A 288,358-nucleotide genomic window follows, 5' to 3' on the forward strand; every position below is an offset into this window, starting at 1 on the left:
AGACACGGCCTTGGCGTATTTTTGGCCATGGCCGTGTCCAAAGAATCAGTGCCGGGGTTATTGCCAAAGTTTTATGAGAATCTCTCCCGCCGCAATGGCGCTAAGATCTTGGCGGATCCGATGGTCTCTGTTGAGACGTGTGTGGAGGCAGTTGGGAGAGTAGTTGGATATAAAAATGTTCGCTCGGCATCAAGGATGAATAAATCGGTGGTGGTTTTTGTAAATGAGGAATCCCTGGTGAATCAGTTGGTAGAGGAAGGGTTAGTTGTAAGCGGAGCGCTTGTCCCTGTTTTGCCTTTATCAACACCTGCTAAAAAAGTAATAGTTTCAAATGTTCCTCCATTTTTAAAGAACGATGTTCTGGTAAATGAACTGAAGCGTTATGGCCAGATCGTTTCAGAATTAACCATGATCCCTCTTGGATGCAAACGGCATGAATTAAAACACGTTGTTTCGTTTCGTAGACAAGTATATATGATATTAAACAACATGAATGATGATATCAACGTAGCCCTCCGATTTAAAGTGGACGGCAGTGACTATGTTGTTTTTGTCACTTCTGAATCCATGAAATGCTTCACTTGCGGTAGAGCAGGGCACAAGGCTTCACAATGTAAAATTGGATCAGTGGTATTTGCGGGTCCTCGTACTCATACTGAGGAGAATTTGGATGGCGAGAACACTGAAGATAGTGAGCATGAATCTGAGAGTGGCGAAGAGGTTGAAAGTATGGATGAGTGTGAATCTGATATGAAGGAGTCGATGGCTGCAGCGGGTGTTGTTTGTGATCAGCCCCTTAGTACTTTAGTGACGGCGGCTCCTGAGAAGAGTCTGCTTCAAAGTTTTACTGATATGTCGGCCAAGGCCGGCGGTTCAGCTGATCGCCTATCAGTTAGTCCTGAGCTCCGTGAGCCGGCAGAGAGCACACCGACTGAAGTTCACGTATTGCCTGAGATCAACAGCACTGAGGTGGCGGCAGTGGCAGTTTGCTCGGGAGAAGCTGCGCCACTGGTCCCAGCTGTAAATGAGCCTCAGATCACTGATACGAGTGTAGAAGTGAACGCTTCCGATTACAGTCTCCTGCCGGAGAGCTCATTGAAGGGGGCTGCTGAGGTGCAGAGATGTGTGAGAGCCGAGACTGACGGCGGAGTGGCCGCGGTGGTGAGCGGCAGTGCTGCGGTGTGTGAAGGAGTGAGTGTGAGCAACGAGCCCGTTAAAGTTTCCACTCGAAAAAGGAAGGAGCAATCAACGGATAGAGGACAGGCAAAGAAAAGCCTAGTGTCAAATCAGTCACCTAAGGAACATAGCGAGGGTGTGACAAACCAAAGTGACAGCGCATACGAGTTAAGGGACAATGTGGAGGGTGAGAGTGACATTGACACCTCTCAGTATCTGCGAAGAGGCAGTTGTAGTACGGCCAGTATCAGAACTTTTTTGGAGTTTATTGATGGCAAGAAAGGAGTGAAGGTTGAAGATCATTTTCCAGATCTGCAGTTATTTCTGGTGTCTGCACAAAGAGTTATGCGTGAAGCAGTTCAGTTAGGCATGGAGCAAAAAGAGGCGACCCGATTGAAGTATGTTATCGGCAAAGTGCGCAAGTCACTCAACCCAAAATAATGGATTGCCTCTTTGGTCAGCTCCTTTGTTTGGTGTGGTGTCTTTTACTGTGGACTCCCTTTGGCAGTCTCTTCACATTGGGAGTTTGAATGTTAATGGCTGTAGAGGAGGGACAAAGAGGGCTGTGGTTTTTAATTTCTTAGAACAGAAAGCATTTCATGTCAGCCTGCTCCAGGAGACCCATTCTGACCTTCAGAATCAACCAGACTGGCTACGAGAATGGGGGGTCAGGTTTTTCTTAGCCATGGTTCAAGTTTTAGTGCTGGGGTGGCCATACTGTTTTCAAAATCTGTGCAATTCCAGGTCACTGCCATCAGTGAGGTGGTGGCTGGACGATTGCTAGTGGTTCAGGTCAAAGACGGGGATCAGGATGTGGTGTTCATTAATGTCTATGCCCCTACCAACGGGAGAGAAAGGATTTGTTTTTTTGAATCGTTACAAAAGGTGGTCGATTCTTTTGTTAATGGCGAGTTGGTGCTGGTGGCTGGTGATTTTAATTGTACAGTTAATTACATGTTGGATCACAATGGTGTTGAACCTCATCCTGGCTCTGCTCAAGTCCTAGCGGCCCTTTTAAAACGGGCAGATCTCGTGGATGTCTGGCGTCATAAATTTCCATCAGACAGACAGTACACCTGGGTGAAGGGATGGGATGGAAATATTTCTATGGCTCGATTAGATCGCTTTTACTGTCCCAGTCACAATCTGAACACTGTCACTTCTGCCTCTATCTCTCCTGTTGGCTTCTCTGACCATTCTTTGGTGGGATTGAAAGTTGTCATCCCTAAAAAGAAACCCTTTTTAAAAACTTTCTGGTATTTCAATGTTTCACTACTAGAAGACGCCCATTTTGTCAAATGTTTTGAATTTTTTTGGAAGCAGTGGACTGTTACCAAATCAAGATTTGTTTCACTCAAGCAGTGGTGGGACATTGCGAAAGTCCAGATAAAGGCTTTTTGTCAATAGTACACACATGAAGTCACTCGAAAGTGCCTGCTGAACATGGAAGCCTTAGAAGAAGACATTTTGAAACTGCAGCAAGCTTTACAAAAGGGATTTGATGAGGAAATTTTTTCTACTCTAACATCTAAAAAACGTTCTCTTGCTGATCTTTTGGATTTACGTGCACAAGGGGCCCTGGTGAGGTCACGTTTTCAAAATATTAATCATTTGGATGCACCTACAAAATTTTTCTTTGGTTTGGAGAAGAAAGAAGCCCAAAGCAAACTGATTCACATGCTGCACAACGTGGAAGGGAGAGAACTGAGCACCACTGAAGACATCCGAGACTTTGCTGTTTCTTTTTATACTAATTTATTTAAGGATGATTCTATTGATCACTTGGCAATGGCTGATTTTCTCGATGGACTTCCTACGATCCCAAATGCTTTTAAGTTAAAACTGGACTCTGATATGACTTTTCAGGAAATGTCGGATTCACTGTCTCATCTAAACACAGGAAAGTCTCCAGGGATTGATGGCCTTCCCGTTGAGTTCTACAGACAGTTCTGGCCTTTACTGGGGGCTGACGTGCATGCAGTGTTCATGGAAAGCTTGAGAGATGGGGAGTTACCTCTGAGCTGCAGAAGAGCGGTGATCACTCTGCTTCCGAAAAAGGGAGATCTGTGCCAAATAAAGAACTGGCGTCCCGTGAGTCTACTTTGTACAGACTATAAGATTTTCTCCAGGACTTTGGCAAACCGTCTGAGGACTGTGATGAGTTTGGTGGTAAATTCTTGTCAAGCTTACTGTGTACCTGACCGCTCAATTTTTGATAACATTTTTTTCATGCGTGATGTGATTGCAGTGTCCAAAATGTATGGCATTGATTTGGGAATTTTATTTATTGATCAGGAGAAGGCTTTTGATAGAGTTGATCACAGATATTTGTTTAACACCTTGAAATGCTTTGGGTTTGGGGAAAATTTTATCAAAATGATTAGACTCTTGTATACTAAGGTTTTTGTTATTTTAAAGATTAATGGCACATTGAGTGCCCCTTTCCTGGTCAAGAGGGGGATTCGACAGGGGTGCGCTTTATCAGGGATGTTGTACTCTTTGTCCATTGAGCCATTCCTTTATCGGATTATGCAGAGACTGCAGGGTGTGGATCTCCCTTCTCGCCCAATGGTCACTGCCAAATGTTTGGCCTATGCAGACGATGTGTCCATATTTGTCACATCCGAACATGATGTCAATGTGGTGGTTTCATGCCAAACAACGTTTGAAAACATCTCCTCAGCTAAAGTCAACTGGGCTAAGAGCAATGCTCTCCTACTCGGCTCTTGGACTGAACGTCTACCGCCAAAGCTTCCTGCAAATCTGACCTGGAACAGGAAGTGTTTTCGTTACCTTGGGGTGATGTTGGAAGGAGAAGGACTGGATGAGAGTAATTGGGATGGCATTTTGGATCAAGTCAGTGCTCGGCTGAACAAATGGAGGTGGATTGTGGCCAAACTGTCTTTTAGAGGGAGAGTAATTGTAGTGAACAGCTTGGTTGCATCAATGCTTTGTCATAAACTCATGTGTGGAGATCCTCCTCCAGGGATGTTACATCAGATCCAAAAACTGTTGGTTGATTTTTTTTGGGATGGTCTGCATTGGCTGCGACAGAGTGTACTGTTTCTACCAGTGGAACAAGGAGGTCAGGGACTCATTGATGTGACTTCAAAGGTCGCAGGCTTTCGACTCCTTGTAATTCAGAAGCTTTTTTTTTGGTTCTCACCATCTGATTTGGCCTTTCACTTCTTTTTTCGAGTAGGGGATTATGGATTTGACAAGCAGCTTTTGGTAATGGAAATTAATGAAATGGACCTTTCAGTGTTACCCAGATTTTATAGGGGGGTGCTTTATTGACCTAGCATCTTGTTTTTAGAAGACATTTCATGTCATCAGGTTGGTTACACGATGAGCCTTTGATTTTTAACTCGCTGTTCTCGTGCTCTCAACTGAGGAGTAAAAGTTTTACTGATCTATTGATTAAAAATGGCATTTTAAACATCAGCCACATATATGATAAGGAGCAATGGACATTTGTGAAGCCTTCAGGTTTGGCTTCAATTTTAGGTGTGAAGTCAGTGCGGATGATCGAGGGCTTTCTCTCTTCTGTGGCTAAAGAACATCACAAACTTGAGGACTCCATCAGTACCACCAGCACAGATCTATAGGTCTGTCCTAATGTCGATGTCAACTCCATCCCCAAAAACTCAATTATCACTTTTGACAAAGGAAATGTGGTGTCATTCATGTCTCTGTCAAAAAAAGATCTTTATCAATATTGTGTGAAAGTGATTCCTTTTCTTTCCCTGAAGACAATCATTGATTCGCAATGGAGAGAACATTTAGGGGTAGTAGGTGGGAGGGTGCCGGCCTGGAGGGAGCTGTACAAGCCTCCAAGCAGCAAAAGGACAGCCGACCTACAATGGAGGATTGGGCACGGCATCATAGCCACAAACTCCTTTTTAAAAAGAATTAGACTCACAGAGGATGACAAATGTGATTTTTGTGGGCAAAGGGAAACCGTTTTTCATATGTTTGCATCATGCGCACGATTGGGAATTTTCTTCAAGTTTTTAACTAATTTGTGTAAAAAACTAAGATCAGATTTTAATTTTGTGATGTTTATTTATGGTGCCGCTTATAATAAGAACAACAGGCACAGGACACAATTGATGAACTTTTTGTTGGGTGAAGCAAAACTAGCAATTTTAAAAAGTAGGAAAAACAAACAGTGTGGGAAAGGAAGTGTGGACATCGACTTACTGTTTAGGCTGAATATTCATTCAAGGATCACACTGGAGTTTACTTACTATAAACTAATGCACAAAATGGACATTTAGAGGATGTGTGGTGTAAAAATGGGGTACTGTGTGCTATAGAGGAGGGAGAACTGAAAATCAACTTATAACTCACTGCTGGTCAATTGTAAATATTGAAGTCATTTGTAGCAAGTGATTCTGTGTGAACAATACGGGGATCAGGGCTGACTGGGCCATTGTCTTATCTTTTATGAACTTAAATGAAAAGGACACTGGGGGAGAGATGAGGAAAATATACAATATTATATGATAACTGTGTATGGGGTTACACGGGGTTAATAGGGATTGAATATTTTTTTTACTGTTTATTTCTTTGTATTGGTTATTTATAATATGTTTGTTATATGTGTACTTTTAATATATTGATGTTTGTCCTTGTTCTTTTTTTTTGGGTCAATAAAGTACTTTTAAAAATTAAAAAAAATTATCTATCTATCTATCTATCTATCTATCTATCTATCTATCTATCTATCTATCTATTATATAGTGCCTTTCACATCTATCTATCTATCTATCTATCTATCTATCTATCTATCTATCTATCTATCTATCTATCTATCTATCTATCTATCTATCTATCATATAGTGCCTTTCATATCTATCTATCTATCTATCTATCTATCTATCTATCTATCTATCTATCTATCTATCTATCTATCTATCTATCTATCTATCTATCTATCATATAGTGCCTTTCATATCTATCTATCTATCTATCTATCTATCTATCTATCTATCTATCTATCTATCTATCTATCTATCTATCTATCTATCTATCTATCTATCTATTATATAGCACCTTTCACATCTATCTATCTATCTATCTATCTATCTATCTATCTATCTATCTATCTATCTATCTATCTATCTATCTATCTATCTATCTATCTATCTATCTATCTCATGGTCCACAGATTCATCACTGGTCCATGTTGTGTCTCCATCATTGCCTCATCTCCATTATGAAGTAAGTGTGTTTAAATATTAAAAGTTTTGGACAGGAGAATATAACTCCTGACAGTTTCAATTTCACAGAAATGCCAGCCATACTCTGCTCCTGCCTTTCACGCGTCCATTTAGTCTAATTTTCAGAGTCTTTGCCTATCCCTGCTCCTCGATTTTTGTCACTTCAGTGTAGTTGTTGTCCAGCTCTCTTCCCATCTTCACACGTTTTCCAACTTTAGTTAAAACATGCAGCGTTCCATAAACACCAACGCTCCCTTCAGTGACACTCTAACAGGTGGCCCCGTGTCCGTACACATGTGTGTCTGCCAGCTCTCTCCTTTCTCTCCCTCCGTTGCGTTTGCGGACGCCTTGGCTCAGGACCCAAGACATGGCATGACGGTGACTCACACCCGCTGGCTCAGCTGCAGCTCCTTTGATCCCGAAATTCTCAACGGAAACAGCATACACGGCACACATGCCACACTCAGTCGTCGCTTACTGCTTTAATGATTTAATGACGCTGTATTTACTTCAAAACTATACCAAATAAGCAGCCCAGTATTTTGGTACAAATTGATAAAATCTGGAAAATTCCTTTGAAGGCCTGCATTCCGTTGAAAGTAAACAGTAAACGTCCATGCAGCCCTGAGATGAAGGCGAGTGGGAGCAGATGGCAGGGATCGACCCATGACGGGTCACCAACTGAACGTGTTACGTTTCAGCCTGGACCTGACTGGGGTTCAAATGCTTGTGTTCTGTCTGTTTTCTTCATTCTTGATCCTTTTATTTATGTTATTGTTACTTTGACTAATTATTATTTATTGTTCTCTTCTTTGAGTTTGAGTCAGCCTCCCATATACATGAACCCGGCTGCAAAAAGTTGATAAATAGATAATACAGTTTAAAGCAAGGCAGAGGAAGTGATGTCATTGGGCTGAGACGGGAAGTGACGTCATCTGGGCCAGGCAGAATCTCCCGTAACTGGCCTGAAGTGGAAAGAGAGAAAGGAATAGCGCACTCCGCCACCCCCTGGCCTGGCATGGAATTACCCTCATTAGATCCCTTTAGCTGCCACCCATGTGCATGTGTGTGAGATATATATATATATATACTGTATATATACACTGCTCAAAAAAAATGAAAGGAACACTTTTAAATCCGAGTACAGCATCATGTCAGTGACACTTGTGGTCTGTTGATCTGCTCAATGAAGTAGCAGAGGGGCTTGTTCATCAGTTGCAGCTGCTTTGGCGCACTAGAGGGGCCACAATGAGACGACCCCCAAAACAGGAATGAATGGTTTAACAGGTGGAGGTAAGCCACTGACATTTGTCCTTCCTCCTCTATTTTGTCACTCATTTTGCATTTGTCTACAGTCAGTGTCACTACTGGTAGCATGAGGCCATACCTGAACCCTACAGAGCTGGCAGAGGTAGTCCAACTTCTCCAGGATGGCACATCAATACCACATGGCATTAGCAGAAGGTTTGCTGCGTCTCCCAGAACAGTCTCAAGGGCATGGAGGAGATTCCAGGAGACAGACAGGCAGTTCCTCTAGGAGAGCTGGACAGGGTCCCTCAGTAGAAGGTCCTTAACCCATCAGCAGGACCCACCGGTATCTGCTCCTTTGGGCAAAGAGGAACAGGATGAGCTCTGGCAGGCAGGCAGGCCACTGCTGTGAATGTCTCTGAGCAAACAATCAGAAACAGACTTCATGAGTGTGGCCTGAGGGCCCGACATACTCTGGTGGGCACCGTGGAGCTCAATTGGCATTTGCCATAGAATACCAGCATTAGCAGGTCCATCACTGGCGCCCTGTGCTTTACACAGATGAGAGCAGGTTCACCCTGAGCACATGTGACAGACGTGAAAGGGTCTGGAGAACGTTATGACACCAGTAATATCGTTCAGCACGACCAGTTTGGTGGTGGGTCAGTGATGGTATATCTGGGTAGGCATATCCATGGAGGGACGCACAGACCTTGACAGGCTAGACAACGGTGGGCAACTTGACTGCCATTAGGTATCGGGATGAAATCCTTCAGGCACATTGTCAGACCCTATGCTGGTTTCTCCTGGTGCACGACAATACCCGGCCTCATGTGGAGAGAGGATGAAGGAACTGATCCCATTGACTGCCCCCCACCCCACGCTCACTCACCTGACTTCAATCCAATAGAACATCTCTGGGTGGGACATTATGTTTGGGTCCATCCGACACCTCAGCCTGTCCAAGAGCACAGTGATGCCCTGGTCCAGATCTGAGAGGAGATCCCCAGGACGCCATCTGTTGTCTCATTAGGACGTTGTCAGGCATACAAACTTCTGAGTATGATTTGGTGTTCCTGTAATGACATTTCGGCCAAATGGACTCGTCTACCTGCCTGCCTGCCTGCCTTCCTCATCGTTTTTTCCCTTTGATTTTCGGGGTGTCTTTGTATTCAGCCCTCTCTCTGTCGCTTCATTATTTTCATTTCCATCCTTTTGTTCCTCACACATCACCATATCAGTCCATAGCAGTAGAGAGAGCCAGCAGGATTTTTGTTTTCCCATTGAGATCGGATGTGTTTTCAAAGTGGTCCTTTAAATTTTTTGAGCAGTTTATATATATATATATTCTGTATATATACAATATATAGTTGAAAAAATATTCTAACACACTTACAATAATTGTTACTGCCTTCATTTTGCCTGTCAAAAACCCTCAAGTTGAAGCAGGGACATTCGTCCCGAGCGGCCATCTTCCCAATTGTGTCCTAATTCTGTGGGATAGGCGCTAATGTGAGAGGTGTGCAGGCTTCCTCTCTTCACAAAAGAGCTAATATGTTCCCGAAAACTCCTTTGTAAAGTGACTTTTCATGACATGAACAGCTAATCACAATGAATTTAAATGGAAACCATTTGCAGGCATTCCCTGGACCCACCCGATGACGTCATCCCTGGTTCAAATGCCACCAGACTCCATGAACACTGGCAGGGGTGGTTTAACAACAGCGCCCGGCCTCGCCCTTCATTATATATTATTTTTAATAAACGCTTTACCTGGGCTTGTACTTCTAGTTGCATGTTCAGTGGAATGGTCTTTGGGATCTCCCTGGGCTTTTCCAACTGCAGAAGCGCGTGATCAGTTTTGAAGTCGTGATGCCCAGGATGACGTGAGTTAATGTGAGTAGTGACTGGCCCACTGCATGTAACACACACACACAACTGCTGGACCACTGCGAGGACAGCATCAGAATGCGGCAGCGATGATAATAACTGAGACTCGGGGCCCAAACATCCAGCCCCTCCCCCTTTTGAAGGCTGCTGTGGAGGCTGTCCAAACTCAACATCAGAAATGAGAATGACAGGATGGCATGCCACCAACATCCATCCCTACCCTAAACATCCAGCCCTGCCTCCTTTGAAATCTGTCTGAACTCAACATCAGCAGTAAGGTTGACGGAGACTGAGATCAGGTGTCACCATTGTCCTTCACTGCCCTTAACATCCAGCCCCGCCCCTTTTAAAAAGCTACTGTAAAGACTGTCTAAAATCGGCATCAGCTATGAGAATGACGGAGACTGGGATCTCGTCACCAATGTCCAGTCCCACCCCATTTGTAGGCAGGCTGAACACGACATCAGCTATAAGAATGACAGAGATTGGGATCAGGTGTTACAAGGTCCAACCCTAAACTTAACATCCAGCCCCATCCCCATTTGAAGGCTACTGTTAAGGAGGCTAGGCTCACATGTCTCCAACATCCAACCCCACCCCAAACATCCAGCCCTGCCCCATTTTAAGGTTGTCTGAACTTAGCATCAGTTGTAAGAATTACGGAGACTGAGATCACAGCTCACCAAGGTCCGGCATCCCCGTTAACATCCTGCCCTACACCATTTGAAGGTTGCTGTGAAGGCCGTCTGAACTCAGCATCAGCTACAAGAATTATGGAAACTGGGGTCATCTATCTTAAATGACCAGCCTGGCATGTAACCATCAGGCCCAAGCAGTTGGAAGGCATTAGCTATGAGAATGATGGGGACTGCGATCACATGTCACCAACGTCAAGCCCCGCCCCATTTTAAGTCTGCCTGAACTCAGTATGCAGCTACAAGAATTATGGAGACTGAGATCATGAATCATAAATGCTCAGCCCAGCCCTTTACCACCAGGCCTAACCTGCTGGAAGGCATCAACTATGAGAATGACAGGGACTGGGATGACGTGTCACCAATATCCAGCCGTGCCTCATTTGAAGTCTGTCTTAATTCAGCTTCAGCTACAAGAATGACTGGGATCACATGTCACCAACATCCAGCCCCACTCCATTTTAAGTCTGTCTGAACTCAGCATCAGCCTCAGGACACCCAGATCACAGGTCACCAAGGTCTAGTGCCCCCTCAACATTCTGCCCTGCCCTGTCGGTAGGATGTCTGAACTCAACATCAGCTATGAAAATGATGGCAACTGGAATCACGTGTCATCCATGTCCAGCCCTGCCTCGTTTACAGTCTGCCCGACTTTAGCTTCAGCTACAAGAATGATGGTGATTGGGATCACATGTCACTAACGTCCAGCCCTTCCCCATTTTAAGTCTGTCTGCACTCAGAATCAAATATGAGAATAACCAGAGACTGAGATCACAAGTGATGAAAGTCCAAACCCATCCTCAAAATCCAGCTCCACCCATTTGAGGGCTGCTGTGAAGGCTGTGTGAACTCAGCTACAGCTATAAGAATGACAGTGACTGAAATCACATGTCACCAACATCCAGCCACACCCCATTTTAAGTCTGTCTGAACTCAGCATCAGCCTCAGGAGACCCAGATCACAGGTCACCAAGGTCTAATGCTCCTTTAACATCTTGCCCTGCCCTGTCGGTAGGCTGTCTGAACTCTGCATCGGATATGAAAATGTTGGGAACTGGGATCACGTGTCATCCATGTCCAGCCCTGCCTCATTTACATTCTGCCTGACTTCAGCTTCAGCTACAAGAATGACGGTAACTGGGATCACATGTCACTAACATCCAGCCCTGCCCCATTTTAAGTCCGTCTGAGCTCAGAATCAAATATGAGAATGACCAGAGACTGAGATCACAGGTGACCAAGGTCCAAACCCACCCTCAAAATCCAGCCCCGCCCATTTGATGGCTGTTGTGAAGGCTGTCTGAACTCTCCTACAGCTATAAGAATGACAGTGACTGAAATCACATGTCACCAACATCCAGCCCCGCCCCATTTTAAATCTGTCTAAACTCAGCATCAGCATCAGGAGCCTGAGATCACAGGTCACCAAGGTCCACAGCCTCCTTAACATCCTGCCCTGTCCTGTTGAAAGCTTGTCTGAATTCAGAATTAAATATGAGAATGACCAGAGACTGAGATCACAGGTGACCAAGGTCCAACCCCACCCTTAAAATCCAGCTCTGCCCATTTGAGGGCTGCTGTGAAAGCTGTCTGAACTCAGCTACAGCTATAAGAATGACAGTGACAGTCACCAACGTCCAGTCCCACCTTGTTCTGGGACCAGCAACAAGATGTTCTTGGAATGACAGCAGGGGTCAGCGCCAATTAGCACCCATTTGACAAGTGGGGTAAGCCTCTATTTGAGATAACAGTAAGACATTGTGTGGATTGGTATGGCCAGCTTCTTGCAATAATAAATGTGTTTACCCAAATATGTCAGAGTATAAGTAGCCTTTTGTATTTGAAAAATTAGTTAAGATTATAAGTAAAAAGTTTTATATTCAACTAAAGTAGAAATCTTCTCATAACGTACTTAAGCACAGTAATGAAACACATCTGCAGCACTGCTAATTAGAGCTCAGCAGTCACTTGGTAGGAGCGCGGCAGGCAGCCCTGGAGCTTTTTAATTGCTTTACAAAGACTTTGGCAGGTGTTCTAAAGTTTGGTGACAGGGATGTGACTCTCAGTCTTGAACTTGAAATCCAAACAAGACTGGGACATTTCCATTTACTTATTTATTTTGGTCCCTCTGGCTGAACTCCAGAGCGGGGGTCCTTAACGCCAATCCTGGAGGAGTGCAGTGGCTGCAGGTTTTCATTCTAATGCTTTTCTTAATGAGTGACCTGTTTTAGCAGCAAAAAATACCAGGTCACTCATTAAGAAAAGTGAAGTCAGAGTGCTGAACACAACCTTGAGGTGGTGAATAACGACCAGCGGTCCTTCAGACAGAAACTGTCAAAAAAGGGAGATAAGAATGATTGATTGACAGATTCAAGCCCTGCCTAAAAATATGAATTATGAAATACAAGTTGTAAAAATATGAATTATGCATAAATGAAATTTAGCCCCACCCCAAAAAGGGAGCTAAATGATAGATTGACAGATTTAAGCCCCTCCCCAAATGATGAATTATGAAAAAGGATTTGTGAAAATATGAATTATGATAAATGAGTTATGAAATTTATCCACTTGCCAAATTAAAAATTATGAAATTTATGCCACCCATGACACGTGCCTTCATTTTGTAAACACTAGATTCAAACCTAATAATATTAAAAAAATATAGAATGATAATAGGAGCCTTATTAAAATTTACACTTCTCTTGCATAGAATACACAGCCAAGCTAAGTGTATATCTTTTTAAAACTAATATTAAACACATAATAGGAGACTCATTAAAATACCCATTTCTCTTGCTTGGAGTACCGAGCCAAGCAAGTGTATATCTTTTTTAAATTCAGAAGACCTGTTATTAATTTACTTCTTCGCACCAGATTCAAAAGTAATATTAAAAATAAATAAGCACATAAAGATTCTCAATCAAACATGCAGAACTCCTGTTAAGTCGCCTAATAGACAAAAATTGTAAGGAACTTCTGGTTAAAATTAGCAACAAAACTCTTTCTGTCTGATGTCACTAGTAAATCATATTTCATAAAACATATTTCATAATTCATATTTTGGGGCGGGGCTTAAGGTACTACAGTACTTTCATATTTCATAAATCATATTTTAAAATTCATGTTTTGGGGCGGTGCTTAAAGCTGTCAATCAATCTTTCTTATCTCTCTTTACTTTAAAAAAAAAAATTCATAAAATCCATCCATCCATCCATCCAGTATCCTAACTACAGGCAATTCCAGCCAACACAGGGCACAAAGAAGGAAACAAACCCCGGGCAGGACACCAGGCCACCGCAGGGCGCACACACACAAACACCAGGGACAATTTAGGATCGCCAATACACCTAACCTACATGTCTTTGGACTGTGGGAGGAAACCAGAGCAACCCGGAGGAAACCCATGCAGACACAGGGAGAACATGCAAACTCCACGCAGGGAGGACCCGGAAAGCAAACCCTGGTCTGCTAACTGCGAGGCAGCAGTGCTACCCACTGCACCACCATGCTGCCCAATTCATAAAATGTATTTCATAATTCATATTTTGGGGCGGAGCTTATTGTACTACTTTCCTATTTTATAAATCGTATTTCATAATTCATATTGTGGGGCAGGTCTTAAAGCTGTCAATCAATCATTCTTATCTGCCTTTTTTGACAGTCTCTGTCTGACATTACTGCTAAAACTCTACTTCTATATTACTACTCACTTCTTATTACTACTCATTCAAACACCGTTAGGCTCCTGGATGTTTGCCTACAATGTAATCAGAGGGTCTGCACCTCCTTTTATAGAGAAACTAGTGAGGTCCTGTGCTCCTTCTCGACCACTTACGTCTGCTGGTGAATGGCGCCTGGCGATGCCACCTCTGCATGGAACCAAATCTCAGTCCAGACTCTTTTCACGTGTACTTCCTGGCTGATGGAGTGAGAGGCCCGCCATCATTCAAAACTCTGATTCCTTCCTGCCATGTCTACTAGACGTGTTTGAAGACCCCCTTGTTTGGGAAATTTCTATCTAAGGTTTAGTAAATCTAGGAATTGTGACTCGCCTGTATTTTGTTCTGGGTTCTTCTTTTGTAGAAATCTATTTTGTATCCTTGTCCTGTTTCACCCCAGACTGATGTTAGTCGATTATGTTCACCTCTTACATCCTGCTAAGCAAATTAATGCAAATGCAAATAAATTAACTATCACACATGTTTAACCTTCTCTAGATCCATTTTGCATAATAAATAATAATAATAATAATAATAATAATAATAATAAGAAGAAGAAGAAGAAGTCCAGAATGTATCATACACTACAGGGCTGTATTCACTCTACACCATGGGTGTCAAACTCCAGTTCTGGTGGGCCACAGTGGCTGCAGGTTTTCATTCTAACCAACTCCTTCATTAGTGACCAGTTTTTACTGCTAATTAAATTCTTTTGCCTTAGTTTTAATTAAGTTGACTCAGACATCCTTAGTTGTTTCTTTTTCAAACAGTAATGACACAAAACAAACTGCCACACGAGCAGCTCACCAGTGCCCATCACACAATATCTGAAAATAAGGAAAGGCGACGATCTCAGTAACGTTGAACTCAGGCTACCCAAACATTTTGACAGTGTTCCTAGTTAAAACAGAAAATCAACAGTTTTAGAAATGTCTGCTGTGGCAGAATGACAGGTGCAATAAGCCATGGAATTAAATAACGGGTTTAATTACCAGCAAGAATCGGCTTCTCATTAAGAAACTGGTTGGAGTGAAATTGGTTGGAGTTTGAAGCCCCAATTTAGCTGGTCATCTGTCGGCTTGTTTCACTTCTAATTTCTGTTTATCTGCCATTTAATGGGAAAAGGACTGGTTCCTTAAAAAGAAGGCAATTGAAATGAAGCAAAAAGAAGTTAATTAGCAGTGAAAACTGGTCACTGATTAGGAAAAGAGTTGGAATGAAAACTTAAAGCCACTGTGGCCCTCCAGGCCTGGAGTTCGACACCCCTGCTCTACACAATGCACATTGTTTATCTGGGTGACTTGCCGGATTTCTCAGTTGACCATCCACGTGATAGCTGACCTCTGTCCCGTCCACGGAGGAGGCCAAACACCAAAGACGACCTCCAGGTTTCCAGCGTCCGAGTGAGGAAAGAGTTAAAAGCCGCGAAGCTCTGGGAGGCCGGCCGAGCGGCCCGGTGACGTCACCCCCGATGCGCTTTCGCAGACTTTTGGAAATGCCCGAATAATCCTTTGAGGTTGGCTGTAACATGAAGCCACTTCAAGTTCAGGTCATGTCACATAAACAGAGCGCGAGTCGCCAGCTCTGCCAGTGAACTGAACTCAGGGCCGCACTATGCCGCCGCCAGCGCCACCGGGAGTCCAGGGCTGGATCGCCCTGCTGCTGAAGCTGCTGCTGCTGCTCGTCCAGGTGTCCGGTCTACCGTACGGTAAGGAAACTTTCCGCTCATTCTGTCCGTCACGATTATGGAAATTCCGCTTGAGGAGCATCAGCGGAGTCTGTGCTCTTTGGGCAGGAGTAACTGCTTTAAAGGTGAACATGACAAAGCGGCTAGAGGGGGCGACGGCTCCGCTGTGTGCCTGGTGGTCCTCATCGGGCAGTCCGGTGTGTGATACGGTGTGTCACGGAGAGCCGAGCGACAGGAATCAACGGCAGGGATTACTCAGTCAGGAAGGAGCGCCGCCGTCTTGCGCTAATATGAAGATCGCTGCACCGCACCGTCGGATTGCGAGAGACGGCAGCTGTGGGGGAAATGGAAGGCGCTATATGAGATTGACCAGAACTGAACGAGCTTCTGCAAGCAAAGTACACTGAAGCGCTGGAGGTTCTGAACAGCTCAGGGCAGTAGGATTACTCTTTGTCATCATTACATTTTAAAGCGTTACACTGGGATTAAATGAAATATAATCTCTTTAAAAATGATTACGTATAATATAACGACCTTTACCACCTTATTATTTTGCATGACTTGGCACACTGTTAGTGTCCGCACGCAGCGCAGTGACGAGTCCGTGTTTGCCAGGGTGCATTGAGAGTGCTCTTCTACTGTCTTTTATTATACTATCCATCCATCCATGTACCAAATCCACCTATCAAGAGCAGGGTTTCTCAAGCCAATCCCAGCAAGCACTGGGCACAAGGCTGGAACGATCCCTGGACGGGGCGCGAGCCCATCATATTACTTGTTGAACACAAACGCACACACACAAGTCAATTAATCATCGCCAATTGATTTAACTTGCATATCTTTAGACTGTGCGAGGAAATCCACGTGGACATGAGGAGAACATGGAGATGTCACACTGGGAAACCCGTGACTTGACCTCCAGACTCCTTGATTGGAGTTAGCGGTGCTACTGAACCATCATGCTGCCCTGTATTGTATTTTATTACGGTTGATTATCCATCCATCCATCTTCTATTCCCACTTATCCAGAGCAAACTTGTAAGGAAGCTGGAGCTCATCCTGAGAAGCATTGGGCACAAGGCAGGAGAAATCCCCAGATGAGCTGCCAGTCCATCATAGGGTAAACACACACAAGACACACACATCAGGAGCCAGCATAGCATTGCCAGTCCTCCTAACCTGCAAGTCTTTGGACTGTAGGAGAAAACCGGAGCACCTGGAACAAACCAATATGGACAAGGGGAGAACATGCAAACTCCATTCAGTGAGCACCTGGGCCATGAACCCTGGTGACATTGTTGAGAGGCAGCAGGGGTACCACTGTGCCAGTGTGCTGTTCTGTTTTGTATTGTATTGTTACAGTAGGTTATACACCAGTCTTCAATCAATCCTTACATTATAGTATATTATGGGCGGCACGGAGGCGCAGTGGGTAGCAGTAAGGAGACCCGGTTGCTCCGGTTTCCTCCCACAGTCCAAAGACATGCAGGTTAGGTGCGTTGGTGATTCTAAATTGTCCCTGGTGTGTGCTTGGTGTGTGTGTGTGTGTGTGTGAGCGTGTGCCCTGCGGTGGGCTGGCTCCCTGCCCGGGGTTTGTTTCCTGCCTTGCACCCTGTGTTGGCTGGGATTGGCTCCAGCAGACCCCCATGACCCTGTAGTTAGGATATAGTGGGTTGGATAATGGATGGATGGATATTATATTATATTATATTATATTATATTATATTATATTATATTATATTATATTATATTATATTATATTATATTATATTATGAACCTACTTAAATTAATTTGCATTTGAAATTGTAACAGCAGTGGAAATGAAGAAACTACCAGGGACAAGATGCCAGTCCATTGTAGGGCAAATCATGTTACACCATTCCTTTATCAATCCCTTCTTCTTGTTCTTGCTCTTGTTCTTCTTTCTCTTCATCTTTTCTCACTTCTTTGTGGTGTCGACGTATTTGATCGACCTTCTCCATGCAGCTTGGTCCTGCACCTCCTTCCCAGTCAAGCCCTTTTCCTTCAGATCTTCTTCTACTTTATCCATCCACCTCGTCTTTGGCCTCCCTCACTTTCTTTTCTCCCGGACTTCCACTCCCATCACTCTTTTGCCCACATCTTCATTGTCTCTCCTCATCATGTGTCCATGCCACTTCTCTCCCACTTTTTATGTCCCTCTGATTGTCTCATTTCTCATTCTGCCGTTTTTTTTGTGAATCCACACATCCACCTTCACATTCTCATTTCTGCCACGTTCGGCTTCTTCTCCTGTTCTCCCTTACTGCCCGTGTCTCAGCTCCATACATCATTGCTGGTCTTACCACTGTCTTAAACACCTGACCTTTAACCTTTGCTTTAGTTCTTCCAATTGTCCCATCACTGCACACTGCACTCTGTGGTTATATCCATCTAGTTTTCCAGTTCAAGGCTGCTGGGGTTTGTAGCCTAGCTGGCAGGACTGAGGGCAAAGCAAGAACCAACCCTGGACAGGATGCCAGTCCATCACAGGTCTATAAACTAAATTGAATTGGACTAAATTTCCAAGTCCAACACCTCAGACCTTTTTGTTTCTTCACTGTTTTGCTCTAAAGCTTGTTCTCTAGATACTTGGGCACTTCCAGCTGTCTTCTTGTTCCTTTACTGTCCGTCTTCCTTAGATACTGAAGTAACGTTTAACAATGAGACAAGACTGTTCAGTCCTAGGAGCTCGTTGGACAACAGCATCAGTAGACCTGAAGTGTGTTCTTCTTTTTGTAAAGTGGCTTTGTATTCTTTGTCCCCATTGAGTACCTGCAAATATGATGCATTTTATTACTACAAATATCCGTGTTGTGCCATCTGTTAAAATGACAAATGCAATGGATTTTATTACAACCAATGTTTGTGGTGCGCCATATGTTGGAATGACAAATGCAATGCATTTTATTACTACAAAAGTTTGCGATGCACCACCTGTTGGAATGACAAATGCAATATATTCTGAGTCCCCATTGGAAACCTGCATGAGTGGACCTGACGTGTGTTCTTCTATCTGTCATGTGGTTTTGTATACCTTGTCACCGTTGGGTCCCTACAAATACAATGCATTTTATTACTACAAATATCTAGGTTGTGCCATCTGTTGAAATGACAAATGCAACTAATTTTATTACTACAAATGTTTGTGGTGCACCATCTGTTGGAATGGCATATGCAATTCATTTTATTACTATAAATGTTTGTGATGCATCATTTGTTGGAATGACAAATACAATGTATTCTGAGTCCCCTTTGGGAACCTAAATGAGTGGACCTGACGTGTGTTCTTCTATCTGTCATGTGGTTTTGTATTCCTTGTTGCTGTTGGGTACCTGAAAATACAATGCATTTTATTACTACAAATATCTAGGTTGTGCCATGTGTTGAAATGACAAATGCAACTAATTTTATTACTACAAATGTTTGTGGTGCACCATCTGTTGGAATGGAAAATGTAATGCATTTTATTACTACAAATGTTTGTGGTGCACCATCTGTTGGAATGGCATATGCAATTCATTTTATTACTACAAATGTTTGTGATGCATCATTTGTTAGAATGACAAATACAATGTATTTTATTACCACAAATGTCTGTGATGCTCCTGCTGTTGGAACAACTAATGCAATACATTTTGAGTCTCCATTGGGAAACGGCATGAACATGTGTTCTTCTCTCTGTCGTGTGGTTTTGTATACCTTGTCCCCATTGGGTACCTGAAAATACAATGCATTTTATTACTACAAATATCTAGGTTGTGCCATCTGTTGAAATGACAAATGCAATGCATTTTATTTCTAAAAATGTTTGAGGTGCACCATCTGTTGGAATGACATATGCAATGCATTGTATTACTACAAATGTCTGTGATGCTCCGGCTGTTGGAACAATTAATGCAATACATTTTGAGTCCCCATTGGGGACCTGCATGGGTGGACCTGATGTACATTCTTCTCGTTGTCATGTGGTCTTTTATTCCTTGTCTTATTGTCACCAGTCTGTGGCAAACATGCAAGTAAGACTCTCACTGTATTGTGGAAACATGAAAAGAAACTTGACCTTAACAGTTAAGTTGTTGAAATTCTTCATTTGCTTTTTAAATGCTACCAGGATCTCTGCTTCACTTGTTGGTACCATGACTTAGTTCTTTTGTTCCCACTGATGGGACACCACTCATGACTTCATATAAAGTTTTCTGTAAAGTATCTTGTCACATCAGCCTGTAATTGCGCTATATAGTGAGATTTCCCGTTCAGTGTTCCCTTGGTCTCCAGAAGTCCCATATGTCAAGTGGCACACAGTGGATACATTAAGCCTGGTAGATGATGTGCCTTGGTCCTACTCCAAGGTCCCTACTGCCATTTTAGCTTGGTGAATGCCCCCAGTTTCCAGATTGCCACCTTGAATCAGCTTTCTGGTTGACAGTATCCACAGTTCTGACCTATAGTTTCTCTTTAAATACTCCCTTCCTTCTTTCTTCTATTGGACCCCTCAGCCATTCCTTGTTTGCTATGATTATGCTTGCTACAAAATAATAATAGTCTCCTTCCATTTCTCTGCTCATTCTTCCTCATTGGAAATCTTCCCCTTTTTTATCCTAATTCATGCTTTTGTAGTGGTTAGTCATGAGAATCGGAATTGCATCCAACTCCAGTATTGATAAGGGTAACAATAAAATGAAACTTGTTAGTTTCTTCATGAGCGCACTTCCCTTAGTCTCCACTAGGTGTCTCTGTCTCACTTTTTAACTGAAGGAATTCCATTGGATGAACTTGACAGATGCCTTTGAAGATTCTTTGGGCCTCGATGAGGTCCCCAGGTCCTCTTTTCTGTTCAGGACCCCTTGGATGATCAAATCAGACATGACATACCCACCTCCCTTTTCCAGATTCCTTTAAACACAGTCTACTCATTGATGGCAGACATTTCATTCTGTCAAGGCGCTCTATAAATGATCAAATTTACTTACAGCTACTCTCTAACTCCATGGCATCTTAAGTGTTATGTGGTCCATAAACTGCACTGTTCCATAATAATATTTTTTAATCCCATTTATCCAGTTCAGGGTTGCAGATTTTCCCAGTCGCATTACCAGTCCAAATTTTGAATTTCCAGTTAATTTAACACTTACATCCTCGGGATATGGGAGGACAATTCCAGCAGACATAGGTAGAACATTCAGACTCCATATAGGCAGTAATTCAAACCAGGATGCAAAATTCATGAGATAGCCATGCTAAGCTCTGCGCCGCTGTGCCACCCCTAACTCTTAATGTCACTGTTATAGTGCTGGGCAGGCAATGGAAGACAAGGATTTCAATCCACTGGCCTCTTCTCATTGGCTGTGTGGAGTTGGCATGTTCTCCCCATACTTGAGTGGGTTTTACTGTAAATACTCCATGCCAAGAAGTATATTATTACCACAAATGTTTGTGGTGCATCATTTGTTTGGAATGGCAAATGGAATGCATTTAATTACTACAAATGTTTGTGGTGCACCATCTGTTGGAATGGAAAATGTAATGCATTTTATTCCTACAAATGTCTGTGATGCCCCAGCTGTTGGAACAACTAATGCAATACATTTTGAGTCCCCCGTTGGGAACCTGTATGGGTGGACCTGATGTGTGTTCTTCTCGTTGTCATGTGGTCTTGTCCCCGTTGGGTACCTGCAAATACAATCCATTTAATTGCTACAAATATCTTGGTTGTGCCATCTGTTTGAATGACATATACAATAGATTTTATTACTACAAATGTTTGTAATGCACCATCTGTTGGAAGGACAAATGCAATGCATTTTATTACAAAAACTGTTTTATGATACCCTACATGTTGGAATGACAAATGGAATGCATTTTATTACTGAAAATGTTTCTGATGTGCCATTTGTTGAAATGATAAATGCAATGCATTTTATTACTACAAATGTTTCAGGTCCACCATCTGTTGGAATGAAAAATGTAATGCATTTTATTACTACAAATGTTTGTTGTGCACCATCTGTTGGAATGGCATATGCAATGCATTTTATTACCACAAATGTCTGTGATGCTCCAGCTGTTGGAACAATTAATGCAATACATTTAACGGCATGAGTGGACCTGATGTGTATTCTTCTCTCTGTCGTGTGGTTTTGTATTGCTTGTCCCCTTTGTGTATCTACAAATACAATGCATTTTATTACTACAAATATCTAGGTTGTGCCATCTGTTGGAATGGAAAATGCAATTCATTTTATTACCACAAATGTTTGTGGTGCATCATTTGTTTGGAATAGCAAATGTAATGCATTTTATTACTACAAAGGTCTGTGGTGCACCATCTGTTGGAATGGCATATGCAATGCATTTTATTACCACAAATGTCTGTGATGCTCCAGCTGTTGGAACAACTAATGCAATACATTTTGAGTCCCCCATTGGGAACCTTTATGGGTGGACCTGATGTGTGTTCTTCTCGCTGTCATGTGGTCTTGTCCCCGTTGGGTACCTGCAAATACAATCCATTTAATTGCTACAAATATCTGGGTTGTGCCATCTGTTTGAATGACATATGCAATAGATTTTATTACTACAAATGTTTGTAATGCACCATATGTTGGAAGGACAAGTGCAATGTATTTTATTGCTGCATGAATTAGAAAATACATTCCAATAGATGGTGCAATGCAAATGTTAACGCTGAGTCTTCGTTGATTGCTTACATTTCAAACCCATCTCAGATAGGTGGAACTGTTAGTAAAGAAGACACTGAACACATTTTGTTAGGAAGTACCAGAGGAAATAATGATTGGGGTGCTGGAGAAAATGGACAAGCGTAAAGATTAAAGAAGCTTCAAACACACTATAGTAGGAGGCACCATTGAGAATGAAGGGATATGAGGATTAAAGTGGCAGTTAACAAATTCAGATGGGAGCACCAGAGAATTTGGACAAAGCTGAAGATTAATACAGCTTTAAGCTCTGAGAATGAATGAAAACTAAAGAAAAAAAAATAGTAGGGAGCAAATTATGGTATGGGAGCAGGAGAGAATGAATTAGAATCCACCTTAATAAAATGACAATTGTCTGTGTGTGAGTGTGTATCTGTGTATCTGTGTATCCATCCAGTTGCTATGTCTCTCTTATAGGCCATTTGGTATGGGACTCATAAAATCAATGCTGATGTTTATGAGGTGCCTTCTGTTGGAATGACAAATGTAATGAATGCATTTTATTACTGCAAATTTTGATGCACCAACTTTTGGAATAAAACAATGCAAGGCATGTTATTACTGCGTCTGTTGCAAAATATATTCCAACAAATGTTGTACTGCAATTGTTATCGCAGAGGTCTGAGTTGATTACTTAGATTTCAAACCCACTTAGATAGGTACCACAGCCAGTGAAGAATAAAGTGACATTAAACACATTCAGGTAGGGTGTGCCAGAGGGAAAGGACCGAGCTAAAGATCAAAGTGGCATTAAGTGAATTAGAATAGGGGGCACCAGAGAAATGGACAAGAATAAAGATTAAGGCAGTTTAATGCAAACTACAGTAGGAGGTGCCATTGAGAATGAAGAAAGATAATGATTAAAGTGGCAGTTAACAAATTATGATAGGGGGCGCCAGAGAGTGTGGACAAGATTAAAGAATAAAGAATGAATGCTATCTTGGTGTAGTGCTGCTGCCTCGCAGTTGGGAGACCTGGGGACCTGGGTTCGCTTCCAGATCCAAAGACATGCAGGTTAGGTGGATTGGCAATTCTAAATTGGCACTAGTGTGTGCTTGGTGTGTGCTTGGTGTTTGTGTGTGTCCTGCGGTGGGTTGGCACCCTGCCCGGGATTGGTTCCTACCTTGTGCCCTGTGCTGGCTGGGATTGGCTCCAGCAGACACCCCGTGACCCTGTGTTCGGATTCAGTGGGTTGGAAAATGGATGGATGGATGGATTCTATCTTGGTAGGTGGCGGAAAAGGGAACGTAGAAGAATAAAGAATAAAATGGCATTAAATGCATTTTGGCAGGGGACTCCAGAGAAGGATGAACAACGCTAAAGATCGAAATGACTTTAAGCTCATTACAGTAGAAGCCTTGAGAATGGACAAGATTAAAGATTACAGCGTCAATGAACAAATTCTGATAGGGGGGACCAGAGGGAATGGATATTCACAAAGAAAAACAGCTTGTTGTAGGGGGCAGCACTGAGAATGAACTAAGGTAAAGGTTAAAGGGGCACTGGGCACATTATGATAAGGGGTGCCAGAAGGAGTTAGCAAAGAATGGCATTAAGCACATTTTGATAAGGGGCGTGAGAGAGAATGTGCAAGAATAAAACTTAATCTCCCCGTGTCTGCGTGGGTTTCCTCCCACAGTCCAAAGACATGCAGGTTAGGTGGACTGACGATCCTAAATTGTCCCTAGTGTGTGCTTGGTGTGTGTGTGCGCCCTGCGGTGGGCTGCTGCCCTGTCCAGGGATTTGTTCCTGTCTTGTGCCCTGTGTTGGCTGGGATTGGCTCCAGCAGACCCCCGTGACCCTGTAGTTACTGACTGACTGACTGAGCTTTATGTACACAGCAGGAGGACAAGCCATCGAGAATGAAAAAAGATAAAGATTGAAGTAACAGTTAACAAATGATGATAGGGGGCGCCAGAGGAAACAGACACAACTAAAGATGGCAGCAGCTTTAAGGTCATTACAGTAGCAGCCTTGTAAATGGACAAGACTGAAGAATATGGCGTTAATGAACTGATTCAGATAGGGGGCGCCAGAGGTCACGGTAAGGAACAAAGAAAACAGCTTATGGTAGGGAGCAGCACTGAGAATGAACTACATTAACGTTTAAAGGGGCATTCAGCAGATTATGATTAGGGTGCCAGAAAGTATGAGCAAGAATGGCATTAAGCACATTTTGATAGGGGGCACTAGAGAGAATGTGCAATAATAAAACTTAAATGAGGTTTATGTACACAACAGTAGGAGGCGCCATTGAGAATGAAAAAAGATAAAGATTAAATGCGGTTGTTGAGAAATGATGATAGGGGGCGCCAGAAACAACGGACAAAGCTAAAGATGACCGCAGCTTTAAGCTCATTACAGTAGAAGCCTTGTGGATGGACAAGACTGAAGAATATGGCGTCAATGAACTGATTGTGAAAGGGGGCACCCAAGGATACATATTAAGGTAGGGGGCACCAGAAGGAATGTGCAAGCCTAAAGATTAAAGACGCTTTAAGCACATTATGGTAGGAGGTGGCATTGCGAAGGAAGACTCGAGATTACAATGGCATTGAACAAATTCTGAGAGGTCACCATTAAAACTAAATAGAAGTAAAGAATAAAGGGTCTTGGGAGAGATTATGGCAGTGGGTGCCATTGAGAATGGACAGGCCTAAAGTTTAAAGCAAATTTATGCAAATGAGAGTAGGAGGAGCCATTGAGAACGGCTAAGAACAAAGACAAAAGAGGCTTTGAAGAGACACCTGATATTGGACAAGACCATTGAGAAAGTCCTCAAACTTGGGTCTCCGAGGTGACAATCACAATAGAGCACAGTAGGAAAAGGGCTGCACACGTTTTTTTTTTTTTGGATGGGATGCCCAAGCTGCTACGACCCTTGTTCTGTGATTCTGCAAGGGGGACGACGGGGATGACGATTCTTCAAGTGGTCCGGGATGACGATCAGGGGAGATTCTGGGTCTGGAAGACACAAGAAAGGCAAAACTGGGAAGCGAGAACAAACAATTTCAAGAACAACTTTTTCAAATCGATCCATCAGTCAATCAACCAAATCCGTCAGTCCTGCTTGATGAGGACAACGTGGATATTCTTTGATACAATAGGTTGATGTTTTTAAGTTGTATGATTATTATTTTATTTATTTTGATCTAACTGTTAATGTCACAGACGGACTTACTCAATAAACCACGAGCAGCCATTTTTAGCTCCTTTTTTCAGTCAACCAGTCAAAAACCAAAGTGAGTGATGGCTAAATGATGGCCAGTGTCACAGTGGCATATGACTGGGTGAACAGAACAAGGGACACCAGAAGGGACGTTTAATTGACACACAAAAAAAAAAAAAAACAGATGGCCTGGTCTAGCAGGGGCTCTCAACATATAAATGCGTGGCACCAGTCTGTCCACAATGACCTCTTGGCCAATATGAAGTGCCACTTTCTGGGGACCACCCCCTTTTTTATGGCATCCTGGCTGGAAGGGGCATCCTCCTTGAAACTACAGGGCAAGAGGGGTTACAATCAGCGCGGGCACCTCCTCTTGTCCTGGAGTGGCATTGCTTGCCTCATTAGAGCCCAAAAAGAGGGTCCCAAGGGGCACATTGTATCGCAGGTGCTATTAAGAAAAAAAAGCTATTGAGTACAATGGTCACCTTGAACCGTGAGGCTCTGCCTTTTAATGGATTGGCCTCCCGTGCTGGGGTGGTCCCAGTCACGTGCTGCTGTGATAGGCTTTGGCTTCTTTTGGCCTTAAAATGGACTTTAGGAAATGTACAGATCAATAAATGAATCAGTAAACTATTATATTTTATGTCGAGGGAGCCATCGTAAGGAGGAAACAAAAGGATATGACCAGAGTGGAGCAGATGAGATTATTTATCTGGACTTTCAGAAAGCATTTGATGAGGTGCCACATGATAGGGTGGGCATCAAATTAAAAGAAGTGGCAGTTCAGGGCGTGGTGGGTGCAGAATTGGCTCAGACACAGGAAGCAGAGGGTGATGGTGAGAGGAACCTCATCAGAACTGGGTGATGTAAAGAGTGGTGACCAGCAGGGGGCAGTGTGAGGGCTGCTGATATTTTTAATAGGCATAAATGATTTAGACAGGAATATAAGGAACAAGCTGGTTAAGTTTGCAGATCATACCAAGATAGGTGGATTAGCAGATAATTTAGAATCCGTTATATCATCACAGAAGGACTTGGATAGCAGACAGGCTTGGGCAGATTGGTGGACAATGAAATGTCAGTAAATGTAAAGAATTACGCATAGGAAGTAAAAATGTGAGGTTTGAATACACAATGGGCGGTCTGAAAATCGAGAGTACGCCTTATGGGAAGGATTTAGGAGTCGCTGTGGACTTTAAGCTGTCGACTTCCCGACAGTGTTCAGAAGCCATTAGGAAGGCTAACAGAATGTCAGGTTATATAGCGCCTTGATGTGTGGAGTACAAGTCACAGGAGGTTCTGCTCAAGCTTTATAACACACTGGTGAGGTCTCATTTGGAGTCCTGGGTGCAGTTTGGGTCTCCAGGCTACAAAAAGGACATAGCAGCACTAGAGAAGGTCCAGAGAAGAGCGACTAGGCTGATTCCAGCACTTGGACAGGAGACAGACTTGGAAAGAGTTGTGGCAGATAAAATTTAATGTCAGTAAATGTAAAGAATTAAACATAGGAAGTAAAAATGTGAGGTTTGAATACACAATGGGAGGTCTGAAAATTGAAAGTCCATACTATGAGAAGGATTTAGGAGTCGTAGTGGACTCTTAAGCTATCAACTTCCAGACAGTGTTCAGAAGCCATTAAGAAGGCTAACAGACTGTCAGGTTATATAGCGCCTTGATGTGTGGAGTACAAGTCACAGGAGGTTCTGCTCAAGTCTTTATAACACACTGGTGGGGCCTCATCTGGAGTACTGGGCACAGTTTTAGGCCCACCAGACATAGCAGCACTAGAGAAAGTCCAGAGAAGAGCAACTCTGCTGACTCCATGGCTACAGGGGATGAGTTATGAGGAAAGATTAAAAGAGCTGAGCCTTTAACCATTGAATGTCAGTAAATGTAAAGTATTACACATGGGAAGTAAAAATGTGAGGTTTGAATACACAATGGGCAGTCAGAAAATCAAGAGTCCACCTTATGAGAAGGATTTAGGAGTCATAGTGGACTCTAAGCTATCGACTTCCAGACAGTGTTCAGAAGCCATTAAGAAGGCTAACAGAATGTCAGGTTATATAGCGCCTTGATGTGTGGAGTACAAGTCACAGGAGGTTCTGCTCAAGCTTTATAACACACTGGTGAGGCCTCATCTGGAGTCCTGGGTGCAGTTTGGGTCTCCAGGCTACAAAAAGGACATAGCAGCACTAGAGAAGGTCCAGAGAAGAGCGACTAGGTTGATTCCAGGGCTACAGGGGATGAGTTATGAAGAAAGATTAAAAGAGCTGAGCCTTAAGGGGATGAAGAGGAGACCTGAATGAAGTGCTTAAAATGATGAAGAGAATTAGTCCAGTGGATGGAGACGGTGACTTTAAAACGAGTTCATCAAGAACACGGGGACACAGTTGGAAACTTGTGAAGGGGAAATTTCGCAGAAACATTAGGAAGTTTTTCTTTACACAGAGAAGCGTAGACACTTGGAATAAGCGACCAAGTAGTGTGGTGGACAGTAAGACTTTAGGGACTTTCAAAACTCGACTTGATGTTTTATTGGAAGAAATCAGTGGACAGGACTGGCGAGCTTTGGTGGGCTGAATGGCCTGTTCTCGTCCAGAGTGTTCTAATGTTCTAATCTGCAACTCCAGATGAACGGTAAACACACAAGTTTTCAATTTCAGACTGAAGTAACCAACAACTGAAGAGGACAAACGAAGGAGACAACTTCCCAGACATGACGATCTGCGCACATTCAGTGGCACTTTAATGAGAATGTGACAGTGTGACAGCTGACTGCCACCTACTGGCCACGGCTGACAGCAACTAATAATTCCCAGGTCAGTTACTAGGTTACCAGTTACCAAGTCAACCAAGAGGTCTGCCCTGGCAGCATCAGCTACAAGAAGGAGACGCCCCTGAAGGGCAGTGGATGGCAGAGTGAGGGGGGGAGCAGCCCTTTGTGGATGGCCCCCACATTCTGCTCTGCGTTTTTGCTTTGTTTTCGCCTTGCTGTGGGACGGAGGACGCCGTGGGCTTTTTTGTTTTTTTCGTTTGATCGGCTTACGCTTGTCCCAGGTTGCCATAGTGAAGCCTCTTATCTTGAGGATATGAAACATTTGCGGTGCCTTTCAAGTTTTTGAAACCATTTCAAAGCTAAAGCTTCGGTTTAACGTCAATTAGTCTACTTTTTATAAATTCCAAAATTCCTTTAAAGGCAAATAATAATAATAAAAAAAAAGAACGGAAAATTAGAACTTGCTGCCCTTCAACAATAAACCTGCCGTGTTATATAGCGCCTTTCACATTCGGTACACTCACCCTACTCCAAGGCTGTTGATTCTAAAATTGGATCACTGCAGCAGGAACCAACTCTGGCCAGGATGCCAGATCACAGATCACATCACCCGCTGGCACTTAAAAGGGCAGTTGGAACAGAACTGGCAGTTCAAGAGAAATCAAAAAGACCCCAAGAATGCCACAGTGCTTTGGAGAGCTGAGGGACACGACTGAGCCCACCGTGTCATCGGGACATGAAAAGATGGCTGACTAAACACAGGAGGAACAGATAGAGAGACATCGGGTGCCAAACTAATTCAACTTTAAGGGCAACCACCAGATTGACAGAAAGACACCAACTGTGTCATGTCAAATAATGAAGAATTACGGAGGATTGGCTGGTTAGCAATTTTTGGCGGCCACTGGATGGCATAACTGGACCCCAACATGACATCTGTGAGGGAGTCATATCAATCGGCAAAGCAATCTAAATGAAATGTTTGGTCATTTAAAGTGTGGCCTCACCGAGGTGGACATCAGGGAAGTGTTCATATGAATACAATAGGATAAAAAGAAAAGATGGCAATTTCTCTCAACAGACTGAATTAAGTTGGCCCCCTCCAAGACCCTGTGAGCTGGCATCATCGTCTGTTTCATGCCTCCCTCTTGTCACAGGACTTGAGTTCTAATGGCCAGTGGTGCCCACGTCTCACCCGGCTGCTGTTCCATGGTGTCGAGGTTCCTGTTCATTGGGGTGTCACCTCCACAGCCGAGGCCACTTCTGACCTGCATTGCCTACTTAATGTCAGCCTGCCTGGCCGTTCTTTATTAAAGGCGAATAATTGAATTGTGAAAATGAAAGCCAGACCCTCGTAGAAGCCATCATCACTTCACTGAGCCCCAGTGAATCCTACAAAAGAAATCAAACTTTCATCATAAATGAGACCAAAGCTCCTCCATATTTCAAAATCTTTGCCCCTCCTTGTTTCTGTAACAAAAGAGAAATAATGAAAATCACTTGTCCCCAAAGTCCTCTGCTTTCCATCTTTAGCCGTGGGTGGCATGGTGGCACTTTACTTTGTGCTGCTGGCACGCAACTGCAGGCCAAGGGCATAACAGGCTGTTTTGAGGGGGTGGGCAGGACTTGTTTTTGTACCAACACCATTCTGTATTCATGTTATAAAACACCAATGCATCATGAAAACTGGAGGGGGCGGGGGGGTGATTGTAAGCTACACAATGTAATCCAACAATTACAATAATAATAATAATAATAGTAATAATAATAATAATAGTAATCCAACAGCAATAAGAGTAGCAATCCTGAAACTAGTGTAGCACATACATCAATTGGGCACTGCCAGGTAAAGTGAAGAACATGGATGGTCTCGTCACATGCCAGTTAGATAGATAGATAGATAGAGTGAAAGTTGCTATATAAGAGATAGAGATAGATAGAGTGAAAGTCGCTATATAAGAGAGAGAGAGAGAGTGAAAATCGCTATATAAGAGAGAGAGATAGATAGAGTGAAAGTCGCTATATAAGAGAGATAGATAGATAGAGTGAAAGTCGCTATATAAGAGAGAGAGAGATAGAGTGAAAGTCGCTATACAAGAGAAATAGATAGAGTGAAAGTCGCTATATAAGAGATAGATAGATAGATAGATGCAAAAGGCACTATATAATAGATAGATAGATAGATAGAGTGAAAGGCACTATATGATAGATAGATAGATAGATACTTTATTAATCCCCAAGGGGACATTCCCATACTCCAGCAGCAGCATACTGATAATAACAATATTAAATTAAAGAGTGATAACAATGCAGGTATACAGATAGACAATAACGTTATATAATGTTAACATTTACCCCCCCGGGTGGAATTGAAGAGTCACATACTGTGATGGAGGAGGAACAATCTCCTCAGTCTGTCAGTGGAGCAGGACGGTGACAGCAGTCTGTCACTGAAGCTGCTCCTCTGTCTGGAGATGATCCTGTTCAGTGGATGCAGTGGATTCTCCATGATTGACAGGAGTCTGCTCAGCACCCGTCGCTCTACCACAGATGTCAAACTGTCCAGCTCCATGCCTACAATAGAGCCTGCCTTCCTCACCAGTTTGTCCGGGCGTGAGGCATCCCTCTTCTTTATGCTGCCTCCACAGCACACCACCGCGTAGAAGAGGGTGCTCGCCACAACCGTCTGGTAGAACATCTGCAGCATCTTATTACAGATGTTGAAGGATGCCAGCCTTCTAAGGAAGTATAGTCGGCTCTGTCCTTTCTTGCACAGAGCATCAGTATTGGCAGTCCAGTCCAATTTATCATCCAGCTGCACTCCCAGATATTTATAGGTCTGCACCCTCTACACACAGTCACCTCTGATGATCACGGGGTCCATGAGGGGCCTGGTCCTCCTAAAATCCACCACCAGCTCTTTGGTTTTGCTGGTGTTCAGGTGTAGGTGGTTTGAGTCGCAGCATTTAACAAAGTCCTTCATTAGGTTCCTATACTCCTCCTCCTGCTCACTCCTGATGCAGCCCACGATAGCAGTGTCGTCAGCGAACTTTTGCACGTGGCAGGACTCCGAGTTGTATTGGAAGTCTGATGTATATAGGCTGAACAGGACTGGAGAAAGTACAGTCCCCTGTGGCGCTCCTGTGCTGCTGACCACAATGTCAGACCTGCAGTTCCCAAGACGCACATACTGAGGTCTGTCTATAAGATAGTCCATGATCCATGCCACCAGGTATGAATCTACTCCCATCTCTGTCAGCTTGTCCCTGAGGAGCAGAGGTTGGATGGTGTTGAAGGCGCTAGAGAAGTCCAGAAACATAATTCTTACTGCACCACTGCCTCTGTCCAAGTGAGAGAGCAGCAAGTGACCAGGCAGTTCTTCAAGGTGATGTGTGTTGGAAGTGGAGTGTAAGAGCCTCTTGGACAAAGGGCCACACTGTGATGGCGAGACCCCTGTGTCAAAACATCTCCAAAATGATCGATACTTGTGGGGTGGTTAGTGCCTACCAAAAGTGGTCCAAGAAAGGACAACAGGTAAACCAAGGAGAGGGGCGTGGGAAGCAATTCTCCATTCATACCTTAGAACGATCGTGATGAGAGTGAGCTGTGTCAGGCACTGTCCAGTGGGGGGCACTTGTTCTCTGAGAATGTGTCCTCTTTAAGAAATGCAGGACATACTTGAACCTGTACATACACCTCTTCAGTAACAATGGCGGAAATAATAAGATGAGAGAAAACTGATGCAAAAGGATTGATTATATATATATATATTTATAAGTGTTAGTTTTCACAGAGTTTGCTGCTTCAGTGTTTTTAGATCTTTGTGTCAGATGGTTTCTGTGGTGTTTCTGAAGTAGAATTACAAGCATTTCAGAAGTTCCAAAGGCTTTTATTGACAATGACATGAAGTTTATGCACAGAGTCCATATTTGAAGTGTTGGCGCTTTCTTTTTCAAGACCTCTGCAATTCCCCCTGGCATGCAGTCTGCCAATCAACTTCTGGGCCAAATCCTGATTGATGGCAGCTGCCCATTCTTGCATAATCAGAATTGGTGGGTTTATGTTTGTCCATGGTGGCTGGCGCAGTGGGTAGCGCTGCTGCCTCACAGTTAAGAGACCCGGTTCGCTTCCCGCGTCCTCCCTGTGTGGAGTTTGCATGTTCTCCCCGTGTCTGCGTGGGTTTCCTCCGGGCGCTCCGGTTTCCTCCCACAGTCCAAAGACATGCAGGTTAGGTGGATTGGCGATTCTGAATTGGCCCTAGTGTGTGCTTGGTGTGTGGGTGTGTTTGTGTGTGTCCTGCGGTGGGTTGGCACCCTGCCCGGGACTGGTCTAGCAGACACCGTGACCCTGTGTTTGGATTCAGCGGGTTGGATAATGGATGGATGGATGGAAGTTTGTCCAGCAGGTCTCTTGACCACAAGTTCTTAATATCATTAAGGTCTGGGGAGTTTTCTGGCCATGGACCCCAAATGTTGATGTTTCATTCCCCGAGCCACTTAGTTTGGCCTTTATGGCCCGCTGCTCCATCATGTTGGTCACCAAACTTGTTCTTGGATGGTTGGGAGAAGTTGCTCTCGGAGGACATTTTGGTCCCATTCTTTATTCATGGCTGCTGTGTTCTTAGGCCAAATTGTGAGTGAGAATCAACCCCACGTGACATGAATGGTCTCAGGATGCTTTACTGTTGGCCTGACACAGGACTGATGGTAGCGCCGCTCACGTTTTTTTTTCCCAGATGCCCCAAAATAATCGGAAAGGGGATTCATCAGAGAAAATGACTTTAGCCCAGTAGTCCTCAGCAGTCCAATCCCAGAATATCAGTCTGTTCCTGATGTTTTTCTTGGCTTCTTTGCTGCCCTTCTTGATGCCCACCAGGCCATCCTCCAAAAGTCTTCACCTTTTGGAAGCATATTTTACAAAGTTACAACTATTTTAAATTACACACGGACTTTATGGACACCCTGTATAAGGGAGACGAAACACAGAAAGAGGTCCCACCTTGGTAACCCCGTATACCCCAGAGCCGTGGGCAGGATGTCCTCCTGCCAGGTGACATACCTCATTTTGAGGTTCCTTGTGCCCTCTCTGAATTGAATTATATATCTGCAGGCAGAAACGTTGGCTTTTTAGCTAAAAAAAAAACTTTAAATTTTTTCAATAGTTTACAATAATGTTCTGATTATTTTGACGCGTACAGTGAACCAGAGGAGTGCTACTTGTGGTTACTGAAAGAAAAGAGTTGACATGAAAACAAGCAGCAAATCTCAAAAGCGCAATGGTGAACACAACACCAAACACCACACGACCCGTACATTAGGAGGAACACAACCTGAGAGAAATGCCAGCATGAGCCTAACAGTAAGAAGCGGGCATTACGCTGGCACAGCGGTGTTGCCGAGGCTTCATAGCACTAAACAGTCGATTCTGGTCCCGCTCACTGCCTAACTGATGTCGTCTTCTCCTCCCCACATCCTTGCAACTTTTTCTAAGATTTTTTTTCCTCCCACATGCCACATTTGGTTCATTGGTGACCCCCATGAGTCTGCCCTATAATGGTCTGGTGTCCCATCAAGTGCAGGAATAAGTGGGTTCAATAATTAAAAAAAAAAAAACAGCAATGTGTGGCCCAAGGCCACTAGCGCTGGCAGCGAGTAAATCAAGCCGTTACTCAAGTCCAAGATGATGGATTTGAGGATGCAGTGCTACAAGGGGGAGCCATTGCATGGCCAGTTCTTCAACAACCTGGACAGGCCATACGTCAACAAGGACCTGATGTACGCATAGCTTCAAAGTACAGGACTCAAGGGGGAATGGAAAGAGTCCATCACAGCTGGTCAAGATCAAGCAATGAATATCCAGGACCACCAGAAGTCCTGCATGGTGGAGGTACATCAGTCCTGTGTGGTGAAAAACCATCAGCCACATAGTGTCAGGCTGCTGTGTACTGGCCATGAAGGAGTATCATGAACGTGACAGCAACATCAGTAGGTACCTGCACTGGGCATTATGTCAACAGCTCTGACAATGGACAAGTGGTACAAACATATAGCGGACATCAGAAACTGTGTCATCATATGGGACAAGAATATTCCCACAGACCACCAATACCACCATCACCACCAATAGGCTGGATATCATGTTCCATGACAAGAAGAATAAGTCACACGTCTTCATCGATGTGACGATCCCAGGAGGCAGAGAAGATCGTGAAATATAAAGACCTAGAGATCAAAGTCAGACGCATGTAGAACACGAGAACAAGAGTGGCTCCAGTAGTCGCAGGTGCACTGGGAACCATCAAGACCAGGGTCCAAGAGCAGCTGGACAAACTCCCATGTAGAGTCAGGACGAATGAGACCCAGAAGATCACAATCCTCGGCACGGCCCTGCATTATTTGATAAGTCGTCAGCTGAACAACAAGCTGAGTTTAAGGCCTAAGAGATCTGGTTGACCACTGGGAAATGCACCAGCGTACCGTAGAGCGCTGAGATGAGGGTGTAATGATGATAATGATAGTAATTAAAATAAGTGGGGCACCTGGCCCGGACAAGCTCCAGAACTTGTGGTTCAAGAAGTTCATAGTTGCCCACAGTCGACGGTCTGTGAGCCTCGTCTGATGCTTGACTGGATGACCAAGGGTGTTATGGTCCTACTCTTTAATGGTAAAAACAGGAGGACCTCAAGAACTACCACCCAATCACGTGCAAAGTGCTCATGGCGGTCAATTTGGTCAAGTTCTACGATCATCTGCTCAGATACAATATGCAAGGTTGCCATCAAGCACATCGAGGATGGAAGGACCTGCTGCTCATCAACAAGATGGTGATCAGAGATGCCAAGACCAGGAAGATTACTGGAAGGCCTTTGATAGTCTGCCACCAAGCTAGATCCTACTGAGCTTGATGCTCTAACACATCAGTTACTCGTTTCTTGGAGAGCGCAATGAGAACATGGCAAACCGGGATGAATTTGTCCTACAGCAGCAGTTCCATCCTCCAGTCGGACGAGATACACATCAAGCGATGAATTTTCCAAAGTGACTTCCTGTCATCTCTGCTTTTTCCACTGCTATGATACCTCTCACCTGCATTTTCAACTGAGAACAAATGGGGTATGGAAACCGTGTCTTCAAATCAGCCACTTGCTATACATGGACGATCTGAAGCTCTACACATGGAGCGATGCTGAAACACACAAGGGACTGGCCCTGGTCAAGCGATTCAGTAATATACGTGGATGGAGTTTGGCCTCGTCAAGTGTGCCAAAAAAGTGACTGTTTACAGAGGCAACTGACATAGTGATGATTGACAAGAAGACCATTAAATACCGAGTACCAGACGAGGCTACAAATACCTTGGCCCTGATGAATGTGATGATGTCAAGCACAAGCCAATGACATTCAAGATCACCAAGGAGTTCTATCAGATAGATAGATAGATAGATCATCAAGTGTGACTTGCCCTCAAGACAGATCTCAGCCATTGATAGTCTAGCTATTGTCCTAATCAGCCTTGGCATTATCTCTTGGTTCTCTTTGGAGGTAAAGAACATGGACCAAAAGACCAAGAAGCTCCTTACCATGCACAGCCTTTTATGTATGAAAGCCGACGTTGAGTGTCTCTACATCTCAGGACTTTTAGAGCTCGAGACAGCAAAGGAGGTTGTGACTGTCGGTCTGTGGCGAGAACCTCGAGTGGGCCAGCAGGAGGATTCTGTGACTGCTCCTCAAACACCAAGCCCATCATTATGAGAGGCCATGAGATAAAAACAAAGGTATGGTTTGCCTGAGACCATTAGCTTTACCAGCAAGAAAACCAAGCCAAGATAATGGAGGTGAGGATGCAGCACTACAAAGAGAAGCCACTGCATGGTCAATTCTTCAACATCCTGGACATGCCATACATCAACCAGGACCTGATGCACACAAGGATTCAAAGTGCTGGTCTCAAGGGTTGGTGGGGGGGGACAAAAGCCTCATCACAGTAACTCAAGATCAGGCCTTGAACTCCTGGCACCACCAGAAGTATATCATGGCCACACCAGGCAACAGCAAATGGTGCCTGTGTGGTGAGGCTGAGGAGACAATCAGCCACATAGTGTCCAGGATGTACTAGAATATCATCACTACTAGGTCAGTATTTATGTGCACCGGACACTCTGCCAACAGCTGGGTGTTCCAACAGTAGACAAGTGGTATGAGAAAACACCAGACGCAGTCATTGACACTGGAGATTGTGTCGTCACGTGGGACAAGACAAATCGTGCCATCACCGCCAACAGACCGGATATGGTGTTCCATGCCCAGAAGAGCAAGTCATGTGTCTTCATCGATGTGACAATCCCAGATGGTAACAACATCCTGAGCAAGGAGGCCAAGAACACAATCAAGTGTCAAGCATAAAGGCCTTGAGATTGAAGTCCGATACCTGTGGAGCACAAGAAGAAGTGTGGCTCCAGTAGTCGTAGGCGCACTGGGAACCAAAAAGACCAGGGTCTGAGAGCAACTGGACAAACTCCTGTGTAGAGTCAGTGTGACAAGAGATCCAGAAGATCGCACTCCTTAGCTTGGCCAACATTCTGAGAAAGGTCCTCAGATGAACAATCAGCTGAGTTTAAAGGCTTAGAGGTCTGGTTGAGCTGTGGGGAACACACCATCGTATCTGAGAGGAAGGTGGTAATAATAATAATAATAATCCATCCATCGTCCAACCCGCTGAATCCAAACACAGGGTCACGGGGTCTGCTGGAGCCAATCCCAGCCAACACACGGTGTAAAGCAGATACCAATTCCAGGCAGGGTGCCAACTCACCGCAGGGCACACACACCAAGCACACATACATAATAATAATAATAATAATTAGTGGGCATTGCCCCCTGCTTGCTTCGCTCACCAACTCCTGGGCGGATGCTACACGCTAGCTACTTCGTGGCTCTGCTGCTCGCGTATGGGGAAGCGAATGTACAATTTAAATAGACTGTTATTTTCATGGGAATTGCTCCTTATGCATAATAGACCTAACTATTTTACATTACAGCGAGTAATTAACTATAGTAAAAGACAGATAAATGTAATAAATTGAAAGAAAATTATGTTTCATGTTGTGTTATTCATTGAGTAATACAATTTTGTTCTGTTTTGGCTTTGAAATTACCATGCAAGTACTTTTTAAACTTACACTTTTACTGTAAAACTTCAGTAAAAACAATATTTGGAATTAACTTTTAGTCAATATCACATTGAATTTTGATTCCGTGTTTGTACTTACATCGTGACAACGCGACATATAACTGCCCGTGAGTGAATATCGTTTCTTTCCCCCTATTAAATAAAACGACTTTTTTTAATGTTTGTCTCTGTGATTTGTTAATTGTCATAGCAAAAGCTATTCCGGCAGGAAACTGTTAACGTTTAATACGAATGACACATCAAGATCTCCTTTGGTGTCTAATGTCTTTAGTGAAGATGGACTACATTACCTTTCTTGTCTCCTGTTAAAATTTGACATGTCAGAATTGTTCAACCAATTTTGAATACAACTGATCTTGTCTTACTGCATAGCTCATCACTCAGACATAAATTACACAATAACATTACGATACATCCTTCTTTCAACAGTAATTAATTTGTTGGAAGACCAGACGGTGTTAATGGTTGTAGATATTCTTCGTGATATTGTAAGTTGATGTTTTCATCTTCCGCACCATCACCACCAACTGTTTCAGCGTAATCTATTGATATTTAACCAATCTGCAGTGTAACCGATCGATAATTTTCACGTTAATTTGTTTGACCATCGTTTCTTGGTGCTAGGATTGCCTGTGTACTCATTTTTTCTGTTCATAACCCTTCAGGATGAAATTCTTCACTAAGATTTGGACATAATACGTCTTCTTTTATTCTGAACTTAAAGTGAGGAAAACGTAAAAATTTATAAGAGCTGTGAGCACAGGAACTGTGTCTGACAAAAGCATTCACACCAATGAGAGGTTAGAGGACCGCAGGCGTGGGCTGTGAACCAGAAATGGTTGAGAGGATGGCAGGACTTGAAAAAATCTCTTGGAAATAGTCTCGTCTCATCTCAAGATTTTCTTTAATAATAGAGAGATAATAATAGAAACAGAAGAATGATAATAATAATAATAATGTGTGTTCTCAATGGTCACTAAACTCCTACTGTCTGCCACACTATGTGGTAGAACCACAGACACATGGAATAAGTTACCAGGTAGAGTGTTATAAATCTCCTGGATTAGCTGCTAAAACACGCAATTCGCTTCTGTCATGATGCTCTGATTGGTGACCCCATGTGAGCAGCGGTTGCAGAGAGGTCAAAGCTGTGTGATTCTGCTCTACCATGTTCATATACCATGGGCAGACATCTACCAGGTGGGCTGTATGGACTAGATAATCAGTGCCCTCACCTGATGGCCACCACTAGCGGATGACCAATGGGCCCTGAGTTTTGGACAGCCTGTGCTGCCTGCCATGTGGTAGCTGAATTGCATTTAACTGTATGAGGTGTCATTGCCTCCCGCTGTTAATGGAAGGATGAAGGAAAATGGAAAGACTGCAAGAGAGCAGAACCAGCTCATCACAGACTTCAAAAATATTAACAGATAGATAGACAGAGTGAAAGGTACTATAAACTAGGCCAATAGGTCACAAGATAGATAGATTTGAAAGGCAATATATAATAGGCCAATAGGTCACTAGATAGATAAATGTGAAAGGCACTATATAATAGATAGATAGGCACTATATACTAGGCCAATAGGTCAGAAGATAGATAGATAGATTTGAAAGGCACTATATAATAGATAGATAGATAGATAAATGTGAAAGGCACTATATAATAGATAGATAGATAGGCACTATATACTAGGCCAATAGGTCACAAGACAGATAGATAGATTTGAAAGGCACTATATAATAGATAGATAGATAGATAAATGTGAAAGGCACTATATAATAGATAGATAGATAGATAGATAGATAGATAGATAGATAGATAGATAGATAGATAGATAGATAGATAGATAGGCACTATATACTAGGCCAATAGCTCACAAAATAGATAGATAAATTTGAAAGGCACTATATAATAGGCCATTAGGTCACTAGATAGATAGATAGATAGATAGGCACTATATACTAGGCCAATAGCTCACTAGATATATAGATAGATTTGAAAGGCACTATATAATATGCCAATAGATAGATAGATAGATAGATAAATTTTAAAGGCACTATATAATAGATAGATAGATAGGCACTATATACTAGGCCAATAGCTCACAAAATAGATAGATAAATTTGAAAGGCACTATATAATAGGCCATTAGGTCACTAGATAGATAGATAGATAGATAGATAGATAGGCACTATATAATAATAATAATAATACATTTTATTTATATAGCACCTTTCCCATGCTCAAGGCACTTACAGAATAAATAAAGAACGGCAGAATATACAGTATATAGCGTTGTACAAACCAGATAAATAAACAAAGAAGATTAAGACAGTAAATTCTGAAAAAAAAAAAAAAAAAAAAACAGACACCATAATTGATGGTCTCGCACACACACACAGGTTACATGAGCATCTTGACAGAGAAGTAAACTGAGAGAAAGGTAATAAAGTCAAGTAGAGCTAAAAGACAAACTGAACAGATGAGCTTTGAGTTGTTTTTTAAAAGAATTCATGGAGTCAGCTGACCTGATTAATTTCGGTAGGTCATTCCAGAGTCTGGGCGCTATACAGCTGAAGGCCCTGTCACCCATGGAGTGTAGATTAGTGAGGGGCACAACAAGATTACCAGAATCAGAGGACCTTAGTGGGCGGACAGGCACATAGTGATGGAGAAGGTCACTGATGTAGTTTGGTGCGAGGTTATTTAAAGCTTTGTAGGTTATTAGTAGGATTTTATATTCGATTCTGTAGGACACAGGGAGCCAGTGAAGGCGGAGCAGGATGGGTGTGATGTGCTCGCTGTCGCTGGTTCGAGTAAGGACTCTTACAGCTGAGTTTTGAATAAGCTGGAGCTGTGATAGAAGATTAGAAGGGGCACCTGCCAGTAGGGAATTACAATAATCGATGCGGGATGTGATAAAAGCATGGACAAGTTTCTCAGCATTAGAGAAGGAGAGGAAGGAGCGAACACGGGATATGTGACGGAGGTGAAAGTAAGAAAGTTTCTTAATGTGATTTATGTGGGCGGAATAAGTGAGGGAGGAGTCAAAAATGACACCAAGATTTTTTACAGTAGAGGCAGGTCTGATGAGATCACCGTCAAGATGGACTGGGAAGGAGCTCATTTTATTGAGTTGCATTTTAGTCCCAATTTGCAGGAGTTCAGTTTTATTGCAATTTAATTTTAAAGAGTTCTGCTCCATCCAGGTTTTAATTTCACTAAGGCAGGTTGTGAGCTGAGAAAGCTCTGATGAAGTTCCACTTTTAACATTGAAGTAGAGTTGAGCATCATCTGCATAAAAATGATAACCCAGTCCATAACTATGGATAATATGGCCAAGGGTAAGCATATAAATACAGAAAAGCAGAGGACCGAGGACAGAGCCCTGAGGGACTCCTTGTGTGACTGGCGCTGAGCTGGATCTGCTCTTGCCAAGACTAACAAACTCTTGCCTATCAGTCAGATAGGACTTGAACCACTGGAGGGCAGTGCCAGAGATACCCAGCATGTTCTCCATCATTCTGGACAGTAGGATGTCATGTCTGACCTGAGTGTCAAATGCTGCACTGAGGTCTAACAGAATTAATATGCTGGTTTGTCCAGAGTCTGCTGCCATAAGCAAATCATTGGTTACCCGTAGCAGAGCAGTTTCACAGCTGTGCTGCGCCCTGACACCCGACTGAAAGGGTCCATCAAATTATTAGAGGTTAGGTAATTGGTGAGCTGGGAAGCTACAACACGTTCAAGAACTTTTGACAGGAAAGGTAAGTGGGAAATAGGCCGGAAATTGTTAAGATTGTCAGCATCAAGACCAGACTTTTTTAACGTTGGGGTTACAGAAGCAATTTTAAAAGTGAGCGGCATGGAGCCAGTGTCAAGGGATGAGATTATTATTGTTGTAACAGTCGGGATTATGGCATGAAGGCAGGATTTAAGTAGTGTGGTGGGGATGGGGTCCAGTACACAAGTAGTCGGCCTCATCTTACAAAGCAGGTTATTAACAAACGCAGAAGTGACTGGTGAGAACTTAGAGAAGGAGCTGGATGGAGTGGGAAAACAGGGAGAGATATAAACAGATGATGTATTTATGTTAGTTGAATTATTTAGATCTTTAATTTTGTTACGGAAAAAGTGGAGGAATTCCTCACAGACTTCAGCAGTAGAGGTAGTTGGACCAGATGCGGGATCGAGTAGTTTATTAACTACAGAGAACAAAACCCTTGGGTTATCATGGCTACTTTCTATTATTCTGCCGTAATGGGTGTTCTTGGCAGAAGTTAGTGCTTCTCTGTAAGCTCTTTGGTGGTCAGAGAAAGCCTGGATGTGCACGGTGAGGCCAGTCTGACGTGACATTCTCTCAAGGCGTCAACCAGCTGCTTTCATAGATCGCAATTCTGAGTTATACCAAGGAGCTGAGCATTTAAAGGAAACCTCCTTATGATTTAAAGGAGCTGTTTTATCTAATGCTGAATGAAGGGCTATAGTGGTCAACAAGGCTATGTAGTGTTGGTGGAATAGGTACAGACAGTAAAAGATCAGAAATGGATCCAGAAAGGATAGAGGGACAGATATTTATAAGGTTTCTGTAAGAAATTTGTCGTTTACAGGTAAGAGGTGGGAGAGGTAATGAGACAGTGAAAAATACTGCTTTATGGTCAGAGAGTCCCAAATCAGTGCTGTAAATGTTGGCAACAAATAGTCCAGAAGTGCAGATCAGGTCCAATATATGACCGCCAGAATGGGTTGGAAAATCAACATATGGTGTCGAGTCAAAGCAGTCCAGTAAGGACAGGAATTGATTTCTCAGTTTAGATGTGGGGGTGTCAATATGGATGTTGAAATCACCAAGAAGGATAATTCTCTGAGAGTAAGAGCTTAGGTGGGTCAAAAGTTCAATCAGATCGGATAAGAAGAATGCATTGTATTTTGGGGGACGATAAAGAACAATGAGTGAGACAGGACCTGATTCCGTTATTAGTTTAAGAGCCAGGCACTCGAAAGACAATGGACAATCAATTGGGATTCTTTTAATGTTTAAGTCTTCTCTGATAATTACTGCAAGCCCACCGCCTTGTCTTGAGCTGCGAGGCTCTGAGTGGAAAGTGAAACCAATTGGAGTCGCCTCTGTGAGAGACGCAAATTCGTTTGGTTTTTGCCAAGTCTCAGTTAGACACAGAATATCAAGTTTGGTGTCAGTGATGAGTTCTGACAGCACCAATGCTTTGCCATTAAGAGACCTCGAGTTAAACAGTGCAATATTACATAATGAGGCTTCTTTCTGCACAGAGCCGCAATCAGGGTTTATTCTCACATAATGCAAATTTGGCACACTGACAATTCTATTTCCAGGGTCATGAGAAGGACGGCGTATTCCTGAGCAAATGCTGCCGGTGGTCTTTTCATTCACAGCCCGGCGGTGGCGGCGACCTGACCCGCGATGTATATATTTCGGGCGCTGCAAAATACCGGCGTCCTTTAGGATGTTGCAGTCAGACCATTTGCTCTGGACAAACTGTTAAATAAGAAGGAGTTTGTCATGAGAGTATTTTAGCATGATGCGGAGTAATACTTATCTGAACAGCAGTGGAGAAGCAGCACAGAAGAGTGGAACCGGTAGGACAGGCGGGTGTGGTAGAGTAGGTGAGCAGCCATAGCAATCAGCAGAAAGCATAGCAAGAGGAGGTAGCAGGAGTTGGATGTTCAAATACACAGTCACAAAATGTAACGCTTGGTAATTTCAGGCGTGATCGCCCCGGAGCCAAAAGCCAGGTTAATAAGAACATCAGATCAGTTCCCAGTCGTATAGTACTATAAGATGAAACGGGAGCAGATCAGCAAAGCGAATTAAATATAATCACGGAGACAGATCATCCCGAGGTCCTAGATTGCCAGGCACAAAGAAATGCTTGAAGGTTCTCGTCCCGTGATCCACAGACTCAGCTATTCCCAGTCAAAGTGGAGCCCATAAAATCTGTAAATATAAGCCAAATCCATACAATTCGAGTCAGCTGTATCCACGAACTATACGTACAATAAACGAAATAAAACAAGCGTAAGAAAGTGTAGAATTAAGGTGAATTTTGTGAAAAGTGTTGTTTACAGGGAGGAGCGGCAACAACATCAGTGCGCCAGCGTCCCCTCACCAGTAGTACTAGGCCAATAGCTCACTAGATATATAGATAGATTTGAAAGGCACTATATAATATGCCAATAGATAGATAGATAGATAGATAAATTTTAAAGGCACTATATAATAGGCCATTAGGTCGATAGATAGATAGATAGATAGATAGATAGATAGATAGATAGATAGATAGATAGATAGATAGATAGATAGATAGATAGATAGATAGATAGATAGATAGATAAGATGTGAACGGCACTATATGATATATATTTATGTGTGTGTGTGTAACTTCCATAACCACACCTCCTAGCAACTCGTCATCACAACATAGCAGCAGCCCATCCAATTGGTGGTTACGAATTGAAAACATACAGGCATGGGCAGACATTTACAAGAGAGTGCAGCCCACTCTGGTGGTCTGTATGGATTTGATTTTCAGTGCCCTCACCTGATGGTTGGCCCTGCGTTTTTCGTAGCCTCTGCTGACTACCATGTGGTAGCTGAGTTCCATTTAGCTCTAAGGGATGTCATTGCCTCCCGCAGCCCCCACTCTGTGTTGTCTCCATTTATCTTTAAGAAGCTGAATGGATGTCACGGCACAAAAATGTAATTGAAAGAAGAAAAAGCCAAGGAGCTGACTGAATCTTTAACCCAGCTCTCATTTTCATACACGAGGATGGCTGACATGTCCGGGCAGTTGACAGCTGCCGTCTCAGGTGCTGATTTGCATTGAAGAGACAGAGTGATAAAACACTTGGGTGAAGTAAAGCGAGCACCATGGCCCACCATGATGACGAGGGGGTCCTGTGAGGGCGTCAATACGAGACCACAAATCCCTACGTGTCTCATTTAATTAAAGCCGTGATTTATGGCCGTCTAGCAGTCCGTGTGCCCAGACCTGTCTTCTCTGTAAATTGAAATGCTTCGAAGTAACAGTTGGAAACTAAAGTGCATGCCAGGTTTACCCGCATGATCAGCCAGACGGCAGTTAAAGTGGATTTTCCTGTGAGGGCAAAGTTTAACTTTTGGAAAAATAAGAACATTCCAGGAGGAAAAGTGACTCATTATGCATCAATGATAATGTCAAAAATTCACATTCATGCCAAACTTGTGAGTCGGTAAGCATAGGGGGTTACCAGCTCTGGAGACCTGGCTTTAAATTTACACTCTAAACTGGCCCATCCAGGAAGTGCCCTGCACCTGATAGCCCTGCTCTTTGTGAACTTGGACTTAGAGGGACTGGGAAATAAATGAATGAACAGACAAATGAGTGATTCCCTCAGAAAATTAGTCCTTTCATCATATGCAGGATGCCCGTTTTAATGGAGATGATTAAGTAAAGTAGAAAGTCAGCTCATCACAGACTTCAAAAAGATAGATAGATAGATAGATAGATAGATAGATAGATATGAAAGGCACTATAGATAGATCGATAGATAGATAGAGTCATATGAGAAAGTTTGGGAACCCCTCTTAATTCTTTGGATTTTTGTTTCTCATTGGCTGAGGTTTCAAAGTAGCAACTTCCTTTTAATATCTGACATGCTTTATGGACACAGTAGGATTTCAGCAGTGACATTAAGTTTATTGGATTAACAGAAAATATGCAATATGCATCATAACAAAATTAGACAGGTGCATAAATGTGGGCACCCAGACAGACATATGACATCAATACTTAGTTGAGCCTCCTTTTCAAATCTAACAGCCTCTAGACGCTGTCCTCCTATAGCCTCTGATGAGTGTCTGATTCTGGATGGAGGTATTGTTCACCATTCTTCATACAAAATCTCTCCAGTTCAGTTCAATTTGATGGACAGCCTGCTTCAAATCATCCCATAGATTTTCGATGATATTCAAGTCAGGAGACTGTGACGGCCATTCCAGAACATTGTACTTCTCCCTCTGCATGAATGCCTTTGTAGATTTCCAACTGTGTTTTGGGTCATTGTCATGTTGGAATATCCAACCCCTGCATAAGTAACTTCAACTTTGTGACTGATGCTTGAACATTATCCTGAAGAATTTGTTGATATTGGGTTGAATTCATCCGACCCTCAACTTTAACGAGGGCCCCAGTCCCTGAACTAGACACACAGCCCCACAGCATGATGGAACCTCCAACAAATGTGACAGTAGGTAGCAGGTGTTTGTCTTGGAATGCGGTGTTCTTCTTCCGCCATGCAAAGCGCTTTTTGTTCTGACCAAATAACTCCATTTGTGTCTCATCAGTCCAAAGCACTTTGTTCCATAATGAATGTGGCTTGTCTAAATGAGCATTGGCATACAACAAGCGACTCTGTTTGTGGTGTGAGTGCAGAAAGGGCTTCTTTCTCTTCACCCTGCCATACAGATGTGCTGAATTGTAGAACGATGTACAGATACACCATCTGCAGCAAGATGTTCTTGCAGGTCTTTGGAGGTGATCTGTGGGATGTCTGTCACCATTTTCACCATCCTGCCCATATGCCACTCTTGTATTTGTCTTGGCCTGCCAGACCTGCTGGGTTTAACAGCAACTGTGCCTGTGGCCTTCCATTTCCTGATTCCATTCCTTACAGTTGAAACTGACAGTTTAAACCTCTGAGATGGCTTTTTGTAGCCTTCCCCTAAACCAGGAGACTCAACAATCTTTGTGTTCAGATCTTTGGAGAGTTGCTTTGAGGATCCCATGCTGTCACTCTTCAGAGGAGAGTCAAAGTGAAGGAAGCACAACTTGTAATTGACCACCTTAAATACCTTTATATCTCATGATTGGACACACCGGTCTATGAAGTTCAAGGCGTAACGAGCTCATCACACCAACCAATCAGCATTGAGCAGTGACAGACATTCAAATCAGCACAATGACAAGGGGACCCACATTTGTGCACAGCCAGTTTTTCACATTTGATTTAATTTCATACAACTAAATACTGCGTCACTAAAAATCTTTGTTTGGAAAACACCGCAGTACTCAGATGTTCCTAGGAAATGAAAGACATACCACTGTTATCTTTAGTGTTTAAAAGGAGAGTCAATTATTATGCAGGCTGAGAGGGGGTCACAAACTTTTTCATATGACTGTAGATAGATAGATATGAAAGGCACTATATGATAGATAGATAGATATTTAGATAGAACTTTATTTGTCCCCAGGGGGATGAATGGATTAACAGAGTCTAACATTCCAGGGCCCAGACAAGTTTAGGCCAGGCCTGCACTTTGAGGTTATAAGGGACTGCCAACCTGCCAAGGGCAAACCCACACTCTCTTTTTAAAGTACTTCTATGTGCCATTGTGGGCAGACAAAAGCTGCCCTGAAAGATCATAGAACTTGGGCAGAAAGCCAGCAGAACTCCTCCAGGACTGTCAATAACGGGACCACAGAAGGAATCACAGGTGGGCTTTACCCTTTAATTGCCCTTAGCCGAAAAAATCTCCAGAGTAATCAGAAACTTCCAGTGGGTACTCTTTGGAGATGCCCCTAATCTTTAAAGGGGGCACCTGACTGAGAGGGGGCGATCCAGCCTGCACTGGGGCGCTAAAGAGCAGCAGATGAGTCCCACCACAGCCTGAGCTAGGAGGGTCTGGTTTATTGTAAATGAGACTAATATTAACTCAAAAGCAGACCCGTTTAAGTGGAGTTTTATTGCCATAATTTGATTATGCTGATCAAATTGAAATGAATGTGGTGTGGACTGTAGGGAGCGCTCTTGAGTCATCTACTCCGAAAAGAAATATGTCAGGAGTGAAGCAAATTATGAGGGAAGGACAACTGAAAAGGGAGAACGATGTTTGCCTGGCGTTACATTTAGGTGTGTTCGGCTACTAAGTTGAATGGTGTGAAATTTGGAGCATTTCATATTTTTCATTCATTTCAGCTAAGAGTTAGTTTTCACATTTTTGTTGATTAGTTTTATAACAGAGAGTCGTATTCAAAAGTAATAATAATAACAGATTGCCTTAAACTTAAATGGAGCCTTAAACTGGCGCACAAAGCGGCTTGTGGTGGCTCAATGGCAGACTGCAATGTTTGTTACTGGTGGAGGGTCTCTGACTGATTGTTCAGTTCTCTTAAATGTAACATTTTGAAAGCAGACACAATATTACCCAATAATTAGCAATTAAAAAATATCTATGTTTGAGACAAAATGAACAACACTATCATAGTCAATATTACCCTGTGAAAGAAGAAAAGGAACTGAAATGAGTTCCCCAGCTAGCTATTAATGTTAGTTAAAACACAGAAATTTGTTAAAATTACATAAATAAGTAAGAACGTAGAAAAGGAACTGATTTATTCTATAACAGGAATCTGAATGGCAAACGATGGGCAAGAAGATCAGGGGCTCACCACACTTGTTTATTGGTGTATATCTGAGACTGGAAGATCAGGGCTGGGTGGCAGAGATCAGGGGCTTGAGCCACTGAAGCCTGCCACCTACCGACGCCACTGTCCATTTTTAAACCCACCCAGTGTTTATATCAGTCTGGGCAGCTGCGCCGTTCCTGTGTTATGAATGAGTTCAAACCCCCTTTAGCTGGAGGTTGAAAATGTCATTTCTTTAAAATAATAATCTGAAGAATATATTCATGCTTACATGACTGCCTTTTCCTTTCATTTATTTCCAGAGTAGTAACGTTTTTTGTCCTCTATTAGTTTAACTTCCCTAAAGCACCAGGAGAGGGCGCTGCGGTGTGAGCTGTTTGACTCACTTGGGTTGGGCATCTGAGCGGTTAAAGAGGAAAATACATGAAATTTACAAGTTCAACCAAACACTCTTGAGGTGTAACAGAAACAGAACACAAATCCTTAGCTGAAGTTGCACCCAACCATATCTTCTTTTTAAGATGGATGAGCTCGGAAAAATCGCCAATGGGAAATTTTCACATTTGACATTTTAAAACAGTATGCAGTGGGATCTGTTCAGGATATCGCAACATAAATTAAACTGTCTTCACAAATTTCTTTAAACAATAAACGTGAAACATCTCAACAAAAGTGGTCCACAGGATGGATGAGTTGTTTCATGAAGACAGACGACAGACTGACAGCACTGTAGTCTATGAAGGGCATAACATTTAGCTGTGTTCAAGGGATGTGCAGGCACTGTAGACCTCAATGGACTGAGTTCAATAGGGGGGATCTAGAACTTTCTCATTTATATACTGTGGAAACCAGGGGAGCTCCAGCTGCCGCAGCCCTGACACAGACAAGCACAGACCAGAGTACAGCACAACACAAGGCTTTATTATTACTGTGGGAAACGCTTTTCACTCATTCCCCACCTGCAGTGTACAGTACATGGCCCAGGAAAACACCGTCCAATGCACACAGTACTTCGTCTTCCTTCTGTCTCTGTCTCTTTCTGCTTTCATGCTTCCCGACAAGCTTCATCCCTCTTCGTCCCGAATCTGGCTCTCTGAAATAAGCGAGGTGGCTCCTTTTAAGCGGGTCCTGGGAATGTTCTAGATGGCTCGTTAATCAGAACTGGAATCACTCCCAGGTGTGGTGAAAGCCCAATGTAGGGCTTTGCAGGTCCCCCTGGCAGCCCCTACAGAACCCAACAGGGCTGTGCCAAACTTCAACTCCCAGCATGCCCTGCCACATCCACCAAGGAGGGCTGCCCTTTAGTGTCCTAGAAAGGGTACTGCCTTGTAGATGCTCTCTCCCCACCAGTCCTTCCATCCAGCTGGTGTCCTAGCCAGATAGCGGCTGCGGCCATCCATCACAATATATATATATATATATATATATATCCATATACAGTATATATATCACGTCTCGACCCAAGATTTTTTTACATAATAGATAGATATATACAACAACAACAACATTTATTTCTATAGCACATTTTCGTACAAAAAGTAGCTCAAAGTGCTTTACATAATGAAGAAAAGAAAAATAAAAGACAAAATAAATTAAAATAAGACAACATTAGTTAACATAGAATAGGAGTAAGGTCCGATGGCCAGGGTGGACAGAAAAAACAAAAAAAAAAACTCCAGAAGGCTGGAGAAAAAAAATAAAATCTGTAGGGGTTCCAGGCCACGAGACCACCCAGTCCCCTCTGGGCATTCTACCTAACATAAATGAAATAGTCCTCTTTGTATTTAGGGTTCTCACAGAAGGACTTGATGATGATGGTCATACAGACTTCTGGCTTTTAATCCATCCATCATTGTTGGAACATCATGGGCTTGCGCCACCACCAACAGGACACCGGAAAAGGAAACAGAAGAGAGAGTAGGGGTTAGTACAGATTTTGAATGAATAGTTATTATAATGAATTGGATATACAGAGTATCAGGATTAAATTACAGTGAAGTTTTGAGAAGGCCATGTTACAGTAATGTGTTTTCAGCAGTTTTATGAAGTGCTCCACTGTATTAGCCTGGCGAATTCCTACTGGCAGGCTATTCCAGATTTTAGGTGCATAACAGCAGAAGGCCGCCCGCCTCACCACTTCTTTTAAGTTTTGCTCTTGGAATTCTAAGGAGACACTCATTTGAGGATCTGAGGTTACGATTTGGAATATAAGACGTCAGACATTCCGATACATAAGATGGGGCGAGATTATTTAAGGCTTTATAAACCATAAGCAGAATTTTAAAGTCAATCCTGAAAGACACAGGTAACCAGTGTAGTGACATCAAAACTGGAGAGATGTGTTCGGATTTTCTTTTCCTGGTTAGGATTCTAGCAGCTGCGTTCTGCACTCGTTGCAAACGATTGATGTCTTTTTTTGGGTAGTCCTGAGAGGAGTGCGTTACAGTAATCTAGTCAACTGAAAACAAACACATGAACTAATTTCTCTGCATCTTTCAATGATATAAGAGGTCTAACTTTTGCTATGTTTCTTAAGTGAAAAAATGCTGTCCTAGTGATCTGATGAATATGCAATTTAAAATTTAGATTACAGTCAACAGTTACCCCTAAGCTTTTTACCTCCTTTTTGACTTTTAATCCTAATGTATCCAGTTTATTTCTAATAGCCTCAGTGTATCCATTATTGCCAATCACTAAAATTTCAGTTTTCTCTTTATTTAACTTTAGAAAGTTACTATTCATCCATTCTGAAATAAAAGTCAGACATTGTGTTAGTGAATCAAGAGATTTGGGGTCATCAGGTGCTATTGATAAATACAATTGTGTGTCATCAGTATAGCTGTGGTAGCTCACGTTGTGCCCTGAGATAATCTGACCTAACGGAAGCATGTATATATGTGGCTTCCATAATCACACCTCCTTACAACGGGTCACCACATCATAACAACAGCCCAACCAATTGGTGGTTAACAGATTAAAACAAAAAAGCAATATATAATAGATAGATATGAAAGACACTATATGAACACTAGATAGATAGATAGATAGATGTGAAAGGCACTATACAATAGATAGATAGATACATAGAATATGAAAGGCACTACTGCGGTGGGTTGGCACCCTGCCTGGGATTAGTTCCTGCCTTGCGCCCTGTGTTGGCTGGGATTGGCTCCAGCAGACCCCCGTGACCCAGTGTTCGGAATTAAGCGGGTTGGAAAATGGATGGATGGATGGATGAAAGGCACTATATGAATGATAGATAGATAGATGTGAAAGGCACTATACAATAGATAGATAAATAGAATATGAAAGGCACTATGTGAATGATAGATAGATAGATAGATGTGAAAGGCACTATCTATCTATCTATCTCTCTATCTATCTATCTATCTATCTATCTATCTATCTATCTATCTATCTATCTATCTATCTATCTATCTATCTATCTATCTATCTATCTATCTATCTATCTATCTATCTATCTATCTATCTATCTGATAGATAGATATGAAAGACACTATATAAGAGATAGATAGATAGATAGATAGATTGGTGCTGCATGGTTAACAGCCATGTTTTTTTTGTTTTTTCATTCTATTGTGGTACATAAACCACCAGACCGATGAGCTCCTCTTGTGCTTTGTGAGGTCTAAGCCCCCTTCTTCCTCGCAGCTGCATTATTGGCCTCGTACTTCCAGCTGATCACTCTTTGGTTGTCGGCTCTTGCCCACACACTCAAGCTGCCTCTAAAACTTAAGATGTGTTTGTGGGGTCGAGTTACAGACTGGATGAACTGAATCTCTGGGGATGTCAGACTACACGACCCGGACTCACAGGCGCGGGCTGCAAGTGCCACCATCTTATGTAATGGAAGTCTACGGCTGAAAGCCACTGGTAAAATCACGTAATGTGACTTTAAGAAGAAGAAGAAAAGGAAGGAAAGGAGAGCAGCGGGCGACTACCCTTCTGCAATATCAAATGAAAGGAAAGTGGGGCAGCCACCTTGCCAGACAGTTTGGTCAAAGCTTATTTAGTCTGCTAGGCTTCAGCTTGTCACTTTGATACTTGGTGTTCTTCCTTAGTTAATTGAAATCCTGCGCTCATTCCTGTGTCTGTTGTGTTCAGGTTTAGACAGATGATGCCATAGCAGTGCACTTAATGAGGTCTGCCTACTGTTATCGAGTAACTGGTAGAAACTTCTTTTAACCTCCCACTTGTTTAAGGCAAGGGTCCAACAAGGTGCTGGAACATTCCTTAAGGATTAGGGTCATCCTGGGTCAGTAGTGTCACATGGTCCCTTTTGTCTTCAAGCCTGCTATTCCACCTCATGCCAAAGATGATCTGTTGGACTGTGGAAGCCATTGGACATTAGTGAACTTCATGTCATGTTCATCTTCTGATGAGATGTTCTTAGTGTTGTGGTAAATTATCCGTTAGATAGATAGATAGATAGATAGATAGATAGATAGATAGATAGATAGATACTTTATTAATCCCAGGGGGAAATTCACATACTCCAGCAGCAAAAAATATTAAATTAAAGAGTGATAAAAAATGCAGGTAAAAAACAGACAATAACTTGAATAATGTTCAACGTTTACCCCCTCTGGTGGAATTGAAGAGTCGCATAGTTTGGGGGAGGAATGATCTTCTCAGTCTGTCAGTGGAGCAGGACAGTGACAGCAGTCTGTCGCTGAAACTGCTCCTCTGTCTGGAGATGACACTGTTTAGTGGATGTAGTGGATTCTCCATAATTGATAGGAGCCTGCTGAGTGCCCGTTGCTCTGCTACGGATGTCAAACCATCCAGCTCTATGCCAACAATAGAGCCTGCCTTCCTCACCAGTTTGTCCAGGCGTGAGGCATCCTTCTTCTTAATGCTGCCTCCCCAGCACACCACTGCGTAGAAGAGGGCACTCGCCACAGCCATCTGATAGAACATCTGCAGCATCTTACTGCAGATGTTGAAGGATGCCAGTCTTCTAAGTAAGTACAGGCGGCTCTGTCCTTTCTTGCACAGAGAATCAGTATTGGCAGTCCAGTCCAATTTATCGTCCAGCTGCACTCCCAGGTATTTATAGGTCTGCACCCTCTGCACACAGTCACCTCTGATGATCACGGGGTCCATGAGGGGCCTGGGTGTCCTAAAATCCACCACCAGTTCCTTGGTTTTGCTGGTGTTCAGGTGTAGGTGGTTTGAGTCGCACCATTTAACAAAGTCCTTGATGAGGTTTCTATACTCCTCCTCCTGCCCACTCTTGATGCAGCCCACGATAGCAGTGTCATCAGTGAACTTTTGCACGTGGCAGGACTCCGAGTTGTATTGGAAGTCCGATGTATATAGGCTGAATAGGACCGGAGAAAGTACAGTCCCCTGTGGCGCTCCTGTGTTGCTGACCACAATGTCAGATCTGCAATTCCCGAGACGCACATACTGAGGTCTGTCTGTAAGATAGTCCACGATCCATGCCACCAGGTATGAATCTATTCCCATCTCTGTCAGCTTGTCCCTAAGGAGCAGAGGTTGGATGGTGTTGAAGGCACTAGAGAAGTCTAGAAACATAATTCTTACAGCACCACTGCCTCTATCCAAGTGGGAGAGTGATCGGTGTAGCATATAGATGATGGCATCTTCCGCTTCCACCTTCTCCTGGTATGCAAACTGCAGAGGGTCGAGGGCGTGTTGGACCTGTGGCCTCAGGTGGTGAAGCAGCAGCCGCTCCATGGTCTTCATCACATGTGATGTTAGAGCGACAGGCCAGAAGTCATTCAGCTCACCAGGACGTGATACCTTTGGGACTGGGGTGATACAAGATGTTTTCCAAAGCCTCGGGACTTTCCCCTGTTCCAGGCTCAGGTTGAAGATGCGCTGTAGAGGACCCCCCAGCTCTGATGCACAGACCTTCAGCAGTCGTGACGATACTCCATCTGGACCTGCTGCTTTGCTGGCACGAAGTTTCCTCAGCTCTCTGCTCACTTGCGCTGCTGTAATTGTGGGTGGGGATGTCTCTCCTATGTTGGTATCAGCAGAAGGATGTGTAGAGAGTGCAGTACTCCGAGGTGAGAGTGGGTTAGGGTGGTCAAACCTGTTAAAGAAGATGTTCATTTGGTTTGCTCTCTTTACGTCTCTCTCAATGGTGGTACTCCGCTTCGAGCTGCAGCCAGTGATGATCTTCATCCCATCCTACACTTCCTTCATGCTGTTGTTCTGCAACTTCTGCTCCAGCTTTCTCCTGTACTGCTCCTTCGCCGCCCTGAGTTGGACTCGGAGTTACTTCTGCACGCGCTTGAACTCATGCTGATCACCATCTTTAAAGGCCCTTTTCTTCTGGTTCAAAAGGCCCTTGATGTCACTTGTAATCCATGGCTTGTTGTTAGCATAGCAGCGTACAGTTCTTACTGGAACTACAATGTCCATACAGAAGTTGATGTAGTCAGTAGTGCAGTCAACAACCTCCTCAATGTTCTCACTATGTGATCCCTGCAGGATATCCCAGTCTGTAGTTCCAAAACATTCTCTCAGAGTATTCTCAGCCTCCGGGGTCCACTTCCTGAATGATCGTGTGGTTACAGGTAGGACTCTCACTTTTGGTTTATAGTGAGGCTGAAGCAGAACCAGGTTATGATCTCCTTTCCCAAGCGCAGGCAGCGGGGTGGCACTGTAAGCGTCTTTAATGTTTGCATACAGTAAATCAATAGTCTTATTTCCCCGGGTGTTGCAGTCCACATACTGGGAGAATGCAGGTAATGTTTTGTCCAGCGTCACATGGTTAAAGTCTCCAGCGATTAGCACAAGTGCCACGTGGTGCTGCGTTTGTAACTTAGCAACAGCAGAATGGATGATGTCACTTGCTATCTCCACGTCCGCCCGAGGAGGAATATACACGATGACAACAATGACGTGTCCAAACTCTCTGGGCAAGTAATAGGGACGCAGACTTACGGCCAACAGTTCGATGTGTTGATCAGCACATTCAATGTAAGAATTTGAGCATCGGGTGAATTTCGGAAGTGTGTCCCTCTCCCTGCTGTGTGCCCCTGAGACAGAAAACGATGACATAAACATGAAGTTGTGCCAACATGGGTATGCAAAGTGAACTTGTGGAGTGTCAAAAAACAGGAATTTATTCAAATAATCATTTTGTTTTAACACGTACACCAAAAAAAAAAAAAACTGTAATCAAGTGGAGAAATGCAAATAAAGGCATTCCAGGTTTGTGGTGAATGATGGAGGGGGCATGAGAGACGTGGGTGGGCTGTTACAAGGCAGCTCATGTGGAATGTTGGTTTGGGGGGTCATTGATGTTCCTAACTGAGTTTTGTCCAATGGCAGGCATTTGCTCACTTAATAAAGCATCTGTAAGAAAGTTCGGTTGGGTGGTCTGGACATTCAGCACCATTTGTTCAATGCAATGCCTATTTAAAATATGAGCCATAGATTTTTTAATACTAACTGGAGCAGACCACAATCAATAAATGGTCCAGTGGTTAAATCAAAGCACTGAAGAATCCTCCATCTGATGTAGAACTGCAATCTGCCATACCTGTGACATCACTGGTGACACACTAGCTTGAGGATGTCACTCTCCAGACATCTATTCCAAGATTTGTCAAATGTACTTATAAAATGCATTGCATTTTGTACTCCAACAGATGGCGTATGCTACCTACACAACTGCTGCATTCATTTCCTTTTGGTAATTTCAGTTTATTGAGTTGGAGCACTCAATAAACTCTCAGAATTACAAGTCGGGCAATTCAGACAAAACAAAGTTACTCGAATTGTGACACAACACTGATCTTGCACCGCCATGTTTAAAGTAAAGCATATAATCTGATCATCTTGAAATGCCATGTGTTTGGTTGAAATGCCTTTGGAATGAAGTGATACTCGATATGTTTATTTTACTCTTTGTTTCCACCAAAAAGTGAAATTTATTTTCAATCGATGTTCCATTTTTACTTGCAGAGCAAGTAACAAATTAACAGCGATGTCACATTTTTCCAAATAGTGAGAGCAGAAATGCATGTGGGAAGGCAAAACATCACAACTGCGGAGCTCCGAATAGTCCAAGAGCACTCGAACGCAGCACATTAGACATATAGAAATGAAAGACCTGTGTGTGTGTTTGTGTGTGTGTGTATGGCGCAGTCACGCTCAGCCACAGCCACTAGATGGCGCACAGTGGCACTTTTACATTTTAGCGGCGCCTGCGTGCACCTCACTTCTCACTACAAAAGACCGGCGTGCAGCAAACAATGACGTTGTGCTAATGACACACTGCCATGTGTGTATAGCTGGTCCACTGTAGGATGAAAACCACACTGTTCCTCCTGAATCCAAGGTTTGACTATCTGACGGACCCCCGAATAGACTTTTCCAGGGAGGCTGAGGAGTGTGATCCCTCTGTAGTTGAAACACACCCTCCGGTCCCCCACCCCGGTCTGCCAATCCAGAGGCACTGTCCCCGATGTTCATGCGATGTTGCAGAGGCGTGCCAACCAGGACAGTCCTACAACATCCAGAGCCTTGAGGAACTCCGTATCTCATCCACCCCCAGGGCCCTGCCACCAAGGAGTTTTTTGACCACCTCGGTGTCCTCAGTCCCAGAGATGGGAGAGTCCACCTCCGAGTCCCCAGGCTCTGCTTCTGTGGACGAAGACTCAGACAAGACAGCAGGTGTGGTTATATAGCAGCTTTATTCTTCAGTGTCACAATGAGCAGAGTTTCAGAAAGCAGGCAATCAATATTACTTGACAGCGTCAGGGCTCTTCTGAACCCCGTCTGTCGGTGGGGGCAAAGTTTTATACCCCTAGAACACGTGATTTAATATCATTATGGATTGCAACAGTCGACACTTTTATCTTACACAATCCTTGAGCCAAGTATTATCTCAGACCCCAGAGTTCCTTCTTCTATCTTCACCACAAGTTCAACGCCCCTTATGAGACATTACTTCTTGGCCCTTTTGTTATGGCGTTCAGATGTAAATAGAGGAAACGGGATAAGGCAGACTCATGTGTGGAATGCTTAGACCTTGAGTCCCTTTGACAAATATTTTTCTGTTTGCTCATCAAACCATGCTTTTACATAATGTATGGTTTCATAAAGCTTACTTCTGCTTAACTTCTCAGACATGGATTAGTACAAGGGAACGAAGAGAACATTCATCTTCCACACTTCCTCATTGGAAGGCATGTTAGTGGGATTGAGGAGGTCTTTGAAGTACTCCCCCCCCCCCCCCCCCCCCCCCCCACCGACCCACAACGACTCAATTACTCCAATTCTGAAAAAAACTTGGTTTAGACCCAGATATCCTTAACAATTATCAGCCTATTTCAAATGTTCCATTCATATCTAAAGTTCTTGAAAAGATAGTTGCATCCCAACTTCAGCCCCATCTTTCAAACAATAACCTTTTTGAACAGTTTCAATCTGGGCTTCGCTCTAAACACAGCACAAAAACTACCCTGGTCAGAATCACAAATGATCTTCTCCGGGCAGCTGATATGGGACTTTGATCAATTCTTGTGCTTCTTGACCTCAGCTCCACATTTGACACCACATCTCATCAGATACTTTTGAAACGACTCACTAGTTTTGGAGTCTGTGGTCTTGTCCTCCAGTGGTTTTCTTCCTACCTCACTGATAGGACGCAATTTGTTCAAATAAATGGCTTTAAATCTGACAATGCAGTCGTTACTCAGGGAGTCCCGCAGGGTCATTTCTTTTTCTCATTTATATCTTCCCAATAGGTAATATCTTCTGGCACCACGGTATTAAATTTCACTGTTACGCTGATGACACACAGCTATATCTATCCACTAAATCCACTTCTGTTTTCTCTCCAAATACTCTTATGGCACATCTCCCAAGTCATGGATGACTCACAATTTTCTCCAACTAAAGAGCAATAAAACTGATGTGCCCCTCATTGGTTCTAAATACACACTCGCTAAGGTTAACTGTCCTTCCATTTTAATTAACAACGTTAACACAAACCCAGGTGAAGATCCTGGGCGTCATTCTTGACAATATTCTCTCTTTTTCTTCCCATATAAGTAAAGTTTCTCAGATGACCTTCTTCCATCTCTGAAACATTTCTAGACTTCGTCCTGTTCTTACCCAAAACAGTACTAAAGTATCGGTAAATGCCCGAGTCACCTCACATATAGATTACTGTAATGCTTTTCTATCTAGCATCCCACAAAAACTTATCCATCGCTTACAACTTATTCAGAATTCTGCTGCCAGGATAATATCCTGCTGTTCTAAATCCACTGAACATGTTACACCGATTCTCTCTCAACTTCACTGGCTCCCTGTTAACTACCGATTACAATACTAAATACCGCTCTTAACATTTAAAGCTCTCCACAACCTCACTGATCTCCTCCAGACTTACACTCCTCTCGCTCACTCAGATTCTCATCTGCAGCTCGACATTCTGTACTGCACATCAAACTCTCTGCTCATAGTGCTCCTCAACTCCAGAATTCTCTTCCCTCTCATATTCGTCAGCTCGACTCAATATCACATTTTAAAACTGTCCTCAAAACTTATCTTTTCAAACTGGCATACCACTTGTGAATTTTGCACTGTTACTGCCAGTTATCTTTGTTTGTTTGCTAATTATTGCTTTTTAATTTATCATTCTCTTTGCTTTAATTTTACTAATGTTGTTTAATTTCTGCGGTGGGCTGGCGCCCTGCCCAGGGTTTGTTTCCTGCCTTGCGCCCTGTGTTGGATGGGATTGGCTCCAGCAGACACCCGTGACCAAACCGACTTGATGGTGGTGTTCCAGTTGAAACTTCCTACCGGGGAGTTTCCGGTTCAAATGCTGCATAACTGCGGAAATCTCAAACTCAAATCCCTCTTTATAAGTCTTAATCATTTAAACAATTTATTCCTGCTCTCATTATGCCACATTAGTTATGGGGGATCATCAGAATGCTAAATGGATGTCAATGAGATGCACATATCCTCTGTTATTTTTTATTTCCAGTATTTTTTTCTGTGTAGAGTTTTCTTTATTAACTTAAGAGTCAGTTTGTTATATTGATACAGGACTCTCAGCAGTAGTGCTAATGTTTGGGATGTGCCGTCTGTTGGAATGAAAAGTGAAAAATGCAATGTGTCACAAAATACTGTACATACCAACTGAAGGAGCATCGCAAACATTAACACTGGATACGCCCAGCAGAGTGTCACAGCAAGATGGACAGAAGTTGGTCGATATTATATTGACAGCTTCTGACATCTAAATTGAGGCCTACTGTATATGTACAAACACAAAAGTCCAGTTCTTAAATCCTCACACTGGCTCCCAGTTAAGTTTAGGGCAGATTTCAAAATCCTCCTTTTAACATATAAAGCATTAAATGGCCGAGGTCCGGCTTATTTATCTGAACTGAGCATGACTTACAAACCAGAGCGCACATTAAAATCTTAAGATGCTGGTCTATTGTGATTCCAAGGATTAATAAAATAACAGTGGGAGGTTGAGCTTTTAGTTACAGGACCCCCTAAACTGTGGAGTGATCTGCCTGCTACTATAAGAGATACCCCTTCAGTCTCAGCTTTTAAATCCCAGCTGAAGACTCACTACTTCAGTTTAGCACACCCTGACTAGAGCTGCTGATTAACTGTACAGACTGCATCTCTGTTGTTAGTCATTAGCAGTAAAACATAAGTAATCTGATAGTAAGAATTATTAGTTACTAACCCTCACCTATTCTGTTTCTCTTCTTGGTACTCAAATGTGGCACTTGGTGCCCACTACCCACCTGCTAAGTTGTTTTGCCAGCCTAAGGTAAAGTCATCCCTGATGGAGGATCACAGGAATAAATGGGTAGAGGGATCCTTTCATTGGATTGGCTGGCCCAGCACTGGCTTAGCCGTGGAATGGCCAATTGGGGGAGGCAGCTTGATGGCTGAGGTCTCCAGGACTGTAAACAAATCCAAATCATATTATGGGATATCATCTACTGTTAAATTCTGCTCTGCTCTGTATTTTTATACTGTATTGAGGATTACTTGTGTTCTCTTCTGTGTATTTTCGGTCTTTTTGACACCCACTGCACACCCAATATACCTGGAAGGGGGTACTCTTTGAATTGCCTTTCCTAAGGTTTCTTACATTTTTTTCCCTACAAAGGTTTTTTTTTGGTCTTCTTACAGAGTCAAGGCTGGGGGGCTGTCAAGAGGCAGGGCCTGTTAAATCCCATTGTGGCCCTCCTTGTGTGATTTTGGGCTATACAAAAATAAATTGTATTGTATTGTATTGTATTGTATGTGTGACTGGCCTGGAAAATATGCTTGGCATGTTGGGCCTTGAAGCTGATGGGCAACAGCAGCAGAACATCATGCCAGGGTCCAGCACAGTGGGCTTGTAACGAATGGGTATGACAAATCTAGATTCCTACTGCAACACTCAGGTGGTGGGGGTCAAAATTTGGTGTTATGTTGCATTGTGTACACTGCCCAGGCTGGAGGTGGCAGTTTAACAGTATTGCTACAACTTAGGCCTCTTTATGCCAATTATGGGTCGTTATAGGATGTCAAACATGAGTGTATGGGCGACATATTTATGTCTCCAGTGAAGTAAGGAATACCATCCAGAGCTTGAAAGGGGGACCATATTGTTAACAACCTCCTCTTTAACTAAATAGAAAATGAGTGACCTCACTTCTACTCTGTCTACAGAAGCTTTGTCCCTTCCACGGGTCCACTATTAGAAACTAAAGACCACCAGAGGTAGATGCTCTTAACAGACCCGCGACGGAACTCCAACTCAGAATCGATTTTCAGGCCCTATTTGTATGTTTGTAGCAGAGGCCACTATTTTGCACCCTTGAGTGTATTCTTTTTTTCCCTTAACCCATTGATTGCTATTAAACTGGGGTACCATTGTGGTACCCCAACTTTTCATTTTGACTTTCCTACTTATTTGAACAAGGTTTAGAGGGATAATATTGTCACATGTACAGTGTATAGTAGAACTCAATGGTCACTCTAACAGAGCTTGAGAAGTCCTCTGCTGAGATAGGAGAACCAGTTGAAAAGACAGTGGAACTCCGTCAATGAGATGTTTATGGTAGACGGGCCAACTCCTGTGTGGAGCTTCCCAAGCGGCACATAAATGACTTTCACAGCAAATGGTGAGACAAAAATTGAACTTGTGGGCCAGAACTCCAAGCACTATGTCTGGTGAAGACCAGGCACTGCTCATCACCTGCCTCTAATCACCATACCTGTGGTGGTGGAAGCATCAGACTATGAGAGTGCAGAGACGGGAGGACGGGTCAGAATTGAGGGAAGGATGAATTCAAGGGGTCCTTGAAGAAAACCTGCACCAGATTGCCTGCTGCCTCAAACTGGGGCCTTTAAGGATGACAATGGCCCAGCCAAGGGATTTTGTACTTTTTTGAACATTGCTGGCTGACCCATTCGTCAACTTCACTGCTGCTCTATAAATTTCTCTGCTCTAATGAGCGGAGAGTTTTTTTTGAACATTTGTATAATCTGGACGAGAACAGGCCATTCGGTCCATCAAAGCTCGCCAGTCCTACCCACTTCATTCTTCCAAAAGAACATCAAGTTGATTTTTGAAGGCCCCTAAGGTCCTCCTGTCCACCACATTACTTGGTCATCTTATTCCATTGGTCTGTGGGAAGGAAAACTTCCTAATGTTTGTGTGAAATTTCTCCTTCAGTTTCCAACAGTGTCCCCGTGTTCTTGATGAACTAATTTTAAATTCACCGTCTCGATCCACTGGACTAATTCCCTTCATCATTTTAAACACTTCACTCAGGTCTCCTCTTCATCTCCTTAAGGCTCAGCTCTTTTAATCTTTCCTCATCACTCATCTGTGATATAGCGGGTCTGTGGCTCTAAACGTATGGCCAGTTTTTAAATAAATAATTGCCACACACGCGGCTTAACTCTTTCAGGGCTGATGTCGACTTTTGTCAAAATTCAGGGGTAGAGGACAGTGATTGGCTGTAAACTGCGACAAAACTCACCTTTACATTTTTGAATGACTCTCTTTGCTAGAAGGAAAGTTACACAGCTTTGCTGATTTAACCTTGATTCCCTATGCGTGTGTGAGCAGCGAAGAGCAAACAACCTCTAAAATGGCATCGACATCTGGCGAGAGACCAAAGCGAATGTACAAAGCAAAATACTCCATGGATGTTTTACGTAATTTTGTTGAATAAGACTCTGACTTGTTGGAGTTGCAAGTTTAATGCAAGTGATCTGGAGATGGAGATCGAAAACAAAAGTGAGGTACCAGCATACAATACGATACAATACAATTTATTTTTGTATAGCCCTAAATCACACAAGAAGTGCCGCAATGGGCTTTAACAGGCCCTGCCTCTTGACAGCCCCCCAGTCTTGACTCTCTAAGACACAGGTGTCGAACTCCGGTCCTCGAGGGCCGCAGTGGCTGCATGTTTTCATTCTAACCATCTTCTTCATTAGTGAGCCGTTTTTACTGCTAATGAACTTCTTTTGCTTTAGTTTTAATTAACTTGACTCAGGCTGCTTAATTGTCTCGTTTTCCTTAATTAGTGGCCAAACAATAATGAAACATCAAACAAGTCACTATATGACAGAAAAAACAGAAAAATCCACAGATTTGGAAATGTCTGCTGTGGCGGAATGAGAGCAGCAACAAGCCATTGAATTAAATAACGGGCTTAATTAACAGCAAGAATCAGCTTCTCATTAAGAGACTGGTTGGAGTGAAATTGGTTGGAGTTTGAAATCCCAGTTTAGCGGGTCATCTGTTGGCTCGTTTCACGTCTCATTTTTGTTTGGCTGCCATTTAATGAAGAAACAAATCAATTCAGAGGACTGAATCCTTAAAAACAGGGCTGTTAAAATGAAAGGAAAAGGATTTAGTTAGCAGTGAAAACTGGTTGCTGATTAGGAAAAGGGTTAGAATGAAAACCTGTAGCCACTGCGGCCCTCCAGGCCCGGAGTTTGACACCATGCTCTAAGAAGACAATAAAAAACTCCCAAAAAAACCTTGTAGGGAAAAATGGAAGAAACCTCGGGAAAGGCAGTTCAAAAAGAAACCCCCTTCCAGGTAGGTTGGGCGTGCAGTGGGTGTCAAAAGAAGGGGGTCAATACAATCATCCATTTTCCAAACCGCTGAATCCAAACACGGGGTCACGGGTGTCTGCTGGAGCCAATCCCAGCCAACACAGGGCACAAGCAGGAACCAATCCCGGGCAGGGTGCCAACCCACCACAGGATACACACACACACACACCAAGCACACACTAGGGCCAATTTAGAATCGCAAATCCACCTAACCAGCATGTCTTTGGACTGTGGGAGGAAACCGGAGCGCCCGGAGGAAACCCACACAGACACAGGGAGAACATGCAAACTCTACGTAGGGAGGACCCGGGAAGTGAACCCAGGTCCCCAGGTCTCCCAACTGCGAGACAGCAGCACTACCCACTGCGCCCCAATACAATACAATACACAGAACAGAACAAATCCTCAATACAGTATATAAAAATAAAAATTTTAGAGGTACGGAGCAGAATTTAACAGTAGATAATATCACATAATAAGATTTGGATATATTTAGAGTCCTGGAAACCTCATCCATCATGCGGCCTCCCCCATTTGGCCATTCCACGGCTGAAACAGTGCTGGGACAGCCAATCCGATGAAAGGATGAAAGGGATGACTTTACCTTAGGCAGGCAAAACAACTTGGCAGGTGGGCCGTGGCACCAAGTGGCACATTTGAGTACCGAGAAGAGAAACAGAATAGGTGAGGGGTTAGTGTCCAATTCTAACGATCATGTTATTTATGTTTTAGTGCTAATGACTAACAACAGAGATGCAGTCTGTACAGTTAATCAGCAGCTCTAGTCAGGGTGTGCTACACTGAAGTAGTGAGTCTTTACAAGCTGAGACCGAAGGGGCATCTCTTATAGTAGCAGGCAGACCATTCCACAGTTTAGGGGCCCTGTAACTAAAAGTTCGACCTCCCGCTGTTATTTTATTAATCCTCAGAACCATAAGCAGACCGGAATCTTGAGATCTTAGTGTGCGCTCTGGTTTCTAAGTCATGATAAGTTCAGACAAGTAAGCCGGACCTCGGCCTATTTAATGCTTTATATGTTAAAAGTAGGATTTTGAAATCTGCCCTAAACTTAACTGGGCGCCAGTGTAAGGAATTGAGGACTGGAGTTATGTGTTCGTATTTTCTTGTTCTTGTAAGAATTCTCGCAGCAGCATTTTGGATTAACTGGAGGCTGTATAAAGAACAGTTTGAACATCCAGTGAACACCACATTGCAGTAGTCAATCCTACTAGAGATAAATGCATGAATTAGTTTCTCAGAATCCTGTTTATATAAAAAGCGCCTTAATTTCCTAACATTTTTAAGATGGAAGAAACATGTTTTGGACAACTTTGTAATATGCGCTTTAAATGACATGCACACAGTCATCACAGATAACTCCTAGATTGCGGGCTGATTCAGTAAAATTAATTGGGATTCCAACTGAGTTAAAGGATGATAGAATATTGTTGTGATCAGCGTCATTCCCTCCAACAATTAACATCTCTGTTTTATCTGTGTTTAAAGACAAGTAGTTCTCATAAGTCCACTCCTTTAATTCACTGACACAACTAATGAAAGACAACATTGGAGAAACTTCATTTGATTTAAATGAAAGGTATAACTGGGTGTCATCTGCATCATCTGATCAGTCCCCAGCTGATCTTGGTGATGAAAACTTTCTTGTAGCTGATGCGCCAATAGCAGCGTTCACCTGGGAGGACCACCACGTATGATGACAAGAGGTACAAACCATATCGTGTCACACTGCCACCACCACCGCCGCCCACTGTACATTCCTGCTGACCATCGAGGCACCCCTGCACAGCCACTGCTGCCAGAGATTCTGAACATGCACCAACAGCAACCACAGCACATAACAATAGACGTTTTATGTTGATTTATGTATGAAACCATTTGTTTGTGTGCTTTTCAGAAAACTGAGTTTTTTGGAAAAATATTTAGCCCTCAAAGAGTTAAGGAGGGGGCATGGCAATTTGGTGCAAGTGGTTCCCGTGCGCAATATGGGCGTTTCCGCATTGAAGTGTACAGGTACGGGATCGCCCGTGTGCATATTTGATGCCGGGAGCTGCTAATTGCCACACCTGTGCTATGTCCCCATTATAAGTAAGAGGATCGCACGTGTGGAGGGGAGAAAAAAGAAAAAAAAAGGATGGAATGTTAAGGGAGAAGATGGCTGGAGAAGTGGAGAGCTGGTGCGAGCGAGAGGCAGGGGAAGGGGAACCATGAAAGAGTGTTTGGCCGACACTCGGGGCAGATGGATTGGGTCACTCCTGCTGAGCTTTTCAGAGGAGCAAGAGTGACCAGGATCATGGATGGCTCACCACGTAAGGCCAAGAATGCAACTGGAGTTGGGAGGTTGAGCCCCCAGCGTGAGCGCCCCGGGCCATTGGGGGAGCCTGAGTCTTGGTCCGGCGGGAGCTGTACGTACATTGCATCCGGAAAGTACTCACAGCGCATCACGTTTTCCACATTTTGTTATGTTACAGCCTTATACCAAAATGGATTAAATTCATTTTTTTCCTCAGAATTCTACACACAACACCCCATAATGACAACGTGAAAAAAGTTTACTTGAGATTTTTGTAAATTTATTAAAAATAAACAAACTGAGAAATCCCATGTCCATAAGTATTCACAGCCTTTGCTCAATACTTTGTCGATGCACCTTTGGCAGCAATTCCAGCCTCAAGTCCTGTTGAATATGATGCCACAAGCTTGGCACACCTATCCTTGGCCAGTTTGGCCCATTCCTCTTTGCAGCACCTCTCAAGCTCCATCAGGTTGGATGGGAAGCGTCGGTGCACAGCCATTTTAAGATCTCTCCAGAGATGTTCAATCGGATTCAAGTCTGGGCCACTCAAGGACATTCACAGAGTTGTCCTGAAGTCACTCCTTTGATATCTTGGCTGTGTGCTTAGGGTCGTTGTCCTGCTGAAAGATGAACCGTCGCCCCAGTCTGAGGTCAAGAGCGCTCTGGAGCAGGTTTTCATCCAGGATGTCTCTGTACATTGCTGCAGTCATCTTTCCCTTTATCTTGACTAGTCTCCCAGTTCCTGCCGTTGAAGAACATCCCCACAGCATGATGCTGCCACCACCATGCTTCACTGTAGGGATTGTATTGGCCTGGTGATGAGCGGTGCCTGGTTTCCTCCAAACGTGACGCCTGCCATTCACACCAAAGAGTTCAATCTTTGTCTTATCAGACCAGAGAATTTTCTTTCTCATGGTCTGAGAGTCCTTCAGGTGCCTTTTGGCAAACTCCAGGAGGGCTGCCATGTGCCTTTTACTAAGGAGTGGCTTCCGTCTGGCCACTCTACCATACAGGCCTGATTGGTGGATTGCTGCAGAGATGGTTGTCCTTCTGGAAGGTTCTCCTCTCTCCACAGAGTACCTCTGGAGCTCTGATAGAGTGACCATCGGATTCTTGGTCACCTCCCTGACTAAGGCCCTTCTCCCCCGATCGCTCAGTTTAGATGGCCGGCCAGCTCTAGGAAGAGTCCTGGTGGTTTTGAACTTCTTCCACTTATGGATGATGGAGGCCACTGTGCTCATTGGAACCTTCAAAGCAGCAGAAATTTTTCTGTAACCTTCCCCAGATTTGTGCCTCGAGACAATCCTGTCTCGGAGGTCTACAGACAATTCCTTTGACTTCATGCTTGGTTTTTGGTCTGACATGAACTGTCAACTGTGGGACCTTATATAGACAGGTGTGTGCCTTTCCAAATCATGTCCAGTCAACTGAATTTACCACAGGTGGACTCCAATGAAGCTGCAGAAACATCTCAAGGATGATCAGGGGAAACAGGATGACACCTGAGCTCAGTTTAGAGCTTCATGGGAAAGGCTGTGAATACTTATGGACATGTGATTTCTCAGTTTTTTTATTTTTAATAAATTTGCAAAAACCTCAAGTAAACTTTAACGTTGTCATTATGGGGTGTTGTGTGTAGAATTCTGAGGAAAAAAATGAATTTAATCCATTATGGAATAAGGCTGTAACATAACAAAATGTGGAAACAGTGATGTGCTGGGAATACTTTCCAGATGCACTGTGACCAGGTGACCAGCAACAGAAGGTCAGCTGCAGCTGCAGGTAGGTCGTCTCCCCTGTTGCAAAGCCTGATGGGAGAAACAGGGGAGCCGCCAGGTAGAAGGGAGAAGACACCAGGTTTTTAAAAAGGACAGCTTCCAGCCAGTATTTTAACCGCGTTTTTAAATGGAATTATTTATTGAGATTTTACCTTCCACTTATCACTTGGATCTCGGGAAGTTCCTTGTCACCTCCACACTTGAACCTCATCAGAGTGATGGTGAGGGCAATCTTCATCTCGTCTGTCCACAAGACCTTTTCCCAAATCCTGCAGGCTCTTTGAAGTCGTTTGTCACAAACTCATCTGGCCATCCTGTTGTGGTCTCCATCTTGCTGTGTGTCCTCTGTATTTCTGTTCAAGTCTTCTGCTGATAGTCGTCTCTGACACACATACATCGGCCCCCTGAAGACTGTTTCTGGTGTGTCAAACAGGCGTTTGGGGGCTTTTTCTTGACCATAGTGAGGATTCTTCTGTCCTCAGAAGTGGAGGTCTTCCTTGGCCTACCAGTCCCTTTGTGATTCCTGAGCCCACCAGTTTGTTCTTTCTTCTTCATGATACTCTAGACCACAGGTGTCGAACTCCAGGCCTGGAGGGCCGCAGTGGCTGCAGGTTTTCATTCTGACCCTTTTCCTAATCAGTGACCAGTTTTCACTGCTAATTAACTCCTTTTCCCTTCCTTTTCATAGCTCTGTTTTTAAGGATTCCGTCCTCTGAATTGATTTGTTTTTTCATTAAATGGTAGCCAAACTGAAATGAGACGTGAAACGAGCCAACAGATGACCAGCTAAACTGGGGCTTCAAACTCCAACCAGTTTCTTAATGAGATGCCAATTCTTGCTGTTAATTAAACCCGTTACTTAATTCCACAGCTTACTGCTGCTCTCATTCTGCTACAGCAGACATTTCCCAAAGTGTTGATTTTCTGTTTCTGATTATTGACCTGAGAGATCAACCTTACTGAGACCCTCACCTTTCTTTATGTTCAGATAATGTGGTTAGCTGGTCACCTGTTTTCTCATTTTGTGTCTCATTATTGTTTTGCTGCTAATTAAGGAAATAGAAAGAACTAAGGGGTCTGAGTCGAGGTAATTAAATCTAAGGTAAAATAAGTTAATTAGCAGGAAAAACAGGTCACTAATTTAGATGGTGGTTAGAATGAAAACCTGTAGTCATTGTGGCCCTCCAGGACTGGAGTTCGACACCCCTGCTCTAGACAGTTGATTTTGGTCATCCTAAGGTGTCACTGATGTTACCAATGGTTTCATTCTTGTGTTTCAGCCTCATGATGGCCTCTTTGACTTTCATTGGCACAGCTCTTGTCTTCATGTCGAACAATGGCAACAGCAGACACCAAAGGGTAGAAGCAGGCTGAGGTATCTTAGGAAGCCATGAAACCCACCTGAGGAATCACAATCACCTGTGACGCCAATTATCACAAACATTACAGTGCCCTGAAATGGGGAGGGTGACCGTGCAGACAAAGTGTCATGTGAACAAAATGTCTGCAAACCCCCTTAAATGAAAGTCTGCCGTGTGCAGTTTAATCACGATGTCTGAATTGTTTGATTTGTAATTGTAAAACCGTGGAGCTGAGGGGCAAACCAAAGTAAAATGGGTCTTTGTCTCAAACAATACGGAAGCCACTGTGTATGCAGAATTTCAAGAACTTCAACTTCAGCCATTTTGACGTCAGGTATTTTCTTTGCCATTTTTGAAACGACATCTAGCCTGGATTTCATGTTGGCTCAGCTATGCTTTCCAAGCAACATTTCATCAATCACTTTTTAAGATGTCCCACTTAAAGGTTTTTCCGATGCCGTCTCTGTCCTGGTGTCCATATAAACACAAGGAACTCCGGTTTCTGTACGACATCTCACCTTAAAATCACCTGAGTCGCCTCGAAAGCCTGCATATTGTAATCTTTCTAGTCAGCCAATAGAAGGAGTCATTTAGCTTGACGTCTCGCTACATTCATGATGGCTGACACAGTACAACACCCGAGTACATCAATCACTTTTGAAAGAATGCGCAGGAGTCTCCTTCTGGTTTTACTTTGGGAAGTTGATTTATAAATTTCTTAAAAAGCGTTTGACAATATGGCTCAAAATACGCACGTGCTCACTTGAATGATGAGGTTAATTTGTCTTCATTCTGAAAAATGAAAGTGTCCCATAGATGTAAATAAATATAGCACTCATTATTTAGTCAAGTTTAGTGGATTTAATTATCAATTAACAACTTGCGCTTTATTAAAATGTCAGTTTCACGCCTAATTTCACCTCATTAGCTTTGTGTTGTATTGAGAGGCTGATCGGCAGTTCCGCCTTGCGTCTTTTCTTCTGGTCGATTGCCTCTTGTTCTCCACGGCAGTTCAGCACCTAATTAATTAGATAATTAAAAAATGATTGAGAGCAAGCAGTTCATTAAATCAAACGATATACTTTCATAAATTAATAAATGAAATCAGAAAGCTTTAAGAAGAAGAATACATTCGAGGAAATTTGAATAATTGAACACTAATTAGGAGCAGCTCGGCCTGGCGAACGTTACAAGAGACGTCACAAGAGACAGGAATATAAACAATGAAAAAATGATTAAAAGACGCAAAGTCAAGGAAAGAGCCGAAAAGTCAAAACCAGGAATCTGGAATGTGCCGTACCTGCAGGCCTCGGCACCGACCTGTACTGGGACATCAGTGGTCATGAACCCTTTTTAGAATCCTCCGAGTCAATTGCCATCAATGGGCGTCTTCCTCGCCACTGTGGGTGACAAAAGACTTGACGATGTTAGCCACTGCTCCCCCTCTTGGACCCTAGGGTGGTTTTGTTTCCTCCAATAAACCTGGAAGGTGATCCTCCGACATGAAAGCAAATGATAAATTTCATGAACATCCATTTAGCTTTCTTGGAGTACTGTGTGTTTTTAATGTCGGTGGGCTCTGCCATGAAATTCTTGATAGTCCATGAAGCGGTGTTTTAACTTGCATGATCAATGATATAAATATAAAATTTTGTAAATGTAGACATAAGCATTTTTGTGTGCTCCCCATCACACCACAGACGCCTTCATGTCCATTGAAGAAGTGAAGTTTACTCACAACAATCGGACCACAAGCAAGGTACGCGATACGCAGAGAACTGAATTCAGGGACCCACGCTCGCTGTTCTTGTGAGATTACACAACGTTAGCAGCAGCCAATCAGAGGACAAGAGAATGAATATCTCGCCCTGATTGGTTGAGTCTCCTCTTTCAGCCAATAACGGGCCTTGTAAGAAATCATCTGGGTACTGTAATGAGAAACTTTGTCTACCGTAGTGTACAATGTACATATATTTAATGATTTACTGTACTGTATTTCTTAAATATTCATTATTTTATATACATATTGACTTTTTACTGCATTTTAGTCAATATTTACAGTTATGTTATAGTTATTATAAATTATAATACGTATTGTTCTAACGAACTCTTGTCTAGCACATGTAGTGACAAATAAAAAGCGTATGCTTTGTTATGAATTGGCTGCAAAGTACACTACAATTATGGACTTTTTACTCCATTTTTATTTATATACAGTACAGGTATATATTTATTATAATTATAGTAATACATTGTTGTTATTAATTGTTAAGCATAGAAAAATGTTTATTTCAATGTAAAAAGTTGTCATAAAACCCATAAAAAACAATCACTATAAAACCGAAAATTAGATATGTTCCACAGAAAAATCCGCGATATAGTGGGGGCGCGATAGCTGAACCTCGATATAGCGGGGGATCACTGTATATTAAATATGAGAGTGTGAGGTAAGGTATCAGGCAGTGCAAAAAATAAAAAATTAACCCTTAAACCGCAGAAACCAGCTCTAGTCGTTTCCCAGTGCAATTTGCCAGCAGGGTGTAGGTGATCAGTCCGTGCCATCCATTCGTTGAGCAGTCAGCTCAGGACCACTGGCGCCCCCTAGTGAATCAGCATCGCTGTCCCTGGGATTCAGCTGCTGCACTAGACGAGCCTGCCAGCATCAGCCAGTTCAAGCGCAGTTGGCTCGGTGATTTACTGAATTTCATCAATGGCGCCAGTTGCACTTTGTACATGTTGTTCTAGTAGTTTCTATTATAGTTTTTACAATTCATTGCCAGAGTGTGAAATGATCAGAGTGGCAGTAATTGTGATGCTCTCTGCATGAAAAAAAAATTAAGATTTCACTTTAGCTTGATGAATTGTGACGTTTCCTTAAAAAGTGCAGCAAAAAAGTATTTGGTGTCTGGGGCGGGTGCATTAACCCCCAAGCATGTGGCAGGTTAAGGGTTAAAACCATTGAATAAATGAAACCTTCAAAGCACGCGACTCACCAGAGGATCAAGTAGATCTTTTGTCAAAGACAATAATACAATCCACAAACAAGAGAAAGTGTTTCGTTAGCCAGAATGCCAACGTGGTAAATGTTTTTTCAGTCGAGATCTCAGAGTAGTCCTCCACACTCAGGTACCCCGGAACAGCCGAGGACACCTCACTCATATGACACCACAAACAAGAGCACTCCGGAAAATTCTGGACAGGATTTCCAGAGCGATATGAACAAATCTGCAAGTCCCCTTACAGCTCATTGAACAAGTGCTATTGGCCTAATGAAACGTGATAAGAGGAAAAGCAATTGTCCCCTGTGTCCCTGCATGTCTTTGATATGTCATCGAGTAAAGCAAAGCAAGTGTGACAAGAGATCAAGTACTGCTTACTGGGCAAAGATATCTTAAAATGACATGAACGCATTTGTTGGGACCCCTAGAAAAGATCATTGATAATTGGATTTGAGTGATTTTCCAAAACAGCCGTCTTCTTGAATTCATATCACACACACGTCTCCAATCAGTCATTCAGCCAATTTAAATGCTTGGGGCCATCGTGTGTCCTAAACTGAACATGGAGCAGATTAAGCAAAGGAAGGAGTTGTCTGAGGAGATCATAAAAGAAATGACAGACAAACATGTTAAAGGCCAAGGCAGCTTGATGCTCCTGTGACAACAGCTGCAAATATGAAGAAGTTGAAGGTCCAAAGGACTGTAGCCAGCCTCCCTGGATGTGGCCGCAAGAAGAATGGGCAGAAGGTTAGTGAGAATGGCAGACAAAAAGTCAAGAACAACTTCCAAAGAGACACAAGCTGAACTCCAAGGTCAAGGGCCATTAGCCTCTGACTGCTCCATCTATCGTCACTTTTTGAGTGACAGTGGGCCTAATGAAAGAAGATCCAGGAGGACTCTACTGTGAAAGCAAAACAAAAAAACCCAGATAGGAATTTGATGAAATGCATATCGACAAGTCACAATGCTTCTGGGAGAATGTCCTGTGGACAGATGAGACAAAACTGGAGCTTTGTGGCAAGTCATATCAGCTCTGTGTCCACAGATGAAAAAATGAAGCTTTCAGAGCAAAGAACACCACAGGGATTGTGAAACATGGACGAGGCTCGCTTATGTTTTGGGGCTGCCTTACTGTGTCTGACATGGGATGCCTTGAGTGAGTCTGTGCAGGGAATAAAGAAATCTCAAGGCTATCGAGACTTTCTGAAACCAAACGTCCTGCCCAGTGTCAGGGAGCCCTGTCTCAGTCACAGGTCATGAATCCTTCGAAAGGATAAGGAGGCAAAACACACAGCAAAAAGACAACAAATCATTGGACTCTTCTGAAGTGGCCATCTATGAGCCCTGATTTGAATCCTATGCAACATCCATAGAAAGAACAGAAACATGTCGTCTGGAGAAGACCCCCTTCAAATCCGCTGGAACAGTTTGCTCAGGACAAGTGGGCCAAACGACCTGTGGACAGGAGCAGACGACTCATGGAGAGCTCCAGGAATCACTTGTGTTCAGGGATTGCAAACTCTAAGGCCGGATAGATAGATAGATAGATACTTTATTAATCCCAAGGGGAAATTCCCATACTCCAGCAGCAGCACACTGATAAAGAACAATATTAAGTTAAAGATTGATAATAATGCAGGTAAAAACAGACAATAACTTTGTATAATGTTAACGTTTACCCCCCCGGGTGGAACTGAAGAGTCACATAGTGTGGGGGAGGAACAATCTCCTCAGTCTGTCAGTGGAGCAGGACGGTGACAGCAGTCTGTCGCTGAAGCTGCTCCTCTGTCTGGAGATGATCCTGTTCAGTGGATTCTCCATAATTGATAGGAGCCTGCTGAGTGCCCGTCGCTCTGCCACAGATGTCAAAATGTCCAGCTCCATGCCAACAATAGAGCCTGCCTTCCTCACCAGTTTGTCCAGGCGTGAGGTGTCTTTCTTCTTAATGCTGCCTCCCCAGCACACCACTGCGTAGAAGAGGGCGCTCACCACAATCGTCTGATAGAACATCTGCAGCATCTTATTGCAGATGTTGAAGGATGTCAGCCTTCTAAGGAAGTATAACCGGCTCTGTCCTTTCTTACACAGAGCATCAGTATTGGCAGTCCAGTCCAGTTTATCATCCAGCTGCACTTCCAGATATTTATAGGTCTGCACCATCTACACACAGTCACCTCTGATGATCACGGGGTCCATGAGGGGACTGGGCCTCCTAAAATCCACCACCAGCTCTTTGGTTTTTCTGGTGTTCAGGTGTAGGTGGTTTGAGTCGCACCATTTAGCAAAGTCCTTGATTAGGTTCCTATACTCCTCCTCCTGCCCACTCCTGATGTAGCCCACAATAGCAGTGTCATCAGCAAACTTTTGCACGTGGCAACTCCGAGTTGTATTGGAAGTCCGATGTATATAGGCTGAACAGGACTGGAGAAAGTACAGTCCCCTGCGGTGCTCCTGTGCTGCTGACCACAATGTCAGACGTGCAGTTCCCAAGACGCACATACTGAGGTCTGTCTGTAAGATAGTCCACGATCCATGCCACCAGGTATGAATCTACTCCCATATCTGTCAGCTTGTCCCTAAGGAGCAGAGGTTGGATTGTGTTGAAGGTGCTAGAGAAGTCTAGAAACATAATTCTTACAGCACCACTGCCTCTGTCCAAGTGGGAGAGGGATCGATGTAGCATATAGATGATCGCATCCTCTCGCTCCCACCTTCTCCTGGTATGCGAACTGCAGAGGGTCGAGGGCGTGTTGAACCTGTGGTCTCAGGTGGTGAAGCAGCAGCCTCTCCATGGTCTTCATCACATGTGATGTCAGAGCAACAGGCCGGAAGTCATTCAGCTGACTAGGACATGATACCTTTGGGACTGGGGTGATGCAAGATGTTTTCCAAAGCCTCGGGACTCTCCCCTGTTCCAGGCTCAGGTTGAAGATGCGCTGTAGAGGACCCCAGGCTCCGATGCACAGACCTTCAGCAGTCGTGGCGATACTCCATCTGGACCCGCTGCTTTGCTGGCATGAAGTCTTCTCATCTCTCTGCTCACCTGCGCTGTTGTAATTATGGGTGGGGATGTCTCTCCTATGCTGGTATCAGCAGAAGGATGTGTGGAGGGTGCAGTACTCCGAGGTGAGAGTGAGAGTGGGTTAGGGTGGTCAAACTTGTTAAAGAAGTTGTTCATTTGGTTTGCTCTCTTCACGTCTCTCTCAATGGTGGTACCCCACTTCGAGCTGCAGCCAGTGATGATCTTCATCCCATCCCACACTTCCTTCATGCTGTTATTCTGCAACTTCTGCTCCAGCTTTCTTCTGTACTGCTCCTTTGCCGCCCTGAGCTGGACTCGGAGTTCCTTCTGCACGCGCTTGAGCTCATGCTGATCACTGCCTTTAAAAGCCCTTTTCTTCTGGTTCAAAAGGCCCTTGATGTCACTTGTAATCCATGGCTTGTTGTTAGCATAGCAGCGTACAGTTCTTACTGGAACTACAATGTCCATACAGAAGTTGATGTAGTCGGTAGTGCAGTCAACAACCTCCTCAATGTTCTCACTATGTGATATACTTCACGTGACGCGACACATGCTGCAGTGGACGCTCCTGCTATGCAAGCGTTGTAGTGTTTATACTTGTGCGCGCACTTAGCGTAAATCTGGAGGCATCCACCAGATGGCAGTGCTAGATATCATCACGGTGAGGACAGGTTCGGCTTCGCTGTGTTGTGAATTGCCTGGAACAGCCATTAAATTCTGATGACACCTTACCGCAATATCTCTGAAAAGGACATTTAATGATTAAATCCATCAGTCCAGGGATTTGTCCATTACAGCTAGCATTGGGCACGAGGCAGAAACAATCCCTGGACAAGGCATCAACTTATGGCAATGTGAATACAAGCACTCACATTCACGCTGGTGTCATTTTAGTGTCACCAAATCTACATATCTTTGGAACGAAACCGGAGCAAATGGTGGAAGCCCAGCAGGAAAACATGGAAACTCCAGGTAGGGAATACCAGCAACGTGACTCTCTGCAAGACAGCAGCGCTAACGCTCCGCCATTGTGTCACCCCCATGTGTGTCATTATTAACAGTATTCATTATTTAAAAGAAATTACTGATTTATCTGTAACATACATACTTTAATGCATTTCATCATGAAAGTGACATCAAGTATAAATCTAAGGATTCTAAATGTGCAGAGAGTTAGAATATCATACATTTAATGTGCTTGATGTGACGATCTATAGCTGGCGATTCGCTGCTGTCAGGACCGGATGGAAGCCCCAGAAAAAAACACAGCATAGAAGACGTATTGTGTCATTACGATCCGCAAATATGCGACGCTTGAATATAAAAGCACCACGAATACATCTGTATGTCGGCATTTTGCTTCACCACATCGAACCATTCATCAAACATTGAAGCGCGCACACCGATCTCGTAGGATCCGCAAAGCTTTCTGTCACATGTAGATAGTAAACAGAGAGTCTGATGTCACATTCTAACTTTTAGCACACTGCGCCCCCTGACTTTTTGCTGGTTCTGCAACTCTCGCAATTGTCGCGTTAATTTCAGAGGACCTGCTCAGAGGACGCGTCAAATGAACGCTGAGAATGCGTGGCAGCCATGATGCAGGCGCGTACGCGTTCTGAGCGTGCAGTATAAACGAGCCCTAAAGGTTGTGCAACAAAATATGAGGTGAAGGGTCCCCTCATTTTTGTCGATGCCATTTTCGTTTGTGTTATTATATGAAATATTCTGTTGAATCCAAACTCTAAAGCAAAGCTGAATTTTTGTCAAATACAGAATGAACACTGATGCAGACGGGTATCACAAGAGTGACAGGGAAGGTCTACAGGACGGTAGTGAGACCAGCTATGTTATACGGGCTGGAGACGGTGGCACAGGAGACAGAGCTGGAGGTAGCAGAGTTAAAGATGTTAAGATTTGCATTGGGTGTGATGAGGATGGACAGGATTAGAAATGAGGACATTAGAGGGTCAGCTCAAGTTGGGAGACAAAGTCAGAGATGGGAGATTGTGTTGGTTTGGACATGTGCAGAGAGAGATGAGGGGTATAACGAGTGAAGGGTGCTAAGGATAGAGCTGCCAGACAAGAGGAGAAGAGGAAAGACTTAGTGAAGGTTTATGGATGTGGTGAGAAAGGACGTGCAGGTGATGGGTGTGACAGAGCAAGATGACGAGGACAGAAAGATATGGAAGAAGATGATCATCTGTGGCAACCCCTAACAGGAGCAGCCAACAAAAGAAGATGAAGAACAGAATGAACACTGATGGGTGTAATTGTCAGTTTTAAGTGATTTCAGAGAGAATTGTGAGTTCTTCTTATCTTCATAGAGGGATACAAACAGATTTGTCCACGTTCGTAACAGTAGCCTAAAAAGAAGATGGTGTCCATCATGATAAAATGCAATCAAGTTATAAAGTTTTTAACTAAATTACCACAAAATTTAAATTCAGGTTGTCCATGTGTCAACACCCTATATTCCATATATACATAACTAGAAATTCAATTAGGAGCCATACAAGAAATATTTAATATCCAAAGATCAGGGCCGCAGCTTCATGGATTGGCGTCTTCAGTTTGAATTCCAAGCCCAGACATCTTCCCTATGGAGTCTCCATGTGCCCCCTGTGCCTACGTCGGTCTTCATCTTGATATTCTGTTTCTTTACCCCCATGCCCGCCATGTTAGGGTCACATTGGGGCTCCAGCCTTAATTTTTATTTTGCTTTATTTTTCCAATTGGTGTATTTTTCTTTAGTTTTGACTTTTCATGTTTTTAGCTTTTTTTGATGTCTCTGTTAAAATTTTAAAGGAAGCTGAGCTACTGATGTGTGGAAATGTGCTATCGAAGTCGATGCTGTTGTTAATTATTTCTCTCCATGTGTTGTTAATTATCTTCCCTGAAGATTTGTTAATTGGTTTAACTCGGATTGTTTTTTTTTTTTTATTATCATCTGCCCGTGTTGGTCTTCATTTCCTTCCGTTAACTGAAGCCCCCTCGGGACATCTCAAGTGGCCCCTAATTCTAATGGAGCTCCCACCACCAGCATCATGGCCGTGCCATTGACTTCTCTTCTTTGTTCTTGTCCCCTCGTTTTTATGAGATTCCTTCTTGAGGGTAATGGGAGATTTATATAGATTAAGTGTTATGCTTTTATGATTCGGAACTTTTGGCTGTTTTTATTATTTAAAAATGTTTGGTATTTCTATTGAAATGAAAATTGAGGAGCCATTTAGTTAAGTTCCTTTCAACATTTACATTTATTTGCTTAGCAAACGTTTTTATCCAAAGAAACTTCCAAAACATAATCAAGTAAACATCAGTCTGGGGGTCTGTTTGGGACCAAGTGTGACAGGACAAGGTGACAAAATTGATCAGCACAAGTGAAGAGCTCCAAACAATAATACAAGCGAGTTGCAATTCCTAGATTACGAGAACCTATAAAAGCCAACATCATCAGACAGAAACTGACAGGACGAGAGAATCTTCAGACGCTTCTTAGCCCTTCACTACCCAGGCTGGTGTATTTTGTTCACCAATCTGTTAATTTCACCCAATGGTCCATTGACTTGAACCTACCGGCAGCATCCGCCATCTCTCCTCAGCTGGATTCACTACACGTCTGGTGTCGCAGTGGTTTCCCTCCAGTGTGCCCACAGCGGGTTTTCTGATTGGATGCAACTAAGTTCCATATGGTGCGTTTGGTACACCATGCGGGTACTTATGTATGCACGCTAACGACTAACATTCAACAACTGAAGCGAATTTTGACACGCATGGATGAAAGTGTGACTGGTGACGAATGAGCACTGGAGAAGTGGATCAGGTTTATTTTCAGATAGTCCTGTCATACTATTTAGTAATATTGTATTAAATTACATTAAAAACATGTACAATTTAAAATTATTACAATATTTTATATTACAACCTGACAGCGTGCATATAAATAGCCATTTTAACACATGCGAGTACTCATGAGATGAGAAATGGTGCCAGTAGTTAAGGGTTAAACACATTGCTGGACTCCATATTTTGAATGGAGGTTGGCAGCTTGTTCCACCAGTTAGGAGCTGCATGCGAAAAGAGTCTGGAATGAGATCTGACGCCACATAGAAGGCTGTCATTATCAGTATCTGAGTGGACGAGAAGGAGCCCAGGACCTCACAAGTGTCACCATTTGCACAGCAGCTGACCACTGACTACTCTACAGACAATAGACAACATTAAGAGAAATGATGTGTGCCCATCTTGGCTGGTTGGACACAAGACGTGCCACTGCATTTTGAATCCCAGCTTGAGTGAAATCGATGTAAGGGCCAAGACGTAGGAAGTAGAAAGGTTTAATATGGAAGTTGAAAGTACACCTTGTGAGAAGAAGCTGCAGACTCATCACTGCCTACCTCAGGACAGGGTTCAGAAGCCATTAAGAAGGCTTGTTACATTCAAGATGGAGGTGGGATTACATCAGGGATCAGCTCTGTTATTTGCAATGGTGATGGACAGGCTGACAGACAAGATTGGACAGGAGTTCCTGTGGACTGTGATGTTTGCTAATGACATTGTGATCTGTAGAGATTGTAGGGAGCAGGTTGAGGAGACCCTGTATAGGTGGAGATATGAGGAGGAGAGGAATAATGGTCAGTAGGACCACCAAGACAGAATACATGTGTGTAAATGAGAGGGAGGTCAGTGGAATGGTGAGGATGAGGAGAGTAGAGTTGGTGAAGGTGGAGGAGTTTAAATACTTGGGATCAACAGTACAGAGTAATGGGGATTGTGGAAGAGATGTGAAGAAGAGAGTGCAGGCAGGGTGGAGAAGAGTGTCAGGAGTGATTTGTGACAGACAGGCATCAGTAAGAGTGAAAGGGAAGGTCTACAGGATGGTAGTGACACCAGCTATGTTATATGGGTTGGAGACGGTGGCACAGGAGACAGAGCTGGAGGTGGCAGAGTTAAAGATGTTAAGATTTACATTGGGTGTGACGAGGATGGACAGGATTAGAAATGAGGACATTAGAGGGTCAGCTCAGGTGGGAGACAAAGTCAGAGAGGTGAGATTGTGTTGGTCTGGACATGTGCAGAGGAGAGATGCTGGGTATATTGAGAGAAGGCTGCTAAGGATAGAGCTGCCAGGTAAGAGGAGGAGAGGAAGGCCTAAAAGAAGGTTTATGGATGTGGAGAGAGAGGACATGCAGGTGATGGGTGTGACAGAACAAGATGACGAGGACAGAAAGATATGGAAGAAGATGATCCGCTCTGGCAACCCCTAATGGGACCAGCTGAAAGAAGAAGAAGAACAACAACAACAACATTTATTTATATAGCACATTTTCATACAAAAAGTAGCTCAAAGTGCTTTACATAATGAAGAAAAGAAGAATAAAAGTCAAATAAGAAATTCAAATAAGACAACCTTAGTTAACATAAAAAGGAGTAAGGTCCGATGGCCAGGGTGGACAGAAAAAACAAAAAAAAACTCCAGAAGGCTGGAGAAAAAAATAAAATCTGTAGGGGTTCCAGGCCACGAGACCGCCCAGTCCCCTTTGGGCATTCTACCTAACATAAATGAAATAGTCCTCTTTGTAGTTAGGGTTCTCACGGAGTCACTTTATGCTGATGGTTATACAGACTTCTGGCTTTTAATCCATCCATCATTGTTGGAACATCATGGTGCTTTGGGTAGATGGTGGTGGCACAAGCCACCACCAATAGGACACCGGAAAAGGAAACAGAAGAGAGAGTAGGGGTTAGTACAAATTTTGAATGAATAGTTATTATAATGAATTGGATATACAGAGTGTCAGGATTAAATTACAGTGAAGTTATGAGAAGGCCATGTTAAAGTAATGTGTTTTCAGCAGTTTTTTAAAGTGCTCCACTGTATTAGCCTGGCGAATTCCTACTGGCAGGCTATTCCAGATTTTAGGTGCATAACAGCAGAAGGCCGCCTCACCACTTCTTTTAAGTTTTGATTAGAAGATTAGAAGAAGTTAGATTATATAGCACCCTGATGTGTGGAGTACAAGCCAAGAGAGCATAGGCTTAAGTTATAGAAAGCACAAGTGAGGCCTCATCTGGAGATCTGTGTGCAGTTTTGGTCTCCTTATTACAACAAAAAAAAAAGACATAGCAGCACTTGAAAAAGTAAAGAGAATATGAGGGGAGCTATGAGGGGAGATGGAAGGAGTTGAACTCTTTTAGGGCTAATTATTTTTTTTCCCTTTTGTCCCAGGGCTGAATATTTTTCCGTTTTCTAAAATGCACTCACAGCAATGGTATCTTATATATAATTCACCAGTCTACTCACTCACTCACTCACATCTGTCCGAAGCCGAATGCGCAGTCGCCTTCTGCGCAGCTGCCCGAAAAACCTTACGAGACCGACATCGCGGCAGGCGGCGGATTTACGGCCGCGAAAATTCAAAGAGAAAGGCGACTTCGATTAAAGCTCTAGAGGCCTGAAAGGCGATTTCGACTACAGCTCGAGGCCTAATTACGCATTCATTCAATGCACTGTAGCAGTGCTACTTTATAAGAACTGCATCTCCCAGCAGTCCTTGCAGGGGCTGCTGGGGTCAAAGGTGGTCAAAGGAGGTTTAAAAGAGGGCAGAGGGCAAAAAGGAAAAAAAAAAGTTTGTTTTGTTTGGTGCGTTGTGTGTTGCGTTCATCTGTGGTGCTGCCTGCTGTTATTGGAACTCTAATTAATCATTGTGTCCTGGACTGTATTTGTTTGTTGGGGTCTGGATCATCTGTCTACCTGTGTGCTGAGGACTGTGTTGGATTCATTGGTTTTCCGGAAGAGTGGAGTGCTCCTGAACCATCCATCTGATTTCATCCTTTCAGTATCAACCAGTAGGACTGTGTTTTTCCTTCACCCTTTCAACCTACAGATCGCTGGGCTTAATTTCGTCACTTCCCATTTTTCATCTGGATTGGTTTTCATGGACTTTTGCTGTGTGGTGTTTGTGTGTGTATATATGTTAAATGTAACATTGCCGAAGGGGTCAGGGGTGGTATTACTGTTTTCATTTAGTTAATTGTGTTCATTATACTCTTAATTGTTTGCCTTTCCCGGTGTGCTTTATTGGTCTCTGTTGTGAGTGTGTGTGGGTCGATCCAAGGCTGGGGATGTTCCTGGGATCTCTTATATTAAAATAAATAAATCACCGTCAGCCTGGAAGGTGTAAATCTTAGCGGCCCCTGACAGCTACAACACCTATATTAGGTTTGTGGTGCTTATACTTACTACTATTGCACTCGTGCCCATTTCATCTTACGTTGTCGAAACGGGCTCTTTGTCTAGTCACGCATAAATCAATATAAAATACTTATTGATGACAAAAGACATTCTGTTTTATGTTCCACAAGTCTCTACAGTGTGTAAATTCACATACTTATTACCTACCTGCTTGTCTCATCACTCATAAGCTGAAAGGCACTTTTTGGAAACGAAATGCACTTAAAGTAGTCATTTGATGAAGTTCAGTAGCCGGCTTGCCTCCTACAGATCTGTTTCTGTGTAATTCTGTGTAGCCCAGGGTGAATGTCGCCATATGTGCGTCAGCTACACGAGTGTGTTTAGCGCTATGATCATCTGAGCACTGATCAGCTGATGCAGGTACCCGTCTTTCGTCTTCAATTCCCAGATCACTTGCATCAATGTCAGAGTTTGATAACTGCCTGTGTATTCCTCCTAGGCGAATGTTGCTTTAGGGCTCATTTATACTTCACGCTCAGAATGCGTATGCGCATGCATCATGGCTGCCGCACATTCCCAGTGTTCATTTGTCGCGTTCTCTGAGCGAGTTGCAGTACCAGCAAAAATTTCGAGGGCTCAGTGTGCTAAAAATCGGAATGTGACGTCTGAGTCTCTTGTCTACTATTCACATGTGACAGAAAGCCGCTATGTGGATTCTACGGAGATGTGCGCGCTTCGATGTTTGATGAATGGTTCGATGTGGTGAACCAAACTGCTGACATACACAAGCATTCGTGGCGCTTTAACGACACGATCATAACGACATGGTACATTTTAAAAGTCTCACCTACCATCTTCTGTGCCGTCTTTTTTTTCTGGGGTTTCCTCCTAAACTGACAGCAGCGGCAAACAGCAATAGATCACCACACAGAACACATTACATTTATGAAATTCCAGCTCTCTGCACGTTTAGAATCCTTAGATTTATACTTGATATCACTTTCATGATGAAATGCATTGAAGTATGAATGTTACATTTTACAGATAAATCATTAATTTGTTTAAATAATGAATGCTGTTAATAATTACACACATGGGAGTGGCACGGTGGCGGAGCGGGTAGCACTGCTGTCCCGCAGAGAGTCATGTCGCTGGTATTTCCTGCCTGGAGTTTACATGTTTTCCTGCTGGGTTTCCACCGTGTGCTCCAGTTTCCTTCCAAAGACATGCAGATTTGGTGACGCTAACATGATGTCAGTGTGTATGTGAGTGCTTGTGTTCACCTTGCGATGAGCTGATGCCCCTTGCAGGGATTGTTTCTGCCTCGTGCCCAATGCTTGCTGGAATGGACACATCCCTGAATTGATGGATTTAAGCATTAAACGTCCTTTTCAGAGATATTGTGGTAAGGTGTCATCGAAATTTAATGGCTGTTCCAGGCAATTCACAACACAGAGAAGCCGAACCTGCTCTCACCGTGATGATATCTCGCACTGCCACCTGGTGGATTCTTCCAAGATTTACATAAAGTACGCACAAGTATAAACAGTAAAAGGCTTGCGTAGCAGGAGCGTCCACTGGAGCAGGCGTCATGTCGCATGAAGTATAAACCTGGCCTTAGGTATGTCTATCCAGTGGGGGGCGCTAGCTCCCTAGTTGGAATAAGTTCTTTTGTAATTGCAGCATGTTACATAACCGAAACTATATAGATATGATATTAAAAGGCGATAGCCCTCCCTTAGTGATATGGCAGTAAGAAATCACATAGGAGAAATAACTTAGCTTTCTTTAATGATGGTTTAAATCAAATCAAACAAATCACCAGGACCAGATAATATGGACCCTCGAGTTCTTAAGGAGGCTAGCGAGTACAGATATAAACCCTTGACGTATATTTTTAGGAAGTCACTGCGCACTGGAGAGATTCTGAAGGACTGGAAAATGGCAAATATCATCCCATTATATAACTAGGGTGACAGGGCAGATCCAAGCAACTACAGGCCAGCAAGCTTAACATGCATTACAGGAAAATTAATCAAAGGAATTATTAAGGATAAGATTGAGCAACACCTGGCAAGGACAGGACAGTCAGCATGGGCTCAGAAGAGGAAGGTCGTGTTTAACTAACAGGCTGGAATTCTATGAGGAGGCAACAAAAGGATACGACCAGAGAGGAGCAGATGAGATTATTTATCTGGACTTTCAGAAAGTATTTGATAAGGTGCCACATGAGAGGTTGGGCATCAAACTAAAAGAAGTGGCAGTTCAGGGTGATGTTTTTAGATGGTGCAGAATTGGCTCAGACACAGGAAGCAGAGGGTGATGGTGTGAGGAACTTCATCAGAATTGGGTGATGTTAAGAGTGGTGACCAGCAGGGGGCAGTGCAGGGGCCGCTGCTATTTTTAATATCTATAAATGATTTAGATAGGAATATCAGGAACAACCTGGTTAAGTTTGCAGATGATACCAAGATAGGTGGATTAGTAGATAATTTGGAATCCGTTATATCATTACAGAAAGACTTGGACAGCAGACAGGCTTGGGCAGATTTGTGGAAGAAGAAATTTAATGTCAGTAAATATAAGAATTAAATATAGGAAGTAAAAATGTGAGGTTTGAATACACAATGGGAGGTCTAAAAATTGAGAGTCTACCTCATGAGAAGGATTTAGGAGTCATAGTGGACTCTAAGCTATCGAACTTCCAGACAGTGTACAGAAGCCATTAAGAAGGCCAACATAATGTCAGGTTATATAGCGCCTTGATGTGTGAAGTACAAGTCACAGGAGGTTCTGCTCAAGTCTTTATAACACACTGGTGAGGCCTCATCTGGAGTCCTGTGTGCAGTTTTTGTCTCCAGGCTACAAGAAGGACATAGCAGCACTAGAGAAGGTCCAGAGAAGAGCGACTAGGTTGATTCAGGGCTACAGGGGATGAGTTAGGAGGAAAGATTAAAACAGCTGAGCCTTTACAGTTTAAGCAAAAGAAGAGGTGTCCTGACTGAAGTGTTTAAAACGATGAAGGGAATTAGTCCAGTGGATCAAGACTGTTATTTTAAAATGAGTTCATCAAGAACACGGGGACACAGTTGGAAACTTGTTGAGTGTAAATTTTGCACAAACTTTAGGAAGTTTTTCTTCACACAAAGAACAATAGACACTTGGAATAAGCGACCAAGTAGTGTGGTAGACAGTAAGACGTTGGGGACTTTCAAAACTCGACTTGAAGACATAAGTGGATAGGAGTGGCGAGCTTTGTTGGGCTGAATGGCCTGTTCTCGTCTAGAGTGTTCTAATGTTCTAATAAAAGACCGAAGTGGGAGTCTGATGTGTAGAGCCTGCCATTTTTCGTTGCTGCACTGGAAGGATTTTCCAGATCGAATGACGATATCTCCCATCTGTCCGTCGGCTTCAAAGGTGTGCCGGGCGATGTTCCAAAGCTTTATACCCTTTCTCCATGTGCAGGCCCCCACTTAGGGAAATCCTGCCATTCCAAACAAGGAAAAGAAGATCCAATGTCATGCTGGCTCAAACACACAGAAATAGTTCATGTTGCCCATTTCTCAGTGGTCCTTAACTTGTCTTGTCTTAAGATGCTTGCCTAGCAATTCTAAATGCCGGGCCCCTGTACTAAATGTAAGAAGAAAAGAAAAGCAGATTTAAAATATTTGCACAGAGCACAGTGACATATTAAACTTATATTCTGATTACAGTATGTCAGCTACACAATCAGCTGGGGACCAATCAGCTGATGCAGGTACTTGATTTTCATTTTTGATCTCCAGATCACTTGCATCAAAATCAGAGTTCAATTCAATCAGGGTCTGATTCATCAATAATATACAAAACAAAATAAATAAATAATACACACAGAGTATTTTGCTTTGCACATTCACTTCGCTCTCTCGCCCGATGTTGTTGCCATTCTAGACATTGTTTACGCTACTCACGCTACTCACACACACGCAGGGATTCGACATCAAGTCAACGAGTCTAACAGTCCTCCTAGCAAAGAGGGTCTGCCTTTAATGTAATGGTGAGTTTCATCGACATTTACAGCTTTTGTCACCCTTTGCCCCTGGATGTCAACTTTACATCTGCCCTAAAGGAGTTAAGGAAACAGAGATTACGACGTGACATAATTGAAGTGTTTATAATTATTACAGTGGAATAAGACTGTGCAAATGGAGACCTGGCAACGTGAAAGGGTTGGGGCACCAGTCTGGTGAGCGCGCATAACTGAAAGTCAGTCAGTCAGTCATTATCCAACCCACTATATCCTAACTACAGAGTCACGGGGGTCTGCTGGAGTCAATCCCAGCCAACACAGGGTACAAGGCAGGAACAAATCCGGGGCAGGGCACCAGCCCACCGCAGATAACTGAAAGTGATTGATAGATAGATAGATAGATAGATAGAGTGAAAGGCACTATATGATAGATAGATAGACTGAAAGGCACTATATGATAGATAGATAGATAAATAGATAGATAGATAGATACTTTATTAATCCCAAGGGGAAATTCACATACTCCAGCAGCAGCATACTGATAATAACAATATTAAATTAAAGAGTGATAACAATGCAGGTATACAGACAGACAATAACTTTGATTAATGTTAATGTTTACCACCCCAGGTGGAATTGAAGAGTCGCATAGTGTGATGGAGTAACGATCTCCTCAGTCTGTCAGTGGAGCAGGACGGTGACAGCAGTCTGTCGCTGAAGCTGCTCCTCTGTCTGGAGATGATCCTGTTTAGTGGATGCAGTGGATTCTCCATGATTGACAGGAGTCTGCTCAGCGCCCGTCACTCTGCCACGGATGTCAGACTGTCCAGCTCGGTGCCTACAATAGAGCCTGCCTTCCTCACCAGTTTGTCCAGGTGTGAGGCATCCCTCTTCTTTATGCTGCCTCCCCAGCACACCACCGCGTAGAAGAGGGCACTCACCACAACCGTCTGATAGAACATCTGCAGCATCTTATTGCAGATGTTGAAGGATGCGAAGCCTTCTAAGGAAGTATAGACGGCTCAGTCCTCTCTTGCACAGAGCATCAGTATTGGCAGTCCAGTCCAGTTTATCATCCAGCTGCACTCCCAGGTATTTATAGGTCTGCACCCTCTGCACACAGTCACCTCTGATGATCATGGGGTCCATGAGGGGTCTGGGCCTCCTAAAATCCACCACCAGCTCCTTGGTTTTTCTGGTGTTCAGGTGTAGGTGGTTTGAGTCGCACCATTTAACAAAGTCCTTGATTAGGTTCCTATACTCCTCCTTCTGCCCATTCCTGATGCAGCCCATGATAGCAGTGTCATCAGTGAACTTTTGCACGTGGCAGGACTCCGAGTTGTATTGGAAGTCCGATGTATATAGGCTGAACAGGACCGGAGAAAGTACAGTCCCCTGCGGCGCTCCTGTGCTGCTGACCACAATGTCAGACCTGCAGTTCCCGAGATGCACATACTGAGGTCTGTCTGTAAGATAGTCCACGATCCATGCCACCAGGTATGAATCTACTCCCATCTCTGTCAGCTTGTCCCTAAGGAGCAGAGGTTGGATGGTGTTGAAGGCAGTAGAGAAGTCCAGAAATATAATTCTTACTGCACCACTGCCTCTGTCCAAGTGGGAGAGGGATCGGTGTAGCATGTAGATGATGGCATCCTCTTTCTCCCACCTTCTCCTGGTATGCGAACTGCAGAGGGTCGAGGTTGTATTGTTAAGTGTGCACATAAAGCAAAAGCATGGAACAAATTGTGGACATGTCTTTCCAGACATGAGGTCAAAGCAGAACTAACTCAAAGATGGCTGATCTACTGATCACATTGCTTCCTGGCAGAAAAGGGGCAGAAAACAGAAGTGATGTTAGACGTGGAATGGCTGTCAGTCTTCCTTTTCGCAAAGGTTAGACGAGAGAAGGCATTAGCAAACAGCACCACCCCTGGTTCGGAGGGTAACTACCATCACCAGAAGCCTTGGGCTGCCTAATAAGCACACAAGCATGACAACTGTTACTTTGAAAAGAGTTCAACAAGAACATGAGATTGCAGTTGGGCACTTGTTACAGGCCAATTTCACAGAAGCATTACAAAGTTTTTCTTCACAGAGTGACCAGGTAGTGTGGTAGACAGGAGGACTTTATGGACCATCAGAACACAACTTGATGTTATTTTGGAAAAATTAGGTGGATGGAATTGGCAAGCTTTGTTGGGCTGCATGGCCTTTTCTCTTCAACAATTTTCTAATGTAATGAACCATCTGCAGAGTCTTGGTTACCCCTGCCGGTATTCCTACCAGTCGACCAAATCATGGACCAGGAGGTGGGCCGCATACTCCATCAGATACATCCCCACCTTGCAGATATTGAAGAGAACAAATCTGCATGAATGAGAAAGTGAAAGTTTAGCTGGTCATCAATTCGCCACCTCAGGGTCGTGTACTAACTTGATGGGTGTTAGCCATAGTGAGCCAAGCTGAAAAGAGATGTCCTGTCAAACAGATGGGCAATAAATGGAAGAACAAGGAGCTCCATCTTGGCCAGGCTGGGATAGAGATGGTGCTCCTTCACCCAGTGGGAGCTCTCGGTGAAACCTGCTGAGATTCTAGTATTCATCCTGTGTGATCTTCTGGGAGGAAAGATAATCGGCGTAGTGCTGATAAGATTTTGGAGTCATTGCTGTTATTCATGACCATTTAGTACCAGGACACTTCAGTAAAGGTCTATGCGTATATGTTACATAATGAACTCTATCAAAACATGTAAAGAAATTAAATAGAATGCAGCAATTTTATTATGAGCAGTAACTCTGTATCTTCACCCGCTACATGTAGAAGTCCCAATTAGAAATTTGAACAATGGCACCAAGCACATGTGCTGTGTGACAGGCGGCCCGGCCAAGATGCCCCTTTAACGGAAAGACCGGGTGGGGGAGACTGTGTTCAGGGCATTATCTTCCCCCTTGGCTTGCTGTGGAATCCACCCAGTAGGGGCCCATGGCCACCACCAGAGGGTGCTAGGACGTTGTCAGAGCCCTGGGTTGCAGCGCTTCTGCCACACACACACGGAAATCTGGCAACGAGCACCTGGAGCAATTCCAGGTACCCCATAAAAGGAGTCAGCAGCCACTACTCCCAGAGTCGGGTGGAAGAAGACGAAACTTGCTGGAGGAGGACGAGTGGCGGCGAGAAAAGGGCAAAGAGAGAAGATCACGTGTGCTGTGTGTACTGGAGAACTGTGCTGTGCACGTGGAAAAATAAAGGTGTGTTGCACCCGCAACTTGTGTTGTTGCCTGTCTGTGTCAGGTAGGGTTGCCTACTGCCCCCTTTTATTAGTCTTGTGTCTGGCTGGGGCCCACTGCTTAGATCAACTGGTAAATTGCGGGATTTGCCTTTCAGCCCAGCTCTCTTTTCACCACAGCTGACTGGTACTGTGGATGCCACTCTGATGCTCATGTCGATCTCCTGGTCCCTTCTTCATTCACTTGTGAACGAGACCCCGAGATACTTGAACTCCTCGTCAACTCCTTTAGTCCATACTGCTTAAAAAATTTGGGAGTCTGTATGAGAAGGGTTAAAAAAATAATAATAATAATTCAGCGTAATTCAATGTAAAATACCAATGAAAAGATTATTAAAGTATCATGTAGGCTAGCTGTAAACCAAACAGCGGTCAAATTCAGAATGCCATCCATCCATCCGTTTTCCAACCCGCTGAATCCGAACACAGGGTCACAGGGGTCTGCTGGAGCCAATCCCAGCCAACACAGGGCACAAGGCAGGAACCAATCCCGGGCAGGGTGCCAACCCACCGCATCAAATTCAGAATGTTTCATTCTAAATATACTTAACATAAAAATAATTATAAATAATTTACAATGCTATGAACATTTATGACCAAAATTAAAATTCATATTAAAATTAGTTATCTGAGGCTAGCCATAATCAAAAATAAATTAAAGCATTTTTCATTTCATTTTCCGGTCATTGTAAAGGACAACATTTTGGTCACTTTTTATATACATGAATAATCATTTTAAACCTAAAAGTACACTAAATGTGTAAAACGATTATGACAAAAAATATCAATTTTACTTATGTACAATTAAATAACAGTAAAAATGAAAGGGTAATAAAAATATCTTCTTTGGTAGTGTAAAAGGAAAGTGTGACCCCATATACTTAGTGACAAAAGAAAAAGCAAACAGACAAAGCACACAAGAACTGTCTCAAGATGGCCGACCTGCTGGTCATAAGGCTACCGGGCAAAACTGGGCGGGTCCAGGAGGGCAGACAGAGGAAGTGACATCAGAGGTGGAACGGCTGTCAATCTTCCATTCTGCAGAAGGAGGAAGAGAGAAGGCTTTAGGAAACAGCGCCAACCCCTCTTAAGCTGTTATGGAAAATAAAAGGTCATGTATGAGTACAAGTTGATATAAACCTCTATGGGAATAGGAACGTTTATGAGAATCAAGTAAGCTAAGCAGTTAATCAATAAAGGCATTTGTCATATTTCTTTTTAGACAAACATAAGAGAAAAACTACCAATATTTAATAGATCAAAGGGCCAGAGAACGGGAGGAAGATGAATAGAGATCAGCCTGAGGCCAGGGGAAGTATGTGCCGTTTAGGAAATAAGGGTAGCAGGGGAATAATGCGGAATGACAAGATACAAGAAATATTGGTGACCACAGGAAGGGCCTGAGGAAGGGCAGCTGGAACGGGGAGTCAGGGTAAGCAGCCAATGAGCTGCTTCAAATGAGGCCCAAGTGATCAGAAATGGTGATTTATACCGTAACTGTTGGCTTGTTCGGGGATCAATTTGATTGGCTTGAGTCCATCCTATTGTTTATTGCAATTAAAGTTAATTACTCTGTTTGCCTATCCTCCGACTCCTAGAGCCTTCTTTCAAGGTGAGAATCTCTGGTGCACCTTGCTCTTTGACACTGTCCCCCGAGCACACGTGTGTGACAGGAGATCCAAGCATTAGAACAATCTGGACGAGAACGGGCCACTCAGCCCAACAAAACTTGCCATTCGTAACCCTCATTTCTTCTAAAGTAACATCAAGTCGAGTGTTGAAAGTTCATAAAGTTCATCCAGTAGGTGGCACATCGTAACAAAAAAAGGGGAGCTGCTGAAAAGGCAATCGCCAGGATGACGTAAATCGGTAGCAAAAAAACGTGAGTCACGTTAGCCTTGTACAGTACATCCAGAAAGTATTCACAGCGCTTCATCACTTTTTCCACATTTTGTTATGTTACAGCCTTATTCCAAAATGGATTAAATTCATTTTTTTCCTCAGAATTCTGCACACAACACCCCATAATGACAACGTGAAAAAAGTTTACTTGAGGTTTTTGCAAATTTATTAAAAATAAAACAATTGAGAAAGTACATGTCCATAAGTATTCACAGCCTTTGCTCAATACTTTGTCAATGCCCCTTTGGCAGCAATTCCAGCCTCAAATCTTGTTGAATATGATGCCACAAGCTTGGCACACCTATCCTTGGCCAGTTTCGCCCATTCCTCTTTGCAGCACCTCTCAAGCTCCATCAGGTTGGATGGGAAGCGTCGGTGCACAGCCATTTTAAGATCTCTCCAGAGATGTTCAATCGGATTCAAGTCTGGGCTGTGGCTGGGCCACTCAAGGACATTCACAGAGTTGTCCTGAAGCCACTTCTTTGATATCTTGGCTGTGTGCTTAGTGTCGTTGTCCTGCTGAAAGATGAACCGTCGCCGCAGTCTGAGGTCAAGAGCGCTCTGGAGCAGGTTTTCATCCAGGATGTCTCTGTACATTGCTGCAGTCATCTTTCCCTTTACCCTGACTAGTCTCCCAGTCCCTGCCGCTGAAAAACATCCCCACAGTATGATGCTGCCACCACCATGCTTCACTGTAGGGATGGTATTGGCCTGGTGATGAGCGGTGCCTGGTTTCCTCCAAACGTGACACCTGGCATTCACACCAAAGAGTTCAATCTTGGTCTCATCAGACCAGAGAATTTTCTTTCTCATTGTTCTGAGAGTCCTTCAGGTGCCTTTTGGCAAACTCCAGGCAGGCTGCCATGTGCCTTTTACTAAGGAGTGGCTTCCATCTGGCCACTCTACCATACAGGCCTGATTGGTGGATTGCTGCAGAGATGGTTGTCCTTCTGGAAGGTTCTCCTCTCTCCACAGAGGACCTCTGGAGCTCTGACAGAGTGACCATCGGGTTCTTGGTCACCTCCCTGACTAAGGCCCTTCTCCCCCGATCGCTCAGTTTAGATGGCCGGCCAGCTCTAGGTAGAGTCCTGGTGGTTTCGAACTTCTTCCACTTACGGATGATGGAGGCCACTGTGCTCACTGGGACCTTCAAAGCAGCAGAAATTTTTCTGTAACCTTCCCCAGATTTGTGCCTCGAGACAATCCTGTCTCGGAACTGTGGGACCTTCTATAGACAGGTGTGTGCCTTTCCAAATCATGTCCAGTCAACTGAATTTACCACAGGTGGACTCCAATGAAGCTGCAGAAACATCTCAAGAATGATCAGGGGAAACAGGATGCACCTGAACTCAATTTTCAGCTTCATGGCAAAGGCTGTGAATACTTATGTACATGTACTTTCTCAATTGTTTTATTTTTAATAAATTTGCAAAAACCTCAAGTAAACTTTAACGTTGTCATTATGGGGTGTTGTGTGCAGAATTCTGAGGAAAAAAATGAATTTAATCCATTTTGGAATAAGGCTGTAAAACAACAAAATGTGGAAAAAGTGATGAAGCGCTGTGAATACTTTCTGGATGCACTGTATTTGCCTTTTCAGCATGGCACTCATGGTAGTGATTTAGACAAGCATACGATATATTCATTTCCCCTACTGTCTCCTCTCTCCTCTCCTCAAAGATAATGTTCCATTTGGAAAAGCAGAGTAAGTATTAAAGGTGAAATAAATATAGCGGTTACATTTTTCAAAAGGGCGGCACGGTGGCGCAGTGGTAGGAGTCCTGGGTTTGCATGTTCTCCCCGTGTCTGCGTGGGTTTCCTCCCACAGTCCAAAGACATGCAGGTTAGGTGAATTGGCGATTCTAAATTGTCCCGTAGGTGTGTGTGCCCTGCGGTGGACTGGCGCCCTGCCCGGGGTTTGTTCCTGCCTTGCACCCTGGGATTGGCTCCAGCAGACCCCCCTGACCCTGTGTTAGGATATAGCAGGTTGGACAATGACTGACTGATTGACATTTTTTAAAATTGCTGGTGATCTTGTGAGAAGTGGTCTGTGGCACTGTAGAGCATTTTTAACTCTTTTAGGGGTAATTTTTTTTTTGTTTCTTTTCTCCCAGGGCTGAATATTTTTCCAAAAGCTAACTTTTTTTAAAAAAAAGAACACAAAGCAATGGTTTAACATATCAAATCAACAAAAAAATATTTATGTTTGAGAAATGTTACTGCCTTGCATGTTGTATGAGCCTGCATACTCTATGATTTCACATACATGTTACACAGCACAGTCTGATCTCGCTCAAAGCTGCCAATTACATGCCTTGCCACGTTGCGCTGCTTACAATACGTGTTGCACTGGTGCCTCTTCTTCAGTTGTCTGTTGCTGCACACAACACAGTCAGGTTTGTACTTTTTGTCCTCATATGTTGCAGGAAAGTGGCGCTCAGTCATCCTGTCTGGCACTTGCTCTTTGTGATGGCCTTCCTCACTTTGCCAAAGGCACTGCAACATACTCTGCCAGCAAGCTGTCAACCACCTTCTTGCGGAAATCTGCTGCAGTCATAGTGCTGTCACTGTTTGCTTGCTTGAACATTATATAGCCATTTGTACTGTAAGTGCAACTTCACGCATGCGATGGTACACAGTGTGGTACCACTTGGTGGACTTATGGCCATAAGCGTATGACCCCAGCAACTGATGCAGTCGATTAACTCCAGCCATTTTACAGTTATACTCCTCAAGAGCAACTGGCATGTCCAGCTTCCTACCTTCTGGGTTTCTCTTTTGATGAATAACTTTCTCACATATGTTGTTAGTGTGTACTGTAGAGAGACAAGTCACCTGTTTGGCATCATGCCATGCCACTGCCACCAAGTTTTCCACCCGCATGAAAACCGCATTGTCACCTCTTTTCATCTTCAGCCTGTGAAGGCCTGTATCTCCTGTTCACCCTCACTGTGCCACAAGCTCCAATTCCTCTACTCTGTAGCTCCATGAACAATTCTGGGCATTTATAAAAATTGTCCAAATGTACACAACATGACCCAAATGTTCATAGCCCTGAAGCAGCTCCAGCACAACCTGACTTGTCAAGGGACAGTTCTCTCTTTGAAAGAAATACATTCCTGTTGTAGGACATTTTTATCCGGGCCAATACCCCCAGGCCATCAGGTGGAGCTCTCCCTGCAGCATGGAGGTGCCCCGAATACCAGCAGGGAGTCATGGACAGTGGAGTTTTCCTTTAGAGCCCTGCTGGGTACCTTGGGGGCCAACAGAGGATGCTGCAGGGAGGCCCAGAGACTCTTACATGCCCTATAACCCGGAAGTATGTCTTAGTCACAGCGACAGGAGGAATGACGTACTTCCGGGATGAAGAAGAAGAGTTTTTATCTGACCCGGAAGTGATAGGTGGTCACATGGACAGAGAAAGCGAAACACTTCCGGGTCAAGGACTATAAAAAGACTATGGGAGATCACAGACGTTGAGCTGAGCTGGGTGGAAGGGTGGCAACGCGTCTGGGAGAGTGGAGGATTTATTGAGTATTGTTAGTAGTATTATTGTATGAGTATTGTGGAGAGGAGGGTGCTTTGTGCATGTATTTGTCCTAATAAAGTCAATTATTGGACTTTTACCTGGTGTCTGGCATCTGATCTGAGGGTTCAAGGGAGCAAGAGCGCCCCCTATCAGTCACACTGTATATGTGATTACTTTCAGGCAGAAACCAGTGTTTGCTTCTGCCAGTACAAAATCCTTTATGCCATACTTTGTGGGCTTGTCTGGCATATATTGGCAGAAAAAATGGCGTCTCTTTTATTTCATCATAGATTCATGCACAGACAAATCACGGCCTGGCTGATAAAATTGTTTATCTGTTGGTTCCACAATGTCAAGCAGGGGCTGAACTTTATACATGGGGGTTATAGCCTGGCTCACCCCTTGGGATTTGCTTCTGGTTATCATAGAAGTGAATAAAACTTTGCAGCAGGACATATCTATCATCACGCAGCATAACCTGTCCAAAGTCACCAGGGGACAAAGCACATTTGGACCAATGCTCCCTGAAGTTATCTCGCCAGTCCAGTCCCATCTCTAGTTGTAACTCCACAAAGCCCTTCATCTTGTCTTTTGTTGTGGGTTTCCACTTTGAAAAACGAGAATGCGGTGCAAGCGCAGCCCGCGATTCAAAAAATTGCTCTGCCTACCTCTTTGTCTCGTCTGACAGTAGCTGAAAAGCAGCATCAGGAGAGAGCAGCCTGAAGTAGTCCAGCAGCCGGTGATCTGTCGTGTCCAACAGCAAGCCATGCCGTCTAGTGAAGTCCGGTAGCCAGTTCGGCTCCCACGGATCAATGTCTGGGTATTCCTCCCACACGAACCTTGCTGTAGGTGCGTCGGCTGCGCAAATGCACTCAGCTGGCAGCGGATCAGCTGGGGCGGCATCAGCTGGTGTCCGATCAGCTGATGCCGACTCCTCAATCTCCTGCTCGATCTGCCGATCACTGTCAACAAAATCAGAATCTGAAAAATCAGTCTGACTCAGCGATAATGCGCAAAACATCATCTGCTGAGTTTTGTTTTCTGTACTCACTTCGCTCCCTCATGAGATGTCGATGCCATCTTGCCTTTGTTTACATTTCGTAACTCACGCACACGCAAGGATTATTTGCCGAGTCAATGAGTCTAACATTCCTTCAAGCAGAGACGGAATGCCTGTGACGTAACGGTGAGTTTTGTCGCCATTAACAGTTGATTGTCGCCCTCTACCCCTGGATGTCGACTTTTGTCGACATGCGCCCTCAACCCCTCCTGTCGACAAAAGTCAACATCCGCCCTAATAAGCGTAGAGGTGTGCACCTGATGGCGCTGCTCCGGGGTTGGTTGTTCTGCTTGGCTATTCACACACTCACATGCAAAGGCGAGCGGATCAGTCAGCCAACCTGAGTCCACCTCGGAGTGGGCGGAGTGTCACAGCTTTGCCCAATCAAGCCAAGGGAGGAGGAGCTTGCAGGCCTGAGAAAGAGCAAAAAGGCAGACAGTATGAAAAACTTGAGAAAATTATAAGAAAGTGAGAGCGAGAGGCGGGATTGGGAGAGCCCATGCAACAGTGGAATGGAGGCAGGTGGTCTGGCGCAAGCCTCAGGGGCTGAAGGAGTGGTGCTCCTATTGAGCGATACTGTGGAGTAGGAGCAGCTCCGTTATGTGGTGTCTCACACAGACACCTAAGGACTGGCGGTGGGTGATGTGTAGAGTGCACCCCTTGGATATCAGAGGACTGTGCCAGGTATTTAGGGTTGACTGCACCTGTCGGAAGGACGCCTCCTCTGGCTGCAGGATCCCATCCAATGTTGTGTTTTAGATGTAAGCTTTTAAGAAACAGCCTCCTGACTGTGATTTTAACCTTGATTTTATGGATGTTATGTTGCTTATTTAATGGACTTTTTAACATTCACGATTTGCATTGTGTTTAGGGATTAGGGTTGAACTTCCACAGCACCCTGTTTGCACCATGTTCCTTTTCGGATTTTCATAAAAGCACTTGACACTTTTTGCAGCAGCCCATTGGTTCTGAGTGAAAGAGGCTCCTGGATGTGACAAGGGAGTGTGGAGATGACCCAGATGATCACAGATCTGTTGTGGAACAACAACACTGAAGAAGATCACAGCTGTTACCAAGACTTTGCTGCTGGTTGTGAAATGGTCAATATAACATTTCAAGCTTCATTAGAACATTAGAACACTGGACTAGAACAGGCCATTCAGCCCAACAAAGCTTGCCAGTCCTCTCCACTTATTTCTTCCAAAAAAACATTGAGTTGAGTTTGAAAGTCCCTAAAGTCTTAATGTCTATCACACTGCTTGGTCGTTTATTCCAAGTTTCTATCGTTCTTTGTGTAAAGAAAAACTTCCTAATGTTTGTGTGAAATTTACACTTAACAAGTTTCCAACTGTGTCCCCGTGTTCTTGACAGAAAATAACAGTCTCGATCCAATGGACTAATTCCCTTCACTTCAGTCAGGTCTCCTCTTCATCTCCTTAAGGCTCAGCTCTTTTAATCTTTCCTCATAACTCATCCCCTAAAGCCTTGAATCAGTCTAGTCGCTCTTCTCTGGACCTTCTCTTGTGCTGCTATGTCCTTTTTGTAGCCTGGAGACCCAAACTGCACACAAGTTTCCAGTTGAGGCCTCACCAGTGTGATATAAAGCTTGAGCAGAACCTCCTGTGACTTGTACTCCACACATCATAACCTGATATTCTGTTAGCCTTCTTAATGGCTTCTGAACACTAGCTGGAAGTTGATAGCTTAGAGTCCAGTACGACTCAAAAATCCTTCGCATAAGGTGTACTCTCGATTTTCAGGCCTCCAGTTGTGTATTCAAACCTAACATTTTTCCTTCCTCTGTGTAATTCTTTACAATTACTGACATTAAATTTCATCGTCCACAAATCTGCCCAAGCCTGTCTGCTGTCCAAGTCCTTCTGTAATGATATAATGGATTCCAAATTATCTGCTAATCCACCAATCTTGGTATCATCTGCAACCTCAACCAGTTTGTTCCTTAAATTCCTATCTAAATCATTTATAGATATTAAAAATATCAGCGGCCCCAGCACTGCCCCCTGCTGGTCACCACTCTTAACATCACCCAATTCTCATGAGATTCCTCACACCATCACCCTCTGCTTCCTGTGTCTGAGCCAATTCTGCACCCACCACACCCTGAACTGCCACTTCTTTTAGTTTGATGCCCACCTCTCATGTGGCACCTCATCAAATGCTTTCCGAAAGTCAAGATAAATAATCTCACCTACTCCACTCTGATCGTATCCTTTTGTTGCCTCCTCATAGAATTCCAGCCTGTTAGTAAAACATGACCTCCCTCTTTTGACCCCATGCTGTCTGTCCTGTCCTTGCCAGGTGTTACTCAATCTTATCCTTAATAATTCCTTCCATTAGTTTTCCTGTGATGCATGTTAAGCTTACTGGCCTATAGTTGTTTGGATCTGCCCAGTCACCCTTTTTATATAATGGGATGATATTTGCCATTTTCCAGTCCTTCAGAATCTCCCCCATGCACAGTGACTTACTAAACAAAATATGTCAAGGGTTTATATCTGTACTCGCTAGCCTCCTTAAGAACTCAAGGCTAAATATTATCTGGTCCTGGTGATTGGTTTGATTTCAGCTTGTTTAATCTCAGCAGCTCTTCTCTCTCTACAATCCCTCAGTACCTCCTTAGTAGTCCCTGTTACTGCTCTGAGGTTATCCACTTGCTCACTTTTGAAGACATCAGAAAAATGCAAGTTTAGAGCGTCCACAATTTCATTGTCTGTATCTTTTAATTCCCCTTTACTATTCCTGTTGCACTTCACCTCCTCCTTGACTTTTCTTTTACTGCTAAAATACTGAAAGAATCTCTGAGGGTCGTCTTTCTCCTTATCTGCTATATTCCACTGCAACTGTCTTTTTGCCACCCTGATATCCTTCTTAATGGTTGCCATCATGTTCTCATACGCTCTATGATTCACTTTGCAGTCATTAGTTTTATATGCCTTATAAAGCAGTTTTTTCCTTTGCAACTTCTTTTTTAAATCTTTATTAAATCACTGTGGAGTTTTACGTTTCCTATGAATTCCAGATTTAGGTCTGTATCTGTCCTGCATTACTTGTAACACATGTTTAAACTTGTTCCTCTGCTCCTCGACTGTCTCCACACTTAAAAGCTTATCCCAGTCTATCCTACTTAGACTTTGTCACATCTGTTCAAAATTAGCTCTACTAAACTTAAACTTAACAATTTTAGTCTTTGCATATGCACTCTTCCAAATTTCTGAGAATTGTATTATATTATGGTCACGTGACCCTAGTGGTCCAATCACCTCTACACCATCAATTCTATCTTGATTATTAGAAAATACTAAATCCAGACAGGCTTCACCCCGTGTTGGTGCTTTAACATGCTGTGTTAGAAAAGAGTCGCTGATTACTTCTACAAACTCTTGTGCTACTCCATCTGCAAGGTTATTAAGTCCCCAATGACTCTAATATCTCAATGTAAACTTGCCTTTTTGACGTTGTATAGAAATTATTGTCTTAATTGGGTGGTCTATAACACCCTCCTAAAATAAGACCTCTTTCCCTAATGCTCTCCAGGTGAAGCCACACGTGCTCACTAAGATGGGCTCATTGGCCAACTGAAGAGGACTTACATTTAAATTCTGTTTGGCATAAACAGCAATCCTACCTCCTTTTCTGCTGTCTTCTGTTCAGGTCTACCACTGGTTGCCTCCATACATGAGACCACAAAGATGTACAGATTAGCTTTCTGGGTGACTCTAAGTAGGCCCCTGTGATAGACTGGTACCTTCTATCAGGGTGTTTTCCTACCTCATACCCAATGCTGCCAGGATAGACACTGGGCCCCCTGCGACCCTGACTTGCATTTAGTGGGCTGACAATAAGAAGAGAGGAAAAGGGTTCAACACAAAGTGAATAATTGGTTTATTCAAAAAAAGAAAGCCCTAGCAATGTACCAGAAGACTAAAATATTCTACTATTCAATTTAGCTAAGCTCGAAATGACACAAATCCTCAAATTTATAACCAGCATTAGAATGAAGGGAAGGGAAAGGAAAGAAGCTAAAACAGGTTGGGATAGCTACATGGTAATGCAATCAAAAATACTCTGTAAATCTGAAAAAATGAAGAGGGAAAGAAACCCCTGTAATTACAGAAATGAAAAAAGAAACACCACACTTCAGTGCATAAGCTTAAATCTAAGTAGAGAACATAAATAAGAAGGCAAATCCAAAACCCCTAAATGTCTCCAAGGAGAAAAAGACAATGAAAGAGAACTCAGTAGTAGAGTCAGAGGCTGAAGGCATACAGAAATGACTGCTCGAGCAATGGCACAGATTTTTATTAGGCCAACCCTGTCCTGTAACTTCATGTAAGCTCCAAATGGCCAAGGGCTGCTTAACTTAAGATGGGCAGAAGCCAGGTCAGGTCAGGTTGGGGAGGACTCACTGGTGCAGCACCACACAATCAAACAGCTCGGGATCCTAGTTGGCAACACCCCAGGCAGACATGGAGGTGTTACGTGGGCGTCCCCTTGGCCTGCTCCAGCCACTCGGGTCCTCAATAATAAGGATCATTCTTGGGTAATCATGCCACATGGCCGTAGTGCCATAACTGACACTCCCTCACAATGCAGGTCATGTGCCTCATTCGGGATTCCATGAGCAACACAAAGTCAATCCAGTGGGACCCAAGGACTCTCTGGAAAGACACACATGAAGAAGTCCAGTCTTTGTCTCAGGTCACTGGATGTCTCGCAACCATGTAGTGAGTGCCACATGTATTATGGTCCCTTTGTCAGTTGGAGTCTCCTTTGGGTGTACATCAGGAAAAGGGGTGTGCGGAGGGTCCACCAAAAATTGGGAAGACTCAGCGTGGACAGGATGGTTGGACTGAAGGCAGTTAAGGAAGGGAGAGAGTGGGAAAGACCTCGGGTGGTGGAGCATGGAGAAGCAGCGAGTTAGCGCCAAGAATCCACCTGCGTGCCACCTGCTGGAAAGAAGGTTTTATTTTACTCGGGGATACAAGGGAGATGCGTCTCTGAAGATGAACTTTTTTTTGGTTTCACCAGAGTGATCGACCTTTGAGACTGGTAGGACAGAACATTTTGGTTATTAGCATCGGCAGACGGCGTACTCCGTGGGGCTTCCACCATTTTACCATGTTCATTTGGGATGATTGGAGGGGAACCGGGTTATCTCGGGCGAGAGCGTCTCGCACCCTAATCTGGGAAAGTTTGTATTCGATCCTTGTTTTTGTACTTTTTGTTTGAGAATTATGCAAATATGTTAATATGTAAATATCCCTTCTTTTTTTCCTTTCATTGCTTTAATGATTGTTATCTTATGCTGGAGGGAAAAAAAAGAAGAAACAGTTCAAAGAGAGACCCCTTTCCAGATAGGTTGAGCGTGCAGTGGGTGTCAAAAAAAAGGGAATAAATACAATCAAATACACAGAACAGAACACAAGTAATCCTTAATACAATACAAGAGTACAAGAGAAATATTACAAGTACAGAGCAGAATTTAACAGTAGATGATATCCCTGAAGTCCTGGAGACCTCGGCCATCAAGCTGCCTACCCCGATTGGCCATTCCACAGCTGAGTCAGCGCTGGGCCAGCCAATCTGATGACAGGACCCCTCTACCCAATGATTCCTATGATCCTCCATCAGAGATGACTTTACCTTAGGCAGGTAGACAACTTGGCAGGTGGGCAGTGGCACCAAGTGCTACCTTTGAGTACCGGGAAGAGAAAGAGAATAGGTGAGGATTAGTAACCAATTATAATAATCATATTACTTCTGTTTTGTGAGATGCAGTCTGCACAGTTCATCAGCAGCTCTAGTCAGGGTGTTCTAAACTGAAGTCATGAGTCTTCACTACAAACAAAACAAAGACTAAACAAGAGCAAAGGGATTGGTATAAAAAAATCCTAAAAGAGAATGAAAACATCAGAGAAGATACCTCAAAGCTGGAATCCTAGTACTCGACAAAACTATATGCAGACACAGGCAAAAAATATACTCCACACTGAACCACCAAGGAGAGGACTCAAAGTGTGGAGAAACAGCAGCGTCAATCAATGTGCTACTGAGTTGTTTATTTGTGGAGTTATCCAAGGTAAACGATGAGCCAGGCTGAGAGCCGTCACATGTCTTATTCCAGGTACAAGCTACTTACTGTGAAATGCCAGGTGACAATCGGTGGCCTCACCAGAGTCTTTGTGTCCATGTCTTACAGAATACACCGTCATCAATGAAAACTGTCCTGGGGCCGAGTGGAACATCATGTGCCGAGGGTGCTGTGAGTACGATCAGATCCGCTGCAAGTGTCCGAACCAGGGGGACGTCATTGGCTATGCTGTGCCGTGCTGTAGGAATGAGGCGAATGAGTGTGACCCTTGCATTATTCACCCAGGTAAGATTTGACCGAGGGTCTTATTCGGCGCTTCTCTCTTCATCTTTCATGGTTTCTTTGAAGGTGGTTTTCACACTGCCAAGTTAATGAAATATAATGTTCTGAAGTTCCAATGGGTCTCTAATTCTGCATAACTCATCTTACTCATGGAGACAGCATCGTATTTCAGCCAGGGTTCCTCCGCTTGTGTCATGTCCTTCATGAGTTATTTATGTTCACGTTACTTTGGTTAATTATTTGCATAACCTGTCCATCACCATTGCAAATTAGAAAGGGCTCATAGCCGATCCCTGATGTAATCCCACCTCTGTCACTCCCACCGCAGACCTCACCAATGTCACACTTCCCTCGTACATATCCTGTACCACTCTTACATACTTCTCTGCCACTCCCGACTTCCTCATACAATACCACAAATACCACACTCCTTGTTTTGTCTCTAAACCTTTGAAATGTGCCTTATGTTCTGTGGGTGGGTCCCCAAGAGGTAAGACCACCCACTCATCACTGCCAGGGCCTGTCCTCAGCCTTTTAAAAGGTAAGGGATTCCCTCAGTTCCTGGTGGTCCATTGAAATGCGCTAAGGAGTCGATGAGTTTACTTGCGGTTATTAGGCTTTTGTGATATCCCTGGATATTTTGACCTTCGTCTCTATAAAACTGTCCTTGTTGCCTTATAATTTATGGACAACTTCTTTTGCCTTTGTGCTCCACAGACTCTCACCTCTCTGACTTTGTCTCCCAATCGTCCCACCTGAGTTGACCCTCCAATGTCCTCATTTCTAATCCTGTCCATCCTCATCACACCCAATGCAAATCTTAGCATCTTTAACTCTGCCACCTCCAGCTCTGTCTCCTGTGCCACCATCTCCCGCCCATATAACATAGCTGGTCTCACTACCGTCCTGGAGACCTTCCCTTTCACTCTTGCTGATACCCGTCTGTCACCAATTACTCCTGACACTCTTCTCCACTCTGCCTGCACTCTCTTCTTCACTTCTCTTCCACAATCCCCATTACTCTGTACTGTTGATCCCAAGTATTTAAACTCATCCACCTTCACCAACTCTACTCCCTGCATCCTCACCATTCCTCTGACCTTCCTCTCATTCACACACATGTGTTCTGTTATGGTGGTTGTTTTAGTTTGGGAAAATGGTTCAAAGGTTTTAACAGAAAATAAGCAGGCAGGAATCAGAGAGGAAAGGTCCAATACTTCAATTGTGTTTACTTGTTCAGATATAATATCAATTACATACAATATAATAGCAATATACATGCAGATATAGGAATTGTACTATTGACTCACAGTAATATATATATATGAATTATACTATTGACTTACAGTAATACAGATATATGAATTATACTATTGACTTACAGTAAATACAGATATATGAATTATACTATTGACTTACAGTAATATCAATATATGAATTATACTATTGACTTACAGTAATATCAAAAGACCCAGAGCCATCATCCTAGACCAGTAGACTGAGGGAGCCCGCGTGTCAGTCTCGTCAGAGGATCAACTCGTGAGCCTGGTCCAATACCGGGCGGTGTGCACGTTCCCCACGGTTGAGCTTCCAAAGAAACTGAGGGCGGAACCTTCCCTTATATACTAATTGAGTGTCCTTGCCCAAAATGGCTTACGTGTAAGCAGTGTATACAGAAGTGATCAGTTTCTGCACACATCTTCCCACGGGACAACTTATGTGTTATCTCTACAAAGCCTAAAACAACCCTTCTTAGAGACATCAAAACAACTTACAGAAAAACATCTTGCATTAATTAACCTTTCCCTAAAACATTCTGAAACCCTTTATGAGAAACAAGTTTTTGCACATTCTTTCGCTATCATCCCAAACGTTCCAATCTTTGTAGCTGGTTTTGCACTGAAGCGACCAACCCCCTCTTACTCCTTTATTTTATCCCTTCTCCTGTTACAGAGAAAACCTTTTTATTACAGTGGTCCTACTGACCTTCATTCCTCTCCTCTCATATCTCCACCTCTCCAGGGTCTCCTCAACCTGCTCCCTACTCTCAAAACAACTCACAAGGTCTTCAGCAAAGTCCACGGGGACTCCTGTGTAATCTTGTCTGTCAACCTGTCCATCACCATTGCAAATAAGAAAGGGCTCAGAGCCGATCCCTGATGTAATCCCACCTCCATCACTCCTATCACAGACCTCACCACTGTCACACTTCCCTCATACATATCCTGTACAACTCTTACGTACTTCTCTGCCACTCCCGACTTCCTCATACAATACCACTAATACCACACTCCTTGTTTTGTCTCTAAACCTTTGATATGTGCCTTATGTTCTGTGGGTGGGTCCCCAAGAGGTAAGACCACCCACTCATCACTGCCAGGGCCTGTCCTCAGCCTTTTAAAAGGTGAGGGATTCCCTCCGATCCTGGTGGTCCATTGAAATGCGCTAAGGAGTCGATGAGTTTACTTGCAGTTCTTGTGCTCTTGTGATGTCACTGGATATTTTGACCTTATTCTCTAAAACTGTCCTTGTTGCCTTATAATTTATGGACAACTTCTTTTGCTTTTTGTGCTCCATGGAACTTCACTGTCTTTGAAAAACCTTTTTTATTTTATAACGATCCTGTATTTTCCCTTACTGTATATCTAGCTGGGCTTTGATGGTATGTCCCCTTCTAGTGCACATTTTAGACTTGGAGAATTGTGGAACTCTCTTTGTACTTTGGAACTCCAAGTTCATAACACCGAAGGCGCTCTGAAATCCACTGCAGGTATCCAAGCCTTGGAGATGTTATTAGCTATGCTGTGCTGTATGAATGAAGTGAATGAGTGCGACCCTTGGATTATTCATCCAGACATGATGAAGATGTGACTGGTATATCAGAACTCTCTTTGTGTTTTGGAACTCCAACTTCATAAAACAGAGATTGCTGTGAGTGCGATCCAATCCGCTTCAAAGGTCTGAACCAGAGGGACCTTATTGGCAATGCTGTGCGACGCTTTAGGATTTGTGGATTGAGTGAGACTCTTGCATTGTTCATCCAAACAAGATGAAGATGATGTCTTACTCTGCATGTTCCTCTTCATCTTTCCTGGTCTCCTTGAAGGTGTTGATCTTCACACCACCCTGTTAATGAAGTATAATGGGCTGAAGAGCCAATTGGTCTCTGATTCTGCATAACCACGTCTTACTCGTGGAGACAGCATGATTTTTCCTCCAGTGTTCCTCCCATAGATAGGGTTCCAATCCCAGTTTCAGGTTTCTGATTTTGTCTCGAAGCTTTTGTTATTTTCCTTGTGTTCTGTGGGTGGTTTCACAAACGGCTGGACCACCTATTCCTGTCTGCCCTGTAAAGGTGAGGGTTTCCCACAGTAGCTTGTGGTTCATACGACTGCGCTAGCGAATTGGTGAGATGTTTGTGCTTTTGTGATATCGCTGGATTTTTGTTGCTCTGGATTTCTGTATTGGGACTTGGATTGCATTGGATTGTCGTATTGGTTTGGGCAACTCCTTTTACCTTTGTGCTCCATGGAGCTTTATTGAAAACATTTTTGAAGTAATATATCTTTTGATATTATAAAGATCCTGTGTTCACCAGTGTTTGATGGCATATTCCCCTTTGATTGGGTATTTTTGATTTGAAGAATAGTGGAACTCTCTTTTCTACATTGGAAGTTCATAACAGAGAGGGTGCTGTGAGTGCGATCAAATCCGCTTCAAGGGTCCGAACCAGGGGGACCTTATTGGCGATGCTGTGTCACATGTTAGGGTTTGTGGAATGAGTGCGGCCCTTGCATTACTCATCCAGGTAAGATAAAGATTTGACTGCTGTCTTATTCTACCTTTCCCTCTTCATCTTTCATGGCTTCTTTGAAGGAGTTTTTCGTCACACCACCATGTTAATGAAGTGTACTGGGCAGAAGACCCAAAGGGTCTCTGAATCACATCTTACTCAGGAAGGCAGCAGCTTTATATAAATGAAGGCGGCATCAATGACCAAATCAGCCAAGTGAACCGAATCTACCCATCCAACGCCTGGTGCCTTGGCCACTGGTTGGGCATCTTGAGGATGGACAAGGAGAAGTGAGAAGATGACAACAGGATTAAAGTGTGCAAAACTGTGCATAGGTTTATGAACCAATTGGGCAAAGGTGCAACATGAAAAATCCATAATAAGTAATTCAATAAATAGTAAATACTTACTATACATAACAATTATGTAATAAATAAAAGATATCAGGGGTGTCTATCCAAGTAAATAAACTAACAGTTAATAACAAATTAAGAAACTTCCATTATATAGATAGATAGATAGATAGATAGATAGATAGATAGATAGATAGATAGATAGATAGATAGATAGATAGATAGATAGATAGATAGATAGATAGATAGATAGATAGATAGATAGATAGATAGATAGATAGATAGATAGATAGATAGATAGATAGATAGATAGATAGATACTTTATTAATCTCAAGGGGAAATTCCCATACTCCAGCAGCAGTATATTGATAAAAAACAATATTAAAGAGTGATAACAATGCAGGTATAACAGACAGTCAATAACTTTGTATAATGTTAACGTTTACCCCCCGGTGGAATTGAAGAGTCGCATAGTGTGGCGGAGGAATGATCTCCTCAGTCTGTCAGTGGAGCAGGACGGTGACAGCAGTCTGTCGCTGAAGCTGCTCCTCTGTCTGGAGATGATCCTGTTCAGTGGATGTAGTGGATTCTCCATGATTGACAGGAGTCTGCTCAGCGCCCGTCGCTCTGCCACGGATGTCAGACTGTCCAGCTCTGTGCCTACAGTAGAGCCTGCCTTCCTCACCATCTCCTTCATGCTCTTGAGACCTTCTTGTGACTGCACATGTGGATGTACCATCCAGGCGCAGCTGGACTTCCTGATTCGGCTGACAGTACCACCTCATGCTGCCAGTAGTGACAAAAACACCAGCAAAATGCAAACTAGAGAAGAACCAGTCATGAAGGACAGAGCAATTGTCTGTGGCCTCCATTCCCTTTTTGGGGGGTCTTGCTGTTCCCTCTCCAAGGGCCTCATGTATAAACAGTGCGTATGCAGAAAAATGTTGCGTACTCCTGTTTCCAGGCTCCAATCGCGAAGTACAAAACCTAAACTTGGCATAAAGCCACGCACATTTTCATGGTAGCTCAAACCCTGACATACGCAAATTCTCCGCTCGGTTTTGCAAACTGTCGCTTCTACTTCATAACTGGACAGACTGACATCCCTGAAGCTTCTTACACTTGTTGTTTGACTTTCACAATTAACCAGTCAATTAGTGAGGACAATTTATTTCCGATTCGTAGACATTAGAAGTAATCTGTGGTTGTGGGCGCTCATATGGATAAGGATAATTTAGTAGTGTGTTGGAGAGTTGGACATTAGGGACATTCAAAGTTCAACCTGATGCTACTTTGGACAATCAGAGTGAAGACGATCGGCGAGGTTGTTGGGCTGAATGGCCCGTTCTTATCACGACTTCCCTAATGAGGTGTTGGTTTGTGACTCAAATGTCTATAATGTTTCTATAATGGTTTGTGGAAACATTTGTGATGGGTCACCTCTTGCATGGCTGAAACAAACTCCCCCGGATAACAATCAGCATCTATTTACCAAGGCATTAGCCCTACACGAGTTACGAAGGTTGGCGGCAATTATCAAAGATTGGGTTGCAAAGACACACAAATAGGCCAAAATGGGTCACAAGGAAGAAAAAGTTGAAGAACCATTCCTGTAATATTTCAGTTTATTTAATTATTCCTTAATATCTTAACTATAGGCAGATCAGTTTTTTTTTAATTAGGTTTCTCTCTTTCTTTCCTTTTCAGGATGCAGCATATTTGAGAACTGCAAGCGCTGCAACAATGGAACGTGGGGAGTTCAGGACGACTTCTTCATCAAAGGAAAGTACTGCTCTGAGTGCAGAACCGGCTGGTCTGGAGGAGACTGCATGAGTCAGTATACCACTTCTACTTTTTATCTCATTTCCACACTAACCATTACAACAAATCAGGCTGTTCTGAAGATTAAGCTTTATAACACACTGGTGAGGCCTCCTCTGGAGTCCTGGGTGCAGTTTTGGTTTCCAGGCTACAAAAAGGACATAGCAGCACTAGAGAAGGTCCAGAGAAGAGAGACTAGGCTGATTCAGGGCTATAGGGGTTGAGTTTGGAGGAAAGATTAAAAGAGCTGAGGCTAAAGGAGATGAAGAGGAGACCTGACTGAAACGTTTAAAATGATGAAGAGAATTAGTCCAGTGGATCGAGACGGTGACTTTAATATGAGTTCATCAAGAACACGGGGACACAGTTAGAAACTTGTGAAGGGGAAATTTCACACAAACATTAGGAAGTTTATCTTCACACAAAGAAACATTGATGTGTGGAATAAGTGAACAAGTACTGTGGTGGCAGGAGGACGTCAGCGACCTTTGAGACTCGACTTGAGGCCTAAGCATTGAAAGTGCTTATGAGAGGGATTTAGGAGTCATAGTGGACTCTAAGCTATTGACTTCCAGACAGTGTTCAGAAGCCATTAAGAAGGCTCACAGACTGTCGGGTGATATAGCGCCTTGATGTGTGGAGTACAAGCCACAGGAGGTTCTGCTCAAGCTTTATAACACACTGGTGAGGCCTCATCTGGTGTCCTGGGTGCTGTTTTGGTCTCCAGCACAAGAGAAGGTCCAGAGAAGATCAACTAGGCTGATTCGGGGCTACAGGGGATGAGTTATGAGGAGAGATTAAAAGAGCTGAGCCTTTACAGTTTAAGAAAAAGAAGATTAAGAGGAGACCTGAGTGAAGTGTGCAAAATGATGAAGGGAAGACGGTGACTTTAAAATGAGTTCATCAAGAACACGGGGACACAGTTGGAAACTTGTGAAGGGGAAATTTCACACAAACATTAGGAAGTTTATCTTCACACAATGAAACATTGATGTGTGGAATAAGTGAACAAGTTGTGTGGTGGGCAGGAGGACTTTAGGGGCCTCCAAAACTGGACTTGATGTTATTTTAGAAGAGTTAAGTACATAGGACTGGCAAGATGTGTTGGCCTGAATGGTGTGTTCACATCCAGATTGTTCAAATGTTCTAATGCTCTGCACATGAACACATACTCTACAATTAAAATACATCAAGTGTATACAGAAAGTAGAAAGTACCCATGAGAGTCTCCAACCTGGACTAAATACCAGAAATTCCTGAAAAGTATCAAAATACGGCTTTATTTAAAACCACGGTGGCAAATGGGGCGACCTCCCCAGGCACCGTGCCTAAGGGGGCCCCACTTTTGAGGTCCGTGTGTGTCCCGTTTGAGCGGATTTGTCAAGTTATATTCTCCAGTATATACAGGGTGTCCCAGAAGACACTATACACTTTTAATAAATTCTGATAGATACTGAGTGTATTAATATTTCTAGCATCAACAACGGAGTCCTTGCAGTTTTACTTGCTTGGCTTGTCATCACGTTCCGACGCCTTGAAGACTAGTTGTATACCTCCATGTGAGCGCCTCCATTTTCGACAACTTTCAGCCACCTTCGGATGTGAGCCTCTGCAACGTTTTGGCAGCATGTCTTCCCCGACCTCGCTGCAGGCCGTGCAGCTTCTTTCCTCGAGCTGTAACAGGTTACGGGACTTAGTGGCATACACCTTGCTTTTGATATAGTCCCACAGAAAAAAAGTCACAAGGTGTAAGGTCAGGGGAGCGCAGAGCCCATTCGAGGGGACCACTTCGACCGATCCATCGATCAGGAAACTTGATGTTCTGGAAATCTCTGACTAACCTGGAAAAGTGGGGAGGGGCGCCATCTTGTTGAAAAAAGACATCAGCAAGGTCACTCCTCGCCTGAAGTTGTGGTACAGCAAACTCCTGCAGCATCTCCAGGTAATTTTCTGCAGTAACGGTAGTCGTAATAGGAACAAGGAAGTGTATAGTGACTTTTGGGACACCCCGTATATATCTGAGAAGCTTCTAAGAAAAACCCTTTTAAAATTCCTCTTCAAGGTTATGTTCCATATAGGTACGTCTGTGAATGTATTCCATAGTCCACCTTCATCACCCAAAAAGGGTCGCCAGTATAATCCCTTCCTAAAATAGGTCTGGCCCATTAGTCTCTGGGTTCCTACATATCGAGACTCGGAGTATACTTGCAATTTGGGGACTTTTTCTAAAAGAGGCCCTGCTAATTTCCGCATGACACTGCATTGCATTTCGCACTGTCGTGGTATTGTCATGAATTATGAATTGCACTTTAATTAATAGATTGTTATATTTTGATAACATCTGCATGTTATCTTGCAAAAATGTAGCTGAATACGGTAATAAGAAAATTCGGTGTATGTTAACATTATTTTTATTAAATTTGTGCGCATAATGGTAATTTGACATGACTGGCAACGCGTGGGGTTGGTCAACACAAGGCCCCGCACACAACCTATGGCCGCCTCTGGGAGAGATGATTACAAAGGAATTTATACTACAGGAGGTAACTATTTGGGGTTCGCTCTTGTGCTCGCCTCACAATTAATTACAAGGTCAGGGCGGGACATTTAAACCAATTTACAGTGCCCTCTAGTGGCTTCTGAACTTGCTGCACCCATACTGCTTTGCGCTAACTACACTTTTATAATGGGACAGTGACTGTTTTTAATGACGTCTTGGGCACGGCCATCAGCAGTGTGTCTATCTGTGGAGAGAGTGTTGACCTCGTCATTGAGTGGTTAACTTACCTCGGCAGTGACATTCATGTGACTCTTTCTGTGAAGTCAGTAGATGGACTGGGAGAGCATGAGGGGTGATGAGGTCACTGGAAAGGGGTGTGTGGTGCTCCCGATATCTATGCAAAGGGACGAAGTTAGAGCCCTGGTGCTTCCTGTCTTGCAATTTGGTTGCGAGACATGGACGCTATCCAGTGACCTGACATGAAGACTGGACTCCTTTGGTACTGTGTCTCTCCGGAAAATCCTTGGGTACCATTGGTGTGACTTTGTGTTGCTCATGGAGTCCCGAATGAGGCACATTACCTGCATTGTGAAGGAGCGTCAGTTATGACACTACTCCCATGTGCCGCGTTTCCCTGCTTGTAAGATCCTCATTGTTGGGGACCCGAGTGGCTGGACCAGGCCAAGGGGTCACCCATGTAACACCTGGCTGCGGCAGATAGAGGGTCATTTCCGGAGGGTGGGACTGGACTGTGTGTCTGCCTGGTCGACAAGCGATTCATGTGCCACATTTTTCTGTCCTGGAACTAACTTTTTACGGAGTGGCCAGTTCTGTCAAGTCTTTGGCATGGCTGTCCTGTTCGCAGATGAAACAACAGTACTTTGTATAGCCGAGCGGCAGTCCTAGTAACAGAGCAACGACTTTAAGATCTCCACAGATAATCCAGTTGTACCTGCTATACTGGACGTGCTTCAGCCACAGTTCCATATTCTCATACGTTTATCCCATGTGTGCTGCATAGCCAACAGGTACTGAAGGATAAACGTTGCCATTGTGTAGCAGAACAGCTTTCAGGCTTAACATTGACAAATCAATGAAGAGACGCCACTCTTCCGGGTTGTGATCAAAACCCAAGGCTGAGAACAATCCTTCAATGTCACAACAGAAGCAGAGACTGTCGACTACATATCATGATGTCGGCCTCGAAACACAGAAATATTCGTACCTGGTGACAGCAAACACCATTCCTGCAGTCTCGAACCCAGCAGCTTGACTTTTGCTTTTGACAAACCCAAATCTCTCACCAAATCGTTCAATTCGGACTGTGTTATCAGATGTGGATCGCCTGATGAACACGCTTCAAAATCAATGTCACTGTCAGTACCCTGCATTGCAGTTTCTTCATCTGGTTCATCTAAGGTCCAATCCTCTGGTGGTTTCTGAATTGGAAGACTGTCATCATGTGGCACAGGTCTTATTGCTGAAGGCAGATTAGGATATTCAATTGACTTCTTGTTTCTGGCAGAGAAACCACACACATTAGTCAAACAGAAGTAACAGTCCGTCACATGGTCTTCCTGTTCTCGCCATATCATCGGTACAGCAAATGGTATCGTCTTTCGAGAGCCTTTGAGCAAGGCTCTCAGACTGACAGTACATGTCGCACAGCAAATGTGAGGCACCCATTCCTTGTCTTGATCACCAGCCGAAATACAGATGATAAGCTTTCTTCACAAGAGCAGTCATCCAACGTCTCTGAGGTGCAAGTGGATATTCGCACACACAGATATCGCAGAATGTATCGTGGCTGTTAGGACATTGATGAGACATATCGACACCAAAATGTCTATGGCATCAAGCTTAATTGTTGTTCTATTGCTACAGATACTCTACTTTACTATACTGATACGTTTACATACACACTGACTATCGATATTAACCAAGTGAACAGGATCGGAGTATGCAAGCCACCTTTATAGCATGCTGAGACAGCGTCAAGCTCCTTCAGACCTGCCCAGGATGTCAACTTCTACAGAACAGCTTCCAACCTGACCTGATTCCATGGCCGGACATGCCCAGGCGGCACAAACCGTTGTTGATAAGTCACTTATGGGAGCGATACAAATATAAGAAAAAAATCATGACAAAACTGAAACGGTACATGATGGGTACATTGTGATGTGATATTCGTGATCAGCACCCAAAAATCGATAAGAAACACCCAACAGTGTTCAAGAAGCAAAAACGTTGTTGTGCAGTGTATTCTTTTGTATATAGAGTTACAGTGCATCCGGAAAGTATTCCCAGAGTTTCATCACTTTTTCCACATTTTGTTATTTTACAGCCTTATTCCAAAATGGATTAAATTCATTTTTTTCCTCAGAATTCCACACACAACACCCCATAATGACAACGTGAAAAAAAGTTTACTTGAGGTTTTTGCAAATTTATTAAAAATAAACAAACTGAGAAATCCCATGTCCATAAGTATTCACAGCCTTTGCTCAATACTTTGTCGATGCCCCTTTGGCAGCAATTCCAGCCTCAAGTCTTGTTGAATATGATGCCACAAGCTTGGCACACCTATCCTTGGCCAGTTTGGCCCATTCCTCTTTGCAGCACCTCTCAAGCTCCATCAGGTTGGATGGGAAGTGTCAGTGCACAGCCATTTTAAGATCTCTCCAGAGATGTTCAATCAGATTCAAGTCTGGGCTCTGGCTGGGCCACTCAAGGACATTCACAGAGTTGTCCTGAAGCCACTCCTTTGATATCTTGGCTGTGTGCTTAGGGTCGTTGTCCTGCTGAAAGATGAACCGTCACCCCAGTCTGAGGTCAAGAGCGCTCTGGAGCAGGTTTTCATCCAGGATGTCTCTGTACATTGCTGCAGTCATCTTTTCCTTTATCCTGACTAGTCTCCCAGTCCCTGCCACTGAAAAACATCCCCACAATATGATGAAACCACCATGCTTCACTGTAGGGATGGTATTGGCCTGGTGATGAGCAGTGCCTGGTTTCCTCCAAAGGTGACGCCTGGCATTCACACCAAAGAGTTCAATCTTGGTCTCATCAGACCAGAGAATTTTCTTTCTCATGGTCTGAGAGTCCTTCAGGTGCCTTTTGGCAAACCCCAGGTGGGCTGCCATGTGCCTTTTACTAAGGAGTGGCTTCCATCTGGCCACTCTACCATACAGGCCTGATTGGTGGATTGCTGCAGAGATGGTTGTCCTTCTGGAAGGTTCTCCTCTCTCCACAGAGGACCTCTGGAGCTCTGACAGAGTGACCATCGGGTTCTTGGTCACCCCCCTGACTAAGGCCCTTCTCCCCCGATTGCTCATTTAGATGGCCGGCCAGCTCTAGGAAGAGTCCTGGTGGTTTTGAACTTCTTCCACTTATGGATGATGGAGGCTACTGTGCTCATTGGGACCTTCAAAGCAGCAGAAATGTTTCTGTAACCTTCTCCAGATTTGTGCCTCGAGACAATCTCGGAGGTCTACAGACAATTCCTTTGACTTCATGCTTGGTTTGTGCTCTGACATGAACTGTCAACTGTGGGACCTTCTATAGACAGGTGTGTGCCTTTCCAAATCATGTCCAGTCAACTGAATTTACCACAGGTGGACTCCAATGAAGCTGCAGAAACATCTCAAGGATGATCAGGGGAAACAGGATGCACCTGAGCTCAATTTGGAGCTTCATGGCAAAGGCTGTGAATACTTATGTACATTTGCTTTCTCAGTTTTTTTATTTTTAATAAATTTGCAAAAACCTCAAGTAAACTTTTTTCATGTTGTCATTATGGGGTGTTGTGTGTAGAATTGTGAGGAAAAAAATGAATTTAATCCATTTTGGAATAAGGCTGTAACATAACAAAATTAGGAAAAAGTGATGCGCTGTGAATACTTTCCGGATGCATTGTATGTATACTTATTTGGTGCTGGGATCATTTTGATTTTGGGTTTGGTGCTCTTGTTTCTGTATACACACACACTTGGTTTTGTTCTTGTGCACTTGTTTTCTTTCCTGTTGGAGGAGCTTCTTGAGCCAGAGATAAAAGAAGACAACCTTCATTATTGGAGTGTGTGTGTAGTTCTTGTAGGAGTGCACTGTTTTTGTAAATACACCATATTTTTCCTTTTTTTTTTGTATTTATTTATCTCTGAAGAAGTGTCAGTGCTAAGGACTGTGTCTGAAAACCCACCTGACACTACTGCATTTTTGGTTGTAAATGCACCATTCACCCTTCAATTTTTGTCTGTGTCTCATCTCTCCATTGATCCTGGATGTCCAGAGTGTAGGCTGGGGCCACTTCCCACTACACAGGATATCACAATATTGTAAGCTCTTTAGTTAGCCAATAAAAAATGAATTTCCAAGAGGACCACCACGGAAGCGAACACCTCAACATAAGGAGGGTTGAGGAAAATCACCATGCAAGTTCATCACAGTTAGCTAAAGCAGAAGAAAGCCAAAACTGTGGGGACCGTTTCTCGTGACACAACATAACGTATTCTGCAGCGGAGTGTCATGCAAGGTTGTCGCCCACGAAGGAAGCCACTGCTGAAATCCATGCACTAAAAAGCCTGTTTAGTATTTGCCAGGACTCATGTTGACAAAGGTGAAGACCACTGGGACTCCATCCTTTGCTGTGACAAAACAACATTTTTGGAACTGCTGGCATCCAAACTGTATGGAGTCGCAAGGGGCGAGGAGTACAATGAATAATGCATGGTGCCCACAGTAAAGCACGTGGTGGCAGTGCCCCTTTGTGGGGTTGTGTGAGTGCTGCAGTTATTGGAGAATTTGCATTTCATTGATGGCCTCGTGAAATACTAAAGGAGAAATTGCTACCATCTCTCCCTGCCCTGGGTCACAGGGCATTCTTTCAACATACTATTGACCAAAAGCATACATCCAAGACCACTGCTGTATTTCTGATGAAGGAGAGGGTGAAAATGATTCGGTGGCCAAGCTTGTTGACCCAAGAGAGCACCTTTGGGGAGTTCTGAGAAGACAGAAGGAACGTCATCCTCCATCCAGCATGGAGAAAGGTAGACGTGGCAAATTGTTCACTCCATGCCTCGGGAAGTTGGCACTGTTCTTGAAAATCATGGAGACCCTACCAGAAATGAGGTTGGGTGGAATTTGTTGTATGGTGTATTCATTTTTGTAACATCTTGTTAGAACAGAATTCATTTTTTTTCTTATCCTAATGATGCCGGTGGCCAAGCATTTACTGTTAATACAACAAAAACTCAAAATTCTGCTAATTGTTCTGCTGTTTAAATAAATTCAAATCTTAATTTCTAAAGGGGATGTACTCATTTATGCTGAGCACTGTAAAAATCTTCCTCCAAAACTAATGCATAATTCGTCATCTGAGTCAGAAGTCGACCCTAACCTAGTCGCTGACCTATCGCGTGTCTTCGTTTGAGAGAACAAAAGTCCAGCAGCCAGTTAGAGTGTGATGACGTGGCACTGCCAGTGGCTCACTTGACTGGCAATGCTGGCCATTGCTAATGATATGGTGGTGCCCCTGAGATCAATGCACAAAATGCCTGCCCTGAATAGAAAACCCACAAACAAAATACATGTAGCAGTCCAAAGACATGAAGAAATTAATGATGAAAAGTGACAACACTAAATTACTTTAGAATAAATCAGAAATGTAATTAACATCCCATAGGAAAACATTACTGCTCGTAGGTCGATCTTTGATGGCTCACAAGACTTGAGATTTTTTATTTATGTTTCATTTCAGAAGCTTTGTTACAGATCTTTCTCTTAACATTCCTTAGGAGAAATAGCTTTAAACAAAAAGGAGACGTGAGACACATCTTACATAAAAACAGTCAAAATTGAGAATTTGCTTCGATGTGTTTTGTGAAATCTCTTCTAATGTTGTTATAATGTCAAGACTTCATATTGTTTATTGATTATTGAACTGATGCCTGTATCCACGGTGACCTACAACATCTGAGATATGATTGGTTCTATTTCTTTTGTTTTTCCAATTGGAGCACAGATTCATAGTTACGTGGTGTCAGCGGTGGGATTTAAAGGCATAAACTCAGGGTTTGAAGTCCAAAGTCTTAACCACTGTGTCACATCGCCTGTCTTATCTTCCAGAATGACTATGATCTAATTGGAACATACCCATATATATTAGAGCAGCTATTAGTATTAGTCAGAAGCAAGGACGACAATTTTGTAATTTTATTAAAGCGTTTTATTACCACAAACAGCTGTCCATGCATTTCACCATTTATTACTGAGCACACAATGCAAGCACTTTCAATTTGCAAAATAAAATGTCAAGGCACTTACTTGGAAAACGTGAGTCCCTTGTGCGACTTTACTGAGTTCTCAGCTGAAACTCAAGAGGAGACTCGAGAGAAAAATCTGAGAAACACGAGACAAACAAAATAAACATGTTCATTTTGTATCTTTCTGAACTAATTTTTGTCTCGGAGAAACCAAAAAGATATTCAGGAGATCTCTTTTTTTGATTTTTCATTCCTATGGGAGTGCATAAAACAAAACATTAATGAAATCCTGACAATAACAAGCAGTTCTTCACATAGTGAACAAACTACGGTTCCATGTAGTTGAAAAAGAAGGTTGGGCGACCTTTAAAAAAGTATCTGGGTGAGATGTTGGGAGAATTTCACTATCCGCTGGTCTGTTGAGGGACAAAATCACCGAACGATCCCCCTTCCTTTGTTAAAGTTACTGGTGCTTCGACTTAATTCTATGTCACATTCTGTGACTTCTAACTGTGGGGTACGGAAGGCTTGCCGACTGTGGTAACAGAAGAAACATAAGCTGATTGTTGATCTCATCACTGGCCCATGTCAATTTACACGACTGAACCCCTCTGGATATGTCAAATGTAGTAGCTGCTTGACGACTTTCCAGCACAGTGGTGCTCGCCTTTCTTTCTGACATCTAATAACGCAGTGCCTGACAGAGCTTTGGTGCTTTATGAAAGGATTAACAGGTACGGAGAATTAAGCCGCCATCTCCGTCCATTATTTTTCTTTATTCCATTCTGCCGTGGTACATAAAACACAAGACATCGGACAGACGTCAAACCACCTGTTTTCTTTATTTCTCATCGCTGCGTTATATGCATTGTACTTTTGGTGGAACATTCATTGCTTGTCAGCTCTCACAGCTCACAGAGCTGACCCGACGACGTAAGGCAAAATCAAAGCAGCTCAGCCAAAGTAGGACAAGACAATCCACAGCCACTTCCAGGACACCAGAGACACACCAAGCATGGGACTGGGAATTCAAGTCATCCTAGAATTTAAGACCACACCACCTAACTGCAGTGGTGATGCCTCCCTTCTAGATGTTCTAAATAACTTCTGTGGCTGAAGACCTACCCAGGCCAGGATTTAAAACACAATTAAAGTCTCTGAACGTTATAATTTTATGTGTGTTGTAAGACGCTAGGGGTCACTGTTGCCCCTTTAACCCCAACAGACAGATGCTCAGGACACGTAGTAAAAGCAATAAGAAGAGTTTTAATTTCTTTTCTTCTTATTAACAGCACCCAAAGCACCACAGCCACAATATTACAGACTATAATCAGAATTCTCTTTCTTATTCTTCTACTCAGCAAATTCCCAGGAATCTTCGTCCACCTCCACCCGACTCTGGCTTGCTTGCTGGGTTCCCAGCAGTCCTTTAAATAGTCCTTGACCCAGGAGTGCTTCTGTTCTTCCTCCCACATGACTTGCCAGCACTTCCGGGTCCGATGGAGAATCCCAGTCCTTTAATCAGCCCGGAAGTATTTCGGGGCTTCCGTCCTCATGACTACCTAGTACTTCCGGGCTATACGGAAAGTATGAGTCCCCAGGTCCTTCGACAGCTCCCCCAGCGGCACCCATGGCACCCAACAGGGCTGAGAATCCGAACTCTAAGTCCCAGGATGCCCTGTGGGAATCCGGGGCACCGCTACACTCCATGGGAGCTGCCACCTAGCTTTTTGGGAGAGGCAGTGTCGACAAGTAGCTGCCTTCCCTCATCCTTACATTTTAGGGGCATCCCAGCCAGGTTGACTGATGGGCGTTTCTCACAGTGTTCACATTAGGAATAGATGCAAATACATTTTGGATGAAATCTCTATCATCTACGTGAGGTGCATAAATATTTATCAGAATCACTTTAGTATTAAATAAATCACCCATCACCATGACATATCGCCCTTCAGAATCACATTTTACGTTTAACACTACAAATGGGATAGTTCTGTGTATTAAGAGTCCCACACCCCTAGTTTCTTTGTATAGCTTGATTGAAAATTTTGGCCAATCCAATCCCTTTGCAACTGAAACCGGTCCTTACTTATTATGGGAGTCTCTTGTAAAAATGCTATCTTGGCATTTCACTACTTTCTTTCTCTGTAATTCATGTAGAGAAAAGCCAAGCAAAATGACACCTTTTATTGGCTAACTAGAAAGATTACAATATGCAAGCTTTCGAGGCAACTCAGGCCCCTTCTTCAGGCAAGATGTAATACAGAAACGGAAGTTTCCTGTGTTTATATACACACTCTAGGACAAGAAACAACATTGGTAAATCTTTAAATGAGAAATTTTGAATGTAAAAATTAATAGATTCATTCAGGCTAGGGTTAATTTAGCAAGAGAGAAAAGAACAATGTATTGTCAAGATCTCTGGATAAGATAACTGTCTAACAAAGTCTTTTGAAGTTTGTAATGAGTTTTTTCAAAACAATGTGGGTCTGTAGACAGGCTGTCTGTCATTCTGAGAGATGAAAACAATCCTTATATCTGGTCATAAAACTCTTGTCTTTATTCAATCCATGTTGTAATTTATTAAATTTTAGCATGAGTTTAACTTCCCATTCTTTTCTCTCTTGCTGTGTTTTGAAGTTGCCCATAAGCACTGTGACCTTAAAGTCCTTCTCACAGTGTCCATGGCTGTTGAAGTGGGCCACCACAGGAACATCTGTGTTGCCATGTTTAATGTGGAACCTGTGTAAGTTCATTCTCTGGCGGAGTGTTTGTCCAGTTTCTCCCACATAGAGTGCAGTGTCAGGACATTTCATGCAGAAAATTAGGTAGACTACATTAGATGATCTGCAGGAAAATGATCCCTTGATGTGATGTTCAAGTCGGCAGTGTGGTATAACTATACGGTCTGTATCATAGATGTGGGCACATGTTTTGCATCTTTTCTGTAGGCATGGAGATGTGCCATTTTCTGTTGGTTCACTTAGGGAGCCTCGGACAATTAATTGTTGAAGGTTTGGTGGTTGTCTGTATGCCAGGAGGGGAGGTTCAGGAAATACATTTTTCAGTGTTTGGTCATTGTTTAGTATTGGCTGAAGTTCTTTTATAATTTTTCGAAGTGTTTCAAGATGTGGGTTGTAGGTGACAACAAGGGGGATGCGATCCTTGTTGTCTTTGTTTTTATATTCCAGAAGGTTGTCTCTGGGTATGGCAGTAGCTCTTCTTATTTGAGTGTCTGTTGTTTTCGGGGTGTAACCTTGTTTGATGAAATCTTGTCTGAGCTCCTGCAGTTGTTGATCCCGGTCTGTCGGGTCTGAGCAAATACCATTGTACCGTATTGCTTGGCTGAAAATAATGGAGCGCCTTATATGCTTGGGGTGGAAGCTATCATTTTTCAGGTAGGTCCGTCTGTCTGTCGGTTTGTGAAAAATAGAAGTTTCAAGGGTGTTGTCTTTCAGTTGAACGGTGGTGTCAAGGAAGCTGACTTCTGTTTTTGAGTAATTCAGCTTCAGCTTTATGTTGGGGTGAAAACAATTATATTCATTATGAAAATGGAGGAGGTCCTTTTCACTGGCAGTCCAGATTATGAAGATGTCATCTATGTAACGGAGATACAACATTGGTTTTACGATGCACATTGACATGAAATCTTCCTCCAATTTTGCCATAAAAAGATTTGCATAGTGAGGTGCAAACTGACATCCCATTACAGTCCCCATTTGTTGTAAGTAGCAATCCTGTCCAAAAGAGAATAGATTGTGTGTCAGAGTGAATTTTATCATTTCTATTACTGACTTTGTGGGTAAATCATGTTGTTTGAGGTACATTTCACATGCCAATATGCCATCATCATGGGGGATGTTAGTGTAAAGTGCCTCAACATCCATTGTGGCCAGTAAGGTTCCCTCAGGTAAGGGGCCTAAAGCAGACAGTTTTTTTAAGAAGTCAGTGGTGTCCTGGATGTAGCTGGTTGTGTTATGGGTGAGGGGTTTAAGGATCTGCTCCACCCAACCTGAAACATTTTCTGTAAGGGAGCCAATTCCTGAGATTATAGGCCTTCCTGGGTTCCCTTCTTTGTGGACTTTAGGAAGCATGTAGAAGTAACCCATTTTGGGGTTCTCAGGAATTAAACTGTTTACATGATCCCTGATGTCAAGAGGAAAGCTACTTACTGTTTTTTTTAGTTCCTTTTTGTAGAGATCTGTTGGGTCTTCTTGCAGTTTGTGATAATGCATAGTATTGGACAATTGTCTTTGTGCCTCCTGTATGTAATCTGATGTGTTCATGATGACTAAAGCACCCCCTTTGTCTGCTGGTTTGATAATGATTTCTGTATTTTCCCTTAGTGAATGTATGGCTCTCCGCTCTGTAATTCATGATTGAGACCATTGACATTCCAGCTCACAAAGTTCACTGTCTTGTCATAAAAGCATTGCTTCTGTATTTTTGTTGATATTTTACATTTTTGCATATGATAGCTTTGACCTAGATTTCATATTATTGCCAGGAGTTATGGCTATGAAGCCTATTATTACATTGGCACTGTTCTAAATCACTTCTTTGTAATGTTTGGTGCCATATACACTACCATACAAAAGTTTGGGGTCAATCAAAAATATTCGTGTTTTTTTCACAGAAGTTGATCCCTTTTATTATCGATACCATTAAATTGATTTAAATAATACTAGCCAACCCGCGGCGTAGCATACGGCGCATAATTATGTATTGATGGGTGAACACTTCCTGAAAGACACAGTTGTCCAAATGGGGTGGGTTTGAGGATACGACTGTAGGTGAATGAAAAGATGGAACTCTGGAGAGGGCAACATACAATTGTCAGTGACTGAAAACTGGAGGACCGCCGTCGCGCCTCCACCTCCCATAGCAAGGGACAGGGCTGGGCGGCGCTCGGGCGCGGAGGGCGGAACGGGGGGAGAGGGGAAGGACGCCCATTCTGCCCCCTCCGCCCTGGCCCCCATGCCATTCTAGTCTGCTGATTTTTTAGTCATCTCTTAGTCATCGTTCAGTACGCACTGCCTGCTCATGTGCCTGCCCCCAACTCCTCACCTGAGTCGCTTTCATCTGTGTACAGTCCACATGCACCTGTGAGTCACATTGACTTTACATTTTCCAAACACCGCCTCAGTCGCTTTCATCTCTGCTACAGTCCACATGCACCTCTGAGCCATGTTGACTTTTCATTGTTCTTTGCGGTTCCTGCTACTTTTCTATATATAATCCACCAAGTCACCCGACCATGGTAGTAGCGACGGGGGGTGTGTACAAAGGGCAGGGACTTAATCAGTGCGAGCGTATGACCCGCACTTACTGGGAATTCCTCGTTCGTGGGGGAACAATTGCAAGCCCCGGTCTCCATCACAAATGGGGTTCAACGGCTTACCCACGCCTCTCCGTGCCGGGTAAACACACGTTGATCCATTCAGTGTAGCGCGCGTGCAGTACCGGACATCCAAGGGCATTCACAGACCTGTTATTGCTCAATCTCACATGGCTGAAAGCCACCTGTCCCTCTAAGAAGTTGGACGCCAACCGCTCGGGAGGTCGCGTAACTATTTAGCAGGAGGGAGTCTCTTTCGTTATCGGAATTAACCAGACAAATCGCTCCATCAACTAAGAACAGCCATGCACCACCACCCACAGAATCGAGAAAGAGCTATCAATCTGTCAATCCTCTCCGTGTCCTGGCCGGGTGAGGTTTCCCGTGTTGAGTCAAATTAAGCGAAAGGCTCCACACCTGGTGGTGCCCTTCCGTCAATTCCTTTAAGTTTCAGCTTTGCAACCATACTCCCCCTGGAACTGAAAGACTTTGGTTACCTGGTTGGCTGCCCGGCGGGTCATGGGAATAACGCCGCCGGATCACCAGTCGACATCATTTATGGTCGGAACTACGACGGTATGTGACCATCTTCGAACCTCTGACTTTCGTTCTTGATTAATGAAAACATTCTTGGCAAATGCTTTCGCTCGAATTGTTGGTGGGCGGGGCTCTGTAAGTTGGCGAGCGTGGCTCTGTCTTGCGTGCGTCTTGCTTGCCATGGACTTAGTGAATTCTTAGAGTTGGTGGGCGTGGCTCTGTGAGTTGTCGTCATATCCCATGGTCTTAGAGTTGGTGGGTGTGGTTATGTCGTGTGTATCCCATGGTTGTTGGCTTAGTGAATTATATTTATAGATAGTTGAGGCATTACTAGTGCGTATAATGGCTATTACTGCTTGAAATGACAAATTTTTAATTTATTATTCACATACGTCTACAAAGTCCGATTTTATTTTCAGCAGCAGGTCCTTCAGTGGCCTAATGGTGACCTCCCTTAGCTTTTCCTTCATTTATATACTAACCAGAAACTGTACTGCACGATGACATGCAGTGAATACACTTGACTTAATCATTCCTAGTTTTCCTCCCCTTTCTCTGTACGTTTATCATTCATTTGCTCAGAGGTTGATGCGCTTGTTCCTTCCTGAGCAGCTCTTCTTTTCTTCACCCTAGCGGCCCGCTTCTTCTCTTCTTCCGTCGGCATCTTTTTGTGTTAAAACTGATTAAGTCAGTGGTTGACTTGCAATTATTTAGTACATTTTTCTTAATTTTTCACTTAAGCTGGCACTTAAGTGTTCAATCTGCCTCAAGAATGATTTAAGATATGAAGAGGTAGAGGAAGTGATGGCGAAGGTGGTAGGGATGAGAACGGCACCTGTATGCTTGCGCCGCATGGCCGCCCGGCTGGCCGGTGCAGATAGTTGATTGTACAATACAATAAAATAAAAATAAACAGAGGAATAACCTTAGAGGTCAATCATCACTCCGAAAGCGGATAGTAGACGTCACGTAGTATATGTGTACCAAATTTTAGGTCAATAGTTCAACCGGTTTGTGAGCTACAGGTGATTTTAAATCCTGGAGAGACAAACGAACAGCCACGGTAGCGTTTTATATAAGAAGATTGGTTATTAGAGAAACCTTTGTCTTTTCATTACCACCGCTGACACCTCTTAATCTGTTCACTTGGGATCCAAAGTAATAGAATTCGTGCCTTTCGGGTCTGGGTTCACAACAAAACAGACAAAAATGAAACAGCTTTCTCAAGAAACACCTCCATCTATTGTTTTCTTGCAGAGTAAAGGTTATTCCATGTAACAGTTTGTCGAGAAACTGAAGATTTCATGAAAAAGGTGACCATTACTGTCTTGAGAGGCCAGCCACCACACATCTAAACTATAATAACAATAATAATAATAATTCTTCACATTTATATAGAGCTTTTCTCACTAGTCAAAGTGCTTTTCATAGTGAGTGGGGAGCCACTTCAACCATCACCAACGTGTAGCACCCACTTGGATGATGCAACGGTAGCCATTTTGACACCAGTATGCTCACCATACATTAGCAATCAGGTGGTGAAGGGGTGAGAGACAGATAACTAGCTAGAGACGGGGGATTATTAGGAAGCCAGAATGACTAGGCTATGGTAACAACAACAACAACAACATTTATTTCTATAGCACATTTTCATACAAAAAGTAGCTCAAAGTGCTTTACATAATGAAGAAAAATAAAAGACAAAATAAGAAATTAAAATAAGACAACATTAGTTAACATAGAAAGGAGTAAGGTCCGATGGCCAGGGTGGACAGAAAAAACAGAAAAAAAAATACTCCAGAAAGCTGGAGAAAAAAATAAAATCTGCAGGGGTTCCAGGCCACGAGACCACCCAGTCCCCTCTGGGCATTCTACCTAACATAAATGAAATAGTCCTCTTTGTAGTTAGGGTTCTCACGGAGTCACTTGATGATGTTGGTCAAACAGACTTCTGGCTTTTAATCCATCCATCACTGTTGGAACATCACGGTGCTTTGAGTAGATGGTGGTGGCGCAAGCCACCACCAAACGGACACCGGAAAAGGAAACAGAAGAGAGAGTAGTGGTTAGTACAGATTCTGAATGAATAGTTATTATAATGAATTGGATATACAGAGTATCAGGATTAAATTACAGTGAAGTTATGAGAAGGCCATGTTACAGTAATGTGTTTTCAGCAGTTTTTTAAAGTGCTCCACTGTATTAGCCTGGCGAATTCCTACTGGCAGGCTATTCCAGATTTTAGGTGCATAACAGCAGAAGGCCGCCCGCCTGACCACTTCTTTTAAGTTTTGCTCTTGGAATTCTAAGGAGACACTCAGTTGAGGATCTGAGGTTGCGATTTGGAATATAAGACGTCAGACATTCCGATATATAAGATGGGGCGAGATTATTTAAGGCTTTATAAACCATAAGCAGAATTTTAAATTCAATTCTGAATACACAGGTAACCAGTGTAGTGACATCAAAACTGGAGAAATGTGTTCGGATTTTCTTTTCCTGGTAAGGATTCTAGCAGCTGCATTCTGCACTCATTGCAAACGATTGATGTCTTTTTTGGGTAGTCCTGAGAGGATTGCGTTACAGTAATCTAGTCGACTGAAAACAAACGCGTGAACTAATTTCTCTGCATCTTTGGATGATATAAGAGGTCTAACTTTTGTTATATTTCTTAGGTGAAAAAATGCTGTCCTAGTGATCTGATTAATATGCGATTTAAAACAGTCAACGGTTACCCCTAAGCTTTTTACCTCCGTTTTGACTTTTAATCCTAATGCATCAAGTTTATTTCTAATAGCCTCATTGTATCCATAATTGCCAATCACTAAGATTTCGGTTTTCTCTTTATTTAATTTGAGAAAGTTACTATTCATCCATTCTGAGATACAGGTTAGACATTGTGTTAGTGAATCAAGAGAATGGGGGTTATCAGGTGCAATTGATAAATACAGCTGTGTGTCATCAGCATAGCTGTGGTAGCTCACGTTATGTCCCGAGATAATCTGACCTAATGGAAGCATGTAGATTGAGAAGAGCAGCGGACCCAGGATAGAGCCTTGTGGAACACCATATAGAATATCATGTGTCTTTGAAGTATAATTACCACAACTAACAAAGAATTTTCTCCCTGCCAGGTAGGATTCAAACCAATTTAAGATGCTGCCAGAGAGGCCCACCCATTGACTAAGGCGATTCTTAAGAATATTATGATCAATGGTGTCAAATGCGGCACTCAGATCTAAGAGGATGAGAACAGATAAATGGCCTCTGTCTGCATTTACCCGCAAGTCATTTACTACTTTAATGAGTGCAGTTTCTGTGCTGTGAATGGTAGGCAATTTAGTCTGGACAGCGGGAACACGCTACTCTTTATGAAGGATGCCCAGGGATCTTTTATTACTACAGAATGTGAGGACCTTGGTTTTATGCCTCATCCAAAGGACGGCACCATTTCTACAAAACAGAGTCCCCATCACTGCACTGGGGCATTGGGATCCACACACAGACCACTGCTGGCCTCCCCAACACCTCTTCCAAAGCAAACCAAGATTTTCTTAGATGGTCTACCATCCACGTACTGGCCGGGTCCGAACAGGCTTAGCTTCATGTGGATGACCTCTTCTGAAGTGCATGTGGTATGGCTGCTAGCAAAACTATCCACAAATGTTATGGTTTTGTCATTGTCAAAAAACACATCAGCACCACTCTATCTCATCATGCAGATTCTTCTTAAAGGATGTCAGTGTTTCTTCATCAACTCCATGCCACAGTAGTTTGTTCCAGCATCCTACAACGTCAGCTGCTAACAAGACAAAGATAAGAGAAAAAGTCAGATAGTGTCATCACGGGAATTTAAGGGACAGCTAAGAGGCACTACCTTCTAATCTGTGATCTTAACTCACCAAACGTTGTGCTTTTTGTGTTTCTTTTAGAGTGTGGTGGAGTGATCAATGCCAAAAGAGGTTATATCGCCATTGAAAGCTACCCGACTAATGCACACTGCGAATGGACGCTGAACGTGAATCCACAGTTCACCATTGAATTACGGTAAGTGTCACCATGTATGATCCTTCAATCTGTTTTCAGGAAATTCATCTTAGACAAGCCCACATTACAACATTAGAACCTATAATAATCTATAATACATAAAAACATTTTAAAGCCCCTTCCTTTCAGAGAATCCAGAGTACAGTTGAAAAAGGATCTCTTAATGAATATTTCAGAAAAGGAGTGGAAGGCAGCCATGCACAGAATTCACTTGAGCTCTGTACGTGCAAAGCATATAATTATTCAACTTAAAATTATATATTGAGCGCATGTGTCTCGTTTAAAATTGTCCAAAATGTTTCCAAGGTAAGATCCAACCTGTGAACATTGCAATCGAGCTCTAACCTCACATGTTTTGGGCCTGCACCAAAGTATCATCATTCTGGACCAAAATCTTTAAATGCCTTTCAGACAGCCTGGGCATCACAATCCAAACTATAATGGCCTTTACTACACTACTAACACGTAGACTTGTCTTGCTGAACTGGAAGAATCCTAACCCACCTCTGTTAAGTCGGTGGGTAACTGATGTTATATACTAGGGGTCGTCAACCTATATAGTAAAAAAATATATATTTTAATTACCACGCCTGCATTCGTGCCCTCATCTACATTTTTGCGTATGCGACTTGCATGTAAATGGAAACCCTGTGTTCAGTGCAGGTAGTGAAAAGTTAAAACCAACCTCTTGTTATTATATTTTAATTACAGTTCGTGCGTTTGTGCACCGCGTCCCCACCTACGTTTTGCGCATGCGACTCACTTGTAGAGGGAGAGCATGTGTTCAGTGCAGGCCGTGGTATGTTAAAACCAACCTCATTATTATTAAGCAATATACTGCCCTAAAATGACTCATAAAAGATAAAAACTTGATGTTCACTCTTTTCAAGAGACTCTTGGACAAATGAACATGGATTTGTACAACAAAAGGATTGTGCTGTGTGCGTGATATGCTGTGAAAGTGTTGTGAGTCATACGACAAGTGTACAAAGACATCGTCATCAAACTAAATCTGCAGTCCACATTTTAAAAGTGAAGCCACAAAAAGGGCTGTTTCTGGCTTTAAAAACTTTAGTCAAACGATTGGAACCAAAAATAAAGCCACTGTATGTAGTTATAAAAAAATTTGACAAAACATTCTTTTCACAAGGGCGGCACGGTAGCGCAGTGGGTAGCGCTGCTACCTTGCAGTTAGGAGACCTGGGTTCACTTCCCAGGTCCTCCCTGCGTGGAGTTTGCATGTTCTCCCCGTGTCTACGTGGGTTTCCTCCCACAGTCCAAAGACATGCAGGTTAGGTGATCCTAAATTGTCCCTGGTGTGTATTTGGTGTGTGTGTGTGCCCTGCGGTGGGCTGGCGCCCTGCCCAGGGTTTGTTTCCTGCCTTGTGCCCTGTGTTGGCTGGGATTGGCTCCAGCAGACCCCCCGTGACCCTGTAGTTTGGATATAGCGGGTTGGATAATGAGTGGATGGATTCTTTTCACATATGATCATATCCATTATTCAACCCGCTATATCTTAACTACAGGGTCACGTGGGTCTGCTGGAGCCAATCCAAGCCAACACAGGGCACCAGGCAGGAATCAAACCCCAGGCAGGGCACCAGCCCACCGCACATATGATCCTATGTATTTTAAAATATTGAATGAGCAATAATATAAGATCCGGTTATATACTTTTATACTTTTGAAACCCATTATAACCATACCACTATATAACAAAATTGGTAGAATTATGTTGGCATGCGGAATAACATTGTAACATAGGTCGGTTGATGACCCCTCTTATATACTACCAATAACGGCACACTGCTATAACGATAACGTACAGTGAATCCACTTAACTTGAGCATTCCTAGTCTTCATCCTCTTTCTCTGTACGCTTACCATTCGTTTGCTCAGAGGTTGATGCGCTTGCTGCTGATCTTCTTTTCTCCACCCTAGCAACCCGCCTCTTCTCTTCTTCCGTCGGCATCTTTTCGCGCTCAAACTGATTAAGTCGGTGTTTGTGTTGCAATTACTTAATACATTTTCCTTCATTTTTCACTTAAGTCTTCAATCTGCCTCAAGAATGATTTAAGATATGAAGAGGTAGAGGAAGTGACGGCGAAGGTGGTAGGGATGAAAATGGCACCACACGGCCGCCCTGCTGGCCGCTGCCGAGAGTTGATTCTACAATAACATAAAATAAAAACAAAACCTTGGAGGTCAATCATCACCCCGAAAGCGGACAGTAGAGGTCACGTAGTATATGTCTACCAAATTTCAGGTCAATCGGTCAAACGGTTTGCGAGCGACAGGTGGTTTAAAATCTCGGACAGACAAAACAGACAGCCAGAAGATACAGAATTGGGGGGAAAAAAAATCAAATTCTCACCTAGAGGATCTGTTTAAAACTTTTTAAAAACCTGGCAGGATGTAATCGATAACATTATGGAGTAAGCATTTATATTGGGGGAGTGGATTCTCCTCCTTCTTTTCTACTCTTAAATGTTGGCCTTCCTCTTTTTCTCCAGTGTGGGAGTTGAGTTGAATTTAGTTTTGTTAACTTTGACTTGTTTGTATGGAATGTTACATGCTTTTAATAAATTCAATAAAAATAATAATAATAAAAAAGAACATTAGAACCTCGTAGACGAGACCAGGCCATGCAACCCAACAAAGCTCACCCGACAGTCCTACCCCCAAATAACATCAAGTGGAGTTCTGAAGGTCCCTAAAGTCCTGCTGTCTACCAAACGCCTTGGCCACTTATTCCAAATGTCTGTGGTTTCTTATGTGAAGAAAAACTTCCTAATGTTTGTGCGATATTTACCCTGAACAAGTTTCTATCTGTGTCCCCATAGGCACAATCTTTTCAGCTGTGTTCCTATTGGCACAGTCCAGATGAGAACGGCCCAATCAGCCCAACAAAGCTCTCCAGTCGTATCAACTTTATTCCTCTAAAACAACATCAAGTGCAGTTTTGAAGATCCCTAAAGTCCTACTGTTTACCACACTACTTCCGTGCCAGTCGAAGCCCATTTGAAGCCCTGGGTGGGGTCATTATCCATAGTGGGTAGTCAGTATTTTTAGACTTTGATGATGTATAAGGGGGGGTCCCCCCTCTGTGTTACTTTCGTACTAACCAATGGTTCAGACAGCCACTCAATAAACTCTGTCACACGCAGCTCAATCAGCAGATGACCATTTCACTGACTGGTTGAAGCGGCTGCTTGTAATTCCCAGCATTCCAACTATGTACCTCAGACCTGATGGGGGAAAGAACACTCAGCAGATAGAGCATGTGTCTCATGATTGTCACTTAGTCGTGGACTTTTAGCCCTTTTCTGCTCCACATGGTACTGGGTCATTATTAAGAACTGGTTAATGGACTGACCCACCCCAAAATTGATATTTTATTGTATATTATTACCTCACATAACTTGTAGTGATGGCAAAACAAAAACATTTTAGTCCTATGTTTTTGTAGAGAATGGACATAACAAAGTTTTTAATATAACGAGATCCAAGGATGACCAGTGCTAGACAAGAGCAAACGATATTAGAAACATCCATGTGATAAATCTGCAGTGGGCTGGCACCCTGCCCGGGGTTTGTTAACTGCCTTGTGCCCTGTGTTAGCTGGGATTGGCACCAGCAGACCCCCGTGACCCTGTATTAAGGTTATAGCGGGTTGGACAATGGATGGATGGATGTGATACAGTGCATCCGGAAAGTATTCACAGCACATCACTTTGTCCACATTTTCTTATATTACCGCCTTATTCCAAAATGGATTCAATTCATTTTTTTCCTCAGAATTCTACACACAACACCCCATAATGACAATGTGAAAAAAGTTTACTTGAGGTTTGTGCAAATTTATTAAAAATAAAAAAATTGAGAAAGCACATGTCCATAAGTATTCACAGCCTTTGCCATGAAGCTCGAAATTGAGCTCCGGTGCATCCTGTTTCCCCTGATCATCCTTGAGATGTTTCTGCAGCTTCATTGGAGTCCACCTGTGGTCAATTCATTTGACTGGACATGATTTGGAAAGGCAATACCCCAGAATGGCAAAGTGAACTATCACAGTGTCGCCAGTTTTCAGACCATTTGGTGCTAAGGTGCACCCCATTCTGTTGCCCACCGCTGAGACGTTTCTACACCGGTGGTCAATTCACTTGACTGAACTTGAACAGGAAAGGCACACAGATGTCTAAAGAGGGTCTACAGGTGAACTAAAAACTAAGCCATGAGCACCAAGGAATTGCCTGCAGAGATTTTGTTGAGGAACCAAATCTGTGGAAGACTCCATAAAAAATGTCTGCAACATTGAAGGTCCCCAAGAGCACAGTGGCCTCTCTAATTCTTAAATGGGACTCCACCTAGAGCTGGCCAGCCAAACTGAGCAATCAGTGGCCTTAGGGCTTGAGTAAGAGAGATGACCAAGTGCCCGATAGACAACTCTGATTTGTGTGGAGATGGGAGAAACTTCTACAAGGACAACCACCACTTCAACAATCCACTAATCTGGGCTTTATGGCAATGTGGCCAGACAACATAGGAAAGCCCACTTGGAGTCTGCAAAAAGGCACTCAAAGGACTCTCAGAACATAAGAAACAAGACTGTCTGGTGTCATAAAACCAAGATGGTACTCTCTGGTCTCAATTCCACTAGACACTATAGGGCTCCACTCCATAGAGGAGATTGTCACTTTGTATTATACAGTACATCAGTGATAACATCTCGTTGCACTATGGTTAAGATTTGGGTTGGGGGAGGAGATATCTAATCCTAGTCAAGTAAACCAGGTGACAAAAACGTGCAATCCCATTGGCTGTCCAGCAGAGCTCCTGAATCGCAGAACTGTGGCGGTCTGCAGCTGGACCCATCTCCTCAATTCTAATTATCACGTCTGGAGGAAATCAGGTGCCACTCATCACCTGCACAATACTATTATAATGGTGAAGCACAGTGGTGGTAGCATCAGGGACTGGCGGACCAGCTAGGGTTGAGGGAAAGCTGAATGGGGCAAAATGCAGAGATATCCTTAAAGACAATCTGCTCCAGAGTGCTCAGGGACCTCATTTATAAAACTGCATGGATTTGATTACGTGTTCAACAAAGTAGGAAAATGTGTATGCCAAAAAAAAAATCAGCTTAATAAAACATTTCTACAAAATTTACTATCTAGAAATCACAATCTCCCTTTAAAAATGCATACTTGAGTGCACCTCAAACTCCGCCCTTAAATTTCCATATATGGAGTATGCTAACCAGCCTCATACATATGCATTCACAAAGCTGTTGAACCTCACTGGCTGGTAGAGTAGCCTCTGCCATTTGCATGTCAAGGCCCCGCCTCCTGCATTCAAGAGTATCTGGCTGTGCTCTTCAACTGAATTATGGCGCTCTGGGGGTCAGGGAAAGGCTTAAGGTGCCAGCGTCTGAGCGGGTAGCCACTATCACCTGGCACATGTAATGACGTGATTGCTGTTAAAATGAGTAGTGCAGGCCACATGAAACAATGAGGGTTCAGCCAGTGACCTCACCAACAAGCCAGCCACCATGTACAGCACCATCACATCTGTCAACGTGACTTTACCTCAAAATGAATGAATCAAGGGCTGACTTAGGCTACTGAGACACGTCACGACATCACTGATGACATCTGCATTAATGGAGTGTAACTACTTATGGTTAACAAAAGCTGCTTCATTCTTGATAGGTTGCCCGTATTACTATACGAGTGCAGTCAATGGCTTGGTTTACGTTATCAGAACTGGACACGGCTGCAACTCACCTTTTTATGTTGGTAAAACAGGTTATGTTTTATGTACAGTGGTGGCCAAAAGTTTTGAGAACGACACAAATATTAATTTTGACAAAGTTTGCTGCCTCAGTTTTCATGATGGCAATTTGCATCGAATGTTCTGAAGAGTGATCAGATGAATTGCAATGAATTGCAAAGTCCCTCTTTGCCATGAAAATGAACTTAAACCTAAAAAACCACTGCATGTCAGCCCTGTCACAAGAGGACCTGCTGACGTCACTTCAGTGATCCTCTCGTTAGCACAGGTGAGACTGTCAATGAGGACAGGGCTGGAGATCACGCTGTCATGCTGATTGAGTTATAATAGAGAGGTGAAGAAGGCGTCAGCGCACCCAAGAAAGTCCAGCAAGCGCCAGGAGCGTCTCCTAAAGCGGATTCAGCTGCGGGCACCACCAGGGCAGAGCTGGTTCAGGAATAGCAGCAGGCAGGTGTGAGTGAGGTGAAGACTTTTGGAGAATGGCCTGGTGGGTGTCAAGAAGGGCTGCAAAGAAGCCAAGAAAAACATCAGGGACAGACTGATATTCTGGAGGATAGTCAGGTTCTCTGATGAATCCCCTTCTGGTTTGCTTGGGGCAATAGAAAAGGTGAGCGGTGCTACCATCAGTCCTGTGTCATGCCAAAAGTAAAGCATCCTGAGATCATTCATGTCAGTCAAGGCAGTGGGCTCACTCACAATTGGGCCTAAGAACACAACCATAAATAGAGAATGAGACCAAAACATCAACCCAAGAGCAACTTCTCCCAACCATCCAAGAACAGTTTGGTGACCAACATGATGGAGCACCGGGCCATAAGGCAAAAGTGAGAACTGAGTGGCTGGGGGAACAAAACATCAACATTTGGGGTCCATGGCCAGGAAACTCCCTAGACCTTTAATCCCATTGAGAACTTGTGGTCAAGAGGTGAGTAGACAAACAAAAACTCACCAATTCTGACAAACTCCAAGCACTAATGATGCAAGAATGGGCAGCTGCCATCAGTCAGAATTGGGCCAAGAAGTTGATTGCCAGCCTTCCGGGGGGGAATTGAAAAAGAAAGAAGGGCCAACACTTCACATATGGACTCTGTGCATAAACGTCATGTCATTGTCAATAAAAGCCTTTGGAACTTCTGAACTGCTTGTAATTCTACTTCAGTACACCACAGAAACATCTGACAAGAAGATCTAAAAACACCAAAGCAGCAAACTTTGTGAAAACCAACACTTGGGTCATTCTCTAAATTTTTGTATGTGCAGCCACACCATATGAAAACTAGATGTAGTGCTTCACCAGTCAGTTAATAGTTTCCACCAGGGCGGGCATGATGGAGTGAAACTTGGCTGAGATATTCGTGATCTGTTGGCCAGAGACCTGAGAAGTGACAGCAAGTAGCCGACGTAAACTGGTGAAAACCAAAAAAGTTATTCCTTCCAAATATGCAGCATTGGCCCTCTTAAAAGGGAACTAAACTATAGTCCGTACGTCACATTTAGCACTTTTGTGGCGTCATACGTTTGTCATGTTAACACACATTCTAATAACGGCTCAGGGATGTGAATTATTATACGTGTGAGTCGTCATTTAGCTGGTTTGTTTGCATGAAGGGTGTCACCACTGTCCTGGTGCTCAGATCTCATTCATACACATGAGGCAAGGTGGCAGATACGGAAGAAAAACAACAGGCTTAATAATGTGACTCACAGAATCGAGGAGTTCTTTAGAATTCTGCACGCAGGATTGAGACACTGGGCAGAATTCTGGTGTGATGCCAATGTGTCTAACTTCTCATTACAGCAGCTTATATTTTGTATGCTTTTATCAGGTGCTGGCACAGTGGCACGATTCTATCAAAGTCCGTTACACGTTGTCATGCAGGATTACAGGAGCTGCTGAATTCCCCTTCCTAATATTCCTGGTCTGTGCAGCTCTTTATCAAAAGCCGTCTCAAAGGTCAATGCCTGAGCTGCGCCTGCTTTTACAGAATCAGCTGATAAGTAGAGTTTATTATAGAGTTATAATGGATTAACACTTTTAAGATTTATACTGATTTGTACTAAAATTAAGGTTCTTCTTCTTTTTTCGGCTGCTATTAGGGGTCACCACAGCAGATCATCTTCTTCCATATCTTTCTGTCCTCGTCATCTTGTTCTGTCACACCATCACCTGCATGTCCTCTCTCACCACCTCCATAAACCTTCTCTTAGGCCTTCCTCTTCTCCTCTTCCCTGTCAGCTCTATCCTTAGCACCCTTCTCTCATTATATCCCTCATCTCTCCTCTGCACATGTCCAAACCAACGCAATCTTGCCTCTCTGACTTTGTCTTCCAACCGTCCAACCTGAGCTGACCCTCTAATCCTGTCCATCCTCGTCACACCCAATGCAAATCTTAACATCTTTAACTCTGCCACCCCCAGCTCTGTCTCCTGCTTTCTGGTCAGTGCCAGTGCTGGGAAGAAGGGCAGAAAATCCCCAAATCCTGGGGTGCAAAGCTTGTTACCTAAAACTTAAAGAAGAGCCCAGAATGGAATGGCTTCCCATTCCCAATCATGACCAGTGAGGTCCCCAGGAGGCGCTGCAGCTCCCCAACTCCCAACACACAGGCTTGGACACAAGTTCGCCAATGAATAAGGAGTTTTTATTGTGGGAAATTCTTCCACCATGAAACGTTTCTCACACCACAAACCACACTTTTTTCTCTGTAACTCTCTGCAACACTATTGCTTTCCCCTCCACTGTTCCAGTAATCTTTGTCATCCTCATCTTCCTCAACCTGACTTTGGCTCCTTGGGTTGAGGCAGGTGACTCCTTTTATGTGAAACCTGGGAGCCCTTCCAGCGTCCCAAAACTGTGGTTCAGATGAACTTCCAGGTAAGGCTGGATTAGGGCTTACTAGTCCCCTCAGCGCCCCCTGGTGGCACTGACGGAACCCAACAGGGCTGAGCCAATGAACTACAGTTCACAATGTGCCTTGTGGGAGTCTGGGGTGGTACCGGAACCCAGAGAGGCTGTCATCTAGGGGAAACCATGGCCTTCACAAACTGTCACCCTCTGTCCTTCTACTCCACTGAGTCAGTCAATTGAATTGACCATATGTGGACTCCAAACAAATTGTAGAAACATCTCCACGATGGCAGAGAGAATGGGATGCACCTGAGCCAAAGCAAAGGATCTGAATGTTTTGTGAAATGCTAAGAGTCGCTGTTGCCCCGTTAAACCCAACAGACAGATACACAGACACAGGGTAAAAGCATGAAGAGGATCCTTTAATTATTTTTCCTTCTTCAAAACGCCTTTAAAGCACTACAGCCACCATAAACAAATAAATAAACAATAAATTACCACAATACTCTTTCCTCCACACATCTCAGCAAGCGCTGTCCTACTCCTTCTGACTCCCGGCTCGCCTGCTGGGTCTTCAGCAATCCTTTAAGTAGCCCTTAAGTAGTAGTGCTTCTGTTTTTCTTCCCACATGACTTCCAGGTCCGATCGAGAATCCCAGTCCTTTAATGAGTCTGAAAGTACTTCGGGGCATCTGTCCTCGTGACTTCCTAGTACTTCCAGGCTATAAGGGACGCACAACTCCCCAGGTCTTTTCATAGCAGCCCCTGGCGGCACCCACGGCACTCAACAGGGCTGAAATAGCGAACTCCGCGGGAATCCAGGGCACCGCTACACTCCAGGGGAGCTGCCATCTAGCGATTTGGGGAGGGAGTGTCGGCAAATAGCTGCTTCCCCCCCCATCCTTCCATTTCAGGAGCGTCCCGGTTTCAGGTTTCAGGTTTTTTTTTATTTTTAATAAATTTGCAAAAATTATTACAATCTTGTTTTTGCTTTGTTCTTCTTGGGTATCGAGTGTTGTTTCTCCTACTTCTTTCGGCTGCTCCTGTTAAGGGTTGCCATCTCTTCCTGTCCTCGTCATCTTGTTCTGTCACCCCCATCACCTGCATGTCCTCTCTCACCACATCCATAAACCTTCTCTTAGGCCTTCCTCTTCTCACCTTGCCTGGCAGCTCTATCCTTAGTACCCTTCACTCTTTATACTCAGCATCTCTCCTCTGCACATGTCCAAACCAACACAATCTCGCCTCTCTGACTTTGTCTCCCTACTGTCCAACTTGAGCTGACCCTCTAATGTCCTCATTTCTAATCCTGTCCATCCTTGTCACACCCAATGCCAATCTTAACATCTTTAACTCTGCCACCTCCAGCTCTGTCTCCTGCTTTCTGGTCAGTGCCAGTGCTGGGAAGAAGGGCAGAAAATCCCCAAATCCTGGGGTGCAAAGCTCGTTACCTAAAACTTAAAGAAGAGTCCAGAATGGAATGGCTGCCATTCCCAAACATGACCAGTGTGGTCCCCAGGGGGCGCTGCAGCTCCCCAACTCCCAACACACAGGCTTGGACACAAGTTTGCTAATGAATAAGGAGTTTTTATTGTGGGAAACTCTTCCACCATGAAACGTTTCTCACACCACAAACCACACTTTTTTCTCTGTAACTCTCTGTAACACTGTTGCTTTCCCCTCCACTGCTCCAGTAATCTTCGTCATCCTCATCTTCCTCAACCCAACTTTGGCTCCCTGTGTTGAGGCAGGTGACTCCTTTTATGTGAAACCTGGGAGCCCTTCCAGTGTCCCAAACCAACACAATCTCGCCTCTCTGATTTTTTCTCCTAGCCATCCAACTTGAGCTGACCCCCTAATGTCCTCATTTCTAATCCTGTCCATCCTCGTCACACCCAATGCACATTTTAGCATCTTTAACTCTGCCACCTCCAGCTCTGTCTTCTGTGCCACCGAATCCAGCCTGTATAACATAGCTGGTCTCAATACCGTCCTGTAGACCTTCCCTTTCACTCTTGCTGATATCCGTCTGTCACAGATCACTCCTGACACTCTTCTCCACCCACTCCACCCTGCCTGCACTCTCTTCTTCACCTCAGTTACTCTGTACTGTTGATCCCAAGTATTTAAACTCATCCACCTTCGCCAACTCTACTCCCTCATCCTCAGCATTCCACTGACCTCCCTCTCATTCACACACATGTATTTTGTCTTGGTGGTCCCACTGACCTTCATTCCTCTCCTATCTGGAGCAGATCTCCACCTCTCCGGGGTCTCCTCAACCTGCTCCCTGTTTGATGTGGGCAAAAAATTAATTGAAATAATTTTAGCACAAGGATGCAACGGAACAAAATGTGAAAAAAGTAAAGGCACTGCGTATCACTAAAACACGCGTAGAGCAGCTGTGGTGTTTATGCCAAAATATTAAAAAATTATCGGGAGTTTTTTTATCGTCATTTTTTCCAGACGGAACAAGCATCAAAGTATTTGTTGAAGAGTGTTCCTAATTAAGCGGCGCTATTTATATTGTGCTTCTGACTGTCAGCGAGACGTCGCGAATGAGGCCACAAAACATTGAATAATGCAGGAAAAAACCCTTGTTCGATTCAAGTAATGTTTTTAGCGATTGATTGCATTTTTGATTGGACTGATTTTTCACCTTTTGTGTGTTTGATCAACGTAACGGTTAATGAAAGAGGAAATTATGATGAGGTCAACAGTTTACAATACTGAAAGCTGAAAGGAGTCCGACCTGCTCAAGACTCAAGCGCAGTGCAAGTTGCAGTCGTCCTAAACACAGGGTCTTGCTTTTCCGCCATTTGTGGACCCCCCGACCTTTTGAGACATGACATCAAATGTTGACATTGTACGCACATTCCCTATAAAGATTTTATCTCTCTTTTAAAAAGTGCAGCACTCCTTGTATCATCCTTTATGGCCCAGCATGATTATTACATCAGTCCCATAGCACATTTAACCAGAGTGGTCTCCGAGTGCTGCACATCGCTGATAAACGTGGAGCGCTCATAAATTTGGGAACAAAGCCAGCAATTTTTTTTTTTTTTGTGCAGGGGTCTGTCTGCTTTTTACTCAAAGTTTTCCTTCAGCCCATGATTTTAGACAGGCTATCTTCTAAGACGTTTGATTTAGTGGATTTTTCTTGCCTGCCCCGGGGTTGAGGCACAGCTGGGATTCATTACTTCTCCTTAGCCGGCGACAGAATCTCATTAATCTAAAAAAATAAAAAAAAAATAAAAAGAGAAAACGTCTTTGGCTCAAAACAAAATTCATGTCTCGTCTTGTACTTCATAACAAGAGAATTTGGGAAGTCGTTAATGGTAGCCCCCATATCCCTGACTTGAGACGTGCTACCGTAGGTTATTTGTAATAAGAAGCAGCACGGGGTGGCAGTGTATGTTTATCTTTGTTAAGTCTTTTATAGCCATCAACATTTATCAATATTACAAGAAATACTCACCGATGGGGCGGCACTGCTGCCTCACAGTTGGGAGACCTGGGGACCTGGGTTCGCTTCCCGGGTCCTCCCTGCGTGGAGTTTGCATGTTCTCCCCGTGTCTGCGTGGGTTTCCTCCCGCAGTCCAAAGACATGCTGGTTAGGTGGATTGGTGATTCTAAATTGGCCCTAGTGTGTGCTTGGTGTGTTTGTGTGTGTCCTGCGGTGGGTTGGCACCCTGCCCGGGATTGGTTCCTGCCTTGTGCCCTGTGTTGGCTGGGATTGGCTCCAGCAGACCCCCGTGACCCTGTGTTTGGATTCAGCGGGTTGGAAACTGGATGGATGAATGGGTGGATTAGGGCTATTGCTTTTTCCATATTAGACGCCACATTGTGTAACCGTCATCAGGGGCATGGTCTCTGGGGTCGTGTTCTCAAGTGCATTGGCATGACTAGTGTCAAAGAAAAGACAAAGAGCCACAAAAAGGTTTGGGACAGCCTGCCGTATACTTGAACTCTGCTTCAAAATGGTTAATCGATTGCACAATTGTGTACAAAACTGAACTGACACAGCTGAGGTAAAGATGGCGGTTTTAAAGGAAAGCTAAGGAAGTGATGTCATCGGGGCCAGAACTGGAAGTGACGTCATCAGGGCCGAAATCAGATGTGACATCATCAGGGCTGGAACTGAAAGTGATGTCATCGGGGCCAGGTGGAATTTACCGGAAATGGTCTACGGTGGAAAGACAGAAAGGATCAGCACACTCTGCCACCCCCTGGTCTGGAGGGGAATTACTTTCATTCAAGCCTTGAAGCTGCCTCCCATGTGCACACGTGTGACAACTAGATAAAAAGTGAGCAGTTGCACCAAGCTTTTTCCGATCTGTCCTTAAAGTCCATACTCGTCTCTCATTTATCCTTAGCTGGTGACAGGGCAGGGTTTCCTCTGTAGACCACAAGGGTTTGAATTTCACTAATGACATTCCTCCATTCTGGGTGGTCCAAGGCAATGGCTTTGGCATCTTGGAGGTTAAGTCAATGGTTCTTTAGATCTTTCTCAGTTTGTTTTATCCAAGTGTTTTTTGGTGGCACTCTTTGCACCTTCCAATTCTGTGGTTGTTTTCACCATAACAATTTTTATGGCGTCCAGTTCTGGTCTATTCGGCAGACGTGTCTAAAGCAGTGTAGTTGCCCCCATTGGATCTCCACGTCCATCGTCAGTTGTCTGTCGCACCTCTTCAGTATGCTCATTTGGAAGTTGATCTCGAAGAGTGATGCCCAGGATCTGATGTAAGCAATGCATTTGGAAGTCTTCAGGTTTATTCTACTCAGACTTGAGCTCTAGTCCACATTTTAGATCTGTATAGAAGGATCGGCAGAATCAACAACCTGTAATGGCCAATTCTGGCTCTTGATGGAGCTGTTTGCCTTTCAACAAGTGATTGCTGCCGTCTCTTGGCTGATTCTACTGTACACTTCAGGTTGTATACACGTTCAAACCCGGATATTTAAATTCTTGCACTTGTTCGATTTGTATCCCGTTCAGATAAGCAGCTGCCGGTGATCCATCTGTAGCTAAAGTTTTGGTTTTGTTTGAGCTGATCTTCAGACCATAGGGTTTAGCAGCGAAAGCGATGGCATATAGCATGTCGGGTGGCATCGGCATCCAAATCTGCAAATATGGCGCTGTCGTCCGCGAACATCAAGTCTGTCACGTAGCTGCATTTGTCATACTGGACTCCCATTCTTCCGACGAATCCTTTTTCACATGACGGCATCAATCATCGTGTTGAATAGTAGAGGAGAGATTACATCTTCTTGTAGGACTCCGGTTCGCACGGAGAGTTCGTCAGATAGTTCAGTCAGAATTCGTATGCTGCTTGGCAGGCTGTCATAAGAAGATTCTAGGAGTCTGATGATTTTCTCAGGGACGAACTCGGCGTTTAAGGTTCTTCACATGGCTGGCCAGTGGACACAGTCGAAGGCTGACTTGAAATCAATGAAGACGATCGCCACTTTCGAACCTTCCTTCCATGGAAAAATCTTTGATCACACCATCCCCAATTCAGTCTAAAGCCAGTTTGCTCCTTCCGGCTGGTCTGCTCACGATATTGTTGGAGTCTGGATTGAAAGATCTCCCTTTGCTAATTAATCTCCAAGTCCTTCCTGATTTTTGACTTTGATTCTTGCTTCTCGTCTGGGTTTCATTCGCTTCATTTGTATTTTATTTGTACCGTTTTGCCATCTGCATGCATCACCCAGTTCATCTCAAAAAAAACTGCTTCCTCCTGCCAAGCCAGAACAATAAGTCACAAAACATTGATTTCTTTTTTCCGTCTATCGTCTCAGCCAAATCACTAATTAACTACACGGCCAAAATACCATTGCATTAAATTCTTGGATAATCAGGGAATGTGCACAAATGCTGACGTTAATATCTTCCATTCCGTGACATCACAGCTCGTGATCTCCAGTTGTCCTGCACAGCAATGTGGCTCGGAACTCTATACAAGCTAAGCAAGAAATTACGACCTCCATGAGAAGCAAAATGGCGTCACGATCAGATGATATGGTAGGATTTTGGATCCTCAAGTGCCGTCATCATTTAATTCCATCGTTTACTCCACTTCCCGCATTGTTAGGGGCGTGGCCTCTGAGGTCGTGACCCATGCATAATTGACGCGAGGGGATGAAAGGACGGTGATGAGTTCTAATTGTTACCCAATCTACGGAAAGCAAAACTCTAAAGAGTTTTCCTCTCAAAGTTTATCATTGCTCTGTCGACCGTGATTATTGTCTCTTATACGCAGCTTCGGTTTCATTTTCGCTTTCTAGCTTTTTTTTTTGTTTTTTTTTACACACATTTCCTATTTTTGCTCAAAAAGAATTGCTATGACTTACATTTTTTGTGTCTCACGCTTCGCCTTTTCATGGGAATTTGAACTCATTTTGGGGTTCTGTGTATCACAGATTGTAAAGGTGACGACAGTTTGATGATTATTATCAATAAATAATTCACTCATTACATTTACAATTAGGTCCATAAACATTTGGACAGAGACAACTTTTTTTCTCATTTTGGTTCTGTACATGACCACAATGAATTTTAAATGAAACAACTCAGATGCAGCTGAAGTGCAGACTTTCAGCTTTAATTCAGTGGGGTGAACAAAACGATTACATAAAAATGTGAGGCAACTAAAGCATTTTGTGAACACAATCCCTTCATTTAGGGGCACGTGTGGCGGTCTTCAAGCAGTGCATCATTCTCATTGTTATTTTGCTTAGAACCGCACTTTTATTTCCATTGTGATCGCAAAAGACAATATAAATACATTTCAATGTGCAAGTTGTTCACAAAATCATAAAAAGTAATGGGAAATATCTATAAACGTTTTACTAATTTTCCGTAATATTACTGTTTTTATTTATTTACTTTCTTCTTCTTTTTAACCCGAAACAACCATATTCCGCCCTTTTGAGGCTCGGCGCCTGATGTGGGTACACAGTTCGGACCACTCACGCTACGGCTCTGCATGCAGCACTTTGTCAAATGAGCTGGAAGGGACCATGTCCGTAAGGAGCCCCCCAAAAAGGCCGAGTCCTTCAAGAGCATGGATGGGTCAAGGATCACCAGTTGTCCAACAGCTGTGTCAGTGATTTATCCCACATTCCCCAAATACATGGTTATATGTTGGGCACTTCACCTTCTACAGGGCACAATATAATTAGAAGATTCAAGGAATCTGGTCAATCTCAATGTAAAGGGCAAGGCCATACACCACTTGGGAGCTGACCCTTAAAAGACTGCTGCACCATTAGAATCCACCCATGACTAGTTCAGTGTCTTCTTCCCAATTGACTTCAATGTGTTTTTCCAAATTTGGTGTAAATTCCCCAAGATTTCTGTGGTGGGTTAGCACCCTGCCCAGGATTGGTTCCTGCCTTGTGCCCTGTGTTGGCTGGGATTGGCTCCAGCAGACCCCCGTGACCCTGTGTTCGGATTCAGCGGGTTGGAAAATGGATGGATGGATGGATTCCCCAAGATTTGGTTATTTTTGCAGAACTCAAGACAAAGCCAATTCGTCTCGAGCACTAGCCTGAGAGTATTGCTACCACTACTCTGACCTAGCTAAAGGCAGATGTTAAAAGGATAGGCCAATATCACACCTTAATAAATTTCCCGTATAGCCTTTATTCTAATAAAAACAATCCCTTAATATCAATGCATTTATAGGTCACTGCACACCATAGTCCATCAAATAAACAACAAATAGAAAAACAATCCCTTACACATGGATCGCCCTCCCAAACCTAAGTAACCCTTAATTTGCAGTGCCACACACATATACATGTATCTATACATCAAAAGTATTCATTCCCCCAATTCCCGTTCCAGCGATAATAAATAGATCCGCCGATAGTCCACTGTAATACTCCCGTAACGGCCGTCAAGCTGATGCAGAGTCCTGAAAATAGCGGACTATATATCCAATCTCCTCTTCGTCTTAAAAGACGTACAGTCAGACTTGCGCCATGATTAAAGTAAAGTAAGTCCGTTTTGATAGCTCACCCAAGTCCGTAGGTAATAGCGGAACGATCAATTCCCAGGTACTAAAGAGAAGACCATCCACCTTCCGACTGGACTGATAGGAGCTCCTAGGCTTTTCTCATGGCCAGAGCAGAAGCTGATCTGCCTTTTCTGTTATCCGATGCTTTTCTTTTTGTCTGTTCTCTCTCCCTTCTCTTTTTAAAATGGCGCGTTTTATGCAAATTACTCCTCGAACAAACCGGAAGTTCCACCTCTGGGGCACCTCCGTCAATCTCTGTCGGAAGACTGTCCCCCTCCCCAACAACCGATCGACAGCAGAAAACATTATTCTTTATGTGGCAGCGCTACAAGTTCAACAGGTTTCCTTAATCACTAGTGCTGATCAGTCAAGTGATCAACTGATTGGCAGTTTTAATGATAAATAATCCATCCATCCATCATCCAATCTGCTATATCCTAAGTACAGGGTCACGGGGGTCTGCTGGAGCCAATCCCAGCCAACACTGTGCGCAAGGCAGGAAACAAACCCCGGGCAGGTCGCCAGCCCACCACAAATGATAAATAATAATAATGGATTATTTACATTTATATTGCCCTCTTCTTGCACTAGCATTCAAAGTGCTTTACATACTGTACGTAGAGGGGAGCTACCAATGTGTAGTACCCACCTAGATGATGTGCCGGCAGCCATTTTTGCACCAGTACGCTGTTAGTTGGTGAAGTGGTGAGAGAGAAAGAGAGACGATCAGAGACAGGGGAGGTTTAGTGGGCCATAATGGACAGAATCATGATGGTCAACTTAGCCTGGACATCGGGTGCGCCCTGTTCTTCTTGAAGGATGCTTTTATGATGACAGAGAGGGAGGACCTCAGCTTTACATCTCATCTGAAGGGCGACACCATTTTTATGGCGCAGTGTCCCTGTCGCTGCCTTGGGGCATTGGAATTCACACACAGACCACAGGGTAAGCGCCCCCTGCTGGCCTCACCAACATCTCTTCCAGCTTTTCCTAGAAGGTCTCCCATCCAAATAACGGGTTGGTCCCAAACAGGCTTAGGTTCAGGTGAATCAAATGAATAATTATGTTGTAATAAACGGACTAAAATAGTACAGATCTGCAATGGGACCCTTCTGCCCATCGGGCTTCGCCACACTGCAAGTGGCCCCTCTGGTGTCCCTCTAGCATCTCCTCAGCCTGTTGACATGTCTGTCCTCTCCTCCTCTTCAGGTTTTCCATGCTCAGCCTAGAATTTGACTACTCGTGCCGCTACGATTACGTTGAGGTGCGAGACGGTGACAATGTGGACGCCCAGGTGATCGGCCGTTTCTGTGGAAACGAGAGGCCCCCTCCAATCAGAAGCACGGGACACTCTCTGCACGTCCTCTTTGTCTCTGACGGATATAAAAGTTTCGATGGGTTTCATCTTAGCTTTGCAGAAAGTTCAGGTAAGTGATAAAACAAACAACAACACTGAACTGTTAAGTGGCATTAATTAAATAATGGCATCTGAAGGGAATAACGAACCATTGGAATGATGAGGCTAAGGTACATTAAATGGCCCTAAAATTTATAGAAGCGTCAAAATGTTCAGTACATTGTTGCTTGGTGAAACTAAAAATTGTTAAAGGATAAGTTTGGTCAAAATTATTTCTTCACAAACCTGCCATGTATGCATTTCCCATGTGAAATTGTGCTTTAAAGTTAAGCGTCTTCTATAAATTTTAAAAATATCTTACATGTTCTGGTGCTTTACATCGGAGGCTGCAGGTTTTCATTCTAACCCTTTTCTAAACTAGTGACCTGTTTTTGCTGCTAATTAACTTCTTTTCCTTTCATTTCAATTGGCTTGTTTATTAAGAGGGCGGCACGGTGGCACGGTGGCACAGTGGGTAGCGCTGCTGCCTCGCAGTTGGGAGACTTGGGGACCTGGGTTCGCTTCCCGGGTCTTCCCTGTGTGGAGTTTGCATGTTCTCCCCGTGTCTGCGTGGGTTTCCTCCGGGTGCTCTGGTTTCCTCCCACAGTCCAAAGACATGCAGGTTAGGTGGACTGGTGATTCTAAATTGGCCCTAGTGTGTGTGCTTGGTGTGTGGGTGTGTGTCCTGTGGTGGGTTGGCACCCTGCCCGGGATTGGTTCCTGCCTTGTGCCCTGTGTTGACTGGGATTGGCTCCAGCAGACCCCCGTGACCCTGTGTTCGAATTCAGCGGGTTGGAAGATGGATGGATAGATAGATATGAAAGGCACTATATGACAGATAGATAGATAGATAGATAGATAGATAGATAGATAGATAGATAGATAGATAGATAGATAGATAGATAGATAGATAGATAGATAGATAGATAGATAGATAGATAGATATGAAAGGCACTATATGATAGATAGATAGATAGATAGATAGATAGATAGATAGATAGATAGATAGATAGATAGATAGATAGATAGATAGATAGATAGATAGATAGATAGATAGATAGATAGGCAGGCTGCGGTGGGTTGGCACCCTGCCCGGGATTGGTTCCTGCCTTGTGGCCTGTGTTGGCTGGGATTGGCTCCAGCAGACCCCCGTGACCCTGTGTTCAGATTCAGCGGGTTGGAAAATGGATGGATGGATGGATGTTTATTAAGATTTGTTCTCCTGAACTTCTTCATCGTTCCTTTTTATTGCTTCATTTCTTTCCTTAAACGGAAATGAAATGTGAAGTGAGGGAGCCAACAGAACAGTGGCGGCTGCTAGCTTTTGAAACAGGGGAAGCTCATATTAGACCTTCATCATAAAATTCATTATGTTATTTGTACGTAAATTCTGCCCTCCGTTCCTTTTGCAGAAAATGGTCTGTGACCCTGTTGTACCAATTGGCCGTCTTTTCCAGGGACTTAACCAGTTTCCTCTCAATGGCCAGGAGAGCAAGGTTGCTCAAACGATCTTGGCCCATCGTGTTGCGGGTGTATGACTTGACCCGTTTTAAACAGGAGAAGCTCCTCTCTACACCTGCTGATGTAGCGCCAATTGTTGCCACTAACGACAACAGCTTGTATAGCTGAGGCATTGCACTATCCAACTCCATGTCTTTAAAAAACACCAAGAAATCACACAGCTTACCCCTGCTCCCCTGTAAGTCATGATCTGAATATAGTACTTGAAGTTCAGATCTCAGTCTCCCTGAGTCAAAGAAATGGCCATAACTTTTCAGCACACTTTCTAATGCTGTCAATCAAAAAAGGCGTTCCGCCCTTTAAACAGCTGCTCCAATCATCATGCAGCAGCCCAGCGTCCTGGCCCGCCTACTGCTCCATTCACTCCCAGAGAAGCTGAGCTTCCCTGGAAGTGATGATTTTGGTGCATTTATCCAATTACCGTCCAGCTTTTCTGCAGTGAGAAAAGCTCCTCTGTGCCCATAGAGCTCCAGTGAGGCTGGGCTTCAGGAGGGTTTAACGCACTGTGCTGCACGGAAATGTATGACAAGAAAATCACATCAAACAATCTACAATAAATACCGGATTCTGAATGAGCTAGTCATGAAGTTGAACGCGTCCTAGCGCACTTTTATTAAAACCAATATAAATATGACAGTGCATATACAGCCCCTCCTTTAACCGTCACCTTATCGTGGTGGAGGGGTTTGCGTGTCCCAATGATCCTAGGAGCTCTGTTGTCCGGGGCTTTATGCCCCTGGTAGGGCCACCCAGGGCAAACTGGTCCCAGGTGAGGGATGAGACAAAGAGCGGTTAAACAAACCTCCTATGAAGAAAAACCATTTTGGACGGCGTTTTCCCTTGCCCGGACGCGGGTCACCGGGGCCCCACTCTGGAGCCAGGCCTGGAGGTGGGGCTCGATGGCGAGCGCCTGGTGGCCGGGCCTGCACCCATGGGGCTCGGCCGGGCACAGCCCGAAGAGGCAACGTGGGTCCCCCTTCCCATGGGCTCACCACCTATGGGAGGGGCCAAGGAGGTCGGGTGCAGTGTGAGTTGGGTGGTGGCCGAAGGCGGGGACCTTGGCGGTCCGATCCTCGGCTACAGAAGCTGGCTCTTGGGACGTGGAATGTCACCTCTCTGAAGGGGAAGGAGCCTGAGCTAGTGCGCGAAGTTGAGAGGTTCCGGCTAGATATAGTCGGGCTCACCTCGACGCACAGCTTGGACTCTGGAACCAATCTCCTTGAGAGGGGCTGGACTCTCTACCACTCTGGAGTTGCCCCCGGTGAGAGGCGCCGAGCAGGTGTGGGTATACTTATTGCCCCCCAACTTGGAGCCTGTACATTGGGGTTTACCCCGGTGGACGAGAGGGTAGCCTCCCTTCGCCTTCGGGTGGGGGGACGGGTCCTAACTGTTGTTTGTGCGTATGCACCGAACAGCAGTTCGGAGTACCCACCCTTTTTGGAGTCCCTGGAGGGGGTGCTAGAGGGCATACCTTCTGGGGACTCCCTCGTTCTGCTGGGAGACTTCAATGCTCACGTGGGCAATGACAGTGAGACCTGGAAGGGCGTGATTGGGAGGAATGGCCCCCCTGATCTGAACCCGAGCGGTGTTTTGTTATTGGACTTCTGTGCTCGTCACGGATTGTCCATAATGAACACCATGTTCAAGCATAGGGGTGTTCATATGTGCACTTGGCACCAGGACACCCTAGGCCTCAGTTCGATGATCGACTTTGTGGTCGTGTCGTCGGACTTGCGGCCACATGTCTTGGACACTCGGGTGAAGAGAGGGGCGGAGCTGTCAACTGATCACCACCTGGTGGTGAGTTGGCTTCGATGGTGGGGGAGGATGCCGGTCAGGCGTGGTAGGCCCAAACGTGTTGTGAGGGTCTGCTGGGAACGTCTGGCAGAGCCCCCTGTCAGAAGTAGCTTCAACTCCCACCTCCGGCAGAACTTCGACCACATCCCGAGGGAGGTGGGGGACATCGAGTCCGAATGGGCCATGTTCCGTGCCTCTATTGTTGAGGCAGCTGACCGGAGCTGTGGCCGTAAGGTGGTTGGTGCCTGTCGTGGCGGCAATCCCCGAACCCGCTGGTGGACACCGGCGGTGAAGGATGCCGTCAAGCTGAAGAAGGAGTCCTACAGGACCCTTTTGTCCTGTGGGACCCCGGAGGCAGCTGATAGGTACCGGCAGGCCAAGCGGAATGCGGCTTTGGTGGTTGCTGAGGCAAAAACTCGGGCGTGGGAGGAGTTTGGGGAGGCCATGGAGAATGACTTTCGGACGGCTTCGAGGAGATTCTGGTCCACCATCCGGCGTCTCAGGAAGGGGAAGCAGTGCAGTGTCAACACTGTATATGGTGGGGATGGTGCGCTGCTGACCTCGACTCGGGACGTTGTGGGTCGGTGGGGGGGAATACTTCGAAGACCTCCTCAATCCCATTAACATGCATTCCAATGAGGAAGCAGAGCCTGGGGACTCAGGGGTGGGCTCCCCCATCTCTGGGACTGAGGTCACCGAGGTGGTCAAAAAACTCCTTGGTGGCAGGGCCCCGGGGGTGGATGAGATACGCCCGGAGTTCCTCAAGGCTCTGGATGTTGTAGGACTGTCTTGGCTGACACGCCTCTGCAACATCGCATGGACATCAGGGACAGTGCCTCTGGATTGGCAGACCGGGGTGGTGGTCCCCCTCTTTAAGAAGGGGGATCGGAGGGTGTGTTCCAACTACAGAGGGATCACACTCCTCAGCCTCCCTGGAAAAGTCTATTCAGGGGTCCTGGAGAGGAGGGTCCGTCGGATAGTCGAGCCTCGGATTCAAGAGGAACAGTGTGGTTTTCGTCCTGGTCGCGGAACAGTGGACCAGCTCTATACCCTTAGCAGGGTCCTGGAGGGTGCATGGGAGTTTGCCCAACCAGTCTACATGTGTTTTGTGGACTTAGAAAAGGCATTCGACCGTGTCCCTCGGGGAATCCTGTGGGGGGTACTCCGAGAGTATGGGGTACCGGCCCCCCTGATAAGGGCTGTTCAGTCCCTGTACGATCGGTGCCAGAGCTTGGTCCGCATTGCCGGCAGTAAGTCGAACCCGTTTCCAGTGAGAGTTGGACTCCGCCAGGGCTGCCCTTTGTCACCGATTCTGTTCATACCTTTTATGGACAGAATTTCTAGGCGCAGCCAGGGTGTTGAGGGGGTCCGGTTTAGTGGGCTCAGGATTGGGTCACTGCTTTTTGCAGATGATGTTGTCCTGTTTGCTTCATCAGGCCGTGATCTTCAGCTCTCTCTGGATCGGTTCGCAACCGAGTGTGAAGCGGCTGGGATGAGAATCAGCACCTCCAAATCCGAGACCATGGTCCTCAACCGGAAAAGGGTGGAGTGCCCTCTCAGGGTTGGTAGCGAGATCCTGCCCCAAGTGGAGGAGTTCAAGTTTCTCGGGGTCTTGTTCACGAGTGAGGGAAGAATGGAGCGTGAGATCGACAGGCGGATCGGTGCGGCATCCGCAGTAATGCGGGCGTTGCATCGGTCTGTCGTGGTGAAAAAGGAGCTGAGCCGCAAGGCGAAGCTCTCAATTTACCAGTCGATCTATGTTCCTACCCTCACCTATGGTCATGAGCTATGGGTAGTGACCGAAAGAACGAGATCGCGAATACAAGCGGCTGAAATGAGTTTCCTCCGCAGGGTGTCTGGGCTTTCCTTTAAAGATAGGGTGAGAAGCTCAGTCATCCGGGAGGGGCTCAGAGTAGAGCCGCTGCTCCTCCGCATCGAGAGGAGTCAGATGAGGTGGCTCGGGCATCTGATCAGGATGCCTCCTGGACGCCTCCCTGGTGAGGTGTTCCGGGCACGTCCAACCGGGAGGAGGCCCCGGGGAAGACCCAGGACACGCTGGAGGGACTATGTCTCTCGACTGGCCTGGGAACGCCTTGGGATTCTCCCGGAAGAGCTAGAAGAAGTGGCCGGGGAGAGGGAAGTCTGGGCATCTCTGCTCAAGCTGCTGCCCCCGCGACCCGACCTCGGATAAGTGGGAGACAATGGATGGATGGATGGATGCATATACAGTATGAGCATTTTCTGACATAGTAGAGGAAGCGGAGCTTCCCTTGTAGTCTTAGAGCAGTCACCACTGCAACAGAAGACCCACTAAGTCAGGGCCGCAAACTCCAACACATTTCACTCCAACCAGTTGCTTAATTAGGCGCCGAGTCTTGTTGCTAATTAAACCCGTTCTTTACTTCCGTGGCTTGTTGCTGCTCTCATTTTGCAACAGCTGACATGTCCGAAATTGTGGATTTTTCTCTTTTCTAAGAGTTCTCTTAAAATGTTTTGTGGATCTGAGCAGATCAGCATTCCTGAGAGCTTCGCTTTCCTTTATTTTCACATATTGTATGATGGACACCAGTTGTTTTGGATCATTTTGTATCTCATTATTGTTTGGCTGCTAATTAAGGAAAAAGAAACAATTAAGGGGACCGAGTCCTCAAGGACAAGTCAATTAAAATGAATTCAAAAGAAGTTAATTAGCAGCAAAAACCGGTCACTCATTAAGAAAAGGGTGAGAATGAAAACCTGCAGCCACTGAGCCCCTCCAGGACCGGAGTTGGGGTCCCCTGGTCTATAAGCATCATAATTGTATTAAAAACTGTAAGAATTCAGAATTCAGATGTCCTTAACATGAATAAAAATTTTAAAAAGTTTTGAAAGCCTTTGTAATTTCCCTGGATCTTTGTATTAATTCCCTCTAATGATGTAGTCTGATCTTCAACTACGTCACAATAGTAGACAAACACCATCATTTGAAGCTCACAAACACACAAAGAACTGGAGGAAAATGACTTGTCAGTGTCAGGGATCTACAAGGATCATGAAGAAGGTGCCCCCAGGTCTTTGGGTTTGGGCTGACGAATGATCAGGTCCTAACCTGTGTGCCACCATTCTTCTCCTTCAGGAAGACAACGCTGAGCTGGGCAGTGATTAGGCATCCCCTCAAATTCTTTCATTCATTGCTTGGATCCGTGATTACTCTGACTGAGCTAAAGTGTCGCAGGTGTGAAATCATTTTCAAGTCTTAAAGGCAGTACTGAGGAATACCACCAGTGGACAATTCAAAGTCAATAATCCGCATGTAATGGAAAAATGTCTCACACGAAGGGATAAAAAGAACATTCAAATGCCCAAAACACGGCTATTTCTGTTACCACCCAATAATTCCAGCATTGTGTTACTGTAGACCAGCTATTCAATTTTAGATCTGGGACGAGTTTCCCAAAATCGATAACTCTTAGGCTACATCCAAACTAGACATTTTTTGTTTGAAAGCACAGACATTACACTTGGGTTTTGTCTTTCACTCACAGTACCCTGCTGTCTTTTGAACCCCTGAAAATGGAGACTCTCCAGAAACCGTATCCTCGGCATTGTAATGTGGGACGTTGAGGTGTTGCTTTCCATGGCGCTTGCTGTGTCGCTTACCTGAATGAGTCCTTATTGAGTTTTGTAAAATTTGAATGCTGCATACATCCATAAAATGCCAATAACGTGCCAGCCACTACACTTTATATAAATCTCTTAGCCAGCTGCCTTGCCAACGCTGCTGGAGTTTTTCTGTTGATGTGCTACAAGCCCCATGAAGGCGAATGCCTACAGTACCCGTGTTTTCGGTTATTTTAGTGAGGTGGAGATACTTTTGTTAGCAAGGTGGCAATCATTTTCATTAAAAAAGTTTTAAAACCAAGATGTACAGTGCATCCAGAAAGTATTCCCAGCGCTTCATCACTTTTTCCACATTTTGTTATGTTACAGCCTTATTCCAAATTGGATTAAATTCATTTTATTTCTCAGAATTCTGCACACAACACCCCATAATGACAACGTGAAAAAAGTTTACTTGAGATTTTTACAAATTTATTAAAAATAAACAAACTGAGAAAGCACATGTCCATAAGTATTCACAGCCTTTGCTCAATACTTTGTCGATGCCCCTTTGGCAGCAATTCCAGCCTCAAGTCTTGTTGAATATGATGCCACAAGCTTGGCACACCTATCCTTGGCGAGTTTCGCCCATTCCTCTTTGCAGCACCTCTCAAGCTCCATCAGGTTGGATGGGAAGCGTCGGTGCACAGCCATTTTAAGATCTCTCCAGAGATGTTCAATCGGATTCAAGTCTGGGCTCTGGCTGGGCCACTCAAGGACATTCACAGAGTTGTCCTGAAGCCACTCCTTTGATATCTTGGCTGTGTGCTTAGGGTCGTTGTCCTGCTGAAAGATGAACCGTCGCCCCAGTATAAGGTCAAGAGCGCTCTGGAGCAGGTTTTCATCCAGGATGTCGCTGTACATTGCTGCAGTCATCTTTCCCTTTATTCTGACTAGTCTCCCAGTCCCACAGCATGATGCTGCCACCACCATGCTTCACTGTAGGGATGGTATTGGCCTGGTGATGAGCGGTGCCTGGTTTCCTCCAAACGTGACGCCTGGCATTCACACCAAAGAGTTCAATGGTCTGAGAGTCCTTCAGGTGCCTTTTGACAAACTCCAGGCAAGCTGCCATGTGCCTTTTACTAAGGAGTGTCTTCCGTCTGGCCACTCTACCATACAGGCCTGATTGGTGGATTGCTACAGAGATGGTTGTCCTTCTGGAAGGTTCTCCTCTCTCCACAGAGGACCTCTGGAGCTCTGACAGAGTGACCATCAGGTTCTTGGTCACCTCCCTGACTAAGGCCCTTCTCTCCTGATCGCTCAGTTTAGATGGCCGGCCAGCTCTAGGAAGAGTCCTGGTGGTTTTGAACTTCTTCCACTTATGGATGATGGAGGCCACTGTGCTCATTGGGACCTTCAATGCAGCAGAAATTTTTCTGTAACCTTCCCCAGATTTGTGCCTCGAGACAATCCTGTCTCGGAGGTCTACAGACAATTCCTTTGACTTCATGCTTGGTTTGTGCTCTGACATGAACTGTCAACTGTGGGACCTTCTATAGACAGGTGTGTGCCTTTCCAAATCATGTCCAGTCAACTGAAGTTACCACAGGTGGACTCCAATGAAGCTGCAGAAACATCTCAAGGATGATCAGGGGAAACAGGATCACGGCAAAGGCTGTGAATACTTATGGACATGGGATTTCTCAGTTTTTTTATTTTTAATAAATTTGCAAAAACCTCAAGTAAACTTTTTTCACGTTGTCATTATGGGGTGTTGTGTGTAGAATTCTGAGGAAAAAATGAATTTAATCCATTTTGGAATAAGGCTGTGACATAACAAAATGTGGAAAAAGTGATGTGCTGAGAATACTTTCTGGATGCACTGTAGTAGTGAGAATGTAGCCTTAGAGGTTAATGAGCAGTTTAACAAAGGATGCAAGTAACATAAAGTGCAATATAAATAAAATTTATTATTATTATTATTATACCAACTACTTTATCATGGGATTCCCAAAGCCTCACTTAATCTTACATTTTACAAGGGAGTGCAAAGTATTACTTTGTTCAGCTTCATAAGTTGATTGAAAAACAATTGATTGATAATCCTTTCATTATGTGGTGTCATTTTTGGTCCTTCAGTGAAATGAAAGTCATGAAAAGTAAAACGTAGTAAACATCCACCTAAATGAAAAGACAAGTGTATGTGTGTCTGTGTATCTGCATGTCCGTCTGGTTACTGTGTTTTCTGTCATTTCAACAAAAGGCACATCACAAACATGTGCAGTAATAAAATGCATTACAGGTTTCATTCCAACAGATGGTGCTTCACAAACATTAGAACTGCTTTTACGAATCCCACAGAGAAAGACGTAGCAACTGGATGGACAGATTGGTGTCGCTAAATTATAGTTTCTGTTTGGTAAGTGGGTGGGTGTGTGTGTTCATTTTGCAATGGACTGGTGCCCCGTCCATCGTTCGTTTTTGCCTTGCACCACAAACAAGCTGGGATAGGCTCCAGGGAGACCCTGGGATAGAAAATCCTGATCTGGATTAAGGGGGATAGAAAATGACATGACATGTTTGTGATGCACCATCTGTTGGAAGGATAACTGCAATGCATTTTATTATATTATGTTGGTGAATGTGTTCAATTAATACATTCATTGCAAAATACATTCCAATAGATGTTGCACTGAAAATGTTAATTCCAAATATATTAACAGCTGGATAGACAGAAATCAGCTTATCCATCTTAATAAAATTCCATTCTAATAAAACAACAACTGCCTGTGTGTCTGTGTGTGTGTCTGTGTATCTGTTTGTACAGCTGGTAGTTATGTCTGTGCTATATGCCATTTGGTATGAGATTTGTAAAAGCAGTCTCAATGTTTGTGATGCACCATCTGTGGGAAGGACAAATGCAATGCATTTTAGTATTACATGCATTACAAAATATATTTCAAAAGATGGTGCACTGTAAATGTTAATACCGAATGCATCCAACAAAGAATAATTGCTGCACAGACTGCACAGACAGAACTCAGCGTATCCACCTTAATGAAAGGATAAGTGTCTGAGTATCTGTGTGTCTGGCCAGTTACTATGTCTCTGTTATGTGTCATTTGGTATGGGATTCATAAAACAGTGCTAGTGTTTGTGACGTGTTTTCTATCAGAACAAAGAATGCAATGCATTTTATCACTACATATGTTGGAGTTGCACCATCTGCTGGAAAGACAAATGTAACGCATTTTATTACAAAAATGTTGGTTTGTTCACCATCTGTTAGAATGATAAATGCAATGCATTTTATTACTACATATGTTGGAGTTGCACCATCTGCTGGAAAGACAAATGTAATGCATTTTATTACTACAAATGTTGGTTTGTTCACCATCTGTTAGAATGATAAATGTAATGCATTTTATTACTACATATGTTGGAGTTGCACCATCTGCTGGAAAGACAAATGCAATGTATTTTATTACTACATATGTTGGTGTTGCACCATCTGCTGGAAAGACAAATGTAATGCATTTTATTACTTCAAATGCTGGTTTATGTGCCATCTGTTGCAATGACAAATGCAATTCGTTTTATTACCACATATGTTGGAGTTGCACCATCTGCTGGAAAGACAAACGTAGTGCATCTTCTTACTCTAATTGTTGGTTTATGTGCCATCTGTTGGAATGACAAATGCAATGCATTTTATTACTTCATGTATTACAAAATGCATTCCAATAGATGGTGCACCACATTGATTACTTAGGTTTTAACCTGATAGTTAACATAGCTAGTGTTATTATAATTTAATAACTAAACAGAAGAAATGTGTAAGCAGCACAACATCAATCACCTATTGTTTCTAAAACAAATATAAAAAGAAATGACAGACAACACGGATTTCTAAAGATAACAAGTGTTTATTAAGGCACACAGCACGTTTTGCAACAATGAGAAACTAGAAGAGTAGAATGAGACAGCAAAAAGAATAGGAGCCTGCGCATCCCAACCTCAGTTTTGGACACATACAGCACCTTCAGAAAATATTCCGACACCTTCACTTTTTCACATTGTTTTATGTTGTGACCTTCTGGGCACTCCTGAACTCCAAATGAAGACCTCAGAGGTCAAAGTTAGACAGTGGATTTAGAAAACATTTAGACTCCCCAGGTAAATTGCCAGTTTGTTCTAAAATCCTTTAAATTCATAATTTCAATCTAGATTTCGTTAATTATAAGGACGACATAATTTTCTCAATTTGCCAAAAACTTGAAAGATCTGACCTACTAGGTTTTTCCATAGTTGGTGAGACTTGTGTCAAGAAGATATTTCAGATTTTTGCTTTTAATAAATTCAACTTGACTGAACGTGAGAGGATCTAATGAGAAAAATGGCAGAAAAATCCCCAAATCCCTTTTATGGGCAGAGTGGTGGCACTGAGGCTAAGGATCTGCACTGGTATCCAGAAGGCTGCCGGTTCAAATCCCCGTCACTGCCAAAAGAGATCCTAGTCTTCTGGGCCCTTGAGCAAGACCCTTAACCTGTAATTGTTCCAGGGGTGCTGTACAATGGCTGACCCTGCGCTCTGACCCCAAGGGGTATGCGAAAACTAACAAATTCCTAATACAAGAAATAGTGTAAGGTGAAATAAAGACCAAAAAAAAAAATCCTGGTGTTCCATCAGACCCAAGGAGATTCCAGGCTGGAATGGCTGCCAATGGGGCTTCAGCTAAGCAATGGGTCTGAACACTGAACATGAGGGGAAAAATTAATTTAGTGCAAGGCTGTGTGAACATGTGAAGAATCAGAGGAGACCCAATTCTCTGAATTACACGACTCTCACAAGTAGGTCTGTGTCAGGACGCTCCTACCTATCGGGGTTCCAATCCAAACTGAGAAGCCTTCTTCTCCAGGGACTTCTGTTCTTAAAGGAGTCCAACCAGAAGGGGCAGAGCTTCTCTGGATGATGATGTGGGAGTGGTTCGGCTGCCCTCATTGGGCGTCTTCTTGGCACTGTGTAGGAAACATGAGACGATTCTGCTAGTGACAGCGCCCCCTCTCATCATGGAATGGTATTGCACACCTGAGCCAAGTCTGAAAGATAGAACAGCAAAATCTGAAAAATGTGAAGGGGTCTGAATACTTTCTGAATCCACTGTAGATAACACCTGGACAGGCTAGTGGCAGTTTATAAGTTGGTTTGGCATCGATTTGGTTTATGTAATCCATAAATGTGGTAAATAAATGTGATTATGTATTAATAATTTCCTTAATTCGGACAATGAATGGTGCATTTTATTTAGCAAGGATACAGGGAGCACCTCAAGTACAATGGAATGAAAGCATTCATACATAGCAGCGCATATTTTCCACGACTTACAAACTGCTAAAGAAAAGAAAATAACAGTAACAATGGTAGTGATGGCAGTCTGCCCAGAATCCAAAGCAAACCCTCTGTCCTAAGATAAAGAAATTTGACCCGTCCGACCCTCATACCCCTCTTTTAGCACAGAGATCTATCACAAAGCAGCAAGGCTACGGTGGACGTCTGATGCCACCCAGTGATTTATGAAGACAGAAGGAGTCCCATTTTCCATAAAGCTGTACATCAGACTCGTGCCGCAGTGCTGTGCGGCAGCCATACCACCCTCTGTGCCACATTGACTTCTTCTACCACACAACAGAACGACAGATGCATGTAGAAAAGTGTGATATGGGGAAAAGGTAACTGGAAGGAGTGGACGTGAGAATTCTCTGTGTTTGCTGCGACCAGAAGGTAAATGATGTAGGAGTGCAGACTTGCTGGAGCCTCACCTGATTTGTATTTGTCCCCAGCTTGCTTGTCCTCCCCTTGCCTACACGATGGGACTTGCCTCCTGGATGCCACACGCTCCTTTAGATGTGCCTGCCTGGCTGGCTATACAGGCAAACAGTGCGAAAACTGTGAGTTATGTGCCTCTTTACTGCTTTCCCCTTTGAACTCTTCCTCCTGTCACACTAATGTCACTCGTGGCTTTGGCGGGCTGCTGCGCTTTGCTCTAATTTGAGCTGCTTAGTAGGATGGTGCATGTTGAAACTGCATGTAGTCAATACACAGAGAAAACCTTCAAGGATAGAACACATTGTGTGAAACCTGTATTTAAAATTAATAAAAAAAAACAAACTCAAAGAAATGCGATTTGGGGGTCTCATACAACGAAAAGTGGGCACAATGGTGCCAAGGAAAAACAGTCCAAGGTTACCGTTCTTAATGAATCTTCAGATGAGCAGAGATCTGGTCTCCTCAGAAGATGGTCTGAAAATGAAGAGTGACTTCAGGGAGACCGGACGGAGTGGGGCTTCACACAAAAGTGTTCCTCCAGGGGTTTTAAGTTCCTCCACTCTAAGGAAACAGACAGAACAGTGTCACGCTTAATTCCTTCCATATATTTGTCCAGCATACATGTATTAAAATGCTATTGAAGCTCATACATCTGCCATATGTGCATATGTGTTAAACACGTAAAAATGTGTAAACTGTCCTAAAGGGTTTGAGGTTAGAATTTATCAAAGTGAACTGAACAATGACATGGATGACAATAAATGCACAAGGCAACTTGAAACAAAATACCAATAAACTTCTGAAACATACCACATGTAACATAACAAGCACATAAAAATCACGTCAAATAAGCAGTGCATAAAGTCCAAAGGAAATCAAGTCAGTTTATGGAGGATAGGGAAGAAAAACTCCACTCAACAGCATGTCTGGAAAAACCAAACCTCTGGTCATGGTATGCCAGACTAAAATAGCGAGTCTAAAGGGGTATCTCATTAGGCATTAGACGCCCAGCATTTGAGACAACTTTTTCATGGGCTGCAGAACGACTTGTCATTACAGCATTGGCACCAAGTGCCACATCGAGATTTCAAGAATACAAACAGAACAGAGAAGGGTTAGCAACAGCCTATAAATATCAGATTACTTAAATTTTTGTACAAGAAAGTAGCAAACATTGATGCAGTATGAACAGCTAATCAGCAGCTCTAGTCAGGGTATGCCAGACTAAAATAGTGAGTCTAAAGGGGTATCTCATTAGACATTTTCATACCTAGTTTATTTGGTACATTTTTTTAACTCTGGTGTGATTTCCCTAATAATCTGGTTCGTTTAGATGCATATGAACACACCAATAACACTCGAGTGTGAGCTAAAAACAACCAGACCAAGACCCATTGGAAAAGATGGTCTCGGTGAGGTACCAAGTGAATCCTGGAGCATGAGGTACGAACGTGATCTGACATGAGACTCAACTAACTACAGGAAATACTGCACGTTATTGGTGAAATGATGCATGCTAGGCTGTGGTAGTCACACTTAGAATCTGCTGTCAGTAATTAGGGAATTTCATTCACAACATAATGGAGTCGAGAGTTAACATGAACATTAAAAATAATCAAGAAGCTGCAAATGACTACAAGGCCCCCAGCATGTGAGATGACTTTTTAATGGGCTGGAGAACGACTCGTTAGTAGACCAGTGGCACCAAGTGACACTTTGAGATTTCAAGAAGGGGAACAAATAAGAGGAGGGTTAGTAACAGCCTATAAATTTCAGATTACTTATATTTTTGTACAAGAGAGTACCAAAGAGTGATGCAGTATGAATAGCTAATTAGCAGCTCTAGTCAAGGTATACCAGACTAAAATAGTGAGTCTAAAGGGGTATCTCATTAGACATTAGACCCCCAGCATTTGAGACAACGTTTTCATGGACTGGAGAACGACTTATCAGTAGAGCAATGGCACCAAGTGCCACATCGAGATTTCAAGAAGAGGAACAAATACGAGGAGGGTTAGTAACAGGTTGTAAATTTCTGATTACTTAAATTTTTGTACAAGAGAGTAGCAAACATTGATGCAGTATGAACAGCTAATCAGCAGCTCTAGTCAGGGTATGCCAGACTAAAATAGTGAGTCTAAAGGGTTATCTCATTAGACATTTTCATATCTAGTTTATTTGGTACATTTGTTTAACTCTGGTGTGATTTCCCTAATAATCTGGTTCGTTTAGATACATATGAACACACCAATAACACTTGAGTGTGAGCTAAAAACAACCAGACCAGGACCCATTGGAAAAGATGGTCTCGGTGTGGTACCAAGTGAATCCTGAAGCATGAGGTACGAATGTAATCTGACATGAGATTCATCTGCTGTCAGTAGTTAGGGAATTTAATTCACAACATAGTGGAGTTGAGAGTTAACATGAACATTAAAAATAATCAAGAAACTGCAAATGACTACAAGGCCCCAGCATGTGAGATGACTTTTTAATGGACTGGAGAACGACTCGTCAGTAGAGCAGTGGCACCAAGTGACACTTTGAGATTTCAAGAAGAGGAACAAATAAGAGGACGGTTAGTAACAGCCTATAAATTTCAGATTACTTATATTTTTGTACAAGAGAGTACCAAAGAGTGATGCAGTATGAATACCTAATTAGAAGCTCTAGTCAAGGTATACCAGACTAAAATAGTGAGTCTAAAGAGGTATCTCATTAGACATATTCATATCTAGTTTATTTGGTACATATTTTTTAACTCCAGTGCGATTTCCCTGAAAGTTTGGTTTGTTTAGATGGATGTGAACACACCGATAACACTCGAGTGTGAACCAAAACAACCAGACCAAGGCTCTTTGGAAATCCAATTCCATACAAATTGAATCCTGGAGCATGAGGTACAAATGTGATCTGACATGAGACTCAACTAACTAATAATACTACACATTACAGATGAAATTACACGTGCTTGGCTGTGGTAGTTACACTTAGCGTCTGCTGTTAGTAATTACGGAATTTCAGTCACAACATAATGGAGTCGAGAGTTAACATGAACATTAAAAACAATTGGGATATTGCAAATGACTACAAGACGCCCAGCATGCAAGATGACTTTTTATGGGCTGGAGAACAACTTGTCAGTAGATCAGTGTCACCAAGTGCCACATCGAGATTTCAAGAATACAAACAGAATTGAAGAGGGTTAGTAACAGCCTATAAATATCGGATTACTTACATTTTTGTACCAAAAAGTGATGCAGTATGCACAGTTAATCAGCAGCTTTAGTCAGGGTATGCCAGACTAAAACAGTGAGTCTTAAGGGGTATCTCATTAGACATTTTCGAATCTTGTTTATTTGGTGCATGACTATTTCATGGGATGGAGAACGACTTGTCAGTAGAGTAGTGGCACCAAGTGCCACATCGAGATTTCAAGAAGAGAAACAAAGAAACAGTTTTTGAATTTCTGTCAACAATTAGGGAATTTCATTCACATCATGATGAAGTGGAGGATGAACACGAGCATTAAAAACAGTCGAGATATCATGAATTGAAATTGAATTGGAAGAGGGTTAGTAACTGTTTATCAATATTGTATTACTTATATTTTTGTACAAGTGACTACCAAGCAGAGATGCAGTTTGAAGAGCTAATAAGCAGCTCTAGTCAGGGTATGCCAGACTAAAGTCATGAGTCTTAAGGGTCAGTCCAAAGGTGTTTTTCTCTTTAGGTGTTTTCACACCTAGTTCGTATGGTGCATTTTTTAAAAATCTGGTGTGATTTCCCTGAAAGTCCCATTCGTTTAGATAGACGTGAACACACCAATCACACTCAGGTGCAAACTAAAATAACCAGACCAAGACCCTTTGGATAGGGTGGTCTCAATGCAGTGCCAAGCGAATCCTGGAGTATGAGGTATGAATGTGATCTGAGACAAGACTTTTCTAACTACAGAAAATAATGTGCATTACAGATGAAATTATTCACCAGTATAATTTGTGGCAGTCATGCTGTTTCTATCAACAATTTTGGAATTTCATTCACAACATGATGAAGTCGAGGGTGAGCATGAGCATTAAAAACAGTCGAGATATCGCAAAGAGAAACAGAATGGAAGATGGTTAGTAACGGATTATCAGTATTGTATTGCTTATATTTTTGTACAAGTGACTATCAAACAGAGATGCAGTATTCACTGCTAATCAGCAGCTCTAGTCGAGGTATGCCAGACTAAAGTTGTGAGTTTAGGCGTTTTCACGCCTTGTTTGTTTGGTATGGTTTTATTGAATTCTGATGGGATTTGCCTGAAAGTCAAATTCGTTAGACATGAACACACCAATTACACTCGGGTGAGAACCAAAGCAACCGGGCTGAGACCCTTTGGAAAAGGGTGATTTTGGTGTGGCACCAAGCAGATCCTGGATCTGACAAAATGCTGATCTAACTACAGGAAATGCTGCACATTATTCGTGAAATTGTGCATGCTAGGCTGTGGTAGACAAGCTAGGCACCTCCTATCAGTAATTAGGGAATTTCATTCATAGCATAATGGAGTCAAGAGTTAACATTAGCATTGAAAATAATAAAAATATATATGCACATAGGTACAAAGGTGAAACAATTTGCATGAAACAACTCGTACAATTACCAGTCAATCACAGCAAGCCTAGCAGGCACCTTACACATGCCCCTAACATACGCAATCGTACAACAGTTGAAAATGAAAAATAAAAGATTTAGATTTACTTGTGATTGGGTCTCACAGCAGTATCCTGTGAGACTAACGAGCAAACCCCCTAATGGCACACCACGTGAATCACTCCATATCATTGCTTTTCGGGTGCCTTATACAGTGCATCTGGAAAGTATTCACAGCGCTTCACTTTTTCCACATTTTGTTATGTCACAGCCTTATTCCAAAATGGATTAAATTCATTTTTTTCCTCAGAATTCTACACACAACACCCCATAATGACAACATGAAAAAAGTTTACTTGAGATTTTTGCAAATTTATTAAAAATAAACAAACTGAGAAATCCCATGTCCATAAGTATTCACAGCCTTTGCTCAATACTTTGTCGATGCCCCTTTGGCAGCAATTCCAGCCTTAAGTCTTGTTGAATATGATGCCACAAGCTTGGCACACCTATCCTTGGCCAGTTTCGCCCATTCCTCTTTGCAGCACCTCTCAAGCTCCATCAGGTTGGATGGGAAGTGTTGGTGCACAGCCATTTTAAGATCTCTCCAGAGATGTTCAATCGGATTCAAGTCTGGGCTCTGGCTGGGCCACTCAAGGACATTCACAGAGTTGTCCTGAAGCCACTCCTTTGATATCTTGGCTGTGTGCTTAGGGTCGTTGTCCTGCTGAAAGATGAACCGTCGCCCCAGTCTGAGGTCAACAGCGCTCTGGAGCAGGTTTTCATCCAGGATGTCTATGTACATTGCTGCAGTCATCTTTCCCTTTATCCTGACTAGTCTCCCAGTCCCTGCCGCTGAAAAACATCCCCACAGCATGATGCTGCCACCACCATGCTTCACTGTAGGGATGGTGCCTGGTGATGAGCGATGCCTGGTTTCCTCCAAACGTGATGCCTGGCATTCACACCAAAGAGTTCAATCTTGGTCTCATCAGACCAGAGAATTTTCTTTCTCATGGTCTGAGAGTCCTTCAGGTGCCTTTTGGCAAACTCCAGGCAGGCTGCCATGTGCCTTTTACTAAGGAGTGGCTTCCGTCTGGCCACTCTACCATACAGGCCTGATTGGTGGATTGCTGCAGAGATGGTTGTCCTTCTGGAAGGTTCTCCTCTCTGCACAGAGGACCTCTGGAGCTCTGACAGAGTGACCATCGGGTTCTTGGTCACCTCCCTGACTAAGGCTCTTCTCCCCCAATCGCTCAGTTTAGATGGCCAGCCAGCTCTAGGAAGAGTCCTGGTGGTTTCGAACTTCTTCCACTTACGGATGATGGAGGCCACTGTGCTCATTGGAACCTTCAAAGCAGCAGACATTTTTCTGTAACCTTCTCCAGATTTGTGCCTCGAGACAATCCTGTCTCGGAGGTCTACAGACAATTCCTTTGACTTCATGCTTGGTTTGTGCTCTGATATGAACTGTCAACTGTGGGACCTTCTATAGACAGGTGTGTGCCTTTCCAAATCATGTCCAGTCAACTGAATTTACCACAGGTGGACTCCAATGAAGCTGCAGAAACATCTCAAGGATGATCAGGGGAAACAGGAGGCATCTGAGCTCAATTTGAGCCTCATGACAAAGGCTGTGAATACTTATGTACATGTGCTTTCTCAATTGTTTTATTTTTAATAAATTTGCAAAAATCTCAAGTAAACTTTTTTCACGTTGTCATTATGGGGTGTTGTGTGTAGAATTCTGAGGAAAAAAATGAATTTAATCCATTTTGGAATAAGGCTGTAACATAACAAAATTAGGAAAAAGTGATGCGCTGGGAATACTTTCCGGATGCACTGTAGATAAGCAGTAACTTTCATAAATGCAGTGAATATTAATCAGACATTCCAAAATGAACATCATTAACAAAACGTTAAGCCAGTAGATGTGCGATTTGAGATTTGAACTTAAATTGAAGTTACGTTCATATGGTGGCTACTGGGTAGTATATGCATAACATCCATCCATCCATTTTCCAACCCGCTGAATCCGAACACAGGGTCACGGGGGACTGCTGGAGCCAATCCCAGCCAACACAGGGCACAAGGCAGGAACCAATCCCAGGCAGGGTGCCAACCCACCGCAGGACACACACAAACACACCCACACACCAAGCACACACTAGGGCCAATTTTGAATCACCAATCCACCTAACCTGCATGTCTTTGGACCGTGGGAGGAAACCGGAGCGCCCGGAGGAAACCCACGCAGACACGGGGAGAACATGCAAACTCCACGCAGGGTGGACCCGGGAAGCGAACCTGGGTCTCTTAACTGCGAGGCAGCAGCGCTACCACTGCGCCACCGTGCCGCCCATGCATAACATCATACCGTCAAATAAGACACACCTGACATGTCTACTGTTATAAAACTGAAGTAAATCAATGGTGCCCTCAGCAGAGGTCACCAACTATGGAAAAACCTGGCAGGTCACACTTTTCAGGTTTTCGGCAAACTGAGAAAATGACGTCCCCCTTACAATTAACGATCTCTGGATTTAATTTTTCCTGAGCTTCACGTATACGATATTGTTTGTTTATTTTTCACGAATCAACAACACCTGCCATTTAAATCACACAGACAGTAAATCACGTGATCGTAATCTGATGTTTCCATTGGTAGGCAGTCCTTTCCTCTTTGGTCAGTATAGTTGATGGGTTTATGTAAAATACTGTGTACATACGAGCTTCTTCCATTGTGCTGTGACCGGAATGAAGACATATTTGGCCATCACCACTACCTTATAACATCAGGAAAGACAGAGGAACTCCAAAAACTGAAAAATACTCAATTTTGAAAAAAAAATGGCACGTGAGAGAGCTGGCCTTCTTTTTTATGCTCACCTATTTAAAATCGTTTCTTTTTCATACCATACATAGTAGCACATACTTTTAACATATTTTCCCAGTTATTCAATAACAACCATTTTTTCATAGAACAGGGTATGACAAATCAACCACATATTTATGGAAAATATGGCAGTGTGAGAACACAACAAAGATTTTTTTCCTGGAAAAAAATATTTCTGCCCAATGAAAGTTGACCGTATTCCAGTACAACATTCAGAAAACCAATATAGACACATCCAGGAAAACTTTTGTTTCGCTTACTCCATTGGAATAAATAGCACATCAGTGTTGCGTATCCAAACACAAATAGAGATTTAGAACATTAGAACATTAGAACACTCTAGACGAGAACAGGCCATTCATTCCAACAAAGCTTGCCGGTCCTCTCCACTTATTTCTTCCAAACAAACATCAAGTCAAGTTTTGAAAGTCCCTCAAGTCTTACTGTCTACCACACTGCTTGGTAGCTTATTCCAAATGTCTTTCGTTTTTTGTGTAAAGAAAAACTTCCTAATGTTTGTGCGAAATTTACCCTTAACAAGTTTCCAACTGTGTCCCCGTGTTCTTGATGAACTCATTTTAAAATAACAGTCTCGATCCACTGGACTAATTCCCTTCATAATTTTAAACACTTCACTTAGGTCTCCTTTTAATCTTCTTTTACTTAAACTGTAAAGGTTCAGCTCTTCTAATCTTTCCTCCTAAATCATCCCCTGTAGCCCTGAATCTGCCTAGTCGCTCTTCTCTGGACCTTCTCCAGTGCTGCTATGTCCTTTTTGTAGCCTGGAGACCCAAACTGAACCCAGGACTCCAGATGAGGCCTCACCAGTGTGTTATAAAGCTTGAGAAGATCCTCCTGTGACTTGTACACACACAGGCGCTATATAACCTGACATTCTGTTAGCCTTCTTAATGGCTTCTGAACACTGTCTGGAAGTTGATAGCTTAGAGTGCACTATGACTCCTAAATCCTCCTCATAAGGCGTACTCTTGATTTTCGGACCCCCATTGTGTATTCAAACCTCACATTTTTACTTCCTCTGTGTAACTCTTTACATTTACTGACATTAAATTTCATCGTCCACAAATCTGCCCAAGCCTGTCTGCTGTCCAGGTCCTTCTGTAATGATATAACGGATTCCAAATTATCTGCTAATCCACCAATCTTGGTATCATCAGCAAACTTAACCAGCTTGTTACTTATATTCCTATCTAAATCATTTCTATATATTAAAAATAGCAGCGGCACTGCCTAGCACTGACCCCTGTGGAACACCACTCTTAACATCGGCCAGTTCTGATGAGGTTCCTCACACCATTACCCTATACTTCTTGTGTATGAGCAAATTCTACACCCATCTAAAAACATCACCCTGAACTCCCACTTCTTTTAATTTGATGACCAACCTCTCATGTGGCACATTATCAAATGCTTTCTGAAAGTCCAGATCAATAATCTCATCTGCTCCACTTGATCGTATCCTTTTGTTTCCTTCTCATAGAATTCCAGCCTGTTAGTCAAACACGACCTCCCTCTTCTGACTCCACACTGACTGTCCTGTCCTTGCCAGGTGTTGCTCAATCTTCTCCTTAATAACTCCTTCTATTAATTTTCCTGTGATGCATGTTAAGCTTACTGGCCTGTAGTTGCTTGGATCTGCCCTGTCACCCTTTTTATATAACAGGATGATATTTGCCATTTTCCAGTCCTTCTGAATCTCTCCAGTGCGCAGTGACTTCCTAAAAATATACGTCAAGGGTTTATATCTGTAATCGCTAGCCTCCTTAAGAACTCGAGGGTAAATATTATCTGGTCCTGGTGATTTGTTTGATTTCAGTTTATTTAATCTGAGCAGCTCTTCTCCCTCTACAATTCCCAAATCCTTCAGTACCTCCTTAGTAGTCCCTGTTACTGCTCTGAGGTTATCCACTTGCTTAGTTGTAAACACCTCAGAAAAATGTAAGTTTAGGGCATCCGCTATTTCACTGTCTGTATCATTTGGACATTTCCGACTGATTGAATGAGACACAAATAGACTGAAGAGCTCATAAACAGTATAATACTACAGCTTTCACTAAAGTTTGTGATGTACGTCACCATTTTGAATTGACGCCATGAACTGGAGTTGGACAGACTCGGATTTAGCAGACTGGACCTGAGTTTACAAGTTGAAAATATATCTTTAAGGGGACGTTCCAGTTGAAAATTCAGACTGGCCAACTTCCCACTTCAAATGGAACTCAGCATTAGAGCCTACGCCCTGTAGATAAAAAAGGAGAAGATGTGACCAACAGCGCCCTCTCACGTCTCGGAGTGGTATTGCAATCTGTACTTAAGCCCTGAGAATTTACTTGTTTGGCTGATATATTTATTTTTGGTCGCTCACAACATCTATGATACAATTGATTACATTTCTTTTGGTTTCTCAATTGGAGCACAAGCAGGTCAGGTGACTTGCTCATGATCACACAGGGTCACACAGTGTCATTGGCAGGATTTGAATCCACACCTTCAGTGTCTGAAGTTCAAATCCTTAACCATTACACCACACTACCTGAATGTGTGGAATTTGTAAATTATTTTGTTTTCACTGGACGGGTCAAAAATGACCCAAAGGCAATCGACTGGGTTCAGGATTCATGACAATGTTTAAAAAAGCATGGATTGATTTTTTTTAGGGTCAAATTGTTTAGTAGTTCTTGATCATCTCGAGGTTGCTGGATATCATGGCCAGCATATGCACTGGTACTGTGAGTGTTGTGCAGAGTGGAGACAGAACTGTGTTTTTCCCAGTTGATTCTGGGGTTCGTCAAGGGCGTGTTCTGCTCCTACTCTGTTCAATGCTTGTATGGACTGGGTGTTGGGTAAGGTGAGGTCCAGCGGCTTTGGGGCCTCTGTTGGTGACAAGAGATTCACGGATCTTGACTTTGCTGACAATGCTGTGATCTTCACAGAGTCAATGGAAGCTCTGATCGGGGCGCTTGACAGACTGAGTGAGGGGTCTGAGTGTCTGGGCTTGCGAGGGTCCTGATAAACACCAAGAGCCAGGCCTTTAATGACCTCTTGTGCACGGCCATCAGCAGCGTGTCTGTCTGCAGAGAGAGTGTCGACCTCATCATTGAGAGGTTTACTTACCTCAGAAGTGACATTCTGGTGACTCTTTCTGTGAAGTCAGTAGATGGATTGGGAGAGCATTGGGGGGTCATGAGGTCACTGCAAAGGGGTGTGTGACACTCCTGATATCTCTGCAAAAGGACAAAGGTTCAAGTCTTTAGAGTCCTGCTGCTTCCTGTCTTGCTATATGGTTGTGAGACATGGACGCTATCCAGTGACCGGAGATGAAGACTGGACCCCTTTGTTATTGTGTCTCTCATGGGTGCTGCTGGTTTGACTTTGTGTTGCTCATAGAGTCCCGAATGAGGCACATGACCTGCATTGTGAGGGAGCGTCAGTTACGGCACTACAGCCATGTGGCACATTTCCCTGAGGGTGATCAAGCTCGTAAGATCCTCATTGTTGGGGACCCGAGTGGCTGGACCAGGCCAAGGGGTTGCCCACGTAACACCTAGCTGTGGCAGATAGAGGGTCATTTCCGGAGGGTGGGACTGGACCGCGTGTCTTCCTGTGGGGGGTTGCCAACCAGGATCCCAAGTTGTTTCGTCATGTAGTGGGTACGGCAATGCGCTGTACCAGTGCATACTCCCCAACTTGACTTGGCTTGACTCTGAAGACAACACAAAGATTGAGAAGCGGGATTTGGTTTGAAAGAAGGGTGTAGGTGTGGATCGTCCCCATGTGAGCGAAAATTAATGTCATGTTTTCAACTGAGAGTTACCAAAGGCGGTAGGTTAAGTGAAAACACTAAAGGAGTGCTGAGCCCTGCAGGACACCATATTTAACATCTATGATACAATTGATTACATTTCTTTTGGTTTTTCAATTGGAGCACAAGCAGGTCAGGTGATTTGCTCATGGTCACACAGGGTCACACAGTGTCAGTGGCAGGATTTGAATCCACACCTTCAGTGTCTGAAGTCCAAATCCTTAACCATTACACCACACTACCTGAACTAATCTCACTTGTAAACACTTCAGAAAAATGTAAGTTTAGGGCATCCGCTATTTCACTGTCGGTATCATTTGGATAGTTCCGACTGATTTAATGAGACATAAATAGACTGAAGAGCTCATAAACAATATAATACTACAGCTTTCACTAAAGTTTGTGATGTGCGTCACCATTTTGGATTGACGCCATGAACTGAAGTTGGACAGACTTGGATTTAGCAGACCGGACCTGAGTTTACAAGTTGAAAATATAACTTTAAGGGGACGTTCCAGTTGAAAATTCAGACTGGCCGACTTCCCACTTCAAATGGAACTCAGCATTAGAGCCTACGCCCTGTAAATAAAAAAGGAGAAGTTGTGAACAACAGCGCCCTCTCACGTCCTGGAGTGGTATTGCAATCTGTACTTAAGACCTGAGAATTTACTTGTTTGGCTGATATATTTATTTTTGGTAGCTCACAACATCTATGATACAATTGATTACATTTCTTTTGGTTTGTCAGTTGGAGCACAAGCAGGTCAGGTGACTTGCTCATGGTCACACAGGGTCACACAGTGTCAGTGGCAAGATTTGAATCCACACCTTCAATGTCTGAAGTCCAAATCCTTAACCATTACACCACACTATCTGAATGTGTGGAATTTGTAAATTATTTTTTTTTCACTGGACGGGTCAAAAATGTCCCAAAGGCAATCGACTGGGTTCAGCATTCATGACGATGTTATATAACAAGCAGGGATTTATTTATTTATTTATTTATTTTTAAATGGTAGGGTCAAATTGTTTAGTAACTTTTGACCCTAAAGACAACACAAGGGTTGAGAAGTGGCATTTGGTTTGAAAGAAGGGTATCGTGAAGTGTGTATCGTCCCCATGCGAGCGAAAAATGTCATGTTTTCAACTTGGAGTTACCAAAGGATGTAGTTTAAGTGAAAACACTAAAGGAGTGCTTAGCCCTGCAGGACACCATATTTCACTTCTGAGTATAATGCGCATCCTGTTTAGATTTACCAGTCGGTGTAACCCGCGTGTCTTCAGAGGATTCAGAAAACATTCACACAGACACATGGAGAACAGCAACTGGATGTAGGATTTGAACATCCAGGCCACAGCATTGATGAGGCCACAGCAGTGCCCCACCATATCATAACTGTACTCCTTCCTGTGTGAATGACACCCGACTGATAAAATTTCATAAAACTGCGTAACCGATGTGCCCCGCATTAATGCACCTCCACACACCGGAATTAAACTTTTCCTGTGTAGACAACTTGATGAGTGCCTTGAGAAATGTGAAAGAGAAAACCGAGTTCCACCGGATCCAAAAAAACAAAATGGAATGCAGAAGAAAGTGGAAATTAAAAGTGCTCCCTGGGACGTGTTGTATTGTGTTTGGCAGTCGGCGCGAGGACCGCCTTTGGCAAGCGCCGACGGTTTTCCTAAGCTTGGGTTATCCGTCATCTCGACACGTGTCTGTGGTCAACAAAGCATGGGGTGTTAAAAATAAAGTCCAAGTCTATTTTATTTTTTTCTTTTTAATTAAAAAGTTTAATGCCTTTGCATCCCAAGCAATGACTTTTAACCACAAGTGCGTGAGGTGCGGTGGAAGACACGCAGGGTGGCCATTAAAACATAAAAACTAATGAAGGGCGGCTGCAGCCCTGAAGGCCATTCTTGAATTTGGGCAGCCCGTGGAAATGGAGCTGGAAACAGACAGGAGGACTCACAGTGTCCTTTTGCCGAGAGCTTTGGAAAATAAAAATCACCGCACCTTGGAAAAAGAGTGACAGCTGGAGGAAAAACACATTAACTGGGGAAAGAATGCTAATAATGACGGAGCTTGGAAGAAGACCGAACAGAAGGTTACTGAGTGACGACATTCTGGGAGGAATACATTAGGAGCAAAGAATTCCTAATACCATACATAATTCATGTTTCGCTGATAAACAGTGGCATCTTACTTCATGTTAATTTGGAAAAATGATGCGGATTTCTCCAAACACGCTGCCCAGATTTAAAATCAGACATACCACTTGGTTAGTGCCCGCTACTACAGCCCTAAATCCAAGACAGTAGGGAACAGTACGGAAAGTGCTAAACAAAATCAAAAAGATCTGTAAATACACTTTGGTCTCTACTGCTTCGAGAACATGACAACGACACGCACGTTGATGTTTTGCTGTGTGGATTTAAAAAGTTGGGGCACTCGGGTGTTTCCCACTTCATCAAATTTCCATTTCTTTAGTGACACTTAGTAGGCAGGATGGCATGGTGGCACAGTGGTAGTGCTGCTGACTCACAGAAAGGGGCCCTCCCTCTGTGGAGTTTGCATGTTCTCCCCATATCTGCCTGGCTTTCTATTTCCATACGTCACTTGGTATGGGATTTGTTAAAACAGTGTCCAAAGTTTTGCGATGCACCATCTGTTGGAATGAATAATACAATGTGTTTTATTACTACAAAGGTTTGTGATGTGAGCACCATGCTGCCTTATATTAAGGAGGCCAGGGTTCAGGTCCCAGATCTTCCATGTGTGAAGTTTGCATGATGTCTGAGTGAGTTTCCTATGAGTGCTCTGGTCCCCCCCCCCCAGCCCCCCAAATCCAAAGTCATGCAGCTGAGATGAATTGGTGATGTTAAATTGGCCCTAGTGTGTGTGTGTGGTGTGTGTGGTCACCCTGTGGTGGACTGGTGCCCTGTTCCTGCCTTGCACTCTGTACTAGATGGGTTAGGCATCAGCACCCCTGTGACCCTGGTCTGGATGACATGAGATGACACTTATTAGGCGTCTGGGCACTGAAGACAGAAATTGATTAAGTTTACCATGTGGAATTTTCCACTTTCATTTCTTATGGGGGTCTTCTACTTTATTAATAATGTGTCACACAGGTCAGGAATGCCAACCTCACATCCACACTCTCTGCTTATACAGCCAGACACTTATAATTCAGGCACATTGTGGTTTGCTCTTGTCTTGCTAACAACAAATGTAGGAACATCCCTGGAACGGCACTTTTGTCCTTAATGGTGCCCTCACAGATGCCACGGGCACTGACACACCACCCCATAACCATGACAGAGGCTAGCTTTAGCATAACAGCTTGTATGGTCCTTTTGTTCCTTGGCCTGGAGAACACGGCGGCTGTCTTTTAAAATTTGCACTCATTGAACCATATCAGCTCAGGTTGGACGGTTTGGAGACAAAGTCAGAGAGGCGAGATTGTGTTGATTTGGACATGTGCAGAGGAGAGATGAGGGGTATAATGAGAGAAGGGTGCTAAGGATAGAAATGCCAGGGAAGAGGAGGAGAGGAAGGCCTAAGAGAAGGTTTATGGATGTGGTGAGAGGGGACATGCAGGTGAGCAAGATGACGAGGACAGGAAGAAGATGATCAGCTGAGGCAACCCCTAACAGGAGCAGCCAGAATAAGAAGAAGAAGAAGACCCATAAAACACAATTCCACTTGTGTTACTTTCCATCTCAGATCAGACCAAGCCCAACGATGTCGCCGGCGCGTCTGCCCAGTGTTTGATGAATGGCTTCTGCTGGACGTGGCGAAGCCTTACCTTCTCTCTGTGTTTGCAGTGGTGAATGGTGTGGACTGTCCAAGGTCTGCTGACGTATCTCCAAATCCAATGTCGTGATATCCATCGATGACAATGTGATTTTCAGCTTGGCCCTTAAAGCACCCCGATTTGAACTGGATTCTTTGAATCTTTTGTGCACTGCAGAAGCCCAAAATTTGTCTTCGCCATGATGGATGATCTGCAATCGATGAGCTCTCTTTAAAAACAACTTTTCTGTGAGTCATATGAATTGATTCGTAAGCAGAAATGAAACGATTCAGCAGAGCCCAATAGGAGTGCTGTCCTGTAGCACATGCAAAATGTGGCCAGAGTCAAGTACCGCCCGTCTAATTTCGTGATTCTCGCTCACTTACCTAATGATTGTTTCGATGTTGAACCAAATCATTACCAGCGAATGAGAACTCTCACTGAAGATTCTCACATTCACCACACACGTACAATACGGCGTCAACACATCTTATATATAAACGTCTACGCCTGGAAGTGTGTGCATCTGTCTGTCTGTCCGGCCTGGAAGTTAGAGGTGGAGTCGGGGTGAGGGCTCCGCCTCCGAGGAAACAGAAACTCGCTTAGCCGCTAATAACACAAGCGAGGTGAGGACGTCAGCAAAACGAAACTTACAAAGAAAGACAAAAATCACTTAGCTGCTAACATCGGCAAAATAGTATCCCTTTAACTTTTCCTCCTGCTGCTAATACTGAAGCGAGGCGAGCACGTCAGCCAAACAAAACCTCCTAGGAGAGAGACACCCTTTCAATTACCCGACATATTACATTTCAGCTTTTGTTTCTGATGATTTCAATAATTTCTAGGACCCCAGGATTTTTACTGCACGGGCTTACTTGGCTATTTATATTAGAACTAGCTGTGTAAGCCTATGCTGTAAAAAGCCCGGGCTCCTAGAAACTATGGGAATCATCAGAAAAAAAATTGAAATGCAGAGTCGGCAGTTTCATTTTGCCGATTTGCTTGCCCCCCTTGTCGATCCGCGATTCAGCGAGTTCCTCTCTCCTCTGTGGTTTCACTTTGGTGACAGTGTCACTTTCTTTGAGCGTCATGCTGTAGCCTCACACTTCCAGGCCGGACAGACAGACACACATACTTCCACAAATCATTCAGTGATTCATTCAAGTTCAAACCAATTCATTACCCGAGAAAGAGTCTCACGATTCTCATTCATTTGATTCATGAACTGAATTATTAGCTAAGAACAAATCTCACAATTCTCATTCGTTTAATTGGCGAACTGAACCATTACCCAAGGACAAGTCTCACGATTCTTGTTCATTTGATTTGTGAACTGAATCATTACCTGAGAATGAGATGCACAGTTCTCATTCACTAGTGAATCTCTAACATCTTGTCTTATTTTAATTATGCATTTTAAGTACTGAAGCTGGGCAGTAGGGTAGCACTGCTGCCAGTTAGGAGACCCGGGTTCGCTTCCCAGGTTCTCCCTGCTTGGAGTTTGCATGTTCTCCCTGTGTCTGCGTGGGTTTCCTCCCACAGTCCAAAGACATGCAGGTTAGGTGTACTGGCGATCCTAAATTGTCCCTAGTGTGTGTTTGGTCCTGCGGTGGGTTGGCACCCTGCCCGGGATTGGTTCCTGCCTTGTGCCCTGTGTTGGCTGGGATTGGCTCCAGCAGACCCCTGTGACCCTGTGTTCGGATTCAGCGGGTTGGAAATGGATGGATGGATGGGTGTGCTTGGTCTGTGGGTGTGGGTACGCACCCTGCGGTGGGTTGGCACCCTGCCCGGGGCTTGTTTCCTGCCTTGCACCCTGTTTTGGCTGGGATTGGCTCAAGCAGACCCCCATGACCCTGTAGTTAGTATATAGAGGGCTGGATAATGGATGGATGGATGGAAGTACTGAAGCAGGACAATGCGATGTGAGATATCAGCATGTTAAATGTATAATTCATTGCACATAGTAATGTAGGAATTATTCAATTACAGTCATGACTCAGTTAACAACATCCTGACTAGCGATGTTGTGCTTTAGTTGTGGAACTTCCATAGAGATACAATAAATGCTGCATTATTACTGTATTAGTTGTATATTTCAATAATTATTATGAATTTATGTGATGTATTTTGTGAAGGATAGGGGGAGTCACCGACCCCCAAACCTCAGATATCATGAACACACAAACCAGCCCCACATTCAAATCAAAGGGGTTTTATTGCACAAATACTTTTGTATAACAATTACACAGGCTGTCTGCTACTCCTCCGAGGTGAGTGTTCCATGTCTCCTCTCTGGGCTCCAACTTGCCTGGACAAGGCAGTGCGGTCTCTTTTATTGGAGACCCAGGACTACTTCCTGTGCCAGGGCTTCACCCATTGGAAGTACTTTCAGGCCATACGGAAGTCACCAAGAATGGGAGTGTAACTCCCTGCAGCACCCCCTGGCAGCACCCATGGACCCCAGCATGGCTGTGCCAAAGAACTGTAATTCCTAGAATTCCCTGTGGGTGTACGAGAGGGTACCAATGCTCAGGGATGCTGCCACCTAGTGTATGGGGGCAGACAATAAGCTGAATGCACTGCCTTCCCCTGTCCTTCCGTGATATTGCCGTCCCATCTGGGTAAGGATGGATCCCAAATCAATTCCGGTTATGGTTCCAGTCCCTTCGTGTCGTCTTTCACAATGTATTATGCTAAGGTTAGATTAGGTTTTTTGAGGTTAGACAAGGGACAATTGCACTGGTACACTCATCCAGTCAATAAAAAATTATTTAAACACCCAACCCCACATAAATAAATAAATAAGTAAATAGATAGATAGATAGATAGATAGATAGATAGATAGATAGATAGATAGATAGATAGATAGATAGATAGATAGATAGATAGATAGATAGATAGATAGATAGATAGATAGATAGATAGATAGATAGATAGACAGATAGATAGATAGATAGATTATGCTCCTAAAATACACTTTAAAAAATGAAAATGAACTCTTATCTACAGTTGTGCTTGAAAGTTTGTGAACCCTTTAGAATTTTCTACATTTCTGCATAAATATGACCTAAAACATCATCAGATTTTCACTCAAGTCCTAAAAGTAGATAAAGAGAAACCAGTTCAACAAATGAGACAAAAATATTATACTTGGTCATTTATTTATTGAGGAAAATGATCGATTATTACATATTTGTGAGTGGCAAAAGTATGTGAACCTTTGCTCTCAGTATCTGGTGTGACCCCCCTTTGCAGTAATAACTGAACTAAACGTTTCCGGTGACTGTTGATCAGTCCTGCACACCGGCTTGGAGGAATTTTAGCCCATTCCTCCGTACAGAACAGCTTCAACTCTGGGATGTTGGTGGGTTTCCTCACATTAACTTCTCCCATCAGGTCCTTCCACAACATTTCAATTGGATTAAGGTCAGGAGTTTGACTTGGCCATTCCAAAACATGAACTTTGTTCTTCTTTAACCATTCTTTGGTAGAACGACTTGTGTGCTTAGGGTCGTTTTCTTGCTGCATGACCCACCTTCTCTTGAGATTCAGTTCATGGGCAGATGTCCTGACATTTTCCTTTATAATTCTCTGAAATAATTCAGAATTCATTGTTCCATCGATGAAGGCAAGCCATCGTGGCCCAGATGCATCAAAACAGGCCAAAACCATGATGCTACCACCACCATGTTTCACAGATGGGATAAGGTTCTTATGCTGGAATGCAGTGTTTTCCTTTCTCCAAATGTAACGCTTTTTCATTTAAACCAAAAAGTTCTATTTTGGTCTCATCCGTCCACAAAATATTCTTCCAATAGCCTTCTGGTTTGTCCACGTGATCTTCAGCAAACTGCAGACGAGCAGCAATGTTTTTTTTGGAGAGCAGTGGCTTTCTCCTTGCAACCCTGCCATGCACACCATTGTTGTTGAGTGTTCTCCTGATGGTGGACTCATGAACATGAACATTAGCCAATGTGAGAGAGGCCTTCACTTGCTTAGAAGTTACGCTGGGTTCCTTTGTGACCTCACCAACTATTACACGCCTTGCTCTTGGAGTGATCTTTGTTGGTCAACCACTCCTGTGTAGGGTAACAATGGTGTTGAATTTCCTCCATTTGTACACAATCTGTCTGACTGTGGATTGGTGGAGTCCAAACTCTTTACAGATGGTTCTGTAACTTTTTCCAGCCTGATGAGCATCAACAATTCTCTTTCAGAGGTCCTCACAAATCTCCTTTGTTCGTGCCATGATACACTTCCACAAACACATGTTGTGAAGAGCAGACTTTAATAGATCCTGTTCTTTAAATAACTCAGGGTGCCCACTCACAGCTGATTGTCATCCCATTGATTGAAAACACTGGACTCGAATTTCACCTTCAAACTAACTGCTAATCCTAGAGCTTCACATACTTTTGCCACTCACAAATATGTAATATTCAATCATTTTCCTTAATAAATAAATGACCAAGTATAATATTTTTGTCTCATTTGTTTAACTGGTTTCTCTTTATCTACTTTTTGGACTTGAGTGAAAATCTGATGATGTTTTAGGTCATATTTATGTAGAAATATAGAAAATTCTAAAGGGTTCACAAACTTTCAAGCACAACTGTAAACTTTATAAATAAATATATAAAAGACCTTATTAATTTAATAGAATAAATGATTAAATTTTTACTAAAAGTCAAAACAATTTTTTAAAAAAGTTATTAAAATTGATAAATTATAATTCAATAAAATTATATTTAGCAGAGTGCTTAAAACCATTCAAATATATTAAAAATCAGTACATACAGACAGTTTTTAATAAGAACTAACATAGGGGTTTATGATGTGTCCTCCAAAAAATCAACTTAAACTGAGAGCACATCTAGTCAGATGTATACTTGGAGTGAAAATGGCACCATGACGTGTCCCTGCGTGTGGAAGACTTTCGCCGTGTGCTGCATATGGAACACGGTGATGCCAACTCAGTGCCAAAGTCCGTGCGGACGAAAATGACATTAGACACAGAGGACCCCCACACACAGTTCTCTTAAAATACGACTAACAACAAAATTGACCAACGACTCACTGACTAAGTGAGACGTGACTGTATATATATACAGTACTGTGCAAAAGTTTTAGGCAGGTGTGAAAAAATGCTGTAAACAAAGAATGCTTTCAGAAATATAAATAATGATTGTTTATTGTTATCAATTTACAAAATGCAAAGTGAGCAAACAAAAGACAAATCTAAATCAAATCAATATTTGGTGTTCCTACCTTTTGCCTTCAAACCAGCATCAATTCTTAGAGGTCCACTTGCACAAAGTCAGGGATTTTGTAGGATTCTAGTCAGGTGTCTGATCAACCAGTTCTACCAAACAGGTGCTAATGATCATCAATGTCACACGTAGGTTGAAACACAGTCATTAACTGAAACAGAAACAGCTTCAAACTGGGTGAGGAACAGCCAAACTCTGCTACCAAGGTGAGGTTGTGGAAGACAGTTTCATGTCATGGCACAGCAACAAGACACAAGGTAGTTCTACTGCATCAGCAAGGTCTCTCCCAGACAAAGATCTCAAAGCAGACTGGGGTTTCAAGATGTGCTGTTCAAGCTCTTTTGAAGAAGCACAAAGAAACGGGCAACGTTGAGGATCGTAGACACAGTGGTCGGCCAAGGAAACTTAGTGCAGCAGATGAAAGACACATCAAGCTTATTACCCTTCAAAATCGGAAGATGTCCAGCAGTGCCATCAGCTCAGAGCTGGCAGAAACCAGTGGGACCCAGGTACACCCATCTACTGTCTGGAGAAGTCTGGCCAGAAGTGGTCTTCATGGAAGAGTTGCAGCCAAAAAGCCATACCTCCAACGTGGAAACAAGGCCAAGCGACTCAAGTATGCACGAAAACATAGGGACTGGGGTGCAGAAAAATGGCAGCAGGCGCTCTGGACTGATGAGTCAGAATTTGAAATATTTGGCTGCAGCAGAAGACAGTTTGTTCGTCGAAGGGCTGGAGAGCGGTACAATAATAGGTTCCTTGAACGTTTGGGGCTGCATTTCTGCAAATGGAGTTGGAGATTTGGTCAGGATTAATGGTGTTCTCAATGCTGAGAAATATAGGCAGATACTTATCCATCTTGCAATATCATCAGGGAGGCGTATGATTGGCCCCAAATTTATTCTGTCAGCAGGACAACGACCCCAAACATACAGCCAAAGTCATTAAGAACTATCTTCAGCGTAAAGAAGAACAAGAAGTCCTGGAAGTGATGGTATGGCCCCCACAGAGCCCTGATCTCAACATCATCGAGTGTGTCTGGGATTACATGAAGAGACAGAAGGATGTGAGGAAGCCTACATCCACAGAAGATCTGGGGTTAGTTCTCCAAGATGTTTGGAACAACCTACCAGCCGAGTTCCTTCAAAAACTGTGTGCAAGTGTACCTAGAAGAACTGATGCTGTTTTGAAGGCAAAGGATGGTCACACCAAATATTGATTTGATTTAGATTTCTCTTTTGTTCATTCACTGCATAAAATAAATGATTAACACTTCCATTTTTGAAAGCATTCTTTGTTTACAGCATTTTTTCACACCTGCCTAAAACTTTTGCACAGTACTGTATATATCTGTAATTTGATCAGGAGGGACCACCCTCGGACTTCCCAGCCTCAAATCTCATCGATGAATCAAATGAATCAGAATCAATTCATTTAAATGGGTAGTTTGAAAGAATTGAGCCAGTAAAGTGAATTGAAATGCCCTTCACTACCAGCTGTACCACTTCCTGGTGACTGCTCATAGAATGCCGATGCCCATGATAAACAAAATGGTGGCAAGGAAAAAGATAATTGCACAACCAAATTCCCTTACATAACAAAAGTTTTACAAGGGAGAACAAAATATGGAACCAGAGAAAATGAAAAAGTGTCCACAATTCAAGTCATTGCTATCCTAAAGGTCATGTCATCCAGTTAGCGCTGCTCAGATGTGTGTAAGTGGGGCACCAGCATAAATGCCACAGCAAGTTAGCTGGGTCAGCAGGGGTCTAATTGCTGACTTAAGTGTGGTCTCGTTTATTGTAGGGTTTCACCTATTGGAGGTACTTTTAGACCAAGAATAGAATGTATAACTCCCTGCAGCACCCCCTTGGCAGCACCCATGGACACCAGTAGGGCTGTTCCGCCGGACTGCAATTCCCAGAATTCCCTGTGGGCCTCCAGGTTGGGCACCGATGCTCAGGGATGCTGCAATCTAGTGTATGGGGGAAGACAATAAGCTGAATACACTGCGTTCTAAGGGGACATCTAATGGGCCTAATTGCCTAGGAATGGGGGTAACAAAGAGGAAAGGAACAAAGGCAAAATGTAACCTAAAGTCCAATAAAGGAATGCAGGGGGTGAATTAGAGAATACTCGCTTCGCTCACCCACCCCCGGGTTTGGTTATCCGGATATACAATTTAAACAGATTGTTATTTTCATGCGAATTGTTACCTACTCTTTCGCTTCTCCGTGATCATAAATATACACCTGAGCAAATTGTGGTTTCTTTGAAATTAAACTTGTCGTAGCTTTAATTGTTGCGGGACCACAGATTCTCAAAGCGTATGGTCCATTATTGTGTAAATCTACATTTTGAGCATTGTATGATGCGAATGCGAAACGATTCTTGTAGGCTCGGATATTTTGCCTGTAGCATTTGTGGATTTCACTTTCACCAAATAACAAATCTTTTAATTCTCATAGATACGCCTCTTCATTGGGAGGCAACGCTACTTTTCCCTGATGGCAACACGAATTAGCTGATCTACAAGTCTCCGACTTAAACTTTAAGGCCTTACAATATCTACATACTTCTGACATATCACTAATGTCCATATATTCAAACACTTTTTCCTGTTCCGTTATTTCACCGAGTAATAAGTTCCATTTGTTTGTGCTAATGTGATCTTGACTTTCTTTTTTTTGATACTTTCGAATTTTACTACTTTCATATTCTTTAACTTGCTCCGCATGTGTATATCACGCCAACGTTTTTGAACGTCTTTATGAAGTCTTTTATTTCTGACCCTGATTGGAACTACGAGGTTTTCAATTCCACTTGGTCCGGGCTGATAATTACTTTCCTTATTTTCCGAATTTGAACATAGCTGCTGTTTCTTCTTCGCTTAGTCGTTGACGTGCCATCCAGAACATATAACATTTTTAAGATGTGGGAGCACATGAAGAGTGTCTGCCAAAAGCATGCCAACAGCTGAGAGGTTAGATGTCCGTGATTTTGTTTTAAATTGTTTGTAAGTAGGGCGTGACGTGCAAAAGTCATCGTCTCACATGTCTTGCTTCCAAAGGTTGTAAAGTCTAGACTCGCGGGACGTCAAAGTGTCTTTCCGAGAAGATCACATCTCGACCCAATAGAGAGATAACACAAAATAAAAATGCCAAGAAACAGAAACACAATCCTACCATCTCTCTGGTCCCTGCAGATCAGGGTCTTTCACTTTAAATCTCTCTGTTGGCTCCTTTGTTTTTCTTATTGGAATGCAGACATCTAGTATTATGTGCATGGACAAAGAGGAAAATCACATGCATGAACCAGGAGGTGGTTGTGAATCAAAGTCTAAAGTTGCAACAAGAAAGTCCAAAGATTGTTTATTATTATGTGCAGCGGATGGCTGGGACGCCCCTTCGATATACAGTGCATCCTGAAAGTATTCCCAACACATCACTGTTTCCACATTTTGTTATGTTACAGCCTTATTCCAAAATGGATTAAATTCATTTTTTTCCTCAGAATTCTGCACACAACACCCCATAATGACAACATGAAAAAAGTTTACTTGAGGTTTTTGCAAATTTATTAAAAATAAAAACATTGAGAAAGCACATGTACATAAGTATTTACAGCCTTTGCCATGAAGCTCCAAATTGAGCTCAGGTGCCTCCTGTTTCCCCTGATCATCCTTGAGATGTTTCTGCAGCTTCATTGGAGTCCACCTGTGGTCAATTCAGTTGACTGGACATGATTTGGAAAGGCACACATCTGTCTATAGAAGGTCCCACAGTTGACAGTTCATGTCAGAGCACAAACCAAGCATGAAGTCAAAGGAATTGTCTGTAGACCTCCGAGACAGGATTGTCTCGAGGCACAAATCTGGGGAAGGTTACAGAAACATTTCTGCTGCATTGAAGGTCCCAATGAGCACAGTGGCCTCCATCATCCGTAAGTGGAAGAAGTTCAAAATCACCAGGACTCTTCCTAGAGCTGGCTGGCCATCTAAACTGAGCGATCGGGGGAGAAGGGCCTTAGTCAGGGAGGTGACCAAGAACCCGATGGTCACTCTGTCAGAGCTCCAGAGGTCCTCTGTGGAGAGAGGAGAACCTTCCAGAAGGACAACCATCTCTGCAGCAATCCACCAATCAGGCCTGTATGGTAGAGTGGCCAGACGGAAGTCACTCCTTAGTAAAAGGCACATGGCAGCCCGCCTGGAGTTTGCCAAAAGGCACCTGAAGGTCTCTCAGACCATGAGAAAGAAAATTCTCTGGTCTGATGAGACAAAGATTGAACTCTTTGGTGTGAATGCCAGGCGTCACGTTTGGAGGAAACCTGGCACCATCCCTACAGTGAAGCATGGTGGTGGCAGCATCATGCTGTGGGGATGTTTTTCAGCAGCAGGAACTGGGAGACTAGTCAGGATAAAGGGAAAGATGACTACAGCAATGGACAGAGACATCCTGGATGAAAACCTGCTCCAGAGCGCTCTTGACCTCAGACTGGGGCAACGGTTCATCTTTCAGCAGGACAACGACCCTAAGCACACAGCCAAGATATCAAAGGAGTGGCTTCAGGACAACTCTGTGAATGTCCTTGAGTGGCCCAGCCAGAGCCCAGACTTGAATCCGATTGAACATCTCTGGAGAGATCTTAAAATGGCTGTGCACCGACGCTTCCCATCCAACCTGATGGAGCTTGAGAGGTGCTGCAAAGAGGAATGGGCCAAACTGGCCAAGGATAGGTGTGCCAAGCTTGTGGCATCATATTCAACAAGACTTGAAGCTGGAATTGCTGCCAAAGGGGCATCGACAAAGTATTGAGCAAAGGCTGTGAATACTTATGGACATGGGATTTCTCAATTTTTTTATTTTTAATAAATTTGCAAAAACCTCAAGTAAACTTTTTTCACGTTGTCATTATGGGGTGTTGTGTGTAGAATTCTGAGGAAAAAAATGAATTTAATCCATTTTGGAATAAGGCTGTAACATAACGAAATGTGGAAAACATGATGCACTGTGAATACTTTCTGGATGCACTGTATGCATTATTTTTCACTTTTTACTTTAAAACTTCAGTAATAGCAATATTTGGAATTAACTTTTCTTCAAAATCGCATTGAATTTTGATTCTGTGTTTGGAGATACATCGTGACAACGCAAAGTATAACTGCCTGTGAGTGAATATCGTTTTTTTCTCTCTGATAAATAAACCGACTTTTTCGAATGTTTGTCCATGCTCTTTCTTCTTCGCTTAGTCGTTCGCGTGTCATCTAGAACATAGAAATTTATTGTCTTGATAAAATTTATAAGCGCTGAGAGTACAGGAAGTGTGTCTGATATAAGCCTTTACACGACTGAGAGGTTAGATGACGGTGGTCTTGTTTGAAAATGGTTGCAAGTAGGGGGTGACTTGAAAGAATCGCATGTTAGAAGTCTCCGTCTCGCAGGTCTTCATTCCAAAAAGTCTCTTCAAAAAGTCACGTCTCGTCCCAAGATTTTTTTTATCATAATAGAGAGATTGATTTATCTATAAAGCACTTTAAAAACAACATCAAGGTTGACCAAAGTGCTGTACAAGAAAACTCAACATACAGTGCATCCGGAAAGTATTCCCAGTGCATCACTTTTTCCACATTTTGTTATGTTACAGCCTTATTCCAAAATGGATTAAATTCATTTTTTCCTCAGAATTCTACACACAACACCAAAGTGACCAAAGTGCTGTGCAAGAAAACCCAACCTATAAGACATACAATAACCAAAGGGTAAAAGACACAGAAACACATAAGAGCTGAAGAAATTCACAATAAAAAAGGACCCAGATAGTCAACATCTCAGGGACAAATAATGCTGTAGTATATTTAAGTATATATGACAATTGCTCACTCGGACAATTTGTTTTGGGGGCCCTAAGCTATAGCTTGTGTAGCTTATAAATCCTGCACTGATCTCACACGGGGTCAAAGGCCAGGGAGTCAAAGTGTGGTTTTTAAATAAGATTTAAAGACAGCAAGTGAAGGAGCCTGCCTTGCTTGCTTAGTGGTGTTGCAGAGTTGGGGGGGGGGGGGGGCTTTCAGAACAGACATCATGTGACTGGTCATGTGACACTTTGATTGGACCCTGATGGGATTTGTGAAGTTCATTGATTGGACCAGATCTTATTGAGGGGATTGGAGATTACAATATAGGCACTTACAACTGTTCAGTTTTTATTTTTATATACAAAGAATTTTATATTCCTTCCACTTTAACACATTTGATTATATTCTGAAGTTTATTATATAAAATCCAAATGAAAAGCCAATTTGAATTCCAGATTGTAATGTTACAAAATCAGAGACACTTTTGCATGACACTGGATGTGTATAAATGTGGCCACTGCCCTCTACTTGTAAATAAAGTGTGCTGTATAGGAATGAAACTAATTGAACTTAAATGCAATATTTATTCTGAAATATAATTTAATATTTCAGTAATCGGTCCTCCTTGATCTTGAATATGGGTGAACATTGTTATGATTCTGTTCTGTTTACATTTTTTTCTCATTATTTAACAAGGCCTTTGCAAATAAAAGTATAGCTATGTGCCTGTAGGGGGCTTTTCAGAGGTGAAAAACTCCAGACACCGCTGGACCAAAGAGATTCACGGGTTCAATTTATTTGTAACCAAATACCGTATTACAAGACCTCACAGGCACAAATTCTCATTTCCTTAGTACCGTCACACCTCCACTCCTCCTCCTCCTCCTCCTCTCACGACCTCCAGACTGCCCTACTTTCACGCTTGACCCCGGCCTTCTTCCAGGGGCAGAGCTCTGCATTTAGGTATAGGATAGATAGATAGATAGATTTTAGCGTAGTTGGCAAGATTAGATAGATAGATGTGAAAGGCACTATATAATAGATAGATAGATAGATAGATAGATAGATAGATAGATAGATAGATAGATAGATAGATAGATAGATGTGAAAGGCACTATATAATAGATGTGAAAGGCACAATAGATAGATAGATAGATAGATAGATAGATTTTAGCGTAATTGGCAAGATTAGATAGATAGATAGATTTTAGCGTAGTTGGCAAGATTAGATAGATAGATGTGAAAGGCACTATATAATAGATAGATAGATAGATAGATAGATAGATAGATAGATAGATAGATAGATAGATAGATAGATAGATGTGAAAGGCACTATATAATAGATGTGAAAGGCACAATAGATAGATAGATAGATTTTAGCGTAATTGGCAAGATTAGATAGATAAATAGATTTTAGCGTAGTTGGCAAGATTAGATAGATAGATGTGAAAGGCACTATATAATAGATAGATAGATAGATAGATAGATAGATAGATAGATAGATAGATAGATGTGAAAGGCACTATATAATAGCTGTGAAAGGCACAATAGATAGATAGATAGATTTTAGCGTAGTTGGCAAGATTAGATAGATAGATGTGAAAGGCACTATATAATAATAATATAATAATTAGATAGATAGATACTTTATTAATCCCAAGGGGAAATTCACATACTCCAGCAGCAGCATACTGATAAAAAAAAACAATATTAATGTCATCTAAAGAAAAAAATGTATTATTATTATTTTAGCAAATTTACAATTAATTTGCATATTTTGTACATCAAATAATTTAAAAAAACACACAGTCATTCAAACATCAACAATTTTTATTTACAGACTAGGAGACTCTGCCCATTGTGCGCTTCGCTCGTCAAACCCGGGGGTGGGTGCTGCGCCCCCGTCTATCCCGTGGCTGAGCTGCTCCGTTAGAGAAAGTGATTGTATTCAAAGATATGGTACAAGCCACCCTGGCACCTTTTGGTGCCCAAACCCCAGTTGTGGCCTAGTAGGCCACCCCACGACTTTCTTGATATTTTAGTTTATAATTTAAAAACAGAATAAGAATCTGAACATCTAACAACATCACATTAAAGTCTGATAAATTCTGAAAAGAATGATACCAAACATATATCCATCCATTTTCCAACCCGCTGAATCCAAACACAGGGTCACGGGGGTCTGCTGGAGCCAATCCCAGCCAACACAGGGCACAAGGCAGGAACCAATCCCGGGCAGGGTGCCAACCCACCGCAGGACACACACAAACACATCCACACACCAAGGCCAATTTAGAATTGCCAATCCACCTAACCTGCATGTCTTTGGACTGTGGGATGAAACCGGAGCGCCCGGAGGAAACCCACGCAGACACGGGGAGAACATGCAAACTCCACACAGGGAGGACCTGGGAAGCGAACCCAGGTCCCCAGGTGTCCCAACTGCGAGGCAGCAGCGCTACCCACTGCGCCACTGTGCTGCCCACCAAACATATATATATATATTGTGATAAGAAGTCACAAAAACCATTATAAACAGTTGAGGATTGGCCTCGTATATTGCTAGGGTTAGATAGCAATTTGGTCAAAACTGTTTTAAATGCAGATATTCGACAAAGTACAGAGGATTGAGGGTGCTTTTATACAAAAATGGCTGCTGAATAATTAAGGAGGAAGTGACGTCATCACTGGAGGACAGAAGTGGCATCATCATTGGAAGCCGGAAGTGATGTCATCAAGGGAGGACCGGAAGTGATGTCATCAATAGAAGCCGGAAGTGACGGGGAAGATGGAATAGTGGATGGACAGCCATTTTCTGGAATGTGAAGTGGTAAATGCTTATTTGTCTTCTCTGGTTCTGGAAAGTTAGAGAAAGAGATATCAATACCATCAAACAACCCTTCATCCTTTATACCTTCTCTCACCTCTGGGCTTGTTGACAGTCTCCTAAGCGCTCGTGTGTGACAATATAGTTTTTATTCCTGAGCTTTCAACCCCTACCAGGGGTCTTCATCAGACGATAATGCTTAGACTTACAAGAATCAAGGGCAATATATAGCAAAACATAAGTCAGTGTGATGGGGGGGGGGGGGTATTGGGTGTACAGTTTATTTATTATGACAAACCTGATATCGGTGTGTTGAAGGAATGCATAATTGAATCAGAATGCGTAATTAGGCCTCGAGCCGTAGTCGAAATCGCCTTTCAGGCCTCTAGAGCTTTAATCGAAGTCGCCTTTCTCTTTGAATTTCTGCGGCCGTAAATCCGCCGCCTGCCGCGATGTTGGGGTTGGATGTCGGTCGAAGTCGCCTTTCTCTTTGAATTTTCGTGGCCGTAAATCCACCGCCTGCCGTGATGTCGGTCTCGTAAGGTTTTTCGGGCAGCTGCACAGAAGGCGACTGCGCATTCAGCTTCGGACGGACGTGAGTAAGTGAGTGAGTGAGGAGGCTGGCGAATTATATATAAGATGTACATTTTAAAATAAGTCCATTTTAAAATGTGACATAAAAACGTCACATAAAATCGTTGCACAAACCATTGCACTTTTAGGCTTAGGATTTTATCTATAGAGAGAGTAGATTCTCCTCTTTTATCTTTTAAAGGTAAACTCTTCAACACCTTTAAAATTTTATTTTGTCTTTCAGTGCAAAGTAAATAAAACACTTAAACTAAACACACTCCTGAATGAGGCACATGACCTGCATTGTGAGGGAGCGTCAGTTACGGCTCTACGGTTTCCCGACGGTGATCCGGCTCACAGGATCCTCATTGTTTGGGACCCGAGTGGCTGGATCAGGCCAAGGGGGCGCCTACGTAACACCTGGCTGTGGCAGATAGAGGGTCATTTCTGGAGGGTGGGACTGGACTGCGTGTCTGCCTGGAGGGTTGGCCAACGAGGATCCTGAACTGTTTCATCATGTAGTGGGTGCAGCAACGCACTGTACCAGTGGTGTCTGATTTTATGATCGGTTTTTTGGGTTTCAAGACCTGACATATTTTCGAGTATATACGGTAGCTTCTTTCCCAGGGCTGTGAGATTATTAATATTCAACAAAGGCTTTGTGCTCCGGAACTCAGAAATGTCCATTGACTACCCCCCTTTTACTCCCAGATGGTAGGACTGGACTGCGAGTCTGCCTGGGGGGGTTGCCAACTGGGATCCTGAGCTGTTTTGTCGTGTGGTGGGTGCAGCAACGCACTGTACCAGTGCAGGCTCCCCAGTTTGTCTTGACCTGACTGACACTACAGGCAGTCATAGCACACAATTTGCTTCATGCTATGTTCAGTTCATGCGGGCACATGACAGGAGGAGCTAGCAGTTCCTGTTTGTGTCTCAGGAGCAAAGGTAACCCCTTTTTCCGAATAGATTTTCCACCCAAGAGTTGGACCATCACATCTGCAGGAGGAGTTTTCCTCACTCACTCCCATAATGGTCAGTACTGCTTTGATTGGGGAGTTTCAGCTCTCCTTTTCATGTGTGACATTACCAAGGCTGCCTCATAAAGATCCGGTAACGTCTGCCACGTTCTGATGACTTCCATTCTGGGAAGTTCCCCACCCAGACGATGAAGGCAGCAATGGCCGCAGCATTCACCATGTTCATAAAGAGTGCCAGCGGCCATCTGTTTACTTTTCTACTGCATGTGAACGTTTTGGCCAGATGATCCAGATTATCCACTCCACTTTTGGTTGCATCATAGCGTAGTATGATCTCTGGTTTTTGCTTTTCACCTTCAATCTTGGTGTCATGGTGCATGGAGGACAGCACCAGTACTGCTTTTCCTTTTGCTGGAACACTTGACCCAAAGGGTAATTGGCCCATAAAAGCAAAAATGAGAACTGTTGACATCCCTGTCACTGTTAGGCTTCATCTCCTCTGGGATATGGGGCTTGTTTGACTTAATAATGCCTCACATATGTCAGTCCATTTTCTAGTAAGCTTCAGCTAATGGAACCGACTTGGAACTTATCTTAACTTAGGAACAGCAGTATCTCAAGTTGACAACAGAGGAGCTGTGGAAATCTCTAGCTGCTGCTGCTGTGTCTGTCTCCTTCTGAATGACTAACAGTGTCCCTACATCCCTTGATAATTAATGTGTGACACTCTAACTTGGGACCAATCAGAAACAGTGACTGAATAAATACTTCTGTTTCTTAAAATTGCATAGGTGGGATTGGATGCTTTTGACGAGGGGCTTTTGGGCACTTTTGATCTTTTGTATTTTTAAAAAGCAATCATCAAAGCAGAAATAGAAAACAATGATGTGACATTATTAGGAACCAACTGTGACAAAGTCATAAAAAAATTGGAATGATAAAAAAAGCACCTGTGAGATATGACAAAAAATATACCTCTGGGGTCCCCAAAGACCCCAGTCGGTAAGAAGAGGGTTGAAAAGGGGCTAAGAGACACCAGAAAGAAATCACAATCATGCGTATCTGGGAATTTTAAAGCTTCACCTTCATTTAGATTACAGTTTTTACCTGTCTCATGCCTGCTTGTTCATTAGATACATTTTCATCCAAATCAATTCAAATCTTCACCCAACGACTGGAACCTGGTAGGACAAAACTTCACCTTTCATTCATTTGTCTCATTCCGCTCACCATCATCATCTGCACTTGTTGTACCGGACTGTGTTGTTGTGAGTGTTTATTATTACTCGGTTTGTGCTCAGTGTCTTGATGGGCCTCATTTGTATTTTTGTTAGTTAAATAAGCATCACCATCAGGGTGGGATTTTTTTATGTGCATTGTTGACTCATTGTTTCTTATTTGTTTAATATGTATATTCTTTATTATCAGTTCAATTATGCCGCTGCATCATGTGTCCCCCCATGTGTGTGTGTTTGTCAGGTCAAGGCTGGGTGTGTTTCTGGGGTCCTCAAAAATGAAATAACATTTATCAGTGGTGTGGACCTGGGAGTCACACATCTGAGGTTTTGTCACAGGTAGCCCCTCATTTACCCTGCTGCTGCTTCTCCTACAGCCAGCCTGCCCCTCCACATTAACACTGCACTCCGGCCGCTTCACCTTGGACTTCTTCTGTCTTCTTTTGATTGCTGTCTATGACTCAGCCTTCCTGACCCACCTTGATTGACATCCCCCTTAACTTTGCACTCGGCTCTGGTGTTGTCTTCACTTGTAAAGTTTCAGACATTAATGTTGCTGCTGTAACGTGTTTTTAGTAGAAAGCTCTTCTTCTAACAGACTGGATTTTCTCAAATATCTGAACTGTCAGTGGTGATGTGCAGGAGCCCTGCAGTGCCTCCTCATGGAATGATAACCGGCGATGACTTCCGCTTTGGGGCGCAGGTGACTTTCCACTGTGAAGCTGGCTTTCACCTCGAAGGAAACCGCAAGGCCACCTGCCAGCTGGATGGGACGTGGAGCTCAGAGATGCCGCTGTGTGGTAAGGAGCAGCTTTGTGAACTTTTAAAATAAATGAAAGTACAATGGCAGGCCGGACAGGGCAGTAATACAGGAACAGCAGTGAACCAAAGGTGCACTGTGGGGAAAATAAAAAAGTCCAGACAGTTAAATAGGAGAGGCACTATATAATAGATGGATAGATAGCCTATTTGGCAGGATTAGATAGATAGATAGATAGATAGATAGATAGATAGATAGATAGATAGATAGATAGATAGATAGATAGATAGATAGATAGATAGATAGATAGATGTGAGAAGCACTATATAATAAATAGATAAATGTGAAAGGCACTATATAATAGATAAATAGCATAGTTGGCAGGATTAGATAGATAGATAGATAGATAGATAGATAGATAGATAGATAGATAGATAGATAGATAGATAGATAGATAGATAGATAGATAGATAGCGTAGTTGGCAGGATTAGATAGATAGATAGATAGATGTGAAAGGCACTATAAGATAGATAGATAGATAGATAGATAGATAGATAGATAGATAGATAGATAGATAGATAGATAGATAGATAGATAGATAGATAGATAGATAGATAGATAGCATAGTTGGCAGGATTAGATAGATAGATAGATAGATGTGAAAGGCACTATAAGATAGATAGATAGATAGATAGATAGATAGATAGATAGATAGATAGATAGATAGATAGATAGTTAGCAGGATTAGATAGATAGATAGATAGATAGATAGATAGATAGATAGATAGATAGATAGATAGATAGATAGATGAAAGGCACTATAAAATGTGCAGATAGGAAAGGCATTATGTTACAGACAGAGACATGTAAGGCACTATATAATTAATGGATAGATCATAGGGTTACATTTTCTTGCTTATATTGACCTCTTTTGTAAGTCATTTTGTATAAAAGCATTTGCTAATTGAATAAATAGAAATATAATATAATGTCAATTGCATTCTCTCTCTCTCATAACGTTTTCTATCATTATATCTTTATTATACTGAAACACTAAGTTATAAGCTAACTTAAACATAAGGTTTCAGTATTTATAATTCCCATCTTGTAGCTGATAATCAGGATGATTTTTTAATTCCCATTTTAATAGCTCTTTTACATGTCAAAGTTATCGCCTTTAATACCTCAGATGTATTAGTGAACTGTTATAAATGCTGAATATGTTGAAAAAGTAACATATTAATAAGTCTGGAAATTCAAAATTGGGTTACTTTTTTCATAAAGTAAAAAAGAGCGTTTTTGTACAGACTGTGCGCTGTGCCCACTCCGTTCCCGTTGTTCCAGTACCAGTTTCATCTTAACAAGACTTAAAGTCCCGTAGTACACCTGTTGCTTGTGTCCCTTTAAGTTTCCGAGAGCTGCTGCTGTGTTTCATTTTCAATGCTTTTCCACCACCTTGTGGTAGGTCTGGGTATTACTGTTTGAATTTTGCTTGAAGAGAGTTACATCAACTAAATTAAATTAAATTAATTCTCAGAAAGATCACCTCTACTTAGGGGCCTAATTAATTAAACAATTAGCATAAAAACAGTTTGAAGAAAAGAACTGCTACATATTACTCAAAACAAAGGTTTTACAATATATACTAAACGTCCATTATAAATGTTTGTTTTATTTCCACATTAGCAGTGTTGTTTGTGCATTAAGGGCCAGTGGGCACATCCCCAGCAGATATTGTGCAAAATGATGAACAGGCTTTCTTCAGTAATTGAATTATTACAATATTTAAAGCAAACATTAACTACTTTTTAAATATTTTTTCAATTTTCCCTCATATGCTCCATGTCATTTTTTATTGCATTTTTTAGTCTGTCAAATGTTCTGTGTGCCAAGAGCTGCCAGTCTCCTTCCAGCTCACTCATTTCATTGGCCCTGCAGTGTCCTCTACACCCTGGGCTCTGTGCACATGTGAATGCTGATTCAGTTCAGTTGATCAAAGCAGCTTGAAGGAAATGGCACAGCACCTTATGGCTGCCCTATTAGGAGCCCGAGTCCTTTTAATGGACCATTTCATGAAGGCAAAGTGTGCTCACAGGATGTGAGAATGTCACTTTGTCTAACTTTAGTAAGTAAGTGTGGTCTGTTTTGTCACATTGATGATCAGCACCTTAATTTTTCCGAATGAGCAATTTTTGTCCTGGCACCAGTGTGTCAGAAGGAAAAACTCATCTCGTCTCGTCTCATCTCGTCTCGTCTCATCTCATCGCTCATCTCCAGAAACCACTTTCCCAGGTGAAGATCATACAGTAGAAACAGCAGCCACCCCAGACTTTCCTGTCCCCAGCCACAGAATCCAACTCTTCCTGAGGAGTTCCCAAACGTTCCCAAGCCAGCCAAGAGATACCAGCCCTCCATCGTGTCCTATGTCTGCTGCAGGGTCTCTGCCCAGTGGGACAGGCCTCGGGCCAAACCACCTCAACTGGCTCTTTGTGATCCAGAGAAGTGGCGACTCTTCTCTGAGGCTCTCCCAAATCGCAGAGCTTCTCACCCTATCAAGGACAGGGATGTACATCGACCAGTAGACCAAGAGTATTGTCTTGAGAGTCGGCTCCCACTTTACAAATCTTTGTAAATCACAATCAGCTTGTGAATGTGCCTCAAACACCGCCCATATATGGATCATGTTAATCAACTTGGCGTGATTGCTCTTACAATGACTAGTAGAGGCCACACAAAATGCTGAGGGTTCTGGCAGTTACTTTACCAATAAGTTAGCCACCACGTCCAGCACCGTCACGTCAGCCTAATAATAATAATAATAATACTTTTTATTTGAGGATATAACGGGTTGGAAAATGACTGACTGACTAACTTATTATTTATATAGCGCCATTTGTGCTTTGAGACAGCAAGTGGGTTGGTGCTGTGGGAAACGCTTCCTGGGGAAGAATTTCCCAAATAAACTTTTTATTTACTACCCTTGTGTCCAGAAGCCTGTTTATGTCTGGTGTTTGGGGAGCTGGAGAACCCCCTGGTGGCCACAATATACATGGGGCAGAGTCCTATGTTCTTGATGAACTCATTTTAAAGTCACTATCTCGATCCACTGAACTAATTCACATCGTTTTAAACACTTCAGTCAGGTCTCCTCTTTATCTCCTTAAGAGTCAGCTCTTTTAATCTTTCCTCGTAACTCATCCCCTGTAGCCTTGAATCAGCCCAGTCGCTCTTCTCTGGACTTTACCTAACTCTGCTATGTTCTTCTTGTATCCTGGAGACCCAAACTGCACCCAGGGACTCCAGATGAGGCCTCACCAGTGTGTTATAAAGCTTGAGCAGAACCTCCTGTGACTTGTACTCCACACATCAAGGCGCTATATAATCTGACATTCTGTTAGCCTTCTTAATGGCTTCTCAACACTGTTTGGCAGTTGATAGTTTAGAGTTCACTATGACTCCTAAATCCTTCTCATGAGGTAAACTTTCAAGTTTCAGATCTTCCATTGTGTATTCAAACGTCACAATTTTACTTCCTATGCGTAATTCTTTACATTTACTGGCATTAAATTTCAATCCCTGCAGCCCTGAATCATCCTAGTTGCTCTTCTCTGGTCTTTCTCAAGTGCTGTTGTGTTTTTATGGAGTTATAAACTGCACCCAGGACTCCAGATGAGGCCTCACCAGTGTGTTATAAAGCCTGAGCAGAACCTCCTGTGACTTGTACTCCACACATCAAGGCGCTATATAACCTGACATTCTGTTAGCCTTCTTAATGGCTTCTCAACACTGTCGGGCAGTCAATAGTTTAGAGTCCACTATGACTCCTAAATTAATCTCTTAAGGTGTTCTTTGAAGTTTCAGACCTCCCATTGTCTCTTCAAACTTCACAGTTTTACTTCCTATGGGTAATACTTTACATTTACTGACATTAAATTTCATCCCCTGTAGCCCTGAATCAGCCGAGTCGCTCTTCTCTGGACCTTTTCTAGTGCTGCTATGTCCTTTTTTGGTGACCTGGAAACCAAAATTGCACCCAGTATTCCAGATGAAGCCTCACCAGTGTGTTATAAACCTCCTGTGACTTGTACTCCACACATCAAGGCGCTATATAACCTGACATTCTGTTAGGCTTCTTAATGGTCTCTGAACACTGTCTGGCAGGTGACAGTGTCGTGTCCACTGTGACTCCTAAATCCTCTTCATAAGGTGGACTTTTGATTTTCAGAACCCCCCCATTGGGTATTGATATCTGGTATTAAACACAAGGGCCTGCCGTGACTCATTTGATGTCCCCACTCACCTCATGCTGTTGTTTTTTCTTTTCTCAGTGCCAGACAAGAAAATGTGCCTTGACCCCGGGCCTTTCCTGAATGGATATCACCTGCTTGTCCTCGGTGCAGATGACACTCCGATCATTGTGCAGTTCTTCTGTAACAGTTCATATAAACTAAATGGTGAATTTGAGCTGATGTGCCAGCCTGATGGAACCTGGAGCGGGCAAATCCCACAATGTGTTAAACGTGAGTCTTTCATTTTAGCTGTGATGGCATTGCAGTGCACAGGCTAGAGGACAACAGGGGCAAACAGAGAGAGCAAAATCCAGCATGGTAGTTAAACAGCTGTAGACGTTAATACAGGGGGCATGTAGGGGTATTACAGTGGATTCAGATGGCACTGAGACCCTTCACTTTCACACACACTTAAGTTAAATGGATACAATTTGTCTAATTGTGCCCATCAATATATACTCAGTAAACCATAAATTAAAATAGTCTGCACATTTTTTAAGATTCCAAAACTGACCTCTCCCCTTCATAGACATATTCAGACCCCTAATTCTGTTGCATAAGCTTCTTTGGTAGCAGTTCCACTTTTGGGTCCTCATGGGCGAGTCTCTACAAGTTTGGCACACATGGATCTGGGCAGTTGATCCCATTCTTCCTGACCAATCTTTCCAAGCTCTGTTTGATTAATTGGGAGGCATCTGTAAGCAGCCGTCTACAGGTATCTCCACAGATGTTCTCTGAGGGTTACGTTTGGGCTTTGGCTGGACCACTCTAGGACACTTAGAGACTTTTCACTCCTAGTCAGTTATGTGCGTCATCACTTCTTCCTCTCAATGCTTGTTTGCATGACTGAGCAGAGTGCGGAGAGTGATATTGAAGAGTGACTGATGAACAAGACCCTAATGCCCTCCGTTGTTGTTTTTCTGCACAGTACCTGAAAAGAAGCATTGTAAGGAGCCTGAAGCACCTGTGAATGGCTACTACATACTTTCAAGGGGTCCTGGTGATACCATCATCGCGGCTCAGTTCTTCTGCAACAACACATTTGCTCTGAGTGGAAATCCCCAGCGCACCTGCCAGCAGGATGGCACCTGGAGTGGAAAAACCCCTGTGTGTGTCAAAGGTAAGGAGTCCTGGCCATCAGGTGTCATTAACAGCAGAACTTCAGGAGAATGAGCCATGGCACCTGGAGTGGAAAAACCCCTGTGTGTGTCAAAGGTAACGAGCCCTGGTCATCAGGAGTCATTAACAGCAGAACTTCAGGAGAATGAGCCATTTAGCCCAACAAGTTCACTGAGGTTGTCCAAAATAACATCGCGGCGAGAACTGAAGGTCCTAAAAGTCCTGCCACACTACTTGGTGTAACGTAATCCACGTGTCTATAGCTCCTACTGCATAGACATATGCCCTGAAGGAGATTCCAACTCCGATCCACTGTTTTTGATGAAGACTTTAGTGTATTTTAAAAACCTGGACCTACTGGACTTGTTCCTTTCATAATTTTAAACATTTCAATCGTGTCACCACCCCAATCTCCGCTTTCTTACCCTGAATAAGTTCCGGTTCTTCAGTCTGTCCTCCTGGCTCATAGCTCTTAGTCTTTTGTTGCCACCCACTTTTTCACATGTGACTGACTTGGAGACCCACCGGGGGGCGCTGATATTGATGAATCGAGCGCAATCATTTATCAGAGCCGAGGTCTGGGGTAGGGGCAGAGCCGTAGCGTGCCGAAAAGAAAAATTAGCGCCACTCTTCAATTGAAATAGATAAAACAAATGTATTGTATCCACTCACATTAGGAATATGTACATCATTTTCATTGCTTTCTTCACTTACATTTTCACTTCCAGTTGAAAGCCATTGTTTTAAAGTATTTGAGTGTCTTTCGGAACTTGTTTTTTCTTTCAGATTTTGTGATTCCGACTTCTTTTTAGGACCCATTTTCTGTCATGAATGAAATAGGAATAAGTACGATAGCTACAGAAAATCAAATTATTTTCATTTTGGATTATTAAACGTCTGTTCAACATTTATTATTAGAAAGAATAAAAACATTTGATCATATTTCCTTTTTTCTTTTATTTATCCAAATCTATAAAACCATATAAACTAACATCCATCCATCCATTATCCAACCCGCTATATCCTAACTACAGGGTCACGGGGGTCTGCTGGAGCCAATCCCAGCCAACACAGGGTGCTAGGCAGGAAACAAACCCGGGGCAAGACGCCAGCCCACCACAGGGCACACACACACAAACCAAGCACACACTGGGGACAATTTAGAATCGCCAATGCACCTAACCTGCATGTAGCTGCTGAAATATAAGGTGTCATCAGGCACGGGTAAGACACGCGTCAAAAAGAATTCTCAGAGTCCAAGAGTTCGTTTTAAAGGTATTTAGTGAAAGTTAAAAGCAAATAATCCACACAAGAATAAAAGAAAAAATAGTTACACACGTAGAATAAAAGGCAAAAAAAAGGGAAAAATGTATCTTCTTTAAACTTAGCTTTTCTTGAAAGATTTTAGTTATTTCTATACTTAAAGGTTCTTAATTTCTTCTTCTGTATGCCTTAGCGTACGGTGTGTTACTTAAATAAACAGGTTTTCTTTACTTGTTATTTCTCAAAATTTCTCAGATTAATAAAGTATCTATCTATCTATCTATCTATCTATCTATCTATCTATCTATCTATCTATCTATCTATCTATCTATCTATCTATCTATCTATCTATCTATTATATAGTGCCTTTCATATCTATCTATCTATCTATCTATCTATCTATCTATCTATCTATCTATCTATCTATCTATCTATCTATCTATCTATCTATTATATAGTGCCTTTCATATCTATCTATCTATCTATCTATCTATCTATCTATCTATCTATCTATCTATCTATCTATCTATCTATCTATCTATCTATCTATCTATCTATCTATTATATAGTGCCTTTCATATCTATCTATCTATCTATCTATCTATCTATCTATCTATCTATCTATCTATCTATCTATCTATCTATCTATCTATCTATTATATAGTGCCTTTCATATCTATCTATCTATCTATCTATCTATCTATCTATCTATCTATCTATCTATCTATTATATAGTGCCTTTCATATCTATCTATCTATCTATCTATCTATCTATCTATCTATCTATCTATCTATCTATCTATCTATCTATCTATCTATTACACAGTGCCTTTCATTTCTATCTATCTATCTATCTATCTATCTATCTATCTATCTATCTATCTATCTATCTATCTATCTATCTATCTATCTATCTATCTATTATATAGTGCCTTTCATATCTATCTATCTATCTATCTATCTATCTATCTATCTATCTATCTATCTATCTATCTATTACACAGTGCCTTTCATTTCTATCTATCTATCTATCTATCTATCTATCTATCTATCTATCTATCTATCTATCTATCTATCTATCTATCTATCTATCTATCTATCTATCTATCTATCTATTATATAGTGCCTTTCATATCTATCTATCTATCTATCTATCTATCTATCTATCTATCTATCTATCTATCTATCTATCTATCTATCTATCTATCTATCTATCTATTACATAGTGCCTTTCATTTCTATCTATCTATCTATCTATCTATCTATCTATCTATCTATCTATCTATCTATCTATCTATCTATCTATCTATCTATCTATCTATCTATACACTCAATGGCTCGTAAGCCGGTTGGCACGTTGGCAAGTGCCCAGGCACGGTCACGTGCGCTCACGGTTAAAAACTGTATGCCTCTACACCTTACACAAGGCAAGCCTGTCACTAACTAACTGAAGAATAATGTTTACTCCAAGCTGTTAGAAATGGTAAGAATATACCAATACGATTCTATTTACGGGGGTTAAAGGAGCCTCCCATTATTTATGCATTGTCATCTAAGAAATATTCATGAATGAACAATGAACAAGGAAAATGGCTCTTACACTGCATGTCTTTGGACTGTGGGAGGAAACCCACGCAGACACGGGGAGAACATACAAACTCCACGCAGGGAGGACCCGGGAAGCAAACCTGGGGCTCCTAACTGCGAGGCAGCGGCACTAGCACTACGCTACTGTGCCACCCCGTAAACTAATATACTGCACGTATATAATATACTTAACGTACCAGCAGAAACCCACTGAGCGCGTATAGAGATACGAGTAGGTGGAGGATCACAACGAGAGCGTCATGACTGCTTGTACATCGCACATCCGACAAAAAAAGGCACGCAGCGCTCAGTTGTGCGTTTACATCTCAGTGGCGCGTGTGGCGGTTTTCTAGCAGTGCGTCATCATCATTGTTACTTTGCTTAGAACTGCACTTTTATTTTCAATAATTCGGATGTGATTGTAAAATGTAATATAAACACATTTCAATGTGCAAGTTGTTTACGAAATCATAAAAGTAAAGGGAAATATCTTTATCTATGTTTTTATTTTATTTTTTTAGATATAGTCGGACTCACCTCGACGCACAGCTTGGACTCTGGAACCAATCTCCTTGAGAGGGGCTGGACTCTGTACCACTCTGGAGTTGCCCCCGGTGAGAGGCGCCGAGCGGGTGTGGGTATACTTATTGCCCCCCGACTTGGAGCCTGTACATTGGGGTTTACCCCGGTGGACGAGAGGATAGCCTCCCTTCGCCTTCGGGTGGGGGGACAGGTCCTAACTGTTGTTTGTGCGTATGCACCGAACAGCAGTTCGGAGTACCCACCCTTTTTGGAGTCCCTGGAGGGGGTGCTAGAGGGCATACCTTCTGGGGACTCCCTCGTTCTGCTGGGAGACTTCAATGCTCACGACGTGGGCAATGACAGTGAGACCTGGAAGGGCGTGATTGGGAGGAATGGCCCCCCGATCTGAACCCGAGCGGTGTTTTGTTATTGGACTTCTGTGCTCGTCACGGATTGTCCATAACGAACACCATGTTCAAGCATAGGGGTGTTCATATGTGCACTTGGCACCAGGATACCCTAGGCCTCAGTTCGATGATCGACTTTGTGGTCGTGTCGTCGGACTTGCGGCCACATGTCTTGGACACTCGGGTGAAGAGAGGGGCGGAGCTGTCAACTGATCACCACCTGGTGGTGAGTTGGCTTCGATGGTGGGGGAGGATGCCGGTCAGGCGTGGTAGGCCCAAACGTGTTGTGAGGGTCTGCTGGGAACGTCTGGCAGAGCCCCCTGTCAGAAGTAGCTTCAACTCCCACCTCCGGCAGAACTTCGACCACATCCCGAGGGAGGTGGGGGACATTGAGTCCGAATGGGCCATGTTCCGTGCCTCTATTGTTGAGGCAGCTGACCGGAGCTGTGGCCGTAAAGTGGTCGGTGCCTGTCGTGGCGGCAATCCCCGAACCCGTTGGTGGACATCGGTGGTGAAGGATGCCGTCAACCTGAAGAAGGAGTCCTACCGGTCCATTTTGTCCTGTGGGACTCTGGAGGCAGCTGATAGGTACCGGCAGGCCAAGCGAAATGCGGCTTTGGTGGTTGCTGAGGCAAAAACTCGGGCGTGGGAGGAGTTTGGGGAGGCCATGGAGAACAACTTCTGGACGGCTTCGAGGAGATTCTGGTCCACCATCCGGCGTCTCAGGAAGGGGAAGCAGTGCAGTGTCAACACTGTATATGGTGGGGATGGTGCGCTGCTGACCTCGACTCGGGACGTTGTGGGTCGGTGGGGGGAATACTTCGAAGACCTCCTCAATCCCATTAACATGCCTTCCAATTAGGAAGCAGAGCCTGGGGACTCAGAGGTGGGCTCCCCCATCTCTGGGACTGAGGTCACCGAGGTGGTCAAAAAACTCCTTGGTGTCAGGGCCCCAGGGGTGGATGAGATACGCCCGGAGTTCCTCAAGGCTCTGGATGTTGTAGGACTGTCTTGGTTGACACGCCTCTGGAACATCGCATGGACATCAGGGACAGTGCCTCTGGATTGGCAGACCGGGGTGGTCCCCCTCTTTAAGAAGGGGGATCGGAGGGTGTGTTCCAACTACAGAGGGATCACACTCCTCAGCCTCCCTGGAAAAGTCTATTCAGGGGTCCTGGAGAGAAGGGTCCGTCGGATAGTCGAACCTCGGATTCAGGAGGAACAGTGTGGTTTTCGTCCTCGTCACGGAACAGTGGACCAGCTCTATACCCTTAGCAGGGTCCTGTAGGGTGCATGAGAGTTTGCCCAACCAGTCTACATGTGTTTTGTGGACTTGGAAAAGGCATTCGACCGTGTCCCTCGGGGAATCCTGTGGGGGGTACTCCGGGAGTATGGGGTACCGGACCCCCTGATAAGGGCTGTTCGGTCCCTGTACGATCGGTGCCAGAGCTTGGTCCGCATTGCCGGCAGTAAGTCGAACCCGTTTCCAGTGAGAGTTGGACTCCTCCAGGGCTGCCCTTTGTCACCGATTCTGTTCATAACTTTTATGGACAGAATTTCTAGGCACAGCCAGGGCGTTGAGGGGGTCTGGTTTGGTGGGCTCAGGATTGGGTCACTGCTTTTTGCAGATGATGTTGTCCTGTTTGCTTCATCAGGCCGTGATCTTCAGCTCTCTCTGGATCGGTTTGCAGCCGAGTGTGAAGCGGCTGGGATGAGAATCAGCACCTCCAAATCCGAGACCATGGTCCTCAGCCGGAAAAGGGTGGAGTGCCCTCTCAGGGTTGGTAGCGAGATCCTGCCCCAAGTGGAGGAGTTCAAGTATCTCGGGGTCTTGTTCACGAGTGAGGGAAGAATGGAGTGTGAGATCGACAGGCGGATCGGTGCGGCATCCGCAGTAATGCAGGCTCTGCATCGGTCTGTCGTGGTGAAAAAGGAGCTGAGCCGCAAGGCAAAGCTCTCAATTTACCAGTCGATCTATGTTCCTACCCTCACCTATGGTCATGAGCTATGGGTAGTGACCAAAAGAACGAGATTGCGAATACAAGCGGCTGAAATGAGTTTCCTCCTCAGGGTGTCTGGGCTCTCCCTTAAAGATAGGGTGAGAAGCTCAGTCATCTGGGAAGGGCTCAGAGTAGAACCGCTGCTCCTCCGCATCGAGAGAAGTCAGATGAGGTGGCTCGGGCATCTGATCAGGATGCCTCCTGGACGCCTCTCTGGTGAGGTGTTCCGGACACGTCTAACCGGGAGGAGGCCCCGGGGAAGACCCAGGACACGTTGGAGGGACTATGTCTCCCGGCTGGCCTGGGAACGCCTTGGGATTCTCCCGGAAGAGCTAGAAGAAGTGGCCGGGGAGAGGGAAGTCTGGGCATCTCTGCTCAAGCTGCTGCCCCCGCGACCCGACCTCGGATAAGTGGGAGACAATGGATGGATGGATGGATGGATAACCTGAAATAACCACGTCGTTGACCTTTCGAGGATCGGTGCCTGGTGTGGTTCACAGTTCGCACCTCCCATGCTACGGCTCTGCTGGTGGGGGATCAAGCACGATTGTCAGAGCCGTAAATCCACTCATAACCCACATGACCATATCCATTAAAGACAATAATAATAATAATAATATTTGTTCTGCCTCACTCCATGCAACACAGCCGCTGAGAGATTAGATAGGTAGATAGGTCTGAAAGGCACTATATGATAGATAGATAGATAGATAGATAGATAGATAGATAGATAGATAGATAGATAGATAGATAGATAGATAGATAGATAGATAGATAGATAGATAGATAGATAGATAGATAGATAGATAGATAGATAGATAGATAGATAGATAGATAGATAGATAGATACTTTATTAATCCTAAGGGGACATTCCCATACTCCAGCAGCAGCATACTGATAATAACAATATTAAATTAAAGAGTAATAACAATGCAGATATACAGACAGACAATAACTTTGTATAATGTTAATGTTTACCCCCCCGGGTGGAATTGAAGAGTCACATAGTGTGATGGAGGACCGATCTCCTCAGTCTGTCAGTGGAGCAGGACGGTGACAGCAGTCTGTTGCTGAAGCTGCTCCTCTGTCTGGAGATGATCCTGTTTAGTGGATGCAGAGGATTCTCCATGATTGACAGGAGTCTGCTCAGTGCCCGTCGCTCTGCCACAGATGTCAAACTGTCCAGCTCCGTGCCCACAATAGAGCCTGCCTTCCTCACCAGTTTGTCCAGACGTGAGGCGTCTTTCCTCTTAATGCTGCCTCCCCAGCACACCACTGCGTAGAAGAGGGCGCTCGCCACAACCGTCTGATAGAACATCTGCAGCATCTTATTACAGATGTTGAAGGACGCCAGCCTTCTAAGGTAGTATAACCGGCTCTGTCCTCTCTTGCACAGCGCATCAGTATTGGCAGTCCAGTCCAGTTTATCATCCAGCTGCACTCCCAGATATTTATAGGTCTGCACCCTCTGCACACAGTCACCTCTGATGATCATGGGGTCCATGAGGGGTCTGGGCCTCCTAAAATCCACCACCAGCTCTTTGGTTTTGCTGGTGTTCAGGTGTAGGTGGTTTGAGTTGCACCATTTAACAAAGTCATTGATTAGGTCCCTATACTCCTCCTCCAGCCCATTCCTGATACAGCCCACGATAGCAGTGTCATCAGCGAACTTTTGCACGTGGCAGGACTCCGAGTTGTATTGGAAGTCTGATGTATATAGGCTGAACAGGACCAGAGAAAGTACAGTCCCCTGCGGCGCTCCTGTGCTGCTGACCACAATGTCAGACGTGCAGTTCCCGAGACGCACATACTGAGGTCTGTCTTTAAGATAGTCCACGATCCATGCCACTAGGTATAAATCTACTCCCATCTCTGTCAGCTTGTCCCTGAGGAGCAGAGGTTGGATGGTGTTGAAGGCGCTAGAGAAGTCTAGAAACATAATTCTTACAGCACCACTGCCTCTGTCCAAGTAAGAGAGGGATCGGTGTAGCATATAGATGATGGCAAAATTACATGAGAGATAATAAAATACGTAATACACGTTGATCTTAACCAATACATTTTTATATTTGTTTATTAGTCATATGCGTAGAATTTCTCCTTATTTTCAGTTCAGTGTTTTAGTGTTCACGGTTTTTAGAATAGTGTAATTTTAATTTTGCTAACAATTTGAATGTAGACCCCTCTTGATCTTGAGGCCCTAGGCTGAAGCCTAGTTAGCCTATAGGAAACCCGGCCCTGAATATGCCTGACTACACAAAGATGAATGACCTCTTTATGGATGCTTTGTAAATCTTACTAAGATCAAAAGAAGCCTTTGTTAAGGTCTTGTTACATAAATGTATATGAGTAATAGAGACATTTCTGCAGTACCTAAACCAAAGTGTTACCAGTATTTCTTTGAAAAATGTTATGTTGAAGAAATCTGAACTGTAATTAGTGACAGACCCTCCACATCCAACAACAAAAAACAGAACCGGAATGTTTTCATCACTTGCAACTGGGTTTCTCTTAACGGGGTCTCTGAAATATATCAAGAGTTTGTAGAGGGGTTGTGATGAAGATGTTTGGCGTCAGATGCTCCCTAATAATGAATTTATTTTTCCTCCCCAGGTTGTCGAGAACCCAAAGTCTCAGATATGGTGAGACAGAAGGTTTTGCCTCCGCACGTTACATCGAGGTTTGCCTATTTCTTTATAAAATGTCTCTAAAATTACAAGGTGGCCTGCATGTCTAGAGGGCTTAAACAGAATTTGGTTACCCATATAATGTCCAAATTACTAAATGATGTGCATGTGTTTCCTTTGTTGAGGTGTATTGTTGGTGGGCTTGCAGTTGAAACTCGATCCGTATGAGTGAGTGAATGTCCATTACCGTCTATATCGATGATCTCATCCGATGGCATTTCATTGCAGTAGCGTGTTTCACTTGTTAGCAGTATTCCAGAAATGTAGTCAAGAAAATAAGAAATGTGACAAATGAGAGGAAGCCATTCAGCCCATCCAGGACGTTTCTTTAGCTAATAGCTAAGCCGTCCCAAACACAGAGCATGAAGGTCAAAAATTCCAAAATACACCAAAGGGGCAAGCACAGCAAAAACACAATTAACTCACCGACTTCCAAGAGCATTTATTAAACAATGAACCTCCAGGAAGTGTCGGAGTCCCTCCGGGTTTTATACAGCCATGGACAAAAGTTTTGAGAATGACCCAAGTGTTGGTTTTCACAAAGTCTGCTGTTTCAGTGATTTTAGATCTTTGTGTGAGATGTTTCTCTGGTATACTGAAGTAGAATTACAGGCATTTCAGAAGTTTCAAAGGCTTTTATTGACAATGGAATGAAGTTTATAAGCAGAGTCCATACTGTGCATCTGGAAAGTATTCACAGCGCATCACTTTTTCCACATTTTGTTATGTTACATCCTTATTCCAAAATGGATTAAATTCATTTTGTTCTTCAGAATTCTACACACAACATCCCATAATGACAACGTGAAAAAAGTTTACTTGAGGTTTTTGCAAATTTATTAAAAATAAAAAAACTGAGAAATCCCATGTCCATAAGTATTCACAGCCTTTGCTCAATACTTTGTCGTTGCCCCTTTGGCAGCAATTACAGCCTCAAGTCTTTTTGAATATGATGCCACAAGCTTGGCACACCTATCCTTGGCCAGTTTCGCCCATTTCTCTTTGCAGCACCTCTCAAGCTCCATCAGGTTGGATGGGAAGCGTCGGTGCACAGCCATTTTAAGATCTCTCCAGAGATGTTCGATCGGATTCAAGTCTGGGCTCTGGCTGGGCCACTCAAGGACATTCACAGAGTTGTCCTGAAGCCACTCCTTTGATATCTTGGCTGTGTGCTTAGGGTCGTTGTCCTGCTGAAAGATGAACCGTCGCCCCAGTCTGAGGTCAAGAGCGCTCTGGAGCAGGTTTTCATCCAGGATGTCTCTGTACATTGCTGCAGTCATCTTTCCCTTTATCCTGACTAGTCTCCCAGTTCCTGCCGCTGAAAAACATTCCCACAGCATAATGCTGCCACCACCATGCTTCACTGTAGGGATGGTATTGGCCTGGTGATGCGCGGTGCCTGGTTTCCTCCAAACGTGACGCCTGGCATTCACACCAAAGAGTTCAATCTTTGTCTCATCAGACCAGAGAATTTTCTTTCTCATGGTCTGAGAGTCCTTCAGGTGCCTTTTGTCAAACTCCAGGCGGGCTGCCATGTGCCTTTTAATAAGTAGTGGCTTCCGTCTGGCCACTATACCATACAGGCCTGATTGGTGGATTGCTGCAGATATGGTTGTCATTCTGGAAGGTTCTCCTCTTTTCATAGAGGACCTCTGGAGCTCTGACAGAGTGACCATTGGGTTCTTGGTCACCTCCCTGACTAAGGCCCTTCTCCCCCGATCGCTCAGTTTAGATGGCCGGCCAGCTCTAGGAAGAGTTCTGGTGGTTTTGAACTTCTTCCACTTATGGATGATGGAGGCCACTGTGCTCATTGGGACCTTCAAAGCAGCAGAAATGTTTCTGTAACCTTCCCCAGATTTGTGCCTCGAGACAATCCTGTCTTGGAGGTCTACAGACAATTCCTTTGACTTCATGCTTGGTTTGTGCTCTGACATGAATTGTCAACTGTGGGACCTTCTATAGACAGGTGTGTGCCTTTCCAAATCATGTCCAACCAACTGAATTTACCACAGGTGGACTCCAATGAAGCTGCAGAAACATCTCAAGGATGATCAGGGGAAACAGGATGGACCTGAGCTCAATTCTGAGCTTCATGGCAAAGGCTGTGAATACTTATGTACATGTGCTTTCTCAATTTTGAATAAATTTGCAAAAACCTCAAGTAAACTTTTTTCACGTTGTCATTATGGGGTGTTGTGTGTAGAATTCTGAGGAAAAAAATGAATTTAATCCATTTTGGAATAAAGGTGTAAAATAACAAAATGTAGAAAAAAGTGATGCGCTGGGAATACTTTCTGGATGCACTGTATATATGTCCTCCCTGACCATCGGACCTTACTTTTATTCTTTGTTAATCAGTGTTCCCTTATTTTAATTCCTACTTGTTTTGTCTTTTTGTCTCTTTCGTCATCATGTAAAGCACTTTGAGCTCCATCATTTGTATGAAAATGTGTTATATAAATAAATGTTTTTATATTTCTTAAATGACAAAATGCTGTCCTAGTAATCTGATTAATATGTGATTTAAAATTCAGGTCAGAGTCAATAGTTACCCCTCAATTCTTTACCTCTGTCTTGACTTTTAAGCCTACTGAATCAAGTTTATTTCTAATAACCTCATTATATCCATTTTTACCAATCACCAAAATTTCTTGTTTCTTCTTATTTCGTTTTGAAAAAGACTACTCGTCCACTCAGAAACACAAGTAAGACATTGGGGTCAGTGAGCAAAGAGAGTCGGGGTCATCAGGTGCTATTGATAAATACAGTTGTGCGTCATCAGCAGAGCTGTGGTAACACACATACATAAGCCGTTATTCAGACTAGCAGGGTTATGACAATAGAGAGGTGGGCCGTACAAACAGGATTTTAGGAATTTGTGCAAGTTTTTAAAAGACACAAATCTTGGCACAAGGTTTTAAAATAGCAAAATGTGAAAAAGTGAAGGGGTCCAAAAACTTTTTAAAGGCACCCGACTATGCAGAGCACCCTGAAATCCAACTTTACATCCCAACTCTCCCAGCATGCGCTTCACTTCTGTTCAGCTTGGCCAAACTCAGGCTAAAGGTGCATCACCTGACATCTTTCCATGCGTTTTCTATTCCACATCCCAGAGATGTGAAGGTAATGCTGGTGAGGTTGAAGAATTTGCATTGGCACAGTATGAGTGAGTTTAAATGTGCCCAGCTAAGGACTGGCATCCCATCATGGGCTGATTCCTGCGTGTGTCCAGTGCTGCTGGGGTTGGCTTTGGCTCACTGAGGATTAAGTGGATAAATGGATTTGTGCAGACCTGGAAACTTTCTTCTATCAAATGCATGCAGCATCTTGCTTTTACAGGTTCCACAGTTATTGAATTGAATGTTGATAAAATAACTGATGTGTCACCAATGACATAAATCTGCTTTTTTTATCATTTTTGCCATTGCACCAAACTGAATGGAAGGCAGAATGTATAAGTAAAGTAAAATGTATGACATCCTAATATGGGAAAAAAAAATTACTTCCTTTTCCAGGACGACCCCAGTGCACAAGTTCTACTCCTTCTACTCTTCTTCTTCCTCTTCTACTTCGATTAAACTGCAGAACGAGGTGTCGCCAACCAAAGGCCCACCAGTGGTGGAAGAATTACCACCTGGCTTTCATCCCCTCTACACACAGCTGGAATACGAATGTGCGTCACCCTTCTACCATCAGACTGGAAGCACCCGCCGCAAGTGTCTGAAGACTGGCAGATGGAGTGGTCGTCATGCCACCTGCCTTCCAGGTAAGTGCTCTCTAGATCATGAGCTTGACACTGCAGACCTAGCTAACACCAATAGGCCACAACATTAAAACCAACTGCCTAATATTGTGTAATGACCCCTCTTGTACTTTCAAAACATGCATGGACTCCTGTGAAGGTGTCCTGAGGTATCGGGCACCACTCTTAACATTGGCCAATTCTGAGGAGGTGCCTCACACCATCACCCTCTGCTTCCTGTGTCTGAGCCAATTCTGCACCCCCCCACCCTGAACTCCATCCATCCATCCATCCATTATCCAACCCGCTATATCCTAACTACAGGGTCACGGTGTTCTGCTGAAGCCTATCCCAGCCAACACAGGGCGTAAGGCAGGAAACAAACTTTGGGTAGGGCGCCAGCCCACCGCAGACACCCTGAACTGCCACTTCTTTTAGTCTGATGCCCACCCTCTCATGTGGCACCTTATCAAATGCTTCCTGAAATTCAAGATAAATAATCTCATCTGCTCCACTCTGATCGTATCCTTTTGTTTCCTCCTCATAGAATTCCAGTCTGTTAGTAAAACATGACCTCCCTCTTCTGACCCCGTGCTGACTGTCCTGTCCTTGCCATGTGTTGCTCAGTCTTATCCTTAATAATTCCTTTCATTAATTTTCTTGTGATGCAAGTTAAACTTACTGGCCTGCAGTTACTTAGATCTCCCCTGTCACCCTTTTTATATAACAGGATGATATTTTCCATTTTCCAGTCCTTCAGAATCTCTCCAGTGCGCAGTGACTTACTAAATATATGTGTCAGTGGTTTATCTCTGCACTCGCTAGCCTCCTTAAGAACTCGAGGGTCAATATAATCTGGTCCTGGTGATTTGTTTGATTTCAGCTTATTTAATCTCAGCAGCTCTTCTCTCTCTACAATCCCTCAGTACCTCCTTAGTAGTCCCTGTTACTGCTCTGAGGTTATCCACTTGCTCACTTGTGAAGACCTCAGAAAAATGTAAGTTTAAAATGCCCGCTGTTTCACTGTCTGTGTTTTTAAATTCCCCTTTACTATTTCTGATGTACTTCACCTCCTCCTTGACTGTTCTTTTACTACTAAAATACTGAAAGAATCTCTTTGGGTCTTCTTTCGCCTTATCTGCTATATTCCTCTCCAACTTTCTTTTAGCCTCCCTGATATCCTTCATAATGGTTGCCCTCATGTTCTCATGCTCCCTATGATTCACTGTTAAGTCATTAGTCTTATATGCCTTATTCGTCTGTTTTTTCCTTTGCAGCTTCTTTTTTAACTCTTCATTAACCCGCTGTTGAGTTTTTTATATTTACTATTAAATACCAGATTTAGGTATGTATCTGTCCTTCATTACATTTTCAAACTTGTTCCACTGCTCTTCGACTGTCTCCACACTTAAAACCTTATCCCAGTCCATTCTCTTTGGACTTTGCCACATCTGCTCAAAATTTGCCCTACCAAAGTTCAACTTAACAGTTTTAGTCTTTGCATCTGCACTCTTACAAAATACTGAGAATTGTATTAAATTATGTTCACGTGACCCTAGTGGTCCAATCACCTCTACGCCCTCAATTCTATCTTGATTATTACTAAATCCAGACACCCCGGTACACCCCGGGTTGGTGCTTTAACATGCTGTGTGATTACTTCTACAAACTCCTGCTCTTGTGCTCCTCCATCTGCAAGGTTATCCCAGTTAATATTCAGATAGTTAAAGTCCCCCATGACTGTAATATCCCCCTGTAAATTTGCCTTTTTAATATTACTAAAAAGTACATTTGTCCTTGACAACAATGTAAAGTCAGGGTTTTATTTTAATATACTAAGTAAATGCAAGTTGTTATTAAACAAAATTCATAAGAAAAATTTATTTTCTGTAAAACAAAAAGTTACCTCATAGTTGGTGCATGGAATGGAAAATTCTTTGCTCATGCTGGATATGCGGTTAATTCACTTTGGCCTAACTAGTGAGTTCTTGAACAATTTGTTGCAGTCAGATGTTGTGGTTTCCTTTTTAAACTTAGTTGCTGGTGAGATGTTAAATGTTCAGGGATATTCAGATGGTTGTGGTTCTACATATGAAATTGTTTTTGTGAAAAATAAATGTTATTCAAAAATATGGCTAATCTTCTTCTTCTTTTGGCTGCTCCCATTGGGTGTTGCCACAGCAGATCATCTTCTTCCATATCTTCCTGTCCTCGTCATCTTGCTCTGTTACACCTATCACCTGCCTGTCCTCTCTCATCACATCCATAAACCTTTTCTTAGGCTTTCCTCATTTCCTCTTCCCTTGCAGCTCTATCCTTATCACCCCTTCTCCCAATATACCCCTCATCTCTCCTCTGCACATCTCCAAACCAAAGCAATCTCGCCTCTCTGAGTTTGTCTCCCAACCGTTCTACCTGAGCTGACCCTCTAATGTCCTTATTTTTAATCCTGTCCATCCTCGTCACACCCAATGCTAATCTTAACATCTTTAACTCTGCCACCTCCAGCTCTGTCTCCTGTGCCACCATCTCCAGCCCATATAACATAGCTGCTCTCACTACCGTCGTGTAGACCTTCCCTTTCACTCTTGCTGATATCCGTTTGTCACAAATCACTCCTGACACTCTTCTCCACCCACTCCACCCTGCCTGCACTCTCGTCTTCACTTCTCTTCCACACTCCCCATTACTTTGTACTGTTGATCCCAAGTATTTAAACTCATCCACCTTCACCAGCTCTACTCCCCTCATCCTCACCATTCCTCTGCCTTTCCTCTCATTCACACAAATGTATTTTGTCTTGGTGGTCCTACTGACCTTCATTCCTCTCCTCTCATATCTCCACCTCTCCAGGGTCTCCTCATCCTGCTCCCTACTCTCACTACAGATCACAATGACATCAGCAAACATCACAGTCCATGGGGACTCCTGTCTAATCTCGTCTGTCAACCTGTCCATCACAATTGCAAATAAGAAAGGGCTCAGAGCCGATCCCTGATGTAATCCCACCTCCGTCACTCCTGCCGCAGACCTCACCACTGTCACACTTACCTCATACATATCCTGTACAACTCTTACGTACTTCTCTGCCACTCCCGACTTCCTCATACAATACCACAGCTCCTCTCTTGTCATCCTGTCATGTGCTTTCTCAGGTCCACAAAGACGCAATGCAACTCCTTCTGGCCTTCTCTCTACTTCTCCATCAACATCCTCAGAACAAACATCACATCTGTGGTGCTCTTTCTTGGCATGAAACCATCCTGCTGCTCACTAATCATCACCTCACTTCTTAACTGAGCTTCCACTACTCTTTCCCATAACTTCATAGATAGATAGATAGATAGATAGATAGATAGATAGATAGATAGATAGATAGATAGATAGATAGATAGATAGATAGATAGATAGATAGATAGATAGATAGATAGATAGATAGATACTTTATTAATCCCAAGGGGAAATTCCCATACTCCAGCAGCAGCATACTGATACAAAAAACAATATTAAATTAAATATTGATAACAACGCAGGAAAAAACAGACAATAACTTTGTATAATGTTAACGTTTACCCCCCCGGGTGGAATTGAAGAGTCACATAGTGTGATGGAGGAACGATCTTCTCAGTCTGTCAGTGGAGCAGGACGGTGACAGCAGTCTGTCGCTGAAGCTGCTCTTCTGTCTGGAGATGATCCTGTTCAGTGGATGCAGTGGATTCTCCATGATTGACAGCAGTCTGCTCAGCACCCGTCGCTCTGCCACAGATGTCAAACTGTCCAGCAGCATGCCAACAATAGAGCTTGCCTTCCTCACCAGTTTGTCCAGGCGTGAGGCGTCCTTCTTCTTAATGCTGCCTCCCCAGCACACCACTGCGTAGAAGAGGGCGCTCGCCACAACTGTCTGATAGAACATCTGCAGCATCTTATTGCAGATGTTGAAGGACGCCAGCCTTCTAAGGAAGTATAGTCAGCTCTATCCTCTCTTACACAGAGCATCAGTATTGGCAGTCCAGTCTAATTTATCATCCAGTTTCACTCCCAGATATTTATAGGTCTGCACCCTCTGCACACAGTCACCTCTGATGATCACGGGGTACATGAGGGGCCTGGTCCTCCTAAAATCCACCACTAGCTCTTTGGTTTTTCTGGTGTTCAGGTGTAGGTGGTTTGAGTCGCACCATTTAACAAAGTCCTTGAATAGGTCCCTGTACTCCTCCTCCTGCCCACTCCTGATACAGCCCACGATAGCAGTGTCATCAGCGAACTTTTGCACGTGGCAGGACTCTGAGTTGTATTGGAAGTCTGATGTATATAGGCTGAACAGGACCAGAGAAAGTACAGTCTCCTGCGGCGCTCCTGTGCTGCTGACCACAATGTCAGACGTGTAGTTTCCGAGACGCACATACTGAGGTCTGATGTGTGTCTGTATTCATGGTGTGGCTCATCAGTTTTATCCCCCTGTAGTTACTGCAGTCCTGCACATCCCCCTTATTCTTAAATATCGGCACCAGTACACTTCTTCTCCACTCCTGAGGCATCTTCTCACTTTCCAAGATTCCATTAAACAATCTGGTTAAAAACTCCACTGCCATCTCTCCTAAACACCTCCATGCTTCCACAGTTATGTCATCTGGACCAACGGCATTGCCATTTCTCATCCTCTTCTTAGCTGTCCTTACTTCCTCCTTGCTAATCCGTTGCACTTCCTGATTCACTATCTCCACATCATCCAACCTCTTCTCTCTCTCGTTCTCTTCATTCATCAGCCCCTCAAATAATACGAAATACTAATATGAAAAATAAATATTCTGTTCTGTGACGTGACAGACTTTTAAAATTCTTATTTCAGATGCCCTATCTACATATGTTACCCACTAATACGCTCGTATTTGACGACACAGCCCTGTAGACGTTTTTTACGAGATAGCAGATCTGCAGCTCATCTATGACAAGTTAATTCACATTTAGCCGTCAACACGCTCACTGATTTAGCATATAGTTTTGGATTGGATGTCTGATATCCGTTTATTATAGCGTTTCAGGTCTCAATACTATGCTCTTTTCATTTTCTTCTGCCTTCTATAGAGTAGAAACTGTAAGATGCTAGGGGTCTCTGTTGCCCCCTTTAAACCGAACAGGACAGGACACAGGTTAAAAGCACGGAGGTATTTTTAATTCTTTTCGTCTCCAATAGTGCTCCCCACTTCCACCAAGCTTTGTTCACCTGACTCCGGCTTGCCTGTGGGGTCTTCAGCATTCCTTTATATAGTTCTTGACCCAGAAGTATTTCTGCTCTTTGGTCCTCGTGACTTTGTACTTCTGGGCTACTGCGAAATCCTGACACCCCACGTTCACTTGCAGGGTCCCCTGATAGCAACCACGGTACGCAGCAGGGCTGTGGTATAAAACTACATGTCTCATGGTACCCAGCGGGAATCCGGGGCACTGCTACACTACAGGGAAGCTGCCATCTAACATCTTGGGGGAAGTATGGTCCCAAAGCAATTTTCATCCCCCATCCTTCTATTCTATGAGCGTCCCAGCCAGATTCAGCTGCCGGCCATCTATTATAATACACATGACCAGTATTGACATCATCATCATAAACAATATGGCTGCAGGGAAAAAAAAAGATTCTAAAATGTTGGCACCCACAATGAAAACCTGTTCGAATATTGCATCACATAAAGTAATTATTTGCATGGACTTGTGAACATTCCCACCTCTGCATGTGTGTTCTCAGTGATTAGAATGAAAAACAAAACTTATTCAGTTTTACTGGGGGGTTCTCTTAGAAGGTCAGGCTCAAAATGTAATTTTACTGTAATAATCAATGATGATGTGTTACATGATGGCCATTTTTCTTTCTTTTTTTCTTAATGAAAAACTCCTTCTTTATGTGTCCTTTCCCAGTGTGCGGAAAATTTCCAAACCTGAATCTTCAGAAACTCTCTGATGCCCGCTGGCCCTGGCAGGCTGCCGTCTATCGTCGCTCCACCAAAATCCTGAAAAATGAAAGCTTCAAAGATGATTGGCAACTCATCTGTACCGGTGCCCTCATCAACCAGCGCAGCGTCCTGGTGGCGGCCCACTGCGTCACGGAGCTCGGCAAACTGAATGTCATCAAGACAGCCGATATTCAGGTGGTCGTGGGGAAACACCACCTGAGTGACACCAAAGAAACGAAAGAACAGCAACAACTCAGGGTAAGAATTTCTGGGTAATGACGGCTGTTTTTAAAAGTATGTCTTGTTGTAGATGTGTGACAGTTGTCTGGTCACACCTACAGGTAATCTAACGTAGACACCGTTAAAAGATCCGACTACACCACCCAGTTTTATTAAGAGACTGGGAACTCTTGAAATTTTACTGATAATATCACACAGGTTGCTTTAAATTGGGCGGTGAGTAAACACACAATGAAAGACGCAACAGTAATTTCAGGAAAAACAAAAGTAACGTCTATTACATAAGACAATATAAAGTACATTAAAAAGATAAACGAACATTAACAAATCTAACAATATCAGGAATAAAATTCCTTTTTTTAAAAGGAAAGCAAGCAGTCCACTTTCTAAAAGTCCATGAAAAACATGAAGTGGATGATACAACCTTTAGGGGTCCAGAGTCCAGTTTACGCTTTGTGTTACCCCAGCAATTAATCGCCCAACTGTCCACAGATGCACTCTGTTCACCGGATGCTTGTTTCCCCAATAGAAGTTTTGTCAAATCATGGAAACCCCATCAGTGTCTCTTCGTCGTTCTTGTTTTCCAATCTGGGCTCCTTGTGATGCTGCAACCTCAGTACGCCTCACTTCTCATCTGCCAGCTTTGCTCGGTCCTTTCATGCGGTTTCCCTCTTTTGCTGGACCCACAACTGCCGTCTCTTCCTCCCTGGTGGTAAGTGTTGCCATCCTTGTGCTTCATGTCGTACCAGCCACGTACCCTAGTCTGCCAGCGAGCCCCTGTGCTCTGTGCGAGTGGTCTTGGCAGCGTTCTCAGTGGACCGTAGCTCACCCTCTGTCTTCTGTATGTGAATTGCCCCTTGGGGATTAACACACATGGACAAACTGGTGAGGAAGGCAGGCTCTATTGTAGGCACGGAGCTGGACAGTTTGACATCTGTGGCAGAGCGACGGGCGCTGAGCAGACTCCTGTCAATCATGGAGAATCCACTGCATCCACTGAACAGGATCATCTCCAGACAGAGGAGCAGCTTCACCGACAGACTGCTGTCACCGTCCTGCTCCACTGACAGACTGAGGACATCGTTCCTCCCCATCACTATGTGACTCTTCAATTCCACCCGGGAGGGCAAACGTTAACATTATACAAAGTTATTGTCTGTTTTTACCTACATTTTTATTACTCTTTAATTTAATATTTTTTTTTTGTATCAGTATGCTGCTGCTGGAGTATGGGAATTTCCCCTTGGGATTAATAAAGTATCTATCTATCTATCTATCTATCTATCTATCTATCTATCTATCTATCTATCTATCTATCTATCTATCTATCTATCTATCTATCTATCTATCTATCTATCTATCTATCTATCTATCTATCTATCTATTATATAGTGACTTTCTATCTATCTCTATTATATAGTGACTTTCATATATCTATCTATCTATCTATCTATCTATCTATCTATCTATCTATCTATCTATCTATCTATCTATCTATCTATCTATCTATCTATCTATCTATCTATCTATCTATCTATCTATCTATCTATCTATCTATTATATAGTGACTTTCTATCTATCTCTATTATATAGTGACTTTCATATCTATCTATCTATCTATCTATCTATCTATCTATCTATCTATCTATCTATCTATCTATCTATCTATCTATCTATCTATCTATCTATCTATCTATCTATTATATAGTGACTTTCATATCTATCTATCTATCTATCTATCTATCTATCTATCTATCTATCTATCTATCTATCTATCTATCTATCTATCTATCTATCTATCTATCTATCTATCTATCTATCTATCATATAGTGCCTTTCTATCTATCTATCTATCTATCTATCTATCTATCTATCTATCTATCTATCTATCTATCTATCTATCTATCTATCTATCTATCTATCTATCTATCTATCTTCTCCTGCCCAGAAGTTTAAATCTGCTTCAGTCCCTGCCTAGATCAACAGGACGATGGATTAAACAATGGCACCTCTAATTTTCTGGGGTATAACAAATAATGTAAACACAGTGTAAAAGATAACCCGGCCACAGACAGACACGACACCAGATGTTCACAACACACACGGTTTATTTACAGTATGTACAGTGCACAATCCAGCTCCGCTAACTCAAACACAGTACTCAGTCCTTTCCTTTAGCCACCTCCACTCCTCTCTCGCAAGCTCCATCCTCTTCCACTTGACTCTGGCTTTCCAAATGGAGTGAGGTGGCCCCTTCTATAACGCACCCGGATGTGCTCCCGATGATCTCCCTGCAGCACTTTCCTGGTCTGGCGGAAGAGCTGCATGGGCACTCTTTTAAACCTCCTTTGACCCCAGCAGCCCCTGCAAGGACTGCTGGGAGACACAGTTCTTATAAAGGAGCACTGCTACAACGGTACTGTCTGCCTCACCTTGTGCCTTCTCACTGCGGTTTTATGTCTGATCAGCAAGACTAAATATGTCACACATATTAATTAAAGATATTAGCCAGACTGAGGAAAGTCAGGGTGTATAATAAACGTGTCTGCACACCTTATATTGGTGACATACAGAAAGACAGCGACAGGCGCTCACCAATTGCAGCCATCACCCCCGTGTGAGAGGGAGAGCGCAGTTCGAGGTGAGGTGAGGCTCGTCACTGCCGCCCCTCGCGTTTCTCCTCTGTATCTGAACAGGAAATGCACCAATTCAGTGATTTTGACTATAAAAATGATCAAAGTTATTGAAATCATAGAGAAAACAAATATATAGCACAGACCAGTGGAAACATTTATGTTATAACTATGATGACGAGTGAGGCTCTGCCTCCCCTGACCGCACGTCCATGCACAAAACAGAAGCAAGGCAAGAGGACAACACGAGCTTAGCTGTCTAGCTCCACAAATTTTACACAGTTCGATACACACTATCCACATGTGTACAACAATTACATTTCTTAAATAAGTAATAAGAAAGAAAAACCCAACACCAGGCCATCCAACCCTAACTCTCCATACCTCGCTCTGTCCTTCACCTCTCACACTCACTCTCCCACTAACCTAAAACCCAAAGAAACTTCTTTTATAATTTACACCCCGCCCACAACCCAGGTGATTTATTTAAAATGGGCAACTTAATAGGTGGGTAATTATGGCGGGACTCAATTATAGTCATCAGCCCCAAATTAGAGTAGAGTTTAACACAAAGATGTAGAGTAGGACGTGATACCCAGAAACACTGTATTGTTTGTTGACTTTGTGTGCGTCAGTTTGACATAAGTTATACGCTTTGTTGTTAATTTTATTAGAAACTCGCAAAATACCCGCGCTTCGCAGTGGCGAAGTACTGTCTTAAAATTTTTATTAAGAAGAAAAGTAAACCTTTTTAAACTGAAGGAAAATATCCCAATAATTATTTGTTAAGGATCTCTTTGTATACCACGTTGTCAGTTCAGCCCTCCAGTTGTAATATGACCAAGCTGTGCGCTGAGCTCACTCTCGAGCATGCAACGTACAGTTGGCCATGTAAAAAGCAATCTTGCCTCAAATCAATGCCAACCTTTTGTAGGGTCTGTCCCTGAGACTTATTAATTGTCATTGCGAAGCAGAACCTTACTGAAAATTGGAGGCGTTTGAATTGAAATTGGTGATCAGAGGGTATAACGGGGATGCGAGGAATAAAAACGCTCTCCCCTGAGCCACCGCCAGTAAAAATAGTTGCCTCAATTAGGTTCTTTTGCAGACACGTGACCTGAAGTCTTGTGCCGTTATAAAGTTTCGCTGGCTGTAAGTTTCTCAGTAACATTATTGGTGCCCCAACCTTCAAAAATAGATTATGCTCAGGAGTGCCTGGAGGATTCAGAGTGTGGAGAAACTCTACCGGATAGTGCACCGCGTCTTCCACTTCTACAACTGAATCCACAGACGGATATGTTTTCGGTTGTGAAGGTAGTTCTTGAAGTAAAATGTGGTTTATAGTCGTAGTCATGTCATTTCTTGGTGTCAGGATAGCTCTCTCCCTCAACCATGACACGTCGTTTTCGTGGAGATTTCGTAGATTGGGGTAAACATTTTGAAGAAGGCTTTGTAAGAGGCATTGGTGGTTGTCCAAAGGTGTAAAATATTTGCCCATTTCAGTACACTTGAAAGCGACAACCGAACAATTCAGCGGCAGCCATCAACTCACATGCAGCACCATAGCTGAAGGGCTTAAGCATTTCACTCTTCTAGTGCTCCTGTGTAGTATAATTATCTCCTGTACCGTCATCAGTCCACACCTTGAACCTGTCCCAGTCATTCAATACATAAGACACAATGTTCCTCCGGATTTCAAGAGTGAGCCTGATATGGCCGTGCAATATGTAACACAGAGAATGGAAAAGGCAGGTGCCATCTCCGGGCATGGAAACCACTCGGTACGTGACAGTTCTTGGATCGATGGTGATCACCTCCATAGACATGTTAATGAGGGTACGGTTGGAACGATAAAGGAAATGGGTACCTGAACAATGTAAACTAAGTCTAAAATACCAACACAATAACTATAATCATAATAAACGAACAATAAAACATAGAATAGAAGCCGTGGATTAAACAAAAAGGCTGCAGTTATCAGCAGGGAGATGTGAATACCGTGGCGAAGCAAGGAAGGGAATGAAGAGACCGAAGTGACAGACGGCCTTATATAGGCAGGCAGTCAACTACGTGGGAGGCGTGGGGATGGGGGACCCAACGCCGCCTCACACGGTGATCGAGCTGCAGGCTATGGACGTATATATGTACGTAAGTAGGATTCAGTTAGCGTTGGGAACCCGCGTACCAGATTTCTTGAAGATGGGCCCATAAGTAACAAAGACCGTTGAAAAGTTCAATATGGCGGCCGACAGTGGCGTCATACCACTGAAATAAGTACTGTGGCACCTGGCCGGGACGCCCAGGAAGACAGGAGGAGGGTTCGCCCTGGTTGTATTGGGGGCCATGGGTACAGGACTTGGAGGGGCCCACTGCGTCCCCCTGCCTGAAGGACCCTGGACCCCAGTACTTCTGCCACACCCGGAAGTGCTGGGGGGAAGAAGAGAGGGAACACCCGGAGTGCTTCCGGGAGGACAGCCGGCACTTCCGCCATACTGTTGCGTGTCCGCGGGATTGCCGGTGCACACCTGTAACACATCCGGGTATGGATAAAAGGGGCCGCTTCCCTTCATTCGAGGCTGGAGTTGGGTGGAAGCAGGACGAGGTTGGAGAAAGAGAGAAGGAGGCAGTCCGAAGAAGGCAAAGTGTGGTTGGCCTGGACTTTGGGGGAGATTGGGGTTTGTGTGGCACAAGACTTTGTAAATAGTAGTGTAAATAAACGTGTGGTGGTGCAAATTAACATGTCTGCCTGTCTGTGTCCGGGGCTAGTTCCACAGTACGTACATCGGTTTCGGTTAGTGCAGGGAAGCCGCCTACCAAATTTCGTGAAGATGGGGCCATAAATAAGAAGGTTTAACATGGCGGATGTTGTCGACCGTTATGACCGTTACACATAGAATTTCGGCCGACAGTGGTGTCATACCACCAAAATAAGTACGTACATCGGTTTCGGTTAGCGCAGGGAAGTCGCCTACCAAATTTCGTGAAGATGGGGCCATAAATAAGAAAGTTTAACGTGGCAGAAGTTGTTGACCGTTATGACCGTTACGCGTAGAATTTCGAAATGAAACCTGCTTAACTTTTGTAAGTAAGCTGTAAGGAATGAGCCTGACAAATTTCCGCCTTCTACCTACACGGGACGTTGGAGAATTCGTGATGAGTGAGTCGGTGAGTCAGTGAGGGCTTTGCCTTTCATTAGTATAGATATAGCAATTGTTTCAAAGCTCTTAATGATGTTTAACTGATGTGTTCAGGCCATCCTTTATGTCAAAGTATGTTCAGTTTAACGTTTAAAACTGTATAAAGTACAGTTAGGGTTAGGGTTAGGGTTAGGGTGCATGCTCAATAATCCAGGTAAGGAAATTCTAGAAAGTTGATTCAGTTCATCTGCACAGAGTTCTTTTCCAGGGAGATACGTTTCATCACTCATCCAAGTGACTTCCTCAGTCTCAGTTGACTGCAGGTTTCTCCAACCTTATAAACAGTACCTTTGCATAATGACCGAAACTAGCAGCATTGACTAACAATGGGCTGTGTGATCAATGATATGCCAATTGTCCATTGATCAATGGCCATGAGTACCATTCACAGAGAGTTGGTGAATGGCTGCAATCACAGCACTGTAAGATGGTGAAAGATGTACCCTTAGGCCCCCTTCTTGGTTCAGCGATGGTCGTTCCTTTTTCACATAAATGGCCTCCTTGACTCCTCGCTCAAACTAGCATTCCTCCCTGTCCAGGATGTGCACATCTTCATCACTGAAAGAGTGACCACTGTCCTGTAGGTGTAAATAGACTGTGGAGTCCTGGCCTGATGAGGTAGCTCTTCTGTGTTGTGCCGTCCACTTCGCCAGTGGTTGTTTGGTTTCCTCGATGTATAATTCACGGCAATCCTCTTGGCACTTAACTGTGTAAACTATAGTAGTCTGTCTGTGCCGGGGCACCCGGTCCTTGGGGTGGACGAATTTTTGCCGTAGCGTGTTTTGGGGTTTGAAAGCCACCAACACCTGATGTTTTGAAAAAGTGTGTCTCAGCTGTTCCTATACTCCTGACACATAAGGGATCACCAAAGGTTAGGCAGCGGTTGTCCTTCCTCTCTCCTGGATTGCTTAGAGGATTCTTTAGGTGTCTTCCCTGCTTTGACAAAAGTCCAGCTGGGATAACCACATTTTCTCAAGGCCTTTTTGATGTGATGTTCTTCTGCTTCCCTGGGTGCTGTGTCTGTGGGTATGGTGTTTGCTCTGTGTTGTAGAGTCCTGATGACACCTATTTTGTGCTCTAGTGGATGGTGAGAGTCAAACCTTAAATGCTGATCCGTATGCATTGGTTTATGGTACACATCAACTGTCAAATGTCCCCCATTGCTGATGGAAATTTCACAAGCTAAGAAAGCTAGCCCGTCACGTTTCATGTCCTCCGTGGTGAACTGAATGTAAAGTAAAGTAAAGTATAAAGTACACTCAGAAATGTTGTTTCTTTATTAATATACAGGGAGATTCACTCGAATGAGGCTCCAAATATTCTGTTAGGATGAAGAAACCTGAACCAAAAAAATCCACTCTCTACCTTGACGTATGTGGAATCGATTGCATGACATGCGATGCTGGAAGTGGTTTCCAGTTTCTGCCAGACACATTTCAATGCGGCACTCCATGTTCCTGAACATATCGACAAGGTTCTCGGGGGAAAGGGCAGCAATTTCACGTCCTTCAGGTCTTCCACAGTGTGAGGCTTGTCCTGATAGACCTTTCCTCTGAGCAGACCCCAAAGGAAGGAGTCTGGTGGTGTCAGATCCGGCGACCCTTTGAAATGACCCTGTTGTCGAAGAAGGACTCAGTTTCATCCATGCTCCTTGCCGATGTGTGACACGTTGTTCCATCATGCTGCTAGTAACCTTCCATTACCTCACGATCATCCAGTTGATTCTGACATCTCTTAAACGAATTGGTGACCCAAGAGGTTTGCACCAGGAAGACGCGCTGCTCAATACGGTACACCACCATCCTGATGAGAAGTCGCATGACTGAGTGAATGGGTCTGGGCGGTAGGCACCCAGAAATTGCAAATGAAGGTTAAACATCACGACGGCTGTCCAGCGCCTACCTCATCACTGCGACGCAGGGGCAGCCTAGCTTGTTCAAGCTCCACATACTGAGGAGCACATTGCATGTTGTTTCGTTCAGATTGCTTCATCCTAGTGAGAGTTATTACAGAATATTTGGGGCCTCTTTCAAGTGAATATCCCAGGTTGCGTTTCTTGACACACTTCGTCCTCAGTGCTGCTGTGTCACATACAGGATGTGCAGCATTGTTCATAATGGCACTCAGGTTTGTCTTCATTCTCTCCTCCTCTACTACATTCGAATGTCCAGAATGTGTTCCATAATCGAGAGTGTCCCTTTTAATTAACCTGGTGGTTTGGTGGGCCTCTCTTGAAGTGATGTCATCAGCCCAGCACACAGTAGTGGCCATCACAGAGTCATAGAAGATGTCTAGGATGTCACTGCCGGCATTAAAGGAACACAGTCTCGTAAGGAAGAAGAGTCCGCTCTGGTCTTTCTTCTATCATTCCTCTGTGTTATGAGACCAGTCCAACCTGTCATTGATGCGGACCCCCAAGTACTTGTAGGAGTGGACCACCTCTACATCCCCTCCCTGACTAGTGACACCAGACATGGAGGCACTTTGGTGTGCTAAAAGTTAGTAAGCAGTTCCTTTATTTTGATGAAGTTAAGTTGCAGACCCTTCTTTCTACACCAACAAACAAAGTTCTCCCCCTGGACTCGTCTCTTCTGTCTCATTCTTGTCATCAACACACCCCATAAGTGACAGAATCACCTGGGAATTCCTGCCAGTGACCTGACCTGCTGTCATATTTGTAGTCGGAGGCGTACTGAGTGAAGAGCAAAGCAGACAGGCCTGCTCCATGTGGTGCGCCAGTGTTCCTCACAGATGGTGGTCTGCCTGACAGATAGTCCATCATCCGGGGCACCAGCGGCTCGTCCACCGGCATATTCCTGAGTTGACCGCTTAGCAGGGGTGGCTGAATTGTACAGGGTGCGCACAAAGTCCGTATACCCCTATCTTTAGGAGCATTTACAGGAATAACCATGACAATTTGGTTCCTGGGGACATCAGCCCAAGTCTTCCCAGTATTTCGAGGTGTGTTTCCGACATCCCGTCTGGTGCTGCCACCTGCTGCCGCTCAAGAAATTGCAACAATGTGGCGGTTGTTCTGAGATGAAGCGATGGGTGACACAAGTGTTTTCACGATCGAGGAGTGCTTGGTGGCCACTGTGTGGGTTCATGAGCGGCCTGTTACTGGGAAATCGATCAAAAATGTCATGGATGAATTTGTTGTGCGTTTTGGGAAGGCATCGCTGACAAAAGAGGACATTGTTGCAGTGGGAGAAGAAGGCTTTTGCAACGGGCAGTGTCCGAGATGCGCCGCGAAGTGGAAGACCATCCACAAGGAATGAAATGTGTGCAGATGTGTCAGAGTCTGTCCAACGATCCCCTATGAAATCCACTCGTAAACATGCTGCTGAGTTGGGAATAGCGGAATCGACAATGCGAAAACACATCAAACAGGACTTGCAAATGAAGTGTTGGCGTCCATTGCCCGTTAACGAGTTATCAGATGCCGACTTGGACAGATGTCAGGAAGTTTGTGATCTGATGCTGCACCAATTTCCAACAAATGCTGAGAAGGAAAAGCTTATGTTCTCTGACGAGTGCGCGATTTATCGCAGCTCCCGCAATCAAAATGTGTTTTTCTGGGGAAAAGAAAGTTCCAGAAAGTCACCCCGCAAATGTTGCAGAACGGCGCATTCGGCTATGCAGAGATCATGGAGGGACCCATACAGATGTTTTGGATTCCTAAGGGGTAACCTTTAGCTTTCAAAGTCCTCCCAAAGATAGGGGTATACGGACTTTGTGCGCACCCTGTACTGAAGGAAGAAAGACACATTTTGACGCTGCGCTCCATGTTCCTGAACATATCGGGAAGTGTCTCGGGGAGGAATAGCAGCAACTTCACGTTGCATGTTTTCCTTCAAATCTTCGCTTAAATGGATTGGTGACCCAACAGGTTCACACCATGAAGACGCGCTGCTCGATGCTGTACACCCCCATCCTGACTGAAGTGAAGGGGTATGGGGGCGGGATGCACCCAAAAGTTGGAAACGGCTGTCCGGCGCCCACCTCATCACTCTGGCACAGGGGCACTGTGTCTGGAACCGGATGATGTTCTACGGACTTTGAGGAGAATTAATCCAAGGAAAGCTGCGGGACCAGACCAGATACCAGGTTGTGTACTCAAAGGATGTGCGGAGCAGCTGACACATGTCCTTACAGATATATTTAACATCTCTCTGTGTCAAGCTGTTGTGCCATCTTGCTTTAAAACCTCAGAAATCATCCCAGTTCCGAAAAAACCCATAGTCACAACCATGAATGACTATCGCCCTGTAGCCTTAACATCAATAGTGATGAAATGTTTCGAGAGGCTGATCAAGGACCACATTACTTCTGTCCTACCCTCCTCTTTTGACCCACTCCAATTCGCCTACCGCTCCAACCGTGCCACAGAGGATGCCATATCTATTGCACTCCATTTTTCATTGGAACATCTGGAGAATAGAGACGCTATGGTCCGCATGTTGTTTGTTGATTTTAGTTCGGCTTTTAATACCATCATCCCTCAGAATTTGATCAGCAAACTGGGCCCATTGGGACTGGGCATACCTATGCAAAACTGGATATTGGACTTTCTAATGGATAGGCCACAGTACGTACGGGTAGGAAAGAATAAATCAGATACCATCTCCTTGAGCACAGGTTCTCCACAGGGGTGTGTTCTAAGTCCCCTCCTCTTCACGCTCATGACCCACGATTGTTGTGCCAAGTTCAGCACAAACCAAATTATTAAGTATGCGGACGACACAACAGTGGTGGGTCTCATTCGAGGTGACGAGGAAGGGGATTACAGAGAGGAGGTGAAGTCATTTGTGGAATGGTGTGATAAAAACAATCTGATACTGAATGTCGAAAAAACAAAAGAACTGGTCATCGACTTCAGGAAGAAACAGCTGATACACATCCCGGTCTACATTAAGAACACTGCTGTGGAAATTGTGCAGTCTATTAAGTTCCTGGGAGTTAATGTGACGAACAACCTCACCTGGTCCCTGCACACCTCCTCTGTCATCAAGAAAGCTCACCAGCGCTTGATCTTTCTGCGGAGGCTAAAGAGGGCCCATCTCAGTAAGTCAGTCCTCACCACTTTTTACAGAGGGACCATAGAGAGCGTGCTAACCAGCAGCAGCTCTCTGTGGCAGGAGAGCTGCAGCGCTTTGGACTGGAAAGCACTGAGGAAAGTGGTGAGGGCTGCGGAGAGGATCATTGGAGCCCCGTTGCCAAATGTACAAGATTTGGCAAAACAACGCTGTCTGGCCAGAGCTGTGCGGATTTCTAGAGACCCTACTTATCCTGCCTCTGAACTCTTTTCCCTCATGCCCTCAAGCAGAAGGTACCGCAGCCTGAAATGTAGAACTACCAGGTTTAAAAACAGTTTTTTTCCTACTGCCGTTCGTCTTTTAAATGAAGCATTTTAGTATTTTATTGTAGGCTGATTTTAACTATGTGTTTTTATTAAAGTCTTGTGCATCGTATTTTCATTCTGCAGCACATCTTGGATGTTCTGTTAAATGACAAATAAAATTGAATTGATTGATTGATTGATTGATTGATCCCAGCTTGTTCGAAGCTCCATATACTGTACGTTGTTTCGTTCAGATTGCTTTGTCCCAGTGAGAGTTATTGCAGAATATTTGGGGGTGTCTTTTGAGAGAATAAGAGTTTCTATAAAACAGATTTGGTAATGGCTGTTTAAGTAGTGATTTGTTTGAGTCTCTACAGTTCCAACACATTTGGTAAGTTTTATTCAGGGCCTTTGCCAACGACGGCATTGCTGACCTTTTTGGGTATTACCCGTTTTTAGCATTCCGTGGGCTTTTATTTTTGTGACAGTTATTGTATTTGTTCTTTTTCAGAAACCACACACACATTTATCTGCAAATAAATATTTAGCTCTACAAAGTGTGGACCACCCACACTGAAAAAAGTAGAACATTGATGTTGTTCATTCAACGTAAATTTTCTCTTTCAAGCAACTTCAGATTAGTCATTTAGTGTTGAAGCTTGAAATATTTGGTTTCAGATCTCAATCAAAGTAAAAAAAAATTGTTTGTACCAAAGTAAGTTATGGAGGAGGGAATAAACGTAAAAATCCTATTTCAGTTAACTTAATATTTTAGTTTGTTCGTGTGCTGTGTTTGAGGGGCCGTTTGTATATTCTTCCGGTCGAACTTTCCAGCATGCTGGCTTTCCAACTGCCAAAAAAGAACAACAACTTAAAAAATAGATTTAGTATAAAACAAGTGAATTGCACCCAATCACTCTAAAGCAGAGGTTCTCAAACTTATTTTGTCTACCGCCCACTTTGAGAATCAATTATTTTCTAGCGCCCCCCAAAATTTTTAACTTTACCACATCTTAAAAATCACAAACGCAATCATTACTTTAATTATAGCGTGCCATATGTGTCTTATTCTGTTTCTGAGTTCAAACTTACATTTTAAATGAGACTTTCTAACTAACGGGAGCAATAAAAACGCAACTTTATAATATTTAAAAAGACTTTTATTCAAATTAAAACAAACATTTCAATTAAAATTTTAAAACTTATCTAATGTGAAGGATGAATCTGATGATTTTTAACAAGTTTGTTAATATCAGGTTCGAATTTACTCAAAAACAGCCGTAAGTCACCGCGTTCGGTAACATTCAAACGATTCCTCTTTTTAGTTAGCAGCGTTGCCGCAGCACTAAATCCAAGTTCACACAAATATGACGATGGGAATGCTACCAAAAATCGTTGAACAATCGACCACAATCCAGGGTACAATTGTGGGATTGGCTTTTGTAGCCAAAATTCTTGGTAGCCATTTTTGAATTTGACTTTTATTTCCTCGTTCGTTGTCAGTTCTATAAGTTCTTCCTCAAGCTGGAATGATCCTGCTGTGTTGACATTTGAAAAAGGATCCAACACCCAGTCCGGTATTTCCAATTTTAAAATGTCCTGGAACCGTTCTTTGAAATCACTGTGGAGGTTCTCCAAATGTTGGCAGTAAACAAGCAAGTCATTGTTGATGAAGGGTACTGCTGATAAATTAGGGAAATTGTGAAACTCACGTCTGCCGATGTTTTTCTTGTGTAAGAGCAGTTTGGCTACGAAAGCAGCAACGATATTTTTTGTTTTAATCAAGTTCAAGTCGTCACCTTGAAGTTGGAGATTGATATCATTAAACAATTTATACAGGTCTGTCAAGTACGTAATATCATTCTTTGATGTGATGAGGTTGTTGCGCAATTCTGTGTCTTTGTTTTCCAAGAACTCTATCACAGAGTCAAACAGATTATAAAATCGAGTCAGACAAGTACCTCTTGATAGCCAACACACTTCTGTGTAAAACAGCAATCGGTTGAAATCTTCATCATTAACAACACAAAGCTGATTAAATAATCTGTCATTTAAAGAGCTCTTTCGGATTTTATCGACTGCTTTGATGACATGTTGCAGTGATTGAAACAGCCGTTCACTCAAATTTCTCGCAACCAAATGTTGTCGATGAATGACGCAATGAACAGCGAGCACATCTGGAATTTTATTTTTTAAGTACGCTATGAAGCCTTTGTGACGCCCTGTCATAGCCGGAGCGCCATCCGTAGCAGCTGATATAATATTCTTCAAGGAAATTTCTTTCTCATCACAAAACTTTTCCAGTGTATTAAATATGGTTTCTCCGGTTGTATCTGTCTCTAAATTTCTAGCAAATAATAGTTCTTGACATATTTTCTCATCTTTAATAAACCTCATGTATGACAACAATAGTGCTTCGTTAGTTGGTAAAGTGGACTCATCCAACTGAATTGAGAATTGACTAGTCTTCAGATGATTGCACAATGAGTCTGCAATATTTTCAGCCATTTCATCAATTCGTCTTTGCACAGAACTATTGCTCAAAGGAATTTTTCGAATAATATCTGCCGCTGGTTTATGGAGCACAGTAGTTATTACTTCTTTTATTGCCGGTAAAATTAACTGCTTCTCCAATAGTGTGTGGTTTGCCTGTTTGAGCAATTAACAAAGAGATATTGTACGAGGCTCGAAGTCCGTCATCGTCTTGCTTAGAAGCCACTGAAAAAAGTTTTGATACAGTTGGCTGAGCTATGTACTTCTTTTCCAGGTCTTGAAAATAGGCCACATTTTTTTCTTTCTTATCTGGATGCATTTTATTCAAATGATCTTGTAGCCTAGAAGGCTTCATCGCTTCATTCGAAAATGTTTTTTGACAAAGAAGGCACATAGGCGAAGATGGATTTGTGGGATTTTCAACAAATCCGTATTTAATATATTCCGCACTGTATTGCTGTCTCTTCTTTTTTGCTTCCAACATGGTTTTGTCTTTACAAATACGTGAGTCAAGTATTGAGCTTAAAAAACTTTCTAACGATTGCACACAAAAACGCTAATGAAGATAAAAGAAGTATTACGTACTCTTATATAGGATTAAAATACAGCACGCTCCGACAGGAATAAGACAAACATGCACAAACTCGTTTACCTTATTCGACGGAATTCGTACTGAGCAAGTTAGAACGGTAACCATCATTTTTATCGAAAATAAAAAATATAGAAAATAAAAAATATCGAATTAAAAAATGTCAAAATTTTAGTATAAATAAAAAATTGGTTTAGGGGTTAAGGCTAGGGCTAAGATTAATTTTTTATTTATACGAAAATTTTGACATTTTTTAATTCGATATTTTTTATTTTCTATATTTTTGATTTTCGATAAAAATGACCGGAATCAGTTAGAACAAGTATCGATGATCCGGCCGCTTGATACAGGATTGCACAAATCGCGTTGTTTAATAAAAACTTGTTAAAACTTGATGGGCTACCTACGAAAGCCATGATAAATTATTTATATTTATACAATCAAACAGGACAGGAATAAGAACAAAATAATCGATGTAGTATAGTAGGTAGGTTTTGATTTCAGTTTACAATTTTAAAATATTAGAAAAAAAACACAAATCAGCCATCGCCCCCCTAAACCGCTTCAACACCCCCCAATTTTCTCTGGGCCCTTTAACGCCCCCCTGTAGGCCTCCAGCGCCCACAAGGGGGAGTTATCGCCCACTTTGAGAAAGACTGATCTAAATGATTTGCCTCAACTTAAAAATTGTGGGATCAATAAGCTAAAAAGAATTATATTGGTTCAGATTGAAAATATTAAGTGTGAATCATCACAATTTTTTTTTCAGTACAGGCTGGCACCGCCAGCTGAACCCGACACAGACAAGTGTGGGACACAAGTTCAAGGCACACACACGTTTTTTAATTTTCTTTTTCCTCTTTATTGGCTGCTGTCTCCTTTTATAGCCCACCCGGAAGTGCTCCAGGTGCTTGATGAACTGCTCATATGGGCTCAGCAGCTCCTGCTGCAGCACCCCCTGGCAATCCCAAGAGGGCTGTACCAAACTCCAACTCCCATGAAGCCCTGCAGGAGTCCGAGGCACCGCTATAAAATGGGTTTGGGGGGGGGGGCTGCCATCTAGCGTCCCGGGGGAGGTAACACTCTGGCCATGCTTGCTTCCCCTGATCCTCCCAGTGTGGAGGCGTCCCGGCTGGGCAAGGAGCCCAGCCACAGGCTACCAAAGCCATTGCAACAAATCCTCCCTTTGCAACGTTCAGCAGTTAATCGTGTCATTCTGCACTAATTCTGGTCGGCTTCATCCTTCTTAATGGGGATTAGGATTTGGTGCCACATACACACCAGTTTGACACACGCACTGTTTAACCAGTATCATTTACTTATTTACTAAACTGACCTTTGTCTCATTCCCTTGCAGATTTCTGCTGTCATTCTTCACCCAAACTATGACTCGTTAGTCCTGGACGCTGATCTTGCCATGGTTAAGCTACTAGACAAAGCCCGAATCAATGAAAAGGTTCAACCAATTTGCTTACCTGAAGCTCAGAGCGTGGACAGCTCTCAGCCCCAGGCCTTTGTGACTGGCTGGACCATCCTGAGTGAAGGTGTGCATGTTCCTGAAAATGAGACCACCAGAGTAGGTGCCATCGAACTGGGGGACACTGTGGACTGTGAACAGCAGTATGCTCAGAATGGCATCTCAGTGAGTATCACCGAGAACATGTTCTGTGCGAGAGAGAGCAAGCACCAGTTCTCCAACATCTGCCCCTCCGATACCGGGGGCATCGCCATCTTCCCAGTTTCCTCAACTTCTACTGCTGGTGGTCAGAAGGATTCTGGACTTGTCTGGCAACTGCTAGGCCTGGTGAGCTGGGGATACGAACAAGCCTGCAAGCCGGGCCTTTACACGGTCTACACACGGGTTGCCAGCTTCAAGGACTGGATAGAAAAGAACATGAAATAGCGAGAGCGGGTCCGTCGTTTTTCTGCTGTAATGAACTCTGCACCTTGAGCGACCGTTTGCCCCTACTAATGCAGGGAATATAACAATGCAAACAAGTCAATGGCCTACGCTCCTACGTATCTGCCATCCTCATGAAATCGTATTCCGGGAAGATCATTTAATACAAAATCGAAACTATCAATAAACTCACTAAAATCATGGATGACTCAAGGATGGCGTCAGTGAGCCACACTACTGGATACATTGTGGATCGGTGGAACTAACTACAGGTCAAGTTCCGTTACAACGAATATCGTTTTGATGAAGTTTTCATTACAACGTTCCTGACAGTTTCCCCCATAAGACAGAGCCTATAAAACTCTCATTCCTACGAAATCCATTCAGCAGATATGTGACGATACGGGTTCTGCTCCAGGCTCCTATTTGGCTTCTGGGGAACTCTCGAACCCGACACCGTCGTTAATGTAACTGGATGAGCTGAACGAACAGTGAGGACATCAACGACGAAGCAAGGGGATGGTGCAAAAATGTGCAAAGTGCTTTAATTTAAAACTAAAACTAAAAACAAAGTGTTCAAATAAATAAATAATCCAATAAAACCAGTGAAAGGGTGGAGGTTAAAAGCCCATAAATTAAATCCATAAAAACGAGGTTAAAAACAAAGGCCGGTGCATTCTTCTATGGGCGACTCCCCTGCTCCTCCTATCCAGGCTCTGTCACCCTGCCTGCAGCTAAATAATAATAATAATAATAATTTTTATTTATGTAGCGCCTTTCATACACTCAAGGACACTTTACAATTCAATACACACATTAACAAGACAGTAGAATTTACATACAAGAGAATGAATAATACTCATTGTTTTTAACAGGAATTTAAAATGAATAATAACATTTTGAGTTACATTATTTGTATGAAGATGCGCTATATAAATAAATGTTGTTGTTTCGTCGCGACGGCTGAGAGGAAGAGCGTTCCAAATTTTAGGGGCCATCACACTGAAGCCTCTGCCCCCCCATAGTTACTAACCTGCATTTAGGTCCGGTGAGTAAATGAGCGTCCGATGATCTTAATGCACGGGCGGGAGTGTAAGGAAGCAGCAGCTCAGACAGAAAACGAGGGGCTAAACCATGAAGGGCTTTAAAGGTGATGAGAATCATTTTATATTTGATTCTTGAAGAAACTGGCAACCAATGCAAATCATAGAGGACAGGAGTGAGGTGAGCAGATTTTTGAGTGCGTGTAAGTAGACGAGCCGCAGAATTCTGAACATACTGTAATCTATTAATGTATTTAGTTGGTAGGGCATAAAACAATGCATTGCAATAGTCCAGACGGGTGGTGATGTAAGCGTGAACGAGTGTCTCAGTATCCTTCACACTGAGGAATGTAACGGAGACGAAGAAAAGCTGTCTGTACTATTGAGCTAATGTGTGGTTGGAAAGTTAAGGAGCTGATCAAAGGTGACACCCAAATTATGGACTGACGCTGAGGGTTCAACCAGGATCCACGAAGAGTAGAGAGGACAGACTTGGTACCAACTAATAAGATTTCTGTTTTATCACGATTAAGTCATAAAACATTATCTGTCTTCCAATGATTGATTTCCCGAATGTAGTCAGTCAGTGCAACAGGTGAAGATATTGCAGTTGCATCAACACTTCTACAAAGTTGTGTGTCATTGGCATAGCAGTGGAAGCTCACACCACACCTACGAGTAATCTCACCTAATGGCAGCATAGAGACATTGAAGAAGATTGGACTGAGAACTGACCCTTGAGGGTACCTTGTGTGAGTGAAGTAGTGGCAGATTTGGATTCCCTAATGAAGACGTAATACTGGCGATCACTGAGGTGTGATGTGAACCAAGAAAGAGCAGCACCAGAGATCCCAAGAGCTGAAAGACAGGACAGTAAAATGCTATGGTTAACTGTATCAAAAGTCAAGGAGAACTAGAATAGCGGCCGTCTCAGAATCTGCGGTTATACGTAAGTCATTGGCTACCTCAAGTAAAGCAGTTTCAGTGCTACGTGGGGCTCCGAGTCCAAATTGAAAAGACTCAAGCAGGCTATCCAAGTTTAAATAATCATGGAGTTGAGTAGCAACAACCTTGTCTAAGATCTTAGCCATAAATGGAAGATTAGAAATTGGGCGATAAAATTTGAGCTGTAAGGGATCTGAGCCAGGTGTTTTTAAAACAGGGGTTACAGCAGCAGTTTTTAAATCACTTGGAACAACACGCGTGCGGAAACTACAGTTGATAAAGTGAGAAATGGGAGCGGAAAGTTTGTCAGTACAAGCCTTCATCAGTAAAGTAGGGGCAAGATCGCGGTGGAAGGTAGATTGATTTAATTTAGATATTACTTCAGCAATATAAGTTGGTGTAGTGGGGTTAAATTTAGATAAATAAACTGGAGATTTAGAAGTATAATCAGTCGACAGAGATGAGGAATGGTTAGTAGAGAAACCTTGATATATGGTCATAAGTTTTGACTGAAAATAGTCCAAAAATATATTACAGTGCTCAACAGAGTAATTAGGATTTTTAGCAGCAGGTTGACAAAGTTTGTTAACTGTATTAAAAAGAGATATAGGGCGACAAGTACCAAACTCAATAAGAGTGGAACAGCACTTTGAACGTGCTGCCGATAAGGCACATCTGTAGTCCTTCAGGTGTTCAGTGTAAGCCAGGGTGTGAACAGCCAGACTAGTATTCTTCCAGAGCCTTTCCAAGTGGCGACCAGGTTGTTTTATGGTACGCAATTCTGCTGTAAACCATGGAGATGTCTGGGTAGTAGGAACAATCAAGGATTTAATAGGTGCAGAATGATCCAAAATTTGTGACAATGTGGAATTATATAGAGAGAAAATCTGCATAGGGCAAGACAAGCCAGAAACATCATGGAGACAGGAAGCACCAACAGACATAGAGAAAGATATCAATGTTCTTGATATTACGATAGGTTATTTTAGATTTTAGACTTATTTAAGGGAGGGGATAAGTGAAGATAAATTCAATCACCTTGTGATCGGAGATACCAATAACAGTACCGGATGTACAGCTGACCTTCTCTGCCTTCCGCTGGTCTGTTTGCCTTTCCGATCCCTGGCTCCGGTGGGCTCTACCAGACCATGACTTGGGCTCCCCAGCGACCAGAGCACTCACGCTGGGGCTTTCACTTCGCAAGTCCCAGACTCCTGCAGCCATATGTGGCAAGCAATCCTCTTTCCGGTCACTAACGCTCAGCGGGAGAGACCACTACCGATTGCCCCCTGAGTGCCAAACACCCTGCCCGATAGCCCTCACTGCCCAGCTATGGTGAGCCCACTCTTGTTCACTCGCTCCCTCCCTCACACATGCATGGGCTCCTTTGCTTCCAGCTTCCTTCTTCTCCCAAAGCCTTCATTCACTTGTTCTTTTCCTTTTGCCTCGTGCTTCTCCTATTTATTACGGGGATGTGTCTCAGGTGTGGCGATTAGCAGTTCCTGGCATCAATTACAGATGCGGACGATTCCTCACTTGAGCACATAAGTGAGGACCACCTGCATCACGAAATGCCCGGGAACCGCTCCAGGGCTACCCTTTATAAACCGAGAGTGCGGCGATTATCTATTTCAAAAACTGGCCTTTCCGATCTGAGCTGCGGACCCACTATACCACAAGATACTTTCGTTACAACAAAGTATTTTTACGGTCCCGACTGTTTTCCCATAAGACAGAGTCTATAAAAATCTCGTTACTACAAAATCCATTCAGCAGATCCTTTCATTACAACGAAGTGACCTTGAAATGCCTGAATGAATCGTCGACAGAGCAGTTCGTTCTGTGGTCACAGATCAGTTGTGCACAATGATCCCCGAACAGAAACGCCGTATATTTCTCTCTCGTTGAACTTTCCTCGTACTGTTTTTGTTTTTTTTTTGTCGCGTTTGTGTTCTGAGGTTCTCAGTGATACCTTTTGCTTATTGCTCTTCAACATTTGAAAAGCATCCATCAGAACTGAACTCATCGTCACACACCTATAGAAATGACAGACACGAAAAACGTTCAACGTTGTGAGCAACGGCTCACATTAGAAAGAAAAGCAAAAAGAAAAAAAAAAAAGACATTGCCGGTAGAATTCGATATTTTGCCTTCGACACTGTCGACTTTCTTGAAAGACCGAGCCAAAAATAGAAGAAAAATCTCGGGTTGCACACCTCGGGCCTTAGCGCAAACGTACGCGAAGTGCTGCATTTGAAGATGTCTAAAAAACATTTTTTATGTGGTTCAGCGATGCGCGTTCAAGAAGCATTCCTATTAGTGGGCCACTCATTCAAGAAAAAGCAAAGTTTAAACTCTTTTGGGACCTCCTCCAACGGGACGACATGCCGAAGACGGTCCTGAAGTCTCTGGACGACTGTTTATCCTCACAGCGCTGGAGCCGCCAAAGCAACTCCGTAAAGATCTCGATGGGTGATTTGGGCATCATTCGCACCCTGAAACTTTATCATCGTAAGGAAATGCTGAGAGACATTCTCGTCAGTAAAACTTGTAGACAGGAGGAGATGAAAATGAACGTGAAAGACACTATTGAAATGATTGCAAACGCCTGGATTCAAGTTAAAGAAAGCACTACAGCGATAAATTCAGAATCTTATTACTACGTAATTTTCATTACAACGAAATATTTTTTAGGTCCCTGGCACTTCGTTGTAACGGAACTTGACCTGTATTTGCCTTTTTCCATTTCACTTTTCAAGCCAGTTTATTTGGAGTTGCCTAGTAAGAGTAGCACAGGTCTCCTTTAGCTTAAGTCGTGCTTTTCTTAATGCCATGACAGTCCGTTGACTTCGCTTCACTAAACTAACCTGCTCAATTTCAGAATTTTGATCCAAGTTTTTCGCAAAAATGGATAACAGCAGCCATTGATATTGGACATCGACTACTGTACGTCACCAGTTGGTGGGAGCTGATAAGATCTCGATTTGATGATATTTAGAGATTCGGGACAAACTATGTTGAGATGAATCCCATCTCCTCATTTTGAACTTTTCTTACATGCTTCAGGAAAACGAAAGCCATTAGATCAGCGGTTCTCAAACTGTGGGGTGGGCCACCCTAGGTGGGCACGAAGTAACAAAAAGGGGGGTGCGAAGATGTGAAAAAAAGAAAACAAGAATCAAAAATATGAAAAATACATCTATTGAAACCAAAACAAATTAACTTAAACTACATTCTGATACTAGAAAAATAAATATAGAGTTAGATAAATGTCGATAAAAGTTAAGTAGGTATAATAAAATATGCATCTATGATATATCATTAATTAAAAAAGAACAAATTGGTACTAGTGGGCTCCTTTCTAAAAAAATATGTTAGGGGGACGCAATTAAAACTGTTATGAAAACTCGGGTTGCAAATACTTAAAGGTTAGATAACAATTAATTGACATGTAGGCTGAAATTTTGAGATTACTCAAACCAGATCATTGATCCACTTTGCTGAACACCCTCACTTAATCTCACTCAAAGCAAACCCTGAAGTTCCTGCTTCAAGACCAAACCCAACGGAGCAGCAATCCATCACAAGACTCATTCCCACACGACCCATTTTACTATTTCCTATCAAACTAACCTGCAACCTTTTATAACAGAAAAACATCATAAATTCAAAGGGGGCACAAGGTAAAGATATAAATCCCACCACATAAATGATGAGAAGAAGAACAACAAGAATGTATTTCTTGAATCGGAATGGGAAATCACACAAGGAATGGTCTTTAACAGGCCCTGTTTTTTGACAGAGTCCCCCCACACCCCAGCCTTGACTCATCAGGAAAACAAGAAAAAACTCCCAAAAATCCATTGTAGGGAAAAAAATGGAAGAAATCTTAGGGAAAGGCAATTCAGACAGAATCAAACACCACCACCATGTCTCAGTAGGTTTTGGTTCAGAGTCCTACAACACTTTGCATAAAGAAGGTGCTTCCTGGCTTCTGTCTTTAATGCTCTTCCCCGTAATTTCCCCTGATGTTCTCCAGTATGTGATTCACCTTAAGCTGAAATAATTCTGCTGACTCTCCTTTAACGATGTGTTTAAGAATTTTAAATACCTGGATGAGGTCCCCCCACAGTCCCCTCTGCTCAGACTAAACAGGTTTAATTCCCTGAGTCTGTCAGAGTAAGACATGTCCTGAAGTCCCATGATGCACCTGGTGGCTCTCCTCTGCACAGCTTCAAGTGCTGCTCTGTCTTTTTTTGTAGCGTGGTTTGGAGACATAAGAAATCTGACAAACGAGGGGACACCATTCGGTCCATCAGGCTTGTTGCTGGTTGCTGTTCATTTTTTATTAGCTGTATAAAATTCTGTTAGCTTAATGTTCAACGACCATAAAAAATGAAAAACACTAAAATAACTGGGACCTCGCAGTAAGGAGACTTGGGTTCACCTCACTCAAAATTTTGTTTTTAGGGCTGCACGGTGGCGCAGTGGATAGCGCTGCTGCCTTGCAGTTAGGAGACCCGAGTTCGCTTCCCGGGTCCTCCCTGCGTGGAGTTTGCATGTTCTCCCCGTGTCTGCGTGGGTTTCCTCCCACAGTCCAAAGACATGCAGGTTAGGTGTATTGGCGATTCTAAATTGTCCACAGTGTGTGCTTGGTTTGTGTGTGTGTGTCCTGCGGTGTGTTGGCACCCTGCCCGGGGTTTGTTAATAATAAATAATAATAATCATTACAATTATATAGTGCTTTTCTCAGTACTCAAAGCACTATCCACACAGGTTCCTGCCTTGTGCACTGTGCTGGCTGGGATTGGCTCCAGCAGACCCCTGTGACCCTGTAGTTAGGATATAGCGGGTTGGACAATGACTGACAGACTAACTAAAATAAGTAAAATCCCATAGGAATCCATGCATTTATAAACAACACATATACAGTACAGTACATGGAGTATTTGGCATTAAAATAATATAAATATTTATTATAATTAGAACCCAAACGTCTAATAAAATGACCATAACTGGTTTATCAAGATGATAGAAGGCTAACATCTTGTATTGTAAAAGGTTTACAGCTAAAACTGACAAATTTGGGTATTGATGGAAAAATGTGATATTTTTCAAGTCAAAGTTATTTCTTCACAAATATGCTATGTACAGTATGCATTTTTCAGAAGAAATTGGGCTCTAAAGTTAATCACTTTCTATAAATTAAAATATATCTGTATGTCTGTCTGTTTTTCACGAGAAAACTCCTTAATGAAATTAGATTGAGTTTTTTTTTTCTAGAATTTGCTTGAACATTCCCGTTGATTTTGTGACTTCTCTCATCGCGTCAAGTATCAGAGTTCGCTTGCGGTGCCAAATCTCTCGACCGACTCTGGAGATCCACAAAGGTTAACTAGCAGTTGGATTGGGATAAGCAGAATAAACCAATGGGATTCATAATGTAATAATAATAATAATACATTTCCCATGCTCAAGGCACTGAATCCAAGAGAGATGCAGCGGGCTGAGGGAAGGGGGAACCGTGACGTCAGGAGTAGGGAGCTGGACAACAACTGTTCTGTTTCACTACTACGCAGGTGAAGCCGCAGTGAATGGCTAGTGTGCATACACTATATATACACAAGAGATGTTCAAAACATTTCCGCAACCCTCTTTATTAAGAATTTCAAAAACCAGTGACATCCCTTTTCTATGTAGTCACTTTCGTTTGCGATGCAATTTTCCCAACATCGTAAAAACTACTACTCCTCCCGCCATCACCGTTTCCAATGAAACGTGGTTTGGCATGATCCGTTCCAGTACATTCATTCAACCAGACTTTTTATTTTTAAAAATTTTGATTTTACGCATCAACATTTCTGTCAGGAGCTTCTTCATGTTGGAAGTAACTTTGGAGAAAGACAAAGCCCTTCATCTCCTGTGTATTGTGGACACACAAGTCTCGCGAATTCAGAGAAATAAAAATCCAGGCGATTGCAATGAGACGGCCCCGGCATCAAATTTTTTTTGGAATTTCTCTGTCTTGACCACAAACACAAACAAAATAAAAAAGAAAGACGACAAACGTAGAAACAAAACGTGAAGCTTGTGCCTAAAAGTTTCTGTCAGCAAATATTGTTAGCAAACAACTTGAATTTTCTTATTTTATTTTATTTCTATCAGGAATATAACTGTACAGTTTATGTGGAATAGGGAATTTTCTGAATGCGACTGTCGGGAACAGGCAGCGTTCAGACGTACGAGGTAATGCACTGTAGCCATTGTGTTTTGTCCGCCGTGCGAAGTTTATTGTTTCACTCAAGACCAAATGCATTGTTTGTATGTGGTTATCGTAATCTTATTTGGATGTTTCTGTTTTTGTAATTAAAGTAACTATGTTATTCAAATTAAACTTTAAAATCACGCCGTGTTCTGTTTTATTTAAATTTAAGAACCAAGTTGGATTTGATTGTATGGATTGGTACTTGCTTTTAATCAAGATAAGAAAAAAAATGACATTTGAAACAGTCGCTATGGAACATTCTAGAATAGAATAGAATGCCTTTTATTGTCACTATGCACATGTACAATGGGATTAAAAGCAGCTCCTTCAGTGCAGACATATATGTAGAACACAACAAGTAAATAAACAAATAAACAAATGGAGCAAAAAGTTGCAAAAAAAAAAAAAAGTTCTGCGACGCTATATACAAATGGAAAGAATAATAACTAAATCGAGTTATTGCACATTATTTAAATACTGGAAAGAATAAATAACTATTGCACTATTGGGTTATTGCACATAATTTAAATATTGCACAATAATTATGATCATGTGCAGTGAGTAGTGGATGTTGGACCCTGAGAGTAATGATATTGTACAGTATACCAATATTACACAGTTATTATCAGTACCATTTAGATATTGGATATTGCACAGTTGATGGACAGAAGGAAGTCCAGGGGTTGGGGGTTAGACTGTGTAGTCAGTGCATGTGTGAGTTTAGAATGGTTACGGCTTTTGGGAAAAAACTGTTGTTGAGTCTGTTTGTCCTTGTTGTGATGCACCTGTAGTGCCTCCCTGAGGGCAGCAGGTCAAACAGATCAGAGCCAGGGTGGCAGCTGTCCTTGATGATGTTTTTTGCTCTGCTGTAAATGTCCATCAAGGAGGGGAGAGGGCACCCGATGATCTTCTGTGCTGCCTTTACTACTAGCTGAAGCCTTTCCCTGTCTGCCATGGTGCAGCTGCCGTACAATACTGTGATACAATACGTCAGCAGGCTCTCAATGGATGAGCGGTAGAAGGTCAGTAGCAGGCTGGAGTCCAGGTTGTGCTTTCTGAGGACCCTCACAAAGTTCTCAGACAGATCTGCTCTTCCATACAGTAGTTTACGGGTGTCCACAGAAAATAAGGAAAATAAGACCAGTGGTAAACAGTTTACATGGTTAATATAATCCAACTTATTTTGGTAGAGCGCTCGTCACTGAGTGCAGATGAGCAGGGGGATGTGCAGGACTGTCGTAACTATGGGGGGTGTTAAAACTGATGAGCCACAGCATGAAGTTATGGAAAAGAGTAATGGAAGTTCAGTTAGGGAGTGAGGTAGTGATTAGTGACCAGCAGTGTGGTATAATGCCAAGAAAGAGCACCACAGATGTGATGTTTGATCTGAGTGTGTTGATGGAGAAGTTTAGAGAAGGCCAGAAGGAGTTGCATTGCGTCTTTGTGGACCTGAGAAAGCACATGACAGGGTGACTGAGAGGAGCTGTGGTATTGAATGAGGAAGTCGGGAGTGGCAGAGAAGAATGTGAGAGTGGTACAGGATATGTACGATAGATAGATAGATAGATAGATAGATAGATAGATAGATAGATAGATAGATAGATAGATAGATAGATAGATAGATAGATAGATAGATAGATAGATAGATAGATCGATCTGAGTGCAGAGGGGCAACACAGAGTTCAGATTCCAGACCACCAAGGTGAAGAAGCTGTTGCAGAACATAATAGAACTGATTTGCATGCTACAGTACCTTCAATGAGACTGTGAGAAGGGAGCGAATGGTCCTCTACAATGCTGTAGGCTTTTGCAAGTGCAGCTTTTTATAAAGATGTCTTTAATGGAGGGAAGAGAGTCCCAATGTTGGTTTAATGGAATCTTGGAAAATGAGAGGATGCCTAAGGAGTAGAGAAGAAGTGGACTGGTACCGATTTTTTACGAATAAGGGGGATGTGCAGGACTGTCATAACTACAGGGGGTCAAACTGATGAGCCACAGCATGAAGTTATGGAAAAGAGTAATGGAAGCTCAGTTAAGAAGGGAAGTGATGATTAGTGAGCAGCAGGATGGTTTCATGCCAAGAAAGAGCACCACAGACGAGATGTTTGCTCTGAGGATGTTGATGGAGAAGTTTAGAGAAGGCCAGAAGGAGTTGCATTGCGTCTTTGTGGACCTGAAGAAAGCACATGACAGGATGACAAGAGAGGAGTTGTGGTATTGTATGAAGAAGTTGGGAGTGGCAGAGAAGTACGTAAGAGTTGTACAGGATATGTACGAGGGAAGTGTGACTGTGGTGAGGTCTGTGGTAGGAGTGACGAAGGGGGGATTACATCAGGGATCAGTTCTGAGCCCTTTCTTATTTGCAATGGTGATGGACAGGCTGACAGATGAGATTAGACAGGAGTCCCCATGGACTGTGATGTTTGCTGATGACACTGTGATCTGTAGTGAGAGTAGGGAGCAGGTCAAGAAGATCCTGGACAGATGGAGATATGAGAAGAGAGGAATGAAGGTCAGTAGGACCACCAAGACAGAATACATGTGTGTGAATGAGAGGGAGGTCAGTGGAATGGTGAGGATGAGGGAGTAGAGTTGGCGAAGGTGGATGAGTTTAAATACTTGGGATCAACAGTACAGAGTAACTGGGATTGTGGAATTGAAGTGAAGAAGAGAGTGCAGGCAGGGTGGAGTGGGTGGAGAAGAGTGTCAGGAGTGATTTGTGACAGACGGGTATCAGCAAGAGTGAAAGGGAAGGTCTACAGGACAGTAGTAAAACCAGCTATGTTATATAAGGTGGAGATGGTGGCACAGGAGACAGCATCTTTAACTCTGTCACCTCCAGCTCTAAGATTTGCATTGGGTGTGACAAGGATGGACAGGATTAGAAATGAGGACATTAGAGGGTCAGCTCAGGCTGCATGGTTGGGAGACAAAGTCAGAGAGGCGAGATTGTGTTGGCTTGGACATGTGCAGAGGAGAGATGCTGGGAATATTGGGAAAAGGATATTAAGGATAGATCTGCAAGGTAAGAGGAGAAGAGGAAGGCCTAAGAGAAGGTTTATGGATGTGGTGAGAGAGGACATGCAGGTGATGGGGGTGACAGAGCAAGATGACGAGGACAGGAAGATATGGAAGAAGATGATCCGCTGTGGCGACTTCTAAAGAAAGAAGTTGAAGAAAAATGTAAGCTTCTATGTGTGTGTGTGTTTTGGCTTTTTTTTAGTTAATAATAAGCACAATATATCACATACTGAAATTCTGCTGTCTTGAAGACAAAGCATCTCTAGAAGTGATTTATTTTCTTACTTTTGCAATATTAGAACATTTAAACAATCTGCATGAGTAGAGGCCATTCAGCCCAACAAAACTCACCAGTCACAATTCCTCCAAAACAACATCAACTCGAGTTTTGAAAGACACTAAAGTCCTCCTGCCTACCACACTACTTGGTCACGTATTCCAAATGTTTGTGGTTGCCTGCATGAAGAAAAACTTCCTAATGTTGGTGTGAAATTTCCCATTAACAAGTTTCCAACTGTGTCCCCGTATTCTTGATGAACTCATTTTAAAGTCACCATCTCGATCCACTGCACTAATTCCCTTCATCATTTTAAACCCTTCAGTCAGGTCTCCTCTTCATCTCCTTAAGGATCAGCTCTTTAAATCTTTCCTCATAACTCATACCCTGTAGCCCTGAATCAGCCCAGTCGCTCTTCTCTGGACCTTCTCTAGTGCTGCTATGTTCTTTTTGTAGCCTGGAGACCAAAACTGCAACCAGGACTCCAGATGAGGCCTTGCCAGTGTGTTATAAAGCTTGAGCAGAACCTCCTGTGACTTGTACTCCACACATCAAGGCGCTATATAACCTGACATTCTGTTAGCCTTCTTAATGGCTTCTGAACACTGGAAGTCGATATCTTAGAGTCCACTATGACTCCTAAACCCTTCTCATAAGGAGGACTCTCGATGTTCAGACCTCTCATTGTGTATTCAAACCTCACATTTTTACTTCTTATGTGCAGAGGAGAGATTCTGGGTATAATGAGAGAAGGATGCTAAGGATAGAGCTGGCAGGGAAGAGGAGAAGAGGAAGGCCTAAGAGGTGGTTTATGGATGTGGTGAGAGAGGACATGCAGGTGATGGGTGTAACTGAACAGGATGCAGAGGACTGAAAGATATGGAAGAAGATGATCTGCTGTGGCAACCCCTAACGGGAGCAGCCGAAAGAAGAAGAAGAAAGAAGATGTGTAATTCTTTAAATTTAGCGACATTACATTTCATCGTCCACAAATCTGCCCAAGCCTGTCTGCTGTCCATGACCCACTGTGATGATTCAACTGGCTCCAGATTATCTGCCAATCCACCTATTTTGGCATCATCTGCAAACTTAACCAGCTTGTTACTTATGTTCCTCTCCATACCATTTAATATATTATAATTAGCAGTGGCCCCAGCACTGCCCCCTACTGGACACCACTCTTGACATCTGCCAGTTCTGATGAGGTTCCTCACACCATGACTTTGTGCTTCCTGTGTCTGAGCCAATTCTGCCCCCATCTACCCACCACACCCTGAACTCCCACTTCTTTCAGTTTGATGCCCACCTCTCATGTGGCACCTCATCAAATGCTTTCTGAAAGTCCAGATAAATCACATCATCTGTTCCATTCTGGTCATATCCTTTTGTTGCCTCCTCATAGATTTCCAGTATATTGGTAAAACATGACCTCCCTCGTCTGAACTAATGCTGATTGTTCAGTTAAACTGTTCTTGTGGAGTCGCAGTATTGTATCATCATCCAGTGAGCCACATTTACATTCAGTTCTTATTCTTTGCTTTCTGGTGTAATTTGTCTACTTGCTGTCACACCTCTGAGCCCAGGACCAACTGTTAGTTGATACCACAGGTACTGATAAAAGTTAGAACCATTATGTTTTCGGAATATAATGTACCGAAAATATCAGTTCTTTTGACACACCTTGTAAGGACAGTTTACAAGCTCTTCTAAATCGTGATGAAGTAGTAGTAGTTTAGCAAATTAGGAAAACTGATAAAATGATTTTCCTGCTACTCATTAGAGTAGTACCACAATTGTGTCACTTTCAGTCGCTTTGGACTATTGTCCCACTCTGAGACTTTTGATAAATATGCATACTGGTTTTAATGGGACCTTAACAATGGACTAATTTAGGTAACATAGGAAAACTCACATTAAAGTGGGTCTGTCTGTCCATAAAGAGAAAGGGGCTCTCCAACACAGTGTGTGCACTTTAAAAGATTGACCAGCAGAGGGCAGCAGAGTATAAGAGCAGAAAAAAGTCCACAAAGAGAATCCCAGAAATTGGCCAATGGGTGACATTAGGAGCCCAGTCTGAGGGTCTCGATCCTGTCTTTCACGAGGGGCACATCTTCATTAAGATTCTGACAGAGCTTTTTTGCATAATTTACTATTCCCAGGAGTGTCTGGGACAAAATATCAGTCGAAGAAACCTGATTCAGGTGTGTCAGTATTCTGAGGATATTGAACATCTTTACAAGACACACAATGCTAACGTTTATCAGGTAATTAATTCAATATTTTGTGAGTCGCATGGTGTTTAGGACTGCTGCCCTTGGGGTCTAGCATTATGAGTTGAAATCTTCTGCCCAGCTTTAGTACACTTGGGCTTTCCTCGTAGTGTTTCAGTTTTTAGATAGATAGATAGATAGATAGATAGATAGATAGATAGATAGATAGATAGATAGATAGATAGATAGATAGATAGATAGATAGATAGATAGATAGATGTGAAAGGCACTATATAATAGATAGACAGATAGATAGATAGACAGATGATGTAAAAGGTTTTATATAATAGATAGATGTGAAAGGCACTATATAATAGATAGATAGATAGATAGATAGATAGATAGATAGATAGATAGATAGATAGATAGATAGATAGATAGATAGATAGATAGATAGACAAAAAGGTAGAACGTTAAAGTCATACACGGAGCTGCTGGAAAGGCTGCCACTCGCGGCGGCGCCTGAGTCATATGATATCATATCATCTCCAAAGATCTGCAGGTTAGGTAATAATAATAATATTATAATAATTCTTTACATTTATTGTATATAGTGCTTTTCTCATTATTCAAGAGACTTCAAATAGTGAGTGTGGAGCCACTTCAATCATCACCGTGTAGCACCCACCTGGGTGATGGCAGCCATTTTTGCCCCAGAACAGTACACTTGCCACACATGAGCTGTTTGGTGGTGAAGGGATGATAGACAGTTAGCTACACAGGGAATTATTAGGGGTCTTGAATAACTAGTCCATGATGGGCAGTTTAGCCTGAACATTGAGATACATCCTACTGTTTATGAAGGACGCCCAGGAGTCTTTTTTGACCACAGAGTGTCAGGCCTCAGTTTTACGTCTCTTCTGAAAGACGGTGCCATTTTTACAGCACGGTGTCCCCCCATCCTGCATTGGGATCCACATTCAAACCACAGGGTATCGCTTTTCCTAGATGGTCACCAAGTACTGGATGGGCGTGAACAGGCTTAGTCTCAGGTGGGTGACCTCATCTGAATTGCAGGTGGCATGACAGCTGGTATAATAGATGCTTGCGTGTCAGAAAATTGCTTCTTTAAAAATTTCCAGACCCACGTTAACTTATTCTTAAAAGTGTTGGCAGGTGGAATAAATACAGAGTGAGTCTAGTAAAGTACTGGGGTGCCAGCTGGGTCGCCTTTATATCTTTTGGCAGATGTAAACAAAGCAAGCACACACGGGCACAAAGCTCAAGGAAACAGAACAAAAACAAACAAAAAAAAGTCTCTTTGGTTTCAAATACTATGGGCTCATGAGAGCTCCGTCCATCCTCTATCACCTGAGATGTCTCCAGAGGGGGACATCAGGTTTTTATTGTTCTCTAACTAGAAGGGGCAAAAAGAGTTGTCCTCAAGGGGCGTCCTCTGAGTGCTGTGGGGAAGAAGAGAGATGAAACTGTTAGTGACGGGGCACCCCCTTGCTCTGATGGGGTATTGATCACTTCAGATGTGCCAACTAGGTGCTCCTTAGAGGCACAGGCGTGACAAAAGACACAATACATACAATTATAACAACACTAGAAAATAAAAATACATAACAGTAAAAGAACATTACCAGTCAAAACAAGGGCACTTTGTGCTGTCAGAATCAGAATCAAAATCAGGCCATACGACCAGCGGACAGGAGCAGACGTCTCATGGAGAGCAACAGGAGTCACTTGTGTGCAGGGACTGCAGACTCTAAAGGCTGAGCAACTATTAAGTTAAGGGTCCCATCATTTGTTGTCCATGCTATTATCATTTGTGTTCTTATTTAAAATATTCTGTTGAATCAAAAACTGAAAGCAAAATCTGATTTGTGTTAAATACAAAATGAACAATGACAGGTACCAGTTACTTACATCAGTTCCAGCTTAACAAGAGACAATTGTGGGCTCTTCTTTATTTGTGGAGGGGTACCAACTAATCTATCTATTGTAATAAAGGCGCTATATTGCACCCGACCCGGCACAGACTCACATGGAGGCACGTGTAAAAACAAAACAAAGACTTTCATTTTCTTCACCTGTGGGGCATGTCATCCCCGTGAACCCCACAGGCACAACACAATCCAAAGTAGCCCAAGCAACAACACAACACTCCTTCCATCAAGCTTCGTCCTCCTCCTCCCGACTCTGGCCCCTGAGTGGTGGTTGCTGGCCCCTTTTATAGCCCACCCGGAAGTGCTAAACGTTCTTGATCACCTGTTTCTGGTTCTGGATGGGGCTGAAGACTCATCCAGCAAGGCTCAGGAACCCATGCAGTGCCCCCTGGCGGCCACCCCAAATCCCAAAAGGGCTGTGGTGAACTCTATCTCCCATGAAGCTGAGGCACCACCGTTAGCCAGGGAGGCTGCTACCAAGCGTCCCGGGGGAGATATTGAGCAGCCCATGGTTGCTACCCTGGAACATACATCGAAGGGGCGTCCCGGCTGGGCATGGGACCTGGCCATCTGCCACACTATGTAATGTTATGATCCTGCTGACTATACTAAAATTAATATCTATCTATCTATCTATCTATCTATCTATCTATCTATCTATCTATCTATCTATCTATCTATCTATCTATCTATCTATCTATCTATCTATCTATCTATTATATAGTAGTGCCTTTCATTCTATCTATCTATTATATAGTGCCTTTCATATCTATCTATCTATCTATAGTGCCTTTCATATCTATCTATCTATTATATAGTGCCTTTCATGCGATCTATCTATCTATTATATAGTAGTGCCTTTCACTCTATCTATCTATCTATCTATTATACAATGCCTTTCATATCTATCTATTTATCTATAGTGCCTTTCATTCTATCTATCTATTATATAGTGCCTTTCATATCTATCTATCTATCTATAGTGCCTTTCATATCTATCTATCTATTATATAGTGCCTTTCATGCGATCTATCTATCTATTATATAGTAGTGCCTTTCACTCTATCTATCTATCTATCTATTATACAGTGCCTTTCATATCTATCTATTTATCTATAGTGCCTTTCATATCTATCTATCTATCTATCTATCTATCTATCTATCTATCTATCTATCTATCTATCTATCTATCTATCTATCTATCTATCTATCTATTATATAGTGCCTTTCATATCTATCTATCTATCTATTATACAGTGCCTTTCATATCTATCTATCTATCTATCTATCTATCTATCTATCTATCTATCTATCTATCTATCTATCTATCTATCTATCTATCTATCTATTATATAGTAGTGCCTTTCATTCTATCTATCTGTTATATAGTAGTGCCTTTCTATCTATCTATCTATCTATCTATCTATCTATCTATCTATCTATCTATCTATCTATCTATCTATCTATCTATCTATCTATCTATTATATAGTGCCTTTCATATCTATCTATCTATCTATCTATCTATCTATCTATCTATCTATCTATCTATCTATCTATCTATCTATCTATCTATTATATAGTGCCTTTCATATCTATCTATCTATCTATCTATCTATCTATCTATCTATCTATCTATCTATCTATCTATCTATCTATCTATCTATCTATCTATCTATCTATCTATTATATAATAATGCCTTTCATTCTATCTATCTATCTATCTATCTATCTATCTATCTATCTATCTATCTATCTATCTATCTATCTATCTATCTATCATATAGTAGTGCCTTTCATTCTATCTATCTATTATATAGTGCCTTTCATATCTATCTATCTATCTATAGTGCCTTTCATATCTATCTATCTATCTATCTATCTATCTATCTATCTATCTATCTATCTATCTATCTATCTATCTATCTATCTATCTATCTATCTATCTATCTATCTATCATATAGTAGTGCCTTTCATTCTATCTATCTATTATATAGTGCCTTCCATATCTATCTATCTATCTATAGTGCCTTTCATATCTATCTATCTATCTATCTATCTATCTATCTATCTATCTATCTATCTATCTATCTATCTATCTATCTATCTATCTATCTATTATATAGTGCCTTTCATGCGATCTATCTATCTATTATATAGTAGTGCCTTTCACTCTACCTATCTATCTATCTATTATATAGTAGTGCCTTTCACTCTATCTATCTATCTATCTATCTATCTATCTATCTATCTATCTATCTATCTATCTATCTATCTATCTATCTATCTATCTATCTATCTATCTATCTATCTATCTATTATATAGTGCCTTTCATGCGATCTATCTATCTATTATATAGTAGTGCCTTTCACTCTACCTATCTATCTATCTATTATATAGTAGTGCCTTTCACTCTATCTATCTATCTATCTATCTATCTATCTATCTATCTATCTATCTATCTATCTATCTATCTATCTATCTATCTATCTATCTATCTATCGCACATGACAGATAAGATTTTCTGCACGGTGGTTAAAGTGTTGGACCTCAAGCCCTGAGGTTGTCTGTTCACGTCTTTGTACTCTAATTGGAAAAATGAAAGAAATGAAACTGATCAAATCTCATATAGTTTAAGCTGCCTTGAATAAAAGCATCAGGTACTCAGAAAGAACATTACAAGTGTCAGATTTTAGTGTTGGTGTAATTCTCCAAATTCTTCATTTGTTATTTGATTGAGTTTTATATAAATAATCATTTTTAATTGCTTCTTGCGGCCCTGCTTGGCGTTGTCTTATGGCTGTCATTGCTGTGTAATTTTGATGTTTGTTTCCTTCGTCTGCCCATTTTTTCCATTGCTTTCCACATTTCTGTGCTTTTGTTTGAAGTATAATGTATGACTTTCTTCTCTCCTTTATTATTAACTTAACTTATTTTTAATAATTCATTGTATTTTTCTGCATTTATTATCTATGTTCATTGCTCATGTGAAGATGTTGAATTTTGTGAAAAAAACAACCTTTCTGAACAATATTTATTTTTAAAAATAGGAGATTTGAATGTAGATTTAATAAACTTGGGAAACTTTACTCTGTGAGTATTCTCCATTACACCTGCTCACAATAAAAAGGCCATTCATCTCAGTTTTGCCTTAAATGGACGTATAGCACCATTGCTTCATTGTGGTTTGCATTGCTTTTCAAAGTTAAAGGTCACACGTCTTCAATCACCAACATGTCTCCATTTAAATTATCTATGGATCACTCTTTGTGGTTATTGATATTTTTACTTTTTTCTGGCAGGTGTCACAAATCATCACTGATAATCGGAGCTTGAAATGTTAGAATGACTTTGATTAAAGAGAAGCTTGTCCTGTCACATCCCAGCCATGTTAAGGTCATGTCATGTCATTTACTAACCCACTTAATCTAGACGAGGGTTACAAGGGAAAACTGGAGCCAACCTCAGTGAGCAGAAGACACAAGGCAGGAACAAACCTGGGACAGGGCGCCAGTCCATCTCAGGTCACACACACACAACATTCTGTGTCGATGAGCAGTGGGAGAAAACCTGAGCACCTGGAGGAAACCAACACAAGACGCAGGGAGAACATCGAAACTACACACAGGGAGGACCTGGCGATGTGAGCCGGGCTCTCCTTAATGTGAGGCAGTAGTGCTACCACCATGACACCCTGATGTTAAGATGCAGAGGACATACTGAGAAAGTGCAGAATTACAGAGGTGAAAAATCAATGAATACAACTGACATTAACTCAGTTTAATGAAGCACAGGATAATAATAATAATAATTCATTCTTTGCATTTATATAGCACTTTTCTCACTTCTTAAAGTGCTTAGCAATTGCAGGTTAAGGGCCTTGCTCAAGGGCCCAACAGAGCAGAGTCCCTTTTGGCATTTACGGGATTCGAACCAGCAACCTTGCGATTGCCAGTGCAGATCCCTAACCTCAGAGCCACCACTCTGCCTATTTAGTAATTTAATCTTGTTTTAGTGATTTATTTTACTGAACATTATAGATATGTAGCTATTAAAAGATAGATAGATAGATAGATAGATAGATAGATAGATAGATAGATAGATAGATAGATAGATAGATAGATAGATAGATAGAGTTAGGTCCATAAATATTTGGACAGAGACCACTTTTTTCTAATTTTGGTTCTGTACATCACCACAATGAATTTTAAATGAAACAACTCAGACGCAGTTGAAGTGCAGACTTTGAGCTTTAATTCAGTGAGGTGAACAAAACGATTACATAAAAATGTGAGGCAACTGAAGCATTTTTTGAACACAATCCCTTCATTTCAGGGGCTCAAAAGTAATTGGACAATTGACTCAAAGGCTATTTCATGGGCAGGTGTGGTCAAGTCCGTCGTTATGTCCTTATCAATTAAGCAGATAAAAGGCCTGGAGTTGATTTGAGGTGTGGTGCTTGCATGTGGAAGATTTTGCTGTGAACAGACAACATGCGGTCAAAGGAGCTCTCCATGCAGGTGACAGAAGCCATCCTTAAGCTGCGAAAACAGAAAAAACCCATCCGAGAAATTGCTCCAATATTACGAGTGGCAAAATCTACAGTTTGGTACATCCTGAGAAAGAAAGCAAGCACTGGTGAAGTCAGCAACGCAAAAAGACCTGGACGTCCACGGAAGACAACAGTGGTGGATGGTCGCAGAATCATTTCCATGGTGAAGAGAAACCCCTTCACAACAGCCAACCAAGTGAACAACACTCTCCAGGGGGTAGGCGGGCGTATCGATATCCAAGTCTACCATAAAGAGAAGACTGCATGAAAGTAAATACAGAGGGTGCACTGCAAGGTGCAAGCCACTCATAAGCCTCAAGAATAGAAAGGCTAGATTGGACTTTGCTAAAGAACATCTAAAAAAGCCAGCACAGTTCTGGAGAAACATTCTTTGGACAGATGAAACCAAGATCAACCTCTACCAGAATGATGGCAAGAAAAAAGTATGGAGAAGGCGTGGAACAGCTCATTATCCAAAGCATAGCACATCATCTGTAAAACACGGTGGAGGGAGGCAGTGTGATGGCTGCCAGTGGCACTGGGACACTCGTGTTTATTGATGATGTGACACAGGACAGAAGCAGCCGAATGAATTCTGAGGTGTTCAGAGACATACTGTCTGCTCAAATCCAGCTAAATACAGCAGTCACATTGATTCATGATACAGATGGACAATGACCCAAAACATACAGCCAAAGCAACCCAGGAGTTTATTAAAGCAAAGAAGTGGAAAATTCTTGAATGGCCAAGTCAGTCACCTGATCTTAACCCAATTGAGCAGGCATTTCACTTGTCGAAGACTAAACTTCAGACAGAAAGGCCCACAAACAAACAGCAACTGAAAGCCGCTGCAGTAAAGGCCTGGCAGAGCATTAAAAAGGAGGAAACCCAACATCTGGTGATGTCCAGGAGTTCAAGACATCAGGCTGTCATTGCCAGCAAAGGGTTTTCAACCAAGTATTAGAAATGAACATTTGATTTCCAGTTCTTTAATTTGTCCAATTACTTTGAGCCCCTGAAATGAAGGGATTGTGTTCAAAAAATGCTTTAGTTGCCTCACATTTTTATGCAATCGTTTTGTTCACCTCGCTGAATTAAAGCTGAAAGTCTGCACTTCAACTGCGTCTGAGTTGTTTCATTTAAAATTCATTGTGATGATGTACAGAACCAAAATTAGAAAAAAGTGGTCTCTGTCCAAATATTTATGGACCTAACTGTAGATAGATTGATTTGAAAGGCACTAGATAGATAGATAGATAGATAGATAGATAGATAGATAGATAGATAGATAGATAGATAGATAGATAGATAGATAGATAGATAGATTTGAAAGGCACAATATAATAAAATAGATCGATTGATTCTCCCTGAAAGAATACAGGAGAGCCCCTGTCATTGCCCAGGGGGTTATAGGGGGTTACTGGGACTGAGTGTCTCATTGATTTCTGATGCTCTACACTCTCATGTCTCGATGCATGCTCAATAATCCAGGTAAGGAAATCCTAGAAATTTGATTCTGTTCATCTGGACAAAGTTTTTAAGTGGGAGAAATATTTCGAGAATTATCCAAGTCTCTTCCTCAGTCTCAATTGACTGCAGGTTTCCCCAACCTTATAAACAGTACCTTTGCTTAATCACAGAGACTAGCACCATTGACAAAGGGCCAGCTGATCAGTGATATGCAAATTGTCCACTGATTAGTAGACGTGTGAACCATTCATAGAGGGTTGAGGAATGGCTGCAATCACAGCATTGTAAGATGGCGACAGATGTACCCTTAGGCCCCCTCTTCTGTTCAGAGATGGTCGTTCCTTTTTCACGTAAATGGCCTGCTTGATTCCTCTCTCAAACCAGCACTCCTCCCTGTCCAGGATGTGCACCTCTTCATCTTTAAAGGAGTGACCACTATCCTGTAGATGTAAATAGACTGCGGAGTCCTGGCCTGACGAGGAAGCTCTTCTGTGTTGTGACATGCGCTTAGTCAGTGGCTGCTTGGTTTCCCCGATGTACAATTCACGGCACTCCTCCTGGCACTTAACTGCGTAAACTATGTTACTCTATTTGTGCCGTGAGACCCGATCCTTGGGATGGACCAATCTTTGGCGTAGCGTGTTTTGGGGTTTGAAAGCCACTGAGACCTGGTGTTTCGAGAAAATGCGCCTCAGCTGTTCCGATACTCCTGACACATACGGGATCACTAAGGGTTTTCGCTTAGGCAGTGGATGTCCTTCCTCTCTCATGAATCGCTTGGAGCGTTCTTTAGGTGTCCTCCCTGCTTTGACAAAGGACCAGCTGGGATATCCACATTTACTCAGGGCCTTTTTGACGTGGTGTTCTTCTGCTTCCCTGGCCTCTGAGTCTGTGGGAATGGTGTTAGCTCTGTGTTGTAGAGTCCTAATGACACCTAGTTTGTGCTCTAGTGGATGGTGAGAGTCAAACCTTAGATACTGGTCCGTATGTGTGGGTTTACGGTACACATCCACTTTCAACTGTCCCCCGTTGACGATGGAAATTTCACAGTCTAAGAAGGCTAGCTTGTTATTTTTCATATCCCCTCTGGTGAACTTGATGTGTTTGTCCACCCCGTTGATGTGGTCTGTGAACTGTGGTACCTCCTGAGATCTGATTTTCACCCAGGTGTCATCCACATATCTGAACCAATGGCTCGGTGGTGTTCCTTAGGGGGCCTAAGGGTACATCTGTCGCCATCTTACAATGCTGTGATTGCAGCCATTCCTCAACCCTCTATGAATGGTTCACACGTCTACTAATCAGTGGACAATCTGCATATCACTGATCAACTGGCCCTTTGTCAATGGTGCTAGTCTCTGTGATTAAGCAAAGGTACTGTTTATAAGGTTGGGGAAACCTGCAGTCAATTGAGACTGAGGAAGAGACTTGGATAAGTCTCGAAATATTTCTCCCACTTAAAAACTTTGTCCAGATGAACAGAATCAAATTTCTAGGATCTACACCCTCATGTTTTCACTCCTCTTACACACCACAACTCTGAAGGATAAAACCCAACAAAGTCAGCGCTCGGTGTCTAATATGATCAGGTACGTTATTACTTACGTATTTTAGACAAAGCCTGTCACACTTGCGGGGGCTACTATTTCTGTGTCCCAGTGCCATCTACAGGCATATTGACATGGCTGGCACACACAATAACTCAACTGAATTAGAAAGTCCCACACAGCCACTCAGATCATTATTTTTCATTTCTTCTTCTTCTGAATGATATGCAGACAGTCCTACGCTTGCACAGACTGTGTCTGCTTCAAGTTCTAATGTACCTGACACGATTTTATTTATTTATTTTTGCCATCTTTATGTTTTTTGCCATTGATTTACCGAGTAGGATCTCTGCATCTTCCACAGCAAACAGAACACCTGCCTCCACGTGTCTGGCAAGTCGGTTTCTTGTTCTCAAAATAAGTTAGATCTTTTCTCTTAAAATTTTATTGTTGGATTAAGCACGAAGCCATAGCAAGTCGTTTCAGAACTCAGTGCCTTATTACCGCCAGTTCATAAAGAAGCTTCACTCCATGAGTACAGAGCACCTGATTGGTCAGATGTTGCCTTTGTTTGAATAGAACTGATATGATTGGTGCCTTTTAATACTTTGAAGGTTGTACGGCACAAAGTGCTCTTTGTGGGTCGACTTTCACGCTGCTCTGACTTCTCGTACTCTGATGTACTAATAAATGAGTTCTGTTTAAATCACAGGACAAATGAGGATTTTTAATAATAAATAAGGCAAGAAATGCGTGAGTGAGAAGTGATTACACAGAGAAGGGAGCGGCTATGGCACTGCTGATAACGCTAGGAATGAGTAAAATGAGGGAGATCTCCTGCTGTGGTGAGTTTTTAAAGGTAAGTAGTGGGGAAAGAAGTGAGCTTCTGGTGACTTCAGGGGTCTTCTAGGGCAGGGGTCCCCAATTCCGCTCCTGGAGGACCACTGTGGCTGCAGGTTTTCATTCTCACCCTTTTCTTAATGAGTGACCTGTTTTTGCTGCTAATTAACTTCTTTTGAATTAACTTTAATTGACTTGTTCTTAAAGACTCAGACCCCTTAATTGCTTCTTTTTCCTTAAATAGCAGCCAAACAATAAAGAGATACAAAATGAGCCAAAACAACTGGTGTTCATCATACAATATCTGAAAATAAAGAAAGGAGAAGGAATATTGATCTGCTCAGGTCCACAAAACATTTGACCAGAGCTCGTAGAAAGAGAAAATCCACAATTTCTGAAGTGTCTGCTATTGCACCACGAGAGCAGCAACAAGCCACGGAATTGAAGAGCGAGTTTAATTAACGACAAGACTCGGCGCCTCATTAAGCAGCTGGTTGGAGTAAAATTGGTTGGAGTTTGAGGCCCTGACTTAGTTAGTCTTCTGCTGGCTCCCTCACGTCACATTTCATTTCTGTTTGGGTGCCGTTTAAGGAAAGAAATGAAGAAATCGAGGGGAACAAATCATGGAAAAGCAAAACAATTAAAAATGAATCCATAAGAAGTTAATTAGCAGCACAAATAGGGTACTAATTTAAAAAAAGGGTTACAATGAAAACCTGCAGCCACGGTGGTCCTCCAGGACTGGACTTGGCGACCCCTGTTCTAGGGGTTTGTATTGTGGCCTGCAGGGGGTGCACAAGCTCCCCAAACCTGGCACAGACAGAGGAAGATGCACACAGAGCTTTTAATTTGCTGTGGAAAACACTTCCTTGTCTTTTTCCCACCTGCACAGCACAGTCACAGTAAACACCAAGCAGAATAATTCAAGAATTTCTTGCTCTTCTTTCTTTTTCCTCCTCTGTCTCCACTCTTCCCAGCTCCCAACTCCGGTTCTTGGAGCAGAGGCAGTGGGGCTTCTTAAATCCTTCACCTGGTGGTCCGTAAGTGTGGTCCGGAAACACTTCAAGGTGAGGCGGACGCCTGACAAAAATAGGGCTCAGCAAACCCAGCAGCTCCTCCTGGTGGCATCCATGGGACCCAGCAGGGCTGTGCCGAACTCCATATCCCATGAAGCTCTGGGGGAACGCAGGTTGGTTTGGGGTGGGGTGGGGTGCTGCCAACTAGCACTCTGGGGGAGGTAATGCTCTGTGCCTGTTTTCTTCCCCAGTCCTTCCATTATTAAGGCATCCCTACCAGATCAGGGACCTGGATGCCCACCACAGCAACTATGGGTGAAAGAGAAAAACAGAAGAGCAGCTGTGCAACTTTCAAATCCTTCTCCAAATGAGACACAAAGACCTCACATGTGTGACCGTGTATATATTTTTTTTGTACATATTACATAATAGTTCTGTTTATGGTTCAACATTATGTTTTGTCTTTGCTTTTGTGCTTTATGATTATTAGGCAGGCAGTGCGGTGCAGTGGTTAAGGCTTTGGACTTCAAACCATAAGGTGGTGAGTTCAAATACCACCACTACCACTGTGTGACCCTGAGCAAGTCAATTGGAAAAACAAAAAAAAAAAAATGAAAGTATCCCACTGTATCTCCAATCTTGGAAGTCGCCAAATAAATAAATAAATGTGAATCACGTCACACATCGGGCTCATCAGTGGAAGTCGATGCTACAAGAATACTTTGGGTTGAATTGAAGTGATAATCCAGCAATCAAAGGGTTAAGTGCAGGCTGTTTACCTCCCCCCCTACCCCACGCCATTAAATAAGTCTCAATTCCCCTGGAGACCCCCACTCCCCCACCCCCTCCGTTAGACTATTTATAGCGCACCTGATCCACTTTTTTTTTTTCAGTATCCCTGGGACCCCCCAGCCCCGCACTCCGCAGCTGGGCCCACCAGAGTGACGCAGGACGTACCTGCTGTTACAGCAGCCATTTCTGTATTGTTCTTCTAATGATTAATTCTGAAAAAAAATAAAATAAAACCATTGAGAACAGTAAAGAGAAGAGGCCTACTGTAAATTCATCTTGTGAGGAAACAAAGCGCCAAGGCAGGTCTGGAATTGAACAAGAAATACAATCTGAAGTGCGAGTGCAAACCGACACCAGCAATAAACACATAGCAGCGTCTAAGGGAGATGGCGGCCCCCTAAATATACTCAACCAACAGAAGGGGAGCGCAGCACAGAGTGTTGTGTCACATACAGATGTGGACAAATCTGTTGGTATCCCTCCACGAAAATGGAAGACCCCCCTCTTAGTTGTCACTGAAATGACTTCACTGGCGCCCATCATTGTGTTTTCTGTATTTAACACAAATGCGTCTTCGCTTTCGAGTTTGGATTCAACAGAGCATTTCAAATAAAGACAATAATGGACAAAAATGATGGGACCCTTCACCTCATATTTGGTTGCACCACCTTTAGAGTTTGCGATTCCTGGAGCTCTCCATGAGACGTCTGTCACCTGTCATCAGCTCGTTCGGCACACTCGTCCTGAGCAAACCGCTCCAGCGGTGTCAGCTTTGACAGTGGTGGTCTCCAGACTCTCAGGTCTTTCCATAGATGTTTGATGGGATTCAAATCAGGGCTCACAGAAGGCCAATGTTTTGTTCTTCGCCGTTCTTGGGTGCTTTTCGTTGTGTGTTTTGGCTCCTTATCCTGTTGGAGATTCCATGACCTATGACTGAGGCAGAGCACCCTGACACTGGGCAGGACGTTTAACCCCAGAATGTCTTGATAGGGCGATTCTAAATTGTCTCTAGTGTGTGCTTGGTGTGTGGGTGTGTGTCTGTGTGTATGTATGTGCGCCCTGCGGTGGGTTGGCACCCTGCCCGGGGGTTTGTTCCCTGCCTTGCACCCTGTGTTAGCTGGGATTGGCTCCAGCAGACCCCCTCTGACCCTGTAGTTAGGATATAAGGGGTTGGATAATGGATGGATGGATGGATGTCTTGATAGTCTTGAGATTTCATTGTTCTCCCTGCACAGACTCAAGGCACCTCCTGCCAGATGCAGAAAAGCAGCCCCAAAACTTCCCCAAGCCTCCGCCATGTTTCACAGTATATGTAGTGTTCTTTTCTTTGAGAGCTTCATTTTCTGTGACGTCCCATAAAGCTCCAGTGTTGTCTCATCAGTCCAAAGGACCTTCGCCCAGATGGAGTGTGGCCTGTCAATATGCAATTTAGAAAATTCCAGCCTGGCTTTTTTACACTGGAGTCCTCCTGGATCTTCTTCCATTGAGCCCACTGTCACCTTAATGGTGTGATCAGACACTGATGGGCCTTGACCTTGGAGTTTAGCTCGGATCTCCATATGTATATTTGTCACAGGAACATCAAGCTGCTTGGAGATGGTGGTCTTCTAGCCTTGACCTTTCACATGCTGGTCTATCATTTTCTTTCTGATCTTCTCAGAAGACTCTCTCCTTTGCATTCTCTGGTCTGTGTTCATTATGGGACACATGATGACACCTGTCACACACGTGCACTTGGGAGGCAGATAAAAGGCTCAATGGAAGGCACTTCCACACCAGACCAGGGGGTGGCGTGGTGAACTGATCCTTTTTCTTCATCCACTGCAGACCCATTACGGGAAATTCTGCCTGACCTCCATGACGTCTCTTCAATTTAGAAAATCCCAGCCTGGATTTTTTACACTGGAGTCCTCCTGGATATTCTTCCATTGAGCCCACTGTCACCTAGATGGTGTGATCAGACACTGATGGGCCTTGACCTTGGAGTTTAGCTCGGATCTCCATGGATGTTGACTTTGGCCTTTTGTCTACCATTCTTGCTATCCTTCTGCCCATTCTGGGGTTAGTTTTCCTCTTTGGAGGTTGGCTAAAGTCCCTTGGACCTTCAACTTCTTCTTCATAATATTTGTAAATGTTGTCCCAGGACCACCAAGCTGCTTGGAGATGGTCTTCTAGCCTTTGACTTTAACATGTTTGTCTGTCATTTCCTTTCTGATCTCCTCACACAACTCTTTCATTTGATTTCTCTGGTCCATGTTAACTCATTATTTGGTAACACAACCTTTAGAGCTTGCAATCCCTGCATACAAGAAATTCCTGGAGCTCTCCATGTGACGTCTACATCTGCCATCAGGCCGTTTGGCCCATTTATCAGAAGCAAACTGCTCCAGCTTGGCCAAATTTGAAGGAGGGTTGCTCCAGACTGCATGTTTCTGTTCTTTCCATAGAAGTTCCATAGGATTCAAATCCAGGGCTCACAGAAGGCCACTTCAGAAGAGTCTAATGTTTTGCTCTTTGCCATTCTAGGTGCTTTTTGCTGTGTGTTTTGGCTAATTATCCTGTTGGAGGAACCATGACCTGTGACTGACACAAATAATTCTGACACTGGGCAGGACGTTTCACTCCAGAATGTCTTGATGGTCTTGAGTTTTCATTGTTCCCTGAACAGACTCAAGACACCCAATGCCAGATGCAACCCAAAACATAAGCAAGCCTCCTGCATGTTTCACAGTAGCTGTGGTGTTCTTCTCTTAGAAAGATTAATTTTGTCATCTGCGGACATCAAGCCGATGTGACTTACCAAAAAGCTCCAGTTGTGTCTCATCATTCTAAATGGCACTCTCCCAGAAGCACTGTGGCATGTCAATATGCATTTTGAGCAAATTCCAGTTAGTTGTTTTATGTGGAGACCTCCTGGGTGTTCTTCCATTCAGCCCACCGTCACTCAGATGGTGTGATCAGACACTGATGGCCCTCAATCTTGGAGTTCAGCTTGGATCTCCTTGGATGTTGACTTTGGCCTTTTGTCTACCATTCTTGCTATCCTTCTGCCCATTCTGGTGTCAGTTTTCCTCTTTGGAGGTTGGCGACAGTCCTGTGGACCATCAACTTCTTTTTCACAATATTTGTCACAGGAACATCAAGCTGCTTGGAGATGGTGGTCTTCCAGCCTTGGCCTTTCACATGCTGGTCTATCATTTTCTTTCTGATCTTCTCAGATGACTCTCTCTTTTGCATTCTCTGGTCTATGTTCATTGTGGGACACATGATGACACCTGTCACACACGTGCACTTGGGAGGCAGCTAAAGGGCTCAATGGAAGGCACTTCCATACCAGACCAGGGGGTGGCGTGGTGCACTGATCCTTTTTCTTTATCCACTGCAGACCCATTACGGGAAATTCCGCCTGGCCTCCTTGACGTCTCTTCCGGTTTCCGATCATAATCGCCTCCCTTCCTCTGCCACACTTTAAATGCCCACCATCTCAACCTCACCCGTTAGTTCTGTTTTGGACTCAAACCTGTACACATCTGTACTACAAATTCTTCCATTGTGCTGCCAGGAAACATTATACGGGTGGCCACCCCAAATCTGTTTGTGTCTCTTGTCTCATCTTTGGCACAGCAAACAGTAGTGTGGTGAATTTTCTCCATTTACATCATCTGAATGACTGATTGGAGACACGTGTACGATGCAAAATTCAAGAAAACAGCTGGTTTGAAAAATCACTCCACTCTCGCTATTTGGGATCTTTTGTAGGGGTCCCCACAAATATGTCCAGGCCATTTTAGAATCTCTTTATAGTAAAAGCAACACTTGCTCTCTTGTCACACTTGCTTTGCTTTACTTGATGACACATCAAAGGCGTGCGCATAGCAGACGGTTTAGGGGCTCGAACTGAAATGTTTCTCAGCCGAGCCAGGGGTCACTACTGTCCTCTGATGCTTTCTCATTTTTTTCCCCTCTGCAGGCCATCAATGACATCATTTCCACCTTTCAAGACAGTGCAGCTTGATGACATCACTTCCTGTTCCGGCCCTACAAGATCCCTCCCCTTCCTGTTTCTGACCTATAAATCCGCCATCTTAACTCTCATATTCAGTTCTGTATTGAACCCAATTTTGTGAAGACCTTTTTCAATTGTACGGGGAAGATTCCCCAAACCTTTATGCTTGTTTTTCAGTCTTTTTACAAGGGCAATTGCCTTTCATGCCGTCACTTTTCACGAGGCAGACAAAACTTTAAGAATGAGCTGGAAGGAGACCAACACGTTTGTTCTTGTCGACTGAAGCTGAGCTGGGGATCAGAAGCAACAAGACAGTTGCATACGGTTGGTTTCCATTTCTGTTTTACCAGTTACTCCCCTTGTTCTTTATGTGTTTTGACAAATATGCAATTATATGTGTACCAGCACTGGGTTTAGTAATGAATATAATCTGCACTTGTATCTTAGCTGAGAATTGTTTACAGTGGTCTGGGCCTGCACTTAGTGAAGGGCGCTATACAAAAATAAGCTGTATATTGTATACTGCAGCAGGACATCCACTCAGGTTTATTAAGACTCAAGCGCCCTGAACATGGGAAAGGCGCGATATAAATAAAATGTATTATTATTATTATTACATTATGAATCCCATTGGTTTATTCTGCTTATCCCAATCCAACTGCTAGTTAACCCTTGTGGATCTCCAGAGTCGGTCGAGAGATTCGGATTCAGATGACGGAGAAGCTGCTTGTATCTCATCTTCCCTTACATGTAGTCACCAATGGCACACTCGCTACACTGAACAACTCCAGTCTTTGCTCTTTTCCCAACAGGGTTGCTGCCCTCATGGAAGCTGTGAGCGATGCAAGTCAAGTGCAGTTGTTCCCCGGACTATCGTAGCAGCTGAGCTTGGTGACCCTCGTCATCCATTTGGATTGTAATGATTATAGGAGAGTGAGATGAGCGAGGTCCATGGCGATATGCATTTTTAGGCTAATGAATAAAAACAGGGTGGCTCGGGCTCCATGGGTGTGTGTACTCGGGTGGACCCCTGGATGTTAAATGATGTGATTAGGAATGTAAGTCTGCCTCATTTACTTTCAGCGGGTCGCATTTGAGATGTGGTGGCTCTGAGGCTAGGGATCTGCACTGGCAATCGGAAGGTTACCAGTTCGAATCCTGTAAAATGCCAAAAGGGACTCTGCTCTGTTGGGCCCTTGAGCAAGGCCCTTAACCTGCAATTGCTGAGCGCTTTGAGTAGTGAGAAAAGCGCTATATAAATGCAAAGAATTATTATTATTATGATAGATAGATAGATAGATAGATAGATAGATAGATAGATAGATAGATAGATAGATAGATAGATAGATAGATAGATAGATAGATAGATAGATAGATAGATAGATAGATAGATAGATAGATACTTTATTAATCCCAAGGGGAAATTCCCATACTCCAGCAGCAGCATACTGATACAAAAAAAAATATTAAATTAAAGAGTGATAACAATGCAGGTAAAAACAGACAATAACTTTGTATAATGTTAACGTTTACCCCCCCGGGTGGAATTGAAGAGTCTCATAGTGTGGTGGAGGAACGATCTCCTCAGTCTGTCAGTGGAGCAGGACGGTGACAGCAGTCTGTCGCTGAAGCTGCTCCTCTGTCTGGAGATGATCCTGTTTAGTGGATGCAGTGGATTCTCCATGATTGGCAGGAGTCTGCTCAGCGCCCTTTGCTCTGCCACGGATGTCAGACTGTCCAGCTCCGTGCCTACAGTAGAGCCTGCCTTCCTCACCAGTTTGTCCAGGCGTGAGGCGTTCCTGTTTTTTATGCTGCCTCCCCAGCACACCACCGCGTAGAAGAGGGCGCTCGCCACAACAGTCTGATAGAACATCTGCAGCATCTTATTGCAGATGTTGAAGGACGCCAGCCTTCTAAGGAAGTATAGTCGGCTCTGTCCTCTCTTGCACAGAGCATCAGTATTGGCAGTCCAGTCCAATTTATCATCCAGCTGCACTCCCAGGTAATTTTAGGTCTGCACCCTCTGCACACAGTCACCTCTGATGATCACGGGGTCCATCAGGGGCCTGGTCCTCCTAAAATCCACCACCAGCTCCTTGGTTTTGCTGGTGTTAAGTTGTAGGTGGTTTGAGTCGCACCATTTAATAAAGTCCTTGATTAGGTTCCTATACTCCTCCTCCTGCCCACTCCTGATGCAGCCCACGACAGCAGTGTCGTCAGCGAACTTTATTATTATTATGCTGCGCCAACAGAGGGCTAAAAGAGTAGCCTGAGCAAGATAGGGGAGATCAGACTGAAAACCGAAAAGGAATCAAAAGCAGAACTGGGTGGGTGCGTCAGCGTGGTGGAGAGGAGGCAAATTCACACCTCACAAGGACTCACTCTAAGTTCAGTTCACACTGATTAAAATGAATAAGTTCACATTCATAGTTCACCATTTCAGTTTTGAACTCGTTCATGTTCAGTTCATTTTGTATTTTTTAAGGAGTGAAAATAAATGACCCATGAGTTGACTTTTTTCGGTTTTACACGCCTTATATTAGGCTATTACAGTGTTCTTGAATAAAATACTAGGGGGGGGGCTTTTGCCCCCTGCTCACTTCGCTCACCCGCCCCCGGGTTTGGTTAACCGGATATACAATTTAAACAGATTGTTATTTTCATGGGAATTGTTACCTACTCTTTCGATTCTATTCTGCATTGTTTCTCCGTGATCACAAATATACAGTACACCTGACTGAATTGCGGTTTCTTCGAAATTAAACTTGTCGTAGCTTTAATTGTTGCAGGACCACAGATTCTCATAGCGTATGGTCCTGAATCGTGTAAATCTACGTTTTGAGCAATGAATGATGCGAACGCGAAAAGATTCTTGTAGACACAAACAACAAATCTTTTAATTCTCGTGGATATGCTTCTTCATTGGGAAGAAACACCACTTTACCCTGATGGCAACACGAATCTACAATCCATGAAATAAAGTTTAAAGCCTTACAATATCTACATACTTCTGACATATAATAATAATAATACAGTAATCCCTCCTTCATCGTGGGGGTTGCGTTTCAGAACCTCCCGCGAAATAAGAAAATCCGCGAAGTAGAAACCATATGTTTATATGGTTATTTTTATATATTTTAAGCCCTTATAAACTCTCCCACACTATTATAAACATTTCATGCACAATTATACAGCATAAACCCTTTGTATTCTCTTAGATATTAGGTAAGATTCGTTGAAATTATGTATGTAAACACAGTTTACATACAGTAAAACCTAAATATTATTTTAAAGATATCGAACGTCTCCGATATCACATATGTTACAGCCATTACGACAGACAGGCCACCATCAATAAATACGTACAATGCAAGAAAAATTGTATACAGTAAAATGTGTGTACAGTGACACTAAGCTATGTACATGTAATAAGTACTGAACGTAAATAATTAATTATGGTTACTCACCAACAATGACACGACGACTTGTCCGATAACGATGAGTTTAATTTTACTGCACTACAAAGGAGAGCGTTACAGCTCTTCTAAAGGAGCCTCTTCAGGCGACTGTTTAGCACCACCGTTGTTCTTCTTCCAGCACTCTTCAATCCAAATCCCTAAAGCAGATTCCATCCAGACTACTGCCTTATCACGTCCACTTGCAACTCGTTTTGCACCCTGGTTAAAGGACACTGCGGCCGTAGATCTTATATGCTTTTCCTCCTTTTTAAATAAAAAGAATCATGGACTCATTGATGCTGTAATTGTGTCCTGCAGCGGTGTAGCTGTTTCCTTCCTTCAACATATCCAAAACTTTGACCTTTTCAGCAATCATTTGCATCTTCTGTTGGCGCTTGGACACGGCTCCTGCCGCAGTAGCAGTAACGTGTGTTAATGCTGAATGAGTGAGATGAGACTTTCTGGTTAATGCAGCACTCCGTCGCTGAGCCAATCAGCAGCACACAGGAACTTAACCGAAGGCTCTGATTGGGTAGCTTCTCAGCCATCCGCCAATAGTGTCCCTTGTTTGAATTCAAATGGGCAAATCAACTGAGGAAGCACATGTACTGTAGACCGCAGACATCCGTGAAGCAGTGAAAAATCCACGATATATATTCACATATGCTTACATTTAAAATCCGCGATGGAGTGAAGCCGCGAAAGACGAAGCGCGATATAGCGAGGGATCACTGTAATAATAATAATAATAATAATAATAATTCTTTACATTTATATAGTGCTTTTCTCACTACTCAAAGTGCTCTCCATACAGGGAAGTGAACCCACGATCTCCTTACTGCTGATCTCTTTTTGCTGTTCCGTTATTTAATAATTTCCGTTTGTTTCTGCTAATGTGATCTTTACTTTCTTTTTTTTTTGAGCCTTTCAAATTCCACTGCTTTCATAATCTCTATCTTGCTCCGCATGTGTATCGCACCAACGTTTTTGAACGTCTTTATGAAGTCTTTTATTTTGGACCCCGATTGTCCTACGGGGTTTTCAATTCCACTTGGTACGGGCTGATTATTACTTTCCTTATTTTCAGAATTTGTACATAGATAACACTGGTCTACAAAAAAAATAATTTCTGTTTGCTACTGGGAACTTCAGAGCTACTCTTTATTAAGTTTTTTTATACTGATTTCATATATGAAATCGGAATTAAGCTAGCACGTCAGATTTTTGAAATACACATCATTGACGTTTTGACACTTTTACAATACAATACAATACAATACAGTTTATTTTTATATAGCCCAATCTTTTTATCGTTTAAATATTAATATATCAATACAATATCTGGAGTTTGGACTCTGTCCCACCAAAATTGTTTTGATGTGTTTATTCTGAAAACAAACCAGAAGACGATACCAGAGACACGTTAAAAGTGTATTTATGTCAATTTACCTCAATATAAAAGCGAGGTCAACGTGCCCAAAAATGTTGGAGGCACTCGCTTTTGCGCTTGTACTGCACATCCGTCTCTCTTTGCAAGAACCAGCAGTAGTCACCCATCATGCTTGGAGTGAATTTTCCCCGATATCGGTTTTCCATCACCTTTATATCTTGATGACATCTTTCCCCATGCTCATCTCTGACATCACCCAGATTTGGTGGAAAAAAGTCGAGATGAGAATGTCAAAAATGTGTCTTCAGTGACATTGTGACTCCCATAAGCTGATACGCTTTCACAAGCTCAGTATAATTCTCTGCTCTGTGACTGTTAAGAAAATTCTGGACAACCCGCACGAAAGAGGGTGCTGATTCAGTTGGCTTCAGTTTCCTTCTGAACTCATCGTCAAGCATCAGTTCATGGATTTCAGGAACAACAAAAACACCTTCCTTAATTTTATCTTCATTTTTCTCGAGACCAAACTTATTTCTTGAATGCATTGCCGTTTCTGTCCATCGCCTTGACAGAATTTTCAAAGTAACGGTGAATCTAACGAACGAAATGTCCTGAAATGCAATGTTATGTTTAACAGTAAAACCTCAACCTGCTGCACCGTCATGTCTGAGGTGTGTCATTATGCTTTAGAGTCATATAATGGCAATCAGTAACAAATATTTTTTCTGCTAATTAAAAATTAATCATTTTTAAATAAAATGAATAATGACAAGGTAAACAACTCACAGATGTTAATAATGTGTGGTGAAATCATTTATCTCAATGGCGTCCCTAATGGAATTACCGGTATTTATCAAAATGGTTATCTGCCTTTACTGTCCAGTCACCCTAGTCGTCCAAGACCTGGAACATCATAACTATAAAACGGGACGTGCTACTGGACGAAAACGGTTTTCAGATTTGGACTCAGCAAGAAAAACTTGTTAAAGTAAAGGTGAAAGACTCCCAGTAGCAAAATGCTTGTTGACCAGCGTAATTATTGTTCTTTGGTCTAGCAGGACCCCAGGATCACTTGGTTGTTCCTGCTCCTTCAATTGTTCAACAGGGGTGACATAACAGTGGAGTGCCATTCCTCTCACTCTTTCACGGGGTCACTCGAATGTCTTTGATCACTCGATTCTGCACTTTTATTCTTCTTGTCCATTCGCTACTCAGACCCTCTTTTATGCTTTTACTAAAGACTCACAGTGTGCCAAAGGGGATTGGCTGTGCTGGCTGTCCTTGTACGTAAACAAGTAGTCATCAAACGCCCCGCAGCCGCAAGACTGTCCGAGTGCTTGCACTTACACCCATAAAGCCTGAGCCACACTGTTTCCATGAAAACCTTGCACTGCCTTGGACCCTTCATGCACTTCATCACAAGTCAGAGCTAAAGTAAGAAAGGCAAATTGGCCATCGAAAGTGTAGGCCCTTATATAGTCATATGAAAACGTTTGGGAACCCCTCTTAATTCTTTGGATTTTTGTTTCTCATTGGCTGAGCTTTCAAAGTAGCAACTTCCTTTGAATATCTGACATGCCTTATGGACACAGTAGTATTTGAGCAGTGACATTAAGTTTATTGGATTAACAGAAAATATGCAATATGCATCATAACAAAAATAGACAGGTGCATAAATGTGGGCACCGCAACAGAGATATGACATCAATACTTAGTGGAGCCTCCTTTTCAAATCTAACAGCCTCTAGACGCTGTCCTCCTATAGCCTCTAATGAGTGTCTGATTCTGGATGGAGGTATTGTTCACCATTCTTCATACAAAATCTCTCCAGTTCAGTTCAGTTTGATGGACAGCCTGCTTCAAATCATCCCATAGATTTTCGATGATATTCAAGTCAGGTGACTATGACGGCCATTCCAGAACATTGTACTTCTCCCTCTGCATGAATGCCTTTGTAGATTTCCAACTGTGTTTTGGGTCATTGTCTTGTTGGAATATCCAACCCCTGTGTAACTTCAACTCTGTGACTGATGCTTGAACATTATCTTGAAGAGTTTGCTGATATTGGGTTGAATTCATGCGACCCTCGACTTTAACAAGGGCCCCAGTCCCTGAACTAGCCACACAGCCCCACAGCATGATGGGACCTCCACCAAATTTGACAGTAGGTAGCAGGTTTTTTTCTTGGAATGTGGTGTTCTTCTTCCGCCATGCAAAGTGCTTTTTGTTCTGACCAAATAACTCCATTTGTGTCTCATCAGTCCAAAGCACTTTGTTCCAAAATTAATCTTGTCTAAATGAGCATTGGCATACAACAAGCGACTCTGTTTGTGGTGTGAGTGCAGAAAGGGCTTCTTTCTCATCACCCTGCCATACAGATGCGCTGAATTGTAGAACGATGTCCAGATACACCATCTGCAGCAAGATGTTCTTGCAGGTCTTTGGAGGTGATCTGTGGGTTGTCTGTCACCATTCTCACAATCCTGCTCATATATCGCTCCTGTATTTTTCTTGGCCTGCCAGACCTGCTGGTTTAACAGCAACTGTGCCTGTGGCCTTCCATTTCCTGATTCCATTCCTTACAGTTACAGAAACTGACAGTTTAAACCTCTGAGATGGCTTTTTGTAGCCTTCCCCTAAACCAGGAGACTCAACAATCTTTGGTTTCAGATCTTTGGAGAGTTGCTTTGAGGATCCCATGCTGTCACTCTTCAGAGGAGAGTCAAAGGGAAGGAAGCACAACTTGCAATTGTCCACCTTAAATCCTTTTATATCTCATGATTGGACACACCTGTCTATGAAGTTCAAGGCTTTATGAGCTCATCAACCAATCAGCATTGAGCAGTGACAGGCATTCAAATCAGCACAATGACAAGGGGACCTACATCTGTGCACAGCCAGTTTTTCACATTTGATTTAATTCCATACAACTAAATACTGCGTCACTAAAAATCTTTGTTCGGAAAACACCGCAGTACTCAGATGTTCGTAGGAAATGAAAGTCATACCACTGTTATCTTGTTTGTTGAAAGGAGAGTCAATTATTATGCAGGATGAGAGGGAATCACAAACTTTTTCATATGACTGTACTTAAAGGGACCTCATTAATATTTTTCTTGAGTTCTAATGTATAGTTAGAATCCCGTCCACCTGTAACTCCAAAACAGCGATATCTTTATTGACTACTAGCTGTCTCCTGCAGCTCCGCCCGTGTAGTAGTGAAATGGGACAAACTTTAAAAATCAATAAACAAACAGGTATCGCTAGCTAAGCGGAGGCGAGGTACACTCCAAAACGTGGCCAGGGGATGACCAACTCAAACAGAGGCTGGCACATGAGTGAGGAGGTCCCCACCCGCCTCCCCGCTCCCCTCAGCCCGCAGCCTCTGTCTCAGATTAGCACGAATAAATCACTCCTGCAAACAGACTATGATACTTAGAACCATGAGAGAAGTCACAAAATCAACCGGAATGTTCAAACAAATTATAAAAAAAAAACCCGGTCTAAATCCTTTAAGGCGTTCTCTATTGAAAAGTGGACAGACAGACAGACAAACAGATGTTGGCTTTTATGTAGAGAGAGATACTTCTGCATTCAATGCAATCATCCTTTCCAAGCTGTCCATTCCTTAGGCCTAAATACCCCATATGCAATTGGATATTGGACTTTGTAACCAACAGGCCTCAAAAAGTTAGGATGAGTAAACTTGTGTCTTCTACCTTGCTTTTGAGTATGGGAGCACCACAGGGCTGTGTGCTAAGCCCTTTCTTGTACTCGGGCTTCACCCCCGACTCTGTTCCTGTTCAAAAATCTAATCTGATCGTAACATTTGCTGAAGACGCCATTGTGGTAGGCAGAATTTCAAACAACAATGAGATGGCTTACTGAGAAGACGTTCAGCAGCTAATGGCATGGACCACAAATAACAATCTAACTCTTAACATCTCATAGACTAAGAAATTGATATTAGACTTCAGGAAGTCCAAAATATGGGCAACCACCCACCTGTATCATAGGAGCTGAAGTACAACAGGTCAGGTCAGGTCAGAGTGGGGAGCATGCACTGGTACAGCACATTGCCGCACCTACCACACAGCGAAACAGCTTGGGATTCTGGTTGCTAACCACCCCCAGGCAGACATGTGGTCCAGTCCCACCCATCTATCTGCCTAAGCCTGGTGTTACATGGGTGTCCCCTTGGCCTGGTCCTAATTTGGGACTCAGTGAGAAACACAAAGTCACACCAGTGGCACCCAAGGACCTTCTGAAGAGACACACATGAAGGAGTCCAGACTTCGTCTCAGGTCACTGGATAGCATCCATGTCTCACAAACAGGGAGCACCAGGATTCTAAAGACTTGGACCTTCGTCCTTTGGCATAGATATCTATGTGACCTTTCCCCCCCCCATGCTGTCCCAGTCCGGCTACTGACTTCACAGAAAGAGTCACCAGAGACATGAATGTCGCTGCCGAGGTAAATAAACCTTGGCTCTGTGTCTGAGCCAATTCTGCACCCATCTACACCCCACACCCTGAACTGCCACTTCTTTTAATTTGATGCCCACCCTCTCATGTGGCACCTTATCAAATGCTTTCTGAAAGTCCAGATAAATAATCTCATCTGCTCCACTTTGCTTGTCTCCTTTCGTTGCCTCCTCTAAGAATTCCATAGAATGTGCTCCCGGTAAGCCTGTTTGCCCATCCATCCATTATGGCCTGCTGGAATCCTTCCTTTATCACAACCAGGATGCCTGTCCTTAATCCTGGCACCTACCCAGTGCGCAATGACACTAAAGATGAATTCTTGATATGTTTCAGTTGAAGTTTAGAAATCAAATCCTGGTAGAGAAACAGCACAGTTAAAAGAAGTAAGTGACTTGAGGGTTAATGCGGACGAAGGCCGTCAATCTTTTCTCGTTCTACTAGAGCCCGTCACACACGTGTGCATGGGATTCAGCTAAAGGGCTCAAAAGGGGGTCATTTCATGCCAGACCACAGGGTGGCAGAGTGCACTGATCCTTTCTCTTTTTCATCTGCAGACCAACCATGGAAAGTTCCGCCTGGGCCCGATGGATGACATCACGTCCAGTTACAGGCCCAATGACATCACTTCCAGTTTCTGTTCTGATGATGTCACTTCTGGTTCCTGTTCCGATGATGTCACTTCCAGTTCCATGCCCAATAACATCACTTCCGGTCTATGTCCAGATGACATCACTTCCAGTTTTCCTGTCACGATGACGTCACTTCCCTTGACTGGCTTTAAAACCGCTCTATTTTGTCTGTCTCCTCAGTTCTATTTTGAATTAATGTCTGTTAAGACCTATTGCTCAACTCTTGCCATTTATCAGCCAGACCATCAGGTACACGAGGTGGCTGCCTCAAACCTTTTTGCTGTGTCAATTTGCACCATTTCACAACCTGAGCACAACTTTTCACACCATGGACCACCATATTCTAATAAATCATCTTAGTCAATGGGTGGGCAGGGTCACACAACTGGTTTTGATCTTCTTTAACAGGTAGGACATTCTTTGTTAGTTCTAATGATTGTAGTTCAGAGATCCATGATACTGTATATGATGTACCACAAGGATCTACTCTAGGCCTGCTTTGGAGAAATCTTCAGAAAAACAATCAGAGTCTTCAGAAAGGCAGTCAGAATTGAGATTTTATTGCATACCATAGGAAGCAATTGCAGCGCACATAAAGTCTGTCTCAGTTCATGAAGTGAAGTGTCCCTGTAGACAACCCCCAACATAATAATCTTCTTCCCAGTCCATCTTCTCATAACAACTAGTTTAGCTGGCAGGACAGATTTGCCACCAGGCGCTGAGCATCACCTGATTACCCCTCCCTTTATTCTCACGGCGTACTCCTGAGCTGTTAAAGATCGATGGCCTTTCAGTTAATCAATCCTTAAATATTCAATTCTTAACAATTAAGTTGGGATCAGAAAGACCCATATATGAAAACTGGACTGCCTAATTCATAATTCAGTAAATGATTGCTTGTTGCATTAACATCTTTTAAAGGCAAAGGCTAATATAATAGGCAACTGTGCCAGTGAGTGGGCAGTGCACAGCTTCACTGATAAGGGCCAAGCTGTGAATAACCATGACACCGCGCTTCATGCTTGAGGGAAAGAAAGAAAAAAGACAAGCCTCAAACAATTGCTTCTTTAAGCTGACTAATATATGCTACCGTATCTTTTTATATGTTATCACTAAGATGTATAAAGACGCATTGACATATTGTAGCTGTGCCACATGATTAACGTCGTACTAAATGTATTGTGTGCTGAGTCCCGTCTTTCATAGCGTTGTCCTGTTGTCTATGTAAATATGCTCCCCTGGAAACAATGGGGAGAAGGATATCACTGTTGAACTGAGGTCCCTCATGAAAATATGTCCTGTCAATCCCATCACCTGCATCCGGGACATTCACTATTTAAACAGGAGGTCTATTATACCGGCCATTCATTGCAGAACCAGGAGAAAGCAGCGATCCAGGTCACTATTCCTGTGTGGTTTCCCCACATCACTGACACGGCTGTATCAAATACACTGAATTTAACTGCATATTGTTTTTTAGTTTAAGGCATCTGATGATAATTAACCTGTAACAATATAATGGTACACAGAATGGCCAAACTATTCCAAATGCCATAGCTGCTTTAGTGTTGTCACTCTCAGTGCACCACTCAGAGTATTTATCCCACTGTATCTGAGTGTGGAATCACAGCTCTACAGCAGCTGATCGGATTCTTGGGATACAACATCAAGCACACACTGCCTCAGCCATGCGCACAGTCTATTTGAACTGCTCTCAAATGACAAACACTTCAGAGCCTTTCCTGTACGGACCTCGCAGTTCAGAAACAGTTTCATCCCAAGAACTATAAACGTGCTCCATCAGTCCATCAAGTGCTCCTTATAGAACTGTTTGTACTTATAAGTACAATTACCTCACTGTAAACTTGCGATACAGTTATAATATTGCACAACCTGAGCTGCTTTATAAATTGCGTATTTACAAATGATGATGACTGGCTTCCAAGTCGATTTAGATTTCTAAGCGCTATCTTCTTGGAGCTCTTGATATCATTTTTAAGATAGTGAGTTATATAGATTACATTATACAGATAAATTTTAAACTTCATTTAAATAATCTATATTGTTTAATAATTAAACATGTGAGGACATGGTGGACAGCAGTAGCGACGAGCTGATGCCTCGTTCAGGGATTGTTCCTGCCTCGTGCTGCATTCTTACTGGGGCTGGCACGACACTTGGAAGGATAGATGGATAGAATAATTAAACATGTACTACGAAGATATTTCAATGTTCCTTAAAAGTTTTCAAGAATCGGTGTTTTAAGCTTACAGATGGCTTAGCGTCTATTATAGAGCTGATCTTGTGGCGATTGGTTACTTGGAGAAAGAAAATGCAGGACAGGAATTGGGGGTTAGTACGTTTGAGAGAGACAGTACTGCTGCAATAAATTATTTCACTGAAGGTCGTGCATGGCGCAGCAAGCATCTTGCGGGAGGCAGGAACAATCTCTGGACAGCTGGACAGCTCATCGCTAATACTGCCCCACCGTGCCCCCATATTTAATACATGCTTTAACTCCTATCATCATGAAAATGTTAAGTATACATCTCAGTATTTTAATTATTCAGAGAGCTGTAATATCACGAATGTAATGGACTCTGTGTCCTGTCGGAGGAAGAGAAGCACGTAGTGATTCACACACACAGAGCACATAGAAGATCAAATACAAAACAAAGCATTTAACGTCCTACTTTAGTTATGATGGGATTTGAGAAACTAAACATTAAACAATTTTAAGATGAAGTTTATGATGTTCTACTTTATTGACAAAATAAACTACGTGATTAAAGTGGAAATTTCGAGATTAAAGTTGACATTTCGAGCTTTTTTCCCACTGTGTCCCTATTTTCTTTTCTTTTCTTTTCTCTGTACCCTAATAAGCTTTCATATGATACTCAGACGGTGGGCAGTGACTCGCCTTTTCACAGTGACTTGGAATTCTGACCACTTCTTATTTATTTCGGGCACTAGCTGACTTTCTGAACTTGAACTTTTGAGTTTCTCCACCACTCTGTGACTCGATCAACTTCCTTTTGTTGTTTATACCACTGCTTAAACCAACAAATAGTATGTTTTTCCTTGATTGTACTTGGTAGTCACTGAAATTCTTCTATTTCCCCCGTGCTTTTGCCATTGTCTTTTCACAGAATGCAAAATATAAGGGGCTATTTATAGGCGTATTTCTGGGAGGAGTTGGAGTGGGGCAGCAGGCGCGTGCACGTGAGTTACTTTTCATGCTGACCGGGATTTATGGAGTGGAAGAACGTGGAAGTTGGCATACTCACAGATTTATCCATCTGGATTTTTTTGTGCATACGCATATTTCTGCTTTTGTCCATACACAATGTTTTAGTGTGAATTCTACGCATGGTGTTATACATGAGGCCCCTGGACTTTTATGTGCGTTTCGTGTTTTCTGTGTGTCTCATTGATTTCATGTTCAGTGTGGGGTCAAGGAAGGCACGTGTTGTATATTAACTTTTTTGCTGCACCTTTTTATTATTACATTCCGCCGGCCACTTTTGGGGTTGAGTGTTATGCCGGGGGCAGGTTGGGGTGTAATATATATATTGTTTGGAGTTTGTTTGATTTCTTTTTTTATTAATATATACTTACTTTATTATTTTGCATATTGTTTGTCATTTGGCTTATTTTTGATTGACGATTGGGGAAGTTTATTCAGAAGAATTACGGCTTGTCGGGTCTAACGTGCTTAGCTTGCCAGGCCACAGGTCTTGGTGGTGTAGCTGTCAGTTAGGGAGAGCAAATCGGCCATTACAATAAAAACATAAATGCTAGCCAAATTAAATATAAATGTGCATACTAATATAAGAGCCCATTGCTGTTAAGATCATGGCACACAGCTGCCCGGTGGTCTGATGGAGGCCGAGCTACCGCTTACATCACATGCACATGTGCAGGAAAAAGTCCCCTAACTTTCGACAATCAACTCTTAAAGTCCTCAAACTAGCTAAAATCATAATATGTTGTATTTTAATTTTATTACCTAAGGTATCGAAGAGCCCTAATATTTCTAAATGCCATTTGAGTGCTGATATTTTTTATGCCCTAGCCTGAGAGCTTGCCCTTTACTCACACAGATAACGGCCTTGCATGAAGTTTGTTTTGTCTTCTGTCAGTAAGAAGCTCCACTCCTGCATTCTCAAAAACAAACTCTGCCTGCTTACTTCCTCAAAGCGCATGATGACTTTCTCCCCCTAGAGTGACTGTCCCCCCTACTTTCCAAGTCATCACCTCAGATCTTCTAATGGTGGTCTGCTTACTGTTCCAGGAGCCAAACTTAAAAGAAGTGGTGAGGCAGCCTTTTGCTGTCATGCACCAAACATTTGGTCTAGTTTACCAAAAGGAGTAGGCCAGGCTTACATCATGGATCATTTAAAAAAAAACAAAAATCTTCTAAGGACCCCCTTCTTTTAAAATTTGTCTTTATCATACCTACATTTTAGTTCTGCCTTTAATAAACTGGGCAGGCACAGAATTGCCACACTCTTCAATGAATCTGTAATCATCATTAATGCTGACTTTTCTCTGTGCCCTGCAGTGATGTTCTGCACTGCCACCCCGTGATCAAAGTCCTGCTCAGCCACCCGTGCTCTCCGAATGTCTGTAATAAAAGCAGATACCCCACCTGCCACAAGACCCAGTGCATCGAATCCCCCGAGATGAAGCCTTCAAGATCTACTTAAAAACATTTATGTTTAGGTAAAACACCCAGGGCTGGCTGGCCGGTCTTTAGGCCTTGAACCTCTACAGATTTATGACTCACTTTCTGCGTTGCGGAAGAAACCAATTTAAATAAAACAACGACACTACTAAACGGTACAGAATTTTCTCCTAAAATCCATTTATTAACACATACAGGAGATTGGAAAGAGGAAAAAAAATAATATAAAATTAGGAGTGAATCAGTTGTCAGCCATGCTGTTTTAATTCGAGCGGCTCCACTCGGGCAGCACGAAAGGCCAGTTTACAATATTAATAGCCGTGGCGCAGCTGAAGACGCGCGCCTACAGTTAATTACTCCTGACACAAAGCAACGCCAAGCAGAAAGCACGAGGTGTCAGGCATTATTGCCGTTGCCATCGCCTCGGTGGTGTCTCAACAAAAGCCTTCTCAACGCCCCAGTTTTCTTTTCACCCTCTTATTTAAAAGCTCATTACAACACAATTCACAAAGACCTGGCATCAAAGTGCCAGCTCTGCCGCGGTTTCTTTCTCAGCTGACTCCACCACTGTTTCCCAAATAGCTAGGATGCTCTTTTGTTTATTGCAGTTTATTGACTTTGAGCTTCACAAAATCCGTTGTCCACTGCCGGCGTTTATCAGTTCCATGAAGTCGTCGCTTTGGCGTACCTAAAGACCTTCATAATCAGGGAAATGTTTGACTCCAAATTAGCACTCTGGGAGGGATGGTGCCCTGTGATGGACTGGCACACTTCCCAGGGTTGCTCTTTGCCATCTGATTCTCCAACCCTGAACTTGATTATGAGGGTTTGATAACCCATGGATGGATGTTGGTCCCTTCATGTCCCCTTTCAGGGTTCTATAATTTTAAAGAACTTTAAATTTCCTTGCTTTGCCCACAACCTATGCTGACTGTGGTCCTGGTATACTACAGCTAGTTGCCCTTTTAAGCTTTTGTTCTTTTGGCGTCCATGTTGATCTTTAAACAGCCCCTGGTTGCCCTCACTCCCTCTACAGTATGCCAGCTCCTGGCATTTTCTCGGTCCCATGTGGGTTCTCAGCTCTGTTGCTGCTTTGTGCCACCTCTCCACTTTCTTGTTCAAAGTCAAGTCAAAGTGAACTTTATTGTCCTCTCAACTGTGTACAAGTACACGTATACTGTATACAGAGTTGGCATTACAATAAAAACATAAATGCTAGCCAAATTAAATATAAATGTGCATACTAATATAAGAGCCCATTGCTGTTAAGTCATGGCACACAGCTGCCCGGTGGTCTGATGGAGGCCGAGCTACTGCTTACGTCACATGCACATGTGCAGGAAAAACTCCCTTAACTTTCGACAATCAACTCTTTAAGTCCTCAAACTAGCTAAAATCATAATATATTGTATTTTAATTTTATGACCTAAGGTAACGAAGAGCCCTAATATTTCTAAATGCCATTTGAGTGCTGATATTTTTTATGCCCGAGCCTGAGAGCTTGCCCTTTACTCACACAGATAACGGCCTTGCATGAAGTTTGTTTTGTCTTCTGTCAGTAAGAAGCTCCACTCCTGCATTCTCAAAACAAACTCTGCCTGCTTACTTTCTCGGAGCGCATGATGACTTCGACTCACAGCTCGACTCTCAGAAACTCAAAACAAGGCAAGTGAGAAGGACAAACTGGCACGAGGTCTCTCTTACCAAATAAATGGTGTCTTTCTAAAGCTGTTTCAGACCTGGACTTCTCATAGCTAAGAGCACTCAAACTAATAAAAAGCATATCGATCCTAGATCAAAATTCTCAACAGGCCCACTGCACGGACGTGCGGGTCAGGGGAGGCAGAGCCTCACGTGTCATCATGAAAAGTAAAAAAAATGAATAATAGTGACATAAAATGAAAGTGTCCACTGATCTGTGCTATACATTTGTATAGCATTCTAATAACTTTGATCATTTTTATAGTCAAAATGGCTGAATTTGCTATTCATTTCATTTGCTGTTCCAATACAGGGGAGAAATGTGAGGTGCAGCAGTGACGAGCCTCACCTTCCCTTGGAGTCCAAGGCTTGGACTATGCTCTCCCTCACACACAGAGGTGATGCCTGAAATTGGAGTGTGCCTGTTACTTTCTTTCTATATGTCGCCAATACAATGTGTGCAGACACCTTTATTATGCACCCTGACTTTCCACAGTCCACCTAATATCTTTAACCTTTTAACCGCCAACTCCCTAAATATTCCCCATGCCAGGAGAAATCTGAACAATTTTCGTTTTTTTACTTTACATTTATTCAAGCAGTATTTACCTGCTGAAATACCTGCTGAAATGTTTCAAATAAATGGTCAATCAAAGGACGTAGCTTGAACAAGCGGTCACGGTTTGGATCTTTCATAGCTGGCTCAGATAACGGGCAGCAGTCCAGTTGAGATGCTGCGGATACACCCACTCATCGCCATCATCCGATGCGTCGTCATTCACAGTATCATGCAGCGCACGTTGCTGATCATCATTGTTGCTAAAATCTTCTTCAGAACTGCTACAATCATGATCAGAATTATTGTCCAAAATCACCTGCAAAACCTCACTTGAAGTCAGTTTACGTGTCGCCATATTCACAGCTTTCACTTTCGAATCACATCACGTGATCGGCCAATACAAGCGCAGAGTTGTCAAAATACAACGTAGTAATAACACCCACGTCAAACTGTCAGTTATACTACGCGCCAGGCATTCACATAACCACAGGCAAATGTGCCGGATAATTCCGGCAGTAAGGCGTCAGCAATAAAGCTACGATGCCGGATATATCTGGCAGAGGGCGGTTAAGGGGTTAATGAATGTGTGTGACATAATTAATCTTGCTGATCAGACATAAAACCGAGTGAAAAGACACAATGTGAGGCAGACAGTACCGTGGGGCCCTGAAGGAGGCGCATGTGAGCTCAACAGGTGCTCGTTGCTGCTGACACAGAGCTGCTGATCAGTTAGCAACATCAGAAAGTCAAGGGCACTGCAGCGGGCCGTTTATTTGTATTTTTATTCTTTGTTCCGACTGACTGCCAAAATGGAAGATTAAGACTTTTCAAAGTCAAAGTCAAAGTGAACTTTATTGTCATCTCAACCATATACAAGTATACAGAGAGACGAAATTGCGAAGCTCAGAGTGCACAGTTTAACAACATGATGTGCAAATAATAAATTAAAAATAGAATTAAAATTTAAAAATTAAAACACAAACAAGACAAGACATTGTGCAAAGTCAAGACAAAGAAGTAACAGCAATATTGATGTGTAAGATATGTAATATAATAAATAAACAATAAATAATAGATATAGATAATACAGAAATGATCAGTGTATGATAATAATTGTTTAAGACGTGTGTAACAATGACAGGTCAGAATGTTTCACAGCAGAAGGATATCAAGAGTGTCAGAATCCTTAAAGGTCAGTAGGAGATTTTCAGTTCTTCTTCTCTCCCTGCACACTCGTCTTCACAGGTCAGTGGCTCACATGTATAAAAGTTCTGCTTTTCGAGGTGGTTGAGGCCGTGTGGAAGATCCCAGGGGGCAGCCTGGTGTTAAGGAGTCTAACAGCTTGGGGGTAAAAACTCTCCTGCAGCCTGGCAGATCTGGCTCTGATGCTGCAGTATCTTCTCTTGGATGGCAGAAGTGTGAAAAGTCCATGTGAGGGGTGTAAGGGGGTCCTGCACAATCCTGCACTGCTTCCTGTAGTGAAGGGAGAGGCACCCCAATAATGTTCTCTGCTGTCTTCATTATCCTTTGCAGTTGCCATACCAGACAGTGATGCAGCTGGTCAGAACATTCTTAATGGTGCATCTGTAGAACATGGTGAGGATGGAAGGGGGAAGACTTGCTCTCTTCAGTCACCTCAGGAAGTGTAGTCTCTGCTGCTTTCTTGATTAGTGATGAGGTGTTGTGTGTCCACGTAAGTTCCTCAGTTATGTGCACACCGAGGAACTTGGTACTCCTCACAGTCTCCACATCTAAATCGTTGAGTAGCATCCACTTGCAGAGCCACAGCACCATACGTCACCGCAGTTTTAGACCCACAGTTACAGACCTGGAAGTGACATCTCCGTTGTATCAGGACTGACTTCGTAAAATTACTTTTGGAAGGTTTCAGCAGGTCTCGGCAAAGCAACCCTCTGAACTTCACAATGATGCGTATTATTTGGTTTCTAAATGGGTCTCTGACCTGCCCACTAAGGTCCTCTGATTCTGTGCCCCCCACTAACCTGCACTCTGTGGGTGACAGCAGGGCCTTCAGCTGTATATAGCGCCCTGACCATGAAATGACCTCCCAAAATTAATGAGATCAGCTGACTCACTTCATTTGTTTTAATTAATTTGTTTAGGAGGACATTAAACAGACCTGACATTCTGCCCCTTCTGTCAGTTTACCCCCTCTGTCTGTCCAAGTACTCAGGGTTTGAATTTTTATCACAATTTATGTCATTTGTTCAAGATTTTTTTGTACTATTATATGTTGTATTTTAGTCTGCATTTTTGTCTTTTATTCTATTTGAATGTTTTGTATATATTGTATTTACAGTGCATCCGGAAAGTATTCCCAGCGCATCACTTTTTCCACATTTTGTTATGTTACAGCCTTTATTCCAAAATGGATTCAATTCATTTTTTTCCTCAGAATTCTGCACACAACACCCCATAATGACAACGTGAAAAAAGAGTACTTGAGGTTTTTGCAAATTTATTAAAAATAAAAAAACTGAGAAATCCCATGTCCATAAGTATTCACAGCCTTTGCTCAATACTTTGTCGATGCACCTTTGGCAGCAATTCCAGCCTCAAGTCTTTTTGAATATGATGTCACAAGCTTGGCGCACCTATCCTTGGCCAGTTTGGCCCATTCCCCTTTGCAGCACCTCTCAAACTCCATCAGGTTGGATGGGAAGCGTCGGTGCACAGCCATTTTAAGATCTCTCCAGAGATGTTCAATCGGATTCAAGTCTGGGCTCTGGCTGGGTCACTCAAGGACATTCACAGAGTTGTCCTGAAGCCACTCCTTTGATATCTTGGCTGTGTGCTTAGGGTCGTTGTCCTGCTGAAAGATGAACCGTCGCCCCAGTCTGAGGTCAAGAGCGCTCTGGAGCAGGTTTTCATCCAGGATGTCTCTGTACATTACTGCAGTCATCTTTCCCTTTATCCTGACTAGTCTCCCAGTCCCTGCCGCTGAAAAACATCCCCACAGCATGATGCTGCCACCACCATGCTTCACTGTAGGGATGGTATTGGCCTGGTGATGAGCGCTGCCTGGTTTCCACCAAACGTGACGCCTGGCATTCACACCAAAGTTCAATCTTTGTCTCATCAGACCAGAGAATTTTCTTCAGGTGCCTTTTGGCAAACTCCAGGCAGGGTGCCATGTGCCTTTTACTAAGGAGTGGCTTCCGTCTGGCCACTCTACCATACAGGCCTGATTGGTGGATTGCTGCAGAGATGGTTGTCCTTCTGGAAGGTTCTCCTCTTTCCACAGAGGACCTCTGGAGCTCTGACAGAGTGACCATTGGTTTCTTGGCCACCTCCCTAACTAAGGCCCTTCTTCCCCGATCGCTCAGTTTAGATAGCCAGCCAGCTCTAGGGAGAGTCCTGGTGGTTTCGAACTTCTTCCACTTACGGATGATGGAGGCCACTGTGCTCATTGGGACCTTCAAAGCAGCAGAAATTTTTCTGTAACCTTCCCCAGATTTGTGCCTCGAGACAATCCTGTCTCGGAGGTCTACAGACAATTCCTTTGACTTCATGCTTGGTTTGTGCTCTGACATGAACTGTCAACTGTGGGACCTTCTATAGACAGGTGTGTGCCTTTCCAAATCATGTCCAGTCAACTGAAGTTACCACAGGTGGACTCCAATGAAGCTGCAGAAACATCTCAAGGATTTTCAGGGGAAACAGGATGCACCTGAGCTCAATTTGGAGCTTCATGGCAAAGGCTGTGAATACTTATGGACATGGGATTTCTCAATTTTTTTATTTTTAATAAATTGCAAAAACCTCAAGTAAACGTTTTTCACGTTGTCATTATGGGGTGTTGTGTTTAGAATTCTGAGGAAAAAAATGAATTTAATCCATTTTGGAATAAGGCTGTAACATAACAAAATGTGGACAAAGTGATATGCTGTGAATACTTTCTGGATGCACTGTATATATATCTATTAAATTAAAGTAAAGTAAATTACACAAAATAAATAATGAAATTAACACCAGATGAAACAAATACATTTCAACAGAAATCAAATTCTGGTCAAACAAGTGCAAAATATCTCCTTCTAAATAAAATACAAGTGTTCCATAAAAATAATTACTTTTTGTTATCCAAATTAACTTTTTCAAAACCATTTAAATTTAACAAATGCATATGAACAATAGCAATAAAGGACAAGGTCTAATTAATGTTGTAACATACCTACAAGACAAGCAGTGAGGGGCGCGCTCTCAGTCTCCTGCAAAAGCGTCATCCAGCTTTTTTTTCTTTTTTTTTACATATATACGCAAATACAATAAATGCAAATTTAACAAATGCATATAAACAATAACAATGAAGGACAATAATTAACGTTGTAACATACCTACAAGACAAGCAGTAAGGGGCACAGTCAGCACACGCAGCGACAGGCTCGCTCGCTCTCTCCATCTCCAGTAGCAAGCCAAACAATATGCTAACGAGGCTGGATCTCCGTCAAATTAAACACTTTTAAAATCCATTTCTGCTGACCAAAAGTGACAACAGAACCTCAAGACACATCAATAACCACATGACGTGATGTTTCTATACAGTTTCAGACAGAATGCACTATTTCAAAACTTGTCAGCTTACACGAGAGTATTGAGAAGCGCCTTACCTGCAGCAGCGTCATCCAGCTTTTGCCAGGAGTCTGCTGTCAAGCTACATGTGCGTCCTATGGGTGTTACATTAATTAAAGCCCCCCCTGCTACAACAGGCAAACAGGAACCTATTATACAAAAGATGCATTGATTGGATTCACATTAAACAAAATTTGCAATATATAAAACAGAAGCATTTCAGTATTAAAAAAAACTGTTTTGAGAATGTTCACAAAAATAAAATATAATAAACTAACTCAGCCACACTTGCATGGATTGGGTGTTGGGGTACGGGGGCTGCAGGGTATCTGTTGGTGAAGAGAGATTCACTGATCTTGACTTTGCTGATGATGCTGTGATCTTCGCGGAGTCAATGGAGGCTCTGATCGGGGAGCACGAGAGACTGAGCGAGGAGTCTGAGTGTCCAGGCTTGTGAGCGTCCTGATAAAAACCAAAAAGCCAGGCCTTTAGTGACCTCTTGGGCAACGGCCATCAGCATTGTGTCTGTCTGCAGAGAGAGTGTCGAGTCTTCCTGTGAAGTCAGTAGAGCATGGGGGGGTCATAATGTCACTTTAAACGAGTGTGTGGTGGTCCAGATATCTCTGTAAAAGGATGAAGGTCCAAGTCTTTAGAGTCCTGGTGCTTCCTGTTTGTGAGACGGCTGCTATCCAGTGACCTGGACTCCTTCATGGGTGTCTCTTCAGAGAATCCTTGGGTCCCGCTGGTTTGACTTTGTGTTGCTCATGGAGTCCCGAATGAGGCACATGACCTGCATTGTGAGGGAGCGTCAGTTATGGCACTAAGGCCACGTGGCGCGATTACCCGAGGGTGATCCTTTTTGCTGAGGACCTGAGCGGCTGGACCAGGCCAAGGGGACGCCTACATAACGCCTGGCTGTGGCAGATAGATGGTCATTTCTGAGGAGCTGGACTGAACCACGTGTCTGCCTAACGGGGGTTGCAAACAAAGATCCTGTCTGGTGGGTGCAGCAACATGCTGTACAAGTGCACGTTCCCCACCCTGACTTGACCTGACCTGTAGCAATCACAAAAAGTTATAAAGAGATGTCACGTATGGGTATCCAAGGATCTCCTAACGGACTCTTTCACGATATGTAATAACCCACCAGGACAAGAGGGGGCACTGTTGCTAACATGTTCCTCTCCTTTTCTCCCTGCAGCACCGAGAAACCGCTCAGTGAGGGTATTTAGCCCCGCCCCTTCTGGTCCACATCAAATAAGAAGCCTCGTTGCCCAAAAGGAGATGTCATTTTGTACAGAGCAGACTGCCAGATGAAGCTCCTTAAAAAGATCTGGATATTGATGGCTGAAGACCCTGACATTTTCCTTTTGTTGATTTCCCCAGATGGACTGCGTTGTGAGGCCATAAAGGCATTTACTTTATTTCGAAGTGTAGAATTAAATGGGTTGACACGATTGGTGTCCCTACCATTCATTCGTAATTCTCCTGTCATTCCGGTACTCATCCACAGAGGTGTGACCAGTAAGAGGCGAAGCAGCAACCCAAACCCCAAACATAACCTCACAGTTACAAATCCCAGTGTGAATAAAAGGTTTATATACAGTATACAATGCAGGCTCCTTGTTAAACACACAATATGGCAGAGTCGTCTTCTCTCTCTCTCTTTCTCTCTTCTTCTGCACTCCTCCAAGGTGAGCTTTATCTGTCCTCCACTTCCATCTCCAGCTCCCCTGTTTGAAGCAGAGCAGCTCCTTTTATCTGAGACCCAGGAGTGCTTCCGGTGCCCAGGCACTGCCCACAGGAAAATCGAGAAAGTAGGGATAACACATCTCTGCAGCATCTCACTGAACCTAACAGGGCTGCACGCCAGGACTCCATTTCCCAGCATGCTCTGCGGGTAACCTACAGGAAACTGAAGCCCAAAGATGCTTGTTGTCTCTCCAGGTCCTTCCACTGTGTTGTCTCCCTGGCAGGGTAAGGTCCCCTGTTCCATCTCGGCCAGAACACCAGCCCATGTGTGCCATCCATCACAGAAACTAGGAAAGGAGTGGAGAGGACATTAGGGCATCACTCGTAAGGAGTACTCGTAAAAGTAAAAGAAGGAAGAAGGAATAACATAAAACCTGGACCTCAATACGTGCAACGTTCTGAGCCTCCAGTCATCATAAATGTCACCAGGCCTCGTAGAAACATTACCCTGCCCAGAGTGGACCAAAGTGAGTTAGGTGCCAGTTCAAAGGTCAGGATTATATAAGGTAGGGGGGCAAACTTTTATTGAGAGAATTTTTGTAAACCAAAAAGCAGCACCACACAGTGTCAGAGCTGCCAGATGGGTTCTCCTGGCTCAGGAGACCACAAGAAATGAGAGCCAGTGGGATACGATCATTGAGTTTTCTCTGTTGCTGAACTCTTATCTTCATCTGTTTTGAGAATATTTAGTTATTGCTTCATTAATAAAAATCTTCTTCTTCTTCCCGTTAAGGGTTGCCACAGCGGACCATCTTCTTCCATATCTTCCTGTCCTCGTCATCGTGCTCTGTCACAACCATCACCTGCATGTCCTCTCTCACCACATCCATAAACCTTCTCTTAGAACTTCTTCTGATCCTCTTGCCTGGCAGCTCTATCCTTAGCATCCTTCTCCCAATATACTCAGCATACCTTTTTATTCTCACAAATCAATCGAGACCCCCTTGGAGAACCACAGCCAAGAGTAATCCTGAGGATGGAGAGTCCCCCTTGGAGAATTAATGCTGACAGTCTCTTTGAAGAATCACCTCATGCAATCATCCTGTGTGTGTGGGGGGGGGGGGAATTGATGCATACAGGGGTATCCCTTGGAGAATCACTACCTACAGGGGTCTCTCGTGGAGAATCGCCTCCTAGAGGGGTCTCTCGTGGAGAATCGTCACCTAGAAGGGTCTCCCTTGGACAATTGCCTTCTACAGTCATAGCAGAGCAAAATCAATTCCTTAACCTGCCAAGGGGGGACGCATGGCACAACACTTGCCAAACCTTATGTAACCCTTTCCCATTCAATACAATGGTTAGTTCCGACTCTGAGTGACCCAAAAGCTGGTATCCCATGACCCATTTTTTTAAGAAACCCATAATTTAGGAGACTGTGCATTATGATGATTATACATGAGGCTCGCCTTGAAGCTCTGGAATCAAATTTTCTTTATGACTTGTTTGACTGCCGTTCTCAATGTGGGCCGTGTCCTGGCATGCTGAAATCAAAGAATTAATTAAAAATGAGATGGACTTCTCCAACAGAACACAAAAAAATTCATTCACAATTTGATTTCCTGGCCACCGTGCGTAAACAGCACGATCACAGCGACCCGAGAAATTCTATTAAAATATCTGGCCATCCTCAGACTTCATCTCTCTCTCACATTCCATGACCAGAAAGGTGACCCCATAGATTAGCAACCTGCAGCTTCAGAAAAGAAACAAAACAAAAGGGCTAAATGGCTCATGACAGTCACTCACACATGTCAGGGGTGAGCGCCTGCTGTGACAGTTGGGGGCTGTCACATGTCACTCTCTACAGTCACCTTATTTGAGTTATTTAGGCTTTCATCTGAAAGCTTTTTTCTAGAAAGAAGTAATAAGGTTATAGACTGACTATCGGGCCTGTCGGTGACTTTAATGTTGACTATAGCTTCACTCACATGTTGACTCACAGGTGGCGCAGTGGTAGTGCTGCTGCTTTGCAGTAAGGAGACTGTGGAAGGTTGTGGGTTCGCTTCCCGGTTCCTCCCTGTGTGGATAGCGCTTTGAGTACTGAGAAAAGTGCTATATAAATGTAATGAATTATAATTTACTCAAATTCCTAGAAACAATTTACCAGTTCTCCTCAAACTTGGTGTGAACATTCAGCTACATTTATGGGGTCAAAACTCACGGCAACACAGAAAGGTTTACTGCCCAAAGGCAAATCTATTTCCTCCATAGCTTCGAAGCTGCTGACCCAGATGAAGAACTTTGACCTCTGGCCCACCGGGTCTGCTTACCAACATCTGGCAGCCTTAAGAAGAGAGAGAATGACCCTGTACCCCTGGCAATCCATGTTACATCAGTTATGAGAACACAAAGAGGTTTGGTGTTTTCAGTGTGGATGCCAGCCACCCGTCTTTTCCCCGAAAGTGACTGCTCTGTGTAATAGATAGATAGATAGACAGATAGATAGATACTTTATTAATCCCAATGGGAAAGTCACAATAGTTGAGTGTTTTAAGAGCAACTAGTAGGATGTTTAAAGCAGATAACCAGGAGATGCACATTTCTTTGGGCAATAAAATCAGAAATAAAATATGTCATTTCTAGGATTGAAAATAAAACAAAGCCTTTTGTAAGGATTGTGAGGATTTAATCGTAATTGCAATCAGAAAAGTGTTACAGAGAGTCACTCACCAAAATTCTGTTACTCTATCAAAGTCAAAACACAAGCCAAAAGTCCAAAGCAGAATTTCAGGTTACGATTCTTTAACTGCACGTGTCCACTGATCAAATCCGCCTACTTGGACAAAGAAGCTATTGGGCTGCACTGTAATATATCAGCGCGTCATCTTCATTTGAGTCGGTGAGGTGGTCCCGAGTAAACAGGCAAGGTTCATTGAGCAACTTATCATCTACTCATAGGTAGTTTCTAAAATGGGGATGCGACAAACATTACATTTGAAGGAAAAAAGAACAAATTTAGACCAAGAAAATTCAAAGCTCAAAAATTAAGATTTCAAGACATAAAGATCTCCTGAACCAAAATAACTTTTAACCGGGCAAAAATTGGATTCCCAATTCTTAGTAAAGCAGCCCATCTCCTTTTCATTGTCCAGTTACAGACTGCAGTTCCCAAAGTTTCCAGGCCAAACTATCGGCAAACAAGAGTCACCTCCATTCTGAACAGTCTTAAGACCTTTCAAAAAAAACTAACAATTTGCTTTCTGTGCAAACCAAAGAGTAGACGACGCTCTGTTTGTTATCTCACATCACGTCTACTCTTTCCTCGATAAGCCTGGGTGTCATATGGCAGTGCATTATTTTTGGATTTTATTTTCCTTCAGTGTTCAGCACCATCCAGCTTCACAAAATGATTGAGAAACTGAACAATATGAACACCAGCCCACATAATGGATTGTCGATACACATTTAAATCACAGTAAGTGACCCTTTTAACTTTCTCATATATGAAGTATCCAAATATTGGATGTCAAGATTTTCATTAATCTTGATGTTTAAGACCTCCCTGGCTTTCTCGTATATGAAGTATAGGGAAAGTATTGGAATCAATCCGAAAATTCGATGCCGAGATTTTGATGAATATCAACATTTTAGACCTCCCTGACTTTCTCATATATGAAGTATGGGGAAAGTATTGGAATCGTCCAAAAATTGGATGTCGAGATTTTTATTAATCTCATTGTTTTAGACCTCTCTGGCTTTATCGTATATAAGTATAGGGAAAGTATTGGAATCGTCCAAAAATTCGATGTCAAAATATTTATTAATCTCGATGTTTTAGACCTCCCTTGCTTTCTCGTATACAAAATATAGAGAAAGTATATGAGTCGTCCAAAAAATTCAATTTTGAGAGTTTTATTAATCTCAACGTTTTAGACCTCCCTGACTTTCTCGTATATGAAATATAGGGAAAAAGTATTGGAATCATCCAAAAATTCGATGTCGAGATTTTGATGAATCTCGACATTTTAGATCTCCCTGACTTTCTCATTTACGAAGTATAGGGAAAAAGTATTGGAATTGTCCAAATATTTAATGTTGAGATTTTTATTAATCTCAATGTTTTAGACCTCCCTGGCTTTTTCGTATACAAAGTATAGGGAAAGTATTGGAATCGTCCAAAAATTGGATGTTGAGATTTTAATGAATTCAACGTTTTAGATCTCCCTGACTTTCTATATAAAGTATAAGGAAAGTATTGAAATCATCCAAAAATTTGATGTTGAGATTTTTATTAATATCAATGTTTTAGAACTCTCTGGCTTTATCGTATACAATGTATAGGGAAGGTATTGGAATCGTCCAAAAAAATCGATGTCAAAATATTTATTAATCTTGATGTTTTAGACCTCCCTTGCTTTCTCATATACAAAATATAGAGAAAGTATTGGAGTCGTCCAAATATTTGATGTCGAGATTTTAATGAATCTTGACGTTTTAGACCGCCCTGGCTTTCTCGTATATGAAGTATAGGGAAAGTATTGGAATCAATCCGAAAATTCGATGCCGAGATTTTGATGAATATCAACGTTTTAGACCTCCCTGGCTATTTTGTATACAAAGTACAGTGAAACCTCAGTTCACAAACGTCTCGGTACACGTACAAATCGGTTTACGACCAAAAAGTTCGCCAAACTTTTGCCTCGGTTCACGACCACACACTTGGTATACGAACATGCCGGGTTCCCTTTCAGTTTGTACATGTTCAGTCTCTCCCTGTGCATTTCCTGTGCAACGAGAGAGAGAGCGAGAGTGCGCGACACACACACGCACACACACAGAGGCAGCACACACACAAGCAGCCGAGAGAGAGCCACGCACACACACAGGCAGTGAGAGAGAGAGAGAGCCGCGCACACACAGGAGCGCGCTAGAGAGACACACACACAGGCGCTCCAGGCTCGCAAAAGAGAGAGCGAGAGAGAGAGAGAGAGAGAGAGCGAGCTAGAGAGGGAGGGACGCATAAGGTAGAGAAGGCTTGTTTTTGTTTTCACTTCTGTTTACAGCGATCGGTTCGTAGCCTACATTGTTGCAATGTTACGTTTCTTGGTGGTTTATTAAATTACAGATTTTTCAAATGTTCATTTTTTCCCCTGTGCTTAAAACTCATTAAAAAAAAAGCGTTTTTAGCGAGTGGTTCCCGGCACTATAGCGTGAACTATTGCAGTGTTAGTTTTCTCTGTTGTTCAAGGT

The 288,358-nt window shown here is 43.1% G+C and overlaps 1 protein-coding gene across 2 annotated transcripts; it reads left to right on the top strand.

The window, feature by feature from the left end:
• Positions 1-15,431: 15,431 nt before the first annotated feature.
• On the top strand, positions 15,432-230,207 carry pamr1b (peptidase domain containing associated with muscle regeneration 1b). Of its 2 annotated transcripts, XM_051923607.1 has the most exons (13): positions 15,433-15,661; positions 101,751-101,927; positions 107,779-107,904; positions 126,463-126,577; positions 144,449-144,666; positions 157,377-157,484; positions 189,888-190,058; positions 194,348-194,539; positions 195,237-195,428; positions 203,821-203,887; positions 207,410-207,660; positions 213,550-213,842; positions 229,435-230,206. In XM_051923607.1, the coding sequence occupies exons 1-13, from the start codon at positions 15,568-15,570 to the stop codon at positions 229,978-229,980; spliced, it is 2,550 nt and encodes an 849-aa protein (XP_051779567.1). In that variant the 5' UTR covers positions 15,433-15,567; the 3' UTR covers positions 229,981-230,206. The 2 variants fall into 2 exon arrangements, with proteins under 2 accessions (XP_051779568.1, XP_051779567.1); XM_051923608.1 differs by lacking the exon at positions 157,377-157,484 and having other exon boundaries at positions 15,432-15,661; positions 229,435-230,207.
• The last annotated feature ends 58,151 nt before the right edge of the window (positions 230,208-288,358 follow it).

This window comes from Erpetoichthys calabaricus, chromosome 2 (genome assembly GCF_900747795.2).
Source record: "Erpetoichthys calabaricus chromosome 2, fErpCal1.3, whole genome shotgun sequence".
Taxonomy (NCBI): Eukaryota; Metazoa; Chordata; class Cladistia; order Polypteriformes; family Polypteridae; genus Erpetoichthys; species Erpetoichthys calabaricus.

Excerpts from the sequence above, each read along its gene's own strand:
- pamr1b (XM_051923607.1), top strand. The coding sequence starts at position 15,568 with ATGCCGCCGCCAGCGCCACCGGGAGTCCAGGGCTGGATCGCCCTGCTG. Across the intron at positions 15,662-101,750 it reads GGTGTCCGGTCTACCGTACG|AATACACCGTCATCAATGAA; the intron begins GTAAGGAAACTT and ends CATGTCTTACAG. Across the intron at positions 195,429-203,820 it reads AACCCCTGTGTGTGTCAAAG|GTTGTCGAGAACCCAAAGTC; the intron begins GTAAGGAGTCCT and ends TTTCCTCCCCAG.